The sequence below is a fragment of the Anas acuta genome, chromosome 1 (assembly GCF_963932015.1).
Source record: "Anas acuta chromosome 1, bAnaAcu1.1, whole genome shotgun sequence".
Classification (NCBI taxonomy): domain Eukaryota; kingdom Metazoa; phylum Chordata; class Aves; order Anseriformes; family Anatidae; genus Anas; species Anas acuta.
In genome coordinates, this window is record NC_088979.1 from 66,163,890 (window position 1) to 66,450,421 (window position 286,532).

The window sequence follows — 286,532 nt, forward strand, 5'->3', positions numbered from 1 at the left end:
CACATTCTGAGTCGTGTCGAACAGGGGAGGCAAAATTAGAGTAAAAAGCAGACTGAATTGAGGCTAACTTCAGCTCTGTTTCCTTTTTGCTTTGAGAGAAGGTAGCAGCCCTGTTTTGGAGTAAACATTTATTGTTGCTGATGACATTTTGAACTTGGTAGTTCCTTTAGGCTCAGTGGAAACAAAAATCTTCCCTGTTGTGTCTTAGGACTTTGCGGATTTGCAGATGTGTCTTTGGATTTTGCAGATCCGAGGTATGCCTTTTGGGAACTGTTTGCTTATCAGTGATGGTCCTGTCAATAACAGCACTGCAATCCCTTTCTTTTACGTGACGCCGAAGGATAATGTTGTGGCGGATCTCCTGAAGGATCCTGTGGCTTCTCTGACCCTGCCAGAGGCGGATGGAAATTTTTGCAGGTAACGAAATGTTGTGTGTCCAGTACTAGCTTTGGTGAGAACAAACACAGACCTCAGAATGAAACAGTGACAGCTTTATGCTGGGTCTCCACCTTCACTGTCCTGTTCTTATTTTTGTCTCTCACCATCAGCTACAAGCTCCTCCTTGGGTTTGTTTTGCAGTAAGTTACCCAGTAAAACATCTTAAAGAAAAGCAGAAGTAGTAATAGATACCCAAGTAGTATCACCTAAGTATCAGCATCAACAGCTGGAGACGCCTTCAACTTGCACGTTAGCATGCCCAAACTTTGATCTCTTTTTGGAGGTGTTGACATAAAAGCTAGGTGTTGGAGATCCAATTACAGGCCACGGCAACCTGGTCAGTAAAGTCAGTAGAGTTTCAAGGGCTGTAGGAGTCAAGGTGAAGCAGACAACCTTGCTCTGCTGAGCAGCTCTGGAGGCCCTGCTGGTTGGCTTGGTGGGGCTGTAGCTCTCCAGGGTCGAGAAGAGGATCTTGTGTCACATGTGTAAAGTGTATGCATGTAAACTCGATGACGATACAGTTTTCCCCACCATGCTTGTGTCCTTGGAAGAGACACGTCTGCGCCATGTGTTTGTTTGCAGTCAGACCTGCAGCAAGCTTGGCTGGGTCGGCCTTGTGTGAAGCGCTATTTCCAAAGGCCTCTTTACGCGACAAGGTAGGTGACACCGAAACTCTGTCAGACAGGACTCCGTTAGCAAAGCAGATCTTGGCTGATACTCCAAGGAAATAGGTAGAGGAACTGGTGAGTAGAGGCTGCCTCAGAAAGAAATGAGGCTGGAAGTGTTTACCCCAACTTAAGGTCCTCTTTTTTTTGGGGAAGAAAGTTTTGTCTTAAGAGCCGGATCCCAGACTTACGCCCAAGACAACCCCCAGCTGGGTCATCTCAACTTCCAAGCCTGCAAGCTGAGAAGAAAACTGGAAAAAAGCAGTGAATGGCAAGTGGAAGGCTCTCCCACTGTCACCTCCAGTATGTACTCTTCATCACAGCACTTACTGAGGTAATTCAGCTCTGAGTGGTTGAGAAGGTCAACAGAGTGGTGAAGCTAAGATGAGAAGGGTTCTGTTTGTTTATTAAAGTTATTTCATTAAATATTTTGAGTTAATCATTTCAAATCGTAATTAAATTTATCAGCTCTTTAGTAAAGGGCTAATGGAGCTTATTCCTGCCTTCTGAGCTTCTTCACTTTTATCAAATAATGAGCTGAATATCTACATCAGGTGCTTAAAATTGTAAGCTAAGCCCTGTGCCCTAGCACCTACGTGGATGTCCTGTTTTCAGAGGCTCAGAGCGGCTTCCATTGATGATGGCTGCTGGTGATGAGCACTTCTGGAAGTTAGACACCCATGTAGGCTCCAAAGAGTGGCCTTTCATCCCTGACTTTAAACATCTGCTTTAGAAAGTCTTTGCCTTTCACATTTTAGCTACACTGCTGCCTGATTTACCTGTTTGGGAAGAGCCAGTTCACCAACAAAATGAGTCATGACTTACAGACATATGAAAGTCAGACACATCACAACCTTTCAAGAATATTTATTCACTGTCTTCCTATTAAGCATCTATTAATTTCCCAAACAACTGCCAGGCAGCTAACCCCTGTATTGCCAAGACAGCTGAGGCCACACTAATTACCAGTGGCCACATCCCTGCGCTCCCTCCCTCCCTCAGACTGGTCACATGCTGCCTCCGTCCTTCTCTTACATCAGCTCTGGGATTTGTCTGACCTCGAGTTCAAATATAAAGCTGAAGAGAATTAACCCAGTGATGGCAATCCCTTTTTCTGCTGGTCCTTCTGCCTGTCCCACGCCTGGTGCTGCTCCCGGCCAGCCAGTCCCACCCCTCCTGTGGCCATTGAGGGGGCTGCTTTATCTCTAACCTACCAGAAACCTCTTCCTTTTTTTTTTTTTTTTTTCTGGATTAGGTTTCTGCTGGGTTAGCAACTTGCAGCAGCTCAGCAGCTCACCAAAAGCCAGAGGAGCATGAAGGAGAGGGGAGAGGAGAAGGTGAGGGAAAATAGGCCGCCCCCATTCCTGCATGTAACCATACTCTAAATATTGAGCTCACCACTGAACTGAGCACAGAGATGTGGAGTCAAATCACTGCTCTTTGCATTATTTATTTCGTCATTACGTTCAGTTTGGTTTTCATTATTTCTGGAGTTCTTGCCTGTCACCGATGTTGGTTGGCATTAAAGGAGAAAATATCAGATAAAGGGAGTGAAAAGCTGGGGCATTTGGCAAGCTGCTGTTTGCATTTTTGATGGCTAGCAAAGCGACAAGGCTTTGGGGCCGTCTCACAATCAGCAAGCACGCGGGCACTGCGAGCCTAACTTTCTTCTTCCCCTCCCCTATGTAACCAGGGTCAGAAATGAGTTTATATTTTAAGCTAGGAGAGCAACCTCACAGGGAACATCCACAGCGCGGGGTTTCGTGTGGTGGCTTAGCTTCTGTCCAGCAGGTTTCTTTCTCTTTACTCAGGCGAAACGAGAGGCCAGACCTGTTATTCTGGCAGACCTCGGACTGTGCTAGGTATTAAGACAGCACCCGTGGAGATTTTGTCACAAAGGGAAGTGTCATTTATATTTTCTAATACCCAAATTTTCTCTGGGGCAAGGGCAACATTAATTGTTTTGGTTCCAAAATAAGCATGCAAAATAGCTAAACGAATAACGCTCTACGTGAGAAAGTTCGCGTCCTTGTATGCCAGCAATGAATTTGGCCCTGCAGCCTGCTTTCAGGTAGAATTTTATAAGAATTTCATTATTAACCTACCCTGAGTTATAAGAATTAAAATAACTGAAAGCTGTTTGATGCCTGTAGTCAGTGCTCTTGGGAGCACTTGGCACTCTCCTGAAACATGCTTCTGACCTATTGCATACAGAAGAAATCTCTGGCCTTTAGAAAGAAAACACAGCTGACATTTCAATAGTCTTGTATCTAATCAAGTGGCCTGTGTGCCCGTGCATCAGCTTGATATTAAGTTTATTTAGTAGCGAATTTCATTTGTTTTGTTTCAGAACATGCTCAAGTTTCAAACCTGGACAATGAATATTCCCACTCGTGGGGCTGTGAGGAGTATGGGGCGGCCTTTTTGGTTTTCCAGCCTCAGTGTTTAATCAGCTGGAGAGAAAATTTGCAAAGCCCCAGCCAGTACAAAACTAACTTTTAATAACGAAAGAAAGAGAGCAGCGATGCATCGGGATAGGCAGCAGTTGCAGGACATGATGCTATGGCAGCTACAGCCTGGGTTCCTCTTCTCTCACCCAGAGATTTCCATTTTCCAGGGGGAGACGAGCTGCGCCTCGCTGCAGACACCCTCTGATGCTCGGCCTACAGAGAGGGTTAGTTAGCCGCTGATCTGACGGCTGATAAATGGGTAACAGAGGCAAGAAAAATGAAATGGTTCAGGGCTATAAATAGACCAAGCTGGCATGCTTATTCCACATAAAAACTGAAAAGATTGAGTCCTATTCTTACGGATTTCAGAGGGAACAAGACCAAACCCTGCAGTAAAGAATAGAGGGGCGATTGTTCTGAATGGATTTCCCAACACACAAGCTGCTCAGAGGATCTCTCTTTCCAAGTAAGCTCCTGGGCCTGCCTCATTACAGTTCAGGCTGGAAAACAGGCAATTAATTTCAAACATGTGTCGTCTCCTTGACATCAGGTTCAGCACGTTCATAGGGACCGAGTCAAGGCAGCTTTCCTAGTGGAGGAACAGTTACACAGCTGCCATGAACTGATTTTCACACAAGGGGAAAAGAAAGAGAAGTGATGAGCTGTAGGGCCAGTCCATATGTCTGTTTTCCTTTCTGTTAGCCTGAGGATGGTGTGTTAAATCCACTCTGCGGACTGGGAGTGATTCTGAGTGACCCAGATCCCTCTGTCAGGCTAAAGCATCTCCAGCATTTCTGGACAGCAGCAGGCCACAGGAAGGACTGCTAGAGGAGAGTACTCCAGCAGGTGAGGGTCCCTTCTGGGTGCTTGGTCGCTGGCATACACAAATTTCTGACTTTATTCCCAGGCAGATAGACCAGCAATGGGTGGCAGGTGCGACCTCTGAGGGGTCTGTTGGCCATCCAGTGTTTATCTGCCTCTGGGCGCTGTCTGTTAATGCAAGGATGAATAAAACAAAGAAATTTGGTGGTGTGCCTTCACGCAAGGAGAAATTACGCGTGTGGAAGACAACGGCTGAATCCAGACATCCGTCCCGCGTTTTTTGAGGAGTTGAGATCCACCTCCCGTTTCTGTGGCACAGACACATTTCTATTCCTGGTATTTGTATTGGTCCTCTTTAGTCATATGCAAATAATTATGTCAGGAGCAGTTCCTGAAAAATCTGTATTTAAAAATTCAGGAAGATACCAAATTAGAAAGTCAAACACGAAACCTACTATCATCGTGACCCAATGCACACAATACAGCTCTAAATTACTGTTTTTTTTATCCCTGTATGCTTAAATAACCAACTTCCCAAAATCCCTCTCTAGAGCACTAATATGTGTTTCTCTGAGTTTGCTTACAGAAATAGCTGATGCTGTGATTCTTTCTTTTTTTCTTTTTTCCTGTGAATTGTCTGTGGTTAAACTATATAAAACCTGGCTGAAACATGCAGTTCAGCTAAAGAAATGAGTTGTTATTGTGAACAAAGATAGACAAAGAGACTGACTTGATGTAATAAATTATAATTAAAACAATCTAGAAATTATTATCTTCTAGGAACAGCAAAATGACCTAAAACTTTCAGACAGGTAGGCTATGAACACCGACTCCCTTCAATGCAGAAGAGGCATTGTACCAGCACTCTTCAGTTCCCAAGGCAGCTCTTCCAAAAGCCAAGATGCCTTTTAACTCTCTTTGCTGGCTCTCAGACACGGCTGATAAAGATATTCTTGTCAAAGTCAGAGCAGGGCAGGGCGAAACTGCTCAGCCATATCCAGCTGAAGGCCAGCAACAGCTTTTCAGATTATGAAATTGCTTTCAGCGGAGATTTTGTTTGACGTTTGTGCCATGCAGATTAGCAGCAGCGATACGCTCTGTCTGCCTCAGAGACAGTTAGTGAGGAGACAATAAAATGAACGAGGAGGAAAACTAGCTTTTGAAAACTAATGGCATTTAATAATCAAAATTGCATGCGCTGTACAATAATTCTCAAAGGACATAACGTTTCTTCCATTCCTTTATATAAATGGATAAAAAAGGAAAAAAAAAAAAACAACTATGATGCCATCCTAGTTACTTTCTAGTTATTTCCTATTTTGGGGCAGGACGAACAGGGGTCCTTTACAGGGTGACAGAGTCCCTGCCTTAAGTCAGTGGGAGGCAGCAGGGCTCAGCCAGTCCCCACCTCCAAATGGCATGGCTTCGTATGGCCACGGGGCCACTGCTGCAGGAGGGGTGAGGGTGTGTGGACACCCACTGCCCTTACGCCACAGATGAGGTGCTTTAAAGTAGCAAGAGTAGAAATAGGGCTTTCTTCTTGGCTCTTGGGTCTGCCTTTCTGCAATAGGAGAAGGCTCCTTTCCAACTTCTCTCTTCTTTCTGCTTAAAAGTAGAAAAGTAAAGTAACATTTTTCCATGGAAGGATGGAAGGTCCTGTCTCCTCAGGGGAGAGGAGAAGGAGGATGGCAGCTCCTCAGTGGGAAAAGCAAGCTGGGGAGGATGAGAGATTCTCATCCATAAGCCTCTGCTTCCTCCACCAGTTCCTGGTGCACCATGAGCCCTCCCACCTTCTTCCTAGCGATTCCTTCTCAGGGACACTTGATTCTCCTTATTGAATGATTCCTGAACTCTTTTACTTTTACTGCTGATCTGTGCCAGATCTGTTTCAGCTCACTAATGGACTGCAGAGGCCAAGGATGAAGATGAATACCCAGTGAAACCAGGAGACAGAGCATCGACAGTCAAGGCAGGGATCTAGAGATCTCAGCTGCAGAAGGGAGTCCTAACAGAGTCCCAACATCATCACCTTGTGAGCCAATTTAACTGCATCAGCCTGAATTGTACGTTCATCAGATCTGCACTTAGATGGTTTTGGTGCAGGAACCTTCTAATTAAAATCTACGAGATGGCTGGTGTAATAAACAATTTAATGAGTAGGTGGCAGTCTTTACCCTGAACCGTTCTTGAACCGTGACTCAGAAAGTGCAGAAGTGGTGAGCAGTAGAGTAAGCGGGGCGTGTTCATCAGCAGCATGCTCCCCATCATTGTCAGGAAACAAATTTCGCTTGGACACAGGCTTGTCCATAAGGTCAGTAAAGCTGGCACCTTGGTAAGATGGTACTTTGTAGGCCAGCTGCAAATGAAGCTCACTCTCTTAACTCCCCATGCCCAGAAGAGACAATTGCCCAGACTGGGTCAGACTTTGCATACGAAGTTTGCTCACCAAGCAGAGGAAGAGGAACGGAGGTGATCAATTCTCTCTTCACCAATCAGATGAATAATTAAGAGAAGCTCTCTTAATGCATCGTGTTCTTATAAAATGCATAAGCTGAATCCTCCTCCATTGTCATCTGGCTTCAGTTAACTTCTGCAACAAAGTGTATGTATTTCATATCAGCATAAATAAATAAACGTGTTCCCTATTGATTTGTGTCCTACAATGGTTCCCTACTTTCTCCTCCCCTCAGTTCACGTCTTACCGTAGCCTTCATGAAATCCTCTCCAGGGCTACCGAGGACCTGATTCTCTTCCCAGGGCCTTAGAAGCCAGTGAGGGTTTCCTCCTCCATGCCCCCAAATTTTATGTAAAGCCATTTTTTCTGCACACCTTCTTGTCCTTGTGCCAACCAAGACAAAATAAACCCAAGGACTGAGGGCTGAATATGTATTTATTTAGACAGCAGGCAAGAAATAACTAGCAAATGCATGACTAGACCTCTACAGATACAAAGGAGGAATATTTTAGTAAATACACCTATTTATCCCTGATATCCCTGTAATGTCTTTAGTAAAAACATGAGCTGTATCCATTTACTTCTAGGAAACAAAGCCTGTGTTTAGGTTAGTTACATCAGTAGCACCAATGAAAATTCAAGACATGTTCACAATACAGTTAGAAGTGATTGAACTTTTAGAAGTAACTTTAGGGATCTTTGATAGTTTAGAGACTACAAAGTTATCACACGTTATTAAGGAAATCCTACGCCAGAAATGATGAAGAAACAGATTTCTTTCAGAATATGAAGGGCTCCTTTGATAACGAAAATAGTGATGGTAATGTAAGATTAGAGTGCAAGGTCGCTATTCTGAAACAGAAAGCCCACGGTAAGAGCCAGTGCTAAATGCAAAGCCCACGAAGTAATAACACGGCGTACTAGATTCAAATGTATCATCGTCCTTTGCTGAGCTCATCCAAAACTTCATCTCACAAGGTTTTAACAAGTGCAGAATTTGGTACAAATAACTTTTACTGGGAGTGATGGCATTGTGTGTGTCAATTAGCGTAACGCCCTGACTCATGAGAGGGTAACATACAGAAAACTGCAAACACAAGGAGTCAGGAAAATAAATTAAATAATAAGATTTCAGATATGGCTGTATTGTCATCAGCTGAACATGTGGAGAGCAGGTTGTTTTTTTTCCCTGTAAATCAGGGAAGAACCACATCTGACACTCCTATCAGGTGAAAAACCTCTCGACAGCGGAAGGCAGCATCCACAACCCAAGGGCAGCGGTGCCAAGCCAATTGCCTACTCAAAAATCAGCAAGGACACTTGTAGAATAAATGAGGACTTGCACAAAACGATCGAGTAATTCTCATCCGAGGAGGTGTCAACCCAAAATGCCTCACCAAATGACCACACCCGAATTTATCTCCTTGATCCGCTCTGTGAAACGAAGACATCCTTTAATAACAACCCCTTTCTAGTTCCTCCCTGAAAGTAATTAGCACCATCCTGCCTAGGAGCTGTACCAGGCAAAGGCGGCTGCAGGTACTCGTACTTCTCCCAGCTTTCAGTTGTTTATGGTGCTGTTAGGCTCTGGAGGAAATGGTTTCGTACACAGAGATAAAGGGTTATCAGCTGAAAACAAGCGCCTGAACTGCAGCTTGGCGAGGGAGAAGTCCCCTTCCGTATTTGTAAGACTGATGAAGTACCGAGATTAAGCACGAAGCAGCAGTAGGTCAGGATGACTCAAATGGACTTTAAGACTCTGCACTGCCCTAGCTGCTGGACTTGCAGGTCCTGATCTGTGTGTGGGATCAGCTCGTCCTTCGGCTGTGGGAGAGCTGATTCCCACGGAGAGTGCCTTTCAGTGGGCAGCGTATCCCGCTTCCAAAGGGGAGGATGCCACCTTCATCTGGAACCATAAAAAAGGGGCAGGTTTGCCCCTCCCCTGTGTCTCTGTGCAGGACAGGATCCTGCCCCCTTGGCATGAGCTCTAGGAATTAAACCTGGGGGGAAAATTTTCCCTCTTTTTTATAAACTGGGTTACTTTTTTTTTGCCTCGAGGCACCCCAGAGAGTGGTACCCTGCAGCCTGTGCAGTGCCAGAGCCAGCTTTTACGTCAGGTCACCTTTAACCTGAAATGCCATAAAGTGCAGTTTTATCTGTAGCTTCATCAGGTCTTAAATGGCACCCTGTCCCCATCACACATGACCATCTCCTCCCTCGTTTTAGTCATAATGATCCTGATATTTATTCTTGTTTTGACGGGTCGGTTGCCCGAGGGGTCACGCAGACCGAACGGCCCCCGCAGCAGCCAGACAAGAGAAGTGAGAGGGAGCAGGGGTGTCACTGGGGCACGGAGCCGCACTGCTCGGGACAGGACAGGCTGAGACCACTGTAAGCAGGATGTGAAACTGCATCGTCAGCATGCGGTGGGAGCTAGTGTTGATCTACAACACGCCAAGGCTGCCGTGTAGACAAGTTTCTACTGCAAATATACACTGGGAGAATTAAACCCAGTGTCCGGGCAGGCAATGCGGATTTTCAGGTGCTCAGAACACCATTTGCTACTTCATAATAATAATAAAAAAAAATGTGCTGGAGAAAATCAGACCATTATTTATTGATGCGAACAAAAAGACTGAGCTTGATCCTTGGCGGCCGCTCTTCCTCCCATGCAGAAAGTACGGTAGAGGAAAAAAAGTATGAGTGGGGTTTGTCCAGACATCATTACGCTGAGCACCACCTTCAGAGAACGGCAGCTCCAGACCGAACAGGATGCTGAAAAAACATCCCAGAGATGATGTGACTGCAAATGGCTCTTTGGAGCTCAGGCTACAAACTGTGCCAAGTGCTTACTGGGCATAGCCGAGTATCAATCAGCCTGTTGTATTTCCTTGTGTATTTCTGTTCCTGGTCCTATCTATAAAAGCAGACACTTTATCCAGTAAGCTACACGGTCTTTCATAACCATCTGTGGGGAATCTGCAGGTGTTAAATTAGCTGCAGGAGGATGCCCATATGTTTCCTGCATGCAATAGGCACATATTGAGAGTTAAAACAACCAAAAAAAAAAAAAGCCACTGCAGATTGCACGCAGTTGAGGCTAAAGGGCTCAAGCAGAGATCTTTACGTAAAATTGCACACAGATGAGATGTAATTTACTGTGATTCGCTGCTTCAGATTAAAACACGGAGAACAAGAAATGCAATCTTTGTTTCCTAATGTAGTTTTCGGGGCTTATGTTCTTACGTGGGGACACAGTCCTGGGCAATGCTGAGCAGTCTCAGTGTGCTGGCAAAGGACCTTGGGGCTGCTCAGCACGTCTTGGGATCAGGCCACTGCAGTCATTGCCTGAAACTTTTTTGCAATTTGTCAGTTTACTCATGATTTATATCATTGTATTGTAAACCTCGGAGTCAGCAGTTGTCCCACAGCTACTAATGGGAGTTATTTATTATTACTGTATAGAAAGAGCCAAAAAGCAACAAGTACCTACTCTGTCTCAGTTTGAAGGATGAAGGCAGTTGATTTTTTTTTTTAATAGACTTTACTTGACTCTTTGTGTGTGTGTGTGTGAAGAAAAGCAATGTAAAGCAGTTGAAAAATGGGCGAAAATGAACAAGAGCTGAATTTCCAGGGTAGGCAGAAAGAAAAATTACATGCAAATACATATACACATACTTATTAATCAACTCACTAATTCTCTTCAGAATCCTGAATTCAGGGCTGTACGTAGGTCTGGAAAAAACTGCCATTTTCACATTTTTGAATTATTATATTAATGCAGTTTTAAGAGCATGAATTAAAATTAAGCAAATCTCTACAGTAGAGGTCTCTCAGGTATTTCTTCAGCAATCCCCCTGAACGTTACAGCTGAGTGTAGAAAAGACCTGCACAGTTTGAGAAAATACTGCCTCTTTTTGTATTTGTATATCTCAAAAGCGAAGAAGACAAGCTATTACACGAGCATTTTTCTCTGTGCACAGAAAAAATGCAGTCGATCCGGAGGATCCAAGGTGTGCCAGACTGACTCTCACAGGACAGATGGTCACGGTGCCTCCAGAGGAAACGGAATTTGCCAAGCAAGCAATGTTTTCTAGGTCTGTATGTGATATGCATATAGTATCGTACAGCCTGCAGTTTGGAGACAAATATATAGATGCAGCCACTTGGTACAGAAAACCTGAGAAGCAACAAGCCTGATCTTTACTTTGGGGCCACAGAGGATGTTGGCCTGGAACTACAGGCAGAGCTTCGTAAGCTCCTTTTAACTGTTGAGGTAATGAACTGTGGAAACACAGTTGGTAAATATTAAGACTCCAGTAGACCATGTGTTTTGTAATCGTGGCTGTGAAGAGAGATTCCATAAATACAGGGTGCATTGGTTAAGTGGGACACTACATGTAGAAATCCATCCCACCTCAGGACAAGTAGTACTCATTACCTACAGCCCCTTAGCAAGAGACAGAGCAGCTACCTTTGGGCACTATGTCACACCCATTTGCAGGATGAAGCCTGTGGGCTTCAGTGAGGCCAGACCTCATGGTTTGGAAACAAAATTCATCAGCTCTCATCTCCTGGAAACTTCGCAATGTAGAAATGAGGCAATTTGTAGCATGCTTCCCAGCACTGCAGTTCTTGACACCTTCAACAGAGCTACACCAGAGAATAAATGAGCATGCTGCCAGGGCAGGCCCAAGAGAAGAGGCAGAAATACAGGACGTGAAGGCTGTAGCAGACGGTAGCTTGAAGAGATTGTGCCCCACCTGCTAGCTGGTTTTATGACCTCTCCTGACACACCACCACAACTGCTACTGAAGCCATAACATTTACAGAACACAGTCTCCTGTGAACAGATAGAAGCACAACCCTAACACCATCCACCCCACACCCAGGGTGTGCCCCCACACCTTCCAGTGGGACCCGTTTTTATCAGTGTAACAGGTATCAAAAGCCTGAACTTTAGCCGGGACGTGCACCTCCAACGCTGGCTGACATGGATGATCCTCCGGGCCGTACCCTGCCCAGTGAATCAAATACTGAGGGGAAACTGGGACGTGCTGGGAACCAGCATGGCCCAGACACAATGTTCTCTCTGTCCTGCTGGGAGGGATCTGGGTGAACAGGTTTTAACGTGAACAACAGGGGCAATCCTGAGGGAACGAGGAAGCTGCAGACAAAATGGCGGGCCAACTCCATTGTGTATAGGCCCAGGTAATGGCGGTCCGGCACAGAAAGAGGGCTGCACCGAACAAACACATTCACAGGATAACCAAACGTAGTCCCCAGCTGCAATGTCCAGTGTTTGTCTGTGTCGTGTCTATAAGCAGCCTTTGATTTTTTCAGATGCTCTGGAAGAAATAAATGTATATGCTACAATTGTTGGAGGGAGCCCTCAGGGCAAAACCCCTGGGCAGCTGCCAGAGAAGCTGGGTGGTCACAGGGATGACAGTGGCCAACTGTGTGGAAGAGCAGACACTGCTGTTAGAGGCAAGTGGAGTATTGAATAAAACCCTGAGCTAAACCACCCTCAATATAAGCTTTCAAGGTCGCCATCTCTGGTGGCCTCCATCTCTGGTGGACCACCATCTTCTGGAGCCAAAGGGAGAGGAGCATCTGGGAACAGCTCAACAGAGAAATTGTATACCCAATAGGGGATAATGTCAGTGCTTGCCTTTGCTCAAAAATATGCAAAAAAAAAAAAAAAATCCTAAATTCTGTCAGCAGGGTATTGCTGTGAGATGCCCACAGGTGGCTCCAGAGATGCTGACAGTGTGACAGAGAGTTACTGGAGCCTCTCCATCAATAGCAAAAAATGGGACCAGGGACAGATGGGTGTTGTATTGGCACACAAACCTTTTCTACAAACTTTGCAGAAATTGGATTATTACATGAGCCAGGGTCCACCAGTGCCTCAGCAGCAGTTGCTCAGCCACTGAGGAGCAGAAGTGAGACTGACATGGTGGGAACACCGGCGTCAGTGGTGGCCAGAGCCATTTCCTGACACGGTAGCAGGTGCTCAGAAGGACATCTCAGAGTGGGAAATCCCCAAAGGTTATCAAACCAACTGCCTCCTCTGCAGAGTCCTCTGCAGGGGGAGAGGACTTCCCCCTGCAACAAGTGGCCAGGTCAGCAGGATGCTGAGCTGGGGCAGAGTGCAGCAAGTACAGGAGCTGCTACACCTTAGACTTCCAATAGCAGCCTCCAGGCTATCTTGCTATGGAGAGACCATGGTTACAGAGAGGTAGCAAAGGGCCACCCCCCAGTTCAGCTCCCATGACCCACACACATGCACAGGAGATCCACCAAGTATTTGGCCACACTCTGCCCCTACTGGCGCAAACTGAGCAGGGGGTTAAAAGCATGGTGGAAACACAAGGTGCCCCAAAGTTCATCGACTTTGCAAGCAAGGAGGCAAAATCATCCAAAACCCGATCTCCCTGAGCACACAAAGACCAAGCCCACTGCAGGGCCTTGCTTCCAAACAGGACAAAGATAGCCAACCTTTATATATTCACAGTGAAAGCCACTATCTCAACTCTGCAAGAAAATTTCCATGAGAAATGCAAAAAGAGAGGGACCAGCATCCCCGGAAAGTGGGGAGGGAGGGAACAAGCAGACTTGGGGGAGAAACCCCAACCACATGAACAGCAATGGGGGAGAACAGCAAGGTGGCAGAGCACCTGCCCTCTCCAGAGCCTACAGACAGTGACAGAGCTACAGTGTCAAGGCTTGAGTCTTCTCTGATGCCTTACCCAGTAATGGTGGGGATGGTCTTGTTGGTGGGGATGGTCTTGTTGAGCTAGTGGTAAGGAGAGGCCAAAGGAAAAAGACAGAAATACAGGATGAAAAGGCTCTAGCAGGTGATAGCTCGAAGGGACCATGCTCTGTCTGATAGCTGGTTTTATTAATTCTCCTGACACACCACGACTGTTACCAAAGAGGTGATATTTAGAGAACACAGTCTCCTTTGAACAGGTACAAACACGACCTTGACACATGTTCAGAGAATCTCCTCTAACTGTTTTTACCTACTGGAGACCAAACAACATCTGTCTTTAAAGAGGAGGTTCTGCAACAGGGGAAGATATTGTTCACTGACTGCCTTAAGCTGTAGTTCTTGCCAGACAGAGGTGTGGAACATCACCAACCTTATTTCAAGGCAAGGCAGAAAACACGACTGGTGGTGACTCTCAGATCTCAGGTTTCATTCTGGATGAGCACACTAGACTAAAGGAAAAAAAAAAAAAAAAGCAGACTAGGCATGTAATTTGGCACATCTTTTATTTATTCTTTTTTGTCCTTCCAGGCACCCAGTGATAAGGAAGTGGCCTCGTAGCTATGAGTGGTTCTACATGAAAATGAACATTGAGCACATCTGGCCTCAGAGCTGGTACAGAGAAGTTTCTGCCGTTCCAGTAGAAGAGTACTTAAAAACAGCTCCAAGTAAAGCTTGATTGAATGGGCTTTGAGAGAGAGATCTTCTGAGTTTCCTTTCCAAACACTGTTAAAATTTCATGCTGGATGGTTACCTTACAGTGATTTTTTTTTGTTTGTTTGTTTTCCACAAGGCTTCAAAATAGCTCCATCTTACATGGAACAGAGTGAAAATAACCAACACAGACTTTCAAATTATAAGTGAGAGGTGGTACTGGCCCAACCCTGCAATGTACAAACACGTCATTTCAAGCAGGCAATATATCACCTTGAGCACTGCTTAAAAATGTTTTGTATCTGCTTGTTTGGGCTTTTTTTTTTTTTTTCCTTTGCACACAGTGGGAAGCTATAGTACGTGCTAACTATAATGTTCTGATTTACAGAAAAAACAAATTGCCTATTCAGAACCCTCTATGTATTGCGGAAGTATTATTGCTGCTCGGTCTCTCATTTTAGAAGTATTCTAAGCTAAACCAAATAGCTGCAACTTCAGATATTTAAGTTGGTAAAAATATTGTACTAGGGCTGTCCTCATTTGCCAACTTAAATTTTCTACATGTATTTTTCCCTAATTATCTAATCTGTTATTTCACTTGGAAATTGAGTCGAAAGGCTCCAAAGACTCTTTTTGTGGGAAAAATACAAGCAGCTCAAAGAACACAGCTTCAGTATAACTTCTCTTTTACTGCCACAAAGCTGGTTAAACATGTTAAGGGACAAAAACAAATCAGGCTCACAAGAATTATCCCAATACAATTATAAACATTCTTACTTAAAGAATTTAACTATAATTTAATGTTCTCAGCTAGCCCGTTCCTGTTATGAGACACAAAAAGTATTTCAATAGCCTGTAGTCCTGATTTTTTTGCACTTCATCTCCAGCCACCACTTTATTTTTAACTCATTTGTGCAACCGATTTTTGTAAACCCTCACCAACTCATCTAGGGGTGGAGCTAGACGTTAACTCTGTTTTCTCACCAAAGTTGAAAGGCTTTCTTCATGAATTTACTTTTTCAAGTAGCCTACAGATAGATACTTTAGATCATGAAAATACTTTTTTCTAGTGTGGAAAGTGCAAACCTGGTTGCAAACACACTATGCATGTGATAATACCAAAAGAGTTCAAATCGGTTTTATTAATCTTCAGCCATTTCTCTAGATGTCCTGGTAATCTTACTCTGCAATTCCTAGGGGTGTCACAGTAAAAAACATCCAACAGCCAACTGTCCAAGTCATGACAGAGGTTGAAAAACTGTAGGGCTGTTCTCCCTGTTAGCTTAAGAAAGAGCCAGACTGAGGTGGCTTTCCTGTGCATCCCTGGGAGGGAAGCAGAGCCCTGGGCACTACCCCACACCACGGCACGCATGAGGAGTGAGGGTTTCTCAGCGAGCGACCTGAGCTTTTACAGGTTAATCCCCGGACAGAGCTCCCAGGCAGCTCAGGGAACTGCGACCAGCTGGAAGCCAATTAACTGTAGCTGAGATTATTTTGGTTCACGCATGAAGAGAGAGCGTCATTCCCTCAGCAGAGCTGGGCAACATGCTGTTTGAACTTCCAAGGGCCGCTTAGACCTTGGGTTCAAGCTCCAGGCATCACCACCATTCCCAATACTCCGCAAGAACTGAAGGAAAATGTGGGGGGAAAGCTTTATTTAGACATTTGCTAAGCCTTTTGTTTTCCTGTCTCATTGCCAGTGCGTCTGTTAGCAGTGCGGATCTTTTGCGGAGGTAATTATGCAAGAGGAGGTAGCGTCCTGCCTGAATCTGTTTCCTTTATTTTCTTGGCAGATGAGCAGCATTCTCCCATCCGACTTTGCCCCTAGATCTGGTACCGTGTACGACTGAAACAAAATGGCTGGCCCTGTACAGATGTATTGAATGCCATTACGTGAAATCCTCCTGGATTCTTCTATTTTTTCCATGGAGATCTTTGTCCGCTATGGAACAAACACAGACACTTTGTGTGCAGAGTATTAGGCCCTGGAAGGGAATCTCCACAGGTGCAAACTACACATTTCCGTGCAATTTAATTACACAGTGTATCATCCTAGTTCACTGCTGTTCCCAGAGAAACCTGAACTAATCTTATTCTCCTCCCTCCATGCCCCAAACACACAGATTGAGCAAATCCAGTGTAGGAGCTTGATCTTTAAACAGGCTGAAGAACAGGATGGGAATTTCAGAAATGTTAACTATACTTTCAGTTTCACTTGCATTCTTAGACAGCTCGATAACAGAAACATGGTCCTACCGTATACTATCCACTACTTATTAACAGTCTTGCCTTAAAGCAGCGAGGCATTGTACCAGCAATATTTCACAGAGCTGCAACTGTTTAAGAAACCAGTGTGCTCCAAGAAAGGTTTTGGATTTACTGTACACTGCCTGCTATCTGCTGTTTCCCTGCACGGTTAGATTAATCGCAGTAGCTACTGTATTATAAATTGACACATTCATCAAGCAGCTTTTCTGTACGGACAAGCCTTGAGACTCCTGACAGCCTCAGAACATGAAATGGCAATGGCACGTAAAGTGACAAAAAGGGGCTTCATAAAGAAAGGCTGTCGTAAATCACCTGCTCTCATTTCACGCTTTCTTCTCCCAAAGAATACCTTCCATAAAAGTTCTTGAAAGTCTGTAGAAATTAATCAAAAATACGAGCTGCAGATTTTGAGTGGAATTTTCTGGAGCACAAAAAGGGAGGACATAGTCAATAGTTTGTTTAACTGGGCTTTACATTATTAATTATATACCGCTTCCAAGTTTTCTTTAAAGTGGCAAATGTCTCGAGTGATATTGATCATCACATGCCCGGTGATGTTTGTTAAAGCTTTTAATCCAAAGAGTGTTATCAAGATAGCACAATAAAGACTGTAAAATTCCTTGAGACTTTAAAAGGTCTCATCTTGCTTCAGCTCAAGTTGATAGCAGAACTCCTATTTATTTATTGAACTTCGATTACTAGATCAAGGAAACCTCTTAGACCTTTAAGACCTCTTTTAGAAAAGGTCTTGATAAGCCCTAATGAACTTACTAAACATTTCAAATAGTTGATGTGCAATTTATTGCCATGTGTTCTGTATTTTAGTTATTTCTGTAGCTTCCCCAAAAACATTTGTTGTGCAATGGATATTATTTAAAACTTTAGCTGTGGTTTTGCAATATTTGAGAGATGCGTTGAATCATTTCTGTATATTAGCTAAAAAAAAAAAAAAAAAAAAGGAAGATAAAGTTCTGAAACTTAGGTTCACACTTCTTGCTAATTTGTGCAAACATCATGCATGCACAGGGTTGAGGCACAGCTAGCTTTAACTGCTGTTCTAATTTAGCCAAAGAACACTCCATTACTGATGAAATTTTCATTATTTAGCTGGATGAAATTCAGTATGTCTTGTTTCTGGATGTGTACTGCAATCTGCAACGTATTCTGATTTCTAAAGATATTGAATGTTGTTAACAAAGTGCCTATCAAGGGACAAACACAAATAAAACAGATTTCAAAGGGGAACAGAGGTTAGAATGTCCTTACGTCTGCAGTACACTGTTAGCTTGGGTAACTGACCTTTTGTTGACAGCCCTTAGAATTCCTGTCTGATCTGAACATCTGCTTTTTTCAGTTTTCCTGAACCAAGCTAATTTCTTCCAAAGTCCTTCTGGGCATTGAGACTCTGATCTGTCTTGGTGTAGCTTAGCTTTTCTCTGTGGAGAAATGTCTAGCCAGGTACCTTTTATCTTTGCTTTGTCTTCCCATTGCTATCAGCTCTGCAGCCAGCGTGGCAGTTAATTGTTGTTCTTAACGTTTGCTGTTCCTTTCTGCGCTGAGACTGAACCCACACCAATCAGGTGTGCAGTAATGGTGTTTTGGAAATTTCCTAAGTGCTATTTCTTCCTCTGCTAGCCTTGCTCTTCCAAGTTCTTGTTATAGCTTGTTCTTTTCTGTCTGCTTTCCTCTGGAAGTTATCTTAGGCCAAGGCTGACAATTTACCTTTTCATCTTGCTTTCCCACACTATCTCTTTTCAAGAAAATTCAAGCTTCTCCACTAAAATCTTCACTTCATAACCAATAAAAAAAAAAAAAAGGGTATGGGAAACAGCTTATGTTTCCTATTTACACTTTACAGTCTTGCTGTCTGGTCTTCATTCTGTGTGAAGATGAGGACAATAGCTTCCTAGCGTGTACAAATCAAAGTCAACATCATTTTCCTGTTTCGAGTGACTCCATACTCTTAAAAGAACATTTCTTGTAGCTGTTCATTTTTACTAACTATTTTTACTTTTACCCCATTTCCGAGGTGTTATCTATTCTGATTACAGTCTTCCACTTTTTTTTTTTTTTTTTTCCAAAAAAAAACTCTCTCTTGAGCTACATTTTTGGGCTCACTAAAAATACTGTCACTTTTTTCAGTCTGCTTTTTGCCAAACACTGAATTCTCTCTTTTTCCAAATCCTGTCACTTGATGGTTTTCAACATTGTTCAGCCTTTATCTGCCTTTGCTCTGCCACTGACTGACTCCATTGACCCTCTCCCACCTAACATGCTCTTGCTCTTCTATTCCCTTTCCCTCTTTTACTTGTTATTTTCTTCACCAACTCCAGTTCTGCTGTTCGGATTCCTTCTCCCCAGTCCCTTACATTGCTCCATGGATGTGTCTTGGCTGTCATCTTGACTTTGCTACTTTGATCTTCTCACAATGCTCAGCGCCTTTGGAGAGAGCCCTTGAACTTCACTGCCAAGTGTGTGGGGAGAATGTTCAAGTTACTTGAATGAATACTTTAGGTTCAAAGATTTTTTTTTTTTTTAAACAGATCAACTCTGCAACAGAACTTGGAGCGTCCTGGCCTTGATGCTGACAGAGCTGAGCAGTCCTGCTGGTATGACGGGCTTCCTGAGCTCAAGGCTTTTGTCCGAGGACACCTTCCACACAAAGTATGCCGGGCGCTACCAGGCCCTGGCTGCACAAGCTGTAATCACGATTAGGAAGAAAAGGATGTTACGCAAGTTTGACAGTGTTGTTTGACAAGACATGCAACAATACGCGATCAGACAACTGTTGACTTTTCAAGGAAAAACACGTGTGTGAGACCACACAAAAAAGCCTGGTGGCTGGTGAAAACATGATTCATACGCAGATGCCTTGGGTGAGGAAACAGATCAGGCCTTACAGTTTGTTAATTTAAGAGGTACAGAGCAAAAATATCTACTTAATGGAAAATGAATCCATAAAATGGTCATCTTTAGTCAGTACTACATTTTTTTTAGCAAAGCGTTGACCTTCTTGCCACTTTTCTTTGTTCTTAACTGAGCCTCCCTCAGTACAATAGCACAAGCACTGTTCGTATTTGAACCTTTAGCATCGGTGACTGTTCCCTTTCTCCTGCTTCATGCTCTATTTCTGGCTGGCCTCTGCCCATACCTTCTCCCCCCTCACCCTATTTCCCTGCACTGCAGCCCACCCATCCCAGGGGAGGACACTCATTTCGCCCTTCAACATGGGCGAGGAGCGCTCCAAAGGCCAGAAGCGATGACTCAGTGGGTCCACGCGTGTGTCATGGGGCGAGCCGGTGGACAGGACTTAAAAACAGCTAACCAGCTGGAGGGCCAACACACAAACAACGTTGAAGGGGCTCGATTTTGGGGAGGGTGGGGATGGAGTTGAAGAGGCTCGATTTTGTGTTTTTTTTTTGTTCGATTTTGTGATTTTTGTGCTGACACATTTGGGGGGGGGGGGGGGGGGGGGCTGGTGTGTGGAGAGCTTGTGTTCACCCCACAGAGGGAGCTGCTTGAGACGGCTGCGCTTTGCCTCGACCAGACACGAGCGCTGCCTCAGCAGCCCTGTGAGGAGCTGTGGCGGCGCCGCCATTACGTGAGGCGGGCGGGCGCGCGGGCAGCCCTGCCTCCCCCTCGCCATTAGCCGGCGCTGCGCCGCGGCTCCGCCCGGGGCGGGGAGCGGAGCGGGGCGAGGAGGTGGCGGGGCTTCCTCCTCCTCCTCCTCCTCCTCCTCCTCCTCCTCCTCCTGCTCGGCTTCTCCCGTGCTCGCCTCGCCTCGGGGTGGTGGTGGCGGCGGCGGCCGGGCCATGGTGCGTCGCGCCCGGCTGGCGCTGGTGGCGGCGGCGCTGGTGGCGCTGGGGGCGCCGTGCGGGCAGGGGGCGCGGGCGCTGGAGTGGTACACGGCGTGGGTGAGCACGGCCTACGTGGAGCCGCTCAGCAACCGCACGGTGCGGGGCAACACCGAGAGCGGCCGCTACGGCGACAGCTCGCCCAAGGAGAGCGCCCAGGGCTTGGTGGGCATCCCCCGCGGCGCCTCGCCCCGCCACATGGAGGGCTGCGCCGCCGACACCGACTACGACGTGCCCCTGCCGCCCGGCGGCCGCCCGGCCCCCGAGGGGGAGCCGCCGGCCTGGATCGCGCTGGTGGCCCGCGGCGGCTGCACCTTCAAGGACAAGATCACCAACGCGGCGAGGAAGCGGGCGGCGGCCGTGGTCATCTACAACGAGGCCCGCTTCGGCAACAGTACCGTCTCCATGTCCCACCTGGGTGAGCGGGGCCGGGGCGAGGAGGACGAGGAGGAGGAGGAGGAGGAGGAGGAGGCGGCTTTGTCTAGCGCAGGTCGCCCCCAGATGCCTCCTGCAGCTGGGGCTGTGTGGGGACAGCTTTGTGGTACCATCCCCCGTGCAGGGCTGTGAGGGAGATGGGAGCGCCAGGTAGCTGTGAGGTAGGGGAACTGGTGGATAGAGGAAAGAAAAAATGTTGCCGGGGCTTGTCTGAGCATGCTTATCTGTCGCCTGCAGGAAGGATCCGCGATTCCTGCAGGTATCATGGGGCTCCCCTGCTCTGTCGCCGCAGCCCCTGCTCGGGCTGTGTGGCTGAAGCGCGCTGCTGGGTGCAGTGAATGTGTCCGGATCAAACCCGTACCCTAAAGGGGGAGGAACGCCTCAAAACCCTGCTGTAAAAATCTGTTAGCGTGTGCAGGCTGCCGAGGAGCTGGAAGGCCTTCAGGGAAGGACAAAAAGGCAAAGCACACCATCAGAAACGTTGATAGCGCATGGTACTGGTGCAGAGAGTTTGCTAACGGTCATCTCTTGGTGGTGAGGAGGAGGAAGACCAGCAATTTGGTTGAAGTAGAGCTATAAGGCACTTCTAAAGAAAATAAACTTGCTTTCTTTGATATAGCAAGCTGAAAATCTCTTGGAGCCATTGCTTCCATAGCATGTATAACATACTGGATGTATTGGCTTGGCCCGTTTCTTGCTTTCTTAATCCACTGTGAAAGTGGAGGGGGGGTGCTAGGTAAGATGTACCTTCGGTTTTGGTTTTGTGTGGCAATTAAGATTATTCTTTTTGTAACTTTTTTACTTTTTTCCCCCTTGTTGACACTCTGTGTTGGTCAACTGGTACAAGTTTTTTTTCTGTTTTTCCTCTCGGGTGGAATTTTCCCACATTCCAGCCCATGCCCCGTCATAGCCTCTCCTAGCTATTATTTGCTTTTCCATGAAATCTCTTCTTCCTTATCTTATTTTCTCTTTTTTTGTCATCTCTGTTCTGCAGATGACCTTCTTGTGTTGATGCTTCAGTTCAGACATGCTGCTGTAGTTACATTTATCAGTGGTATGAAGAGAAGTCCTCCCCTACTGCTGCTGCTCTGTTAGCATTTTTCTTTGTAAACTGGCAGAATTCTGATGACAAAAGCTCTCCCTATGTAAAAAAAAAAGTGTGTTTTAGCATAGTGTACGTACAAGCATACATTTGTACTTATTTAAACTGACTCCACAAATGCAGGTTGGACCTCAGGATGGTTTGGAGGGGGTGGGAATATACCGTGTAAAAATATCAGCACTGTCTGTGAGTAACAGATTTTTGCTTTATGGTGGCAACTTTCAAATGTGTAAGTGTTTAAACTAACTAGCTACTAAAATTTTCAGTGCACTTTGCTGGAAACAGAGGGAAGAATTACTGCTAGTGTTTTAAATCTTGGATTGTTTGAAGAAAAAGGCTGTAGAAGGCAAGGGAGCATATGGAATATAAAGTAGTGTTTTTACAGCATTCAAGCTTGCCATTCCTCTGAAAGGATTTGTGAACTGACATAGAAGGAAACCCTGCTTGTGAGAGGAGTGCTCGGAATAAATACTGTAGGAAAACTGCAGTGCTGTAACTGGGGAGTGGAGCTGCAGGCACGAAGAACATCCACTGAATGGATCTGCAGTTGGTGGCACTGGAAATGGTGTGAGATGGAGCGATCGTTCACGCTGATAGAGGTGCAGCCTGACTTACATGCGGATGATAAGTTGGTAACTTTCCAGATTTGGTGTTTTTAGGCTTATTCCTGCAGGAGTGTGAAGATTCTTGAATAGGCAGATATTAAAGGTGATTTGCTCAAGCTGTTGTCAGAGCATTTGGTGAAGGACAAATTCTGCAGTTTAGTTTTTCCTTCTGTTGGTATTTTGTGTGCTTCATTAGTGCAGTGAGTAGGGATTTTAATTGCAGTTTTGGAGCAGTAAAGCCAGGAGTTTGATTATAAAACCTTGCAATCCTGCTCCTTTTTTTCTAGTAGAAAGTCTTTCAAATACGACTTTTTACTGATATCTCACGTATTCCAGGTCTTTGCTCTCTGTCTGAATTGAAATGTTGGAAGTCTTGTCTCCTTGAGGGAAGCAATGGAACAACTTCACGTGTGCCTGAGGAGTTTTTTTTCCAGTGGAAAGTATTTATTTTACCTGAATGACTCGAGCAGTTGCACTTGTTACTGAATCTGAACAGTACAAACTCAAGTTTCAGTTTCAAAGGAATACGGACATTTTTAACTGTTTATTTTTGGTGCTGGTGGTGTGGGAACTTAATGTGATACAGAGGCTTCAGATTCCTTTCCAGAAAGAAAATAAATATTGTATACAAATACTTAGCTGGCAGTGGGTTGGAGAGGAATCCGAAGAGGCAAGGTGTGGGGTGCTGTGGAGAGCAGAATGAGTTAGAGGCGCTGGGCTGGTTGAGAAATTAGGGGGAGGCAGAGGTATATCGCAGTGGAAAGAAAGGGTCTGTCAGTTCTGAATTTTCTGTTATAATGATGTTTTGAAAAGCTCTTGGCAGCTCCCAAGAGGCAGGGTTAGGGTTATTTTGGCATCTGCTTCAACTCTTTGCCACATTTCTTTCGGAGACTGGAGTGCTGCTCGGGATTCTCGAGTGGTGCATAACTTCTGTGTTACCAATGCTTTCTGCTGAAGGCTTCTGGTGCTCTTCTGCTAAAAGGGCAGAACTGAAATCAGCGGCTTGCTGAACTTGGACAGTCATGTTGACCTGCTAAACTGTTCTGAAGACACAGAAGTGGCTTCTAAATGCTGCTATGTTATTCTGTATGTAAAAGGACAGGCGCATTGGAAACTTGTGTGGAAAGAAGGATGCGTACCTGTACCGGTTGCTTAACCACTTGACTCTTCTGGTTGCACGTCCTGCGCCTTCAGGCAGGTGGAAACACAACACGAACCTGGGGTGTGGGGTGAGGACACTGGGTTGGGTGGCTGAGGACCAGCTCGTCACCTGATGGCTGTTGTGCTGCTAAGCCTCGGTGAAGATCAGAGGCTTCGTTTTGCAACCGGGAGCCAAAGAGCATGTCCGATGGTAATTGTGGTGATTTAAGTAGGATGCCTAAATAGATCTAAGGGCTGACCTCCAGCATTTTACCAGGGTGCTCAAACCTTGAGAGCTTTCTAATGTTTCTCCTCAGGACAAAAAAAAAAAAAAAAGACTGGCTGCAGTTGCTTTCTGGATGATTAAAAATGATCTTTAAGGTATATGTAGGACTGGACAGAAATGAATGTGCCAGTTTAAGTTGCCGAAATCAGGATTCTAATCTATATGGCACTCTCCACATCAGGAGTGATGACTTCATCTGCAGGAGAAGGCTGTAACAATAGGAGCAGTAAAACTGACCTTGGCGTGCTAGCAGGAAATGTACCTTCATCTCCAGAGCTTCGGACTTGTCCCTATTTCCAGATATCTGAAGGATTTGCCAGCTCTCACTGCTCTATTTGGATGATAATGGCTAAAAAAAAAAAAAAAGCACACACCAGATTTCAAATCTACCCAATACCACTGAAGCATCAAGAATATCTTAAAAAAAATAATAATAATAATAATAAAGTAAGGGGGTATTTAGGGTATGAATGTGTCTGCTTTCTGCGGGGTTAGAAACAGGTGTGTAACAATAAGGCCACGAAAGCGTGCTCTCAAGGCATGTGTGTGGCACTGCGATTTTTATAGGTGTGATTTATGGTCTGCGAGTTGTGTTGCAGTTGAAGCTGATGGGATGACTCAACAGCATTTGTCTTTGAATAATGCGTTTTCAGAACAGAAGTCTAAAATTAGAGCGAGGAATGAGTTAAAGTCCTTAGTCTTACAGGCTGCTCAGGGCAACTGCTTCTCTGAGGCTGCTTTTGTAACAGTGGGTATCAATTTTTTTTTTCTTCCCCTCCTTGTGTCTCGTGACCTTCAGGGCCATCGTGTTTAACTGAGTGTGCCTCTGATAGATTGATCACGAGTCTTTAAAACTGTTCAGATGCTTTTAATGGAAATTTGCTTAAAAACGTATGCATTACTTGGGTTAGGTTCTTCAAACGGGAAGGTGTCACAGTCTCCAGCAGCTGTTGCACAAAAATACCCTGCCTTCCTGTGCAAGTAAATAACCGGCTGATAGGTGGACGTGCTGGTGACAAGACAGAAGTAGGCATTGCTGGTTGTTGTGGGTTTTAAAGTCGTTTTGGTGTTAGGAGTTGTGGAGAGAGCTATGCAGCAGGTTTAAACCAGCTCTAGATTTTGGGTTTGGGGAGGAAGTCTGTACTGATCGAAAAATCCAGGCTGCTTCCAGTCTTTTCTTATCCAAGGCAGAGTGAAACGACCGAAGCCTTTATCCGAGGCTCCTGGCACTGTGCATGAACTGTCCTCAAGTCCCCATCCTGGTATTTGTAAGTCTTGCAATTGCTTAAACACCTATGTGGATCAGGATCTTGGCTCTTGGGGAGAAAGCTCTCGTTGACATGGGATGTGATTTTACCTTAATGATTTATTTTTTTTTCTTGGTAATTCGTAGAGATGCAGTGCAAGGACAGAAAGCAAGGAAAGCTTCACCCACCTCTCTGCAGGATTTGTTATCCTCTCTGGTAATGCTTTTGGGCTGGCTTAGGGAGGAGAACAATGCTCACTAACCAATTCTGAGTGTGCTTGGACTTGTGGAATCATGTGAATAAGCACGTTGCTGGTGAGTAGGGCTAATTAGGAAGCGAGTTGCTTGTGGATTTGTCCTGTTTGCCTTCAACTTCACTGCTTTGTGCCTTGTACGAAACCCGCTGGACAAGACAACACATGCTGAGAGCTAGGTGAGAGCTGCCGGTGAGCAGATGCAGGATGGCTGAGTGGAGACCTACGCTGGGCCTTTCTCCACTAGCACTTTTTTCCCCTTGATCCTCAAAACTTGGAGAAACCCAGCCCTGTTTGGGAACCCTGCCCCTGTGCCAGGTCTGAACGCGGCCGGCGGGTGTAATAGCTCTTACAGGAGGTGAGCACAAGTGGGCTGGTTGCGTAAGGTGGAGCTGAAAAAGGCTGCCTGGCGTTCAGATTGGGGGATTATTCAGCTCCTAACTGGGACTTTCAGCATTTCATCCACAGCCATCTGTACCTTCTGCAGCTCCTGCCAGCTGCCCTTTGTGTGGCAGCAGTGGTGTGGCTGGCGGAGCAGTCCCAGCTGGAGGGGTTGTTTGAAATGCTTAAAGCAGATAGCTTTGTGCTGTTGAAGGAAGTAGGTGAGTCCAAAATGGTTGTTTTTTTTTTTATTGTTGTTTTCTAAACCCCACTTGACATATTGCTGTAAATTAGGCAACCGTGTGTTTTGACATAGCTTCTCACTAGAGAACATAGCTGGGAAGGCAGAACGCTTCCTCTTCAGTGGGAGGTTTTGCTGCAAGTAGGTAGAATCTGGAAAGGTAGCCGTGACATTACAGCTTTAGCTGCTCTGTTAGGAAACCCCCTCCTTCTTCCTTGACTTTCTCCCCGAATCAAGCTTAGTTTCACTTTCTCAGAGATAGGAGAGCAAAGTAAACTAGAAAGCCATAATTTACCCAGGGCGTATAGCAGTGTTGGTACACACGAAAGTGAGAACTATTTGAATACAAATGGCATAGACCGGTGAAAAGGTGACATTTTAATAAGTATGTTTGCTTGCCATTTATTTTGCAAGACTTGTCAGGTGTTTCTGAGACAAGTACTGGAGATGCTGCTAGGCAAAACTGAACAAGGCTCTAATTGCAAGAGATCTTTGTTTCTGCTTGGTGGTCTTGACAGTATCTTAACTTGTTTGGCTGCAGTACGGTGGTGCTTAAAGTCTTCTCGGAGTTAGGTGCTTTTCTCCCCATATGGATTGAGTGCTTTTGAGTTTAAATATATTTTTTTTTAAAAAAAGTTATTTGGTTGCATGCTCCCAGAAGGGTCCCAAAATGCTTCTTTACAAGGCCTTGTCTTGAAGTCTCATTAAAATCTGAGTATTTAGGACTAAAGAATTAAGCATTTAAATGTTTAATGTAGCTGAATATTATCTAATTTTTTTTTTGTTGTTCACATATCCAGCCTAATTGTGCTGTGGATTCCAATTCAAACTGAACTGAACGCGTCTCTTTTTGTGGCAGTTCATATACTGTCTCCAGCTGCAGCTAAAATTCTTATGCTAACAAAGACCAGCTGCGCTCGGGTTGCACGTTAGGACTTCAGCAAATTCCAGATGAGTGGTGTATAACTTGCCTGCCTTCTGCGTGGCATCTATGTCCCGTTTTGCTGTATGGAATGAGGAGTATAGGGCTTTGGTAACAGTAAAAGGGCGTCTGCTGAAATTTCTCATCCACTTGAGAGTTTCATAATGTAAGTAAAGGGTTCTTTATTCAACTTAAGTTCTTCTATGCCTGAAAAAAAAAATAGGATTTTTTTTTTCCAGTTTTAATCCCTGTTCTTAACTAAAGAGACCCAAAGTACCGTCAAACCAGAATGCCAAAATTCTCACTCTCTTTTTTTTCCCTCTCCAACAGGAACAGGAAACACAGTGGTGATAATGGTTGGCTATCCAAAAGGCATCGAGATACTGGAGCCAGTACGAAGAGGCATCCCGGTGAAAATGACCATTGTCGTTGGCACGCGTCACGTGCAGGAATACATCAGCGGTCAGTCGGTTGTGTTCGTCGCCATCGCCTTCATCACCATGATGATTATATCGCTTGCCTGGCTCATATTTTACTACATACAACGTTTCCTGTATACGGGATCACAATTTGGAAACCAGGTAATTGTGGATGAGGCTTTAAAGCATTTGCAGTCTTTGTGTCAAATCAATTGCCTAACGTTTTTTTTTTTTATTGAAGCATTCTTGAAGACCTGTACCTCCTTGCTGCTGTATGATCTATGAACACTACTCAATAATAGTTGGTGAGGCTAATAAATAATGAGCTAATTGGCACCGCAAGCTTGACTAATGGTAATTATTAGATACCAGTATGAAGTAATAGGAAATATATTTAGCCAGTCATAATCAAAAACTGAGTAAAGGCAGCTTCCTATGTGGTTTGTCACCTAAGTTAATTTGTTGTGTCAAAAGGTCAGAGGCTATTTGCATTCTTATGTAATTTTCATTCTGAAAGTACAGATTTTACTAACCAGAATAATTTTTTTAATGGAGAAAGACCATGGTAACTTTTTTCATAAGATGCAAGTAATTGGGGCTAAAATTTTTGTTTCTAAAGCTTTATGAAAAATGCTTGTCATACCTGTAACTTGAACTGCAGCAGACTGCAAGGAGCATGTGTGGCGAGATTCAGCTCTTTCAGGCTGTCAGAAGTTCTGAGAGTGGTGGGAGTACTGGAAAGATCAGGAAGAGATAACTTTGGTTACTTTCTTTGCCCCTTCCAAATCCATATTTTTGTCCGAGATAGTTTTAGGGGAGAACAAAGCAACATCAAAAAACACAAAACAAAGGATTTTGACTTCAGGAGTCTGATCTCTGATTGTAACTTACAGGACTCTCTTAGGAAAAAAAAAATTGTAGTCTACTTGAAGTGTTGATTCCCTTTAGTGCTTTTTTATTAATATTTAAGTTTTAACATTTGTATTCTGGGAATATTTTCAAGAAAATAAAGTTTGAGAGGTTTTTACAGAAAAAGAGGGGGCATTAGAACACACAAACTCTCTGGTAAAGAAAGGTATTTCTTCCTGTTATATTGGCTTTGATACAATTCGCACTAGGGGGACTTGTGTTATTTAGATTGAATGTGATGTTTCCCAAAGTAAGTGCCACAAACTCTTAATAGTTTGTCATGTAAATGCCTCTTAATTAAGTAGTCCGGCATTAGAAGGCTGTATCGCTTTCCTTAGTTGTTCTTCTTTTAAAGCTACTGTTGAAAGAAAAAAAAACTATGTATATCTTGGACTAGATACATTGTTAGAAGTCTTACAGTGAATTTGGGAAACAAAAACTTACTTTTCTAACCCAAATTTTATTTGTTTGGGTTACTGAATTCAGAGTAATTAAACCTTGGAAGTCAGTTATGGTATGCTTTAAAACAAGCTACTATGTAGCTGCTGAGTGAAGGTGAAGAAGGGTATCTTATGATTTATTCTAATATTAGTTTAACAGTAAATCTTTGGAAGAACTCCTTGCTACAGAAGATGAAACAGGACCATATAGGAGGTCCTGAGCTGGTAGCGAAGGTGGACTAGGCTGTTGCTGGTCAAGTTCACTTAGCGGGAATTGTTGGACAACTTTTTAGCATCACTTACTGATTTACAGTATTGATTTTCTTATTTTTTATTTTATAAAGGATATAAGTCATTGTAAGTATTGTTAAAGGGGGAAGCTGCCATTAAGTTTTTTTTGATTCCCTCATGGTGTTTCATCAGTGAGGGATCCTGCTAGACAGATCAAACTCTAATTGGGAGCGTTGAGTTTCTAGCAGTAGCTGTCTCTTTGTCTGGGAATACAGTACTGCTTTATTTTCTTGCTTCCCCTCCAAGCATAATTAGGGCTGTTACTGTATAGAAGTCCAATATGGTGCCTCACGTCTGTTAAGCCTTTCTTGTCGTCTCCTTTGCATAATGTGTCCTTTCAGTGTAAAGCTTTGTATAATGTGTTAGGCAGTGTTTAACCGAGGGGCGGTATTAATAGCTACAAGCAGCCTTTTGACCTGGTAGCCCAGCTGTAGGCAACTCGGCAGGATTCCACCTTCTCTCCAGCTCGTGTTAAACCTACGTACAGCCTGCTTGCTCATGGCTTTGCTGAACAAGAAGGTCTGGTTATACTGCTGTTGTTTCAGTGCTGAGCGCCTCTAAAGTGTAAATTAGCTTCAGTTTTCCAGTGTGGGAAGGCCCTTGGTGCAGGCACTTACTGTACAGGGCTACATGCGTCAGTTTGGCCCGCATAGTTGTGTGCCAGTTGAGCCTATTGTTCGAGCAGTGTGCCTACAGATAATGTTTTCTATTGTGCCTCAAGAATGCAAAACTTGCAGTCCCTCAGCATCTGCTGGCTGGAAGTATTTTGTAAACAGATTATCTAGCATTCAGAAGACTTAATAATCCCCATAAAAAAATATTTAAGCTTTGAAGTGTAACTCCTAAAACTAGATTCTGTACTAATACTTCAAATTTTATTCAAGGGACATAGGAAAGAAACCAAGAAAGCAATCAGCCAGCTTCAGCTGCATACTGTGAAACGTGGAGACAAGGTAATGTGGTGGCTTTCATTACTGTCGAATGATTTGAAATCTGCTGTAATGCCTTTATAGAGTTGAAACTGAATTTATTGCAAGATAACCACAATGTGACTCTTACAATTTTAGGTTCATTTTAGTGGCTTTGCCTAGAAGGATGATCTTAAAATCGAAGAGTCAACATTTAACTGTTTATGAAATGTAAAGCTGTTTTGCAGAATGTTGCAGGAAACTAAAAAGGGCTGATACTGTAAAGATGAGGAAATACTGATCTTATCAGCACTTGAAAACATCAACAGGTGGATTGTGAAATACTTCCTAGGACCTATTGACTGCACAGTTTGTACAGCTGATGTAATGTTTTCTTTTCATTTAAGAGAACATCCATCTTCTTATTGATAAGAAAGCCTTGGTAATCTAAAGCTTTGAAAATGAAACACTTGGTTTAATCTTTTTTTTAAACTTACAATACATTAAGGAGCAGTATTGGCTTGAAGTATAAATATTTAAAGAAATATATTTTTTATATTAGGATAAAACTATTCTAAAGTTTTAGCACAACTTTCAGAAAGTTAACTCTTTGAGCATAAGGCCTAAACTCGCAACTATTTGAACAACTGTATGAATTAGAAAAAAAAATCCAGGGTTTTGAAAGAAAATACTATTTTATTCTCTTCTTAGGCATCTATGTACCTAGATACTACATTAGCTTCTGACTAGACTTCTGGTACCATATAGTTGTTTTTTTTTTTTCTTACCCTTATTTGTCTTATTTGATTAACTTTTACTTAAGGACTGACTCACTTAGCGATGGAAAACCAAGGATTTTCTTTTAAATTGATTAATATAATTAAGGTGAGAGAGGACACTTAACTTCAAAAATGTGTTTCAACAGAAGCTATTTGGCTCAAGTGACATGCTACAGGGTGTATGTACTTCATGGAGTAAACTAGTTTGATGTTAAAACAAGCTGTCTCAGAGCTTGCCTTTTTTTTTTTCCCTTTTATGCATTCAGCATGCTTAGCATTTTAAATGTATGTGTTATTTTAATTAAATTGTAAATTCCATCAAAAAATAACCAATTTCAAGCTCTGAACAGAAGGATGTACATACTTCTGTTTATACAGTGATGAAACTGGAGAGAAAGGAGGATGGAGCTGAATCAAAACTTGCATGAAGCAGTATCACAGCATAACATCAGCATAAGTAGAAATGGATGTAAGAGAGTCATGATGAACTCTGTGGTGAGGACCACAGTGAACCTGTTAATTGCTTTTAAGTTGACGTTCAGTCAGCCTCTAACAAGGATTGTTTTAGGAGATTTCGCATCAGGAATTTCCTTCCCATCAATATACCCATGATGAAAAAAATGTAAAAACTTATTAAAAAAAAAAAAAAAAGTAAAATTTTAACTAGGTTATTGTGCAGCATGCTGGTAGTAACTATGAATGTCACGTTGATTAAGCAAAGTAGAATGAAATTAGATTAAAACATCTAAAATACAGGTTTTCTGCTTTGTAAACCATGGTTTACCATTTGATTTGAATCATCAAACTGTCAGCAAATTTCAGGAACTTACTGACGCAAATGTACCTTCATGAACTTATCAGAGAACTTGTCAGAAAAGACAGTCCTGTCTCTATATAAAGGCAAAACATATTTCAGTCGTTAGGTTTGAAAGAGTGCCACCGTTGTGATACAGTACAGCCTTTCATTATCACTTCTTTCGGAGTTGAGGTGTTTAACTAAAAACGGGTCAACATTTAAAAATTGTATTTGCTATCACGTAGATCTTTCTGAGAAGCTTATGGGATTATTGCGAGATGCACACATTTGGTTATGTGCTGCATGCTTGGATTTTGTCTCCTGAGGAATAAAAAAAAAATATTACAGAATAAATGTGTATCTTATTTTAACTTTGCTTATTTTTTAACAAAAGATTTACTTAGGAATTTGAAGCATTAAGTATGTAAAATGATAGCATGTAAAGGAGGGAAAAACTTCCCTTGAACTTGAAAGTTCATTCACAGTACTTAATTCATTTGAATGTTTGAGATGATTTTTAACTGCTTCAGTCAGCAGTAAACATGAAATATACTTTTGGGAGATGAAAGGGAAGTTGGTCTGATGTATGTTCTTCTAATGCTTGTTTTATACAATTCAATTAACACTGAATTACTTGTCAGGAGGTACCTATCATACTTGCACTGTTAGGATAAGTATGGCTTCAAGATGGCAGAAAGACTTGTTAGGGAAGATACATAGCCCTTAAGAAGAAATAAGGTGGGGGGCAAAAATGGTATGATTTGAATTCTCTGGTGTGAGCTTGGAGAGATGTTCTAAAAATCATCCCAAATTGTTACTTCAGTTCTCCTCCTCTAGCTTCCAAAGGATATTTACTAGGATGTGGTAGAAGGAAAAAAAAACAAAAACAAAACAAAACAACAAAAAAATATATATGGGAAGATGAGGCTTGTAGTACTTAACCCTAAGAATCTCCTCCTACTTAATCTCTTGCAAGTCTTTGGGACCATCAGTAAAAATAAAATGAAAGCACAGCACACTATTTTATTTTATCTGTGACCTCGTGTAAAATTTCTTGATTTTAATTATCTGTTATTCTTTGGGAGCAGAGTAAAATCTTAAAGACAGCGTTTGAGGTATAACAAATGGCTTAAGATACCATGTGTAGTTATTTATATTAGAAAATCTGAATTGGGCTAGTTTTTAATATTAGGTATCGCTTGATCAAATTGCCTCTTGATTGAATCTTAATTTAAACGAGGGAGACATTTTTATTTCCTAAGCCAATTTATACCACGTTTTGTGAAATTATATATTACTCAAAGCTTGTTCTGTAATTACATGTGAATGTAATTTGCACATTTAAATGTGTTATCTTTAGGGTTTAGATGTTGATGTGGAAAACTGTGCTGTGTGCATCGAGAACTATAAACTGAAAGATACTGTTCGAATTCTGCCATGCAAGTAAGTCACCGTAATTATTCTCTTCTCTTTGTACTATGTTTTCCCAAAGAAAAATTCGATGAGCCTTCTGGAAACTCTTCTGAAAATGCTGGCAGAGCTGAAGCTGTTTGTATGGCCTGTTACATGTTGAAGGGCACTAGGAGACAATACACCACCCCGTGTTAGTGGGGGAAAAGGAGCAATTGGGAGAAGTGTAAAAATGAAGTAGAGCTTTCTTAATATTGTTTGAATTGTGCACTTGAAGTGATAGCTCAGTAGTGTCATTGTAGTTAGTAGCATCTTTTATTTTGGGTTAGCATGGTAGATAAAGACATTTCCAGAACTTATGGTTATGTCTGTCCTATTAATTTAAGCAGTGCTTAAATGTCAAAGTCACAGAGGAATTGGGTTACCTATTAAGGTAGTAATTTGCACATCTTCTAAAAGAGTAATGTTTGATATTTCATTACGAGTTCTAAAGGGTGTTTGTTTTCTTTAGGCACATCTTCCATAGAACGTGCATTGACCCTTGGCTTTTGGACCACCGAACTTGTCCAATGTGTAAACTAGATGTTATCAAAGCTTTGGGATACTGGGTATGTTGCACGCTTACCTTTAATCTTCAAGAAAAAAAGCACAGTGCAGGAAGCACAGCTTCGTGTAACTGTTCAGAATGACAACAGTTGTTACAGTTGGTACTTGGCTAGACTGAAGAAGCTGGGCAAAGAACTGAATTTTTGATGAGAACTGGAAAAAGTGTGGCTTTTGGGTAGGAGCTTAGTGTGGAAGAGCTTATGAATCCTCAGTGTACTCTCTTGTGATAGCCTTTTTTTTTCTATCAACAACCAACAATAGTAATGAAGTTTAAGCAAAGGTGAGGCAATTTGCCCAAGCTACAAAACTATAAATTCAGTAGGTCTTGTGTATATACTTGATCTTGCTGAGAACAGTGATTCAAAGGGAATAGTGATTTTTTTTCCTATAGTTTAAGTGTATTTGTGTATGCTTCCACATATGCTAAGTGCTTTATCCCTGTAAGTGGGCCAGTACTGAGAACCTTCCTAAAGACATTCATCAGAAATTGGTTAAATAGAGAAAATGATGTGCTCTCATTTCTTCCTGACAGCACCAGAAAAGAGAGATGAAGACACATGCGGTAGGTTACTTGGTCACTGTTGATAAATAGTCTCGAGTTCCACTAAAATGCCATAGGCATGAATGTACCTCTTCTCTTCTACTGATCTATAGAGGTCTTCAGAAAAGAGGCATTCCTTGGTTTCAGGCTTCCTTTCATTGGCTAGGTTTGCATTTTGACTAGCTTTTCTCTTACTTCATTAGAGACTTATCAAGTCTGTGGATGACTAACGTTTTGTTTTGTGAGAAGTGACAATACTCTTGCTACGTAGCGTGTATGTAGGCATGTATTGTCTCTATATATACATGCACCAAATTATGGTGGCTCTGTGTAGTAAGGCTTTATCCAAGAATTTCAGTGTTCTCATGTGAAATAACTTACCACATTAACATTGGTATGTTAATGGCTTACTGCTAGCTCATTTTCAATTCTTGGTGTTAATATAACTTGTGTTCTATGCGATGAAAGGATATATCCCTCTGTATACAGTCTCAAAGCCAAGACACTTTAAAATCTAAAACACTTCTATCCCCTGAACTCGTACTGATACCAGCTCTAACCAAGAGGAGTAATGTCTCCTCTGCTTGTTAGGTGAAAAGAATGTAGGAAGCAAGTCGAGCAGGGTTATGTTAAGTACAGGGTTATGTTAAGTTCTGTAAGTACAGAAGCTCTCTTCTCTTTTCTGATGGAATGGGGGAGATGTCTTGCTTATGTGTCAACTGTTCAAGTCATGCTGAAATTAGCAATGCGAGAAGTCATTCAGGTTTTCTAGCTCAGTTTTCAGCCTGATCCAGGTTGCCCAACCTGATTTGTAAAGTGTTTGTGTGAACATCTTGTTGATGTGAGGACAAGTGTGAAGAGCAAGGCAGTTCTTTCAGGAGTGTGCTGGCTGAGTGACGCAACGGCAGACACGAGCGTGCAGCCTTGTTAAAGAAGTCTGCTGAACTCTGCAAAGAGTCTGAAGGCTGACCTCGATTTTATGGTAAACAACTTCGCTGCTGCAGCTTTTTCAAAGGGCTCAAGGTAGAGGGAAGGCAGGAGGGCCAGGTACCTGCCGTGTGTCCTGCAAACAGCATTCTACACTGTAGTCTTCAGTGATCTAGTTACTACTTCCTAGGGGAAAAAGAGAACTGTATTTCACCACGTCTGATTTATTGACTTAGTAGAACGTTGTTGAATCTTATATCTTTGCTTATTTAGCTGCTGAAATTTTGGAAACAAAATCATTAATCCTTTCCCCAGTACACACACACACACCTGGAGGTTAGTATCACATGTGTCTTAACTTGTATTCGAATGTAGTTCTATAGCTTATTTGAAATGAATGTTTTGATGCTAAAGAAAGGATCAGCGTGGAATTTCTTAGGATGGGCCTTTGATAAATGAGGAGGGGGGGGAAAAGGTTCATCATGAAGCCAAAGAAGAGTTATTTCTACTGTAGTGTACTTGCTTATGTTTAAATTATATTAGTATGTTAATGGCAATGGCTTAAGGTTCAATTTTAGGAACAGAATTGTGCATGTAGGAGTTATTCTAAAAATCGTATTATTACAAATAGCTCGTGCTGTACAACAGGTGAAATAAGTTCCTTTGCTCATGCTGCATATGTTGCTGCAAAGTGAGAAGCTGTCACATTTGTATTTTGAGGACAGGTTTTTAAAGTTAGACTAGAGGAAGGAGAGGAGGGAAACTTTCTCATATCAAATGTTTGTTCACCCCAGTAAGCAAATCTCAACTTGCCAAACTACTATCATGGAAAAACAACGATTTCTACAGACGTGTAAAGGATCAATAGGTTTACTCAGTGAAGACTTGATATTTGCTGAGCATGCTCCTAACCAGTCTGCAGCAAAACTGTTCTCAAGTGTTGACACACTCCATCTGAAAGGCTGGCTGGGTTGATTCCTGCCACTCTCAGCTTATTCTGTTTCTTTGGTTTCTGATGGAAATAGATGGATATTAAGAAATAGGTTGGAAATAGATGATATTTAATACTGTGCCCATGAGGTCACCTGTAATAAGCAACACTAGATGAAAAAAAGGCCATTTTCTAGTAACCTGAGGTTATAAAGTGGTAATATGGAGGCCTGTGGGTAGGCAGAGGTGTCAGTTAATGTGTTTAATTTTGAAGGGGGACTCTGAAGACCCACTTGAAGTTCCAATACCTGAATCAATAAGTGGCAGTGTTTCAGTTGGAAGCCTGAGTATTGCTCTACAAGAAGACGACAGAAATGAAGTGAGTGAATTGTCAGCTTCTTCCACCAGTGAATCTGTGTTGCAGTGTACCAGTCTAAAAGAGGATGCAGGCGAAACCACAGCATTACTTGGTAAGTAATACGTTGGTTTATCACTTGACGATCCTTGATGCCATTAATTGCATTAGAAGGAGACTTTCTCCAAGGGATTTTAGTGGTCTTAGTATTGCAGTGCAGACCAGATTGAGTGGTGTTACTGCTGATGTTCAAAAAACAGAAGCAGGTAGATTTTGAGGGAATCCCATCAAGATGAAGAAAATTGGTCTTAAAAGGAAAAAAAGATGTAAATAGTGTTTTGGGAGGATTTATTACCTAGAGATAGAACATATACATGAATATTTGATTTGTTTCCAGACTTTAGATTATTGTGCTTTATATGTTAACTTAAAAAGGTGAATGTAGAAACAAATTTTCTTCTAATTCCTGGCTTCTAGATGTGGATGTCAGTAATAACCGACATGGAGAGCATCTATCTAATGGAAATTCCCACTGAACTGCTTCACAGAAGATACCTTGAATAGACTGTTGAAGAACTATTATTTTTTATTTAAGTAGTATGAACTCGTCTGGTTAATGGAAAAATAACAATGTAAATTATTTTACCTTTCAAACTTTTCTAGCTGGTGTTCCAAAAGGGCTAATAACTAAGAATTTTGTACACAAGAGGATTTTATAAAACTTCCTCTGGATGTCTCATCCTATGAAAAGATGCAATAACCCTTTTTCTGTAAGCATTATTACAATGTCGTTGTGTTCCAGAGGGCTGTAACAAAGCTGAAGACTAGGCAGTGAAACAATGTAGAACGTCTAATGGATAAATACTTTGGAAGCACTATTCATGATCCATATGTGTATATATGGAGAACACTTACAAGGCTACAACTATTAAAATGTTCTGAAAGTCCTGTTGTAATTGGAGATGGATATACGTAAAAGACACAATCTAACCTTTGAAGGAATCAAATAACTCCATGGATATGTTACATATCCTCTTTGGTGATGGAAAAAATCACCAGTTGCAACTTTCCTTACGTGTAACAAATACTAATTTGATCTTGTAATGTGTTCCACTCCGAGTGGATGCTGAAAGAAAAGGAGGCTTTCTCCACCTCGCTAGCTTTTGATACTGAATTTGGCAGTAATAGGTTATGCAAGGTGGTCTTCACGTGCTGAGCATGTAGACTTGTTTCGGTATATGCACACTGGTTACCTCTTTCAGTCTTAAACTCAGTAGAACAGAGGTGAAGGGCTAACTATGGCTAAAATATTTATTAGTCTATTTATAAAATTTTACTTAATTCCTTCTTATTCCTGCACCCATCCTGTCCCACTTTATGTAAGAAATTGGAACTGTTTCTTAGAGTATACAAGGTTTGAATTTTTTTTTTCTTTGCATAGAGACGCTAGAAATCTTCTCCTGGAGACTCCATGGTAGGAGTTTCCGCTGGGTTCATCACTCGCTTTTATTCCTTTCTTTTAGATTAGCAGTATTGTGCCTTATAGCAAAACACCTACGAAACCTGAAGCATCTGAGAGTGAATATAAACCCTGGCATCTCCCATTATGACCTCTTATTCAAATATTTATATACTGTAAGTGGTATAAGGAATTGCTAAACTGTTTTGTAAAGAAATATGTATATTTAAGACACTACTTAACTAAGAGTGTTAAACGAATTGTTTAGGATTTTAGCATTGTCATGTTATAAATGTGCTCTGTTCTTCAGTTTGTTTTGGTAAAGCTGTTATTACAGGTTGCTTAAAACAAGGTCTCTTACTAGACATTTGTTTTAGAGTGTATTTTGTTTTTAAAATGTATATTTGGAATGTTTTTAAGAAAATATGCAATTCTTTTTCTAACTTATATTGAGCTTCAGTAGAAGCAATAACTTTTTTTTTAATTTTAGAATGAATGTTCCAGAAATGAGAGGTTTCAGCTGGGGAAATATAATCTAAACTTCTACTTTGCAGAGCAGACGTTTCATCCTAAATTTCCTTTTGAAATATTCTTCCTAATGCCTACTTAAATAAATCTGCCTCTTCCCTGTAGGAGTGTAACTTTTAGGTTTACTGGAAAATTGTCAGGTTGTAGTTCTGATGTCACCAGCAGGTGCAAGTTTCTGTGATGCCTTTATCTTACAAGAAGCACACGAGAATGGAATATGACTGACCAAGCATCTCCAACACTGAACAAATAAAAAAACAACCCACAACTAAAACAATGTATAGGGACGCTTGTCTCCAAAAGAAGCCTACCAACATTTCCAGAACTGCCTTTTTAACTATCTCTTCAATATTAAAAACTAAGTCTTCTCCCTCTTCCTTAACACAAAACTGAACATTGATTTTTAGTAAACGTTGAGAGGGTTTAAACTCTAGCTCAAGGAGGAACCAAAACGAGTTATCGAGAGAAGTCTTGTCAATCTGTGGATTGTGTCTTGCTGATACCTGCAGTGCAATATTCATGCTGGAGGGGAGAACTGTGGTAAGTACATCAACTTTTAAGTCATACTTCTAAAACAAAACGCCTTTCTTCAGAACTGAAGTTCAGAGCTGGATGAAAAGCTAGAGAACCTGCAAACTGACGAGAGTGCCTATAAAATCTGATGTGGTAACAATTTAGAAAAATGACTAAGTATGAGGATTGCTAGAACACGTCTTCTGCTGTCTCCATACCTGTTTCATTTAAGCTTTCACAAGAACAGTTTGCACATAATTTGTGATATATTTAGGTCCTGTAAGGCCAGCTGTGCTGCTGAGGAATGATGACAATAAAAGGCCGAATTGCAGTGCCTCCAACAAGCAGTTTGCTCTCCTTGGAAGCACGATGACAAAATCTTCCGAAGCGAACATTGGTCTGACCTCAGTCAGAAAGCTTATTATGAGCAAAAAGAGTGGCAGTGTGAAAATACAAAACAGGAAATAGGCCATCTGTGGAGCTTAAAGCAAAAGGCTTAGAAACATGAAGTGTATTGCCTACTGTTAGAACTCGCATAAGTAACTTTTAGAGTAGGTGGGTGTAGGCAGCTCGAGGTAGGTACAGGTTTTTGCTGATCAGGACTGACTTTGTTGGATCAGACCTGTATTTCTAGTTCCTAGCACTCCAACTACCAACAGCTCCTATGAAGAGCAGAACAGAGTCTTCCTCACCCTTTGGAGGATCTGTAATCTGCCTTTCTGCTTGGGTTATCTCCTGCCTAATGTGGGAGCTGATGCTGTATGTGCTGTGGGTTCTCTTCCTAGCTGCATGTTTTTCATAAAGCATGTAGGAGCCTCTCTCTGAGATATGTCCCTTTGTCAGATTTTACTGAAGTCTCCCAGAGGGCTTCTTACAGCAAGCGTATATATAAAGTAAAAAAGCAAAAGCCCAGTGCCAGCATAAAGTAGAGAGCCCCCCAGTGGCAGTGTTGAATAAAGAAATTGCAGCAAATCCCCAGCGGAATTGAGGGATGTTACTGCACAATGATGAATTTCATTAGTAGGCATCATTAATTGTGATGTGATGCAAAAAATTGAAAAAGGAGCTGTAAACATCTCAAAATGGAGTGGTGTTTAAAGTGAGGCTAAAGCCTCCTCTTTGATCAAAGGCCTTGGCTTAGTAGTCGAAGAATAAATTTATTATTAAATAACTTTTAAAACTAGCTTTAGCTTTCAGACCTGTTAGCAAAAAAAAAAAAAAAAAAAAGAACATTTCAGATCTAACTGCATGTTAACAATGACTTTCATTAGCAGTGGTACCAGTTTAACTAGACAATTGGGATTTTTTCACTAATTACCCCTAATAAAGATCAGATTCTTCTTTTTTTTGACCCTAAGCAGAAATGGGCTTGAAGCAATGCTTGGATGAGAATCTCTACAGTAGTAGGAAAAAATGATTAGATAGCAGTAGCTCCTTCCCCAGACTCCTTGCTCACCAATGTATGAACGTCATCTGGTTGCCTGTTGCCAGGAATCAGTGCTAGATTCTTCAGAGGAAGTATGTCAGAGGGGTTGTAAGATGGTTTAATTACAGCGAGAATGTTTTTAACTCTTATTAAACTAATAAATTGGGCACTGGGTATAATAAAAGCCCAGCTTTGGTAGGAATATTGTTGGGTAATTCCTGTCCTGTGCCAGCATGTAATTGGGCTCAGAGAAACTGTTACACTGTTTGTTTTTTTTTTTTTTTCAAAAAAAAAAAACATGCCAAGTTTTTTTTAACGGCTTCTTGATTTAGGAGTGGTCATCCTGGTTTTCCTTCCAGCACACTAAAGCTTTCTCTAAGACAAGCCGGTAGTAGTTGTGCAGACAGGAGCCCAGAGAGCAGATGGTGGTGATCATTGTCTCACCTCTTATGCCCTGTGGTATGAGAATGCTTGAGACAGCAGGGTCTGTGCTCGTGGGTTTTGATGAGCTCCATCAGAAGTGAAAGTGCATTGGGCTGATTATTTAGCTCCTCCCAAAAGCAAAATTTTCATGTCTAGGCAAGTACAGACATGCAACTACTGTTAGCAGTTGTCACTTGGAAGTATACACCAGTAGGTTAAGAAGGGCAGTGTGAATTGGCAGAATACTTCTTCAGTTGTTGCCAAGGCTGCAAATACTTAATAAATGCATGGGGTTGGTGCACATCAGCATTCCAGCGTGCAGTAAAAGGTGGAACTCTTGCTCAACAAAGCCTTAAGGGCTCTGTGTCACTGCAACAGTGATACTGTTGTGGAAATTGTGTGGGCATTTGGTCTTGGTGTTTCTGTACTGAGGCTGTTAAGGAAGTACTGGCTCCGCTGCTCTGTAAGGAGAGCTGATACTGAAATTTAGTAAAGGAGTCAGCTGGAAATATTTTGTCAGCTTAACCTGGAGAGAATGGAGCTCTTGGTGTGGGCAGCTTGACAAGAGACTGTTCTCTTCCACCAGCCTGAGTGAGACTTCACAGGATGGCTCAATCCAATTCAGTAGCTTGCTGTTCCACGAGAGAGTTGTCCTTTCCAATTTTCTGTGCCAGCTATCAATTACTTACTTTGTTCTGGTTCTCACATTCGAATTAAGAGTATGTGACGAACTCAGCTTACATGGCAGAAAACTAAATTCCTCCAAGTTGAATATTGTCAAGGTAGGAAGCTGTGTATCCTGACGGTGCGACTGCATAAGTCTTAGAGCTGGGCTCAGGGAACGAGGAGCTGGGGTGGAGGAGGAGGGAAGAGCAAGACTGGGAGATGTGGTTTTATAATAGTGCCGTGCTGAACTAAGATTGCTGAAATGAAAGATGGCAGCAGCAACTTTCTCTTTTTATAACCAGAATTGGTGAAAAATAGTAATATATTTTCTGTCCTTGAGGCTGATCTTTACTAAGTGCTCTTTTTCTCTCACAGGTGGTATGTGAAGATTAAACATGCACAAATCAAGCTGGAGGCTTTTGTTTTTGTTCAGTATGGGTCCTGATCTCTCTCCTCAGATATCCTGCTGTATTGCGAAACTTGGTTTGAGAAAGTTTAAAAGTAGAATGTCTCTATAATTGCATGTGTTTGTGTGAAGAATGCATTGCCTGGAAACTGTCCGTTATGCTTCCACTGGGCCTGAAGCTAGTTTTCACCACCTGAAACATGGTAATGATACTGTATTTTTAAACGAGCATATCCTTCTGAATTGAGAACAGCGAATTAATGAGTTTCCATCATTTCATTAGTCTGAGGCTTAAGTCCAAACTCTGTATTCTCTTCCGCTTAAACAAAACTGCAAATAACCTCTTGAACTTGCTAGTCTCTGTCAACAACTATTCACCATCAACTCTTACGGTAACCTTGTACTAACTCGGTTGCATTGATTGCATCAAGCACTGAACTCCTCTTTCCATTGTGTATGTACAAGTGTAAGGATGTCAAGTTATGCATTGTTGATGTAACTTAATGGCTAAAAGCTCAATTTCCATAATAAATTATACAGACCTTTTAAAAAGCAACACTTTGTAGAAAATGCTTTGTAGAAGCTTGAGGGTTTTCTTTACACAAGTGTGACAAAACCGTCATAAACAGATCTGGGACACTCAAAATAAGCACAAAGTGAGCTTAACTTTATGCTGGGTAGGAAGGGGGCATTGTCTTCAGTAGCTCACATCCTTTCTGGATGTTGTGGTGCTCTCTGTGTAACCCCTGGGGAGCTGTGGTGGGTTGAGCTGTGCTGAGCAGCTAAGGGCTGTGGGGCCAACGTTCAGTGTGTAAGGCTTTTATTTCTGCTCCTCCTTCCTTACTTCATTTAAAGCTCAAGAAGGAAGCTCCAAACAAAGTATAGAGCTTTTAAGTTTGTTTTTTTTTTTTTTTTAAACCCACTTATTGAAGAGATATGAACAGGGAGAAGATGAATATGGCATAGTTACATTGTATGTCAACGTTAGTAGACATGAAGCAGGCAAGCTGCAAATTCCAAGCACAAACTGTGTTAACTGCTACTGCTAACAGTGACATAGCACAGCGCTAGGTTTCAGAAGGAATTTATAGAGCAGGAATTTCTAGACTTAGAGCAGCTCTAAAATAAATTCTACTTTAGTTGACTTAACACATCATAACTTTGGGAAGTTGTACAAGCCTAATCCTCTAATGCCTGGAGAACACTTCCTCCAGGGCATCTTAAAAAAAGATCATGCTGCAGAAGATGAGATTGAGGGGATTTTGTACAAGTCATTGTTACATTTTATTCATGTAATTTATCAGTTTACCTTACTTATGAAGTCAAAAGAAAATCTTGACCTTGCATTACTGATCTTCTGCCTCATAAACAAAAGCTGCTTTAGGTCTACAGCTCTCCTGCTTAATTTTTTATCAAACAGCCTTACATTAGAATGGCTAACTTTTCAAATTGTTTTTCTTTTAAAGTTGAGTTTAAAAAACAGCAATTATTTAACTGTCAACAGTGGTATTTCAGCCTACTCTCTCCCCTACCCCCATCTAACATAGCACGGTACTGATTACATGCTTATAACTGAAGAGGCTATTTTAATCATTGGTAGCCACAAAGGAAGTGTTTGTGCAACTTTTGAAGTAAGAAGAGTCCTATGACGGAGTTCTATGAAGAAAGGGGACCATTTTTCCACAGTGGATCATTCTCAAAATCATGAAATAATTTGGTGGTATGAAGTCAGCATTGTGGAAAAAGTCAGTGATGTGGAGGAGGAGAGCATACAGTTTTAAACATTACAGTCAACACTTCATCAGAAACATTAAAGATAATCCTTAAACTTATTCTAAGCATCAAGACAGACTTTCCCTTTCCCAGTGAGAAGAGGGAACATCATTAACAGAAGGTGGTTCCAGCTTTTAGGAGGCCTTACAGAGTACAGAAAGAGCCAACATGAATTTAAATTACTTATTTGGATAGCAGTTGACTTCAGTTATCCAAAGCTGTTTGTGAATAGAGGCTTGGGAATAGAGCTTATAGTTCAGGACATGCTCATGACCTGTAGTCAAAGAAAGCTTAAGGGTAAGGCCTAACATTTCAAACTCAAGCACACATATCAGAAAAACATTTATTGTTTAAATGCATAAAATGCTATTTATAGTGTATTACATTATTAATCCAGTGATTTTGGTTTAAAATATACAATTAATTGGTATAGAACACTCATATTCCACCCCTCCCCCCAGTGACCAAGTGGTTTTATTTGGAAGTTTTTGTCTCTGATGGATTTTCCCCAGTGTCTAGTGTCTTCAGCAATCTGAAGAGGCCAGCTGCTTCTCTTATCCGGCTGAACTCAATGCAGAATGCTTGCACTTCTATAAACAAGTCCTGTACATTAATAATCTTGTTTCTGATTAAAGACTGAAGAAAGACGCAAACAAGACGTACCAGGCGGTTCTGAAACAGAAGAGAGGCAGTTTCATAATCCACATAAAAAGTTGGCAACCACGTTTGTTGGCCCTGAGCAGCACAACCCTCTTAACTGAGGCATTTCAGCAGAACTTCAGCTACAGCAGTAGTCTTTTCCCCAAGCTCTGTACATGCACAAATAAGGTACCAGATTGCATTATATATATATATATATATATGAAAGTACAGAGCACATGTACACATGTAAATCTATGAATAAAACCCCAAGAGTCTTGTCATCACTATGGACACAGTTCTTGCTTAGTCTCATTTTCTACAAGTAACACCGTAAAGAAAAATGAACAAGCTTCAATCTCAAAACTTCCCAGTGGGCATGCAATTAAGGCACTCCAACTGGGAAATGACAGCTACAGAACTGATCCCAACCTTGCTTAGCAGGAAGCACTCTATCACGGAACTGACACATTGCAGTATTGCTGTATCTTAGAAGGAAATGAGGGATACTTAATCCCAGAAGAGCTCGTGGCTGTGAGCTGCAACTCCATGCCTGTTCCAGTGAGAAGCTGGGATCTCAGCTGCATTCCTCCTTCCTAGGGGCTGCTGAGGTAGCACCTTGTAGAGCACATGGAGAATGGTAAACTGCAGACCTAGGAGCTGGCAATTATACAGACCCACCCAGTCGCTAACCAGCTGCTCCCCAGACTGGGATGAAGGCAAATAAGCAGTCACCTATTTTTAGAGGAACTAAGCTCTCAAAATTTCCTACCTACACCAAGGAAATTCAGGAACTGAACAAGTTGTTTCCCTTGCTACAGTCAAAAGGCATCATGTGTTCTCTGCAGCACCAGGACTAGGTACAAGAATAACTTCGGCAAATATGAAACTCAGAACAAGAGTACAACTGCAAAGTGTTGGCCGGTTCCCAAACTCTGAGGATTGTAATTGTTTACTTCTGATAGGAGTGTTTTTGAATGGTGCTTCTCAAACAAAACATCTTGTGTTTCAGCTGCTGTGAGACCTCATTAGGTAGTATTAACAAATGTCAGATCTCACACGCCTTGCATGCTCCTTGCTGATCAGTGTGTCTTCCTTGACCCTCTTCTTTTTGTTTTGTCCTGTGTGCCAGAAGCACAGCTGCTCTACAATCTCAGCAGTGCCCACCCACTCTGTGAGCATGTTCTCAGCTCTGCTATTTTTCTCCCCTGCTATTCAGCAAGTCACAGATCAATGCATCCATGCATTTCTGGCCAAGTCCCAAAGCAGAAAACCATCAGCAGCCACCAGAAACTAACAAGTGGTTAGTCAGCATCTGGAAAGGTACTTAGAACAAGACAGAGGGGATTTTCCTGCTGTCCAAAACCACACTGAACCTACATCCTGTTCATTACGTGCAGTTTTGGCCTCTGCAGCTTAAGGATATAGCAGAGCTAGAGGAGGAAGCCAAAAAGCTTAAGGGAAATCTAAAATGCACAAATCTAAATAGGCTGCAATCCAGTATGGAGAGGAGAAAAGCTGAGGGAGGAATTGGTCTGGACTCAAAGCCTTGTGTGAACTGAACATGGAACTGTCCTTCACCAAAAAAATATCCAAGAAAACAAGACCTACTTGGTGAAACTCATAAATAATTTTAGGAAAGAAGGGAAGTACTTCATACAACATGCAGGTAACAGCTACAAGGAGGGTTAAAGATCCTTGAAGTGGCTACAACTTGCATGCTGGTACTGAGGAATTAAGACTGGCTTGGGAAGAAGAGATTATGGCATTATGAAAGCAGAAAAGAAAAGGGTTTTTAGGGTTTAAAGGAGATCTGAAAGTTACTATGGGTCAGTAATAGAGAAAATTGAAGGGCAAAATTTCCACAGGAGTTTTGTAACATCACCTCGAAGCGTGGAACTGGTGGAGACACTTGTGGAGCAAAAAAAGCTCAAAACTAAGTAGAAAACAAACATCTCATGCTAGAAGTAAAGAGAAGTCACACTGAATGACAGATAAGCTTTTTGCACTTAGGCTCCTGAGTCATAGGACTGTAGTATTGCTAGGGAGAAGTGTATGATATCTACAGTAAAACAAAACAGTAGTTACCTGTGGAGTCTTGTAGAAAGGTGAAACAGTAATTGTTAAACACTAAGGAACTGCGTAGTGCATTAAGAAAAAAAAAAGTACCTCTGAAATAAATTATTCTGTCTTACTGCTTCTTTAATGCTATCACCCTGATAAAGTCTTAGCACATGTCACACAGAGCAAGACCCTGGACCCTTTTTCCTGACCAGTTGAGCAGAGTACTCACCTGCATGTATTTGTCTTTAATCTGTTCGCAGGTAGAGATACAGTTGGAGATATAAAGATGAATAAACTCAGGAGGGAGATCAACTGCAGTAGTAAGCCTGTTCAAATTAAAAATATCCAATGGTTTATGTAGCTAGAAATACTAAGATTCTGTTGCAGAACAGATGAGTTAGACTAGTGATACTAGTTTATTCCTGATCATGTCATACAGAGCTGATTTCTAAAAACCTTCACAGACATAATTCTAAACATTTGGATTTCTTAGGGGTCAAAACCTTTTTATTTTAAACCCAACACAGTACAGAAGCTAAATTGGATCTGGTTCTTAGTGTGTTTGACATACCTACAAAGACATGTTACGCAAATGAGTCTATGATGTAACTTCAAATTTAAGAGGAAGGCCTTAAGCTGTCTGAATGCCAAGATTCTTCTGCAATACGATTTGGTTTATCCATATCTGAACTCCAGAGAGTGAATCTGGATGCTGAGCTCCTTCCTGAAGTACACAACCCATGTGACTTTTGTGTGTGTCAAAAGATGTGTTTCATTAGTTCTTTCAGATCCAGATTGTAGTCCTAAAAACTGAAACAGCTTCAATATCTGGAGCTCAAATACAGGAGACACTGACTACATGAATGAGATTCACGATGCATGATAATCTCAGAAGCTTCTTACTGCAGAACAATTGGAGAACTACTGCATCAAAGAATAGTATTCATCTATTTTAAGGGTTAACAGAAAGGACACCTATTGCTGTTTGACAGTGCTGACTGCTGTATCTGAGATACCACTGTTTTTTTGAAGTACTACGGCTCATAAGTTACAATGATATATAGTAAAACTGTCATAAAATTACAACAGAATTAGACTATAACTCTAACCAGTCCCGTCTCAAGCAGTAAAAGGCCTGGCAACAGGGAAATTTTAGACATTTGTTCCAAATTTTTGTCTTCTTTCACTTAAGAATCAGTACCTCTAGTAGTCATTTTGCAGTTTGAGAGGTTTTTCCTATGGCAGTTCCGCTGTGGGAAAACCAGCATGCCTGACTGGTGGTTCAACTACCCCAGACAGGAGCAAGAAGGCTTTTCTTATCACCCTTTCTCCCTGTTGCAACCACTACCCCAACCTTCAGGGCAGTAACCGCCTAAGTCTGCACCACTGGGGAGGTGTGTGTGTTCCTGTTGTCAAATATTTGAGGTACGATTCAGCTCTGCTGCAAAGGGACTGCGGAACAAGGCTGATTTGGCAGTTCGCATTCAGTAATTGCCAAGAAATGGAAGGAAGTAGGAATGATGTTCTCTGGTAGTTTGTGGGGATTAGCTGTCTGAGAAGTCCCCCATTTAAAGTGCCAGCATTCATTAAGAAAACGGGGTGTATCTATGTGCAGAAGTTATTTCCAATGAAGACAGGGCAAGAGCATAAAGCAGGATGGCTATTTAACAATGCCACCTTTTGTTCACTTAATCTGCATCAAGAACACAAGTTCTTTTTAAGCAAATGCCTCCTTTAAATACTGTTTGGAATTGAACATACCAAACAGTGTAGTAAAATTACTTTCTAATAATTACCACCTCCAGTTGAAGCTACCTACACGACAATATTTATTTCCCCATTCTTCTCCATGTAGAAACACTTTGCTAAGATCAAGAGTAACACTGCCTTTTTTTTTTTTTCTTTTGAATAAGCCTCTCCATTCTTGGAGCAGGGGCTGAAAAATTAAACTAGAATAGCATCTGTGCAAGGAATGTGCTGTAAAATACAGTATGTTAATATATAACTGATATAAAATTTAATATATATCTCCAACATCTAATTTACTCTTTCTGCTGGGAAGTAACATTTTTTTTCCTGTTAAATTGCAGTTTTGATGATGCTAACAGGAAATGGTATTACAGTAATATTCTCAAACAGCACCACAGTAAAAAAAGGAACTTGGAAATTGGCAGCTTTCTCTGCACTGAGGATGTTTGAGGTTCAATTCTTTATGACTAACCCAAAGCTACCTACAAATTGAATCTGGACCAAAACAAGCTGTGTTTTTCTTCTTTATCTAAAGGCAAAATGCAAGTATAGCTTTTATGAAAGAAACAGATTTAGAAAAGCCAGAAGTTGCAGAAAGCTACAACTCCACAGCACTGCCTTCCTCTGCAGGAATAGTTAGAGCACACTAACTCTTACTATTAAAAGAGCATTAAAAAGGTGAGACAACACAGAAATTGAAAAGGAAATGATAATGATGCTCATTTCTTTCACTTCACTGTAATCTAACTGATTCCTGTTCATTTCTGTTATTTACATTTCTTTTGGTAGTGCTTGGAATGCATCCACCTACAGCCCTGCAGCCAGCCCCACAGTCACTTAAAAACTGTTCATCAGATTGTCTTTATTTGATAAATATTTTATCATTTTTTTTTTATTTGATAAATATTTTATCAAATTTTATTTGATAAATAAAGACAATTTGATTTCCTGAAGCACGTTAGATTTGAGAGAGTACTTACCGATTTACAACTTCCATTGAATGTAAGGACATGTCCATGTTGACCAAGACAGAAAAATACTCTGTTATCTGACTAGACTGCATCAGTTTGAGCAGCATTTCTATAGCTACTAAAGGATTGTTTTCAACGAGGTCTGGCAATTTGGCAGGAGTAAGACCAATATGGTAAACGAGCTTGGGGTCCTTTTCCAGTTCTCCAAGGAGCTATAAAGAAAAAAAAAAGAAAAACACAACTCTGAATTGTTTTTTTTTTCTTAACCATTCTCACTGCTGCTTGAAGTAACAGCTATAATATATGTAAACTACAGAAGAACTTTAAGCCTTTAGGCATCTCTACTGAAATACACCGCACGTGTATTTCCTTAACACTTCTATTTAAAGACAACAGTGCCAACAAAGCCTTTACTAAGGCTTTAATAGTCTTTGATCAGTGGGTGGCAAAGAAGGTAGGGGGGAAAAAAAAGAGTCATCCTTCTTGAGATTTCTTCTGCTGGACAGAAAACTAAATTTCAAGTTCATTGTTGTCAGAACATCAGAAAGCATTTTATAAATAAAGCATATTTTGTAGTGCTGTATAACGAATATAAGAACAGTCAACTGAAATAAAGGGAATAATATTACTAAACTGAGCAAAGATTCAGTGTTAGCATTTCCAAACTCATTTCTCACTGAAAGCTTCCACAGAAGCAGAAACAACTTTGTTATCAAAAGACTTTCAATGCAGAAAAATATCGGTACCACTGATCAGCTTAGCTACATCCAGCCAATGCTATGAAGTTTAAAGATTCCTCTCATTTGTACAAACCCAAGTCAAAACTCCTGGGTTTTGACAATTAAAAGTACTGAATCAGAACACAGATCTAAATTAGAAAATGTGGATCACTTTTTAATTAAAAACACATAAATCTAACAAACAACTTGTTAGAAAAATTAATTTAAACAGATAATTGCATGATACTTACCTGCGTCTGCTGTGGGGAAGTTAAGGGACTTTTGAAAGCTTTTGCCATGATTCTTTTTATCTCAACTCCAGTGCTGTTTTTCACACACATTGATTTATCCCACTGAATTGTGTGATCTGGTTCTATTGGATTTAACCAGGCCAATTCATCCTCACATATATGGAGTGGAGGCGGCGGTCGAATAAACTCTGGTCGAAAGTGACCTAAAAAGGCAACAATGTGAAACATTTTTTTTAAACTTCAGGTATTCAGTTTTATTTCAGTACAAGAAAGCCCCCAAAGCCCACATTTCTTTAAGCTGTAACACTGGGAAGAGCATTATGTTCTTCCTGACAAACATTTATTCCTCATTTTTAGAGATGCTGTTACATCAGTGGTTTTTCTCTTGGATCAGATCACTAAGTTACTGCTTCTGCCATCAAGGCATGGTCTTTTTCCCTTCCCCACTAACTGCTTCCTGGAGCAGGAATGCAGATCTTAGTGTAGGGGACTAAGAGCTGAGGGGCATCAGACCCAGTTTTTTAGCCAACACAGGAAACAGCCTGAAGATACACTCCAGATTTTGAAAAACCTGGAAATATGAATGTCATGGAGTGATCTGAAAATAGTTTGATGCAGTTCTGTGCTATTTCATTCATCTTCATCGCCATTTGATACTTGGAAAATACTTTTGAATCATACTACATTTCATCTGGAGAAGCATAAGGACACAGCACGTCATGAGTTACAACCACAAAGATGTGAAAATGCGCATACTTTCTATAGGAGGCTTTGGCCCACTCACTAAGGCTTCAGTGATCTGGGAGGCAACAGAGCTGTCGAAACCGGAGTTGGAAGAATCTGGGTCAGGATCGCTGAGGATGCTGGGGAAGCTGGCCTTGCTCTGCGTTGGCAACTCGGACTGGCGTTCTGGAAGAAGGTCAGGCCACAATATTAAAGCATAAAATTGAAACGGAGATGCCTGGAATACTAAAAGTAGTCTGAAACAATCAGCTTTAGAGCAGAGCTAGCTTAAAAGAAAGAGGGAACAACATAAAGTTCAACACTGGTACTCAGAATGCCAATCTGACAGGAGAGGGACAGAAGCATGCAGCAGTGATAAAGATGAAATAGAAATGAACGTGAAATGTAGTCTTGACTTCAGAAAGGTAAGTTACTGATGTAATCTGCTTTTAAAAGCTAATGAGTGGATTCACACGATACTCCTGAAAGAGTTCAGATAACATATCTAGTTTTGCCATCACTTCTCAGAGCTGGGAAGTGAAAAATCTGCAGAGCTACATTTACACACTGCAGTGATAAGGGGCACACTAGAACTGAAGTCAGCTATTCAGATTTAGCCAACACATCTCACTAGCACCACATAAGCTACTTTTGCATTTGCTGTCAAGTTACAGCAAGTGCTCGAAAGAGATGGTGTTTAATTGATGCAGGATTCTACACAACCAGGAATTATAAAGCAATCCTGTGAAAGGGTCTGTTTAAAGCCCAAATTGCAGAACTTAAGCAAGTTACAGAAAAGATTACCAAAAATGTGAAAAATATTGCCTAAGAGAAACTAGTGGGCTCAGTACTTGAACTGCCAGATTTCAGGTGTTCTTCTGGCACAGCCTATCACTCTTCTGCATCCAAAGGCTTAAAAGCTTACCTTCTGTATTCTCTGTATTTCTGAGAAACCATGTTTTCTAACACTTTAGCAAAAATAATACACACAAAGGAAGCCAACAACCCACTACACAACTACACCTTGCGTTCCTTCCCTCTCACCCTCCATAGTGAATATTAAATAGCACATTAACCCTCAAGTAATTGGAAGTCCAAAATTGCTGGTCCCACATGAAATTAGATACTACTTCTTATTCTAACTGAGCACAGTGCTGACAGATTCAGTATAGGGTCCTTATCTCTTTCAAGCAAAGTGTGTTTGCTCCTTCTTGTGCAGCCACGAGACCCTTCACAGCTTCCCATCCACGTGAGCTCTACTTCATGTGACTGTGACCAAATCCTTGAGAAATGTTTGAAGTGAAATTCCTGCAAGCGTCAGAAGGATCATCAAAAGAAAGCATCACCTATTGCTAGTTTCTTTCAGGGCTTTCTGTCCTATTTTATCAAGTTATTTCAGACCGTGCAAACATTTGAATATATGCTCACTGAAGTAGCACAGCATAGTATGTTTTTCTGTTAAATGCAGCTAGCATGCTTTTCACCTGTTTTCAAACAAACATTTTTGAAGTAAAAATGAACTGGTCTATAAAATACATCTACTTTATGAACTGTTTCAAATTCCAGCTTTCATTCAGCCACCAAACAGATTAGTTGATTCAACAAATCAAATTCTCTGAAAAGAAAGAAAAAAGAACATATTGGGTGCCTTTTCTTCTTTTCTTTTATAATCTAGAACTTAAATATATCAGTCAATAAAAATCACTGATTTGTTTGTATCCCTATAATCTTAAACTGCTAATGATGCTTAATTAGAAAAACAAAAGTTTAAGACACACTCCTTTAATTCACAGGTGTTAGAAGCCTCTACGAGCCCTTTATATACATTTAAGTTTAAAAGTCTAGCCCTCACTGCTTCAAAAATTAGTTTCAGGTAAGCAAAAGCATGAACTGAGATCAGTAAAATGGAACATGCTTATTTAACGGGAACAAATCCAGCAACTTGAACTAATACATCAAATTAAAAACAAACAAAACCCAACCACAACCTAATCTGAATACAATCACATAGGTTCCTATATGGAGGTGTCATGTCTCATCTACCCTTCCCCCCCCTTTTTTTCCCCTATTTAAACAAGTAACAACAAACTGATTCTCAACAGAAAGCCCTACAGTATATTACAAACCCAACTTTCAGTACAGGATAATTACCCTTCCATCAAATTTAGCAAACAAACACTCCTGAGCACTTCCCCAGAGTCACTTTCTACTAGCTGCAGGGATGTCACTTTTGATACAGTAACACACTAGGTGAACAAAATCAAGTTACAGACACAAAGCCTGAGTGAACACGCTGCAAACCAGAGGGAGAATAGAACAAAGCAAGTTTTAAAGCTGATTCCCAAGGTGCTCTATGCCAACACGGTACGTTCAACAGAAAAAAAAAAAATCATAATACAGCTCCAAGCAAAGTTGTCACAATTAAATTCAGAAAACAAGCCAAGTGCTTCCCCCCCCCCCCCATGCTTCACAAAAAAGAAAAAGAAAAAAAGATAAATACACTCTTTGAAAAATGTTTATGCTTTCTAAATAATTTAATTTGGCAACTACATTCTAAAGCAGCTCAAATTCATCCAGTTCTAAACAGCCCAAAATTCAACTCAGGGCCACAATTTTGAGGTGCTACCACAACTTACAGCTGTTAAGTTTGATGGAATGCATGGGAAAACAACACAAATGCTCCACTCCAAACATTGTATCTAAGCATCTATCATAATACAACATGTTTACACACTGTAAACAGCATCACTTCATCCTGCATTAATAGGAAACATGCGCCGAAGACTTCTGAAAACTTTACAGACTTTCTGAAGCATTACGGATAGACAGACAGGAAACGTCACAATTATTAAAAGAAAAGGAAAAAAAAGCTGTCCTCTAAGAAAGTGGCTAGAAAGCAGGCATTTATTCTAGGGAGCTAGAAGTCTAAGAAACACAGATTTAACTTTTTTCAGATGTAGTTTGTTTTGTTACACAACTCCTGCAATGGCTCATAAACAGTTAGTGATGCATGCTGTTTACTGAGTATGTAAATAACGATACAAGCACATCTCACAGGGCTCGATTTTGCATCATTAATGGCTCTGTACTGTACATAAAGCCATCAGTGTATGGTATTTAAAGAAAAAGGACAGAATAAAATGCATGCCCTAAAGCAACTATCCCTACAGTTTTGAGGTTCTCTGCATGTTTTACCTTTAACATGAAACACAACAAGAGAATTCAAGGGCAAAACAAAAACAGATGAAGCAATCCAGGTTTTGTTCAGGCATGATGTATGCCTTATGCTGAAGTCACAAGTTATCTGAAATTTCAAGACTCTGAATTGACAGAAATGTCCTTGAAAACACAGCCAGGATGAACAGAAGAGCCAGAAGGCTTTGTTTTCCCTCTTGACAGTATGCTAGGGTACTCAATTTCCATTTTGAAAAGATCCTGCAGCCTAGAAATAGCAACTGAGGAGGACACTGAAGATCTGTACGCTGTGAAGATGGGACAGTGTGTCTGAGCATAAAAAAAAAAAAGAAATCAGTGGCAAATTCTACATGAAAATGACAAGACCAAGATATGAGTGCCTGGCAGAAAAAGCTTAGTTAGTGCCTGACCTCAGAGAGGCAAGCCACAGGGTTCAGGAACAGAAGTGGATGGCCAGTTTTGAAGTAGTTCCATTTGCACATGCCTAGGAATCCCCCTCCTTCGGAACTGACAACTTGTCCCTGACAATATTTTCTGTTTTAGAGTGGCCCCAGATGTGACTCCCCAGTCAACATGAGCAGAACAATCATGTTCCTGGTCCTTTCCTTCTTCTGTCAAAGGATAAGCATCACATTGTGCTACCTTGTCACTTAGGAAAGGGTCTCTTTGTCAGGGAGCGTAGTGACAGGATAAGGGGTAATGGCTTCAAACTAAAACAAGGCAGATTTAGGTAAGACATTAGGAAGAAATCCTTTCCTATGAGGGTGGTGAGGCCCTGGCACAGGCTGCCCAGAGAAGCTGTGGATGCCCCATCCCTGGAGGTGCTCAAGGCCAGGCCTTGGGCAACCTGGTCTGGTGGGAGGTGTCCCTGCACATGGCAGGGCGGTGGAGCTGGGTGGGCTTTAAAGTCTTTTCTAACCCAAGCCATTCTGTAGTTCTATGATAAAAGAAGGCCACTTACCACTCCTGAGCTAACACTGTAAAATCTAAGTTAATTTTAGAACAGCAAAGATGCAATTGCAGTAGCCAGTTTCATACCAAAAGTACTACATAGTAGAAAAGGGAAAAAATACACCAAAACCTCACCTAATTTTAGATGAAAGTCTTCTAAAACTTGCAAAATTTTCTCATTTTAAGACAGTGACATACGTGCTTAAAAAAGCAGCTTCCTAAGTACAATAAAATAGCTGAGACATAATCGGTGCTTGAAAACTCTAGAGCTTAGTCCAGCTTTTTCCCTATTTAGGTTAGACAAGTGTTTCCTCAAGTAACTCACAGCCAAATGACAGTTCACACTTCCATTCACAGCTGAACCACAGCTCTTCCTTACCTGCTAATGCCAGCTGAAGGCCGCTTATATCCACTGACTGGGCCATGTTTCCTACATCCATGGATGCGATCTGTCGAGGAGTCTTCTTGAACAGCTCTCTAGGGGGGGCCAACATCAGCTGAGAGAGAAAGAATTTCTCTGGGGGAGTTATGGGAGGTAAGAAGCCTGTGGAGACAGAAGGAAGAAACAACTCCGTGATTTTTAAGGCAGCAAGAGACCTCCAAGATCACCTGGTCCAATTTCCTACCACCACTGTCACCCACTAACCCATGTCCCCAAGCACCAGGCCCAACCTCTCCTTGAACACCCCCAGGGACGGTGACTCCACCACCTCCCCGGGCAACCCGTCCCAGTGCCTGACTGCTCTTTCCGAGCAGAAACATCCCTTGGGTTCCCAGTGTCACGGCCCTGACCACCCCCCCCCTCCCCTCCGGGCCGGCTCTCACCGGAGAGCGGCGTCCGCTCCGCCTCATCCCCGCCGCGCTCGGGCGCGGGGTTGAGCAGGTGGGCGAAGACGGCGGCGAAGGGGTTGGCGGCCAGCGGCTCGGTGCGGTACATCTCCCAGAGCAGGTAGAGGGCGGTGAGGCGCTGCGCGGGGCTGGGCAGCAGGTCGGGCTGCTGCAGCAGCAGGACGAGGACGGAGCCCAGGCGGAAGTGCTCGGCCTTGCCGAAGTAGTGGTGGAAGGCGCTCGACAGGCCCTCGAACGTGCTGCCGCCCGCCTCCTCCGACACGATGCTCAGCAGGCTCGACAGCTCCTTGGGCGACAGGCTCATCCTGCCCGACACCGCCGGCGGCGCCGCCACCCCCCCACCGCTGCTTCCTCCTCCTCCTCCTCCACTTCCACCTCCTCCTCCTCCGCCAGCAGCAGCCGCCGCCGCCGCCGCCTCGCCGGCCGCCTCCGCCGGGCTGCCCCCGCCCCCGGGCATCCGCCTCACGGAGCCCGGCCCGGCCCCGGCCCCGCCGCCAGGCCGCGGCGCCCGCTGCGCGCTTTACGGCGCGGCCGCGACTGAGCGAGACGGGGCGGGGGCACGGGCACCGGGACGGGGCAGCGGGAGCGGATTGGTCCGAGCGGCGCGGCGGCGGAACGGGATTGGCTGGCGGGTGCCTTGGGGGCGGGGCCTCCGCGGCCGTTAGGGGCGTTAGGGCCGGTAGGGGGAGCCCGGCGGGGTGCGCGCGCGCGCGCGGTGCTGCCGTTGGCCCCGCCCCGAGAGGCTGAGGGGAGGAGATGGGGGGGCGGGGCGCCTCGCCTGATGTGGGAGGTGGGGGCTTGTGCTGCCATGGGGTGTCCTGTCACGGCTCTGTGGGCAAACAACTGGTACACCTCTAGTGACATCTCCTCATATCTGGTGGTTTCTGAGAGAAAATAAGCTCCTCAATAAGCTTCCACCTCAAGTGTATCACAAGCACACAGTATCCCAAGCTGTGAGGGACCCGCAAGGGTTGCTGAGCCCAACCACACAGCGCCACACAGAAAAGAGCCCCTGTGTCTAAAAGCACTGCCCAAATGCTCCCTGAACTCCCTCAGGCTCGGTGCTGTGCCCACTGCCCTGAGAGCCTGTCCCAGTGCCCGACCCCCCTCCGGATGCAGACCCTTTCCCTAACCCCCAGCCTGACCCTGCCCTGTCCCAGCTCCATGCTGTCCCCTCGGGTCCCATTCCCACACCAGCACCCACACAGGAGCAAAGGCACGCTGCAGGCACACGCTGACCAGCGAGCCAGCATGTCCCCGGATTAGGATTGAGCCAAGAAGCTCAGCCAGCAGCCCTGCAACCTTCCCTTGCCTCCGGTGCTAAGAGCAGGAGGTGTTGTTCTCCTCCTTGCCCTGCCTACAGGGCATCCTGGAGGTAGTGTTCATCTGTGTCTTTCATGATCTGGTTTAATTGAGATCCAACCACTTTGCTGGTGGGGTTCTTGGCAGAGCTGAGGGAAGACGAGCTGCAGCAGTGTGTGGCTGGAAGCAGGGGACGGAGGAACATCCCTTTGAAGTGCAGTGCTTGGTTTTACCAGCCTGACTTGTGGAAGTGCATCCTGAGAGACAGCAGCTCAGAGACGCACTGTGAGGCATAGCGTGAAGTGCTGAGGGCATGGCCTGGAGGAAGAGCTTTCTGTGGTGCACACTGAGAGGAGAAGGGCTTGGAAGGTCCTGAGAACAGCCACCACTTCTGCTGTCTGATTCCTGTGGTATCAGCGACTGGGTGCCCTCAGGTATACACCTCCCAGGTCGCACAGCCCAGAAGACCTTGGCTTTCTAGTTAGCCATTCTGATGTAAGAGATGGGACTCAGTTTATAACATAAAATAAATTGAAGGGTAGGGTTCTGAATACAAAGCAAGTCATAGATGGGAAGGAAAGCAAGATATGAGAGGTGTAAAGGCTTCACACACATATAGAAGATAAAGAAGTGATTGCTTTGGAAAGAAACACACACAGACACAAAAAGCAACACCAAAAACACAGGGTCTTCAGCCGTGTGAGGGATGATCTAAAAACCTTCCTGTTAGAGCAGCGGTTCACTAGTTCACTAGATCACACAGCAAAATACATGCCTAGGATAATAAAGCAAAAAGTAGAGGATGCCAGTGAGCTTGCTGCCATGGCCAGTGTGTTCCAGGAAAGAGAGGAGTCCTTGGAATTTGGGATTTTACTAAACTGCAGCAAGGACTTATGTTATAACATTTGGGCAGAAGATCAAACGATTGCAAATTGATGAGGAAGTAATTTGTGTAGGTGTGTAGTAGGGCTGGCAGGAGAACTTGGGAAAGCATGAACACATACAAGAGCTTTCCACCCTTAATTGCAATGCATAGAGAGAAGAGGTCTTCAGTCAAAAAAATGTGAAAGCTCAGTACTTTAGAGAGGAAGACACTGTAGGAGAGGAAAGTTCTTCATAACTCAAATTGATTTATGGAAAAATAAGTAGAAAGATGAACTTCAAGCTGACCTGAATGCTCAGTCTTTGGGAAGACATTTCAGATTACAGGGGAGTTGAGGACATGCAGACCTGGCCAACTTAGTCTTCCCTTGTGTCATATCATATCACAGAATGGCTTGGGTTGGAAGGGACCTTAAAGCCCATCTAATTCCACTCCCTGCCATGGGCAGGGACACCTCCCACCAGACCAGGTTGCCCAAAGCCCCATCCAGCCTGGCCTTGAGCACCTCCAGGGATGGGGCATCCACAGGTTCCCTGGGCAGCCTGTGCCAGCGCCTCGCCACCCTCAGACTGAAGAATTTCATCATAACATCTAATCTAAATCTCTCCTGTTTTGGTTTAAAACAATTCCCCCTTGTCCTGTCATTATCTGCCCAAGCAAAAAGTTGTTCTCCCGTCATTTTTTTTTTTTTTTATAAGCCCCCATTAAGTATTGAAAAGCTGCAATGAGGTCACCCTGGAGCCTTCTCTTCTTCAGGCTGAACATCCCCAGCTCTCGCAGCCCATCTTCATAGGAGATGTGCTCCAGCCCTGTCCTGCTGAGCTGTAGAGAAGTTGTTGCAGTTCTTTGTTCCTGTCGGGGTTTGGTTTTGTGGGGCTGAAGAACTATTGCAATAGTCTGGGAAGTTGTAGTAACCATCTCAGTGGTCTCCAGAGTGGAAAAGACTCTGGTCACTGTTTCTCTGTCTCTTTTAAACTTCCTACAGAGACAAAGGGACAAGGTTTTATACAAGGATAGAATAGACTTGGAGAGCGACAGCTTATTACAGCAAAACTAAGTTTTCCTGGTAGGTGTTGCTGGTCTAAATGAAAGAAGCTCGTGTGAGCAGCCGTGGCTATAAACATCTATAACTGTACACAAAACCGTAGGATGGTGTTCACCTAGCTCAGTGCCTTGCCCATGACTGGTAGCAGAAGCTTAGAGAAAGGGTCTAGCAGAGAAAGCACAGAGTGACTTGTTCCCTGTGGGCTCTTGGCTTCTGTCCATCTGAGGTTTAGGTACTTCCCGAGCTGCAGGTTGAATGCTCATCGTGGCAGTTCCCAGCCCTGATGAACTTTTCTTCCTTGAGCTCGTCGTCAGTGATTTATGAACCTGCTTGTATTTTTGGCACGTGTAAAGCACCGTGGCAATGAGTTCTGCAGTTTGGGAGCCATGCTGTGCAAAACAGTGCTTCCTTCTCCACTCTGTTCGTTGCTCTTCATTCTGTGCATGTCCTGCCATGCCACACCTCAGTTGTTCCCCTCTAAGATAAAGCCACCCTGTGTGGACTCCTACTTCTGTCATCCCTGTTGCCCTTTTCTGCTTTTTCCACTCCTGCTGTAATCTTTTCAAGAAGTGGGGATTAAACTTGCGTCTAGTATTCATCTGTGAGCGTCCCATAAATTTATACATTTATACACCTTTTTACAATGAGTTCTATTTATTTCTCTGCTCCTTTTTCGTGTTGTTTGATCTCCTGGGCTGTGAACATTGACCTGATGCTATAAAAGAACTGTCCCGAATGACTTTGCTCTTCTTTCCTATAATTAGCAATAATTAGGTAGCACCCACCACTACAAAAGGGGCAGTTTCCCTCTCTTTCCAGCCCACCCTCATTGCAGCATTTTATTTTGTATTTATCAAATATTTGACTTCTCTGCCATCTAATTTACTCGTTCAACATTATGAATTCTTCCTGCCAGTTTTATTTTTTACAGCCCTGAATGACTGTGTCTCACCAGGAAACTGAGTGTGTACCTGGGAAGGGTGCACAGACACAGGGTTTACTCCTCAGTCTCGCCTGTGCGTGCACAAGTTCTGGTCACTGCTGTACTTTCATGTCATTTCCTCAGTACAGAAATTGGGCTTGAAGGTTTATGGGGTCTTGGGTTATCCCTTTGGCCTTTCTAAAGATTGGTGTCACACTATTTCTTCGCTACTGAGACCCTTCTGACGAGCAGGTTGCACACTGCAGTTTAGCATCTTCATCCTTCAGCTGATACACATCTCTCTCGAGTGAACCCAATCAGATCCTGGTGATGAGTAATGCCTTATTTCGTGCATTTCACTGCACATCTCTTACATCTCTTACTCCACTGTGAGGCAGTTCTCTTGCCTCGTACCCTGCCAGTAAAGGTTCTTGTCTGGGAACAACTCCAAGATCCCACGCAGAGATGCAAAGAATTCATGTAGCTTTTCCCCTATAGCCTCTTTCCCTCGATACTTTTGTATATTGTGCTCATCTGCTGGCCTGAGACCGGTCAGCAGATTTTCTGCTTCTGGTGGGCTGGCAAAACTTTTCTTTGTTCATTTGTGGGGATGAAGTTTTTGGTTAGGAATGACCATGCCTAAGATTGGGCATTAAATGAAGGGCAGTTTGCTGGGTGCTAATCCACACTGAAATGGACCTGTGGTCCTTCTGTCCAGGTGGTCTGTTTTGTTCAGCCTGCTGCTTACACAAGCTTTGCTGAAGACAGCAGAGCAGGGGATTTATTGCAAAAAGGATAAAAATGCTAAGAAAAAGACATCTGTCTCTTCTTTTCCTATAAATTTCAGAAGCGCAAGCTGCTCTTGGATAACGTACTTACTGGAACAATGGCTGTAGAACTGCAGAAATGGCCCTCAGAGCAATAAAAACATCTCCCCAATGACTGAGATAGCAAAAAGAACGTGGCTTATATGTGGCTAATGCAGCCATCTGAAATTATTCTCTGCAAATTAAAGGGTTTCTGGTCAGAGCAGGAAAGCTAACAGCTCAGGAGGTGGAATATTTTATAGGAGGTGGGATGGGCACAAGTATCGGTCGACAAAGGCACCTTTAATTTCTGAAATCAACTTTCTAAAACGTTTCACCCTGGGAGGAAGGCCGGGGCCCTGGCTACTGCAGTGGGCACGGGGCAGCTGAGGATCCACAGCAGGTCCACCAAAACTGTGCAGCGCCCTGGTGCCAAGGGACAGGTCCAGCTTGCTGCCTCTGCACAGCAGCTCCTCCGGGACCAGGCTGAGCATATTCCGCTTCTTTTAGATGGCTCATGGAAGAGCTATTAGATACTCAATAAAAGCTTGAAATATACCCATCATCTTTATCTCGTGCGTAAGGACCTCACTAAACATCATGCTTTGAGTTCCTGAAGAGGGATAAAGGGATTGGGGCTGAATTTACTGACTCAGGTTCCGTTTCTAACTCTGTCCTATTGACTCATAAATGCTAATGTGGACATGCAGATTTTAGGCTAAAAGTGACACAGACAATCTGCTCTGGCAGATAATCCTTTACCAGTACAGATAAATGTTACAAATTATTTGACTAGCACATGTATGAAATAGTTTTATGATTTAAATGGACACCATCATTTGAGAAAACTGTAATTGTTGCTGGAAAATTAGATCCCCGAGCAAAGGAGCACATTCATATTGATTTGTTTTGATTTCCTAATAGCAGGGAAAAAAAATAACAATTTTAAATTAAAATTGATTATGTTATTGTTTGCTGTTGTATTTTAGATAACAACATGGAACAAGAACTGCATGATGGGCACTAGGAAAAAGAAAAAAAGAACTACTAATGAAGAAGCAATAAAAAAAAGACAGTATTAGGAAGAAGAAAGAAAAAATGCAAAGAAAATGTATTAAATAGACTCACTCTACAGCAAGTATTTGAGTTTCCTCTAGCAAAGAGGCTGAGTACTTAGGCTGGGAAACAACTCCCACCAGAATGTTTTTTTATCCCACATTTCATTTGGGAAGAACGTGTTAGGAAGGAATTAAGTCACACCTCAGAGTCAAAGGGGAAATTAAAGCACTTCCAGATTGCTTTGTTTACTCTCACCAGGCTTCTCTCTTGTACACATATTCCTTCCCTCAATAATTTAAGTGACCCAGCCCATCCACAGTGTATTTTAAACAGCTACATTTACAAAAGGGGAGGGAGAAGGTGTGTTCTGTGTGTGTCTGTTCAACTGCAGAATCCCAGTGACCATGTGATAACCATGTTATCCTGCCTAGTTTGCCTCTGATTCAAAACACAAGATGAGACCACCAATGCAGAAACAGATTTTGTTATTCCTGGAGTAATCAGCAATGTTGGCTTGCTAACAATGCCTAAAAGCCTTCCTGAGCAACTGTAGGAGAATGCATCTTCACTTGTTCGTCAGACCTTAAAGCTGCCAAGGGAGTCTTGGATATAACTTGAAGAGCACTCAGGAAACACCTAAAATATCATTTTACATTGGCTTCGTAAGTGCTGAACCCTGGGTGGCTTAGAAACAAACGTGATTGATGACGAATTCTTTAGCTACTGCGAATTTTACTGATACCTCTGCATTTTAAGCCAGTTTTGAGATGTCAGCTGCTCATCCACGTAAACTCATGTTAGTGCAATTACTTGGTTTCTCGAATGTGTTGGACACTTCCAGAAGAGATGGGATTTTGGGCCCAATTAAAATCATGAAACTCAGCAGGGTCATACTAACACATAAAAACAGCACACAATATGGCTTTTTGCACATATACCTGTGCATAGATCCCTATTCTGGGTAGGAAACCCTTCTGTGATAACTCTGAAGCATTTTCTCCTTGGCAAATGATTTGAAGCAAAATGATCTTTTCATTTGCCTTTTTTTTTTTATTATTTCTTACTGTTTAATCAGAGATATTTTAAAATCTGTCTCCACTTTGAAAATAGCTGAGCATGTGTTTTATGTGAAAACATTCAGTATATGCATTGCTGTGAACTCTGAGTGCTCAGCATTTATAATTCGAGCTATGCGACTGCACGCCTGCCCCAAATGGCACTATTTCTGTTCCCTGGCTCGATGGCTCGATTTATGCCTTGTTTCTGTTTTCATCTGAAATCAATTTCAGCTGAATCTTTGCCTCTGCAGATAGCACTGCAGGAGGAAGGGCTTTATGCGTAAGCTACAAATTTGAAGTCTGCTTTCTGAAAAAGTGTTCAATAATTCAGAGCCAAGCAGAGCTCTTGTCCAGGAAGTGGGACTTTCGGGTTCTGTTTCTTCCTCTGCCTATAGGGTTTTAAACTGAAGTCCAGGCAGTGGTTATTAGGAGCAGAGGGGAACATTCATCTCTGGCTAAAGTTACACTGCTCTGTTTACAGGAATTGAGGATTCACTGGAAGGAAAAGGAGAAAAGCAGAATCTGATGGTTTCAGTGAGAACGTGCTTGGTGAGATGCAGGATGGTGGTTTGTGTTCTGGTCCTGTGCCAGGAGCAAGGCAAGCATGCATTCAATGACAGTCAGGTATGAAAGCATAAAAATATGTGTGTCGGGACTGGAAATCTGTTGTTCCTCTTGCCTGTTTAAAGTCACAGCCATTGGGAGAGTCACTTCTCCCCATTCTTTCCCTTTAGAAAGAAAATTTCAACAATTTAGAAAGGAAGCACTCTTTCTCACACGTGTATATAATTGCATGTGTACACACTTGTTCATTTATAAACATATGTGCACATTTAAAATCAGACCAAAAGTTTTTCATTAGAAATATATTTCAGATGGGGAAGAAGTAGGCTGGGATATCTGATGATGTGACACATTTCCACATAACATTTGACTAGAAAGAGGATTGGAAATACTAATTTTTAAGTGTGCTTTTAGGACCTAACACATTCCCTTTGTGCAAGAAGATAAAACATATTTTTAGGTGTGTTATGAAGCACTGTGGTCCAGTGATATTTATAGACTAGACAATGAGAGAACCTCAAATTGCAAAGACCCATTTATGAAATTATCTTAAAAACATGTGATGATTTTGTTTTCCTCCACCAGTGGTACAGCCCTACTGATTCACCTGTATCCTCAGAGCTCTGCCTCATTCATTTTATAACATTCCCATATGTTTCCAGCACCCAGTGAGCTCCTTGCAGGGCTTTCTTTCCAACTGCCTACAAAGTTTCTCTTGTGACTGACTCTTTATTGCCGTCTAAGTATGCTGCACATTCTCAGAGCGTCTTGTTATTCATCCCGTCTCCCATTTTATGCTGAAAGCTTTTAAATGCATTTTAATGATGCATAACAGGAATATAATGAGCCTAATAGCATGCTATTGATTTTCATTTGAAACACTGACATTTGAACATTTCAATAGCCTTTTAGCAGTGTGTATATTTAATGCGATTCAAAGACAAGGCAAATGGACCACAAGATCTGTCTACTAAAAAAGTCCACAGCCTCTATCTACTGAATCCACCCCCATCCTCACCCACAATCCGGTTGTTGCAATCAGCTGCATTAGAAGCATCTCGTTTTCAGTGTCTTAAAACAAACAACGTGTAATCCTTGGTACAAGGAAACAAAAGGGGAAGACACCAGATCACTGCATTAAGGAATTAGTGATGCAGATCCAGGCAGTGCTGTCAGCTCCAGAGTGAAGAGAGCTGCCTGAGGATGCTCTCTAGACAGGAGCTGGTAGAGTTCTGGGATACCCTAACTCAGGTTAAGAAAAACAAACAGAAAAATGAAACTGGCAAACATGCACATCACCATAAAATAAGACAATGGGTCTCTTTTGCGGAATAACTCAGCAGTTACATCCTAAGGAGAGCGGTGTTTTCAGGAGAGGTGTCTGAGAATTACCTGCATGTGTGGCTACATGGAGGTAATGCTAACAGCAGTGTTGTCAGGCTGCACCAGCCATATATGTTGCTGCAGCTCCTTGTCTTATAGCTAGAGACCTTCTTCATCCAGTGTTGTGACATTTTTTTTTTTCAGGGACTGTTTATAATGAATGAATAAAAGTGAACTTGATATCAAATATAAGTCTTATCCTTCTGTTTTTTGTTTTGTTTTGTTTTGTTTGCTTGTTTGTTTGTTTGTTTTTCACAGCTTCACTCATATGCATTACACATCAATTAAAAATAAAAATAAAAATAAATATAAGGAAAAAAAAGCCAAGGACCAGCTATATGTGTGAGGCATCTGCTTTTATAATGTCTTCAGCTTGCTTGCTTTCCCAATACATAGCTGTTTGTTCATAACCACATCAACTAATAGGGTCATCTGACAAGTCACAACTCAGATGTTATTGCAGTAAAGTGTAAGTATGCAGGGTTTTTGCTGTTGAGCTAAAAAAAAAAAAAAATCAGCTGCTTTGATTAGCATTTCTTCAGATTCCTTTCCAATCCTTGTGCTTTTCATTCAAGATCATATGCATGGGAGCTCAGGAGCAAAACTCATGAGAATGTGTGAGTCTGAAGTTTAAGAAGCTTTTTGAAAATTAGTAGCAGTTGCCAGTGTGCACGTTAGGCTTAAATTAAGATGCCATACCCAATTCTAAGAAGTGACATAAGAAATCCTAAAACATTCAACAAATAAGGTAACAGACTTAGGCAAATGTGTCGTGTCATACATTAAAATGTAGGTGAAGTTCTATTTCTGCCCATACCAGAGACGCTGACCTCTAACTAGCAACAGAAATGGTAAAGGAGACGATCTTAAATTCATTCACAAATAGGGAAATAGAAAAAAATAGTTTATCTTTAGTAGATGGTGGTAGCAATGAGTGACTGCTGAGAGCAGTAGAGAATGGGCTTTAAAGCAGTCTGAGAAGAAATTTCAAATACATGTGATCGAAGACAAAAGAAATGGCTGCTATCTTTTTATTTAAAACAGGTCCCATGAGCAGTCTCCTGCAAGTATCTAATTCTCTTGGTTGACTGCAGAGAGTCTGTAGAAGGATAAGCTCAGATGTCTCATTTTTTGACCTCTTTGTGGACAGATCAGCCCCATCCCCAAAGTCAAGCTGAATCTTCTGGGAGAAGCAAGAACAATTTGGAAGCTGAAATGAAGGTAACTCCTGCCAAGAGCCCCGGTTATACCTGCAGGCAAAATGTATGTTCCTTTTCTTGTCTTCTAGCAGTGTGTTGCATCCTTTTTTTCCCAGACTCTGCTGGTCTTTTGTATTTTGAACTTAAGTTTTTCACCTCTAATTACATGTTTACATGGCCCTACAGTATTTGTTAAGGATTCCTGTAATGGAAATAATTGCATGCCTCAGGAAGAAGGGGCTTCCGTGCATAGGTCATTGCAACAAAAACGAAAAGGTTGCACACAAGCAAAGGAGATGGACAATACAAATGCTTCTACACTGCCAGCTTATGCTTCATGATGGAAGTCCCCCTCAGCTCCTTTTGTTTTTCTCTTCTTCAATGTTGTGTTGGCGCTTGTGTCTCGCAGCTTTCAGAGGTTTCTGGAGGATGCGGAACTGCTTTGTTCCCTGTCTGTTAAGTATGACTATTAAAGCCTATCTCCAAAGTGCTGCCAGTTCAATGAAACTGAAAAGTAGCGCTTTCAGGCTTTGTAAACAATAAGCATTTTCTATACAGCATACATAAAAAGAACTTACTGCCACAGTCTATCGCCAAGGCCGAGGCTGGGAGAAAAAAAAAATAAGATGTTTTCAAAAATAAAAATATCTAGTTAATGAAGAAAGGAGAATTTTAAAAGGTATTTAAGTGCTTCTTCAACTTACACAATCCACTAATGATGGATGAGACTTCTGGGGGAGTATTTCCTCTGAAGCAGCTAGTCTTGGTCACTGTCAGACAGGAATCTTTGGACCATAAATCTGATCAAACACAGAAACCTCTGTGTTGCTCACTTACACCTGTGAGAGTCTGCTGACTTCAAGGTGCATGAAGGATTTGGTCGAGGGCACATCATCCATCTTCACTGCGAGTGAAGTGCATTCATTCTGTGGTGGGGCCAAAAATTGCCCAACAGGTGGTTTTATTTTCAGGCCAACAATTTACACATGGGTAACGTGGCGTTATTGTACAAGACCCCACATTTGTTGCTGTGCTGTCGTGTCTGAAAGGGTCTCGGGTTTTAAAATTCACACACCTCTTGCTCTTCCTTGTAGTTCTCTTCTCAAAACCCAGTGCAAACTTCCTCTCCCATCCTGCCTATTTATAAGTATACATAGAAACAAATGTTTTGTAAAGATGTGAGAGACATTCTACTTTATTCCCAGGGGCAAATAAAGCCTTTTATTTTTAGCCCAGTTTCCTAAGGAAATGAGACTGATGCAATCACATTGTCTATATGTCAGTCTATCAAATCAACCCTCTTCCCTCCCCCCATCAACTTCTGACCATTAATATATATATATTTTTTTTTTCAGCCAGATCTGACCAAAGGGCAAAATTCTTTCAAAAATATTGAACACGCGTAAGTTTTATGAAAATCAGTGGCTGGGCCAAAGAGACCTCATCTGTCCCCTCCCCACAGAAGCCAGTCCTGGCTGAATTCAGCTGGTAGGCAGCGATGTGTTGGCAAGTCACCTTTTGTGCAGTCACATCACTGCCATGGTGCGTGCTGTCTCCTGGAAGGATGAGAGGGGCTGGAGAGGCAGCTCGGAGGTGTTCCTGGAGGGGTTCTCCTGGGCATGTGGCAGCATTTTAGGGATGAGAGGAGACAAGAAGGGAAGCAGCTGGGGCTGTTGGGTGTGTTGGAGTGTTGGTCAGGGAATGCTTCCAGTTTTCCTTTATATCCCAAAGTGACTGAGTTTCAAGGTGAAGTTCTAGGGAGCTCCTAAATGGTGGCTCAGGGAACAGAGTGGAAAAGAAATGCCAAACCAGCGCTAAAGAAGTGGTCACCACCTTTTTGTCATTAGTTGGCAAGTGTTTCCCAGGTAATTCCTGCTATGGAGAGTAATGTGCACTGAGGAAACAGGGATAGGTCCACATCTAACCAGTCCTTGGTAAAACTCTTGCATGTGCATGTGTTACCTCAAATAAAGAGTGCATTTATTAATTAAGTTGTGGACAATCCGAGTGTTTTCATTGTCACTGTTGGTTGACCTGTTGAGCATACCGAGTATGTGCAGGTCAAGGCAAAAGCCCAGCCTGTTCCTCTGCTGCCTGACCACTGCTCTGCTCCACTGTAGGGTTTGGTCCTGAGCAGTGTCTGTGTGTTTCTGTGCTGGAGGAAAGCAGGAAACATGCACGTAGCACAATTATCTATTTACCTGTGTCCGTAGTGATGTCTGGAAAACAGTCTTAAAATGAAGCCATGACTATAGGCCTAGCGACCTAAGTTTGTATTTCCACTGTGACATAACATGCCCTTATATTTCAGTATCACAGCATTGTCCCCCGTGGCTGGTGTTTTAAGTCTCAGTGGCAACAGAAGTGCATAAACACCTTGGAGGTATGTAGCGTGATGCCTGCATTTTGGAAGAAAGGCACACATGAAAAAGGAAAAACAGATTTGCTTTTTATGTAAATAAGAAAATTCTCATTTTTTTTCCCCAACTAAGAAAAAAGAAGCTTTTTTACTCAAGGGAGTAGAATACCATTTTCTTCTTAGGTAAGATTACCTGGCAGGAATTTCCTGGGGAAGAATAAAGGTTCCCTGTTCTGCAGATGCTTAGCAATTTTGGACACAGACAGAATTTTCATTTTTTTTTAATGTGTTTGGCCTTGGAGTGCATGGGAAAGAAAGAAGGGTCAAGAAGTCCTTACAGCATAAAACTCACACACAGAAATCCAGATGCACACAAGCATACCCCTTGCAGTGCAGAGACAGGAGGCCACCTGGCATCCCTGGTTTCTCTTCCTCTTCCCACCTATCGCAGAAGACCAGTGTCCTTAACTAACACCCTCGAGGAAGTTGTGAAGGTGCAGAGTGTGGTGTTAACACAAAAAGCATGGAGCACACTGGCATCCAAACAAGTCAGAAGACTGGGCCATTTTGCCTTCAGCAGCTGAAACCATTCTGCAAGTATTTCGTATATAATTAAAGCATTTTTTCCCATCAGGTGTTCTGACCTCAGCACACAACTTTGCGTGCTGGGACAGAAGATGGTAAGGTGGGTCAAATAAGGTGATAATGGGCAGAAACCTCCTATTTATAAATACAATATTGGAATTAAACGGAGTGTCTTGTCCGAAGGGGAAACATTAGCTCTTCTCAGGATCCTTGTTTCATGCTTGTGCCCCTGTGCTCAGCCACCATCTGCAGACCCATCCAGCCGTGCCCCTGCCTGCCAGTCATTCCTGTGTTTCCTGCAGAGATCACACCAAGGACACCCACACTGTTGGAAAAGTGCAGCCTCCCCCAGCCAGCTATTATTTCATGTGTGTTAGCCACTGGAGCCTGTGGTTTGGCATCAGAGACCACAGCACAGACATCTTGCTATCACAGCATTAAAACTTCCCTAATCAACGTGGAAGCGGTTACCTGGGCCTGGCACAGCCACCCCAGGCAGCAGTGAAGGCTCATTCACGCACTGCCCCCTCTCCCTGCTTTATTATAGCACCTCTCGTGTCAGACTGAGCTCTTCAGAGGGCTCCCCAAGGGTGGCTCTCCCTGTGCAATAACTCCGTGGCTGCTGCTCATCACCTTCTGTAGGTATTGATGTAATTTCACAACCCCGTGGCACCAGAGACCTCAGCCGGTGAGGGCGGATGCGAACAACAGCTGTCTCCTCTCTGCTATGTCAGCGGGATTTCTTTGCCAATTTCTTTGGGCTACCACTGTCAAGTAAGGGTTAAAAAAAATAACACTGCTGAAATGCCCTTCATGGGCAGAGCCTTCTGTGCGCATCCCATGGAGATAACATCACAGCCCAAAACAGGAACAGCGCGGTCACTGGTGCAGCATCTCTGCCCGGGCAGCAGCTAGAGGGGACACACGGGGGAAAACGCTGAACCAGAAGCTTTTTATTTTTGGTAATTTAATAACGGGCGAGGAACGTTTGTGAACAGGAGCTGAGGAAAGACAAACACGTCCTTCCGCAACACACAATGAGGCAGTTCCCTTGGTGGTTCGTGCTAGTGGGGCTTTGAAGTCCTCACCACCCTCTCAAAGCTTCTCGTGTGGAGAGGGACAGAGGCCTGCAGGAGATCCAGCTTCAGGAGACCCAAGGCCACTGCTCCAGCGGGCTGGGCAGAGGAGAAGGGCCGTGCTGGGGGGCCTGCCGTCACTTCTGCTGGGTGGCCTCCCGATTCAGCCACTTCTTCTGCACCCACTGCCCCCACACGGGGCCTGGCAGGGAGCCCTGGACCACCCAAAGGCCACAAGGGGGTTTGGGGACGAGGGTATGGGGAGAAGGCTATGTGGAGGAAAGCACCACGGAGGAGAGCGGAGGTTGCTACAGGTTTTGCTGGTTCTGCTTCTTGCAAAATCTCCTTTGACATGCGAAAGGAATGCAAAGGGGCAAGACAACGGGAATTAATAAATAATCAGGAATACTCAGTGCTTTTCAGTTCCAAGCGTTTTATAAACATTAATGAATCTTCACGAGCTGCTGGAGAGGTATTTAAGCCGCATTCCGTTTTTATAGATAAGGAGATGAAAGCTCTGGCTGAAGGCCAGAGTTTTCAAAAGTAGAAACTACTTTTAAGAGCTCCACTTGCTGCTCGGCACCAGAACTCCAGAGGGACTGATTGCACGTTTGCCATCGTTGTCACCGGGACGCCAATTAGTTCTGCAAAGGTAGGTCTGAACCCGCAGGCTGAAAGCAACAATAGCTGCTGAAGGTTCAGGCCTTGTTGGCTCGCTGGGTTTCCACAACATGTTTAGGGACACGCTGGTTTGCGAGAGAAATAAATAAATGAAAACATTTTAATTTGTCACCATTGCACCATGGCAAGAATGGAAATAGAGGTTGTGTGGGCTTAAGGTGCTTACAAAGAGGGCAAAGAGGAAGCAAGGTTAAAAGAAAAGACTTCCCAAGCGAACCCATTCATCTGTGCAAATGGGAAGGGAAGCAGAGCATGTTTTCAAATCTTTCCACATCTCCCATAAAGGCTAGGCAGGTGGTTTGGATGCATTTCTCTAAGTGTGTGATGAATATTTTATTCCTGCGAAGAATATAAGCCATGCACGTGTATATAGTTGGTAGCTTTGCTGAAGTGAGGAGGAAACAACACAGGGCTTCATTAGAAATGATGGGAACTGGTAATCCAGTGGAAAAAAAGAAATAGCAGTATAAAATAAAAAATATAGCAGTGCAGTAAAAAAGGAAGAGAGAGTTAGTTATGTTCATTGGGATTATGCATTCTCACTTTTAATTGCTTTGTGGCCATGTTTGCTTCGAAGACTAATGTCTTGTTTGCCTACCCTTGAGTTATGTGGAAATGGAGAGAGCGTCATTTAAATCAGTCGGCAGCTGGAACAGGAGGAAATCACGGAGTTTTCATGCAAAGAAAAGCCTCAGTATGTAATAATGTCAGCTAGGAGCAGAAATATGGTGCTGATCAAAGACGACCAGTTCAAACCCCGTCCTAGGCCTGTGCAGCATGCTTCCTTCCCAGCAATACTGAGAACGGGCTGCGAGAAGTCTCAGCACAGCCTCAGATGTCATAGCAGATCAGTGGAGGATGTCAGAATCAAAACAGAAATGTTCTTCTGGGGATCCCCTCATGTGCAAAAGCGAGGGAAAAATTGCCTGAAAAATTACCTTAAAGTGTATCTGAAAGGCACTCGCACACACATTTTAAAGCCTGTCACAGAGCACTGACACTTGTGTGATCTGGGGTTTGCGTTGCAGCACGGTTTTGCTGCTCTTGAAGTGTTTTTCCCCACGGGTGGGTTGAAATGCTCTGGGGTGAGCAGAAGGGGTGGCTTCTACCACCACGGTCACCCTGGGATTACTCAGGTTATAGCACAGCACCGAGCTCTGCGCTGGAGATACCATTTCCTCCACGGCTGCCAAAAAGGATCAGAGAAAATGGAAAGCTGTAGAGTTTCAGCCAGTCTTAAAGCTGTTTGTCAGCTCCCACAAGGTGATGGGAAATCCCATGGAGTAGCGCAGCATCGGGCCCTGCTGGTATAGGCAGGACGGGGACTGCAGTGACTGTAGGCGAGACCGTCGGCTCTCGTCCTCCAGCTCTGTCACCATCGTGTGCCTGGAGCCATGGCTGGCTGAGAGAAAGGCATGGCTATTTCAGGGCTTCAAAAAGGCTGTCCACGTGAATGATACTCTGGTGAATGTTAATCTTTTTTTTTTTTCCTTTATTTATTTATTTATTTTTCCCCAGAACCACCTATCTGTTGCTGAACCCCCGAAGACTTTTTGATCTTGACCGCTGAAACAGTACAGGGATTTTGGATCAGGAAACAGCCTTGGAGGAAGTTGCTATTAAGCCTGGCCTCTCCACTTCAGGCTTCCTTTGAGACTGTACCGCACGAGTGAATGCCAGCAGCCACGCTTTAAGTGGCGTGTTAGCTCAGCAATACCTTTTCTTATCAAGGTCATTTGCTTTCCCGGCTAAACCACCACTTCTACGCAGAAAATTGCAATTAGAAAAACAGCAATCAGAAACACAGTTTGTGGGGTTTTGCTCTGGGCTTTTCACCTTGTCACAGCTCACAGAGCCTTTACACATTCACCTCTGATTCTGCCACCCTCGTGCTTAGCACGGCTTATTTATCAAAAATATTTTCTGCTTGTTTCATTTTCCTTAAGGAGTGCCGACATATTCTGGGAGGCGAGCTCTCCCCTTCCCACTACAATACAGTAACTATCCTGTGCCAAAAGCAAATGGTATTCTTGGAATGTAGTTTCTTTTTTTGGGGCTGGGCATTCCTGTCCTTTCGTTCCAGCACAATTTCAGCATCTGATTTCAGTGTCAAAGTGGGCAATATAGAAAAGTCCCGTGAAGATGGGTCTGTCTGTAGCTATGTCCTTGAGAATGAAAATAACTCTGAGACAAGGGGTTGGGCCCCTGCAAGACAGGCAAGGAGGGTGTCCTGGCTGGGAATATGAGAAGTACCCTCTTCTTCCCATCATACCACCGACTGCCTCTTCTCTTGGCTGCCTGGGGTCATTTACCAAGGGTGTTTGGCAAGCCGTGGTGAAGAGAGATCCTCTCTGTGCTCTCCTTTGCAGAAGGGGTGTCGTGAAACCGCTGCTCGGGTTTCCCCTCAATCACCTTCTTCCCAGAAGAGGCTTGGCAGTCCTAAATTGCAGAAGTGGGATCTGCAACTGGAAGTCAGGGAGCGAAGCTGGAAGTAAGACAAGACGTGAAATCAGCACCAAAAACACGTTGGGTGGTTTTGACCTAAGTTGCTCATCAAAAGATTTTGGAAGGAATTTTGCCAGCTGAAATATAAAAATGCTCCCTACGATGTTGTTGACAAGGAAAAAAACATGAAATATTATTGCACAAAACCGTGAGTCAAGACCTCTAATCTGTTTTTGCAGTGTAGCCTGTAGCTTAATTACGCTTGCTCCTGAGAGCGTATACATCTCCTTATGTCTTCATTATTGCACGGGCATTAATTTAATCAGAGATAATAAAATAAGCCTCTAATTACAGGCTATAACAGTTTGCTACTTTACCAGAAGAGGTGGGAAGACAAAAACACATGGACCTGTAACCATGAACAGGCTCCTGCAATCCCGTTGCTACAGGACATTGCAGCTGAGACTACTCCAGCATTTCCACAGCAGTCCTCGGTGCAGAAGACCTGGAGTACCTTTACCATCCCCTGGATCCTTTAAAACTCAAGCGTGTCTCGTGTTTGAATCTTTTTAATGGATCTAAGCTCAAGAAATATATATTTTTTGCAGATTCCCAGGATCTGATACGTCCAGAAGGAAGGGTCTTTGCAGTATGGTTTCGACGAAGGCCCGCTGCCAGGAGATGGGAGCTCCGTGTGAATGACTGTGATTTCCCTTCAGGCCCTCTTGTTTCTGCCAAATTTGAAGTGGACTTTCTGCAAGTGAGAAGCAAACATGGCCCCTTTCCAACAGGATGATGTCTGGGAAGGTGTCTGATGAGAAAAACCTTGCAGAGGCCTTTCAGAGCATCTTAAAAAATCCCCTCCTGTAGGGGATTTCTTGTAGTGAAGGAAGTCATTAGCTGGGCACGGGAGGCATTTACTCAGTTGCCTAATCTATCAGATCCCTGAGTTGCATTAGAGAGAACGATCCATCTTTTACTATTTCTAAAATTACTCTGGTCCCTTGGTACACTATTCAGTGCAGTAAGAAAAAATAAAAAATTACGGTCAGCAGGATTTTCGTAGTATCTAACCTTTCCTTTTTTCTTTTTTTTTTTTTTTTTTTTTTTTTTAATTAAATAAAAGTCTCCCTTACTGCTTTAGTGAGTTGTTTTTTAAACACAGTAAATACATCATCTTCTGTCTTTGTGTTTAACACACTGATACTTTAGGCAGCTATTTTGTGCTACACTTCAGTTGTCACTTTCAGCCAAGGTGCACATACATCAAATACACCCAGTCTGAGCTCACAAGTCAGCTTTGAACCTTTAATCACTTCTGTTGTTCTTTTCTTAATCTGTCTCCACTAGATCTACGTCGTTCAAGCACTGAAGTACTCTGAAATTAATATGATATATCAAGCACGGTCCCTTCAGACTTGGGTAGAAGAGGATTGCTATCTGCCCGGTCTGTGAAGGCGATTTGGCTCTACAACGCAGGAAACACAATCTCAATTTACGTGGAAAGCCTGGCAGTCTTAGCACTGGGGATGGATTTTGAGAGTCCTTTCGAAGGTGAGCCTGAGAGCTTAAAGGTGCTGAGTGCTTAAAACTGTTGCTGGGTGCTGACCAAGTGTGCATGGCTGCTCCTTACTTCAGGGAGATAAGGTCTTTTCCAAACCCAGCCAAGTACTAATACGGAGAATCTGAAGAGATGTGGTTCAGTCCTTCAGAAAAATCTCTTTTCTGCTGTCTGGGAGCCAAATGGTTTCAGCCGCAGGGCTCTGGACGTCCAAATTGGCGTGTGGCTTCCAGGGGACGTGACTATGAAAAGCAAGATGCCTGCTGACAACTGGTCTGCCAGAGTCGGCACCCACCAATGTCCAGATGCTTTGGGACTCTCCACGGTGGCCAGACAAACAGGAGAGCCAGACCGTGGTGGCTGCTTGTTTCCTGCCCACAGATGCACAGCTCATTTTATACATGCAAGGAATCCACCTCCTCTGAGCACCTTGGTAATATTGAGAGAAAAAGTAACGTGTGTGCTTTATGGATGAAAAAGATGAGCCAAGAGGGGTTAGGAAGGAATTCAGTGAAAGAAGCAAGAGGAGAAGGCAACGTTTTCCCCATGACTTCCCTCTGCTCCCTTTATACGCTGTCTCAGAGCCTCGGGAGCTATGCAGTTTATGATGCTCCCTCTGAAGCTGCAGTTTATTTCAGGTGCGATTGATTATTTGCTCCAGTGCACTCTGAAAGGCAGACTCCCTGTCTTTTGCTCTTTGTGGCTTAAATGTAGCAGCGATACGCAGCATTATAAATAAACCGAATGCAGGCCAGAAACCTCATTTTATTTCAGTTCTTTCTTTTCAGTTACATCTTAATTTATTTCTGAAGTTATTTTTTTCAGCCTGCTAAGCTTAAGTACCTTCGGGCAATTGTGTAATGCAGTGTGAGATAGCTCCGCTCTCTCCTAGACTGTGTAATAAAATGCAGAGCAAGGTGTATATCTTCACAGCATGCAGTTTTGTGTCTGATAATCTACCAGATTCCCATCCTCTCCGGTTTTGTTTACCTCTCCAGTCACCAGTGATACAAAGCTATTGCTCCACGTGAGATTTCAGGGGAGCCTCAGGCCCAAATCCCGTTCACACAGAATGGAAAGAGCCAGTGCATGACTGCAGGGCTTTCTCCATGGACACAAACCTGCCATCAGCTGTTGCCAAAGGCTTTCCATTTAGCAGGTAGAGGCTGCGTCATTTGGTGATGAGGGACGTACATGTGTGTGGGCTTTTTCCTTGCAGGTTCTTGGTTAAATATTACAACAAGCATGCTCAGCTCCTTCCCGCAACCCCCGCTGACCTCGAGGTTGCTGGCGCCAGTTCAGTGCCAAGGCGGCTGTGCTTCTGCTTCCCCGTCTGTGGCTGCCCTTCTGCTAGAGGTCACGAGAGGCAGGAAAGAGCCCAAGGAGCAGCATGTATGAACAAACCTGGGCCGTGCCACAACAAGGGCCGGGGACTGCCCAAAACCCCTGAGCTGGCAGTTCACGGCAGCTGCTGAGCACTGTACGACTTCAGGCTGGCTTGGCTCAGGAGCATCAGCATCCACCCCCTTTTTCCCCTCTCCTAAGCCACTTCTGAGAGGTTCTTTGTCAACCTCCTTCCACGAATGATTGTCAGGCCGACTTTGATGTGGTTACAGAGCCTGTGACTTTGAAGAAGTGCTCGGCAGATCTCACGACGGCGTTACTGAAGGCAACATGCGTGACATGGGATGCTGAAACACGCTGTGTAGCTCTCGAGGTCTAAAGCAACTCAAAGGTCAGCAGTCCTCTTGGTCCCCTTCCCATTTAGGACTCAAACCAGTGTGCTCAAAAAATGGAGCTGAATGTAAAAAGCAAAACAAAACAAAACAAGAATGGAAGTTAATAATCAACTATCTGAAAAGAGAAGAAATACCTCACTGGGCATTAAAAAGCCAAGTTACATGTCTTCAAGATAGTTTTGGGGGAAGGGAAAACTCTTGAGCTATTCTTATCCTGCAAGAGCCTTTGAAATAACCCCTTCTTGCACTCCCATTAATTTTTAAAGACTTTGTAACGTGGATGCCCATCATCTCCTCCATCTAATAGCCTTTATTTTTATGTCTGACAAGTAGGACGCTCGCAACGCTCGCTGGCTGTGGAGACAAAAGCAATGCTTCAAACCAAAATTGTAAAAAGACGCAGGCACTGCCGTGTTTACCAGATTGGGGTAATCTGTTAAAAACCACACTTTTGCCTGCCCAATATTTCCACTGGCAGCTGGACGCGAGTCCACACGCCCACCTCCCACCGCCCAGACACAGGGAACAGGGAGCTCAGAAATTCAGGGCACAGTTTCCCGAGCCCTCTCAGCTTTGGGATTTTGGGTTAAATCCCATGTTTGGGGGGGATCCCGGCTGCCCAAATGCTGAATATGGAAGCGGGGGTCCCCGCCCCCGGCCCCTGGGCTCCTCCTCCGGCCCCTCCCCGGCGGCCGGGCCCGCTCGGAGGCAGCCGGCGCGGCGCAGCCCGCGGGGGGCGATGTGAGGGCGGCTTTTTGGGGTTGGGGGGGGGTCCCAGACTGGGACCCGGGGCCGAGGGGTGGTCGCCATGTGGCTGAAGCCCGAGGAGGTGCTGCTGAAGAACGCCCTGAAGCTCTGGGTCACGCAGAAGAGCAGCGGCTACTTCGTGCTGCAGCGCCGTCGGGGGCACGGCGACGCCGGAGGGCGCTTCACGGGTACCTGGGGGCACGGGCACGGGGGGGCTGCGGGCACGGGCAGGGGGCTGCGGGCACGGGCAGGGGGCTGCGAGGGGTGCCCGCTGCCGGCGGGGCCGGGGCAGGCTGCGGGGAGGCGGGAGCGGCCTCTTTGTTCGGGCTCGGCTGGTCCCGAGGCACTGCTGGAGAGCCCCTGCCCGAGGCTGCTCCGGGTTTTTGGGGGAGAAATCGGGGCTTTTAGGGAGATTTAGGGGCCCGGGGGGCTGCTCCGGGGTGTGCACGGTGGGTGTTTTACACGGCGGGTGAAACGAGCCCGAGTTGCCGGGTGTGATTGTGGTGTTCCCGCAACCTCTCGCTGCCCCTGGTGCCGCTTCCCACACTGTCGCTGTTACTTTATCAGTTTGTCCCAAGCGCAGCTTCCTAAAAACTTTGTTCTGCCCCCCCATATCCCAGGTTAGCAGTAGATATCCAACAAAACGCCAGCCCTGCTAAAGCGGACGGGACCCTCAGGCAAACGATTTTCCCCGGCCCCCCCCCTCCAAAGCCAGGAACCCGCAGGCCACCCCTTGGTGATCGTGGGTTAGCTTCCAGAGTTAAAAATAACCTTTTACAGCTGCTTGATTTGGGTCCAGGAGCGATCATGAGTCTCAGACCCACAACTGTTAACTCCTCGCGGCGGAGGCTCACGAGCGTACACCAAAACGCACGGTTTCGCTCCCCGCTTTGCGTCCAGGTGAATCGCTTTGCCGAATTGGCTTGCACAAAATCTCTTTTGGCTGGCAGAGCCGAGCCGCTCCTGCCTCCGAAAACATTTACTGAGGGAGCTGTAAGTTCTGACAGTCTGTGAAACGGTTTGGAAATAGCAGTATTTAAGAAGGGATTAGAAATTAGAGTCCTGTAACAAAAGAGCAAGTGTGTAGGCGCGTTAAGCATAGCTGGAGGTAGGCAGCTGGTTTTATTTTTTATTTTATTTTTATTTTTTCCCAATTCTTTACTTGGGACAATCAAAATGGAGACCTGTACTGAGAAACAGTTTGGCTTGGCTGCTCAGTCTGTTTCCTTTTGGTGCCGAGCTTGGGTCTCGATTCTTGCTGTACGTGAACATAGAGCCAGCTTACTGGTACCTGCCCAGAGGGACGGAGACGAAGGTCAGTGAAATGTTTCTGTATTTCAGAATATGGTCTGCCAAGCCGGAGAGCCATAACTTGGATTTTGTTTGCTTTGCTGGTGAAACAAAGCTTAAGTGAGAATGTTATCTGTTTTCTTTTCCCTTCAGTCACTTGAGCCTTGGCCAGTTGCAGCGAGGCTTGGCAGAAGGGTAGGTGTTTGAAAGAGGCAAAGACCCTGTACGTGTCATGAAAGCAGGTGACTCCATCAGAGAGGGTCTCTCAGCTCCTGCATTGGGGCTGCATATGCTCAAGCTGTGTTTCAGTCCATCCGGGATCAACAAGGTAAAAAAAAAAACAATGAGGAGACTTAGGTTTCATAAGCAGAGTGTGCAGATGGTGCTGTGGACCACCCGACATAACTTGCTGTAGGCAGAGTGAAATGGCAGTGCCAGGATTGTGCCACACCTGAGCTGCCCTTCTACTTGTTACTGCAACCTGATGTTTTCCCTCAACCTACGAGAGGACATCTGTTTTATTGCCCTATTCTCATGGTTGCGTTTTTTTTTTTTCTAGGACGCTTCTCTCTCCTTACCCAGGGCATTTTATCCCTTACATAAGAGCAAGTTAGCACAGCTGCAGGGTATATTTTATATGGATTTAATTCCTGAAGGATGGACTAGAGGAGATTTGTCACAGGAAAGTGTTTTCCTTCCATGTCTGCCTTTCTTTCTTTGAGTAGTGTGTTTCACTCAGACTCTGAGCAGATGTTGGTAAGAGAGAGACTATATTTGCTGTTGTTATTTGATTTGTCTTCTAGGGCAGTTGCTGAATGTACAGCAGGTTTGCAAACAGTAGGTACAAAAAATGATGGAGGCGGTGTTTAACTGTTCATTACCTGACCGGAGTAATTCTTTTCATGTCTTCCTGAGGGATATGTTTTTAGAGTAAATGTTTAACTTGCCAGTTAGCCTGGATCTCTACTTGAGACCTTTGTTGGATTAGAGACTCAAGAAGGAAATTGGTAATGTTTTAGAAATACTGTAGAGAAGCTGAATTTTTTAATTAGCAACTAATTTTTAAATTAATTTGAAATCAGTTTTTTTTTTTTTTTTTTCCTGAAATAATTTGCTCATTAATTTATGTTGATTATAGATTTTTTTTTTTTTCACCATTACTGGAGACCTCCCTAGATAATGACAAAAAGACTTGTCATTAGGCCACGATTAATAGGTCTAAGTTAGCTGGATCTGGTACTTGCCAATGTTGTTGGCTCCAAGGCTACGTGTTAATGATAAGCTTCAGATGCCATCAGTAGTCAAATCCTTTCTGGTAGGATAGTGCACAATGGCTCAGCATGTAAGTGAATCACTACTTCTGTTTTTATTGGGGGGTGCTGAAAGCTTCACTCACCTTCCTGTTTGATCAGGTTCATTTTGTGCATTTTGACAGCAAAGCTGCATGTTCTGAGACTTGTTGGGAATGTTTTCATTGTGGGCACTGGATTAAGAGTAGCTTTTCACTCTTTCCAAGCAGCTAACTTTGCAGTTTGTTTACACAGTACTTCACATTGCACACTCTTAGTATATAAAAAGCACTCAAGATCCTTCTAAGTAATTGTGATTTTTTTCCTTTTATAAATAATGCTAAATAAAATTTTAAAATAAACTCTGAAGTCTGTAAACTGTTTCAAGCAGCTTTTTGTCTTTATTTTTTTGAGGTACAGTGCCTCTTCTTGCTTGAAATAGATCAATAAAAGATTATATTTTGTTCTTGTTTTACCCGTTTTTTAAATTCAGTTATGATATTTCCCCCAGATTTTCTTACAGCCTCCAACTGTTTTCATCTCAGGGCATTTTCTAAGATGGATATGGTCCTAAATGTTTTTTATTTCTCAGAAGATGAACGTTTTACAGAGAAATCTGTTTCTCCTTGAGATCTTATAAGCCCTTACAGTTCACAACCTTAAAATATCAAATCATATCCTGGCAAAAAGAAACATCTTCTGTATATGAATCTGAACCTTATTATTCCTTTAATAAAAATAAATGTGGTAGGTATAGTAAATACACTTAAGCTATTGCCAGTAGTTGAGTAACCCCCCCATCTTTATTTTATTTTCTTTTCTAAATAGCGTTCTTGCAGGGTGCTGTTTTTCAAACTGATCTATAGAGCACATCCTGCTTGTGAGTAGAGATCTTGACTAATTACATGGTAAGAGCTCTGTTCCTTGTTTTCCCCTTGATTGGATTTTGAAATCTTAATGCACACAACAAGATGACTCTTGGTAAGCTTTCTGCCCTTTTTTGAGGGGGGAATTAAAAAGCAAAAGATGTTTTGCTCCTCTTTCATACTCATCAGTCCAAATAATACTGTAATTGTCCTGTATACATCAGCTTTTATTAGTCCTGTTCATCTCCCAAGGTCAGGCTAAAAAATAAATCGTACATTCAGAGAAAGGCAGGAGGGAGACCACAGAAGTTGAAGGTTCCCATGGCTAAGGCAGGAATCCCAGCTTGATTGTTCTCATCTATTGCACTCTTAACAGGAGAAGGTCAAAAATGCAGTCAAGGCTTGGGTTTTTAGTAGAGAAAGCAAATGCATTATATATATATTTTTAACCTTCTGGAGGGGTAAAAGGCAAAGTGAGTAGCGTATTGAAAGATCCGTCCTGATACAACCCAAAACCCATCCATCTACCAACATCAGGGAAAGTTGCCTTTTCAGATGAAAATATGTGTAAGGTGCCAAAGCATGTTGGTATCTACTGATAGACAAAGGTTAAATTTGAGTTCTAATTACAAAAAAAAACCCTTGTATTTTGGATGTAGTAGATTGAGGAAAGGAAGATGACACATCAACAATGCTAATAAAGGATAGTTATTAGTGCCCAGTGTCTGTATTTATGACTTTGTATTTTAAGGACGAGCTATTTGGAACCTTGCACAAGGACAGGGGGAAATGCAAATAGTTTACTGAAAGCTTGAACTCTCATCAAAACGTTATCTAGCCTTGCCCACAGCTGGAATTCAGATCGGCAGGTTTTTTTCCTCTACCCTTTCCATTTTTATTTTTTTTCCTCATGTTTCCAGTAACATGCTACAAGCTCTTTTCCCATGCGGGTGGCTTCTCCCCAGCAGAGTGCTTGGCCTGGGGGCTGCCTCCTGCAGCAGGGGTTGCAACAGGGAGGCCAGGCTTCATCCTGCAAAGCTCAACACTCACATTTCTGACTCCCAGCTTTGCACCTGACTGTGCGCTGCTCTGGCTCCTTCTGCCTGCCTGTTTTTATCTGTATTTCAGCCTCCTTGTTTTAAAGGTGGGGATGCACCTGTGTATGGAGAGGGGGATCTGGGCCCCATCTGTTTAGACCACCAGCCTGTGCAATGCTGTAAGCCAGTCAGCAGCTACAGCAGCTCTTTATTTTCCTCTTGTGGAGTCCAAATGGACCACAAAAAGACAGGAAAATCATTGAGCGTGTGTGGTGGCAGAGTTTAAGTAACACTGGCCTGTTCCCTTTAGTGTTATTTATGCCACCTGCCAACAGTGTGAGGCACGTTTTTTATCACAGTGCCTGGAGCAGCGTCCCGTGTCGGGTAATTTATGGAGCTGCGAGCTTGCATGTCCCAATTCCTGTAGGTTTTCAGGTAGAAAGCCACGCACACTTGTTGCGAGGAGAGAAGTGAGGCGTTTGGCCCGGCATGCTGCGAGCGCGCCCTGCGTCGCCATGGCGCAGGAGCCAGGCCAGGCCGCGCTCTCGCCCAGCATGCAGGCTGGGGACGGTGATTAAACAATGTACCATTATGGTCAAGATTTAAAAATAAATAAAGTAATAATAAAAAAATTACGAAGTGGCAGTGTTTGATCCGACAAAGCACAGACTGAAAGGAATTGAAGGGCCTGAGTGCTTGTGTTTCCCCAGGTTAACTGCTCGGAGCGTTAAGCCATTACGCTGAAATTTCTTATGACCTTACACAAAAAAAGTTCTGTAGCTTTTATTTTGGAGGGTGGAAGAAAGCCTCTTGAGAGATGCTCTGTCTGGAAGCTGCATTGTATCAAAAGCTGTTTATATAATTTAGCAGAATCCAACAAGACAATGTCCGGTGTCAAGCCAAGGCGTTAAGCCAGTTGGTGGCCTTCACAGCTCGTGGTGCTCTTATCTAACATAAACATAGCTTTTAGGGAGGCCTGAGTGAAAGTAACAACCTGCTAAACACCTGTGGTTTGAACTTTAAGATCGTATCAAGATGTAGAGAAGGCCTCAGATGTTTCTGCTGGGAGCAGCCACCTCTGGCAAGCAGCAGCTCCCTACCCAGTGTCCTGGGCTGTGTCCAGCCTCTACGGGATGAGTGGCTGCCCTGCCAAGATGCAGGAGATCAGGGTGAAGATGTGCCAAGGGGTTCCTCAGGGTATTTCATCTCCTAGTCCTGCCCTGGGCAAGAAAACTGCCCTTCTTCTACATTTTTTTTTTCCTTCCAAATTCTCATGCCTGAGCAGCCAAGAGTGCCACTTGTAGCTACTAACTCTCACTGCAAAGCTGCATCTGCTGGGAAGCAACCTGCACCATTAGCTCCTTCCACTTCTTTGTAAGAACTTCGTCCTGTTGAGTAGAGTATGCATTTTGCCAAGCTGCTGCTTTTATTTCCCAGACTTCTTTTTCTTTTTGCCTCCATGTTTCTGATGGGGGAGCAGAGGTAGTGAGCAGCGGTAAAAGGCAGTGCTGAGCTCCCAAGGATGCATTCGGAGGCATGCATCATGCTTTATAGCTTTGTGCTGGGGTGAGAGCCTGTCGCTGTCGTCGTAAATCCTTGAATCCAGCATCGGTGGTGGTTGTGTCTAATAAAAATAACCCTACCTGATTCAATAAAGAGAGCAAGTACTTAACGCAGGGCTTTGACATAATATAGGTGGTCCTCTTCTGAGTAGTCCTCCAGAGCAGCCACCAGTCATCACAGTCCCCAGAGACATCCTGATGTTATCATTTTTCTGACGGAGCCCCAGCTGCCTGCAGCTTCTGTGCCAACCGAGATGAACATCCGCTGGGGAGGAACTGGGCATCTCTGCAGGAAGATTTGGGTCCAGGTGCTGTGGTGATCCTCTGCCCATTTTCTCTGGATGCCTTGATTTGGCAGATACACTAAGGCACGCCTGTCCAGCTGTGCCTGTTTATATAGTACAACGGAAACCTCAAGTCTTCTTTTTCTTTCAAGCAGACCAAGGAGAGCTGGAAGGGCAGTTTTCTCTCTGCTTCAGATTTTGGCTGTGGCCTGTTTGTTTGTAGGGTGGCCAAAGCCATTACTGAAAATGCTGAAAGTGCAGGTTGGACCCTGACTGCTGTGTGACCTGTCTGGTTTTAGGAGAGTGGGTGTAAGCACCTGCTTTTGGGGAGGTTCAGCAGTGTGGCACATTGGTGGAAGAGGTGCCTCCTTGCCATGTGCATGCTGCACCCTACATTTTAAAAGCACTGTCAGAGTTTCCTACCAGCTGACTGAAGATCCTGTGTATTACGTTGCCTTTGAACTACACTGTATGTCACCCCATGCTTTGTGATGGATGTCCAAGTTTGTGTTAAGCAAATGGCCTTGGGGACCAGGACCTCAACGGTAACATTGCACAGTATGGTGATATTGCTATCTTCCTTGTGACTTAGCCTTCTATTTAACTCTGATTCTTATTTTTTTATTTTACTTGTGCAAATAAATTGTAGTGGCTTTGCTCTTTTGCCTGATTTTTTGAGGACTTTATTAATATATGGGGCCTAGACTCCTAAATGATCAGTCCAAGTCCTTCTGTCTTACTGCTGAAGTGACCAGCCCATGTATGGGAAGGCATTCGAGTAGTTCTGAAAAGTTTCCCTTTAAGGTCTTTAAAATATGATGGAGGCATGCAGAAATGGTCTCCTTGTTCTATGTGTGTGTGGGGGTACATTTACTTGTGTGCTGTTCAGCTAGGCATAACTCTTAGTGTCTTGGGTTGTCTCTTGAGCATTGTCCTAAAAGGTGGAAGTAATAGATATTTTATATCTACAGGGACTTATATTTTACATCTATATATCTTATATTTTTTATCTATAGGGCCTTATAGCAGTCTTCCAGTGCCTAAAGGGGGCCTGTAAGAGGGATGGTCTAGGGACTCTTTGTTGGGGAGTGTGGTGATAGGACAAGGGATAATGGTTTTAAACTAAAAAAAAGGGGTGGATTTAGATTAGATGTAAGGAGGAATTTCTTCACTCAAAGAGTGGTGAGGCCCTGGCACAGGCTGCCCAGAGAAGCTGTGGATGCCCCATCCCTGGAGGTGCTCAAGGCCAGGCTGGATGGGGCTTTGGGCAACCTGGGCTGGTGGGAGGTGTCCCTGCCCATGGCAGGGGGGTGGAATTAGATGGGCTTTAAGGTCCCTTCCAACACAAACCATTTCATAAACCAGTTTCAGTTGATTAATTTACTGTATGCATGTTCCTTTGTCTAGATTAGTTATGGGCATGACACGGAATAACTTGTAATGGGATCTCTTATCTTTCTGTGGGGGTATAAGGAAATTTGTCTTTAAAGATGAAAAGAAGTGTGAAGCACTTTTGTTGATGCATCCGAGAGCCAGTTCTTTATAAAATAACCTTGACTTTTTTTTTTTTTGTCAGTGAAAAAATGCTCAACAAGTTTGTTCTACATCACTCAGTTGGTATTTCCTTGGATAGCAAAATCTGATTATACGGTGCACGAAATCCTGCTGGCATTCCACTTAGTTACAGATTGACCTCTGTACAAGGGAGACACTACCTACCTGTTACAGAATGGTTCCTTGCTAATTTTTAAACTTGAGTTTATTTAAGTTTTTCAGTTCTGATTGATAGGCTCTCTTCTGAAAAGGTACAGGCAGACGTTCCCTCTGTCTAAAATCCAGCTTGCAGCTAGAGTGATTGATATATTGAGGCAAAATGTGTCATTTCAATAAAGCTATTTCAAAAATTTCCTTTTCCACTTCTGCCACCTCCTTCATATTTGTCAGCAGCATACATTAGGCCTGAGATGTATGTAGGAATTTTATCCTGGGGGTGTCCTTTAGGTGTGAAGAACCTTGCCCCTTTTGAGGAACCTGCGATGTTCTCTTGGTACTCTTTAGCAGACGTCCTTTCAAACCTGTGTCTGCGGCTTCCCGAAATGCAGTCCCTGCACAGTTAGCTGCTTCCCTGAAATAGTTCTGCATCTTGGGAGGTCAAAAAGCTGACGAGAAGTTGGTAGAGTGACATGTAAGGGGAAAGAGGTACTTGGAAGTTTAAGTTCCTGCCACAAGCCTTGTCCCACAAAACAAAAATCTGTGGGAGCTTTGGGAAAGAAACCCATGCAGCAGTCTTTCTCTCTTTATGCCCTCTGCTTCTGAATCCTTTTAGTTTTTGACTGTCCTATAGGTATAACGGGTTTCACTGTCACTTGTCACTTGTCTGCTTCAGCCTAGCTGAAGGCATACAAATGCATCAGCATGTGCACCAGAAAACCCTTGTATAATTTATGTATATCTGTGAGCAAGAGACCCTGTATATATTTTATGAGAGGCCCTTCTGTGGAAGAATGAGAAAGGTGCTTGCTCACAGGCTAGGTATTTTTCAAAGTATGTTACAAAGTCAGTGAATTGTGTCAAGTTTCTTGCGTGTTTGTCCAGGGATTTTTTGGTCGTTTAATGCTTCGGTGTTACTCCAAGTGAATAAGAGACAACTTACACTTAAAAATTTTTGCCTCTAGTTTTAGTCATTTTCATTCTACTTCAGTTTCCACTAAATTAGGCTCAGGGGCGACCTTATCACTCTCTATAAGTACCTTAAAGGAGGCTGTAGCGAGGTGGGGGTTGCTGTATTCTCCCATGTGCCTGGTGACAGGATGAGGGGAAATGGGCTAAAGTTGTGCCAGGGGAGGTTTAGGTTGGATGTTAGGAAGAACTTCTTTACCGAAAGGGTTGTGAGGCATTGGAATGGGCTGCCCAGGGAAGTGGTGGAGTCACCATCCCTGGAGGTCTTTAGAAGACGTTTAGATGTAGGGCTCAGTGATATGGTTTAGTGGAGGACTGGTTAATGTTAGGTCAGAGGTTGGACTCTGGGATCTTGGAGGTCTCTTCCAACCTAGATGATTCTGGGATTCTGTAAATTGTGGTCAGCCTGGATGTATTTATTAGTGTTGAATCCTTTTTATGCCCTTGCAAATACACTCTTGGAAGGTCTTGTTCCCCCACTCTGCTTCTCTCAGTCTCTCCTTCATGTTTTGGCACTCGTACACCAATTCCACACGAGGCTGACCCTGTGTAGAAGTGAGGATGCTAAACTGTAGTCATGAGGCTGTACTGAACCAGCTTGCTGCTTGGGCTCTATTCTGGATGCAGAAGCAGCAGAATAGCACAGACCTTGGTTCATGTTGTAGCTATGGGTAATTTATGCAAGGGACACGATTTTTTGTTTGCATGGTTCTTGGTTGAAGGGGGAAGCTTTTTCTTTTTTTTTTTTTTTTTTTGGTAATAGTTGATAAGCAAGATGGAAATTGTAAGCAGAAGTAAACAATGAGAAGAGGAATTGGTTTTTCTTGTCAGTCATTCAGGAACAGAAAAGGGAATTAATTTTGCACAGGCTAAGAAGTAAAAACAAATTTAGCAGCTCCTTCTGTACTTTGATTCAATTTTTTGTAATTTCTGAAAACAAGTTCTTCATGAATCAGATGTTCATTAAGTGTTCTTACAGGATTTTCATAGCACTAACTATTAGCTGACTTTTTTTTTTCAGTGACTTTAGGGAAATTAAAAAAGAAATCTTTCTCCTAGCACTATCATCAGGGGAAATCATGAACAGCACTTCGTAAATTTCTTTTTTTTTCTTGTAATGTCTCAAGTTTTTTGCAATTTGAAAGGTAGACCAGAGTTTTGTGCTCTGCATCCTTTGATCCTATCCTACAGGCTTTCATCCAGCTATTTTGAGGACTGTGCACCGAAGCTGATGCTGTGTTTTCTGTGAGCACGGATAATTTGCTACCTTTAATACTTGGATGGTTTTATTAGTTTTTTGGTCTTGCAGTTACAGAAGGGCATGTAGCATTTTCTGGTATCTTATAAGGTACTTTTCTCCAAATTCGGGTCCCCATTTTGAACATATGGGTGTTATATCTCGATGAGCATTTAGCTGAGAAGCGAGTTGTTGCTGAGTATCTCACGGTCTACATCTAAAACGTTTTCGTGTCCAACGTCTGCCTGGCTTTGAAGGCATGACCAGGATGTGTGAATGCAAGGAGGAAGTAGGTGATGTAATTACCTTTGCTTTTGGAAGGTTTTTGGTGCCATTCGCATGCGATTTGTACACCTCCTAGACCAGAAAGTGGTTACACTGCTGCTTTCTTGTGCTGTACTCAAATTAATTACCAGTGGCTTGTTGTCCGGGTGAGGAGGCATTGCACACCAGGACTTTGTAGGTCTCATTTTATTGTTCCCATTAATCACTTAGATAACGGGCTGGCTGAATGCAATTATAAAAACTGAAAGTGACGCCAAGGGCTGGCAAAACTTTTGGCCGGTTCATTTGGTGTTGAATCGATGGCAAAGGAGCAAAACTACAGCTGTAAATACAGCGTTTAGCTTGGAAAAATTAAACATGCAAAGAAAAAGTGCAGCATTGACGAAAAGCTGTAGATGCAACAAATCAATTTTTGTAAGTGATGGGAGCCAATACCCAATGCTGAGTTACTTTAATATGCCAGCTTGCAAATTGTGGCACTTGAGTGACTTTTCCTTGCATACCTTGGTTCTGCCTGCTGGAGGAGGTAAGGGGAAAGGCCAGCAGCTCCCGCTGGCTGGTTGCAGTTGCTCCAACTCCCAGAAATTAGTTTACCACTCTTTAAGTCAAGTGCCAGTTTGCAGTGGGATACTCCTGCAAGCTTTCTTGGATACAGTTACGGGTACGCGAGATACAGGAGGTGGTTTGTGCTCTTTGCACAGCATCACGTCCAGTTCTGAGCGTCAGCTTAGAGATAAGCTCAGGAACAATGAGCTGGTTCACACACATGACCCGTAAGGAAGACGAGAGGCAACTGGGGTTTCTTTAGGACAAGAGAAAGCATCAAACAGCGGGGAACGATGCTGATACTCTTTCAGTATGTCGAGTATTAACATCAAAAACATCCGTGACCAATTACTCTCCGTGTTCTGGGGAGCAGGATTCATTTCCAGCGAGACAGTTCAGGATTGTGGTGGTTGCCTTGTTTGTTTGTTTTTGCTGTGAGAATACCTCATGGCAATAGTGGAAGGGGCTTGCTGGGAGGTGGTTGCATCTCGGTTGTGGGAGGTTTTGAAGAACAGGTTAGATGAACACGGTTTATGGCACAGGTGCATTGATCCAGCTCCAGAGCAGGGGCCGGCACGGTAACCTCTCCGGTTCCCCCAGGAAGGCTGCAGTTCTGTGGCTGTATGTACGTACACATGAGGCAAAAGAGGAAACACAAAATCGCTTCTTCTGCTTTTGATCTTCAGATCTGGTTTGCCTCTTGCCTTTTGAGCCTGTGTGAATTGCCACACCGGACTATTGTTAAGTTCTCTATTTTAATTTGCTGGTCTGAGGTGTGAAAAGACTGGAGGGCTGCAGAACTGACAGCCGTGAAAGTTGGCTCTAATTCTCTTTTTTTTTTTTCTCCCCCTTTTGTGTATGTGTGTGGCCGCAGGTCGCCTGGTGGGAGCCCTGGATGCCGTGCTGGATTCGAACGCGCGTGTCGCGCCCTTCCGAATTTTGCTGCAAGTCCCAGGCTCGCAGGTTTACTCTGCCATTGCTTGTGGTGAGTTATTGAGCGGATCAGAAGTTTACTGGGCCATAGCTATTGGTGAGTCACACACGAAAAAAAACGAACCGATTCTGAGCATGCTCAGCACCTGCATGTCCAAGAAGCTCAAGGTAACCCCAGCTGGTGGTGTGCGGGTGTGAAGCTCTCGGCTATAGCTCATTTAACAACCAAATTAACCTTTGGTTAGAGTCCCAAGTATTCATCATGAGAAAACGTTAGCTGGGAAAATGAAGTTTCGATAGAAAGCCTGTTTAGGTGAGGGTGTTAGCGTTAATCTTCCATCTGTTGCAAAATGGTGTGGTTCTGCTCGTATGCTTATCTTTTTGTACGGCAGTGAAAGTTCCTTACAGCAAGAAGCTATTTAGTCTTGGCTTTCATCAGTCTTGTCTTTTGCTTGCTAACTGTGAAATGCCTTGCAACATTTGATTATAATCAAGTATAACTGGAACGCTTAGAAGATCTTACGTGAGGTAGGTGATAAATGGAGTTGGCAGGGGAGAATGTCTAACTGCTGGGTCTGTTCTGCACTAATTCCTTTTCTGCAACTTTTGGAAGTCAAACCCATCTTCAGGAAATTGATGTGGATGGGAATTGCAGCAACCTTACTGAGGCATGTTAAAGGTCACCTGAACGAACACTTTACAGTCCTTATTTGACCAGTTTGCAGTTCTCATCCGTTCTTCTCCAGTCTGCAAAATCCTAGCATTGAAATTTAGAGCAGGTTTTCCTTTCCTGTCTTGCATGGATCAAGCCATGAAATAGTTAGCTAATAGACATGCTGTTGAAGCTGTTTGGCACAGTAGCCCCTCAAATGATAGGAGCAATCTGAGTATTTGCACCCTGCCCCTGTACAAGCTCATTCAACGTTTGTTCCTTGGTTACAGCAGAGGTCCCTCTGCATTTCCCCATTGATATTGGGATTTTTTCCTGTGCCAGGCTTGTGTAAAGAAGCTTGTGTAAAGTTTGCTTGCTCTATTTTTGTTGTGGCTTGGTTTTCTTGGTTTTGCAATTGCTCTGTGCTTGATATCCCCACCCCTTGCCACCTCCCCTCCCTTTTTAAAAAAAAAAATAATGCTACCTCTTGGAGAAATTTAAGAGCTTCATGCTGTTCTAGTCTTCTGATGAAGCTGGTTGGCTTTCATTGTAAAAGTAAGTGTTGCTGTCAAGGGCTTCTTAATCATTTGAATGTATGTAATATTCCTTCCAGGGACTGATCTTAGCCCTGTCCACATTCTTCTTGCCCAAAGGTTTTTTATATTAAAAGAACTACAAATCAAAAGCTTGCCTGGCTGGAACCGTTAAGGGTTTTGCTGCGATGAACTTACTTGATTAATGTTTTCTAGAATTCTCTTTTGCCCTCTTAAATGAATGCTCACCACTGAGAAAACAAGATTTACGGTAATGGAGTGGAAGGCAGAGGGATCTGTTTTGTATGCCGTAAGGGCATGACACGTACGCCGCTGCCAGAGCTGCACAGAAATTAAGAACCACGATAGCTGGAGCTGTTTCTGAGTAATATCTCTGTTGTGAAACCCTGACGTGAGCATCCAGGGGAGAACGGGCTTTGGCAGCAGCAGTTGGAGGAACAGCATGACCTGACCCTTTTCTTAGAAAGCTGCAGCTCTGCACGGGACTTCTCCTCTCCCTGGGGCCCTGCAGGAGCCCCAGCACAGAAGTGGCCATCGCTGCTTGCCCAGCTCTTTGCTTTGCATAAACACAGTGTTAGGGTCTCGTTACTGGAGTTGGAAGGGGCAGAGAGTCAAATTAAGTTCCTGCTATGTAGCAAGGACAAGGAGCAGCTCTAGCAACTCCTTCCAGTCTCCCGCTGTAACTGCATTAGGGATAGCCATCATGTCATTAGGCAGTTAATTAAAACGACATTTTCCAATTGGATGTTGGCGCTCCTGTGTTCCAGGAGCTGCAGACTGAAATGATAATTAATGCGTAAGGGTCATATCTGTGTTACAGACTCTTGCAAGTCTCTGAGGGCTGCTAGGAAGCCTGATCCATGCCCAGCACACTTGTTCTGGCAGAGCTGTTTCAGCCCAGATGGTTAGTCATCCTACAGCAGCAAGGCGAAACAAAAACCTTAACCCCAGCCCTAGTGCAGATCCACTTAGGTCTTTCCTTTCAGAAGGCATGTGGGCAAAGGAGAACCACAGGAAACAGCCAGGTGAAATAGCATTTAGGAGAGGGACAGCAAGGGATTGCTGACAGAGGGGTTTAAAGAAGGGAATATGAGGAGTTGAGGCAGTGGTTAGACTGAATACACATTTGGCACAGACACATAAAGAAGTTACATACAAGGTGGAACAAAGTGCTGTGCAGAGCATTGGCATGGGCAGAGGAATAAGGAGAAAGTTGTCAAGGCTTGGGTGAAATCACAGGATAACTTTAAGAGTAAGCCAAGCAGTGTAAATTACAAATAAAGAATGGTCCCAAAACTCAAGGGTCCAAAAGCCTGACCAAATAAAAGGGGTGAAGAGATCTTTCAGTATCTGAGCACAACCTCTGGAGGTACCTGAATGCAGGCAGGAAAGAGAGCAGTAGCCTCAGTGGGGGACAACCACTACATGTGGGGATGCTACAGTGAAAGATGTCTTGCTTCTTATTTCCCAAGAGGTAGCCCACCAGCCCTCCCATATATTTGTTGTCTTTCAGGTATCCCAGACATACACAATCAACTCAGTATTTTCTTTGTGCAGCCATTTCAATACAAAACGACTGTTTCTGGTGTCCTTAACAATTGATATAATCTGATTTCCTTGCAAAGAGGCCATTTAAGTGTCTCTTCTTTCTTGATTTTTTTAAAAATCTAACCTTGATTAATGATATTTATGAAGTTCCATCGCAAGACCTTCCTGTCAAGGAAGTTAAAGCTTGGAAAGTTTCCCTGCCACTTGGCATTCTTTATGGAAAATGGAGCAGAGGAGGGTGGAAAATTCTTAGCTAAATTTATCATTTGTGTTGTGAAGCGATGGGATGCATCTCCGATGGACACACAAATCAGATTTTGAGATAATGGGTCTTCTATCTGAGATTAATTTTATAATTTTTGTATGTCTCTTACGTCAACCTAATTTTCTTCTTTCTTCCACTAATAAGGCATAAGAATAAACAACTTAGTCTGCCTTTACTTTTTTTCCCCATGTAATGTTTAACCACTGACTGGTAAGAGCTAGAGTGCTCAGATTTTCCCTTAATCCTCCTCAGTGTTGCCTCTCCTGCACTAACTTTTCTGTCACAATGAGATGCAGCAGCAGTTCAGGTTCAAGCAGAAGCAACCAAAGTAAATAGGTTTCTTCAGTGAATAGGTTATTTCAGTAAATGACTGAAATAGTGTTCCTGGACTTAGAGTGAACACATGAAATTGGAAAATCTTTATCTTTCAGGGATTTTCTGTTCACTGTTTTTCTCCCCCAAACTGTAAAATTGTGCTCTTGCAGACCTTCTAGGTGTTCTTGACCCAAACTCCTTTATTTTTAGATACTTAAGTATTATAGAAAACTTTTCAGATAGGATGCAAATTACAACTATGTCGTGTGCATGCTTGTGTGACAGTTGTGTGTGTGCATGTCCATACAAAGGGAGGGAGAAAGGAAGATCAGGGACCTTGGGGAACAATACATAAAAGAGCAGTTTATGGTGGCGGCTTGAGGAATGCCATGTCAAAATAAGCTGTATTCTAACCGATCAGTAAGAGGTTTTGCTGGTTTTTCTGCTTCGACTTTTAATGCAGCGTTTGCTGGCTGAGAACGCTTGAGAAGATAAAACTAAAAAGCACTAGAACTAATTTCCTAAAACAATAAGGTTTCTGTTTTTCTCTGGCTATACTGTTACAAATTAGACCTTTTTGACCTGTTTGCTACTAAGAGTTTTGAGGTTGAAAGTTCAGTTTCTCATGTTCTCTTACAAAATAGTACATTTTTTACTTCTTTTTTTTTTTTTCTTCCTTTTGATTTTGTAGGATGAGTTTTAATGTGTTACTTTTTAACTTTCTAGGTGCCACTGCGGAGGAGATAAATCAGCACTGGGAATGGCTGGAACAAAACTTGCTCCATACTTTGTCTGTTTTTGACAATAAAGAAGATATTGTTAGTTTTGTCAAAGGGAAAGTAAAGGTAAGGAAACTGCCTTACTTTTGCCCAACTACTTGTGATGTTTTAGAAATAATGTCAGGAAGTTACTGTCAGTCATATTTGGTTTTGTCCAACAAAACATTGTTATTTTTTTGTGTGCTGACCTAGCTCCTGTTCATCCTGAATGCAATTAATCATCAAAAGCACCTACTTTTCTTCTTCACGTTTGATTTTTATCAGTGGTCTCACTAATCTGTTTCCAGGCAGACTCGTACAAAGCTGGAAAATATTTATACCACTGCATTTTCAAACAGTACTACAGAGGTAGCAGGTTCTTGTACAGTAAGGACTCTTCTTTTGGCCAAGTCTTACCATTGGCATCGCAACGGTAAGACTCTGCCTCCACGGGGAACAGGAGGATATCCCATCTGAGCAGGCACCTCACCCACGATGTGACTTTTAAACCCAATTCATCTTGATCTGATGTGGGTGAAAAATATCTTGCACTGCAGTGAAGGTGCTGGCTAGCTGCATGTTGTCTGAGTGAGCATCTTTTTAGAAGAGTAAAGGTAGAATTTAAAAATTTTAGGGGAATCGGTTGATGAAGACAAGGCTTAAAATAATACCAGCACATGCAGTAAAACTTAGAAAGCGTGGCCTCCAGTGTTCTGCTTTTAAGAAAACACATGATCCAAGAGGAACTCGTCAGTGGCTGGCAGTGATGCAAGTCTCATGGGCACTGCTCTAAGTCAGGTCCTGCTGCAGGCTTCTCCTTGGTAAGAGTTTCATTCAGTGAGATGCTCTCCACTCTTATACCCACTGTTTTGGTCCAGAAAATATATGGGAACATAAATGTTTCTGGCAAATTGCAACCCTGCTGCTATATGTTTGATCTCAGTGGGTTCTGAACTTTGGGAGGAGAGAGAAAACATCGCTGTGCAAATCTTAGTTTTTATCCTGCTATCTTAAAAAGCAATTTTGGCATGCTGCACCTTGCTGAAAGGTTAAACTTGCTGTGCCTGCTTCTGCTCATGGTGCAGAGGCTTGCTCTTGGCACAGAACATGGATCTAAGTGCTCTGACAGGCTTGAATAAAATTAATCTTTCTCAGTAGTGCTGTGGCAGCTGATCACCTAGCACAGCGGATATTTAAAATTCTTCAGGTTTCATTACTTAATTTAAGCCCAGGTTTTAGACTCTGTCCTCTGCCTAACTCTTTTGTTGTAATACTGCTATTAAAATTCTCAGCACTTGATTATAATATCCATGGAGATGTTCTTGAAGTCATTTATAATGGTTTAGAGTGTGTTACAAGTTATTGATGTCTTACTGCATTGCTTCTTCATAGCAAAATAGTGCTGGTCAGCATACAAAAACGTTCCTGTATCTTTTCTCTGAATACAGCAAAACCCAGCAATCCTAAGTTGTAATGAAACTGTAAATATGTGGTTTTGCCAGATAGACTGAAAAACAACAAAACAACAAACTCCCCCCAAACAAAACAAAATAAAACAAAATCCTATAAGTCTTGATTTGGAAGCATTCAAAATGTATGAGATGCAACCACTGCAGAAATGTATCCATTTGTGAGATTTGCAAATCTGCTGGAAATTATTTTTCAGAAAGAGCTGTGCTATTAAAATTTGAATGAGTAGCTTGTAGTAACTTGCTTGAATGTGAATACTGTAGATTTATCATATGTTATCTCGTTATTGAATCAGGCTCTGATTGCAGAGGAAACGAGCAGTAAGCTTGCTGAGCAGGAGGAAGACCCTGAAAAGTTCCGAGAAGCCCTGGTGAAATTTGAGTCCAGATTTAATTTTCCTGAAGCGGAGAAACTGATCACCTATTATTCCTGCTGCTGTTGGAAAGGAAAAGTTCCTCGGCAAGGCTGGCTGTATTTGAGTATCAATCATCTCTGTTTTTATTCCTTCTTCCTGGGCAAAGAACGTAAGTGTAAATATGTAAGAAATCTTAACACTGTGGAGAGAGATAAACATAACTGGTTTCGAATGCAAAAAGAGTTAGGATTTTTATGAGAAGTGTAATTCTGCTCTGAAGTTTAGTTTCTGAGACTTTCATTATTCAGATGAAAGATCTTGTTTAATTTGGTTTTCACTTCATCCTTTATGTTTACATTTTAGCAGTAATCCAGTAGTAAAAATGAGACTGCGAGAACACGCAGGCACGGCTGCTCTCCAGTTCTTTTTCTTTTCATGTGAAGCAGGCTTAAAATGTAGCAGACCTCCTACATCTTCTCCAACAGCTAGTTTTACTGCCGAAAACGGTCAGTCAGGAACCGTCCCTCCCACGTTGATGGGAACACACCAGCAGCCGCTGTCAGCACCGCCGCTGCGAGCGCAGGGACAGGCTGCAAGGCAGAAAAGGAAGCGCTGGCTGGGGAAGAGAGCGTGGTGCTAGAAATGTGTGAGGCTAGCTGCGGGACTGAAAATAGAACAGGAAGCACAGCAGTGACATTGGTGCTGTTCTGAGTCCTCTTCATCCTGCTGCAGCTTCACTGAGGACGGTAATATAAACCTCTATTACTGTGAGTGGAGCAAGAATTTATAAATTAGCGATAGCAGTAGGAAAACATTGCCATTTACTGGCCAGGTTTAAGATGGGGCTGGCTAGACAAAACTGTAGATTTAAAAACAAAGTGCAGTAACATAAATAGTGCATAAATAGAAAGATAGTAACTGGCAATTTCTAGGACTTAAAACATACAAGAACATAGCTAGAGTTAGAGGTTCTTTCTTCCTATTTTATCTCGGGCCGGTTATTTTGTCATATCTGCAAAAGGTGGCAGAGTTAGATTTAAAATACGGATAGGTTTGTTATTCCTTATAAATACAGAAGTTGAGTTTTGCTTTATCTTTTCTTTTTGCAAGGGTGTGATGGAGTTTCTTGATACATTATAGATATCTGAGTTCTCTTTTAATCTCCTTGTTTTCAGCTTAGTCTCAAATAATATCCTTCGTGAATTGTTTCTCCTTGTTATCATTGCAGGCTTTTTCTCATTAAACCGGAGATAGCCAGTCTGCCAAAGCACACAAAGCAAAAATAATGCTTATTAATGATAGATAATGGGGGAAGGAGGAAGTAGGGAGAAAAATCCTTCATACCGTTCCAGAAGTTTTGTTTATGCAATATCACAGATCGTTAAATAATACTGGAAGTAAAGCATCACACTCTGTTGTTGAGGATGAAATTGCTTCTCATCCCTTTCAATAATAATTCATTATGAAAACACAAAGGAAAGCCCAAAAAACTATCTGTTTGCAACTTTTAACTTTGAACATGGAAAAAAAGCTGCTCATTCCCTGTTACAGTCAGTGGCATTGCCTTTGTGTTCCATGTGTTTTCATGGAAATGTGAAATCCCAAAAAACTCCATAGCTTGCTGGGAAGCATTACATGTTGAGACGCTTCCCAGCTCCCTGCTTCTGATAAAGATGATCGCTTCTGTTTGAAACCCAGTATTTTGACACATTTATGAAATGCTTGTATTACATCGAATACTCCAGATTTACCATAGTTCCGTTTACTGCTATTTGAGAAGCTGCTACTGCTCATCTGTAGAACAAATGATTTATTATCTTTCTTGTTTTCAAGTAGTAATCACAAATTAAATCTGGCTAAACCTGGTTTAGAGAATATTGCTAATAAATCACATGTATTGTGTTCTTTCCCTTTCTTTTTGGGGAAGAAAAAAACCAACACCACCATATGAGAGTTTCAATAAAAATAGTTCTTTTATGTGTTTTAACTCTATAAAAATTCCCTGAAATTGTAGCCTGAAATCTCTTTATAGGCAAAGTGTTAAGTCTCCTGCTTCTGGCAAGTCTGTTGCCTGCTCCTTGCTTTTATTTTATGTTGAAATGACCTGGAATGCAATGCTGGAACCTGTTTTCAGCTTGTCATGAAATTTATGTGAGCATAGACTACATGGAACATATTTTCAGGACAAGTCCCCTTTTATCTAAGCTTCGAAGTATTTGCAGAACTTGGGTGGATTAGAATGTCAGATTTCTTGCAAGGACGTGCCAGGGTTTCTTTACATTTTTTTTTATCATTGAACTTCTTTTTTTTTTTTTAACTTGAAGACTTTGTACCTTTTGTCAGAAGTCGGGCCCGTTCCAGCGTGCTGTGCTGTTTCTATGACAAACACTGCACAGGCTATACATTTTTGACCTGCGTGAACAATAGCGTTATTGCTACAGTGCTGGTTAATCTTTCTCCCCTTGGCTGTGCCGATCCAGATGACTCTGGGACCATTCACAAGAGTTTGTGGGTGTTGACGCAGCTGTGCTTTATTTAAGTAAGAAGAAATTTAACCTGCAAATAATCTTGACAGCTGTGGTTCTTGTAATACAGAAAAACTTGCTGAGGGTAGCCGCTTATAAAACTAATGATCATGGATAAGTGTCATGTACGGATGACAATGCTTGTTATTACTGTCTTTTTATTATTTTATTGGCATCAGGAGACCAGCCAGGGATGTTAGGGAGTATAGTCTTGAAGTTTATTGGCACAGAGAATACTGGGAAGCGTCCAACAGTTGAGTATAAATTTAATCTAAGCCTTTTTAAGTCTTTTTCCAGCCTAATTTCTGTCCAGAGATTCATAGGAGAGTGGAAGGTCACGTCTTTTAGTGGATATGTAAAATAAGTTGTCTGTGTTTATCTGATTTGCTGGAGTGTTTAAGTATAGAGAACAGTGTCCTCTACTTTTTCTTTTCCATAAACAACTCTGACTGCATTTAAAGTTTAGGGCAAAATCTGCCCATACACCTTTTAAGTAAAAAATAAGCAGAATGGAAATATCCCAATGCCTATGGGGCTTTCTTTGATGATCTGTTTATAGTAGTCTTAAACCCTATAAAAAGTCCATGAGCAAAAATTTCCTTTCGCATGGAAGTTACCTGTCTTTTAAATTTAAAATACTGTCCATGTAATTGGAATAGGTTTGCCACCTGCCTAAAACATGACTTCTGGAAGATTACAGACCCTTTCCCTATTTTCTTCCTACTCTTGAAACCCACTGTTCCTTCTGGTAGTAAAGAAGAAAGCTGCAGAAGTGACTTGTTAAGAAGTTTAGAGCAAAAGCTTGCAGCAGGTTTTTGACAGACGGGACTCCTCAGTCTAGCATTTCTTATGAATATAGGTGAAATTTTGGGGGGGGGGGGGGGGGGATTCTCAGCAAGGCAGTCTTTTGGAATAAAGGCACATGGACATAGAGTAATACCAGGTGTTTCATCTTTTCCTTGGTCTTTAAAGATGATTCTCTCCAATGTTGTTTGCATTTCCTTCTGAATCTGTTTATTTCCCAAATATGATCAATTTAAACAGAATTTCTAACACACTTTTGGTCTTCCTGCAATGGCAGTGAAACTTATCATTCCTTGGGTTGAGGTCCAGAAGCTGGAAAGAACCTCCAACGTCTTCATGACCGACACCGTCCGCGTCACCACGCCGAACAAAGAACGCGATTTCTCCACGTTCCTCAACATAGCTGAGGCATTCCGGATCATGGAGCAGCTGGCAGATGTGACGCTACGAAGGCTGCTGGATAACGAGATCTTCGAGCTGGATCCAGGCCTACAGGATCCTACTCAGATTACCAAGAGGTAAAAAGCGAAGTTGTTCTTTGTTGTGTGAGCAGAGGGTTGGTAATGGGTTTCGTGGATTGCGTTGTTGGCTGGGTAAAGCTTTAAAGGCTTACCTGATTGGGGAAAAACAAACAAACAAACAAACAAAAACAACAGATTTTATATTGTACTGCAGTATATCATGAAATTTTGTGTGCAAAATACTTCTTTTTTTCTCCCATTTTTATTTTCTTCCTTTAAAATCATTGTAGTTTTTATTTGGTTTAAAAGTACTTTTCCTTGTAGAAGGGACAGTAATTGTAAAATTATTGCTTTTGATGGTACCTGACACATGCAATGTCCTGCTAGGACATCCGACTAGGACTAATCCTACTAGGATTGCCACAGCTGATTTAGCAAGCAGTTGTAGGACCCAGAAAGACCCAGGCTGTTGCAACAGAGTAATGTGCTGATGCCAGCTCTACTCGACGCATCCCTAAAATGCATCTCTGCATTCCCCTCCCACGGCAGAAATGCACTGGGTGCTCAGGGAGAAGATTAGTAACTGTTTCCCTGGCAGCAGCACAAGACAGAGTGTTGTATATTTTTGTGAAAGGAAACTGCAGGGAGGAATCTTAGGTGGGCAGAATGTAATATCCAAAGTTGGGATTTGCCTGGGGCACCAGTGTCAACACGTCAGTCTAAAATACGTGTTTTCTGAATGGAGTGTGTCTGGAGTGCTTATCCACTCCTGACTCATACCATTTCCTGCTCTTCCTTCCTATCCTGCCAGAGGTGTGCAGGGAATTAGCCAGGTGTTCTTTCCAGGGCAAAACACAAGGAATGCACGGTGTCATTTCCCAACAAATAGATACATGTCCAGTAGCCATTATATCGTTTCTGAGGGGCATTTTTGCAGCTGTGTTGCACGTACTTCTCAGCTAAACAGTTCTGCAAAAGTTCATAAAGGCTTTTAAAGCAATTAGACTTACTTTCCCTGTAATTTCATACGTACACACTGTCAGGAAAATGACTGACACCAGTGTTTCATCCATGATACACCATCATTTGAGATATTTGTTAGACTGATGCAGTCTTGAACAGCCATGAACTTCCTCACAGGCTTTTTTTCATAGCTTGGACTCCTTTAAAACACAAGGGCTGTCATTGTTTTTCACCATGTATGTGTAACTGGATATTGTTAACGTCGCAGGCTTTTGGCCAAAGAAATGCAGTTTATGTACTTTGAGTAATGTCAGATATGACTTTGAGTAATAGGTTGCATTGAAGCCCACTTCCATGCGTTACAGTTCCAACACCTTCCTGCTTTTGGGCTGAAAAGTTAGAACCACAAAAGAAGGAAAGTAAATCCAAAAGAGATGTAACAATCCGGGGGAGATGTTCTCAGCATCTACTGATTTTAACTCATTGTTGTCTCTTCCCAAAGAAGTCTTTGAATCAAATATATTAACTGAACGGGAAACTAACAAAACCAAACCAAAACAACACAACACCAACCTAAAGTTATAATTACAGTGAAAAGTATAACTGCAATAATACGGGGGCTCTCAGGGAATCAACCTGCAAGTACCTCATGGGATTTTTGGGAAGTAGTATGTCTATTAGCAAACCAGCAACAGAAACCATCCCACACATTTATTCAAACAGGTTTGTCTCTTTCCTTCCAACTTAAAAGGAAAAAAAAAAAAAGAGGAGAGGCATGGGGAAGAGGAAAAGAGAGGATGAAAATGTGATTGCTGGAGAATTCCAGGGCAAGGTTTCTTAACCACACTGATGTGCTGTTAATGAAGGTAGCAGAAAGGAGAAAATGGAAGATGTTGAAATCCCATTTCCTCTGTGGGAATTAGAGAGGTAGTGGCTGGATAAGCTGTTGTTTCTGGTGCCCTTTGTCACACTTCAGCAACTACTTTGATGTGATGTGATTAAGCAAGACTGTAGTTTGAATAGTAGATAAACTGGTTTTTAACACTGACATTTTTTGGGGAGTGAGTTTTTTTTTGGTCTGTGAGGTTTTTGTTGCTGCTTTTTTTCTGAAACCTTTGTAGTACTACAAGAACAATTATTTTCCACTTGACATTTTCCCTAATAATTATCTTTGCTAATTCTTGTGCATGATTAGGTAGCACATAGTAGTGCATTAAAATGAAAGCAGTAATGCACACATCATTAAAATTGTTCCAGCTGTGTCACGTTAATGAAGTTGCTTTAGATTTCTTTTATTTGCTAGGGTGCTAGGGTTTCTTTTGCAAGAGGCTCATCTCAATATCTTCATTTAAAAAATATATTTTTAATGTCATTACGAACTGTGTATTATATATTCTGAAAAACAGAGCTGCTGCTCTCCCTGAGGCTCCTGGGGTCATCCTGCTCAGCAGTGTGAGGACGAGACTCTGAGAGGCTGGCAGATCAGGCTGGCAGTCTGTGACACAAATTGTGTCATGGCCACAGTCAAAGAAGTTAATATACAAGTTTCCATGCCACTTGATGAAAGAATAAGGCTTGGAACAATGGATTACATAGGGATTAATGGCAATTAAATTAATTGCCATAGGGAATGAAGTAAAGGTGTTTGATAACTGTAAATGCCATTTCTTGCAGACATATTCAAACGTGTCGTACAGTTTTACTGGAATATGAAGTAACTATTTTTCCTTTCTAATAAGAAGGTCGCTAAAGACTCTGCTATACTTTTCTTGTGCTTCTTATTTCCATTTCTTTCAGGACATAAGAATATTCATTGCATTTCTCAGATGTAAAGAGGAAATTGGCCAGAGCAGAACACAAGATTTAAAAGCTTAATGCTGGTGTCAGTAAGGTTTCAAAAGTAGAATACATTTTTCCAGGCTCTAACCAGCTTGGTTTCTTTTCTTCACGTCTGACCCTGAATTGCCAGTAAGGATGGCTTTGCTTTATATGAAAGCAAAGAAGGATTTTAACACTGATCTAAGCTGAACAGAAACTGTTTGAAGTATCTTGAATCATGAATATCACTTCAGTCTGCATTCATTCCACGAACACCGTAAACCTTGAGGAACATGGAAGATGTGTTGAGGAAGAATCTTGTTTTATTCCATCTGCTTGGCAAAGGCAGGGTTTGGATTATCTCTGCATGTCATTCCTGACAAATGTTTGCCTAACCTGTTTCTAAGTATTTCCAGAAACGTAAATGCCAGAGTTTATCCTGACAATTGTCACCCATCCTGTCTTTAGCCCTTCTGGTCCCTCTTCTTGGGACATTTGCCATTAATCCTGTAGAGCTACAGGCATGCAATGGCAGGATACAGGATTGCTTCTGGCCCAGCTGTAGCCCCAGGACTGCCCTGCTGCCTCTCAGGAGCCAAACACTTCCCTCTGCAGCCTGGTGGTGATCCTCTTCCTCCCAGCAGCATGAGGCTGCTGGCTCATCTTTGGTTAATGTTTCCTCATAACCCCTCTGTCTATTTTTTTTTCTGCACCATCCCTCCAGTTTGCGAGCACCAGCCTGAATTCTGATCCTGTTCTTTTGCTCATTTGTCTCTGTCAGGCTCATGTCATGTGCAGGTGCAATAACAATGATCTTTGCTCCATCATTGCTAATGAAAATCCTGAGCAGAAGCCAGTCCAGGACAGACTCCCAAGGAGGTCCTCTCCATGCAGCTTTCTACTTCAACAGTGAGCATCTGCGGGCTGCCTTTTGGGCACTCTTTTTCAGCTGGCTTGGTACAACAGCTTTTCACCACAATCTAGTTTTATTAGTTCCTGTGTGAGGAAATATTAGGAGTTTCATAAGGCATGGCTAAAACATCTGTTGCATCTCCATTTACCAGTCCAGTGTTCCTGCTACATCAGGGCATTACTTTGGTTTAACATTTGTCCTGACAAGTCCACGTTGGCATTCGTCAGATGACTTTTCCTGCCTTGCTTGTGAGAAGCCTTCCTTGCCACACGAATTCAGTGGGTTCTCCAACAAACAAGATGCGTATCGCTGGATGTGTCGCTTTCAAAATCACAGGAGTTTTCTGGAGTCTGAATAGCAAGAGCAGGGCAGCAATCGTGCTCTAAAAGCAGGAGGTCAACTAGTTTGTTCAGATTTTTTTTTTTCCTCGTTTCTGTTGCTCAACTTTATGCCATATAATTCTTCGTCTGGCAACAGGCAGCGAGTGACTCAGCAGGGCTAAAATCCTGCCAACTTGACTTCTGTTGGATTGAAAGCAGAGAAAAAAAAACAACAACATGCAACAGCAAGGACATCGTTTCAAGTGTCCTGATACTTTTAGGCGTTTTGTTAGTTTTGCGTGCTATTTCCTTTCATTTAAAACTCTTGGAAGGCAACTTATGGGTCACACACACGAGGAGTTATTGCAGTTCAGACTTGCAGTCCCTTTGAAGTGCCGGAGGCGGAGGCCGTGCGAGAACCCCACAGTGTGCAAGTCAGGAACTGCATTGGGAGAGAACTGCTGACTTTTTTCTGAAAAGCAGGGAACAAAGCAATTGCATCCTTTAGCCTTTTGTTCTTCTGATGCGTGTATAAACATTTGATCAACATATTTCTGCATGAGGATAGCTTTCGTTCTTTTCTTAGGTACTGCATTTGCTTAAAAACCAAACCACCTTGAAAATTGTGAAGCCGGAAATAAAATTTTGGATAGATTGGGCAGCAGGTAGAAAAGTTGTGTGTCTGTTCAGTGCCGCAGGTATTGTGGAACTCAAAATGGAAGCTGCAGGACCTGGGCTGAATTTGCTGTATTGTATTTATGCAATTGGCTGTCTTGTTTAAGAGCTAGATTTGTTAGTGGTTTTTATTTATTTATTTATTTTAAACCAGCCCTAATATTGTTTGTCCATTTCTGAAGGCAACCGATTATGATACCCCCTAGAATTTGTCTGCCCAGCAGGAAATATTGTCATGGTGTGCCACATTACAATAAAACCCTTTAATTTGAGCCCGCAGCAGTAAGTGCTGACACTATTTCATTCCTCTACTACCATTTTTCTTTCTGGGGTCCCACCCTGCAGCAGGCTGGCCCCTCTTTCAGCACTTTTCTCAGGTGTAAAGTGAGGTCTCTGAGGTGACCCCGTTTCATGGGTCATGGGGGACAGGCAAAGCTGGGGATGCTGGGCTCAGCAGTCTTCCCCCATTAGGTGATTTGGGGCAGGTGGAGTTGGGTGCTGTGCCCTGGTGAAAGTTGCTTGATGAATTTACTTGGTTTCAAATATGGAAAGTGTCGTGCTTCAGTTAAAAACCTGTAGCTAGGATCTTGTCCGAAAGGAGCCTGCAGCCTCAAGAGATGCAGCAAAATCCTAAACACTCAGAACTGGACAGAAGCTGCAGATTTTGGAGCATCAGAGTCAACTCCTAAGTAACAGACAACCTCTGTCTCAACGGAGCTCCCATCCTTGGGTATAATGCATCTTTTGGCATAAAGGTATGGAAATCGCAACAACGGTGTTCATTCTGGTAGGGTCTCACCTTCCCAGCACAATAGCAGGAGAGAACAGCTCCACGCAGACCTGACTGCAGATGCTATCAGCAGCATTCATCTGTGCCGTGCAGGAATGGAAAATATTTTTGTGCTGAGTTAACTAGGAGGCATATCCTGATCTAGGTTTGTCACAATAGCAGATCTCTGCAGGCACTTATCAGGGTTTCGTTAGCTGTGGAATTTTAACTTCGGAGCGGCCTTTTTGTCTTCCTTCACAAAGAGTGTTTCTCTTTGTTCTTTGTGAAAAACAGGAGGCTATTTGTCTGTTTTCCTTGGATAATCTTATGAAGGAAGATAATGCTTCAGAAGGAAACGACAGCCGAGTGCTGGTCAAGTGCAGTCTGTCTGTTCAGCTGGTCACACAGACAGATCCGCCCCTCTCCCTTCTCAGTTTGTTCTTGATCTCCCTCTTTCACACAGCTTTAGCTTTCTTTGCAAATGAAACCAAAATAAAACACGCAAGTGATTTATTTGCTGAAGCAGAGGCCTCATCTGTGTAAACTTCTTACTGTTAACCAGCAGGGATGGGGTAAGGGGAGGGTGTTTGCAGAAGAGGAGGGCAAAGGAAGGAGCAGAGAGGGAATTTACAGCTACAAGGTACCACTCCCTGCTGCACTTCAGCCCACGCTTTAAATTCTTGCAGTGGAACAAAGCCAAACTTCTTTTTTATATATATATTTTTTCTTTTCTTTTTTATTTTTTCCCCCTAAGGTGAGTCATGCTTGGAAAAATTTACTTGTAAAGAAAATGATAGAATCGGAGTCCTAAAGTTTCTGGAAGTGCTGTTGGTGAGCTAATAGCCAGGGCCTGCTTCTAAGGGAACTGCATAGCTCAGCGTATGAACCACTGCAGAACTCCTCATGAAAAATGGAGGGGTAAAAAATCCCCCCAAACCAAGTCGGTGTTACCATAGTTCAGCAATGAAAGCTTAATGTACTTTTTTTCTTCTTTCTCTCAACATAAATGCAGATAATTGAATGGAAGCAAGCCAAATCCAAACTGGCTGTGGCTGATGCTGTTACTCCCTCCTGAGTCTAAGGAACCTGTAATTGTTTTGCATTTATAACTGTTCCGAGGCTGATACCTCTGCAAGCCAATGATGCAGTGATGTAAACCCTTAACTATTCTCTTACTGACCACTTTGGTAGCACTCATCGAGCAAACGAATCGCTTCTGAATGCAGGTGTCAGTCCCTGGGGTGATGTTGGTAAGGCTACTGGGAAGGGAAAGCAGGAACACAAAGCTAATCTCTGTTGCTCAACCTGTGTTCATCAGATGAAAGATTTAGTTATCTCCTGGGCACTGAAACCTGTAACTCTTTGAGGCTGGGAAGTGGTAGAGCAGCCAGAGAAAATGTATGGCTAAGTAATAATAATAACAACAACAAAGACAGCTGTTTTAAATTAATTTGTGTTCTTTCATTTTCTAGTGATTCAAGCAGATGCTTTTGATCTATTGATAAAAAAAAGTGTTGATGATGATTATTTTTTATTTCCAAGTTATTCTTTTGTTGATCTGCTCACGTAGACAGTGAAGATTTCTGTGCATGCTGCTTTTATTCTGTATCCCTTGGTCTCTGTGAGAATAAAAAGAAGAACTTTGCACCTGGTGCCTTCGTTTTCAGGGTCCTGTGATTTGCTCTTGATGTTTTCTCCTAAGGGATCTCGAAGCCAGAGCGCAAAATGAATTCTTTCGGGCCTTCTTCAGATTGCCCAGGAAGGAGAAGCTGCATGAAGTTGTAGACTGTTCTCTCTGGACACCATTTAGTCGCTGTCACACAGCGGGAAGAATGTATACTTCAGACAGTTATATCTGTTTTGCCAGCAAAGAAAATGGCTGCTGCAATGTTATCATCCCACTTAGAGAGGTAGAGTTGCTTGTTTGCTTAATTTCAAGTCTGTATCTGCCGCCTTCTGCTTTCAGCATCCACTTTCATGTCACTTGATTCACCTGCAAACTATCATTTGATGGAAAAGAGCAGGATGCTTAAGTATATGATGCCTACAGGATTGTTTAATGTTCGTTCTGGGACTCATGATGCCATGAGTTCCTAGAAATATGTCTGGAGGAGTTAACATGATCCTCAAAATGAAGTATGGGCAGGTAATGCAGCAGGAGAGAGCACTGCAAGGCCAGAGTCTGATCCATCCAAGACTGCGTCAGTGCTCCCCTCCCAGCTCCACAAACGCATACATCCAGCTCGGATGTTTTGAGACTTCAGCTCAGACCCAATCCATCAATACGAAAGCATCCTTACCCGGGATCAATGCTTAGAAGTGTTGCTGCTCTCCCTCCACAGACAGACTCTAGTAAACCTGTGTGTACTTTGCAAACCTGTAGGGCAGAAAGAAAATGGGGATATTCTGGAGGCACTGATGATCTGCCAAATTTCCATGAAATTAGAGACTTATTTAAACAAAGGGAGGATGCATGGGAAGATGGTGGGAGTAGAGGAGGAGAAGGGAGCTGTCAGTAAACACCTGCCTGATCTGCTGTGGATACCAGGCTGTTATGATCTCTTAATTAAAGCCTTCCTTTCATCCTCAGCTAATAACAGAGTAACATCCAAATGATATATATCCTAACTGTAGCAACTTATCTGCCACGGTTACAGAAATAGAAAACAATAAAAGAACAGTGTTATATATCTAATCATAAACATCAAAACAACTGTTTTCTTCTCTTTTCAAAAGTGTGAAAGTAAACGTTCTGCTCCGTCCCTCCAAGTCAAGTTGATCCTTTTCTAAATCTGATTTTAATCATCATCCCCCTTTCCTATCTTTCCCCTCAATCTGCTCTCCTGAGTGAGTGGCAAAGTCAAAATAAAAGCAAAGCAAATCAAAACATAAACAGCTGGGATACGTTTTGCTGCCTGCTTTGAGCTTGTAAAGATACCATCGACTTTGGGTGGCAGGATGTGTCTGACCAAGCAAAGCCAATATGAATAACCACATTTAAAACGTGCGTGCAAGTGAGTGCCATCTTTGTGCATTGTGTACCTGCAGAATTTTGGAGGCGTTTCTGTAAAGGTGATGCCTAATGTGTTTTCTGTCATGTTTCTGGGACAGGTGATCAGTATAGAGAAGATGGAGGACACAAGTCTTCTTCCTAACCCCATCATTGTTAGCATAAGGAGTAAGACTGCCTTCCAGTTCATTGAGCTGAAGGACCGGGATACGCTGGTGGAGAACTTGCTCCAGAGGCTAAAGGAAGTGAACTCCAGCAACCCAGTGCAGTGTAACAACTTGCAAAATAAGAAGCAGGTACTGAACTTGTTTTTTTTTTGTTTGTTTGTTTGTTTGTTTGTTTTGTTTGTTTGTTTGTGTTTTTTTTGTTAGTTTTTTTTTGGTCTTCCTGAGGGGTCAGAGTTTTGCTCTGGTGATGTCTGATGCCTTCCTTAATGACCAACGCTGTGGTGTGGAGGGAACAGTTGGGGCCAGCACCAAACTGTGGGGAGCAGTGGATGTTCTGGAGGACAGGGCTGCCCTTCATGGAGGCCTCAGCAGTCTGGAGGAATGGGCAGGCAGGCTGCTGCTTGTCTTGAACATTGTTTGGGAGGCAGTTCTTAACCTCTTCTTATTTGTTACCCTCCTTGGTCCTGCATTGCAGAACACTCCTGAGTTCACATCCACCTGTGTGCTCGGGGACTGTGAGCCCGAGGGTCCGGGCACAGAGGCTGCACAAAGCAAGGATAGAAGCGAATGTGACAAGGAGAGCAGTTACATGCTGAATGCAGAAGCACTGAGATCAGACTTTCATCAGTCGGGAGTGGCAGGCCTTGATTTTGGAAAGGTATGTAAAATTTGGGGGATTTTGTTGGAGATTTTTTTTCTTTCTTAAAAAAAAAAGCAAAACTGTGATGACATTGAAACAGGTAATTTTAGTATAACAAACTCCATAACGGCTGGAGAAGTTACATGTGCACTAAATAGGGAATAGCTGCTTTTCAATTTACTTGGAGTTTTTTCTTCTCCCTCCCTTCATTCCTTTCTGGTGAATGTTTATCATTTTTCTCCCTGTCTGATCAGTTCTGCTCTCCCCGGTGTGGTGAATCACATAAGCAAAATGGGGAAAGTTTTACTTCTTAAAGCAGACTTCCTGTGTCCATTGGTAATGGAAATATCTTGCAAAATTTCTCGCGTGTAAGATGTTTCTGTTTACAAGTTCTCACATGTACATGATTTGTTCTTTTAAAAGATACCTTCTCGTTCGCAGTCTAGGGAGCAAATCAAAGAGAGCCTGTGGAATGACCATTTTGTAGAATATGGCAGGACAGTGTGCATGTTTCGCACAGAGAAGATCAGAAAACTTGTTGCCATGGGAATCCCCGAATCCTTAAGAGGCAAACTCTGGCTGCTCTTTTCAGGTGGGCACTCTTAGAAACGCTGGCTCTAGCCATATCTGATTCTGAACAGGGCAAGACATTTAGGCATGACACCTCCCAGTGGCAATTAAATGTCTTTTGCATGGGGCCTATGGTAGTGCTTGTAGAGGACAGCTTGTAGAGGACAGCTGATCGGTACGGAAATAGGTAAAGTAAATACCTAGGTAGATTGGTAAGAATTTTGTCTCAGGGCGTGATGATATGGCGTGCAGAAAAATGTAAATGACATCTGCTTCATCTGTGTAATTTAAAATTAACGTCATGTTTTCATGAAATGATGTTCTTCTTCGAGGAACAATTAGATTGTAGCAAAAATATTGATTTAAACCTACTCAAATCAAATTACTGCAAAATAATGACATCTTAAAGTCGGCGGTTCTGCTCCTGCTTCGTGTTGAATGCTGGCAGGAGTAATAGAAACTAAAGATGGAAAAAAAACAACTCATTTTGTCCATAGATCTGGCAGAGCCAGAAAGTTCCTACCATATGATCTCAAGTTTAGGCCTCAATCTGACTCATGAGATGTTCAAATATTTGTAAGATGTAGTCCTTCCTGCAGGTTTTTTTTCACTTTGGAGGGTATGAATGGTGCTGAGCACATCCTTCGCAGCAGGACTTTCTCCTGGGGAATTTTTCTGGTCAGTGTCAGTATTAAGGTGTTTTGAGTTCTGTTGCATCATATAGGCTTTGCAAATATTCGTTTGGGTTTTCAAGACATGTATTCTGCTGGGACTTTGTTTCTTTTAGGTCTGGAGATTCACTGAATTCTTGGACCTTGGGGAAAAACATTTTTCTGGCATCCTTTTGAGCAGCAATTCCCACAACGCTGTTTAAAGTTGTCCTAAACTGTCTTTCCCTTCCTCTCTTTCGACTGCCTTTAGACGCTGTGACAGATCTCGCCTCCCATCCTGGTTACTACATACATTTAGTGGAGGCCTCCATGGGCAAGTGCTGTATGGCGACGGAGGAGATCGAGCGCGACCTCCACCGCTCGCTGCCTGAGCACCCGGCCTTCCAGAGCGAGACGGGGATCGCGGCACTCAGGAGGGTGCTGACTGCGTACGCACACAGGAACCCCAAAATTGGATACTGCCAGGTGAAAAGCTCCCAGTGGGATAATGATGCTTTTTTTCTTTCTTCCTTTTTTTTACTCTTTTCTGCTTTCTCAGCTTTATTGCTCTCTTGGGAGTTTATTTAACAGTGTTTTTGAATATTAATATCTTTTTAGTTAAGGAAAATGCATAACTTTGAGTATTAAATGTGGTTTACTTTGAAAAATGAGTGGAGATTAGGACACTGGCCTAACAAAATACTCCCTCAGCATTCTGCAAACTGCATTTAGAGTTAGAGAAGGGAAAAATGTTTCTGCTGCTTCTGTTTTTTCTGAGGTGAGTGAGTTACTTGTGCAATACTTGGAGACAGTGCAAAGGGAGCTGGCCTGCATAGACAAGATTCATGTAGAGCACTGGGACAGAAGTTTAATGAAGTTCTGCACCTTACTTCCAAAACTAATGACAAATTATAAAGTACTTTACCCAGCTGTCACCTAAATTAATGTTTTTTTTGCATTCAGTGCAGCTCCCTGAATTATGATTAACTTCACAGAAGTTCCAGATCCCCTATCTTGTTTTGAAATACAAAAACAAGGAGGGGAAAAAGCAGCCCCAAAACATCTTGCACTGTCAGTTACCTACTTTGCATCTGGGCAAGTCCAGTACTCTGATTTTCTCAGTTGTTTCCTATTGCTCTTATGAAAAGCAGCATACGTAAGCTTGAAAAACTTGTTATGCCTTTGTGTCTTTCTAGGGTTACAATTATGCATTCACTATTACCTTTCCCTTGCTGTTTTTGTCAGTTGTTTAAATCATGTTAGGCTACTTTTTTATTTTAAATTAGCTGTCATTTAGCTTTTGCCAGTAGGTTTTGCTGTTGCTAATAAATCCCAATTTTCTTCTTTGCTCTTGTAAGTCAATGAACATTTTGACCTCCGTGTTGCTGTTATATGCCAAAGAGGAAGAAGCCTTCTGGCTGCTGGTTGCTGTGTGTGAGCGAATGCTGCCAGATTACTTCAACCACCGGGTGATAGGTGAGCTGATGTCTCTCCCACTCTTCTCACTAACATGCTGCACTGGGAAGGGGCAGCTGCATGGCATTGGGACGAGTAAGTGCTCACAGTTCTTCTGAGGTCCAGAAGCCACGGGCAAAGTGGTCCATCTGCTTGCGTGCTGTGCAGACGGCAGTGGTGGCTGCCTACGTTCCAGTCTGTTATTTCTGGTTCAAAGGGTTTGAACTGTGAGAACTATAAACATATGCTCAACTTTTATAGTTTGTTATTTTCTTCCTGTTGGTCAGAAGGAGGTGGTGTTTTTGCCTGTTAGGTAAAAATAGATGAGCTTGTGTGTCTTGGTTAGGAGTGTTTGATATTAGAGACTCTAGCTGTTTCGGACAGGCTTAGGAGAGATCTGCTGGGCTATTTCTGAGCAGATGTGTCTGCATTGCCTGGCCACTAGAGTAATTATAGACTCGCATCTAAAATGGCTCTTTCTAATGGGTGGTGTTACAAAGCCATATGAGATCTCTGAACGTGAGATGCAGTGTTAATAAATAACCCCAGTCCCTCTGCAGTGCATGCCTTGTACTGCATGTGGCATATTTTCGCTTCTTTGCAATGCAGCTATTTTTAAGACTTGTGAAAATATTCATGTAACTTGCAACTGCCTGCCTCATGCACAGAAAGAGAGGCTGAACTCTTTGACACCATAATTGCAGGTAGGCATACAAGAAAAAAAGCATTTGTTCTTTGCAGTCACTTTACTTCCCCCTCTTACAGAAATGTCTGATAGCTTTTCCCTCTTCAGTGCTAACCTTGCCTTACTTTTTAGTTAGTGGCTGCCATTACACCATTGCTGTAGCAAAGAGAGGGATCTGGTCTCTTGTGAGGAGGTGGGGATAGGAGGAAGGTCCTGGCAGTAAAGGTTCTGGCAGCTAGAAATGGTGTGGGCACTCCGATGCTCAACAAGGAGGAGTTGTCTGGGGAGATTTTTTAATATTTTTCTTGGAGGATGGGCTTTGTAATACTTCCTGGTGCTGTGCCACTGCACAGTCACTGTTGTGTCACGGAACTGGCAGATACAGTAAGTTAAAGCAGAATTATTCCAAAGTAAACTGGATGCTCAGGGTGTTCTGTGGTGTTTTGAACGTCATTGGTATTTTCAACTAGTGGATCGGGTACTGTAACTCTCCCACTTGTCAGAACTTCAGTTCTTGCCTCCAAGCATGTTTTTGAACTACCATCTTGATGACTTACTCCCATGTTCGTGCATCTTCTTTCTTGATTGGAAAAAAAAACACACATCTTTATCAGTCCTTCTGCATTCCTAGACATCATCAGCCTGTCTTGACTTCCTGATACCTTCAGTGCTTGCTGGGCATTTGACTGTAAAGTAGAATTCTTTGTACCCAAATAAACTTGAATGGTCCCACATGGATGACCATACTGCTACCCTGAGTTGTACTGTACTTTGGGTTTTTCTCTTACCCATTACTTCCTATGGCCACAGACTACACAGTGTGAGGGCTGACAGTCTTGGTAGTACAGCCTCTCTGTTTTCCTGTCCTCTGCACCCACACAAATGGACAAGTAGTGCCATACCCTAAAAGAAATACTGCTGAGCAAAGGACCAGGGGGGCAGCTCAGAACCTCCTATTCTTCCTCTAGTAGAACAGCAGCTGTACAGTTTTGCAGCATGGCTGCTTTGCTGACTAGTTATTTCTGCACCTTTGATTTACCCTAGACCTTAGCGTGGCCACATCAGCGCTTACTGATCTTCCCCACCCTGCCTCCTCTGGTTCCTGTTGCTTGAGATAGTATTTTTTGCTTCACATTTCATTTAACTTTCTTTTTTTTTGATTTCCAACCAGCTCCTGTCTAAACTTTGTCTTGTTTTTTCCTGCATAACACTTCCAAGACCCAACTTTTCCTTTTTATCCGTGCTGCCAAAAATGTTGTCCAGATTTTGATCTCTCTATAACTTCGGTAATCTCTGACCTTGGTACCCGTCACTGTGCTTTTCCTCTTCAAGAGTGAGTCAGTCATTTGTACAGGCAGAACAGCTACTGAATTAATGACCTTGGTTATTCCAGGCCTCTGTAGCTCAAACTTTTCTGGGACCCTCTCTTTATGACATCCAATATCATTGTATTTTTTTTATAGATGTTTGCTTTTAAAACTTAGGCAATTCAGTCCTACCCAACCTTTTTATCATGTGATCATCTCCCTCCTTGGGTTTTGCCAGCTGTGACTGTTACCTTTTAACAAGCATTTTCATCATTTCACTGCTTGCAAACAGGCAGGATTGGTACCCCTCATCTCATACTTCAGGAATCCTCTCAGTCCTTATCCTTTCTGCAGTGCCTAGAGGAAATTATAAGCAGATAGCTGCAAGATAGAATCAAGTTTTACTTGAGTCAAGAGTGGAGGCAAGAGTCATACATACCTGTTACCAAGACTTTTCCATCCTCTCCATGAACCAGAAGGCCTTCTTACTCCCCTTTATCTGTTAGATTGTCATCATGTTGCTTTTATGATTTTTGAAACAGTGAAAACCTCACTTCATTTCTCCGATTTGCCTTTTCAGTCTTGGAGAAGTCATTTAGTTGGCACCTTGGGTCATAATTTTTTGAACGGATACCCTGGTATTTTCCTACCTCACCATGGTTTCATGATTTAATACACTAGAGATTCAGTTGCTCAGATACCATGGTTTCTGGGAGCCTAATGAAAAGGTGGGCATAAAAGTAACTTCGAATACACCTGACTTTCATGTACAATGTCAACATTTAATTATAAGGTGATATTCTGCAAAAGATCTGGTTAGCATTGCCTATTCCCTTTAAATGTCTGCTTTTGTCAGCCTCTCTCATGCTGAGGCTGGAATGATCTTTCTTTGTGTCTGCCTATCTCTCTAGATTCCTTCAAATACTGCTAAAACCTGCTGTAGCTTTGTTTCAACTGTTAGCTATGGCTATTAAATTGTTAAAAATAAAAAAAAAAAAAGCTTGTTAAAACAAAACAAATGCTCTCTGTTGAGTAACCGCAGTCTGTTTTCTCTTCTGTTTTCTTTATCCTTCTTATTCACGATCATCTGACATGAGAAGGCTGTCCCTTCAAAGCATGTTTCGTAAAAGCCCTTTGCGTGTCCCTGGGTACTTATTTTCGATTTGTGGTATTGAAATGTTTGTTCTGACTGGCAGAAGCTTTTTGTGGCTTAATGTGAGAAGTTCTAAGGCAGAGAACTATCATACCTGTTTTTTTTTATGATTTGGATGCAAAACCAAAAGATGCTAGCTCTCTGCCACAGCTTGTCCAGGATCTGTTCTGCCTTTGGACAGCAGGAGTTTTTATTGCTAGGGGTATATACGTATCAGGACCAAGGCAGTTGAAGTTGACTCCCAGTATTAGCGTAGTCCACAGAATATGGACTATGAGAAAGAGCAACTACCTAAAATAACTTGAAAGGAAAGATAGAATAATTGAAATTTTGTACTGAGGAACATCATTAACTTGTAGTATCTTTGGTTAAAGCTTCTGGGGTGTGTAACCTGGGGTGTGTCAGGCACAGCACTGCTAGCTGGCCGAGGGAAGTGGTTGTCCTGCTCTGATCGGCTGGTGAGATCTCACCTCGAGGACTGTGTGCAGATTTGGGTGTCACAATATCAGGACATAAAACTGTTAGAGAGCGTCCAAAGGAGGGCTATGAAGATGGTGAAGGGTCTGGAGGGGAAGAGGTATGAGGAGCAGCTGAGGCCCCTTGGTTTGTTCAGCCCCGAGCAGAGCAGGCTGAGGGGAGGCCTCATGGCGGCCTGCAGCTCCCTCACGAGGGGAGCGGAGGGGCAGGCGCTGAGCTCTGCTCTCTGGGGACAGCGACAGGACCCGAGGGGACGGCATGGAGCTGGGGCAGGGGAGGGTCAGGCTGGGGGTTAGGGAAAGATTCTGCACCTAGAGGGGGGTCGGGCACTGGGACAGGCTGCCCAGGGCAGTGGTCATGGCACCGAGCTGCTGGAGTCCAGGGAGCATTTGGACAATGCTCAGACGCAGGGTCTGGTTTTTGGGTGGTCCTGTGTGGAGCCAGGAGGTGGATCCTTGTGGGCAGCCTGTCCCAGTGCCCGACCCCCCTCTGGGTGCAGACCCTTTCCCTAACCCCCAGCCTGACCCTGCCCTGTCCCAGCTCCATGCCGTTCCCTCGGGTCCTGTTGCTGTCTCCATGCAGGCTTGGGGAAGAGTGCCTGGAAAGTTGTTTGGCTGAGAAGGACCTGGGGGTGCTGGTCAACAGCCGGCTGAACATGAGCCAGCACCGTGCTCAGGTGGCCAAGAAGGCCAGTGGCATCTGGGCCAGCATCAGAAATGGCATGGCCAGCAGGACGAGGGACATGATTGTCCCTCTGTACTTGGCACCCATGAGACTGCACCTGATCTACTAGCTGAAACAGAAGGAACAGGGCCCTAATCTACTCCCTTTGGAAACAGTGGTTGGGATGGTTAGGAAAGATTTTATCTGGGCATTGCTGGAATCTTGTCTTAAAAAAAAAGCATATTTACACTTACATATGTATAAATATTAGTGTTTATTTTTGTATATAAATATATATATATGCACACATATATATGTGTGTGTAAATATTTTTCTTCTTGCTTAGTGTATGTAGCCATCATTTATATTTTGTTACCTGGAATGAAGGCTCTGCTGCCTGCTTGCTTGAGTACACACACCGGAGAGGAATGTGTGCTGCTTTATTATCATTGCATAGATCCCAAGTTGAACAGTAAAATGCTTTAAGATTGCTTTTGCTATCACTTAACTGTTATGTGCTCTTTTAGCCAAAAACAACAGCTGCTGCTATTACTATTTTATTGCACCCCAAAGGCACTTAGCAGAACCAATGTGGTCTTCTTGCAGAAAGTTGTTTAGTAAGGATTACAGACTTAAGGGTTGGGGCTGAGATCACAGCAGGAAGATAATGGGATTTTTCATTGTAGGTGTGTGCATATCTTGTCAGTTTAAATTTCAAAGAAGCCTTGCAGTCGATAGTTGACAGCGATCATTAACTTTAAAGAATAATTTTGCCTGCAGTGGGCCTGGTTAATACTGTTTTTTATGACTTGCAGGTGCTCAGGTAGACCAGTCGGTGTTCGAAGAGCTTATAAAAGAGCAGCTTCCAGAACTGGCTGAACATATGAAGGACCTGACTCCATTAGCTTCCATTTCTCTCTCGTGGTTCCTCACCCTTTTTCTGAGCATCATGCCTCTGGAAAGTGCTGTGAATGTCGTCGACTGCTTTTTCTACGATGGGATCAAAGCCATCTTCCAGCTCGGCTTGGCCATACTTGAAGCCAACGCGGTGGACCTGTGTAACAGCAAGGATGACGGGCAGGCCCTGATGATTCTGAGCAGGTACTGTCACGCATCTGGCTGCGGGAGCTTCACTTCCCTCGCAGATAATCCTGATGTGAAACAAAGGCGTTTTAGGTGCTGTTGTCATAACAACTGGAGGCACAGGCAGTCCCCTCTGTGTTAACTTGCTCCTGCTGCTTTCACGGTGTCTGCCTGAAACAATGGGCTTTGTAAATTTGACAAATCCATGTCCTGTGAAATTTCCTGGCGGTGCTGAGACATGCGTGGACTGCGTCAGCGTGCGATATATACTGTTGCTCTTAGTGTCTTCCTTAGAGTGACGAGCTTCCTGCTCCAGACTTCAAGGAGACAGTTTTCTTCCTCGGGCAACATTTATTCATTTGGCAGATTTGCAGTTCCTAGGATGAGTAATATTGAAGGCATTTCTGAAAAGTGTAGCAGCCTAAAAACAAATGTATTTTTAAGACCCATAGGACTAATTTACTTATACTGAGAAAAGTATAGTGCAGAGTAATCCGCGTTGCTTGTATTTGTTCCCTTCAGGTTTTTAGAGCATGTTAAAAATGAGGAGAGCCCTCTGCCACCTATTGGTAATCACCATGCATTTTTCAGCGATGATCAGGAAGCCACTCCAGTGACTGAAATTGCAAACCTCATTCATGATTCCTACGAGGTAAAACACAGCTTGGTGTCTACTGGTCAGTTGAGCCATGATTTTAAAAAAGAAAAAGTTTTAAATTCTACATGGATGTTTTGACAGTTAATACATATCTTAATTTTTCCTTGAGTAAGTGCTTAAATGCACAGTGCTGAGTGTAGTATAACTACCTAAATGGACAACTCAGAGAATGAATATGCTTTAATCCATGGGATCTTTAGGGAATCATGACACTTTAAAAGTTGCATTGCCAATCTAATGGAAATAAAACTTACTGGAAATGCAAAGATAGTAAAATACTGTAAAATGTAAACTTCTATTCCTCTGTTCTAGAAATTTGGAGACCACTCTGTGGAACAGATTGAGCACATGCGCTACAAACACAGAATCCGTGTTCTGCAAAGCCACGAAGATACAACCAAGCAAAATGTGGTGAGTAAAATATTGTTTAGGCTGAGGTAGTGTAACATCTCCCCTCACCCTCGTTGCCATATGGCAGACAGCTTTCATTTTTTTAAAGGTGTCAAATCATGAAAAATGGAAGGCTTATTACTGACTCTGAAGGAAGCTCTTTTCTGGGTTGCTGGTGTTTTTGTTCTGCAGCCACGTGTGTTATTTTCAGGGGTGGCTATAACATAAAAACAACTGCAGGATAGTTTATCCCAATGCCAGTGGCCGTAGGCAGATGCCCAGGGAAGAGAGCAAGAACAGAGCGATCCTGATGTGATGCTTCCCCGGCCTCCTGTGACCTACAGCTTAGGGACTTCCTGTCTTTGTTTCTAATAGCCCTTGAGGGATTTCTCTTTTCATGGATTTGTCCAACCAGTGAACCTAAAGAAGGAGGAAAAATTGCAAACATCTTTCAATACTCCAGTTTTCAGCTGTACCACATAAGGACAGTCACTGGGAGGGTTCATGTGCTCGTCCGTGTCAGTGATGACAGTAGCAAGCGTGATGACTAATGCATTTTTTTCTTTCTTTTCAAGCTCCGAGTTGTCATCCCAGATGTTTCAATTCTTCCCGAAGATCTAGAGGAACTGTATGACTTGTTCAAGGTTGGTGTACCTGAAAAGTAGGGGATGAAGTGAGGCTTCTGGGTATAACCTGCAGCCTTCACTTAGTGGAGCCATCTCAGATGCTGTGTCTGGGACTTCTGGGAGAGGTCTTCTGTCTGCCTGGGTATACTATTTGGATGAGATCTGAAGCTGGACCTTGTCATTTTGTCTTTTCTGTGGTTGTCCAGTTGTTAAAGAGATGTACTAATGTCCTGATCATTCAAAGGAGAATGACTTCAGAATTTCTTTTCTAACTTGCTGCTAGGTAACAGTCCATGAGAAATTAGGTTCTGGTAATTTCCACATGCAGACTAGACTTAATCTGTAGGTATTCTCACTGAGAGCTCTGTAGTACTTTTAAGTCCTGCTCTCTTAATGCTCTTTAAAGGTAAGACTCTCTGTTTTCCATGGGAAAACAAACAAACAAACAAAAACAAAACAGAAACTTACGTCTTTGCTGTCTGTTCCCAGTTTTCTAATAGTTTTATTTTTTTACATCAAAAGCAGTCTCTGTTTCAATTCCTCTGTGTCAGGATGGTATTCGAAAGAGCTGTTGTAAAAGTTATTTGGAGACAGGGATAACTAAGATTGTGCAGATATACTTGATTTAGAGCTCCAACTATGCAGTTATGACCTCTAATGGACATTTCTTAGGTGTATTGTTCATAAATACTGGGCACTGAGCATATTATTGTGGTATGTGCTTAGTGCTGTGTAGCTTTGTGGCTAAGAGCAGCTGTATCCTTGATCCATTAGTGGTTGCAAGAGGATGCTGCTGGAGCTTGCTCTGTGGTGCTTCCCTCCTGTTCCTTGCTGCCGTTTTTGATCTTTAACTTGCTTGCACTCCTTCCCTTTCCTTACTTGGTTTCTTTGTGGTTGCTTTTTTTGTTATCTCTTTTGTTCCCCTGGGGCAGCTCGTTTTGTTAGGACCCTTCGTTTTGCATCAGCGCGTCTCTAGGGGAAGACTAATAGGAACAGTATCCAAGCAGAGAGGTCTGGGAGAGAATAAATGAGCAGGTCAGGCATAAGTGACACCCTAATTTTTCTATGGTCCCCTATACCTTTGGATGGTTAAATACATCGTGGGCCAGATGAGTGTCAGCAGCAGTAAATTTCTTCCAAGAATCTGTCCAGTTTCTCTTCAAGTTTATTAATTATCCATTGGAAATGATGAGAGCACTTGGATACCCTAATTAAAGATTCATACTTTGCTTTTCCTCATGGGAACAGTCTCAGTATCATCGTAACACCACACACAAAGAGAATTTTGAGTATTTCCAGCCTACTTTGATGTGAACGCCTTTTGCTGCCAGTCGTGCTCTGTTGATACCACAGACTGCAATTCTTCTCTGGCCTTTGATTTCTCCTAGCGGGAACACCTCATCAGATGCTACTGGGACACGACGAGCCCCGTCGTCGAGCGGCACGACCCCAGCAGGCCGTACGCTGAGCAGTACCGAATCGATGCCCAGCAGTTCACCAACCTGTACAAGCTCGTCTCGCCCTGGACGTGTGGGGAACACACCGATGTCCTCGCCGAGAGGACGTTCCGGCTCCTGGATGAGAACATGGACCGTCTGATCGAGTTCAAGGGGCTCGCCAGCTGCTTAGGTACCACTCTCACATAGGGTGGAAGTTGGGCGAGGGTTGGGTGGCACGGGGTGGGACACAGATGTCACAGAACATTCGGTATAACTCTTAAATTAGAATATACTGTCTGTAATTGCTTCCTCAAGACTTACTTTATTCTTATATAAGATTATGTAAGACTGCTGCTTGCCTCATGTTGACAATAAGCAGAACAAAAAAAAAAATCTGACCAGCAAGGACTGAGTGTGGTGCTTGAGGCCACCAGCTGTGCTAACGACATGAGGCTTTCCATCCCAAAATCTGGCTGAAGAACAGTGCTGCAACTCAACCGTTGCCTGATCCCAATTGAAAAATAAATGATTAAATACTCAGAAGCTTCAATAAATTAAGTAAATCCATATTCTTGCCACTTAAACTTTTTAACTTTTTTTTGATGTTAACAAAATCAACCTATATTGTTTTATGTGATTTCAGTTCTTACATTCTTTCAATTAAAAAAAAAAAAAAAAATCAGAGTTTTTCAGTCCCTTTGAAAGTTTAGAATCTCATTTCTCCTGGTCACTGGAAATATTAGCTATATTCTGTGTGAAGCAGTTATCTCTCTGGGGCTTATTCTATATGGATCAGCAGTAAGGGCTGAAGGGGGGAAACATTGAGAATCTGATGGCCCCCAAGGAAACGAGTTTTCTGTCTCTCCCCTTTCATGTTCCTGTCTATCTGTGGCAACAAACAGTCTTTGTTAGCTTCCCTGCCGTTCTCCTTGATATTTTTAAACGATGATGAAGTTCCACAGGGTTCGGTACTCCCAGTCCATCTTACAAGAACAAAGAACAAAACAGATGGCTGTCACCTGCTGTTCCTCATTAACAGGCACAACTTAAAATATTTCAAAGTAATACACTGGCCATATGTTTTCGTACATTGTCCGTGCAAACAATTATCTTTTGTGCACAGAGATGGCTGATTTATTTTAAGCTGTGAAAATAAATGCTCTAGTCCACTTCCTTATTGTTCTTTTTTTTTTTTTTTTTTTTCTTGCAGATGTCATGTATAATGGAGAAATGAATGAGAAGATAAAGTTACTCTACAAGCTCCATATCCCGCCTGGTAAGAAACTTGAAAGGGAACGAATACCTCAGTTTCCTCAAAAAACTCTTGCTTAAAGCTTTTGGGAAAAGGCTGCTTAATGAAGAACCCTGTCTTGCTTCCTTCAGCTGGGAGTATATATAGGATTTGCATGTGTAATTATGCTTGCTGCATTTCAAAAATGACTTCAGTTAAAACCTTTTTGGGTGGAATTTATAGATGCACGATGTTAAGGCTCACATCTGCTGCATCCTGAGATATTCTGTAGCCAATTCCAAGGTTACTTCTAGGCCAAATATGAACTGGGATAAAACATTTTTGCATGGTTATACTTGACTTACACTAAAAATGTCCTTATCACATCTTGATCCACTTGTGATGAAGTGACAAAACTTTGTGGTACTTCCTCTGTGCGAAGTTTTAAATTAAATCTGCCATTCTTGGCAAACGTCCTGCTCTCTCCCTGCAGCACCAGCCTTACTTACATTAAGATAATTTTACATTGTGATTTAATGAAGTAACTGCTTAAAAAAATACTTGCCCTATTATTTAGTTTTCTTCAAGTATGTAAATTTTAAAAGCATAAATAGACATCATGCAGCATTTGAAGGACTAATCATTACACTTCAATTTTTGGCCAGCTCTCACAGAAAATGAAAGAGACAGCCAGTCACCACTGAAGAATCCTTTGCTGTCAACTTCGAGACCACTAGTCATTGGAAAAGCAAACGGTATGTCGGAAATGGTTCTCTAACCCCTGTGCATAATGAGATAACCAACTGTCCATTTGGTAACCCTGCTCCATTATCTTTGCTCTCTGGTTTTTATTTTTAATGTTGATTTATTACAGTGACTTGAAAACTAGTTCTCCTTTTTCTGTCTACTCTGTAAAAGGTGATGCAGTAGATTACCAAAAGCAGTTGAAACAGATGCTGAAGGATCTCGCCAAAGAGAAGGATACTAAAACTGAAAAAGAATTGCCCAAAATGAGCCAGGTATGTATATTAGAGGCTGTGGGCTGCTTTTAAAGAAGTGGAGAGCATTCACAAATGAACTGGCTAAATACAGCAGTTGAGCTCTTTGTGATAAAGTCTAACTTAAGTCCACGCTTAGGTTCAGTCTTTTAGATGCCTAGGATTTGGTATCAGGGAAAAGGCATCGTGTTTAAAAACTCAACCACCTGTCTAGCAGCTTCCCCTCCTCAGACTGCCTGGTGAATAGAAGTTTCAGACTCACCCTCACCTGCAGTGTAGCAGGCTGGAAAAAAGCCCTCCTCAATCCCAAAGAATACATATTGCTGTTCTGTTTTCCTCACCTCCTCCCTACCAACGGGATATTAAAATATCAGCTGGTGGCCTGATAAGCATCTGTGGTGTGTGAGCAGGGGAAGGAGCCTGCATTTTATTATTAGGAAAAAAAGAAGAACTGGGCAGAGATGGAGAGAAACAGAAGGGAAGTTGCTTGCAGGACTACAGGTGGCTACTTCGGTTGTGATCCTGTGCAACAACCACTGTTTTTCCACCCGTTTGCATCCCCTCGTTTGCCTTTGATCATTTGTGATGTCCTTACTGCCTGTTCTGATCAAGGGAGCACAATACTTTTCTATCCTGATCCCACTTTTGATTTTCAGTACCGATGTTTCATCAGTGGAAATCAAAATCCATCTACCAATTTTTTAAAGCAAGCATAAGTTAAAAAGCAAGTGTGCACAAAGTATTCGAGATTCCTTTGCACTACTGTGCCCTCTCCTGCCTCCTACAGTCCCCCGCAGCGTGGCTGCTCCGCAGTTCTGATTCTGGTGTCTCATCCTTTGCAGAGGGAATTCATTCAGTTCTGCAAGACCTTGTACAGCATGTTCCACGAAGATCCGGAGGAGAACGACTTGTATCAAGCCATAGCCACCGTGACCACGCTGTTACTGCAGATCGGCGAGGTCGGACAAAGAAGCATCAGCCTGGGGAGCGGATCGGATGAGTTCACCGAGGACTTGCAGCCCGAGGCCGCCGCCTCAGACCAGGACGCTGTTTTTACTGACACTGTGAAGACCCCTCACAAAGACTCTCAGTCGTCACCGGTAACCGAAGGGGACTGGACCGTCTCCTTTGAACATATTTTAGCATCCCTCCTGACCGAACAGTCGCTAGTGAATTTCTTTGAAAAGCCCTTAGAACTGAAACCAAAACTTGAGAGCGCCAAACTGAATCAGTACAGCCTCAAAACGAACGGGACGAGCTGCCAGTCGCGGGGCGAACAGACAAAACTGAGCACCCAGTAGCAGCAAACCTGTCAGAAACCCAAATGCACTGACGCAATGCCAAAGCACATACTGTAAAAGGCTTTCAGTTAGCAGTGGACTTTTGATAAACAATTTGTTGGTCTGTGGTTTTCAGTTTAATAGCTTTAAAAGCTAAAGAGCGTACAAGTTGTTTTGTGCCATTGATTTATTATGTTCTTGTTTTGAATGTAAAAGGAAACATCTGCCTACAGCGTGAAGACACTGAAGTCCTCTTCCGTACTGGGAGCACAGCAGAGGCTGTCTCATCATCCCTTTTTTTTTAAAAAAAAAGAAAAAAACAGGAAAAAATTCTCAGCTACCGTCTGCAGTTTGTTTGGGTTGCCTTTTTTGCACTAATACTGAAAACCGTTTCAATGCTGGTAATTGAAACTATTTTAATATATTTGAGTCTATTCCAATTTGTATGTCTTGCCGAGAAGTTAAGTGTACATGGACTGTGCTTCTGATGTTGGTCTGTGAAAACATGCACTTTTCAATAAACCCTTTTTGTACTAGACTTGCAGTGGCAGCACTTCTTGGTTTGTGGCAGGTGAGTGCCTGTAGCCCCTCTTCATTAAACAAGGTCCCTGAGGTTGTGTTTGCATTTAGCGGACTGGTCAGAACCCCGCAGTGCAGCACAGTGCAGATGTGTTTGGGAGAAGCCTCCCAACACCAGCAGGGGACCAGCCACAGACTTTATCCCGAGAGATTACATACACAAAGTGCTGTTAAAATACGGGTGTGATGGCTCTCTGTTCCCCCAGGAACAAAGCGCTAGGACTCTGCCCCCCACACATTTATCTTCCATAATACATTCACACGCAGAAGCCCAGTGTTATTAAAAAAATAAAATTGCACCATTACGTACAAGCCCCAGTGACGTGAGGTGTTTGAAGAGCCTCACACCTGTTCAATTCAATGCTTTATTGATGAGGGCTTGAAGAGACCAGGCAACACACAAAAAAAAGACTTAAACTTTCTTTTATCCGTTTTATTTTAATTAAAATGAGTTTAGTTTTCATCCACGTTGACTGTCTGTAGGCCTGCAGAACAAGAAATGGTATCAGTATCTATTCCCAAGACATTTCCCTTTATGCCTATGCAAGTCTTCCCAAGAGAAGTCCCCCAACAGTTTCAAAGCTAGTTTGGTGATTACTTCTGGAAAAACAAACTACACAGGCACAAATGAAAGTTTCCACCTTAAATTATTTTGCAAACAAGATGTTTTTCAGCTGACAAGCAGAAGGTTAAACCAGCTTGAGCTTTCAACATCAGGTGTGCTTCACATAGGTGAACACAAACCTTAAACCACCCTAACAACTACGGTCAGTCTTTCTTATTCTCTCAAAATTATTTGACTGAATTCTCAATTTAGGTTTTAATGCTGATCGGGCTAGCTAGCAGTCCTGTTCTCTGCAGTGAAGTTATCAGGCCAGCTGTTTGGCCCCTTCTGCATGCTTTTCCTCCCAGTTTTGTACTGCAGGAGGAGCTGTCCCACTCCACCAGCTGCTCGCTACAACGTGGTGTGGACAGCACACAACCTTACGAAACCTTACCTTTGAATGTTGTGACTGGTACGTAGGTAACCAGTGTGTACAGCTTGTTTGGGGAATCTTCATCCTCGTTGCGTTTTCTGGACAAACGCACACGGATGCGGTAAGGAACGTTCCTAAAATGAAGATGACATTAATTTTCAATTGATAAAGTACTTTCTTTAGTACTTAAAGAAATTCTTAAAGAATTCCTTAAAGAATTGTGAGCAGGTTAAGAGTTAACTGAGCCTTGAGTAAGATGAATCCACGAATTAGTGGGTGCATGGAGTCAGGAGTGCACCGTCAGTCTACTGCTGATCCGGGAGCTGATCAGGGAGCACAGGAGTGTGGTCAGCCAGCAGCTGCTGCTACCAAGCCTGTGTCAGCTGAACAGAGCTGCTCGGTCGGAAGAGACCTTCAAAGACCAGAGCCTCTTGAACACTGACAGGCACAGGGCATCAACCACACTTCCAGGAAGCCTGTCCCAGAGTTTGACCACCCTCATGGTAGAGGAATTTGCAGTTTATTGCACCCCAAAATGGGGTTTGCCCCCTGGCCCAGGGCACGCTGCCAGCAGCACCCCCAGGGCCCTCTCTGAAGAGCTGCTCCCCAGCCACTCGGCTCCTGTCTGTGCCTGTGCCCAGCGTTCTTTCCTGAACAGAAAATAGGGAGGGGGAAAAACAATCCCACAACTATCCTGAAAGTCTGTGTGCCCTGTCAAGGGTCAAAGTACTGCCCACTCTGTATGCCAGAAGTCAGGGTGAATTTTAGTAAACATTACAGCTCAACCAAGATCGTATTTATTTACAATTGATCATCATTTCTTCCTCACAATGTCTATGAAACCACAACTGAATTGCTGAAATGGTTTTGTGACACCAAGTCACAGCCTCACATCCTCCCCTAACTGCACAAGATGCGATGCTGAGGGCAGGCACCAAGTAATTTGCCTGCACTGTTTCTAGAGTAACCTCCTACCTCAGATGGACTCCAGGCTTGGGACTAGTCTTGCTCCGAGTACCTCACAGAACCTGAGGAAATTCCGCCTTGCTGCTCCTTCTCGGAGCACACTTACAAAATCAGATCTAGCACAGTGTGTTTTTATCCATACATTAAGACTCAGGAACTCGCTCCAATTCACCTCCTTCTTAAATCAAAAGCATTTCTCACAACTCCGCTTGGATCCCTGACCTCCATGCTGGCTGACGCTGTGATTTTGGCCTCTCCCGACCCTCCCAGAGCAAGATGCTCTGCTCTGCATACATCAGCAATTCCGGGTGAGCGAAAACTGCAGTTCAACTCAGTGGGAAGACAGGTGTGATGGCTCCCCGCTCCACAGAATGTACAAAGAAGCCCCAGTTCGCTGCCTCAATGCTGAGCTCTGGTTATGCTGCCACCTGGCTCAGCTGCGACTTCTCTGCGTATGAACCAGAACAGCTTAGCGGGGAGGACAGGGAACAGCAACCCCATTTGGGCCCATCTCCAGCTGTTTTTGAAGGAAGGGTTAGCCACAGTGCACAGCTCCAGGTAAGGACTGTGAGCATGGCACAGGCTAGACCTAGGCATTTGTTTCCTACAAGACGTGGTTTAAAATGAGGGCCTGTGGGTGCTCAGTTCACCACTAACAGCATAAATCTCTGCCAGATTAACTTTGTATTATGGTGTAAGAGGTCCCACTCCTCAAAGTCTTTTCCTAAAACCCTTTGGGTCAACTTAACACGTCACAGCAACTGCTGTGCACACACCCTGTAAGAAAGGAAGCATTTGCAAGGAAAACACATGCACATCAAGAAGGCTGCAGATTCGTCTACCCATTAAAGTTCTCCCTCCAACCCCAAGAGCCGCCGAGACGTACCTTATTCCTTTCGCCCAGACTGCCTTATTCAACCTGGTGTCGATGCGGACGTCAGGAGTTCCCATTTCTTTCATTGCAAATTTGCGGATTTCCTTGAGGGCACGCGGTGCTCGCTTCTTGAAACCCCTAGGACAAACAGGAGGGCCATTTATTGAACCTCAGGGATCTGCCAGCACTGCATGTTTACTGCAGCAGTCAAACACTGATACTCTCTAAGCATACAATTCAAATCATTTTGTTCAGCAACCCTGGCTGCATCGTATTTTGACCAGACGTGGAGGTAGCTGCTCACCTCCAGGTCCATGCCTAACAGAAACCACACACATCTACACAGAATGAGCTTGGTGAAATTTCGTAGCTGCAAGAACTTCCAGATCTTAACTCTTATTTCTAGCACGCTGACACTATCCCTTCTGGCACTACTACTGAAGAGATCAGAGCTTTCACAGAGACTGTAACTAAAAGGCCTAGAAAAAAAGCAGGATGACAATGGTCATACAAACTTGAAGTAAGTTTTATCAGCACAGAAATAAGCAGCACAAAAATAAAACTGATACTATTCTCAGGAACAGCTTCTGTTAAATGGGATTTGATGTTTATTTTCTCCATGTAAGGACTGCACCAGAAACCCCACCACACCTGTATCACAACCGTGGTTTGTCTCGTGCACATTACTGCCAGATTCTGTGAGACTGCCAGTGACAGGGATGGTTACAGCTGCACTGTGACTGTTCTGCTGCATACACCCACCCTGGGACACACGATGAGGGTTAACAAGGCTTCAGGCCCCACAGTGGGTTATACTCAGCATTACTTAGAAAGAACTCGATATTTACTGCTAGCAATCAGGGCTGGGTGCTTCCACATGAGACAAGAACTACACAAAAAATATTTCAACCTTACTGCCTCATGCCTCCCTTATGCAGGAGGGCCTGAGAACAGGAACATCAGCATTAGGATTAGCATGAGGGGCAGTCTGAGTACCAGTGTCTCCCATCCTCACCCACAGTTCTCCAGCAGTCCACTGTCTCACTTCTCTCCTGCTTTGAGTTAATTTCAGCAATTTCAAACTGGTTTGACTTGGATATGGTTTTCTTCCACGTGACTTTACCATACACACATGGAGAGAATCAAAGGGCAGGGCAGTTTCTCACAACCCCTCTCCAGCACTGTGCTGCTGCTACGTGGTCGTACAAGACTCAGCGTGTTGTCAGGGGCAAAGTTACTCTCCTCTCCACAACAGCACCCAAAGCCCAGCCAGTACTGTTCACCTCAACTCACACCCCGATTTACAACTCACACAACCATCTAAGCACAAATCCAAGTATTTGATTACAACAGTATTTAATTTCTAAAACTTACTATAACGGGCTACATTTTAGACTTCAGCTGGGTAGGAATGACAACTCAGGCACAGAGGTGAGTAGCTCTACCTGCAGATTAAGGCCAGGAAACCTCATCCTCTGCAGCTTAAAACGCACTGAGCCCACCTCCAAACGCCGCTTTACACACAGCCCACCTCACCGACAAAACCCCAGCGCTTACACGCCATGGATCCGCTTGTGGATGTTGATGGTGTACTCCCTGGTGACCACCTCGTTGATGGCAGACCGCCCCTTCTTCTTCTCGCCCCCTTTCTTCGCAGGAGCCATTTCAGCGACGCTGAAAAGCAGCCAGGCACACACCCGTCACGACTTTCCCCGGCTCCTTGCTGTCACGCAGCTCCCTCACCCGGTAAATTACCCCGGATCGGGCCCTTAGCGCTTCAGCAGCACCCCGCAGCCCGCCCCCTGTCTCCCTGACAGGCCTGCACCCCCCGGCTAGGCCGCACCCCCCCCCCCCCCCCATCTCCTCGCAGGCCCGATGCGGGCGACCCCCGCCTCCCATCCGTGCCCCCCGGCCCTCCCCACGCCCACAGCCGCCCCCGCCACCATCCCGGCCCCGCGGCTGCCCCCGATGGCTGCGGATGGCGGCGGATGGCGGCGGGCGGCCCCGCGACGCCTCTCACCCTGCCCGGGCGCGGGCCGGAAAGGATGGCGCAGGGCAGGCTGGGAGGCGAGGGCACTTCCGGGTGGCGGCAGGCGCGCACTGCGCAGGCGCCAAAGGGAGGGCGGGAAAGGGGGGGGGGGGGGCGGCCGTTGGCGCCCCGTGAGGCGCCTCAGGGCGGGCGCCCCCCGCCTGCCCCCTGAGGGAGCCTCAGGCAGGGGTCGGGGCTGGTTTTTAGCTGATTTTAAAGAGGTGTTTTGGATATAGGCACTGGGAATCAGGAGGTGTAGCACAAGCATCCCCGCGAATAAAGTGATTCCTCAAAGTTTTTCTTTTTTTCTTCCTGTTTCCTCTGTCATTTCTGCTCAGAGAGAGCAGTCAGGCACTGGGACGGGTTGCCCAGGGGGGTGGTGGAGTCACCGTCCCTGGGGGTGTTCAGGGAAAGGTTGGGCCTGGTGCTTGGGGACATGGGTTAGTGGGTGACAGTGGTGGCAGGGGGGTGGTTGGACCAGGTGGTCTTGGAGGGCGTTTTCAACCCTAATGATTCCATGATCATATTAATGTAGACCCACAAAGTGCTACTGCCATGGGTATTTCCCTCTGAGGTGCTCGGGTGCCTTCGTCATCTCTTGCCTGCATGAACAAATGGACAGATTTCCCTTCCCCTTTCCTAAACTAAGTCTGTACAGAAGTCTGTACAGCATTTGTGAAATTAGTCTCTGCTAAGCTGATGTGTCTGTGCTAAGGTTTGTCTAAAGTTAATGGAAGAGAGAATTTCCTTCAGACATCAAGTGAGAGCACTTTAGGATTTAGTTCTTTAATCTTCATCTGGAGGGGTCACTCTTGCTTCACTGAATGTAAGAACTTAAAGATGCGCCTGCTAGCTCAGGTATCTAAGACAGCTGCCTACAGCTAGTGGCAGAAACACTTTCTTAGAGACCAGATACTCGATCCCCTCATCTTCCTTCAATAAAATAAAGTAAAAGGACTGTATGGACTGAAATACCTGTGTACCAATCAGTGTTACCAGTCAGTCTTACTGTGGAAGCACCAGGGTCATTTTTCCAGCAGGTTTTATGTGGGAGATTTTTTTTTTTTTTTCAAGTTTTTCAGTACTTCGTTTTCTGAAGTGAACCTTTTTATATATATATATATATATATATATATATATATATATTTTTTTTTTTTTTTTTTTTTTTTTTCTGAAAGTTTACTTTCATCATTTCCAGCTCCCAGCCCAATTATCTCCGTTGTTCCTCTACGGCATGGAAACCAGCGCTGTGACATGATCCTTGGTACAGAAGCGTGAGGAGGACAGCACGGTTTGCACTCTCCTCAAGGTTAGGCTGTCTCAGGCAGCTGCAGAATGCCCTGAGGGGCTTCTGGAAGCTATCCCTTCAATCCTGCTGTGACGGATGAACATGTTACCCAGTTATCCACCTTGTGCTCTGTTGGATGTTGCTGCTTCTGCCAGAGAGTCAGCAGAGGGGAAGCAGACTTGTACCTTGGCTGCTCCATTTAGTTGCAGTCAATTTGAATTTAATATGAAAAAGTGCCTGCACAAAGATGCCAAGGTGGGAACTTGGCTCTGTGTGGTGGGGGCACGTGAGCAAATCCAGCAGAGGTGTATCAGAAAACTCAGGACAGCGATGTCTTTAAATTGTGAAGCTGCTGCTTCGTGAACATGGGTCAAAGCCCTGGTATACGTTGGGTCAAACCACTCTAAACTGTCTGTCGTGCCCTATGTTCATCCCAGTCCCAAACTGGCTGGTTGGAAGTACAGAGCTGCCTAAGACCATCAGAGTTTTAAGAGAATGAAAAATAAGCTGTCTGGGTTAGCAGTTTGTTTAATTTCCTAAGCTATCATTCTCATCACCTATGCCATGTCACAGATCCCGTAGGATAATATTTGTTGCTGGTTAATTGGTTGCCAAACACCTTGCAAAGCTGTAGCTCATGCTATAAAATCTAAGGTGAATCACATAGTTGAACAGCCACAGGAAAATGTGTGCAAGTCCTGCAATAAAGCCTTTTGGCTATTTTATTTTATTCTACAAATAAAGACACCGTCCATCATTATATGGAAAAAAAAATAATAGTTTGAGTCGTATATAGCATGAAACAGTAGTACCCTTCACAGAGACATTTCTAATTCATTAGTTTATTACAAAATATCCACTCACAAAAAAGCACAAGCACAATCTTTATACTTGTGAAATGAGTTGATATTTCATATACAAAATAATTTCCACATAATTCCATATAATTTTATTTTATATAGAAATAGGTCATTATTACAACAGCTGTACAATACACTACTTTTTATTTAATAATTACATAAAATCTTTCTTAGAAACATATCAACAGAAAACATACAAAAAAAGCGAAAAGTGCATTTCTTTTTTTTTTTTTCCCCCCAAAGGAAAATTCAATCCTAAATGTTATAATGAAAGAGATATGTAATAGTCTGCAGCATCCCGAGTCAGTGGGCCAAAACACAGTGCATATTTCTCAGAGACTTGCAGTGAGTGAGTTATTTAGCTTGAAGAAGGATCCATCGTGTATTATGGGAGAGTTGCATGATTGTGCTTACAAGTCGAGTTCTTCTTTGCAATCACAATTCATATGTATAAAACAGTCCAGTGTTTTTTTGATTTTTTTTTGTTTTTTAGTCGTGAAGAACAGTTAGGATAAGCTGCATAATACTTTTCAGATTCTAAATCAAGGGTTATGAGCTGTAGACCATCTTCACCAATGACCAGGCTTTCTTCTCCATTGGATGTGCTAATTTGGCCACAAGAATAAGGAAACAAACTTCTCTTTACAGAAAGTGCCTAGGTTTTGTCCTCTGTGCAGTTGTGCAAAATAATAACAATAATCATAATAAAAATAATCTCTTGTTCTCTCCTCAATAGACCTTTGACGCAGTGCTTTTTTCATACACAAAAGAAGAACTGAAACAGTGAAGGCCAAGTACCTCAAGTGTCTGTCAACAGTCTTTTGGAATTGCCAGACAGCTTTCTGAGCAGCACGCCGAGCTCCAACTCCTCCTCCCGTGCACCCGCTGACGGAGGAGCTTGCACAGGACGGTGCTGCTCTGTGCTCTGCTCTGCGCAGAGCGTGCGCTGTGTGCGGCAGTCCGCGCCCTGTGGCATCCTTCTGTCACAGGGCTCTGCAAGAAAGGCTTGTGCAAAAGCCGAAATGGTAAGTAGAGAGTCATTCTCTCCTGCCCCAGGTGCCCATTGGTTAAAGCTAATCGTGCATTGATTGTGCTGGTGGGACTCTTATCGCAGTGGCTGTGGTAAATTTGATGATTCTGATAAGCTATTGCTTCTTCTTGGTCGCTGCTGCTGCTGCTGCTGCTGTGCCTGATGATACCCCATGTTCCCTTGCTGTGGTGAGTAAGATGGCAGGAGCAAAGAATCGGTTTGCTCATTGTGCAAAGGACTTGGTGTTTGCACCTACAGATAAAATAAAAGTCATCGAGTTGTTTCATTCTTTCACGCTAGCGCTCGTCGTCCTCAAGGTACAGCGTGCTTAAAGGTATTACTCCTTCTGCAGGCTTTTGTCTCTGGGGCTGTGTGCTTGGCATGGGGTTAGCCTACCTATGCTAGAAGGAACAGATTTAAATTGCAGCAAAGAAGATTACAATTAGGCATTGAGAAAGGTTTTCTAGTAGGAATGCACTGCCTAGGATTTGCGGGTTATTCTGAAAAGCCTGTTTAAGAACAGGCTGAGCAAATATGGCAGAAATGACAAGGCTAGGTGACAGAAACGAAGCAGAAATAACACAGGGGATCCTAGTGGACCTCACAAGGCCCCTTCTAGCCCTTCCTTTTTGTGAGTTTACAGTAGGGTGCGACATTGCAGTGTTGAAGTCGATGTGAATTTTGCAGATGCTCATCTGGGAATGGTGTCTGCCGTGTTTTTCGTTAATTCTCAGCTATGATAAGGATTTCGTTTTTCAGTGTGATCATTTGAGGTCGATGATACTCTTTCAGTGATTCCAGTGGAGATGTGATCAGGTTTTATAGACTCAGTTCAGCTCCTTCTGAGTTAATAGACACCTCTTTTCCCCCCTTCCCCTTAGCTTTACGTGTACTGAATTAGGTAAAAAAAAAAATCAGTATTTTTATATCTTCAAATCACCTGGTGCTTCCAGGTGATCTGCTCCAATTCATCTTCTTTGCCTTGTGGAGTTGAGGAAGAATGTTAATTTATGGAAGGGATATGGATATCTGATCCCGATCTTATTTTATGTTGGTGCTGGTAATTAAAAATCATCTTTTGACTTGTAAACTAAGCAAATTTTGTACTTAATAAAGAGTACAGAATAAATCCTAAGGCAGCAATTTTCTCCATCTAGAAATACACTTTAAATACATCCAGGATAATCTGATTATGTTTCCAATGTACAGGATTAGTAATTTCCTTTGAAATATTCTGACTGTTCGCACTGCTCCCTTGCTACACGGGAAGGGTACACGACACCCTATCAGTGTCTTGCACATTTCAGTTATCTCTGAAATGGCCATCTCTGCCGCGATCAGGCTCCCGCTGAAACTTACAGCTCGTCAAGGCTCGCAGGCCCCGTTTGCACAGCCCGTTCGCCTTATTATTCTGTGAGCATGTTTTATACATCGTCCTCTTTGTCCTTCCCTACCTGCAGGTAGCGTTGTTGCTGATGCTGTTGGTGCTGGAGTTGCATAGGTGGCAGAGAGGGTGGCTGGGAAGGAGGTGTCGTGGCAAACCCTTGGTTTAACACTGCTTGTCCCATCAGAACGATTGGAGAGCCGTTGCTGGAAGTCTGCACTTCCAAACTTTGAAACATTTGTTGGTTTTGAGAGTATCTGGGGAAGAAAGAAGTAAAACAATCAAGAAAAAATGTGTAGAAACAAAGGTCTTCTCCTAGGATATGGGGTGGGCATCAACTTCATAAATAATTCTAAGCAAAGGCTTCCAGGGCATCGGACCTGCATGCATGAAAACAAGCAGCATTGGCTTAACACCGTACATGAGCTGGACTGGGAGGACAGAATACATCTCACCTCAAAACCCAGACCACATTTTAGATTCATTAGAGATTCTGGTTTATGCATGTCTTCTCTTCAGCCACCAATTCACATCCCAGGCTCATTAAAGCACACGGCCTTTGATTTTGTATTAATAAGCTGAGTTCTGAACTGCAGCAGCTGAGAAGCAGACACACTCCCCGTTCTGCTGCCTGTGCTTCTATACGACTGCCTGTGGGGCTGGTAATCTCCTGCAGGATGGCTAGGGTTGATTACTTTTTAAGCTGCTCGTAGACGTTGCCAAGTACGGTCAGCAGTTCCCATAGCTGTGACCCACATTATAGGACCAGAAGAAGTCTCTAGAAGTCCTCTGGACTGAGGAGTGAGCCAGAAACAAAATACTCAGCTCCGGTTGCTAGCCTGCTTTCGCACAGCCAAACCCAAATATTTGTTGTTTTGTGGAAGGCTGTGGGTAAAACCACAAGGAAGCTACTGCCAACCCAGCCTAATTCTGTTTATCCTGTAAAGGGTGATGAGATCATAGTGTGGTGTGTGTCTGTTAAACAGCTGTTCAAAATTAGGGGTTGGTCAGAAATGCTAAGATTTAGGTACTTAAACAAGCACGTGAGCTCCAAGAAGTGTCCTGTGAGTCAGGCAGAATACGTGAACGGGAGATGTATCTTTGAAATTTGGGCCTCTTTTATTTATCAGCTTAAATGGAGATCTCAACTGCAGATTGGTATGTTTTAAGTTGGAGGTTTTAGCTCAAGGTAATCTTAAGCAGCAGCAGTGATGCTTGAAAAGAAAAGTACTGAATACCTACATTCCTGAGGTAACATACAGAATCAGTTTAATGATGTTCAGACATTATCATTTTGGCATTTCACAATTAAGGACAGTGACAGAAAAAAAAAGATTAAAAAAAAGATTTAAAAAAAAAAAGATGAGGCTGACCCTGACACTAGAAGGCAGGCTCGGCCCAGTAATGCGCTCCTGTTATTTATAACTGCTTGCTAAAATCATCTTGCTAAAAAAGGCCATTTCCCCTCAAAAGCAACTTTGGTGTTTCGGACATCACATACTTAGCCTGGGATCCAGCCATGCTGAGGTCTGAAGGGTGTCTTGCATTACAGGACCCGGGCATCATTGGCTGAATGGGTTGGCTGAGCAACAGTCTTGCACATGGAAGAAAGAAAAAGCGATACTGCTGTGAGAGAAGGACCATACACATGCCATGTTCTGAAAACTGAGAAAGGATCATCTTTTTGGTTCAAAGAATCATCTAGGTTGGAAAAGACCTTCAAGGTCCAACCACCTGCCTAACTACCAAGTTCATTGCTACACCATGTCCCCCAGTGCCATGTCCACACATCTCTCAACTGCCTCCAGGAATGGTGACTCCACCACCTCCGTGGACAGCCTGCTCCAAAGCTTGACCACCCTCTCCATGAAGAAATTCTTCCTGATATCCAATCTCAACCTCCCCTGGAGCAACTTGGTGCTGCTTCCCCGAGTCCTATCACTCGTCTCCTGAGAAAAGAGACCGGCACCCTCCTCGCTACAACCTCTTCAGGTGGCTGTACAGAGCGATGAGGACTCCCCTCCTTTTCTCCAGACTAAATAACCGCAGCTCCCTCAGCCATTCCTTATATGTCCCTTCAGTTGCTCTTCTCTCAGTGCATTCCATCACCGCTACGTCCTTCTGCTAGTGAGGGGCCCAAAACTGAACACGACACCCGAGGTGCGGTGTCACCAGTGCCAAGAACAGAGTGACAATTGCTTCCCTCGTCCTGCTGGCCACACCATTTCTGATGCTGGTGCAGATGCCACCATCCATCTCACCCCCTCCCTCACCCACCCACTGAGGGCAGCCCAAGATGGTGGCAGCCCAAGATGGTGGCAGCCCAAAATGGCGGCCACCCGGGCGCCCTCCATGTCCCGCCCTACCTGAGCTGCTGGTCATGGCTGCAGCCGGCGGCGGGTGGGCCAGGGCCAGGGCCAGGGCCGGGGCCACGGCGGGGTGGTGGGGCTGCAGGGGCCGCAGCGGGGCCAAATGGTGGGGCCGAGGCGCGGAGAGGACGGCCACCACCCGGTGCCAGCTCCGTGCTCCTCACCGCCTTTGGGCCCTGCAAGAGAGCGGGGAGAGGAGGCTTGGGGTGAGGCTTGCTTAGCCCCGCTGTGAAAGCCCCGTGATGGCAATGAACCTTACTAAAGGAAAAGCTGGGGGCTTTTTTTTTTTTTTTTTCCTATTTATCCACTCTCTGTTTTAATAGTCATGCTAATGCGGGTGTGTGGGAGGTTAAATGCTACGCTGAGGGGTCTGAAGCTAATGGCACTGCTACATTCAGAAATAAGAGCTGGGTTTTCTGAGAAGGGAGGCACAACAGGTGGGTGGAGGAGCAAAGACGGGAAATGCCAAGAAGCCTGCAGTAAGACCAAAATCCTCTGCCAAGCCTACCTGATTTCACAGGTCTCAGCTACAAATATGTGAACCCAAACTTTTTTATTTCCCTTTACAGGAGTCTGTATCACCCCCAACCTGGGCATCTCTCACAAATTTCCACGAACCCCAACAGCATGCCACTGCAGCAGGCAGCAGGTTTTATGGCATCTGGTTGGATTTGCAGAGTGAGCAGGGGTGAAGCTCATTTTGTGAGGTCGCACTGCTGGCACTGCTATTGCTGGTTTCCACCATGCTGTCAGGTTTCTTTTGTGATCAACACGAACCATCCACACCTTTTGCATACCTGCCCTGTACTGTTTTAGAGATGGAACAGCTGCTCAGGTAACCCTCTAGCTGAGGTCTTAAAAAAGGGATTTAAGGTAAAGTAAATGCTGTAAGGACACCCTTTATATAGCCTGCCTTTACATAGGAGAATAGGGAAGGAAAGGGAAAGGTGCAGTACCAACATGACTTCACTAGCTTGTTTAGTAACAGCTCAGTGTCTTCTTTCCATATTAAATGCTCCTCTAGTCAAAGAAGTGATTACCTGGCTCGATATCACACTTGCTTCTCTCAGTACTTGCTGGTTTGGTGTTTGCGGAGATGCAATTTGCCCAGGGAGCTGAGGACTGGGGACAAGCTGCTGCTGAGAAATGACCCCTGGCCTCTGCTGTAGCTGCTGTGGCTCTGGCTGCTGGATATTGCTAAAGCTCAGGGACACCGTTGGCTGCTGTAGGAACATCTGGAAAAGAAGGGGGGGACATTTTATTGACATAGCCCACCTGTCACGGATAATGAAGGTTACAGTTAAATCCAAAGATATGTTCTAAAATAAAATCATCACAGCTCGGAATTCACCACACATTTACTGTTAATTGGAAATCACATTTCTTTCCTACATTAACAGTTCTGCTGTCTCTGGTTTCTTTCTTTCTTCTTCTGAAAATGCACTCATTACTCGTGAAATGTGTCCTAAAGGTAAAAGCCCGCTCTCCATGGGGCAGGCGGAGCCCTCGTGAGAGCAGTTGGCTGTACATTCACCGTGTTCTGGGGCATCCCGACCAGAGAGCTGGGAGTAACTCCACGTCTTTTCAATCCTTTCATTTCTCTTTTCAACAAACCAGCCTGCCTTTCAGGCAAGGCTGCTTTTGAATTTGTCTCGGAAAATTCAACACCTTCTGTACAGTTGGGTCACTGAGCGTATTTAATGAGGCCACAGCCAGGCCAGAGTTGACCGTGTTGAATGGCTGTGTCCTTATCACTGAGAAGATGTGTAAACAGACCGTCACTGTCACTTATCTGATTTCCTGTCAGGTAGCTGTCACCTGGTGTTCTTCCTAATCAGGCCGCGCGTTTGACTTGTGCAAAAGAGCCAGCAGCCCCTCTGTTAGTGGTTCTGTAAATGATACGCTCTCCATTCTTGCATCGCAAGAAGAGTCTTTCTTCTTTAAAAGTTGCAGGGCTTTGGAATATTTTTGCTTTTCTAGAGGCTATTTCTTTTAATAGAGCCACACAAAAGAAAAAAGGCATCCTTTAAAACTATTAATTATTAATGCTACAAGCTATCTTTGCAGTATTTCAAACCTATCCTCTTGCCACCAAGGACCGTACAAAGCGACACTTCCCAGGTAGTTGAAGGCATTTTTGGCTCTGGTTCTGATTCCACACCACTTCTACAAGCGTGGAACTCCATTATTTCAAGTGGAGCTACTCAAGGCTTAAATGAAATCAGAATCACAATTATTCTCTTCATTACTCATCCATCAGTCTCATGCCTAGCAGTACAGCTGAGGTACACCCAGTAATTAGTACACCTTTCCGCAACTTATTGCTGTATTAGCAATTCCCTAAACTATCATGTCCCCTGTAATTTCTCTTGGAAGAAAGCTCCATATCTTTCTCTAAAGAACCGGCACAAGGCATTGCTTTTCTCTGCATAAGTATGGGCTGATCCATCATGTTTGTGCTTATATATCTAGCTATTAAAACACAGTTTTTAATTTAATATGATAAATTTGCAGTGAATCTCTGTGTGCCAAGATTTGACTCAGAATTGAGTTACAGACAAAGCTCGCGTTAATCAGTTACATTAATCAGCTGAGAGAGGTGGGCAATTAATGAAAATGTTAATGGACCTAAAGCAACGTCTTGTTTCAGGTGCTGTAGGCTAACTACACCTCAAAGATGTCTGATAGAAATAAATGGGTCAAGTAACAGAGCTGTGCCTGCTTGCAGTAGGTCTGAAACTAGCTCTGAGTGTTTTCTTTTAAAAACAGTGCTCACAGAGTTTGGAGCCATTACATTTCAGAAAGACAGATGGTCTTGCAACTTCTGCCAAGTAAATAGGTCTTATTATGAATAAATCAAAGGCAGAAGTTATGAAAATTCATTTTCTTGTTTATTTTCTGTATATAGAAGCTAAGTTTTGAACATGTTCGGTAAATGAACCTGATTAGCTCTAGCAATGAAATTGGTCTCCATTGATATGAAATGTTTAATGCAAAATTCAGAATAGGTAAAGCAAGTGGTGTGCTTCAGAAATGTCATGTGGGATGTGAGCCCACCGTTTCTGGAAGATCAGCACAAAGTAAGACCTGAAGGAGCAATATCTTAAGCGTCCTCCCTGTACAAGGCACACAGTGCTGGTGAAATACCAAATTCGTCCAATGCAAACCCAACATCCATCAGTGCAAATGTTGGGCAGGGTGGGAACCTGCAGCAAATGACTTACTCTGCAGGGAGCTGCCTGCGTGCATGCCTTACTTTGAGGCAAAGGCCAAGTAGATTATTCTTGAAAGAAAGCAGAGCAACCTACTTTGCAATTACCAGCGTGTGCCACTGGGTAGGAAAAAGCATGGCTAATGGTTGGCAGCTAGCACGCTGTAAATTTACAACCAAGTTTATCACGGTAAACCAATTTCTTTTATTCATGTGTTCGTACCCTGAGAGACCTACGTGTGTTTCATATCTAGGGACGCTCTCCATGGCGTTGTAATGGCCAAAGCAGCATTATTACTGTCAGAACACAAATGTGGGGGAAAAACAAGCTCAGGGCAGGAAGCAGTGGTGCCATTTAACCCGTGTCCCCGCAGAACTGGAAGACTCAAGATGCCTAATCAAGAAAAGAGTTAACCTAAGAGAGGATCGAAGTGGGGAGTTGCTACCTGCAAGTAATCCCGAAAGCAAGAACGTACTTCATTTGTACAAAACAGTGTTTTTTCATTATGTGTCTCTTTCGTGACAGTCCTGCCTGAATTCCTCCGAAGCACTAAAATGCTGCAGCTTTAAATAGCAACAGAAACCCCATAATAAAGAAAAAAAAAATAAATCTTTCTCAGTCTGAGCAAATCCAAGCAGATAAATTAGCAGCCCCCTAACTGCACTGCCGGTAACGGCACATCTCACGGCTGATTTTGTGGATGGCAAGGCCAGCAAGGCATCTTATAAATATTTTTTTAATTGGCCAGATTGTTAAGATCCACAGCAAAGCTGTGAGGGAGGGAAGGGGCCCTCTGACACGGCTGCCCCCTCATCCCGAGATAGACGGTCCCTGCAGCTAATGGGTGAATCGCATTGGCAAGACATGGTGGGGGAGACAGCTCTTTGACTCTTCCTGCTCCTTGGGCAATCAGGCGGTGATAACCTTCAGGCTCATCGTTAGAGAAGGGAAGACCCCTTCTGTAAAATGCCAGCACTGGGAACCTGAGGTTCACGGACTTTGAAGGGAGACGGGTTTATGAATCATGGGTGGCTGCGGATGGTCTCGTTTGCAGTTCTCGCAAGCTGGTCAGGCTCAGCTCTTCTTTCTGCTCTCCTCTCCATCCGCAATTCATTAGCTAGACTGCTCAAATCTGGCACAGGCACGGCATCCTTCAGACTTCTGAGGTTACTCTTGCTGCTGCCGCCCTTAATGCTTTCGTTTGTCAGGGAAAGCAGTACCAGAGATTTAATGGGGTTTTGAACACTCTTCTTCAGGGCCCCCAGCCCTCCTGCTAGCTCGGTCTTTCATCACGCAAGGCTCTTGGAAACAGTGACAAATGCAGACGACTGTGCTCAACACCCGTCCGGTTGGGAAAGCGTTTCTTGGTGCACTACAGTTTTGAAGACCTCTGAAGGAAATGGAAATGGGGCTCAACTCTCCGCAGAGCTACCTGTACACTTCTGTGTGGAAGGGAGGGAGCCGGGGAGGGGGGAAGATATGCTAATAAATGAGCTAACGAGGGAAAAGGAGAGAAGGCTTCCCCCTTTGCAGCCAGCACACGGCACTCCCCCGTGCTTACAACCCGCACAGCCCCATTCTCTACGCGGAATATTAAAGGGAACAAAAAATTGCTCAATAGTAAGGCTCTTCTGTTTGCCACTCTGCTTTGTAGCCTTGATAATAGACGCAGATCGATGTCTGCAGACACCCAGCTCCTTGAATGATGAAATCTGCTCAGCAAAGCATGCGGTTAGATTTCTGATTTAACAGTTTACTCCTAACCTCTTGCGAGTCACAAAAGTGCTACATGTGAAAATGTGAGGCTTTATTTCAAATTGCCTCTAGCCAAGTAAGACAAAGCTAATTCCTGGTCTCACTCCTTCTCTGTAATGGCACTGTAATTTCTGGTTTTCTTTTCTTTATTTTTTTTTTTTTTTTTTTCTTAATCTAGAGAAAGCGGGAGAAGGAAAAGGCCTCGCTCCAAGTCAGTGTGACTGCTTACAGCTCACTGCTTCATGTGGTTGTTCTGGGGGGGCTGAAAGGCACTTGGACAACAGACAGTGATCCTCCCCATCCAGCTTTGCCCCCTCAGGCTGATAGGCAGTCCCCAAGTTTCTGAGCTGCCCTCCGGCCCCCCTGCATTTGCAGGGAAATGGTCAGTACTGACATCAAGCGATCTTGCGGTGCCCTGAAAATATATTCTCCTTGGTCCAACCTGGCACAGTCCTTGTGGGGGAGCAGATCACCCAAATAATGATCCAAATGATCCAAATCCCAGAGCTACAAAGCAGCAGGGGGTAGGCAGTGCAGCGCCCACCATTTACCCACTGGGCCTCTTGTCTCTGCTTGGGCTCCCCATGAGCACGGCTGAGGATCTGTCCCATGGTCTTTGGGTTATAAAATGCATATGGAAGATGACTATATAAAAATAAAATCCCTTTCCCACATATAGGAATGTGCTGGGACTTTCTATTTTTGCCTGAAGTATTTAAAAAAAAAGGGGGGGGGGGGTTGGGTGGATCAGTGTATTTGAACGCTGAAGACTTCACCAGGAGAGAGCAATGGCTTTTGCCCAATTAAAAGGAGAAGAAGTGAGAATATCACGTCTCTTGGTATTCATAATAACAATAATAGCTTTCAGACACATACCACGATTCTGAACTGAAGGGCAGTTAATTGCAGACTTTCCCTTCCCGTTATTCAGAGGCAGTGCAGAACCGATAGAAGAAATACACCGAAATTAAACCTGGCCTACCTATAGGTTTATATGGTACCAGGAGCAGGGAGTCCTGGCTTTGGGACCCACCACTGCTGTGCTGTCTTATAGCAGTGCGTACGCAGCAACTTGGGTGGAAAAGTTTCAAATTTGGCTTCACTGATCCCTTAATTGCCTAAGAGTACAATCCAAATTTGTTTTAATATGTGAACTGTGTGTTCACCGACGTCGATGATGGGTGAGATTCTGTTTCTGTGGAAGTCGGGAACAAAATTCCCACTGGCCTCAGCAGGCCCCAGGTTTTCATCCTGTGCTTAAAATGTTCTTTGAGATACTCATTTATGTGACAGAGCTTGTCTTCTACAAAATCTTGTTAGTACAATGCTCACAGTGGGTCCCCAATGCAACATTTCTGGCAAGGGTCATTTAACCCGGTATTTATAGTTACATTATGAGGAACAGAGCAGTAATCACCCAGCTTTTAGAAAACTTCCATAAAGCTGGATCATTTCTCCATTTGTCATTAAATGAAACCTGAGATGTGCTAAATTGCACTCACTGTTACTCATGGGGTGCGGTAGACATCAGGGGCAGTACAAAGCACGGTGCAGAAGGTATCAAAGACACAAGAACAGGAGCCTCAGGCGGCTTCACCCTAAAGGCTTGAGCTGGTCCTGTGAAGAACAAATTCAGGCACCTCCCAGGTGTAAACAAATGAACAAAGGTTTGAGCAGAGGTTTGTTGCCTTTTTTTTTTTTCTTCTTTTTTTAAACATGACAAGGGAATTCATCTCCTGTGCTGAGTGTCTAGGCCTGGAAAACAGGGAGCGAATGATCTAAAAGGGATGAGCACTTGGGGAGTGCCTGAAGGAGGGCTGTTGGCTAAGGGAGAGCTGGACAGACGTGATACTGAGCATCAGCGATGGCACCACCAAGCACGCAGTGAACGGATGGAAGCTAATGAACTGGAGAGTCATAATCAGTGCTGAGTCCAAATGTGAAGACCGTTCCATTGCAGCTGCTCAGTCTGAAGACTTGGTAGACAAAGCATTAAAATACTGCTGTAAATGACCCAAATTCTTCTCACCCCCACAAGGCTGAGATATTTCTTCCTTCTCTTATTCCAAAATGCTCTTAATCTTGATGTTTGCTACTCAAGAGGCTTCCAGAGGACAGCATCCCCATTCAGATGAGCCAGATTTCTCATCTCCTGGACCCTGGAGCTAATTTTAAGATGCCAGCCCTATCAAGTGCCTCATGAGAAGATGCTCTGCCCCTCCCAGCAGTAACCCACCTGCACGCTGGAGTCCTGGACCAGGCAGAGCTGCTCCTGTATCTTCTGCAGCTCCTCCTGCTGCCAGCGGATGTTGGCCTGCAGGATCCGCGTTCGCTGCTCTAGCTGGTCCTTGATGGTCTGGAACATGCTAAACTGTGCCGAGAACTGAAAGAAAAAGGGGATAAATCAGTCATTATAATAGAAGCAGGCCTCGGTATGACATTATTTTGAAAGAAGTTATTGGTTTCTTGATTGTAAAGCACAGTGAAAGGAATAAAGTACGTGTTTGTAATATAGTAATGTCTAGGCAGAGATAAATCTTTTCTATTTCCAATTTTACGCACATATATTAAATTGCCTCAGTTATAGTGATCTCCTTACAACTGACCCTGTTCAGTTAGAGAATTACCAGAATGCCTGTTCTTGAGAGTATGCTGCTTTAAAATATCAAGAGCATCTTAACTGGGTGGCAAATGAGAGCATTATTATTATTAGTGTGTAGTTTGGAGCCCTTAGCATTGCAGAGCTGCATATTCCAAGTGTGTTTTACCAACACTTTCCTTGCTCCTCACAGAAATAGCAGTGCTGCGATGGTTTATTCCGCCGATTACTTACTACGTGATCACGCAACAGCTGACCACAGTAAATATTTTCTACATTTCTGCAACTGAATAGTGGCCAGGGTACAAGAAATACTCGTTAAGCTATTTTTATACATGACATAAAATAAATAGCCAAGCTCAGTGGGAGAAAGGCTATTCTAAATAATAATACAAAATGGAGATCGCTAATAAGGGTCAAGAAGAAAGTGCAGCTGCCAGTAGCAGCAATGCCTCGCACGAAGCAGAATCACCCCATAAGCATGGAGGGGACTAGCATGGCAACAAATTCCTAGCTTTATTTGGTATTTACAGGCACGATTCAAAGTCCACCAATGCTAATTATTGCTTTAATTGGCTTTGGAATCACTGCTTTGCATGATCTCATATTCCAAAAGTAAAAAAAAAAAAAAAAAAGTTGAGAAAAAAGCATGGTGTAATACTTCAAAAAAAAATCTGTAAGCATTTCTCTAATCAGGGCATTCAAGGGCCTCTGAAAACATGCAGTGCTGGGAGCATTCAGGCAAAAGAAAAATAAAAGAAAATGTTTTGCTTTGACTTGCATGACTTGAAGATGGCGCATTGTTCCCGTGGTTACTTTCGTGGCTCTGTTCTGGGGGGTGAAATGATGCAAGCTGCTGGAGCCTTCCTGCTTAATGGAGTTGCACTTGCTTACACCATTGCTGGCTTTTGCTTTTTTAATAGGAAAACAAAAATGGTAACAAGGAGGGAAATAAGGAGCACTCTGGTGCTAGCAACACTGTACAGATGAATGAAATTTCTGGGTACTTCGAGAGGTCTAAATATGACAGGTCAGATTTGTATCAGCTCACCGCCCACTTTGCAACAGCTAAATATATGAAAGTACCTCCACGTTCCCTCCAGCAAACAGCTGAAATCTTCATGAAAATGTCCTTTAGGTGAGAAGGGAAGAGAACTTCATTGGGTTTATTTATATGTACGCATCTGGAGGGCGTCTTTCCAGCCCAGCTCAGGAGGTCACCCTCCAAAGAGTTTCCTCATGTGGCCACTTTGAGGGGAGGCTGGTTGCCAGCCCCGGTTAGGGGAGAGGAGGGCTACCAAGGCATCACATGCAGATGCTCTGGAGGCCCCCAGAGCCCACTGATGGGAAAGACATCTGTGAGTGCTCGCAGCTTGCATGATCTACCCAAGGAGATAATGTGAGCACGTTGCCTCTGGCGCTGTTGTCAGCAGCGCTGTCACCTGCAGCCCCATCCTCTCCCAGAGCAGCGTCAAAGCCCCCTGATGGGAACTTGGTGTTACTTCTAACTGGTGTTAAAGGGGAGAGCTCAGAGCTGGTTCTTGCTCTTTCTCTATTCCATGCAGAAAGCATTAACCCGAGTAATGGATGAGTGGAAACCTCTGATGTTTGGGAAGGGAGGTGAGTGACTCCAAGGGGCTGCCTGCTCTGCTGGCTCGAGCCCTTGCTCCATGTTTCAGAAGAGACCTGGGCACCCTGGTCTTAGGAGTGGAATAATGCGATGTAGCAATGGCTTGGCTAGGTTAAATGCAGCCAGTTCCTGCCTTAATGTGGGTCTGTGCAGAAGGACTTTTTAGAAAGCCAGGTCTTGGAACCTAATTCTCTCTGTATGAACTCTTACTGAGGTCTACTCTGAAGTTGTTAAAAGAGTCTTTTTCAGAAAGGAATTAAAAACAGTTTCAGCCAAAAGCTTCATTTTGACTGCCTGGCTTGCTGATGGCAAACTTCTCATTAACATGTGAACTCCTTGAAGACACTTTGGGAAAGGAACCTGGTTTTCTTCAATTAATGAATGCAAGGAATTTTATAGGAGATAATTTTATAATAATTTTATACTTCAATAAGAAACAATTTCCATGTCCAGGCCTTACTTTTAAATAGGGATTTGCTTTGCAATGTTGCACACAAAAATGTATTGCTGTTGATTTTAGATCATTATTCCATGATTTTTTTCAGCACCTTCTTATATTTAGCATATTCATATTGAATATGCATACTGAATATTCAGTATATAATCTAGTATTGTCTTTTTGTTTTCTGTTTCGTGTTCCTCTTGTCATAATACACTTGACAGCAACACCAATTAGCTGGTCTAGTGGAATGAGAGCTGCTAAGGAAGAAGACAAGGAACTCTCTTTTACTTTTTTCCCTTTTCCTCTCCAAAACCAAAGTTTGTTGATAACTCTAGCAGTGACCCCTGTGATTACAAAGCTTCTATTGTTTTTGTACAATGAGACAGCAACAGCAACTGACCTGCACAAGAGAGTATTTATCTCAAGATCTTTAACTGTTTTACCAATTAAGGAAGAAATCTGTAATTGTGTCATGCATTATAAGAGCTTGACTCAAAGTGTTCCACAGAAAACACTGCGCAGCTTTAACTCTGCCGTTAACATCAGATGAGGTTGATATTTGTCTCACTAAGGTGTTCACAAACTTCTGTGGGATCCTTAGAAATGTGCATGTTATAGCTGTCCCAGCTTTCCAGGTACAAACTGGAAAGAAGCAAGAGGTGAGATATCTATAATTGCACAGGATCACCAGTTTAATCAAGGTTTGTTAGTTCAGGGAAAATAATAATAACACAATAGTTTTTCATGCAGCCCAGGGAGTGGGATTGGCACATGTTGGGTGTGAGCACTTGGCATGGTCCCCATCAGAGATGTGATGAACAAGAGAGTTGGGCACCTTGAAGACATTCTGTTCCTACAGGTTTCATGAAAATAGGTAGCTGGGTAAAGGAGAGAGACCCTGTTTATATTTTAGCTCGGTTTCCTAAGTGAATGAACCTTTCATTTCCTTCTACCTTCCAGCTTCCGATCCTTCTGGTCGGTGCTAGAGACATGCAAGAGAGTTGCAAGAGCCTCAAGAGCACCAGGTTGCTGCAATGCCACGAAAGCTCTAGCTGAGCAGCGGTGAGAGGGACCCGCTCGTTCCCCTCCTGCCCCGCCAGCCCCTGGGAAACCAGGTTTCATTAGTTTTGCAGCTCACTGAACAACTTGTTCGTGGCTGTTGTCTTCCGAATAACACCTGCGCAATCCCAAACAGAATTATTAGTGCTGCTTATTATTCAGTCATCAACATCCGCTGTGTTGTAGGGGATTTTAATTTAGTACAACGAGGCAGACAAACAAACAAATATTCTAATGGGGAGCACTCGGTTTAAAGTAAACCATTTACATTCAGGCAGCACCTAGGACTGTGCTTTAGGGTTAGTTCAGATAGGCAGGTCAGGGTCTAAAACTGTATTTTGGTGGAGACAAAACCTGCACAGTGTTTGCTTGAAACAAAACCAAAGTTCAAGCAGATGGAGCCCCGGGTGAGTGCTGGCTGCTCACTGCAGCTGCTGCTGCCTCAAGGATGCTGTTTGCCACAAGGACTCTCATCAGTGTGCTATCAGGGGTCCTAAATGTCCACAGGCTCTGGCATCCGTGTGTCTGGTGAGACCTTCACCTGAGGGTGAGGAGCAAAAAGCCACCGGGCAGCAGCTTCTGTGGCTCCTCTTGTGCCTGCGTGGCCTTCCCACGGGGCTGTGGGATGTGGGTTTGTGGTGCTGTTTTCCTGCTTCACAAGAAGGGAATCTACAGCTTGGGCTTCTTCAGGTCACTGCTGAGTGACTGAGCTTTGCTGCTGGTCAAGAAGAGGGTTGCTGGGGGGTTGGCCATGCAACTGAACAGCACGGGGAATAAACGGAGCTGGAGCATCAGCAAGAGTGTTTTATTGGGAAGGGGTGAGGCGGCAGAGATTTTGGTAAACAACTGGAAAGCATCTCTCCAGAAAGAGCTTTGATAGAGAAGGGAGGGATGTAGGAGAGAGTCAAGCAGAACATGCCCAGGTTTATAATAAATAAACTAATTGATGTTTGGAAATGCATTAATGAATAAAGGAGAGGAATATCTGTAAAAGAAAATGACTGCTCAGAGCAGATAATTGATATGCTGTTTCTTCACTGCATGCCAGCGTGGAGTCGTGAAAAGAATATTAAACACAAAAGATAAATGAGAATTTGTTATTTAAAAGCAGAGATCCTCAGGACTTTTAAGTTTTCTATGCTACAGGAAGAAACTCTGAGATCTTGCGAGGGAGTACAGTGTACAAGAGATAGAAGCAGCTTAGGTCCAGGACTCTGTCATTTCTAAAATCAGAGGAGGATGAGATAGATATTCATCACAACACGACCACAGGGCAGAAACAATGAGATGAGAACACGGTACTCAAATTTACTCCTTCAAAATCCACTGCAAATGAAACACTGGCTTTTTGGGCCATCACCCACACTTGAAATGTGGGTTCACAGATTTCAGTGGAGGATTTTGTCTCCAGCGACATCCTCACTGTTGCTAGCACACCCACAGGATAGGTGTTGTGGAACTTGTGTGCCTTTTACTGCTGGCTAGTTGTGCTTCAGCAAAGCCAAACGGGTGTTTTAGGAGTGTCTTTGTTAGTTTTTGCTTTCAATTCTCATTGTAGCCTTGATTTTGAAGAGACCTGATTCTTTAGAAGCAGAGTTGAAAAATGATTTTCCATCTCTGTTTTCTGTCCTCCTGTGAAGTAGATGTGTGTGTGCACTCGGAACTTACTTGCACCTGCGCTTCTGCTGTGAATGTCTGTATGCAGAAAAATATTTAAGCAAACAAGTGTACAATTCAGATTACTTTCCTAAAACATTTTAAGAGTTTGAGAGCTGGTGGACTTGGGGTTTATATCTACTAAAGAAATAACCTAAAAGCCCCCAAAGACCTGGCCTTTCATAATTAATTAATTTACTAGATGAAGGGTGAAAACACCAGGAGAGAGGCAAGTGATCTATTCCACTTCTGAAGCCCCAACTAACCTGTGCCAGTGGTGCAGGCTGACTTGGCAAAGTTGCTTGAGGCAGCAACTGCTGTGGAAGAAGCTCACATGAAGGCTGAGAAGGCAAAGAAGCCTAGGTTAAAAACAAAGCAAAACAAAACAAAACTTTATTTGTAAGTTTGGCTCCTTTAAAATCTAGATTTCTTCTAATGCCATGGCTTTTGTGCAAGTCACTTTGATTTGCCAAATTGCTTACGTGGCACATGCCTTGTACCTTCTGCCTATTCCTGTGGCTCTCGGGAGTTACCTGCAGGGCAGTAGGTTGGCTGAGTCTGTGTGCAGATAAGTCCTGCTGCGTGCTGGGTGTCCTTTGCAAGGGGGTGCTAGCCTCTGCAGTCAGCTTTGTTGGCGTAGCTGCAAGAAAAGTGTGGGTGAGTTCTCACAAACTGCAAATCATCTCCATTGGAAGTCAGGATTACAGTGAGACCTGGCTAGAAATGATTACGGCCTGTCTGAATTCCAGCTGGAGTCGGGGCTGTTCTTGTTGGCTTCAATGGGAGTAAAATTAAACTCATAAGGAGGGTCTGGGCAAAGATAAAAGTCAAAGCGATAGATCATGATTCCAATGAGCAGAGCAAAAGGACCCAAGAGCTGTTCTAGAGCAGCTGGAACTCCCTTTTATGGAGCAAATAACTGTAAATTTTGGTTAGCTCATTGGCTTTTCTTCCAGATCAGGGAGCAGAAAGAGTGCATAAGGTGTGCCCAAGTCATGGCTGGAGCATCTTTAATCTTGGCCAGAAGAGCCCTTAGGCTGCTATTTTATTCAGGTAAGTCAGGAGGAGCCTCTCATTGCTCATACTGACACCCTCACATCTGAATATAGAAGTATTTATTTTCATAACAGACCTAAGTAGCAGGTCTCATGGCTAGTTCTGCTACCCATTTTCCAGTGTATGGACAGTCGAACTAGAACCTTGCATCTCGTACGTTACCATTGCAGATGATGCATTTCATTGTCACTGACAAACACATATCAGTACCTCATGTTAATTTGCAGCCATGGTATATAGACACACACTCTGTAACTTGGCTAAACACAAAATAACACAGTAACCCAGGAATGCCACTCACACGCTGGGTCTGACTTGGGTGTGTGGGAAGATTTTGGTGAGCTCCTGGATGACACCGAGGGTGTCCGGCTAGCACTGAGGATTGAGGCACCAATATCGAGTGCATTAAAGTGCTGTTCAGGATCCAAGCTGGAGCCACTGTCCTAAAACAAACAAAAAAGACAATAGCTATTGCATCTGTCAGGGTAAAAACATTTTGAAATGCATCTAGTAATACTTGCAGACCCAGTCCTTTGGCTGGCCTAAAATTACTTGAGCAGAACTAATCCCAGGTAGGCCAGCAGAAGACTTGGGCACAAGTGTTGATGTCCCTTCCAAACAGCATCTAATTAATCCTCTTTCCAGTGAACTTTCACTGAGGTGGAAATAAATAGGAAGCTACTGCCATAGTCCTTTTGCACAGTCAGATGTTTTTCTGAATGTGTGTTTTGCATAGAGTTGGACTTGACAGCAACTGCACCCTCTGTGAGACACTCAGCTGTGTGGAGCTTCTCTTTCTTCCCTCAGCAGATCTCCGCGATGTAGCCAAGAAGGATTGTCAGAACATGTCCAGATGGATCTCAGAACTGTAGTTCTTTGCCAAGGAAACATGAACATATCTCTCATTGCCCCTGCCCATGCTCCACTTAATTTGTGGCTGTCTGTGATCTCCAGGTTTATCCTTTCATGAACTTATCCAATTTACTTCAAAATTATTCAAGTGAGCAATGAATTCTGAACTTGTTAGGAAACCCACTCAGAAAGACAGCTGAAATTTTCAGTGATGTTAGCATAGGAAATTGTTGCAATTACTACATGTATTTATGAGGAAAAAAAACTTGGTTTCATCGTACCTTTAGTGCTGAGGACACAACCTCTGAGGACACTTCTTCCAAGCCCATCTCCTGTCTCCGCTCTACCCGAACATCTGCGTAACTGAATGTAAAAATATAATTCTATGTATCAGCATGGTGGTGTTATACATCCATCACAAAATGTGCTTCAAGCAAATAGAGGAACAAATTATTGTGAAATTTTACAGGTTAAACGAGCAGCTTAAAAAAATCACGTCAGATGCAACTGCTCAACATTTGAGAGACTACGTTTTAATTTTCATTCCTTTCTCTACCTATCGTTTTGAAATCAAGAACTGTATTAAAGAGTAGATGTCAAGTTCACATCCTAAAACTACTCTGCAACTTCACTGAAACAAAACTAAACACACCAAAAACAAAAAACAAGGATTTAAGGAGCAGAATAGTAGAGGCAGCTGTCTATTCCCTATTTTTGCACAAGATGGAAAAATGCAATAGTTACTCTGCCCCTAAACTCGTGGTCAATAAATGAAGCATAGCATAGAGCAAGGTTTAGTCTGAGTGTTTTTCTACAATGCACAGATTTCCTTTAGAGAGCTCAGGCTTCATTTTTGTAGCATAAAAGACACATCATGTTTCTAAGAGGAAACGTTTGCAGTCGTGAGGATGCCCTTGTCTTACTGTCCTTCACATCCCCGCTGGCTGACGGCAGTTTCCATACCTTACCACCATGTGTGTGCACACAATGAACTCTGGCTTGGAGTTCCACTGGTGGTACGTGATGTAGTAATGGGTCTGGAGCCAGATCCACTGCTGTCCTTTGGTCAGAAACCGATAGCAACACGACTTCCCCTTGCCAAACTGCATCACTGTCAGGACAGAGTACACACAGCTGGTCACACGGTTATCAGCGTGAGGAGGACATGAAATATGAACAGTGTTACAAAGGTGTCCACAGCCCCTCTGGTTCCCAAGGGAGATCAGAGCCCAAGTACCTTTTGAGTGTGTGGGCCTGTGAATCTTAGGATAGAGATGATCATAACGATCCGTACGTGCCTTCCTCTGACAGCTCGAACAGTACATTCTTTAACAGTACAATTAACTTTAACGCTAGACACAATTGCATTAATGTCTGCTACAACTTAAACATAAATCTTTCCTTGGTTTATGTGCTGCTCACATACTGCTTAATGAGGCATCTGGGATTAATTTCTAAGAGTGATCATCTGAAGATCTATAGCAGAAAAGTACAGGATAAAAATACTTGAAAAGATGAGTATTCCGTATGGATGGATTTTAGTGACTGCAGAATGAAGTGAGTATACGAGATAACATTGTGCAAACACAAAAATCATTTGAAACTGAAAGAAAATTCCCAGACTGACAGGAACCTGAAGTACAGTAAACTGTGGTATGTTATTAGTTTCAAAAATTCAAGGACAAAGCTAATGTCTGCTTTTTGTTCCAGCGATTTCAAGGGGATCTCAAAGATGCACGTATTTAGCCTTTCTATATTTTAATGTCAACATATAAAAAACTAATTTTGGCCAGATATTTTCAGGCCACCCAGAGGCAGTAAGACTGAGACGTTCCAGTCAAGTCTATAAGTAAATATTTAAAAAGGATTGCCTCATTTTCTTTACTTAGTGAGAGAGCTTTCCAATTAAATCTTAATAGTCTATCTTTAAATAATCACAGGTAATGTCAATGCCAAATACTTGGTGAGCAACATTACAGTAAATAATCTGCAAGAATTTTACAAAACGCAATCTCCTCAGAAATTGCTTGATCTGTTCCTGTATATTCTTCACTAATAGAGCAGGGGTCAAATCTGGCATATTTTACCCATTCAATGAGTCTCACTGGCTACTTCTGGGAACAGGGGAGGTGAAAGTGCTCATTTTGTAGCTAGAGGAATATGGCCCAGATGCTGAGCAGCTACGATGCACCCGATCTGTTATAATTACACTGAGGCATATGGCTGTGAGGCAAGGGTTGGAACCTCACCTTCTGAGTTTACACCTATTTTAACAGAAACTACATTTTACTGAAAGGAGGTATCCTGGTTAATTAAAGGAAATGTGGGTTCTGCAATACTTACAGTGTTCGTGGCACCTTGCGAGCAGCTCTAGGTCATCTATATGGTAATAGTCATAGCCAGAAGTACCCAGCACTTCAAAAGGCAAGTATCCTATAATCGGCGGTGCTCTGCATTTAGGCACAAGATAAGTGAATTCATACAACCAGGAAACAAACAGCGTCTCTGCGTGTTGACATGGATATGCTAAAAGCCCAAATCTACTCTCACTCATAGGCATGTAGTCCCAGCTGCCGGGGGATCCTGACTTTGCCCCATAGTGCCTGGGATGCCCAGCAGGGGTTTGCCTTGCATCTGGGACCCATACCAGAACAGCAGTGCCTGCGGGCACCTTCTTCCCAGCACAAAACCTGAGATAAGCCTTTCTTTTCAAGGAAAAGGTGCTGGTGGAAAGCAGCTCTGTTTCTAAGGGGCCTTCACGTGAAAACCTGCGGCAAAGGAGTTGTAATTCAGTGGGAACTGCACACGTAGTCATGGGCTGGATTTTGAAAGAACAATTTCCACAGCTGTATAATAATGAGATGTTTTTGCTGTGGGACAGGCTTCAGTCCATTGATAGTTTTTAAAACAAACAAGAACAAGGTAATCACAAATTCTGCCTGAGAAGCAGGATAGCTTTCTTTTAGAAGACAGATAAAAATAAATGCAAGGTAGAATAGTAAACATCAGCTTTTGTAGAAATTTTAGTGGTAGTTCTCCTGTTCATGTGATTTAGATGTGAAACATAACACCATTTGAGAGAATTGCACTTATGAAAATAGCAGTAAATAAGCACAAAACACAATCAAGAGTGCTTTTCTTGTCACCGACCTGTGATCCAGGAATAAAAATTTCCATTCCAGACTGTGTCTTGACGTGAATTCCTCTAAAGGTTCTTCCACGATGCACATCTCCTGTATGGTGAAGAAAACCAACTTACTGAGAGGTGTAGCTTCACCTCTCTGCTTCACCTAGCTTGTGTTTGTTATAAATACACAGTAGATAAGGAGATAAAAGGGAGGATTAATACATTTCCTGCTAATTACAAAGAGCAATCTATTGCATCTGTTCCCGTGTCACTGGTCCCTTCATGCATACCTTAAATTCCTCTTTCTCCCTCTCCAGTTTACACCTAAATCCACGCTGATGCCAAAAATGTACTCTACAAGTCAGTAGTTGCTCAGGTGCAATGTGCAAGCGTTGTTATGTGAAACCAAAATGCTGATTCTGCCATGCTCAGCCAGTCAGATACATATTTCTGCCTTCATTTGAGAGGACAAAGCCGAGACCAGGCATTACGTGACTCATCCAGGTGAACTGGAGAGATCAGTGTTTAGGATTTCCTGGCAGCTAAAACCTTCCCCTGGTGGTTCTGCAGCTGTGGTCTCCCTCACAGTGGCTCACTTGTTGTGTTTGCTTTGAGATGCTAGTTACCCATGTGGGGGAATTTGCTTCCCGTGTTCCCAGAGAACCGTAACTCCAGCCTCTGCTTCTAGCGTGACCACTATGGTTAAGATTAATGGAGGTGTCCTCACACACCTCAGAAGGGACCTGCTTGCCTGTTGGGGCCATGAATCAGTCAGAAGTGCCCCACAAGGGCCCCGTGCAGTAATGGAGCCAGGCCAAAGGGCAGTGATTTCATCCAGCCTGTGTCTCAGCTGTGCTTTTTTAATCTCTTCACCCCTGGGGATGGGACACCTGATGCAGTAGCTCGCATTTGTTCATTAGGGAACCATGGTGTCAGGCTCAAGGTTACGTTGTCTATCCTTTTTTTTTTTTCTTTCTTTCTTTTTTGTTTCCCAGAAGCAACTATTTTACTAACAGGTGTGGGAGAAGGAAAACTAGGAGCAGGGCACAAATGAAAGCATGGGTAGCCATCTGTGCCCTGTCCCATCCCAGGAGCAGAAGATGCACAGCCTATCTGCAAAGTGACATTGCTGTTCCTCGTGCAACCAGGGTTTGGGTTTCCCGTGCACAGGGGGCAGGAGTGACACCACTTGTGCAGATCCCGACTCACCCTGCTAATCCTCTTCACTGGATTTCTGTGCATGAAATGTGATATCTGTAATCCATTCAATTAGCTAAATTAAGATTTTTGAGCGTCACCCACTCTGAAAGTGTTTTGAGAACTTCTGGAATGAACGGGACCTAGGACATGCTCTTACCTTTAAAAACTGAGGCGTTGCCAAACGAACGGTAGCGACAAAGCAGATCTGCTTTCCTGGCGTCGTTCGGTAAGCCCTCGGGACAGCATCATCGAAGCCATTGCAGGTGGAGTTAGGCACTAAGGCAGGAAAAAAGCGGGACCCGGAGTCATGCCTCGTATGAGATTTGCTCTCCCTGCATCTTTTGCACACTTGAAACGTCCTAATACTAATTTTATTCACATGAAGTGCTCTAGAAGCTTTTAAAGCTGATATGCATATATTTAAATCCAAGTCAGTCATGTTAGGCAGAAAGGCATCGGAGCTTAACTCCACGTACAAATCTTAGAGGTTAATCCTGATAAAAATAAGGCCAAACCTTATTACAGAGCATAAACCAGCTTTCTGGAAAGAAACCCCACGCATCCACTTGCTCTTTTTCACCACTCACAATACAAATATATGCTGCGGCATGCCTAGCGTGTTCCTCCCGTGAGGCAGTGAAAAAAGATTGGCAAGGGAAGAGGCTGGAGGCAGTTCTTCAAGCCATCAGTGGCAAAACACTGAGGACCAAAGCCAGCAAGGCTTCGTCGAGCTAGCAGAGCCTGCCTGAGATTTGTAGCTGCCGAAGCGTGTGCTCCTGGTCTATGTTTAAGAACCGTCCCCAGTGTGCCTGATTTCTGCTTCTGCTGAAGAAGAGCAAAGAGCATCCGGTGTATGGCACTAGCTGCCATCTCTCATGGGTCTGCACATGGCCTGCTGGCTCCTGAAACACTAGCCAGAAGGAAAGACTGGGTACAGTGTGGCTGCAGTTTTTATGTATGGTTTTTATCCGTCTTTTGTAATCACTTGGCTCTCGTGTCGCTTTGAGGGCCTGCTAGCGCATCCTGCCATAAAGATGTGTTGCCAAAGGAACGTGTCCATAATCCCACGTTATGTTCAAATGACATAATGCAAATTATTCATCCAAACCTGAGCTGTTTAGAGATGATAATCCCACTCACACAGGACTGAAAGAAAACTGTGCTAAGCTGCAGTAGGAACTGGACTTGCCCAGCTGGCTGTCTCCCTTGGAGGCAGAGAGGGTCCCCTCCAGAAGCCACTAGTAGCAGTAAATCTAATACTAATGGTGATTAATGCTACCATGGAAATATCTTTCCTTAGCATTTGGCCCCTATAATCAATTTTGTGAAGTTTTCTACAATTTGTTTCTCCTCCATAGAGCAAAGCAAGGATCAGCATATCAGTTCTTGTGAAAATGAAAAGTTTTGTATCTGTCTGGGGAAGATTCACTCGCAAATTTTATTCTGGGGTGCTTCTGCACTGGGCTTTAGTTCACTGGCATAAATTGTAGAGATTGAAGAAGTCTCAACTTACCTATCCCCATGTGCTTTTGGAAGCCAGAAACCTATTGAAAACCTTGGCATAACAATACCTAGCTGATACCAAGGATAACAGGGTATAAGACAGAAAAGGAAGTGCTCTGAGGAGAATTCACAACCGTGATTAACTGGCTCAGACCACTGTATGCACAATACTTTGCGCCAAGAAGGGGCAGAAAGATTTCTCATCTGAGAAGGCAGCACAGGCATGAACATCCACAGAGATTATAGCCCTCTCTTGCAGTTGAGTCTTGAGGGCATGGCTGACTGGATATTAAGATAAAAAATATGGGCAAAATTCAACTCCTTTCACCAGCAAAGCTCACTTGCTCTGGGGACTTCCTAGGAATATGTATTCCGGTTCTGATCCTGGGGTTATGTGCACATAAAAGGGCTTCTATGGGATTATTAATACAAGAGGTGGAAAAAAAGAAGAAAGAAGCTACAGGAAACGGGAGAAGTCTGAGTAAAGGGTTATTATTTTTGCTCTGATACGATTACTTCCTGCAAGTCTGTTAATTTCTACAGTCAGACCTGTTTAAAAAGTAATGCTATGGCTATAAACCCACATTAAGGACATCTGCTGCAGAGAGCACTGAGGTCGCCTCTCGGCCTCCTCTTCTCCAGGCTGGACAACCCAGGTGTCCTCAGCCTCTCCTCACAGTACGTGCCTTGTAGATCTTCTACCTGCTTTGCTGCCCTCCACTTTCAAGTACCTTAGCATCCTTTTATATTGTGGAGCCCAGAACTGCTCACCACTTTTGACCAGCTGGCTGTGCTGTGCTTAATGCACTCCATAACATGAGAAATAGAAATAAGATAAGCACATTCAGCCTCCAAAGTACAGGTATGACAAGTTAACCTACTTAGTGAACCCATGGGCTTGCAAATGACACTAGTTCCAGAAGAAATGCTGAATGGAGAGTGAATTGCACCAAAGAGAGCAGATGGCTTTTTTGATGTGAGCTGTCTGATGTAAATGGACATGATTATGAGACAGTGTATTCCCAAATACATCACTGAACACGGTGTTTAGAAAATAGGATTATATTTCCAAGAGGTAAATGCAATATTTAAAGGGTAATAATTGTCATATAGTATAGATGTGTAAGGTATTTGGGATTTCATCTCTGATAGTGCAGTGAGAGAAGAAGCCTGCAGAGACAAGATATAGCTGGCCTGGCTGAAAATCATCCAGTCTTCTAACCGATACTGTGCCATCTCCATATCTGATTGCCTTTGACAAAGTCCAAAGGATTAAAAGCATCCATAATGCAGGCAGGAAACCACTACCCTGAAATACATATCTCGATCTGAAAATAACAACTACAATAACAGAAAGAAACAAAAGCATGTGATTTGTTTCTGAATTACTTTTGCTGCCTGACTTATTTTGTTTGTATCTGTTCTTTCCACAGGTCTATCTTCACAGCCTGTTTTGCTCTTTTCTTGCAGTTGGTCAACAAATTCAGAATTTTTTGTTGATATCTTTAAAGTGCAGTTAAAAAAAGAGATCAGCACATGAATTAAATATATGTATCCTGGCATAATCCTTTAAATGTGCCTTCTGAAAAATCATGCTATATGATTCTTGAAGTCCCTTTGAAAGAAAAAATACGCACAACATCTTTAAGTTAAAAGATCCGCAGTGAATTTTCTGAGAGCACAACAGAAAAACAGTCAAATGCAAAATATAGGATGAAGTCTAAGGCTATGATGATATTTACCTTTGTAAGTCAAATATAGGTCTTGGAGTGCTTTTGTCAGAAGGTGTCTGATGAAAATGTTGAGCTGGCTACAACCAGTGGGGTCAGGTGAAGGAGGCCATGTGTGTTTCACAATTAAATGATCTAGATAACACATCCTGAGTAGGGAACTATAAGGTTGTCTGAGAAAGCTAAATACAGAGTCAAAGGTGAAACGGTTGTCTCATATATCAGTCAGCTGATCATGCTCCTCAGCATGAGTTTTAATAGTGTTCATGGTTACTTATCAGATCTGCTGCTCCTAGAGTTACAACATGATTCTTTTGCAGAGGAGGTATTAAATTACCTGCAAAAATGTAACAAGATAGAAGAAACTGATTTGCCTATACAGAGGGGTTTAAAAATAAAAGGACCAGGTATATTAAGGACAAGACGTTAAAAATAAGTAATATATAGAGAACCAAGCTCTTAGACACCTTATACAAAAGGATTTTTGTCCTTAGGGATACAAATCGTACCACATGAAATGAATGAAAATGTGTTTAAAAACAAACAAATAAAAAAATACAACAAAAAACAGACGACAGTATTCAGTTAATAATAGTACAGTAGTCAGTTGCTTGGTCATCTTATTTTAACTTAGGAAGTTTAAAACATAGTCCTCCTGTAAAAGCAAACCTATCCTTTATGTGATTTGAGAGAAGAAATCCCTCCTTCTTCTTTTGACAGTAAATGTTAATGTTTAAAGAACTAGCTTTAGTGACTGACAAACAAACTGAATGGCCATTTCAAAACAGACCAGAATAAAACCAAGACTGTTTCATATAAATAAACTCAGACCACAGAAAAACAGAAGATTCAGTGATTAATATATGTAATGGAAAGCTCTAAAGTGCTAATGGCAAGCAAGACTGCACTCAATAGCTGTGGATGAGTAACACGGATTGTGTCCGTACATCACTTGCTAATTTGGAAGTGCTCTCTCCTCTTTCCTCCTCCTGCCGTCCTACATGGATATGAACCCCACGTAGACACTAAGGACAGGAGTGGTGCCTTTTGGCTTGGTGCTGTGGTGGCCCATAGAGAGCCTGGCATAAGTGGTGTAGGTTGCTAGCAGCAGATTCTGCTATATTGTTAATAGTAAATAATAATACATGGCTGTCAGTTCTGATCAAAACACTCATTTCAGATTGAGATATTCTTGTTATCAGATGTTTCTGCATATGCTTGCAGAGATTCAAGATCAATGGATCTTCTGCATAAATCTGTTTATTTCCTTTAAAAGAGAATTCAGACTAAGTTAATTGTTCTGGGAGTGAATATTTTTTTTCTCCTCAGTGTAATAATTTCCTTGATGGTTATTCTTATCTTAAGAGACACATCAGCTAACAGTAGATTTATCTGCTATTATTAGCATCCAGTAACTAGATACTTCCCAAGTTTCCACATAATTGGGAACAAAGACACACAGTTTTAAATTCCACTATAATATTTAATTATATTTATATTACTTGATCGTGAACTCTTTTCACATAACAGTTATCTCCTCCCTTAAGAGGAAAACCTCAGGCATTTTGGATAAAAGGACAAATCTGCCCCTTTAAAGACGCTGCTGTTCCTTTTCTCTTTTGGTGAACACTTTGAAAGGCAGGACTTAGTCCCTTTCAGGAGTGTTTAAACAAGTATATCACCTCAGGAGTAAGATACCAAAGCCTATATTTGGTTATATAATGCGAGAGATCTGTTTACAAGTGTGCAAACAATTTTTACAGGAAGGATAAATCCAGCCCATCTTATCTTTTCTTATCAGAGTGAGCTATTAAGCAGCTTTGTAAAATAATTTATTCTCACTTAATTTGGCATTTCATCCTGGGAGATAAACATTTCCTTCAAGTATTTGGAGGATTACATTTACTGTGTTCCTCCTCCCTCAGCTGAAACTGGCTGGGAACCACGATGTTATTCACTGGTGATGCTGATGCGAGTCTGCCCCACATCCCACACCACTGGTCAACAGGTGCAGTGGTGGCACTTGGTTCCCTCAGGTATTTGAACGTATTCAGCTCCCTTGTTAAATTCGGGACTACAGAAAAGGCTTCAATTAATTGAATGGAGATGGTACTGGAATGGACATGGTGCTGAGCAACCAGCTGAAGGTGGCCCTGTTTGAGCAAGGGGTTGGAAAGATGACCTCCAGAGGGTCCCCTCCAACATCAACGATTCTGTAATTCTGTTATTAAGGCACTTAGATCCTGAAATATATAAAAATATCGAAAGGTGTTCTTATTTGAAACAAACAAATAATAATAATAATAAAACGATCTTTTGCTTGGTGAGCAACTAGGCATTTCTCATGCCTAGTTGCTCCTCCTTCTGAGTGGCCTGGAGACCATCTCCCTTCCTCTCCCGGGACTACCGAGTCTTCTTGTCAGGTTACAGTCCTGCTTTTCTCATTGAAGCTTAATTAATGATGATTATATAATCCTCCCAAATGGAAAATCAAATCTCTTGTATTTGATTTAGCACAGCCAGTGACTCATGCAGTCGCTCCGCACAGCTTGCACTGCTGCTTCGCTGGTCGGCCCCTCTTGCCTGGGCACAGATAATTCGAGGGCGGTTCACTCGTGTGCAGGCAGCTCGTGCCACATCCCTGGTGGAGATACAGCTGCAGAAATTACTTGCAGCAGGAGTCACAGAGCACTGCACCATCCTCAGGACCAGCCCTGGCACGGATGCTGCTGCTAACCCAGGCTCGGGGCCGGTGCAGCTCCTCTCGCCTCCAGCTATAGCTGAGCCCAGGAGCTCTAGGGACAGTGATCTTCTGAAAGACTGAACACATGCCGTGAGCAATGCGAGCTTTTCTGGCAATTTCTGGGGGTTGCACATGCATCTCCCTGCCCTGGACCATCTCCCTTCTGAGATGGGGGAAGGCTGCCAGCGACTGCTCCACTGGGGGAGCAGCACAGGCTCAGTGTAGGCCACGTGAGATCCCTGACAGCAATCCTCGTGACAAGTCACCATCGTAGATATCAGGTATTTGTCCTGCTTTAGTTAAATAAATAAATAAATAAATTCTCATTGGCTTCTCAGTGTTACAGCAAAATGGCCTTTAAAGCTGAAGGGGGAATTAGCCCCACAGCTCCCGCTGAAGTTAGGGAGAGCAGCTAAGCCCCTAAGACTTTCTAAGTCTCAGTCCTTCAAATTAATCCATTCAAACCCATCCCTATATGATGCTCTCAGCCATAAGTCACAATGCGATTAACAGAGGAGGTAGGAGGGAGGGGACAAGGACACCGGGACCCCAGCACACATCACTCTCTTCCCCTAAGCACTGCTTCTGTACCAGCAGTGAACAAGAATAAAACGAGCTGGAGAAAGAGAGAACTCAGGGGAGGTTGTGTAAAAGGTTACGTGGAAGGAGAACGAAGCTAGTGACATTTCTGTTAAAAGAGGCCGAAAACAGACCTACCAGGACTTCAAAATGTTTGATGAAGGTTGAGAAGGAAAGGTTTGGGCTGCCGTTAGGACTGTCACTGCCACGACACTTGGTTAATGGGAATGGGATAGGTCAGTGTTCGGGGGGGCACAGCCTAATGTGGGGGACCCTGCACTGGCATAGCAGGGACACACAGGGATAGCAATCTCAGGAAATGCTCAGCAAATCATGGAAAACAAAGGTAGAATTTGGCATCGGGTGGCTAAAAGGGAACGGCAGAGATTTGTATTTGGAGAGGAACATCCTGTATTCGTCTCCCATGCGTAAAAACATGCTCACACTTCCACTGCTGTGAAAAGCTACAGGGAAAAGCATTCCTGAATACATCCATAATGAACATCTCCTGCTAATTAAGCTTAATTTGCAATTTCTGTCTTTCTCCCTCCACAGTGTGATCTGCTAACTCTTTTCTTCTCTTGGGCTTAGCCTCTTTCCTCCACAAACACCTCTGAAAAGCAGAAGCAGGGGCCAACCTGTAGGAAGAGCACTGCCCTGAGTGATGCATCTCTTCCCTGCCACCCTTCCCACTGCTGCCTTTCTCACCCGCCTGGCTCAGGAGCTCTGGCCTCACATCCAGCAGGGGGCTGGCTGGGGAACTGGCATTTATGTCACATAAATGTAAAAAGAGAGCAATGGATGCACAAAGGTACTGACCGAAGGGTCTGGCTGCAGCAAGCCGGGAAGAAATTGAAAGAGATCAGATAAAATGGAAGATTTAGAGGAAAGTGGCACACGGAAGAAAAAGCAAAAAAATGAAGCAGAAAGCACGCGTCTTATTTGAAAGCTATAAGCTGGGGTCCTTGGAAAATGATTTGGTGTCTTCTAAAATCAATGTTCCCACTTAGTTTGTATGCATTAAACTAGGGGAGATATCGGGAGCAACAGAGCGAAAATGTAAGTTTTATCATTCTTCTGAGAAATAGCCACTGATTCAAATGCTGGGATGTGAAATCCTAACGGGGAAGAGGGCAATTTTAAGGTCACGCAAAAATAAAAGGCTGAAAATCCTTGAAGAAAATGGATCAGAAATTCCCCTGGTAGAAATGTATCCTTATGAGTCAGCACCTGAAATCCGGTTTCTGCTCTAGAAAACAGAACAGCTTGGTGTGTGCGTCTGCCACACGGCCGCATTTCACTTCATTCAAACTAGAAAGCATACAGGCGGTTGCATTTTTATACAAATAAAGCCTCAAACCGTATGGCACCAAGCGAGAAATACATGCCTCCATACTGCACGTAGGTTTCTATTCTAGTCGCGTGGATCAAGACCAGAAAGTTAAATGGGGACAGGGACATTTCTTCACAGTGTGGTGTGCGGTTTCTGGAAAGCACGGTGGGGAATTTTTGCTGAGGATGACCTATTTGGAGCGATACCAGCAACTTTTGAAATGCCACTCCGGAGTTCAATCAGGCAAGTAACTAAAGCAAACTTGGGCAGGCAGGAGAAGGGAAAGCAATAAAAGAATATTTCATCTCTGACACTAATAGCCATGGAGCAATCTGTTTGTTAGGGAACACACGAGGTAAAAATCTGCTTCTCGTCCCTTGAAAGATGCTTTCCTAAGAACGACTGTGCTGCATTAAGGGCTGTGCTGAGTGTATTTCTTTCCTTTTGTTGTGGGTATTGGGCACTGTGGTGCTGGAGAGGAATGTGAAATGGCTGCGTGGGGCTGTGGTGGCCCGGTAGATTATCGGCGCTGGCACAGGCTGGAAGTCATAAACCACTAGATAGGGTGGCACTATTCTTATTTAGCTAACAGGTACCATCTTAACACATGGTGTTAGTAAGCACAGTCCAAGCCTCCTGGTGGTGTTTGCGAACTTACCCAGCATCCGGGGTATCTGCTGACAAGCGAAGGGCATGGACAATAGGAGCTAACACAATTTCAGCCTTCACCGCTACTCGTCCAGCTTTTGCAAATCAGCTGTTAGATCCATGGGAAGTGAAACTTACCCCGTAACATTAGAAATAGCCCTTCAGGTTACAAGCCTGTCTCGTTCAGTGGAACAACACTTACAGTTTATTTTACATAGCTAAAATAACATTTATACAACGATTAAAGCTTACCATTGCTGTAAGACCGAAAGTTTCCTACAAATTTTATGTATTCATATGTTGGAAATTCCTTTGGGTTCAAACTTCCTCTCAGAAGATGACAATAAAACTCCAGTTCATTGTCAGCTGGATTGTTAAAAGAAGAAGAAGAAGAAATATACTATTTAAGCTAAACACAACAAACAGTGCCTTCCAACCCCAGGCATGCAACTGGAAGCAGAGTCAGAGCCCTGTGCACCAAGGTACATTAAATGGCAGGGTCAGCACCTCTGCAAGAGTGCCTGGCATGGATCTGGGTTGTGCAGGGCTATGCACAGGTCTGCACACAGCTAATTTACATGGGCTTGTTCTCTTACATCGTCTTCATCATAGGAGTTACACTGACATAACATTGGTGTATTGAAGCAGAGAACTGGATCCTTCAGTTACTGCCTTTTTTTTTTTTTTCTGTTTAGGCTTTTCATGACTCACAGCTGTTCTACAACTCATGTTGGAAAACTATGCCTAATTACCTCAAAATATCTATTAAATTAACTTTGGCATATTAGCTATCAGCTGCAGGTTTTATATATACAGTAGATTAAGCAGCTGTACATCTTATATTTGTGTGTTCTCTGGTTTCCTACATCTTACCTCCCAGAGTGAATAAGGACGAGGCAAATAAAAGGATTTGTAAGAAAAATAAAATTCAATATGAAAAAGAATTACAACAATTTTACAGCTACTTTTCAACTATAGTGCAAAACAAAGGTATGCAACATTAGCATATCTCTGAACAGCATCTTACTTTAATGGGCTGAAATATCAATTAAGATGTGATTTGTCTCAGGCAAATTCCCAGTTACCATTGGATAACCTATTTTCCTTTGCTGTCTCAAAAGATACAATATTTAATAATTAACGGAACTGCAAGTAGACTTAGCCTAGTAAAATAAATGCAACGAGTTTCATTTAAAAATAGTACCAAAGGGTCATTTCAGGTGGCAAGATCTTTTTGAAATGCTACAAACGTAAGTTTTGTACTGAATGTCACATAAAAAAAAACTCCTATGAGGAATGTTGTATCCTGCCCATGCTTTTTGATTTACTGGGAAAGATAAAATAAAACTTACTTTTTAGGTAATCCGATGAGGCAGAATCTGTCATAAGCATACAGGAAGATAACATCTTATAAATTTCTGAATGTTCTTGTTCCGGGAGGAAGTTTAACAAATTTTGATCCAAGACATCACACTGCAAAGAAAAAAAGACCTTGAGGAAAAAACAGAAATGTCACAACAGAGAGCGCAGCGAAATTCACATCGCGTATCAACTCCTTCCTCCCTTGGCTGACACTGGTTTTGTGGGAGATTACGTGTGGCCCCAGCAGCATGAAGCAGAGCAGATACACAGCCTGTGTTGGCCAACAAGGGTTGATGAAATTAGGTCCACTGATTAGGGCCACCTGACAAAGTCTAGAACAAGGGAACTGCTGTGTCTAGGGAACCACTGTAGGGAACCAATTTTCCTTGGTCTGGTTCCCTACTTAATTCTTAGCATGGCACTCCTGTAAGGTTTCTCAGACCATCAGGTGCATGAGGTATGTCCGTACAATTCAATGTCAGGTCTTGGAGTGAGCTGGGAAATGGGTGCCTGGCTCTCCACCCTGCCTGCCAGCATGATGTCCTTGGAGATGCAGGATGCCCTTGGGTGCAGGATGCTTTGGTTGCAGCCTGGGGCAGCAGCCCTTTCACTCCCTTTTCTGCATCCTAGGTGGCAGGGCAGCCAGTTGGGAGCAGGGAGAAGGTGATGTCCTGCACCAGACATTGCTTTGCAGCAGTGCAATTCGCCTGGTATGGGGAGTTCATGGTGCCATCAGCACGAGGCCTCTGGCCAGCTGTGGGCTGAATGCCCAGGTGCCTCCTGCCTCACAGCCACCCGGTAGGAACCTGAAATGCTTCCAACATCTAGGAGGGAGCTATGCTGCTGGTACTGAGATTTGGGAACGGAAAGAGGAGAACAATCTGTGCAAAAGGCCATGACCAGCCCATGATGGAGAAGACGAATCTGTCACCAGGTTACCAAGAAAAAAGTCTCCCTGTATTCAGCACAGTGACAAACCTAATGCTAGAAAAGCATATCTGAAAGGAAGTTTTGAGATAAAGTAACCCTCTAATGGCATTAACTCGCATTCATCTCACTGGAGACTACCTCGGGCTGAGCTGGCATACTGACACAGCTTCGTGTGTCATCAGAGCAGCTGCTTTCAGACTGTATGTTCATGCTGAAAATGTGTTAGCTCTGTATGAGACTGGCAAGTTATTAATCATCATCATTTATTTATGTATTTACTTAAGATTACACTTCGGTTTCCCTCTGCTTTCCACTCAAGCCTGCTGTTCTGTGTGGATTTCCTATTTAGATTGGGGAGATGTGGTGAGTATACTTGGAAAATCAGAGTGTGACAGTTTGTACCCTGACCTTGATGCAATAATATATTAATTTATTCAACTGTAAGGATTTATTACATATGCTCATTACTTGAATATCCCCTTTGTGAAGAATGCTTGAAAATAATTTTAATTTCTTTTGTACATATCTTAATTTGCATCCAATTGATACTTTGTGTGTGACTCAGTTTTACGTGTATGTATCAACATTATATTCATACAAAATATTTTACATTGTCCATGTAATTGTGGACATATGAAGAAAGAGCACCTGAAGGGAAACTGCTGTGCTGAGTGCAGTTCAAGGCTTATGGCACAGTATCAGAAAAGTAATTTTTCCTTCCCAATCCTTTTCTACCTGTAAATGTGAGATAATGATGCTTATCCACCAGCTTCACACAAGTGTCATGAGGGTTAATTAATCTCCCATCCACTCAGCAGTAGCTGCAGGAGGACTGGAAGGACCTGCTTGCAGCTGTATGCAGGGCCTCCTCTGCACCCTGTGTGAGCTGTGACCGCTCCTCACGTTCACTATCACTTTGGCAGTCACCTGAGGTTGTACTTTCAGAGGCGCCCAGTGCTAGGACAGGGGTCACTGGGCACAAACAGGCCCCCAGGAGGCTCCCCCTGAGCCCCAGGAGCTCTGTGCTGTGCGGGTGAGGAGCCCTGGCACAGGCTGCCCAGAGAGGCTGTGGGGTCTCCTCCTTGGAGGCCTTCCAAAAGCCGCCTGGAGATGGGCCTGGGCAGCCTGCGCTGGGTGGCCCTGCTGGGGCAGGGCTGGGGCCTGGTGGCCTCCAGAGGGCCCTGACAGCTTCAGCCCCTCTGTGGTGCTGTGATTCTGCGCTGCCTTTTGTCTCCATATTGTGACCAAGTTTTGCAGTGTCTCTTCTGTTTAAGATCATATCCGTAGGGGCCTGCGACTCTGTGTGCAGTAGGAGTTGCAGGAGGCTTTCATTCCGCCCACCCATCAGAGCAATCTGCTGCCAGGAGCACCATCTATTCATCGATTTCACTAATTTGCAAGTCCTGGCATTTATACTATTTGCCTCCATCATGTACTATGTCCAAAATTTATTTATTTTTTTGGCATCTTTTCTGTTGGAAAATGCCAACTTTTTTATCTTATTATTATTCTTATTATTATTTGTGGGTAGGAAAGTGGGATCTACTTCATGTCTTTCACAACTCTATCCCTGCAGAGGTTAGGCACTCCTGTAGAGCCGTGCACAAAACAATTTCTGGGGCTCATACAGCTCAGGAATACAACGATATTCTTGGATCAATATACCAATCAATAATACATTGACACACCAAACATAAAGAAGGAAGTAAATATTCTACAGTCTCACTGGGGCTGTAGGAAATATCAGGCAAGCTGATCAGAGTTAATTCTGCACCAAACCCAAAGTGCAGCCATCTGGTGTCATGGCAAACAGGTGACAGGAGAGGTGGACAACATTGGATCACCATGGACAGAAATGCATCAGTTGGAAGGGTAAAACTTGTAACTTTATCTAATTCCTCTGCTATGGGCAGCTCTTGCCCCGCCGGCAGACATAGGCACAAAGCGTTGCCGAATGAGACAGGCAAAGCAGGTAAATGATAAATTACAGTGACTGTGGGTAACGTGGTTACACGAACTACATTAATGCATATTTATGCTGCTAAGCTTTGAATCCTCACTGTACCTTCAAATCTGTGGATCCTGCTAACAGAAACTTCCGAGAATTTATTCCTGATAGCTATGGCAGAAAAGAAACACCACCTTTGTGTAAATGGATGCTGGTCAGCTCCAAAAAGAATACACAATAAATCTGCCCCAAGCTCTGTAATCATTTGATGCACAGCTTAAATGTCTGCGTACTTTGAACAAAATAGCCATACTCCAAAATGGGGCTCTTTCATCAGATATCCACTGTTTTTTTTTTGGAGGTGGGCAGGGAGGAAATATGATGAATAATTTTGGTGCAGGAAAAAAACACACAGGGTAACTGTGTAACAGGGTCACAACAGGACAGGGAAGACTGCAAACGAGACAGGATTCTTTCCCAGCAACCAAAAAATCAAGATAGTTCTTCTCTTGTGTGCTGGGATTTAACCACCTGTATTGCTATATCAATCTGTATATCTTGCAATGATGCCCATTGCTACCCTATGTAACAGCAGCACAGTGTACAAAACTCTTGTACACTATAAGATACTTATGACAATTAACTAAAGCACCCACCATAGCAGAGCAGCTGCCTAAAATTCACCTGGGAGCCAACGGGGAGAAAGAGCCCTCGGTAGGAGCTCAGCCCTGCCAGGATTCCTGCCTTGGCACTATCACCTTCTTGATTAACATCAGGGGTCCCTCAGCTATGGGACTAAAGCTGGGTGAGATGGACACCACTGTCCTGGTCCATGAGCAGATGCAACACCTTCTGGCTGAGTCCATGGACCCGCAATGCCCATGGGAAAGCTGTCTCCTCCTGTATGTTGGAAGTTGCCACTCTGACACCTGTGTGTAATTGTTTCACTGAGCCAGGCAGGCAAGAGGGAAGAGGGAGGACCTCCCTCCAGAAATCTGCCTGTTTTTGGGGGTGTAACATGTCATCTGACTGCTAAATGCTATGAGTTGTGACTGGATTTACAGGAGTTCATTTACTTTAGCTAAAGTCAGTCTTACCACATGAGATAAACCTCTCTTTACATCAACCGACCCTAGGAGTAGCCTCCAAATCTTGTAATAACAGACTATTTAGAATTACCACAGAGGCAGCTGGTATTTGAAAATGCTCCATGAAACTTAGGGAAGCTGTATTAAAGAGAATTGGATATATTTGTTCTCAGCACCAGAGTCTTTCATGATTTTAATGAAAGATAATACATCAGATTTCTTGATAGGGGCCCTCAGAGAGCCCTGCTCCATGCTCTGCCCAGTTATACTTTCCTTTCAGGGCTCAAAGCAGCAGATTTGCAGAGTATCTTTTTTTTTTCTTTCTTTCTTTTTTTTTTTTTTTTTTTTTCCCCTGCAGCCACAGAGGAGAAAGAATTGGTATTTTGTCTCTCAAGCAGTGACTGAATTTAGCTTCCAAATAGATCCTGGAGGTACACAAAATAAGTGATAAAAATTTTCCAGATAGCACTTTGATCAGTTTTAAAACTTAAGAACACATAGAAAGGACAGCACAGGATTAAAATGCCTGGTGAGCACCTCACTGCACGCTCAGTTGGGCCTCTGCCCATGGGCATAGCAATTTGCACACCTTGGGCAGGCAGAAGCCATCGTTGCTTGCTCAGTTGCTGTCTCTGGGATGCACAATGTGCTCCACAAGTTGGTGGGGCAGTGCTTGGCCATTATTTCTTCATCAGCTCTGAGCAGGTCTGTGGGGACTCCTGCCTCTGCCTCCAGGCTGGTCCCTGTGTTCTTCTTCAGCATGACTAGATAATCCTGCTCATCCTTGTCATCATTTTGGGCTGGATACTGGGCAAGATTACCACACGAGGCATGGCTCTGGGAGGGAAAACCAGTCTAGTTTTTGATAGTTCAACTCAGGAATTATGGACCTGAATCCATCCGTGTTTAGCCAGGTGATGGAAGCAGTTACAGAGGTAACCTTGCAGTTTTAGGGACAGGGCCTGAAATAAGTGACCCTCCTGAAGAGCAGTCATTTCCTACCATGTCCACTAAGATCAATATTTGGAAGGAAGCATAAAACACCCAAACCATGAAAAAAACACAAGCCAAACCAAAGAAATTCCATGGAAATCAGAAAGCACATGAAAACACAGCAGTTTGCATGCAGGACAGGGCTCTCTCTGCCTTTGAAGTGAAGACAAATGTCAGAAAATAGTCAACCACTGGGCTTCTCAACTGTTGAGGATTAAAGAAAACTGAAATAGATAGATTCAGTTCAATCTGTTGTTGCATAGCAATATTCTTGCATTTACCGGGAGCTGCCGCCTTTCATCAAGTTCCTTTCGCCTCAGAAGAAAATAATTTTTGTTCGTATTACAGCAAGGTAGCGTGTGTGAAATACATTTGGCTGGGCGGAAAACATAGCACGTATTTGGTGAAAAAGTAAACGAGAGAAAAATAATTGTAATTTTCCTAAGAACATGGGATGGGGGTGGTGCAATAATGATTTGGCAGCTATTTTTTTCTCCTGGGCATGCATTTATTTGAGACCAAGCTACTAAAAAATGAGCGTTTGCATTAATCCTTAATTACTGTGCCATTTCTCCTAGAGCAGCCTTAGCAACAGGAGCAGGGTCCAGAGCAGTCCCTCTGCGCTGCTCCTGCAGCCCAGCCCAGCAGACACAGGAGCGTATCCAAGAGCAAGACCCACAGATAAAGCAGCTGTGTGTGCCTGACCCCAGCACAAAGCATCACCTGGGAGCGGGGTGTGCTCACCTGGGGAAACCCAAGGTAGTTGGGGGAGCAGCCTCAATGAGCAGCAGCCACCAGCTAACTCCCACCCCTCTGAATTCAGCGGGGTTTTGTCCTCTGCCTCCCTGGAGCAGAATAAAGCCCTTACCATGCTCCTCGCCAGGCTGCCAGAGGCACTGGTGCCGTTCTCACTAGCTTAGAAATCAGAGATGGAAAAAGATCAGCCAGGTCACCCCGTCCCTCCCCTGGCCAGAGTATTCCCGCAGAGCTTTTTCCATTCAGACCCAAGTGCCTCATAGCAACAAAAACCTGAAGTGCATGAATCATACTGAAAGGGAGCAGAGCTGATCAACAGCGGCGACCGGCATAACGCAGGGACAAAAAACCCCTCTCTTGATTTGCAGGAAAACATCCTTCCCATCCCAGCCCCCACTTTTTTTTTCGTGTCCGTTTCTAAAAACTGCAGGGCCCGATCCCATGGTTTTTAGTAGGAAAGCTTATGCTGTAGTTACTCACCGGCAAGTGCCCTAGAAGAGGAGTAATGCTGTCAGACACGTAGATGATGCTCCCACCTGTGGTTACTGCGATGATGAAGCCATCTAATGCCTAAGGAAAACGTACAAGCGGAGAGTGCTTTAGGAGGAAAGAGGGGTGTAAACAGCGTGTCTCGCCGCATGTTGATCAAACCTGTGTTACTTCAGCGCCGTGTGGTTATTGAGTCGTAGGAGTGTTATCTCAAGTTGCAGAACAGTAATTCTCTGATTTTACAGTCTGATTTAACTTTTACAACGTTCTTTGTAGTCTAGTAAAACCTACTATTGAAGCAACAAAGGGCTCACAGGAACATTTCATGTCTCAGTTTTTAAATTAATCACACATTTTAATAATGCAAAATGACTAAGACTGGATCCCTTGGAAGTTATTAAAATGAACATTTGAGCTCTGTGTAAATATCAAAGGACGATGAAAGGATGCAGCCCTATCTCAAAATGGTAGTTCTCTGCAAAACCCATAAATCTCAGTTTGTATTAATGTAACGTTGTGTATGGCCGGGCTTTCATGTAAGTAAAAGCAATGCAAATGATCAAATAATCCTTAGCCTGCCTTTTAATTGAGTGATTTATTTTAAAGGTCATGGTATTGGATTACTCATTCAAAGAGAAATTCCCCCTTCTGCAGAGCTTCTTCCTTGCTTAGGTCCCACCTTGCGGTAAGCGCTCTCACGCCCAGGACTGCAGTGAGTGACAGCGCTCTGCGCGGCAGTGCTTTCACTTCAAAATTAGTTTCTTCTTTATTCTGAGCCGCAAGGATTTGAGCTAAACCTTGTTCAAAGTTAAATCTAGGTAGATTTCCAGATCTTGAGCTACATCTCACCTACTCTGAGCAGAATCACACTCTTCCCCCCCCCAAAAAAAAAAATCAAAAAAAAAAAAATCAAAGGCAATATTAGATGCTCAGAGATGATATCAAAACCTTCCATTGCACCATTGCACTTAAGGAATCACAGGTGAAGATCCTTGTGCCTTCAGGTGGAGCAGGCCCGTGTCCTTTCTGGTGGCCCTGGGGTTGGTGTTGACTGCCACAGCTGAGCAGTACAAGCACCACAAGCATGATTGAAGCAGAAGAGGGTTTGGGTATGCTCCAGAGGAAATACCTGTTCCTAAGACAGGTGTATGGCCCGGCTGGGGTGGCATGGAGTTACAAAACCTGCCTGTGAATCCAGGCATCCCTCCAAGCAGGGCTCCAAGTTGATCCTTCTAGCCGAGCCATAGAGCATCTTGCCCCCCCGCTGACTTCAATAAGGGAAGGAATTCGGAGAACACTAGAAATGCTAATTGTTTCATAAAAAAAGGAAAGCACAAAGCCTTGAATAAAGACACAAACATATGTTCCTTTTCCCAGAGAATGCTGAGCACCCACAACTATTTAAGTCAATGGGAATCTGCTGGTGCTACAATCCTTTGAAAAGCAGGTCAATAACTTATACCCCAGCAGAAGAGTGTGTGTTTAGCATCTCTGAAAACCCTCCAGCTGCTATAGTTAGTTTTATTTTGTTAATCTAAGTGCACAGGATATGTTTTTTTTTTTTTCCCTTTAGTATAGTATATTCAAGCTGTTTTCTGAAAAGCATGATAGCTGTTAACCCATAGAAGAGAGCAGTGGTTTCACAAGGCAGCTGGATTGTGCATGTTACTATGGTGAAGGTTTTTCTTTCTTTCTTTTCCTTTTTTTTTTCCTTTTTTTTTTTTTTCTTAAATCAAGTCTTTATTTCATATCCAATGCAAATTATACAAAGTGACTCACATCAGAATTTTGTGGTAAAATCAAGTTAAAGTATGCGTACATGATTTTATTTTTATTTACTTGCAACTAGTCCTTCCAACACTAAGACGTCAGATCTTTCATCAGAGATTTCACTACTGCAACAGTTGTAAATGGACAAACAGATCCTAGTACCCACTCCTATACGACCTGGTGACAGCCTTTTCATGAAGGAATTAAACACTGTTTTCAGGAAAGCTGCTGTATTATTACTGTGGTTATATATGCTTTGATTCTTTTGAATTAACGCTTGAAAAAATCTTTCCCGTTTTTAATAACAGAACAGGAAAAACTTCAAGCAGTCTTGTCCAAATGCTAATAAAATAAGATTAGAGGAAAGGCAAAAAGAAGAAGCAAATAATGAGCAGCTGGCTCAACAGGACATCCCAATACCCAATGTTATCATGAAGGGCATGGAAAATCACAGTCGTAAGGTGGCTTATGAGCTAGAAAACCAAAAGCAAGAGGTTTACTCTAAAACTGTGTGGCTGATACAAATGGAATCAAGAGTCAAGACATCTGCTAATGTCTTGCTTTCTGGGGGAGATGTTTTAATGCAAACTGAAGGAGTGATGTATATCAGGTTCCTGTGGGAGCAAATGGGAGTCAGTGCTTGTGGGTGCAGCGTGAGCAATCCCTCAGCCCTGAACCTGGGGGTCCCATCACCACCAAATGCAATGGCTGAGGGAGGGGGCTCGGCAACCTCTGCCTGGTTTGGATGGGAGATGATCATTGTTGAAGAAGGTTCTGGCTGTTACCAGGAGCGAAAAACACATTTTAGCAGCTCATTTGCATTTCATCTTGAACGTGCATAAACGCCATTGAGTCACCTCCCTTCAAATCACAGCTAGTGTTAAAAGCACCTATGGTGTAATTTAAAGATAATTTAAAACCTATCATTGCAAAATAACCCTGCTCCCTATTAGAATAAAAAGTGTTTGATAAGGGCCTGGAAATTCATTACAGTGGTAGTATTAACCGCATCAAGCCAGCAGGAGCTGTCAGTTTTTATCTGGTTGTACAGCACCTAGCACTAAAGGGACGTGACACCGCTGCTTTTTAGGTGCTACTCTTGCATAAATATTAGGCAATAATAATGCATTACGAGAACAGGGGAAAAACTGCCGCCTGCCCTTTCCCTCACCTCTAGTTGTAAAGAACAAAATGTAAAGTGTGCTTTGAATCCCTCTTCTGGATTGCATTTCTTGGAGCCCCGTCTGCACCTCTGCAGGCCGCGGCAGCACGGTGCAATGGCACTGCTGGTACAAGGGTGAAAAGCAACATCAAACACCAACTCCAACCCCTGGCTTTGCCTGCTGGTCAAACACTGATAACTGAAGCTTGCCCTCTTGGAACTGCCAACCACACTTTGTTCCACAATGGCTAGACAAAACTAGCAAAGCTACACGCATGCTCACCTCCAACATCAGCTGGGTGAATTCTTCGTTGCTGAGGAATGAAGGCTTCCAGTCCTGCTGAATTTCAGAAATCTCCGTCTGTGCCGAGACTTCTAGACAAATAAAACACTTCATTTAAAAAAATAAAAATCAAAGAAAATTGTATCTTGCAAGACTATATGTAAATTGCTGAAAAGATAGAAATCTCCTCTATATTCAAAAATTGTAGTTTTCGAGCATGGGTTTTGCATACAGAGTGAGAGAATAATGACTATCTAAGCTGGGCCCAAATCTGGAGCTATTTCCTCTGTTTTTACTCAACTCAGCTTGAACTGACTTCTGCGGGAGCTTGTATTCACCTAGCCATTGGCCTCTATCAGCATTATTTAGGGATTGATCAAAAGATAAAAACAGTTTGCAGAAAAGTTCAAAACTGTTTGCAGAAAATGAAAATTAAGACAAGGATCGGCATATGCCAAATTGGTATTTACAATTTGATTTTTCCAGATTAGGATGCCAGAGAGCTAGAGTTCAGCCTGCAGCTACTGTACCAAATGAGAAGCAGCAGGTAACTTCTTTCAGAGAAACCCCAGAGCTTCATAACCCCATACAGCAAATGAATTTCTCCATTCTCCAAAACACAAGTGATACTTGGATGTTGGCGCCAGCCTTGCATGGTGCGTGGAGCAGCAGTATCTCATCCCAAATCCTGTCTGATGGGGGTCTCCTGTACTCATGCCCTCATGGGCATCCTCTGTGTCCTCCAAGAGCTCATGGAGGATGCCCACGAGGATGACCCAGCTGTTGGCCAAGCCTGGCCAGCAGCAGCCAGTGGACACCTGGAGCCTGAGAGCTTTCCATGGAGGAGTGTGGGCACGCCGGCGTGACACATCATGTGTTTGCAGTGAAACCTGGCACCATACCAGGGAGAGCTGGGTGTACTGTGGCAAGCCGTTTCCTCCAAAACACGATGACTTGCGTTAGCTTTACCCGAGCAAGGCATTATCAGACTTGTCAGACGATGTTATGGGGGCAGATCTTATAATTCAGGGAGGCTGGCACGGGTTTTATTCACTGCTCACTCTGCTTCTCTGAAAGTGCTTCCTCATTCAGCACTGTAGGGAAGGGATGCTGAGAGCAGCCTGTCTTCTCCTTTCAGTGCCGCCTGCTAATTAATCCTATTGATTAACACTTACAGAGCGTGTAATACCCAATGCTCCCTATTCTGAGCACACAGGCAAACTGGCCGGAGAAACGAAAGTGGCTCAATGATATTAAAGACGGTAAATTTATAACAGTGCCTGTGCATGTCATCTCCTAGAAATAAACGAAAGCCTTCGTCTGAGCTTTCTGAGTGGAGACGCAGCTTGTTCAGCTCGCTTTCTGCACTGCTGGGGGCTGTCACGGGTAGCACAGCAGCTCGGCACTGCTGGGATGGTCTTACAGGGAGATTTCAAAACCAGGCGAAGGAAAAAGAGCCATCAGCCCCAGTCAGATTTTTATTATGTAGTCTCAAAATAGAGGCTGCTTTCGGCAGGGCCATAGCTCGGAAAAGCTGATACACACAAAACAGCAACTGCTGGAAGAATTACTGGAGATTTGGGAGATTCTGTGGATTATGAAGAAAGAGACTGTTTACGAAACAAAAAAAATCTAAAAATTGACCCGTTCCTCTGTTATAACTAAAATCTTGGTTAAGCCTACTAAGTGAAAGGGAAATATGATTGAATAAACCAGATCCAAACTATGCTGCAGATAATCAACTTTAAACTGTGATGCTTTGTATTATATTGTGTGACTACTAATCTAGTTTAAAAATAGACATTTACTGTTTTTAGCAAGTGCACAAAACCAGTCGTAGTTTGACCCAGTTGCTGTGGCAGGATTTGTGACTGTTAGATTTCTTTTACCTAGTTGTTCTAGAAATGAAGTGCCTTTTGGCGTAAATTATTTGGGCTATCAGCTGCACTTGTCTACAATGTTTCAAGCCCTGTGAGATTGTTCTTTGCCTGGCTCTTATAATTGAACATATTCACATTTTCCTTTACTCTGCCCTGGGCAGCTAAAAAAAAAAAAAAAAAAGATATGTTATTACTGTCACTTTTTAATAGGTATATACAATTATCAAACTTTGAGATGTCCTAGTCATGCCCTCCCCTATAAAATCACCTAGTCTGTGGCAAAAATAAAATCATTTAGAGAGAAACTTTGCTCTAACAACAGAATCACTATAATTATTTCCTCAGTAAGTTTGACATTTGTGACTCCATTATGTTGGGAGTCATGATACACGAGTTTTTATGTTCTTTTCCATTTCCCCCAGAGCATCTCCAGGGTGGGAGAGGCCGATGAGCAAAGGCAAGCCAGCTGATGCTGATGAGAACCTTCTCTTCTTTGAGGGGCCAGGAACATTCCCCATGGTCACTGGTTGAAGCTTCATCCTCTTCCTCAAGGGAGCAGAGCAAGAGGGCCCCATTTTATACCAGTGCTCTGATTTATAGGGAAGAAGCACTTCAGCTGTTTTTTTTATTTTTATTATTATTATTATTATTTTATTTTTTGCTGCTAGAGGATGTCCATGCATCAGGGAGCCTGCTGCGTGTGCTCCTCATACCGACTGGAAACTAAAACAAAGGGACTAGAGCAGCAGGGCCAGAAATGTCCTTTGCGGTGGGGGCACTTTCTAAGACACTTCACTGTCACCGCTGTGTGCATTTTAAAATAAGCTCCTAGTTTTCCAAGGTCAAACTTGACCATTGCAACTGCACACTGAGCAAATGTGCCATAGCTTTCTGCTTGGGCAAGCCAGGTAAAGCACGTCAGCTACCTATGGATGCAACGTGCCCACACCAACTTCAAAAAAATGGGGCTTTTGTGGCCTGAATCTTCTGCTCTCTGTGGAAATTGAGTCACAAACAGCCCACTGAGGAGCAGGAGGCTGGTCAGATTGCTTCCTGGCACTTTTCTCTAGAGACGTTGGGGTGAATGCTTTGTTTTGTTCAATATGGCCATTTTCAAGGAAGGGAATCTCCCCTCTGGCCCCAGATCCCTCTTGCTCAAAGCATCTCTCTTCACATATGCTGCCTCAGTTCCTGACGTTTGTCCCCTCCCCTAGCAGGTTGAGAGCCATTCTCAACTAACGATCAGTTGAAGAGATGGATTTGGGCAGCACTGTGCCTGCAAATTATCTTTTTAGAAGCTATGAGATAGAAAAAAATATACCTTACATTGGCACTTTTAGGCCCCTTGAGCCATTTTGATAATCACTGAAGGAAACAATATTGTAATGCCATTTGGCAAGCGCGTGACGAGCTGCAGTAACTCTTACCATTGTGTTTCTGCAGAAAGCCAATGACTTTTTCCAGCACAGTAGTTTTGTCCATTTTGCGGGTGTTGCCTGGAAGCATGGAGCTGAGCTCTTTGATGAGAACATTGAACTGATCACGCCTCTTCTTCTCAGACTTGTTACGCGAAGCCCTGTAGACAGGGAAAAAAAAAAAATAAAAAAAAATGAGCAGAGAGAGAAGAAAAATCCTCATGCATGTCCTTTTTGCAATGTATACACATGGAAATTAGCTTGCTGCGTGCCTCACCATGTGAAGATCTGTGCTGGCCTTTAGCAAAGCTGTAGAGACAAGTAGGAGGCAACGATTCTCACCTCCTGCTCTTGTCTCTATACCCCTTTTAGAGCCCATCAGGGAGATGCTCGCCCTTCTGTGCTTCTTCTGGGTGCTGTTTGGACAAGCCTATCAGGTCAGCATTAGGCCTGTGGGTGAAGGAGCTCTGTCTGTCTCCTGGGCACACACAGCATCTTGAAAGTCCACAAAAAAACAAGAGGAAACGGGGCTTCTCCAACACTATCAGTTGGGCAAACCATTCATAAACAAGAGTGGGGACTGATTAAACTATGGGGCATAGCCATCTGTGGAGTTTTAAGAGGAGAGAGCCCAGTCCTGCAGCTCAGCCACTGCACTGGAATGGGGTCCAGCTAGGACGACCTGCCTGCTTTGCACAGCTCCTCTGGTTACCTCTAAGTTGGCTTATGGAGAGCCATGGGGCTGTTGCCTCCTAGTCATTCAGATCAAGGACCTTAGCAGCTGCCATCTGGTTCATGTGCCACCTAGCTCAGTCTCCAAGGTCATGAGGGCAAGGATGTGTCCCCAGACCTGGGGGCTCTGAAGTGCTAGCAGGGGTCCCCTTGGCCATAATGTCCGCATGGCACTGGGCAAATTGCTTACGGTCACGGTGGCCCAACTCCTCAGGTGTAAAATGGGGGCTCTGCAGCTTTCTCTGCCAGTCCTGACTGCTTTGGTTGCTGACTCCTCTGAGAAAGCCTACTTCTGCTGCTGTATTTCAAGAGCTCATAGAAAGAAAGGACCTGACTTCATCTGGGGTGTTTTGGCACCTTCATGATATTATCATTAAGCTGTTGGTCATCTTTTCAGCTTGTGCACTTTTAAATTATTTTTTCTTTTTCTTTTTTCTTTTTAAATATACATCAAGCTATACACAAGGGAAGGTTTCTGAATGGTCCCTATGAATACAACAATCCCTCTGTGTGGAGGGTATCTCCTGGACTTCTGTAGCCATGAGAAAATAGAAATAAATATGACCCAGAAGGTTTGTTTGTTCTTCTGAAAGGTCCTCAAGCAGACAATATTTGCTTTGCTAGTTACATAAAGATCTAAAAATCTGGTTACATGTAGGCAGGAAAGAAAAGCCAAGAGGTCAGTTCTCCTTCTGAGTGTCTCGGTCCCAGTTAAATCTGCTGTACCTTGTAAGGAGCTCTGCACACATGCTGGTGAAAATCAGAGCAGAATTTTGCCCGGCATTTACGTCCCCCTGAGGACCAGTATGGCAATAAACATTTTCAGCAGAGAAATCACTGCAGAGGCTTCTGGATGTTACTACTGACAGAGGGGTAATTTTTGTTTGTCTTGCTCTCAACCCTGAACACACTTGGAGATGCACTGGATAGAAGCCAATGCTTGATTATTTTACAGCATGGAACACAAGAGATTGGGTGGATGCTGCCTGACTGATTCCAGCCTGCTCTTATTACAGCGCAAAAGGCTGTCAGAACAAGATGTGAAAAGCTCCATCCTTATCCTATTTCTGTACAGTTCAAGGGGACTTAGAGAACATCAACATTTTGCTTCCTCATAATTCAATCCTCAGTTCATTTTAAGCTCAAAGGGTCTTGATCCTCCTGAAAATAAAATAAAGCACCAACCATCTATAGGGAAAGGGTTGCTTTGCCAAAATATAAAGATGCCTTGACAGAAATATAAAGTATCTATTTTTAACACTTGACTTTTTATTCACAAAGGAAATAAAAAACCTCCTCTAGTGGAAATAACTCTACCAAGATCTGAATCGATGATCACAGTTAAATCTAAAAAAGAGAAAAAACCCACAATTAGGTCATCTAAACTATCCCTGAACAGTTGTAAATGCTTTTGTTCAGTCCAGTTGTAAATGTCTTAAATAATGCAGTTTTCATCACTTCCCTTGGAAGATTATTCCCTCGCCTTGTTTACTTCACTGCTAGGGCATATCATTTAGGGCATATCATTTACAGTAAGCCAAAACAGTTTGTGTCTTAATTCCATACTGTTTGTCCCAGTTCTCCTCCCTCCTCGCTACTCCGAAAAAATGTATGGCATATCCAAGGGGCAGAAGGAGACACGGTATGAATAAAATCTGGATTTTTAGTGAATACAGCTAAAGGCAATGCAGGACAGCTTGAATTCAGAAAGATCAAAACCACCAATTTAAAACGTGTTCTCAATAGCCATTTTTATTCTTGTATACTTGCTGCTTATTGTCTTAAAGAGAGGCTGATACTTGTTGACCAGTAGCTGTTGCACCGCGCTGATTTACAATGAAATGTGACTTTACATTAAATTTCACATCCCTCTTTGCTGTCCAGTGCATTATATAATTAGAAATAATAAGAATAGAATAGAATAGAATAGAATAGAATAGAATAGAATAGAATAGAATAGAATAGAATAGAATAGAATAGAATAGAATAGAATAGATGTTCTACACATCTTGAAGAGGTCCTCAATGCTGCCAAATTTGGTGCCACTGTATCAACATTTTAGTGTTTGGAATGAGGTTAGGTAGTAGGAGGTTAGGTAGGAATGAGGTTAGGCCTTAGGGAGTCAGAGCAGAGCTCAAAATAACCGGTATCCTGAAGGAAGAGCTGTGCAGCTCAGCCAAATAAGAAACACTTGGCCCAGAGATGAGAGTACAGATGCATGTCCTCGGGGGAGGATGGCCACTCTTCTCAGCATGGGCGGGATGTCTGGATGGTACAGATTGTATGTGCCTAAGAAATCGAAGCTGATAGCAAACGGGGGGACCTACTCACACTTCTCACTTGAGACACCCAGCTCCTGGCCTGGATCCACCCTCAGTGAGTTATGTCGAGGAAATTCCAGTCTCACCTACTTTTTACTCAAGAAATGGAAGAAGAAAGCAATTTTCCTTGCCTTTCTTTTTTTTTTTTTTTTTTTTTTTTTTGCCCCCTCTTATCTTTTCCGCTTAGAGGGACCTGTTCCTCGTGCTGAATAGAATAAAACAAAGATGCTGTTTCTCCTACAGTGCAGACGAAATGAGAGCTCTCAGTTTTCAGAGCACAACAGCAGCATGTTCAGCCAATGGCTTCTCCCATGTTTGAGTTTCTTTAAAGCTTTGGAAGAAAACATTGTAGCTTTTAAACGAATCTTAGCGGTTCTAGTATACTGTAGTAACTTTAGACTGTGGTGAAGCCTCTCATGATTTTAAATGTAATTTCCAATTTAGATTTATTTCTAAATACCAAAGTGTACTTAAATTATGGTCTAAAGAAGTGTTTTCCCTTTTACATATTAAAAGTTATATTTTTTTTATTCTACCTTGGAGGAGACCTGCCCCAGGGCATGACAAAAATTCTGTCCTCGAACAAACAGCATGAAAATCACACCAGATGGTGATGACAATTGCCGATCGTGAGGATATGCCTTATCCTATTTTTGTCCTCTCTGTATTCATTTAGCACTTTCTTTCCTCAATAATGCTAATATCTTGAAAATGGGCAGGACTTAAGCGTGCCGAGCAGTGATTGCAGGGGTTGGCTGCCTCATGCTCACCACCTCCTTGACCCCAGGTGCCTGCACCAGTATCATACACTCCTTGGGGCCCCGTGCACTCTCTATTGGCCACAACCGGCCCGGGAGCATGCACAAATTAGAGGTAGGAGCAAAGGAGAGTGGTTGAGCTTGGTAGTGGTGTGTGCTGACCTATATTGGTGAGAAAAAGCTGCAGGGAGGGAAGAAGCGGAGAAGGAATCAAAGGAGATGAAACTGGATCAACTTGTTGTGCCTGGACTGGAAATACTCTCATTAGGGGGAACCAAGGGAAAAAATGCATGCAGCTGACAGCTCCCTCTCAAGCAATTAAACCGTGGGCCGCAGTATTGATAATGCTTCCAGAAAAAAAATAAAATTAAAAAAAAAATCAACAACCACAAATGCTTCCAAACAGCTTTAGTGACACTGCAGATGCCAGCCAGATTGGACAGTTATTAGCGTTTGATTGCCACGGTTCTTCTGCCTTGAAGCACACCCTTCCCCTGCCCACAAAGCGCTCACAACAATTTCCTGCCCACGGATCAGCTGGGACTTTATCCTGGAGTGAAGAAGAGATGTGAATAAATGTTTCTGCCACTTTCGGGCTGACACAGCACTCTGAAAGGTTTTTATCTGTCAGGAAGGTAACTTCTGGGTGTTTCCATCACTGTTAGATAAGCATTGCTGAATAAGTGACCAACACATTATATATAAAAAAAACAAAACACATTTTTAAAGTTACTTGTCTTTTGCAAGATGTTTCTTATAAAAAACAACCAAAACCAACACACATTTCATACACTCTGGGAGCTAGGATGATGTGCTATAGCAGCAGGAGTATGTTGTTGGTTCTTCAATCCTCGTGGTCTGCAGTACTGTGAAAAAAACGATCAATGCCTCTGCTTTTTTGACAATTTCTGCAGGAAACATTGCTAAGTTATTTTCCTCTTACAGGGTAGCCAGGAATAGGAATCTGTGATATGGCAGTTTTTCAAGTTGCGCTTGGCTTTCTTTTCCTCTCTCTTTTTGATTAATTGATTACGGATAAAACAGCTTCTGCAGCAACAAACACTATTAAGCTCGCCGCGAGTTAAGCAGAGTTATAAAAGAAGAAGTGCTCACCTCTTTGCCCTGTCTTTCTCATCTTCATCCATTAGATTGTCTAAGCAGTTTTTTCTGTTGAAGGAATGCAAGAATCATTATGAATCGTCATGTTGGTAGCTCTGCTTGCAGGTTAATCTCAGTCATGCTATTTCATTCTAATAACAGAGTGATGATATCCAGGTCAGATAAATGTGTCAGCAGTGCTCTGTGCCACAGTCCTTGATTTTAAGGAACATCCATCGCAGATAACATTATTCCTCAGCATCACGCTAGCTGTAGGGGCTGCAGCCAGGGATGAAAGCTCCCAGGCACAACACTGTGAGCCAGCACAGTACAAAAACAGACATTTCTTGGGGGATTTTCAGTGTCAAGGTTACTTTCTGCCAGCTTGCAGGCCAGATGAACCCCAGGGTGTGAGCAAGTTGAGGAGGCATTTTCAGCCCTCACACGTTCCCCAAAAATGGATGGGCTGGACTGGTACAGAGCCTGGGGAAACCGAGCAGACCTGGTGCCCTGAGGAGGAGGAGGAGGAGGTTGCATGCTTCCTCCAGCCCCTCACCACATCTCACACCTTTGCCACAGCACAGGAGCTGCAATCCTGCCACATCCCACACAAATATTTTCCGAATGGGCACCACAACGCTGCTGTGAGCCCCGGGTTTGGTCAAAGCGTCACCTCCAAAGTGATGGTGCAGCAGCGTGCCATGATAATGCTCGTTTTCAACAACCAGCTTTTCATTTAATGTTTCCTCAAAATGTAGGACATGAAGAAAATTGAAGGGGGGAGGAGGGAAGTTAATTGCTGTGCATTATTTAAGTCCATGGTATTTTCCGCATATGAGTCACACAGGAATTTGCCTGTTTAAGGAACATTTTATTAAAAAACAGGAGTGAAAAGTTATCAATGCTAAGAACAGTGGATAAACTCCCTCCTTCTGTCAGTGGCTCTTTTACAGTCATATTCCACCTGCTTATTACTCAACAGTTAGCTAAGAACATGCAACTACCCTGTAATTTTTTATCAAATATAAGAGGAATGAAAAATTAAAGCTACAGGTCAGTGATTGGAGGGTAAAGCTAGTGCTTCACAGGATTCAACGTGTTGATGGAGGAGCATAAATAGAAAATAAGAAGGCCGAAGGACTGGCAAATTTAAATTGCTGAATTCTGTTATACAGAACAAAATAAAAAATAATGCCATATATATATATATATATTCAGATACTTCTTTGATTTGAAAACAGGCAAGTCAGCCATATTGCAATCTATATTTTAGACTAGGAATGTGTATAGACACAGTTAAATTTGTAATAAAAATCCACCGTCATTTTACAAATACTATAGGTGATTATTCCCCCAGCCCAAGAACTGGGCTGATAGCCCAACAAGTGAGTTTTCAAATAATTCAGGAAAAAGTGTAATGACAAAATTCAGTGTTTTTTATTGCTGTTTGCTCACTTATTGGAACTGAAATGTTCTGCTATGTTATTTGAGAGTAATGAAAGCATCACTATTATGGCAAGGGTTGGCATTTAGGATTTTGTTATCTTTCTTTGCTAGAGCTCAAAACTCCCCATAGCATGCACTCCTGTTGAATGTAGGATACGACATGTGAGGTGGGGCGGTGTCAGCAGAGGATGCCGCTTTCTGTGAATCACTGAAGATCTTCCTCTGAGGCTCTTCTATTTGCGACAGATTCCCAGCAGAAAGCAGGAATAAGGGGACCAGAGCTCTGGGTGGCTCTGAGTAGGGTTGGGGGCAGATGGGGCACTCGGGAGCGATGCTGCTCAGCCCCATCTGTTTCCACCAGGCACGACAGACCTATGGGAAGAGGCTTCCTGCAGCTGCACTCCATAAACTGTCAAGGAATTGCACTGCAGGGAAGCCTCTATTCTTACCAGGGAGCAACAGGTCTAGCTGGTCTGTTCTGCCAGGGATTTGGCTAGATCTATACAGCAATGCGTGGCTGGCTTCCAGTAAACAAGGTTTCTCTCTGACTGACATGAAGTTCTGGACCTGCTGTGCTGTTGCTAGTGTTAGACAATATCTAATTGTCATTTCGCTTCTGTTTGCTCACACGGCAAAATCTCCAGAGCATTGTAAGCATCGCTAGCAGTGTTTGCCAGTACATATGTACCATATGAAATTAAAACTGCTCTCAATAAAATGGATCCGGCAGAATGTACAACTGCTGCTAACCAGTGCTGTCACACCTCTCCTGAGCCTGATAAGATGCTGGCTAACACCAGGAGGAGGAACCCATGCCATGAGGCTCAGGAATGCGCTTAGGGCAGCCTGCTTGCTTCACATTATCCTCCCGGTCCTGGAGCCAGCAGGGTCCCAAGTGGCAAACTGGGAATCTCCTCTTTCATCCCTGTCAGTGCCTGGCTGAGGAGGCAGTGCAGGCTCCCTGCAGTGACGGAGGAGGCAGCAAATTCCAGGGCTCGCTGCCACGCTTCCCCTGCAAAGGCATGACATAAAAAACAAGTAGCACCAGGATTTCATAAAACAGTCCTTTCATGTGAACAGAGAATTGGAAAACCTATGGGTAACGGCACTACACGATCTAACTCCCGCCAACAGAGTGTTTAACAGTGGCATTTATGTTCGGGGCTTCATCAGGACCATCATTATCAAGGAGCTATCACTCCTGAAGATGGGAAACACCTGGAACGAGGAGGAGAAAGCTCACATGCTCCTACCATGATGGTACGCAGACAAACAGACACACAGAAAGACACACACCCACAAGCAGAGCAAACCAAACCAACGGCAAGTTTTTCAGCTGTTGCCTGAAGTGCTCCTCAGACAAGTTCCTACCTTCAAAAGTGCTTAATTTTAAGAAGTGGGAAAGTACAGCACAAGAAGCAAGGCAAGCAATAAAGGCCATCATCACATCTGGGACATCTGGATGGGCTGATGGCTGGGCCCCTTCTGTATAGAAACTTGTATAGAAATACTTTATTTCATATGTTTTCCTTTTTGGGATAGGTTTTCTCTATTTTTCAAGATGAATGCTTCTTCAGCTAGTGGGGAAATGAGGCATTCTGGAAACAAAAGAATGGCTAAAACTCCTAAACCATGTACCCCTGGCTTAGTTATCAGATGGGGAATTACAGCACAAACATCTTCCCCCCCCCATTCATACTATGACGAGTATCTTGGGGAAGGATTAATTCAAGCATGGTGCCAGCTCACTTTGGGGACTCCCCAGAAGAAAGGCTGCATGTGTTTGTTTTGATACAGCCTATTCCCAGTGGACGCAGAGCTTGCACTGTAAAATTCTTCTGGCCCCAATCACCTCATGCTGCACTGAAAACATGGCTTTTAGTGAGTTAAACCATCACTTGCCTGTGTTGGGGAGGTTGCTTTCCCTCCTTACTGTCCTACTGCTCAAGAGAATACACCGTAAAATGACTGACACTCAAATGCAAGTAAGCAGCTGTTGATTTCCCAATAAGTTGCCACGTGGCCAGCTAATCTCAGCTCCTGCAAATCAGCCTGACATTTAACAAGAATTTTCAATCACCTTTGTTTAACTCAGCTGAAGGCAATCTCTCTGTTGATGATGACGAAGACAGAGACGTAAATCTCCTTTACAGGCCCTGGGATGTGCCTGGGGAAGCCTGGTGAGCAATCACAGGCATGCACAGCCACACTGCTGTGCTGGCACCACTGCCGGGTCCCCTGCCCGGGATGATGGCTTCAAGGTCTGACTGTAGACACATGGTAGTGTTGTCCCATGGGGGCTACGCAGCACTAAAGTAGACTGAAAAGTAGAGTATTTCCCTTCCAAGCCTTGTGGGGGGACAAAGAGAAAGACTAGCACGTGGGAAGGAAAGAGAGACAGGCAAGAAGAGACAATCTAAACATTTTAAATGTCTTGTTCTACATTTCTTTGACATGGATGAAGCCCCCAGACATCCCACCATGAGGGTTATGGTGGGTACACACACAGGAAGGATTCGTATGAAATCAGAATAAATCAAGACATTCACAGGCACTTCGAACTTATCTGCACCCCTCCAAATTTATTTTTCATATGTAAACCTCTGAACTGTTACAAGAACGTGCTAGGGCCCATAGCTAAGTACAGCACAATCCCACCCCTGCCAATCCAAACTAATTTATGAAAATGTAAACAGAGTAGCCTTAAGAAAACTTAAGAAAATAATAATAAAAAACCCTCTCTCCTTGTGATATACATTGTTATTTGAGAAGGAACTGTGCCTTTTGGGTGAGAGAAAGGCAGTCTGCAGTTACAAGAGGTCATGTTATGCTGCAATTGTTACGGGAATCGCTGTTTTTATGAGCGAAGGAGAAATCCAGTAGCATTGTGTCTACCTTTAGAGCTATGATTGCTTTTGTCTGACAGTGTGCAGCTCAGTCTTCATGCCTTCAGTGGTTTACTACATTTTGTTTACGCTAGAGAAGAGGTTGTTTATAAGTTTCCCAAAAAGGTACAGGACAAAAAGAAAAAAAGAAGAAAACTTTTTGAGAAAAGATAGGACTTCATGAAACTCATGGGCTTCTCCATTTTTTCATACAGATTTTCGCTGTAGCTTTAGCTGGTGCCTGGCTTAAAGCAAAACAGACATTAAAAAAATAGTCCAAATGTAGACAATGAAAATGATGTAATTTGACAGAAATTAATGCTGTGCTCTTCTGAGCTGGGGCTGGCAGGAGACTGCTCACAGGTAATGCAGCTGAGTGTTACAAGATTATAATGAGAAGTAAAAGCTCATAATGTACTCTGTTTTTATCTATTATATTTTTCCCATTTAGAGGGAAAAGGTATTCCTTTCTGAATGTCAGAAGCGTTGCACCTATTTCTGCGAGCTTCCCCCCACTACCCTGGTGGTGGTTAGATTTTGGGGTGTGCAGCATGTGAATCCCTATGGCCATGGCATGACTCACATCTGTTTGAGCCAGGAGTAACACTGCCAATGCCAGCAGCAAGGGATGCAAGGAGGGCAGCTGGGGTGAGCGCAAAGCGCCCTTTATCTCTAGCTTGTGAGCAAGGCGTAAAGTTTGTGCAGAGCCTGACGTCTCTGACAGAGATCAGTACATGCATGCTCGTTATCTTCCTTGTTATGATCGTTACCGAATGGCAAAAGCCACTCAGACTTCACTGAGCAGGCTAAGTGAATCCCCGGGTTCAACCCTGCTCCGCTCTCCCCTCACACGGCTGCAAACAGAAAGGCAAACAAAATTAAACTAACATTAATCAGCAAAGACTGCCATCTGTATAACTCTGAGCATTTCTCCGCGTGCCTGTCCCCTTCCAGCAATGCTAAACAGGATTAGCCTTCCGTGGGCGGATGGGAAAAGTAGGTCAGTTTGGTAACATTGCTGCGTGCGATGAGCGGAGGACGTGATCGTAATGGTCTGCTCGCAGCCCCGCTCTCCTGAGGAGTGGGACCTGGGCTCGTCACAGGGCACACGGTCCTCAGGAGGGACAGCCTGTTTGGGGAGGAGGAATGCACCCTTACAGAAGGACAACACATTTATAGAAACGGGGGCTTTGCAAAACATGAACGGTGCATTGGATTTGATGGGTGTGTTTTAACAAGGAAACCAAGGCACAGGGAAGTTAAAGGCTAAATTATTATTAGTTTGGCATATGCATATTTCCCTCTTCTTACAAAACTGTGCAAAGTCAGGCAGTGTGTTACTACCATAAGTGTAGGAAAAAATGGGACATTTTTTAGAAAACCGGGGTGCATAGCCAAATATTTGTCAGAGATTGTGCTCAGGCAAAGTGGCAAAGGATGGTAAATCACCGAGTGGAGGTATTGTCTTTCCATGTTGACTTTATTGGGTGTGTAGGGATGGTGTCGGGAGAGCCAAAGCTCACCTTGACGCTTGCAGGGAACATCAATGGCAACAAGAAGAGCTTGTTCTGCTACACCAGTAGTAAAAGGTTGAACAAGGAAAGACGGCTACGGAACTGGAGTGGTGGGTGGATTAGTGAAAGCAAACAGGTATGTCTGAGGTACCTATCCCTTCTTTGTCCTTGCCTGCACCAGCAAGGTCAGCCAGGCCTCTGCGTTGAAGGCAGGGCCATAGAGGAGCAGAAGGACCAGCAATGATGAGGGACCTTGAGAGAGCTTGAGGAAATTTGACCCATACAAGTCAGGGGGCCTGGTGGTCACCCTCCACTGGTGCTGGGGGAGCTGGTGGTGTCCTTTCTGGTCTTATTTCTCTTGTCTTTGAGAGGCTGTGGAGACTGGGGGAGGTCCCTGATGACTGGAGAAAAGCAAATATGCCCATCCTTCAAACAAACAAACACACACTAATGGATTTACCAAGAGTAAAACAAGCCTGAGCAACTTGATTGCCTGCTGTAACTGACAGGATCTGAAGATGGAGAGAGAGCAGTTGATGTCATTTATGTTGGCTTCATGCTCAAAGGCAGGGCTGCTGTTGGGGGACACAGGATGGTAGGCCCTGAAGCACTTGCCCCATGAGGAGAGGATGGGGGAGTTGGGCTGGTTCAGTCTGTAGAAGAGACGGCTTTGGGGCATCTAACAGGCCCCTAGTTCCTACAAGGAGTCAATGAGGAGCTACAGCCAGGCTCTTCATGGTAGTACAGGGTGGGAGAGCAAGAAATAATGAGCATAAATTGAAAGAAGAGAAGAGAAGCTTCTCCTCATGAGGACAACCCAGCAGTGGAGCAGGCTGCCCAGAGTGGCTGTGCTGTCCCAATCCTCGGAGGTTGTCAAGACCCGATGGGACAGCCCTGTGCAATCTGTCCTGACCTCAGGGCTGTCTGCTTTGAGCAGGAGGTCGGACTGGACACTACCTGAGGTCCCTTGCAACCTGAACTGTCCTGCAATTCTGGATCTACTGAGCTGGCTACCATCTGGAACATCAGTCCCCCTGAATAAGTTCCTATAAAACATATGTTTCAGAAATCTATTTTAATATGTTTTTGCTCTTCTGTGCTACAAATAGCTTGTGCACTGTCTCCCCTACACTGACATCTCTCCTGCTTCATAAACCTGGCATCTAGGAGAAAAAAATGTGAGATACACATCTTAACATTGCATGTCTATATGCCATGTGTCTGTCATGTCATTTTTAGACATCGATTTAAAAGAATATTCACTTTATAATAGAATTACAAAAGAAAAAAAAAAATGAAGAAAAAGGCCTCTCATGAGAACAGCCCTTGACTGAAAAAAAATTATTTTTCTCTCTCTCTACTTCTCATGTTCTTAATCTGTTTTAGGTATTTATAAAACTTTAATCCTCACAGTATCAAAAGTCCCAAATGTACAAAGACTTCAGCATGTACTTAACTCTACACTGCTATAAGAAGTCCCTCATGGATGTGTATCTTTGCAAAATCCAGGCCTAAATGTAGAGGTAGATCTGCACAGATTATTTTGCAATAAATAAAACTAGAAAAATAAATAAATAAATCCCTGAGACCTTCCCTTGAAAATGGACTCGGTTATAAAATATTCTCAGTTGTAAAAATCTGTTAAAGTTTATTTGCTTCTGCAAATATTTAAGTAGAATAATATAACATTTGACCTATGATCTTCTGATGGTCAAATGCTCAGCCAAAGCAGCCAAACTGGCAGAATATACGGGGATAACACTCTAAAGATTTATTTGTCAAAATCTCAAAGACTGTTGTTTTGTTTGGCACAAACTACCTGAGAAAAACTAACACAAGCAGAAAGTCAGCCTTTTTCGATGGGACTGTTGTCAAAGTTGCAGTCTTTTCTTTTTTTTTTTTAAATATATATATATATATTTTTTTCCCAGCAGCAATAGCCTTGACAAGATCTTTTTAATCTTTTCCATCCAATTAAACAGGCTACAGTAGCAGTACAGTGTAAAGCAAAATATCCAGGCGCTGAAATAGGATGGTCTTATCCCCCCCATTTTTTTGTTTGTTTGTTAACTATTTAGGGATGGCTCTCAAAGAACCAAATTACTCTTCTGTTAAAGGCTCTGGGTCTAGGTGAAATCTAACTAACAGCGGATAAATTTACTCTAGAAGGGAATTCTGAACCTGTGACAGCGTTGTCAAAATTTACACTGGCTACGATGGTGTCCCCTCTGCACATAAGATGTTGAACTATGAGGCCACAGATTTCTGTGGAGATTTCAGAAGGAAAGGGGAAAATACACAAGAAACTAAACATGAAATCCAATTTATTTACAGGCTTAGATGTCTAACCTCATGTGGCAGCTCCCTCTCCATTGAGCAGGACTTGTGGTGAAAGATTATCTTCTGTTGGTGCCTTGCCTTCTCCCTGCCTTGGTAGCACCTTGGTTGCTTTCCAAACCATCAAGAACCAGTGGAGCCATCTCCATGAGGTGGAGACTAGGGCTCAAGGCAGGCAGTGAGTGTTCTCCTTGGCCTCACCCTCATGGACATCCCAGCCTGGTGACACCCACAGGGACTCAGCTGCGGGGGCTGGAGGTGGGAGGCATGTGGCAAAACCACCACTGCAGAGAGCATGCAGGAAGCAACAGCTTCCCAGCCCTGTGCCAATGCAAAGCTGTGGCCTAAATCTGCTGCTGCACAGGAGAAAAAAAAAATCCCTACACAATATAAAGAAATAAATACAGATATCAACACCAATAATCCCATCACTTTTGTGTTAACAGCTTGATAACATATCTGCTTATAACTCACACACTGCACTAAATTTTCTGCTCTGTAGTAACTATCATATTCCTGTCAGCAGAACTAAATATTTAATCATCTGGGGAGATGAATCATGAAAAGCTGTTTTGGGGAGATATTTTTAAATGGACGATTTGTTGTAATTTAATTTTGAAAACTTGCTGTCTCTCTCTTCTCTCAGGAGGGACCTTGTAAGCCTGTGACCATACAGGCTATTGCCCTGTACCGCCTGCTGTCTCCCTTGCAGATGATCCATGTAATCTAACGAGTTTTAAGGTCATCTCTGACAAGACCAGGCTCAGTCTGGCTGGGCACCGCTAAGTGTAGAGATACAAAGAGGCCAGAGACACATGCTCTGTCTGGTTGCATGGGCCCTGTAGCTGGATACACTCCGGTTGCAGTCCCATAGTTTCATGCCCAAGTCCGTAAGCCAGCTGAGAGGTCAGACACAGCATCAGACCAAGGTTGCATCCATGTTCTGCACGGTCACCTGCCTTTGTGACCTTAAGCCTCTCCTACCACAGGCTGAGCCAGGCTCCAGCCCCAGTGCCAGCATGTCCCCACCGACGTGCTAAGCGCCGCTGCTCTCAGCTACCAGCGGTTCCCATTTTTACACCAATAAAGTTTCTCTAGCGTGATGCAAAATTCAAATCAGGTTTTACAAAATGAATCTCTGAGGAAAAGGGATAATTATTAAAGAGCTTCATTAGTGCTTTGCAATCTTAATTATGATAATTATATTTTTGTAGCTAATATAACCGAACTCCTGCTTTTAAATCCCATTAATAAGCATTTTTAATCCTTCTCCTACTGGGCCAACAAAACCATAATGTTGAACTCTATATTTACACAGGGCACTTTTTAATAAAAATGATGCACTGTTTATGTAGGGCTTCCATTCCCTTTTATCTGCTCTTTGAACACACGCCTTCTCCCAGGACGCAAGGAATAAAGGAGAGCAGCAAAGATGAACTCAGTAGCTTGGGCCCAGTTTCTCTTCCTGGCAATGAGAGGGCAGGTGAACCTCCACATATGGAGCACCCACAGCTTCTCTGGGCAACCTGTTCCAGTGTCTCACCACCCTCTGAATGAAAAATCAGAGGAATTCAGATACCATGGGGAGCCCACCTGCACCTTGCCGGCACCCACATCCATCCCACTGCCCATCACTTTCTGTGGTGCTGCTGCAAGGAGCCAGTGGAGCCCTGCCTGTGCCTGCCCTGGGTCAAGTTCTTCAACCAGCATGCTCTGAAATGCTTCACCTCTTCCAAGAAAACATCTGGCATTGGCCAGCATCAGCGAGGCAGATGCAGGGCAAGGGTATGATTTAATACCGAAGTCCGATACACCTATTTCCTCTTCTTTCATTAAGCTGTGGGTCTTAATTGATGCTCAAAGCCGGGGGAAAAGGTGGCAGCTGGAGGAGAAGGGTCAAAAGAAATCTCAATAAAATAGGAATGCCTAAGACCACAAACCATTCATCCAGTGCGTGAGCTGGAAGAGGCACCTACCCACCCAGCTGCTGGAAATCTTGCAAGGTGCCAGCAAGTGACACCAGTATAAATGGCCTTTTCTGAGTGCAGTTTATAATCCCTGATAGAGGAGAATTTGCTGTGTCCTACATTATAAACCACCCACTACCACCCAGTTGCAGTGGACTAGCGGATTTTTTTCATGTCCGATTGCAGCCAAGTGTTTTACAGTTACTGACACAGAGTAAAAGATCAAAGGTGGAACAGCATGCAAATTCGGATATCTCAATAAAGAAATGAAAACAATAAAGCATGTATTAAATATTATCTGCCCATTAATCTCTGGAGTAAATTCAGAAAACTAATTAAAAGCTTCTACATAGATAAATGATAAGCTTCTTTATTCAATGAGCTCAACATATGAACAAACAGAGGTTTGTGTTGATATCATCGTTATTAGCAATTGCATTAAAGCAAATGATTTTTGCTGTGCTACTGGGAATACAGTGATTTGAAAAACAAAATGTTAGAGATGAAAAATTCAAATCTTCTCTGTACTGAGCATATCACATTTCCTGTTCTTTTTTAATTTTGGGGGTGGGGGGGTAGTGATAACTCTTATGGGTCAGCATGACAAACAACAACAATCACAAAAAGCCCCTCTAACCAAACACAAACAACACAATGAAGAGAAAGGACTGAAGCCTGTACAGAACCAGAAAAAATGTCTGCATAATCAGTGGAAGTCCAGCTTTATTGGGCAACATTGCCTTCCTGCATGGGAAATTTTCTAATTCATCAAACCTTACTGCACCTTGCATCTCTTTTCCTGCTACCGGCTTCACCACTGGCAGGGGATTTTGTCTGAATTTCGTCGGGAGGTTTTGTCTCCTCAACCGTAATTGATAGATGTTCTATTTTTGTGGTGGAACAGCTCTGCCTTGCGTGACGTGGCATTGCAGTGCCGCATGGGGAGCTCGCAAGGCAGCCAGTGCTGCTCTCCCGGGGTGCTCAGGGCATAGCCCCCTTCCAGGCAGCTCTTCTGAGGGGTGCGATTTGGGAAAGGAGGGTCCTGAACAACATTCAAGACTCGAATACACAACTCAAGTTGTGTATGGGTCAAGTTGTGTATTGAATATACATGCAGAGCCCGAAAAACTTAATTTAAATACATAGCTGGTCCTGAATCAGGTTATTTAGTATCAGTCAAAAAGGATCTGGCTTCAGAAACTGCAACATCCTCCTGTGGATCCTATACATGGATATATCTTGGAAGATTTGATTTTGCATTCCAGTGTCCCAGTGCTGCTTAGCATAAAAACAGCTTTAAATTGATGAAATGGGGGAATGAGAGCAAACTATAACTGCTTTTGTTTATATTTTTATTCATACTCAAGCATCTCCCTACTTCATATTGTATATTAAACTCTCGCTATTGACTAAAATGGAATCGAGGTTTCAAAATGTCTCAGCCTAATGTCCTCTTGAACACAGGCTAAATGCAGGACATAGTCCAGAGAGTGTAAAGTGCATTTAAATTTTAGCATATTCACTCAACTACTGTGTTTCAGGAACACAGAAGTCATTAAAAGCCCCATAACAAAGCATCAAATTATGCCTCTGCCAGATATTAACTTTGAAAAGAAAGAATAAAGGCACTCTGAAAAGCATAGTGAAATAGCAATATGCTGATTCACCTCATGCTCATGTACTGTGAAAGTTAGAATTGCAAAATAATCTATCTTTTCTGTGCCAAATGGTAGGAAAGCATGTTTTGGCTACAATGGGTGCTTTATTTTTTTTTCTTCTTCCTATTCTGAATGTACATTTACCCTTTCCACTTGCAAGAAAATCTGCTGTCAGAATGATCGGATGATGTACTACTTTATTTGTCATCTGTGTCAAATATTCATACAGACACACTAAGAGCGTGTCCCAAAAAGCCTGAGTTGTTGCACACTGCTACACATCATTCTTAATTACCAGGGGTAAAAAAACATGAGAGGGGGGTGGGAAATGACACAATTCTAGATCTCTACTCATGCTGAATCACATTTTGTTTCAAACACAGTGCCATGGCCATTATTGGAGCACCGCAGATGGAAAAAATAGGACTTGAACCTTTGATACACCATGAGTTTTGCAGGTATTCTAAAAAAAAAAAATAAATATCAAAATTATCTACTCTACGGAAAGGAAGGTACTTTACAGTGTATCTATTCTGCTGTGACTTCAGCTCTTGTCAGCCTACCTGATCTGGCTTTGAACAAGCAGTGAGGCAGGAATGTGGCTCAGTGTAGGTCTGCTAGCTTACATATTTACCCAGTACCACCAAAAAAAAAGAGGAAAAGAGAAGGAAGTATCTGGCAGAGAGCCCTGGCTGGGTCCTGTGCTGTGGCTGGTGCTGGGTCAGGCCCTCTGGCTCACAGCCTCATGTGAAACACCCAGGAGAGGCAATCGCAGGGCTGTGGCTTGAGATGGGAGAAAAGGGAAAGCTCCTAAAATCCACACACACACAAAAAAAATGTATCTTGAAGGCAGGAGAAGCTTTTGTCATGGGATGGATTAGGATGTTTGGTCAGAGAGTTGCTATTGCTGCTGCTTGCCTGGTGGGTTTCAAGCAGTCTCAAGGGCGTCTGTAGAAACTACAGCAACTTTAGTGTCTGCAGAAAAGACAATTTATAGAAACTGTGACAAAAATGTCATAAACTCCAATGCCACAGCACTTCACTTTATTATCATACATTTTACTGCCATACCATTATAGGGGTATTTGAGTATGGGGATTTTTTCTTTTAAACAGAACAACATTTGGTTCCCCTTGGGTGTTTTTCTTCCCCCTTCGTCTGCCTGCTTTTGGATAATTCAAAAGGCAAGCTCCTGAAAAAACTTTTCTGCTGGTTCCTATTATTTCCTACTTCAAGTTAAAGAAAAAGTACATGATGTTAAATCTGAACACCAAGACTTTGTGAATGTGTAAACTTCAGAACTCCAAACCTTTCAGACTGTGCCAATGTAAACCACCTAAAGTGCAGAGAATTAAGTACACTTTATCCTCTCTGTCCATGATTGAACATGTTCCAGTACTCCAAAAATTGGCAGCGGGGAGTCTCTCAAATTCCCCAGAGCAGAGCGGGGCTTTTTCAAATGGGTATGAGAGAAAGGGGGAGATCCTCATCCAAATCTCAGTCCCAACCCTGTAGCTCTCTCCTTTGAAAATCCTCATCTTTTGCTTTTAATGTCCTCACTCTCAAGGACACAGGGCAAGAAAAGAGGAAACCTACCTCTGCTGAGTGAAACACTCCCTATTCCCTTATTTCCTATTTCCTTGGTTCCTGGGAAGATGGCGCAGAAATGTTAATGAGCACATCTTTTTACATGTTGCTCCATTAATGCCTAACCAACCTGGTGTCTGATCCAACCCCTGGCAGCTGAAAGGGCTGAGATGCACATTTGGGACCCAGCACCCCTGGCCAGCACCTTCTTCCCTGCACAGGCAGCGCTGTCCCCACTCCCCTTCCCTGCCCTGGGCCCATTGAGTGGGTCTGAGGCTGCGCACCAGCACTGCCATAAATAATACGTCGTGTGTGTTGGAGATGGGTATCTGGGAGCCCGTGAGTGCTGCTACATCACTCCAAGCTGGATGTACACATTGCCATGGGGAGCTGGAGTTTGGCTGCCTGGGTCTGAGCTGGTGTTGGTGAAGGGAACCCCAAGAGAAAAGCCAATCAAAGGCTGGGATCCCTTCGATCTGCTCCCATCTCTTCATAACTTGGAAACCTTTTACTGGAATGAGCAGCTTCGGTTTATCCACTGTCTAATTCCAGGCTGTTTTAAAACTGACATTAGCCTGAGAAATAATGCCCAGTCTTAAACTACACTGTGAGGCATGCAGTAAATTTTTAGTCAGCTAAAGAGCGAGGAATGAAATGCGAGATAATGTTTTGCCTGATATATTTTTTTCTCTCTCTTCATGGAAATATTGATGGGAAGGATAGTAATATTGCTGCTGAATTCTGACCCGCGTCTCTGTAAAGATATATTATGTGTATCAGTCCAGCAGGCAGTTCTCTCAATCTTGCTTCCTCTGCAAATGCAGTTATCTGGCTCTGGCACTTTGCAAAATCCTCTAAATTACTATTAAATTAAATACTTTTAATTTATGGAGGATTTTAGCTGAACTCATATTTCTTTCCATTAATTATCAAGTATTTTACTGACTCTGTGAAAAACATTAATGAATCAATCTAAATGAACTCCCACTTTCCCCCATGAACTGGGGCTGCATGTCATCAGTCACTCTCCAACCTGAGAAGGTTATATTTCCCTTGGATTCATCACTAATCTCATTTCGAATCATGTATTTCTGAGTGGGTTCAGGACAACATTTTCAAACATGGGGTTTTTAAGCTAGTGATGGGAGTATGTTTAGCTGCTTGGATATGCAGATGGATTTTCAGAGGTCTTCTGTGGTTTGAAACAATTGCCCTTTAGCAATGTTAAGGTTGGCTTGACTTTCTTTCTTTCTTTCTTTCTTTCTTTCTTTCTTTCTTTCTTTCTTTCTTTCTTTCTTTCTTTCTTTCTTTCTTTCTTTCTTTTTTTCTTTCTTTCTTTCTTTCTTTCTCTTTCTTTCCTCCCTCCCTCCCTCCTTCCTTCCTTCCTTCCTTCCTTCCTTCCTTCCTTCCTTCCTTCCTTCCTTCCTTCCTTCCTTCCTTCCTTCCTTCCTTCCTTCCTTCCTTCCTTCCTTCCTTCCTTCCCATAATCAGTAATGACACTAGTTATCTTTCTGCTAAAATACAACTCCTACTGTCTTCTTAGACTCCATGGGGCTCTGGGGAAGCATTGGTGGAAATGCAGGTAGAAATAAATCACTAGAATTGAAGGACATCTGGGTGCCTGAAAGTATAGTTATGTGACTAAATATGGATTTCAGTGCTGAACTCTCAGCACCCAAAATTGAAGATATTGGCCTTGATACAAAGTGCTGCTCTTCAGTGTGTCTTAACATGGCAAAAAGATCTGCAAGGGTCCAATGCAGAGAAGTCACATCCCAAAACATAGATTAATGAGGACTGCTCGTAAAGCTGTAGTAAAGCAGGCAGGTGAGGTATTCAGATGCTGACAATGTTACCAGGGATATTTTTATTGCCATCTCAAAAAAAAAAAAAGTGTTGCCCCAGAGCAAAAAAACAAGTCTATTATTTCACAGACCAGTCAAAAAATGTAGATGTTCCCATTTCATCAGTGTTTTATCCGCTGTTTGCCAAAACCAACACAAATCTTGGCAAAGGAAGGTATTTCGTGAAGTTATGTGGACTGACTTAATGTATTAATCTTTACAGTGACACAGATTATTAGAAACTCAATGATATGTGGAATGTTTTACGATGTGCTTTCACTCTGATAAATAGCTAATCACCATATATTTGTGACAACAGAGCATTACAGGAAGCAGTGATATGTGTTCTGAAAAACACCATCGGTCCTTTTATGCCCTCTGCATAATGCCCTATCATCTGCGGTGCTTAACTTTGCGATGTTGCTTTCAAAACCACCGAAAATGTTCATTATGAGAATACTAACATTTGTCAAAGCCTCCTTTCTGGTCTTTTGTGGCGGTGGTGTGATTTTTTTTTTTTTTTTTTTCTTTTTCCCCAGTAAAAGTGCATTACATGTTATTTGACAGCTGGTAATTGTATGTGTATTGAATTAAAGCATTGATTTTAATTTTCAAAGTCAAACTCGCCCTCTTTTAGCTGAATGAATTACTTTTTTCATTAGAAAAAGTATTGGTACTGGACTTCGGATACAGGATCAGAGCTTATGCAGCCTGTCCCCAGGGATATTTTCTACTGCTCTCTTCTTGAAATATTGAAAGGTTCTAACTTGCCCATTACCCAGAAAAAAAAAAAAAAAAAAAAAAAAGAGAATAAATCTCTGAATGGCTAGCACAGCTCCTAAATTCATAGCTAGCTTTCAGTTATTTTTTGTTTTATTCCAGTTCCCTGGCTGCTAGGATGGTTTTCAGTCATACAGGATAAGTAAAAATAGGCTGGGTAAAGCTTGTATGGGAAACCCTGAAAGAAAATGCAGGTGCTGCTTGGAATTACACTGATTATGCCACAGACAGGAATCTATCTTTGAGTCAATGGTACGGCACATTTAGAAGACTCCCTGGGAAAAGAGGCTCTCTGACCCCTTCCCCTATATTATACTTTTCATAGACGCAGGTGCTTTGCCCTCTCTAGTCTGCTCCTGAGGAACTTAACTGCAGACCGAAAGAGTCACTGTAATGTGGAAACCATAGGAGAAAAAAAAAAAAAAAAAAAAAAAAAAAAAAGGGATCATAGGTTGTCATCCCAGAGAGATGTTCAAAAAAAGACTCAAGCTTTGTGCCAAGTTTCAGAAGACAGGCTTCTTCTCCTGCTCTCTCAAAACCTAATCACCAGGAGCCAAGTCTCTGACCTGTTGCTCTTATCATGCATTCAAAGACATCTGCTGCTTCCTTATTCTTAGACTATCAAACCAATTATCTCTGCCTCAGCCTGGATTTTGTCCCACTCCAGTGAACATGAAGCTATTCAGCCTGCCCTCTCCTCCGCTCTCTTCACCAGGGAGCCACCGCCTCCTCCTCCTCTTCTTCCCCCTCTTCCTCCTCCTCTTTCTCCTTCTCCTTCTTCCCTTTCTCTTCTTCTTCCTCCTCCTCCTCCTCCTTCCATGGCATGGCCCCATCCAGATGTGGCCCCCTCCAGCACACAGCTGGGATGCAGACACGAGGCTGCTCTCTGCTCTCGCTCCCATCGGTGAGGAGCAGCAGTAAGTCCCTTGAAACCAGTGGAGTCAAAGCCCTGCAAACCTGTCCTGGAGTTACAAACCAGCGCTATACACCGAGCCTCTAAAACAGAGCTGGAACAAGACAGCGCAGCAGCTGCCGCCCTTCCATGAACAGCTTTCCTGCTGATGAGGAGCCGTGTTTCGGATGAGGAGCCTGCCCACTCGCACAGCTCCAGCCGTCCTGCGTGTTGTAGATGTGATAATTTGACTGGAGATTTTCTGCCATACAGTGGCTTGTACTTGTGGGCTGAACAAAGAAACTCTCTGCAGAGTTTAAGAATTTATTTAAATATCATGTTTTGATTCCTCCGTGTCTCAAGAGCCTGTATGCATGCCATAGCTTTCCCCTGTTTCTCTGTCTAGCAATTCACTACCGTCCCAACAGGCATTATTACAAAATCTAGCAATAGCGTTTAATTCAACCCAAATTTGCCTGTATCCTACTGAAAAAAAAAATAAAAAATTGCATGTGGAAAGAAGCAGCTGATGTCCTGTCTCATACATTTTTGCAGCTCTGCTGATATATGTGAAAGAAAATGCTAGCCCACATCAGTTACTCCGTGTCTTTTTTGCTCTAAGACCTGTGATTCTTTTTGCAACCGGGCATTAAAATGGGTTTTCTCCGAGGCATAATAAAAATATCACAGTAGTGACATACATCATCTTTTGGGCGCCATGTTATGTGATGAAATTTTTCGTGGTACACTTAGTTTGCATTTGTCCAAAGTAACTGAAAGTGAGAATGCGCACTGACCTGCTCCAGAGCAACCGTATTAGCCACCAATAATGCAGACGATCACATGCGCCAATTTGACTCTGTGCAGCACAGTGTGTTTATTATTTCTGCAATAAACTGTGGAAGAAAATAAAGTGTGAGAGCATTTCATTCACGTCCAGCTGTCCTATTGCTATAGCATTGCTTTAACAGCAGAAACAAATATAGGAATATATGCACAGGTCTTCTCTCTGTCTGGCGCAGATGCCTGTTTTACGAACCGCTTTTTGTTTTTAATTCTAATTTTAGCCAAACCCTCTATAGCTTTTACAAATGGACTATGTTGATTTCTTTCTACTACTTCCACATTTAGATCAGCTACTGTTACACTGCTTCCATTTCAATGTTATAAAATGAAGCAATGGTTCAGGAACTGGTTGAATATTTGAGGGATACCTGCTTTTCTACAAATAAAGGGAGCAGTTGATGCAATCTCTTTGCATCATTTTGTTCATTAATAAATATATTCCCATAAAATATGAGGGTGTGATAATGTATATGAAGAGGAGATCATACACAGTGAAATATTTCTTGATACCAGAATTTGGGAACCTGACACTAATCAGAGCCATGGCTGTAATCAGTTTTTTTTTTTTTTTCAGGATTCCACTCCTTGGAATGCAAAGTGAACCTTAGAGCAAGGCATAGGATTGTTATTGTACTAGAAATAAGAGGATGATGGCAGATCTTCGCATGGGGTTGTAAGAACCATGATCATTACTGTCCCCTGTCCAGGGAAAACCATGAAGAATTTAGGGAATTAGTGCCCTCTTCAAAGAAAAAGGCACTGGCTGCTCTGGGATGATGTGGATTTTGTATATGGTTCTTTTGTCCCTAAGATTACACAAGCTTTCCATCCTGGTCTTTGCAAAATATTAAAAGATTTTAAATGGGCTTTGCCCCAGAGAGACAGATTCCAAAATGCTGTTACACAAATAAATTGATGAATGGGATGCCTATATATTATTTATTTCCTCTTGGAATTGGTGACCTTCCATCACTCAGTAGTTTCCTTCACACTCCCTCACTTGTGAATTATAAGTTAATCAAGAGTACAATGGAAACAATGCATGTGTAGCCTGCTCACTGCATTCATCTCTCTCCTCAGGGTGGATTACGGATGTTGAAGTTGTAATGAGCTTTCTTTTAGGCCAGTTTTGACCTCAATTCTGACTTTACCAGCAAAAATTTCTCATATGAGATTACGCAAGATGTATTTGGAAAATACACTGGGATCTGTAAAAGGGGTTGCGAAGCACGATTAGTTTAAGAGTATATCCTTGCTTTTAACTGCTCTATTTTGGGGCAGCAGGCTACATCATAAATAATTTAGACTGAGGATCTTCAAATTCATTGTTTTAACTTGGTCTCCAAGGAACCAAAGTCTAACTGTTTTTGAAAGGATATTTATTTCTAGGGATCCTCAGTCCCAGAATTCACAAACCCAAAATGACAGCCACATGTGGCTGAAGGAAAGAGAGGAGCAGGTAGGGGAAAGTGGTTTCTGGCACGGTGCTGACATGCTACCTCCTGAAGCCTGCTCCTGGTTTTACCACACAGCATGACTTTGATGCTATTTCACACTTACCAGTGCAGATGAAGCAGGATTTCAGCATGTGGCTCTGTTTTGCAGAGCCTGAGCCTTTGGGATTTCCCCTCAGAGGGGATGCAATGCATCTGCTGCAAGCATTTGTTTTCAAACTACACAGATACACAATGCCAGTGAATGGAGTACCAGGAAAAACTATTCTCACACAGCTGATAATGCTAGTGGTAACAATGGAGGAATTATTCTCATTATAAAGAAGAGTTGATCTGAAAGGTAAAGAGAGGTGGTAATTAATTTCCCTTAATAGTCACACTGGGATCTCCTGTAGTGTGCGGTCTGATGTTAATAATATATTTTCCCCCCTATAATTAATGTTCATGTTCTGTTCCTGGGGGACTCTTCTCCACTATCCTCAGCATTGTCATTACTTAAGCATGCACAAGCAACTTTAGCACCTCAGTTGATGCAATATCTAATTCAAGCACTGCCTCCCTTGCCCCTGTCTTATCTCCTGCCAGGTGGGTGGCAAATGCCATCACTGAAACATGCAGCCTCAGGAGAGCTGAGAAATAATTAGGCATTTTGCCCCATTTTGGAGGAGTGCTGAGTTTTAAACAAAACAAGAGGATAGCACAAGCAGTGGGGGAGCCCTCTCTTCCCTTCCTGCTTTCTGAGGCTTGTTGTTTAGGGATGGGGAGGCAGAGACTGACTCCTTGGGGACCTTACAGAGGAGAGGCATAACACTGTGCTGCAGCAGAGTGAGTAGGGAAGCAGAGCAGCCTGTGGCTCTTGCATGTGTTGGCTGCTGAGGGCATGGGCAGAGAGCAAAGCCAGGGCAGAAGCAATTGGACCTGGGCTGCTGCCGGCTGTCGTCTCTGGTGTAAATCAAAGCCTGTTTGGAATAGCTGCTGTATGCACCAGAGATCAATCAGCATCCGAATTGCTCTAAGATCCTCTCACTAAGGCATGCTGGATGCTCCTTAGCTGCAAACACAGGCACGATTCTGGCCCTTTTTGGAAAGAAACAAATCTGAGTGATGAGTGCTTCCTCACCAGAAAGAGCAGAAAGGCAAAAAGCTCAGAAAAGACTAGAAGAGTAAGTTCTGTGACATCGTACCACTTTCTCCTGGTGTTTTATCCTTGTTTTTAATATGGGGTTCCTGCAGGACAAAGATGCCATGGAAGTGATTCTTTTTCCTTTACCCTTAAATTGCCTCGAGCCTTTCCATGCACCATGCACGCTGGTGTGCATGTGTCATGTTTTAGAAGATTAGAGAGGATGACTCTCAACAGACATGAAAGAAAAGTGGGAACATGACAAAGAGCTCAAATATGTGCATTTTGTTTCTGCAGGACAGCAGAGATTCATGCTTAGGGGAACACATACAAATATATATACATTTTTAAGGGATGTGATCTTGTACAATTGGACACAAAGTTCCCTAGACCAAATGCACACTCCCACCACAGCATGTCCAGCCCCATGCACTCTCTGACTTCTGCTACAGAAGTGTAACCTAACCAGAGATTTAAATTTTCTGGAAACACCTGCACATAGAAAACATATCAGATTTTCCTGGGCATTTTTTCCCTTTAAGGGAAAACTGAAATATCTATGGTTTTGATATTAAAACTAAATTTTATTTACCTCTTTATGAATAAGAAAAGTATTATGCCTAGTTTTGTTTGCACATATAAAATTCTCTAGATATATCTCTGAAAAAAAAAAATCCTGGCTTTTGAACACCATCAAAAAGGGCTGGTATTAAAGACAGAGCTGTAATGCACACAAAGTACTTCTTGACATTTCTGGCTAGTTGACATATCTCTAAAGCAGTAAAATGAATAAGTAAATAACTAGTAAGACAGAAATAGAGACTACCACCATTACCAACCCATTAGCAAGGGGGTTCCAAAGATTTCAGAGATACTACGTAAGCAGATTTAAGGTCAAAACGCACAAAGCCATACAGCACAAACCCATCTTTCTAGAAGAAACGTTTGCAAACTAAACATTTGTATGCAGGATATAGCTAACACAGCATAGTGACTTCATAGTAACCTAACTGGAAATGCTTTATTATGTGGAAAGTACTTTGAAGGGTAAAGTTTCAGCAATTATTTCAAACGCTGCACTTTTTTTGCTCATTCTGACAAAAGATATCTCTCAAATACATAAATACATTCAAGCTTTTCTCATGATTTCCAATTTTGTTTTTCCTACTTTGCACTGAAAAAAAAAAAAATAAAAAGGAGGACAGAATGGAGAGCAGAGATAAATCTTTTTGTTGAAAATTTCATTACCTGTACCCCAATCTTCACAACTCTAGGCTTTGCACATTTAAAAAAAGATTAGCATGAAGTGTTATTTATAAATCATGGATTAACGAAAGTACTGCCAATCATGTGATAGTTTTTTTTTTTTTTTTTTTTTTTTTCCCCTGAAAAATTGTGTATTTTGATTTTTAAAGAAAACAGAGACACTTTTTGCATCTTTTAAAAAATTCTTTGGGACACTGGCTTTATGGAAAACCAGAACTCAACCTTTCTTTATTGGAATAATTCAGATTTTCTGACTTTTCTTTTTTTTTTTCTGTAAAAAAGTAACTACCAGTGAGATGCTTAAATATAACAAGGATTGTTATCCCCTGTTATCTGCTCACACAGATTCCTGGTTCTGGAGACCAGCAAAGGATGGAGAGACCTCGAGTGGTTGCTCACACCTTTTAATCAGAAATCTTTCTTGGGCTTTCTCCCCTGTACTGGCAGAGATGCTGAGGTGCCAACCAGACCCATAATTTCTGGTAAGAGAGCCCTGGTGAAGCCACGTAGTGTCGCTGCTTCACACCTGACCTCCCTGGTGCGACTGGAGACCTACCAGCACCATGTCTGTGGTGCCCCATCCCAGCCTCACATGGGTCCTGCCAAGGGAGAGTGGCAAAGAGGCTCTGAATACTGCTCTTAACAACTGAGGAATACAATACTGCTACACTTCCAGTTACACTGAGAATGCACCCTTTTTTCCAAGCAACAACAACAAAAAATAGTATTATGGTGCTATTTAAAATAAATAATGGCAACATAACTTTCTCCCACCCATCTGGGGAGCCTGTGTCTTGAAATGTGTAGGCTCTACTCATACCAAAGGTTTGCTTCTAATTAAGGGGTAAACGAAGTCCTTTCTAACACCTGTATTGTATGGATTTAATATGCTAATGTGTAAGGCTGTCTCAAATATTTAATCCTAAAATGTGTTACTTTCTTTTTTTCTGTACTCTTAAGTAGTTAGTGCTGCTAATTTAACTCCATCAGGATGAAAGGCATTAAATGAAATGTCTGGAAGGAATTAATTTAAGTGCTTATCAAAGACTGGTAATATCAGTTTCCACTGGTAAGTAAAATGAATGCCCGTGAACTGGAATCAGATACATTGATTCAGCTCTGTTGTGAAAACATAGCTTAGAGATAAGTAGTACTACAATTATTCGCCCAGGAAAATGTGCATCATCTTAATGGAACCACTATAATGACCTTGACTAAACTCACTGCATTCTCACCTTCTCAGACTCAGTGCCAAAATACCAACAATATCATGAAGTTGGTCTGTGCTGTGAAGTGTCCATTTTACAATGGGACATTGAGAAAAAAATCTATATCCGCAAATGTTTCATGGTTCATACATACAGTTGATGCTGCATAAAAAGAACTAGAAAATAATACAGGATTTTTATGATTCAGGGGTGCATTCTTGGCTTATGTTTACAGCTCCTCCAGGCCTGCAGGGCTGTGATTTGGTCTAGGTTGACATTCACTAAATCTACAGATTTAGCTCCAGTCTGCTGATGACACAGCCGGAGCTGAGGTTAAGGCAGGGGACTGCTGGAGATAAAAAGCAAATGGTACTGCCAGGAAGAGCAAGGCTAAGGAAGCTCAGAGAGTAGAAGTGCAGTAAAGCATGACCAGCTTGAGGGCTAGAAGGGAATAATACCCTTTGGTTTATGTTAGTCTCAGGTTTAACGTCATGGAGCTCAGATCCAGAGAGCTGAATTTATTACTGGATCTCACAGGACTTACTGCGATCCCAATTACAGACAATGGTGAAAATTTGCTGTTGGCCTCCTTATGCAAAGCCAGGACTATGCCTTAGCCTGGGCCAACACAGGCTTCCTCCTTACTCACCCTTGTGCAGCATAAACTCTTCAATTCAATTTGCAGCTGTGGGGAGTCTTTTTGCTGATACACAGGGTTTTTAAGGGCTATTATTAGCTTACTGAAACGAAACTGCTGTTGATATGAAAAGCTTCAATACAAAATCAGGACAAAGTGACCTGAAAAAAGTATGGATTCCCTGTCTTGCCAAGTATACGTGTTCTGGTGAGGCCTATCAAGCACTGGCTGTGTGCGTGTGGAAGATAATGAGGATTCATACGAAGGTAGCTGCAGACCAAGCACCTCTGATCCAGCTGTTTTTAACCCTAACCCTCATCCTAAGCCTATCATTAAGTATCACCTGAAAACTTCTATCCCATAAAATATCCAATGGAAGCTATATACCTCAACTGTCAGTGCTCCCACAGATGTTGTGGGATCCAGCAGAAAACTGAACTGTCCATCTCTGTAATTCTTACCACTCAGCCCCACTCCATGTGCACCCCTAGCCACCTTTATCTGTCCTGCAGCAGCTTCCCTGGAGCGAAAACTCAGCTTAAAGCCTTTGGTCCTGCCAGTCCTCCTTCATAGCAGCCTGCTGGCCTTGTGCAACCCAGGAATATTTGTCCTCACTTGGCCTTTCCACATCTAACATTTAACTGTAACTCTTACCGCAAATACTGGGTAAAAGTTGCCTGGTATCTCCTCCTTTCCCCTACAGCTGGCTCTGCACCTACAGCACCAAGAGATGGGCTTCAATCAGTAAGGAATCATTGCTCTCCTCACCCAGCATTACAGAATATACCAGTGATCTCTTGTAGCAATAAACAGAAGTCTCTTGCCCCTCTGATTGCTAACAGCCTGAATGTTAATCCTAGATTTAAGTTTCTCTACCCCAAGGCCAAGAAGAACTTGGTCCAGGTGGAGAAAAGGGTTTCTAGCATGGTACTCTTTATTGACTTGGGCCCTTCTTGCCTTTAGCATTTGGGTTCAGTGGGTTATGTTCACTGACAGATGCTGTAAGACGTTCATGGTGAAGGTGAAGGCCTCATAGCTATGGATAGGCCTGTGCTCAGGATTAGTAAAGACAGAGATTGAAGAGCAAAATTTACTACTATGTCTTGCACGTCCTTCTGATCCAGAATGATATACTGTTGTCTGGTTATGGCCATGCTTAGAATGTGAAAGAGATTTTTATACTGCTCATTTCTCTTCCTCGTCTGCAAAAATATCAAATAAATGCCACTCAGTTATTGTCCCATTGGAGAATTCTTTTTAAAATCCTTCATGGCAAGATGGTTGCCTGGTGCTGTCTGACTGTTGGGGCTACACAGCGCTATTGCTCTGTGACAAGAAGCTCCTATGGAGATTCACTCTCAGTCCTACATGGCCATTCCCCAGCCTCCCTAAAGATAAAGTAGGTGTCTCAGCCAAAGTCTGAGGGTCTGAATAGCCACCTTTATGCCTTGCTTGAGCCCTGTTTGCCACATAAACTAGCTTCCTGGCAACAGACTGGATACTTTCAGGAGTGCAGAGATGGGAAAATGCAAAGGTGATATTTCTGCTCTGGGGCTGTGCAGGAATTCCCTGACTGGAACATCCCATGTGGAGAGCAGCCCGCCTGCAGGGCAGTGAAAGAATCACTGTCTCAACCTATGTATTGCACATTTGACTGAAATCTTTGGTTGCAAAGAAGCTGCATTTTTCTGGCACGTTTCTAGGAAAGTAGATTCTCAGTTTGCTGCCAGGTAGGATAGAAGAGTTGAGTTTTTAAGAGCACCAAGTGGCATATTAGCAAGTGTAAATGCATCCAGAAAATGAAAGAGGACTATATTTCTGCTTCTGATTCACTGTTCTGTGCCAAATAACAGTCTCTCAGTCACCTTTTCTTCCTCAAAGAGAACAGGTTGTGACAGATTGAAGTCTTCTCCCCTGCTATGTCAGGAGCCTTTATGTGACAATTACAACATCATTTTTGTTTTATGATCAGCTGAAGTCAGTTCAAAACAGCACTTCACCTCACACATGAAGTAGTATGGCTTTATGTGACAGGGACTGGGATTTGGCAGGAGCAATTCCTCATTTACAATCTGCTTTCTTCTGTCTCAATGTTTTACACCTGATGTAGAGTAACTTTAGTTTTGAAGCCAGTCAGGCTTATCTGGAGGAGTGACTCATCTAGGGCAATCCGAGTAGCCGGCTCCTGCTTGCTCTGAGAGGCACTGAAATGTTGAGCAGTGGAGGAGGAGAGAAATTACAAAACCATGGCAGGGAAGACCTGAGCCCTCCCAGATAAAATCTGTGATATTCATCTGCAAGAAGCAGTCCTGGTGCTCAGCGGGCAGTTTCTTTATCTCCTCCCTTTCCATGGCGATTTTCTTTCTCTCCTGTTGCACCCAGCTCATATGCCAGGGGCAAAGCTGGCCTCAGGAAGTTCAAAAAGAAGCCAGCTGGCTGTGTGAGAGCCCCCACATCAGTGGATCCTGCTGATGTAATCAACAGCACCGTGTTTCTAGGTTTTTTTTTTTTTTTTTTTTTTTTTTTTTTTGTAGGTCTCTAGTACAGCAATTAGCCAAGGGTAGGTCTAAATGCTGCAGTGTTCAGAGTGATCTTGGCTTCCCCTGACAATTCACCCTTTCACATCATCCATCAGACCTATGAAAATAATACAGTATTTCCCATTAGTAATCCCTCCCATTTGTGATTTCTTTTCTTTGTGGCCAGGGGAGACGAAGTGTGCAGCCACCACACAAAGAGCTCTCCGGAGCAACCACTATGAATTCAGGAAACCTGGCCTCAAGCCCATCCACCTTTCCCAATATCTGAATGGCTCCTATTTAATTTCTTTCCTGGTTGCTTTTTATATTTAAAATGTTTATCTTTTAAAATTAAATGCAAGAAAACATGGTGTTCCTAGGCATGGCATCTGTAGGTGCAGACTGGCCTGCAGTCTGACTCGAACAAGTCCTGCACAGGCCTAAGAGTTGGCCCACATGATGGCAACACCAGGGTAAAAGCCACTCTTGATCTTACGCAGGCACTAGCAACAAGCATTTACATTTTATTTTACTCCTAAATCTGACACATGGAGCAATTTTACAGGTGCAGAACAACTCACTGCAGATGTAAGCTACATAATCCAGATCCAAAAGGACATAATAAAAGAAGTTCTGTGGGCAGTAAAGCCAATACCAGCCAATGTCTTACTATTTTTTTTGTCAGAAAGCTCTTGCATAGTTTATTCGGTGTCTGTAGGGCCAGATATGTATTGTCACAAAGAGATGCTCCATAGCTTTGAGATCCTTACCTTTCTCTCAAACTTAAGTGAAATTGGCCAGAAGGTTTGAAATATAGCCAGACAGGCATGCACACAACCACACATATGCACACACACAAAAAATATGACCAAATAATCCTTATTCCCTTAAGAAACTGAGCCAAAAAAAGCACTGTTGTTAACTCAATACCCAATCCAGGCAAGTTTTCAGGACTGGATCCTGCAAGGATTTACAAACCAAAAAAAAATATTAGAGGTTACAACATCTAACTTTTAGTTGTCTGGGCTGTGATTCGTCTCACCTAATTTGAGGTATTCACAGTACAGATGCTGACAGCAGAGATAACTGTCAAAACTGCCTTTGTAGTCAGTGGAGAGGTGCAGCAACTCTTAGGGTATGAGTAACCAATTTTTAAGAGGGTTATCAAAATCAATCAGATATATCATGCTTGAGAAATGCTCCTGAGCAAAGGAGCAGGTTCATGCTAACCCTGTTCTCTCTCTCTAGTCCCCCACTATCTCAGGAGACTACATAACTGCATCTCTGTCAGAAACTTCACGGGTGCCATCCTATAACTATCTGGGTTTCTCCACCCTGAATCCTATGGAAGAAACTGCTCCAGTATTTTCCGCTGATGGCTAGAGGACCTCCTCTGCCTGGTAGCCTAAACTTTCTTCATCTAGACATTGAAAGTTTAAACCATTTTGCTCTCTGGGTAATGTGCTTTAGCTTAAATAACTGTTCTTCCTCATGTTTCCTTATCATTTCATGTACCTCCAGAGAGCAATCACATTGACTCTCAGGCTCTATTTTGCTCAGCCTTTTTCACGTGCATACTTCTTTCTTTGCCTTGTTGAACTCCTCTTCTATCCTCTTTCCCCTCAGCCACTTTGTCCAGGCTAGCAGGTCTTCTCTACACCTCCAAAATATACAATGACAGTCCCCTGATAGGGAAAAAATTGTCTTTTTAAAATTTACTTTGTATATCTGGTTAACCTTTATTTTATTTTTCCTTCATACATATGGCTTCTCATTTAGCTTGCCCTCTGCTTGGATGGGCCTAACAGACACAGACAGAAAAAAAAAAAAAAAAAAAGTGTGAAACACTCAGAAGCAGAATTGTACAAGCACAAGATGGGCATTCAGGAGTACGAGGAGTCTCTGAAGTCACTTTGAGTTCATTCTTAAAAAATAGCAGGCTGCCAGATTGAGAATGTCCCTTTGGCTTCCGTATTTCTCTAGTTTTAAAATCCTAACCAAAGAGCATTAGCATTCTGCTGCTGTGCTTTTACAGGATAGATTACAAACGAGAACAGTGAGTGCGTCTCGGAAGTTATGGTCTTTCCTTTGGATACTTGATATTCCATACAGCCAAGAGCTTCCTTAAGACTGATGAAAACTTCTGTATGCTTGATTTACAGTCTATTTGGAGGTGAAAAAGTGCATTTATTACTTTCATTTCCTTGTTTCCTCTCTCTTTTTTTTTTTTTTTTTTTTTTTTTTTTTGTGTGTGTGTGTATATCCAGGCAGCAGTCCAAGAAAAAATGCAAGTTTTGCGGATTCGTTTATTGACCCTTCCATTGTGATTTAGTAATATACATCAGCTGCTACTTACTTGTACTTACTGAAAACCCAATAAGGGAAGCTGTTGAGCACATGTTCTAAAATAAGTGTATGGTTTAAACATGCTATTAAACTGTAGTACTTGCTTTTCTTCATTTTCTGGATTTTTCCATTTCCTTTCCTGGAGTTTTAATTCCTCTGGGGCATATCATAAAGCCCTTACTCAGAGAAAACTATTTTTCTGTTTACTTTGTTTAGGTTAAAGATTGCATGAGACAGTAATATTCTCAAAACAGTTTCTTATTATTTAGGTCTGCAAAGTTAAATTGTTTCTTGACTCTGTAATTGTTGAATAAAATAATATAAAGTTTGCCATTCTTTCTTGGATGGGATTTTCTTAAAAAGACAGGGAGGGCTCTGTTTTTGTAGTCATGGTGTTTATACAGGTCTTCTGCTTGATCTATGATGGCTCACATGCATTCAATTTTTGTATTACTTATGTTTAAAAAACACAGTGAAAGCAGTTTTGATCCTGCATGGAGGCCACCATTGTGATTTCAACACTCTTATCAATTCTGTTCAGATAACCACATGCTTTGGAAGAGAAATTCTTGATTACTGTCCTTTTTAGCTTTGTACATTTTCCCTTGAATCTGCTCTTGTGTTTGCCTTTCCTTCCATATTTATGCCTTTAGCTGAGCCTGTTGGGCTGTGGGCTGTGGACCTCCTCCAGTGCTGAGGAAATAAATTAGGAGAGCGATCAGCATTTTATCATCACCATGTCACATGACATTTCACATCTTCTTTTGTAATTGTAATTTCAATGGTTCCTTCAATACTGATGAAATTTATAACATGCCAGGAGGGCTCTCTCAGATTAAGCTGTTTTCTTGTGTATTAAAGGGCCGTCATGGAACATTAACCGTGAGACATCAACTAAATGGATCGAGACTTTAACACAAGGTGGATGACCTATAGCTGGAATTCGGTACCCTTTCTCCCAGGCGAGCTGCTTTATTACTCTGTAAGTAGTTTCAGTTCATTCACTGGGACTACTTGTGAGATGCAGTCACTGTGATTAAGAAGGTCAGAATCTGTCCCTGTTGACAAAAGATTATTTTAACACTTAAGATTTCTTTTGTGCAGCTTTTGCTTTGACTAGTGAGCACTTCATCAGGTGAGTCATCCCCTTTCACTGGGTCTAAAGCTTGCACAGCTTGATCCGTCAAGATTTATGGGCATGCATGCGTATACCCCATTAAGCTACACTACTGAAGTGAAGGACGCAGCGTTGGAATAACGAGATATTCACTGTGAGCAAGTAATATTAAACTTGGGCTAGAAACACATTGTGAGCATGTTGGCAAAGGAGATGATTCCTCTGAAATGGGATCAGAGCTGGGTAATATTATGTGCAGCCAGGCCTGATGTTCAAGCAGCTCTTTCTGGAGTGGAAATCAGAAATCTGAAAGTGGTGTCCCAATTTCCCAGGCAATATAATGGGGGAAGCAGGCCGCCTTGGGGGAGGATTCACAACCCAGAGTGAAATATTTGCTGCCTAAATGCAGAAGACACTGGCACTTTGTATTGCTATCTCACGTATGGCCCTAAGTACGGTACGGTTTCAAGCCACCCTTCTCCTCTATGCTCCTCAGGGATATGCCTTTCTCCTGCCCAGTCAGTAAGAAATCCAGGCTCTGCATCTTGGGTGCTCAAAGCCAACTACTAAGTTAGCTCAAGGCCATTTGTAACTAAGGGTGCAAATAGGAGCAGTCCTTCACTGTTTAAGGGCATGTGGTAGTAGAGTGCGCTTAAATGAGCTTTAGTCTGTTGTGAAACCCCACCTCCCACCCCTCAGTAGATCTGCTGTGAAGCATCCCAGCTGCTCACAGCTACTTCCCTGCATGGCTTCACAAGGGGCAGTTGTCAATTTTGCCCCATATCACTGGAAATGGATTTGAGGACAAATACAGCCACTTTACCCGGATGACTGTCACAGCATTATTCGCAGTACTAACAATATCCTAATAGCTATACAAAATCAATACATTGAAATGGCCTAATTTTAAATTAAAAATCATAGTATCTTTCTGGAGGGTTGTGAAGCCAACCTAAAGCAAACACTTATCAATTGTATTTTATTTCTTGTCAGGCCTCCCTTTCATCTCACACTATGAACCAGAGAAATGCCCGAGTTTTTCCCTCAGACTTTGATCACTGCATTACCATGACAACAATGTATTTACTGTAGCTATAATGGATGGACTTCAGATGTCAACTGGGTCCCTTGGAAGTCCGTGGGGGTGCTTTTGCTCACCGTATACCACAGTAAATGAAAGAATGATTCTCTTGATTGAAGAGCTAACAGGTAAATTGCATTTGCTTTCAAATTTCACCTGTTCTTTCAGCAGTGCCCACTGCCTTCCATCAGTTTTAAATTCACTGACTCTTTTAATTACATGGAAAAACAGGTCAAACTTCTATTTATCAGCTCGCTTTGTGCTTTGCTGACTGAAGCCCGTAATCCAACAAGTTAATGCATCAATCTGACAGGATGTGACGCATGGACACCATGAAGGTGTTTATTCTTATTGTTTATGTTATTATTCTTTTCAGAGCTTTCCAGCCTTGAAAAGAAAAATATATATATATATTAAAAAAAATGTGTAAGGCTTTGTTCTTAAACAGTTCACAACTAAAGGATGATATTTTGCATGCATATAGGTTTGGAGCATAAAAATATATGATAGAAACAAGACCTATTACGCTTCTGAAGACATTGACACATGAGAGTAATCAAGTCACTTCAACAATAAAAATAACCTCCAAGCGAAGCACAAGCTTTATACCTTATCGAATTACAGACACAATACAAAGCAGCACATGTAACTCCAGCTCAGCAAGCAAGAAGCAACTTCGTTACAGCAAGAGTCTTAAAGTTTGTGTTTTCTTACCTTAAGGAGTTTGTGAATAGACAATAAAATTCCTTTTGCACAAGGTTTTGTAGAGATTAAATTATAAATATACATAAAAAGCTTCAATAATGCCTGTCAATCTGCTCCTAAAAGATGCAATTAGAAGATCAGAAAACTAATTAAAAAGCCTGTTTGATCTCAAGAGTTTGGTTGCATACTGACAATTTTGGAAATAATTCATATCAGAAGAATTTTTGAAGCTTTATATAGCTCTGAACATGTACAACTGATATTTTCTCAGATATAAAAATAGTGCATAATTCTTTAAAATGAGAACTGTATCATCATGGTAGTCATAAAGATGACTTTAGCTATTAGTAAGAAAAAATCTTTATTAGTCTATTTAAACCAGTTAACATTTTTAATTTAAAATCTTGAAAGGCTGACTTAACCATACCACAACACATCACAGCATCAGAAACATCTGAAAATGAGCAAGAAAGTAGCATTGTGGGCTCAATATTTATCATTTCTCAGTTGCATACATTTCAAAGTATAGATGACAAATCCTATGTCAAATTTAATCTTTTAAACTACCTTTTTAGCTGTATCACCTATTAGAAAAAAAAAAAAAGTTTCCAGGGAAATATTTTCAATTAAACAAAATGCATTTTTTTCTCTTTTGACCTACTGCAAGCTTGCTGAACCATAAAGGCCCTCATTTTGAAGCAGATAAAGAGTCCAAAATATTATGTGCACTGAGTCAAAGTAGTGGAAAGTTTTGAAGAGAACAGAGTGTGACAGGCAACAACATCTAATGGCCTCATTGCAGCCCCAAAACTCTGGGTGACAAAGGCAAAATTTTGGCCACGTTGGAGCTCAAGGGAGTCAGCATTTCATCTGAAATGTGCTTTTTGCTGCCTGCTTGGTACAAAGTAGATCTGAACCTAGTAGACAGTCACTCAAAATGCCCCGGTGTGAAGAGCTCAGCCAGCCACCATGTGCCACTTTCCCTTCCTGCTACTGCACTGAGGATATAAGGGAACTGGTCATGCCTCATATCTTTATCTGGAACGCATCCTGTTCTTCCAAATAATCTCTGGGCCTGTCAGAAGCCAAAATAATTGAACAGGACAGTACTGCTAGCAGTGGTGGCTGTTGATGTTTCCCCCTCCCTACCTGTGTTAGGTACGCTGCCACTGCCACTACCCTTCACAGTCTGGCTGTGTTGTGCATAAAATACTCCTTCTTAGCCCCATTTTTGTACAATAACCACTTGTAGCCAGTGGATTTTGCAACTGAGAACAATGCATGAGCTTAATTTTTCATTTTTTCCTTTCACTCCCCCAAATACAGAAGCAATAATTTTAAGAGAAAAGGGAGAAACTCATCTATGAAAAGCTTTGCTCAGTAAATGCATCTAGAGAATGGTCAAGAAGAACTTCTGAAGTCTTGAGGGTTTTATTAAGGCTCATGTATATGGCTTCAGGAAATACAAATTTTATTCAGGGCTGTAGTGGGTTTACATGGCAAGGTTTTGGTAGCAGGGGCCCAAGGGGTGGTTTCTGTGAGAAAGATCTAGAAGCCGCCCCATGTTTGGGAAGGGCCCCATTGTTTTCCAGAGCTGAGCCAATAAGCGATGTTGTTTTGCGCCTCTGTGAGAGCATATTTAAGACAGGGAAAAAAACGCTGCGCCACACAGCAGCTGGGAGAGTCAAGGGAGTGAGGAACGGCACCAAGGTCAGTGTAGAAGGAGGGGGAGAGGTGCTCCAGGCGCCGGAGCAGAAGTCCCCTGCGGCCTGTGGTGAGGACCATGGTGAAGCAGGATGTCCCCCTGCAGCCCATGGAGTACCACGGTGGAGCAGGGTTCCACGCTGCAGCCCGTGGAGGAGACCACGGTGGAGCAGGTGGCCCTGCACCGACGGAGGCTGCCGCCTGTGGAAGACCCCTGCCGGAGCAGATTCCGGGCCGGACCTGTAGCCCGTGGGGAGGAGACCACGCAGGAGCAGGTGACCTGGCAGGAGCTGCTGCCCGTAGGGGAGCCAGGTTGGAGCAGTTTTCTCCTGAGGGATGGACCCCGTGGTACGGACCCATATCTGGAGCAGTTCTGGAAGAGCTGCTGCCTGTGGGAAGCCCACGCCGGATCAGTTCGTCAAGGACTGCATCCCGTGGGTGGGACCCCACAGCACAGGGGACGAGAGTGACCGAGAAGGAGCGGCAGAGAAGAAGCGCTGTAGACTGACCATAACCCCCATTCCCCCGTTCCCCTGCGCTGCTCGAGGGGAGGAGGTGGAAGAGGGTGGATGGGGGGGAAGGTGCCTTTGGTTTCTTTCCTTTGTTTCTCACTTCTCTAGCTTGTTAGTAATAAGCAATAAATCTTACCATCTTCTTATGCTGAGTCTGTTTTGCCCGTTACAATAATTACTGCATGATTTTCTCATCCTTATCTCAACCCTTGAGCCCTTTTCTCCCCATTCCTCTTTGAGGAGGGGGAGTGAGAGAGCGGCTGTGGTGGAGCTCGGCTGCCCACTCGAGCAGAACCACAACAAGGGCTAGCCTTGTCAGACCTCCCTCACTTCTTGCCTGTTCTAGGGAATGACTTGGGGACAGCATTGTCCAAGTAGCCTTGCTTGATTTCTCCAGTTACGAGAGTCACGCAGAACACTTCCATAATCAAACCTCTTGGGCTGAAAGTTTCCAATATGGTGTCTGCCTTGGAATTGTTATAATTATTCCTGATATCAGCCAAAAGATTTAAAAAGGAGAGGTGTTATCTTCTCTAGAAAAGTTTGACCATCCAGCTTTGCAGGAGTATGGTCTTCGCAGCACGGATATCCAACTTACAAATCAGCCTAGAACTGCCGACATTTAATAAAACTGAACTTTTTACTCTACTACATGTAGATTAATGTCATCATTTCAGAATTATTTTAGGCCAGGACAAGTCAGCATTGCCGTCACAAAAGCGGTTCCCATCCTCTCCCTGTCCCCCAGTTTATGCCAGCAGTGGCTCAGGGAACTGATTGGGAACTGCCAGCAAATTAACCTAACTTAAAATGACCGGTAACAAGAAACAAAAAAAAAATTATTTGAGCGTAGTGTGATCATTAAATCATTAAGTAGTGAATCATAATGAATATGCAGGAAGTGAATAAATTAAAATTACACAGACAGACTTAATTATACTATTTCCTAATTTCTGAGTGCTCGACTTTGCATCCGTAGCATTTAATGCAGCTTCTGTGAGTATGTGATTTCGCTAGGTCTTTCACAAAGTGAAAATCTTCATTATTGGCATTGTTCTGGCATTTCCAAAATATCAGCAGACTTCCAGTCACTTCAGCTAACAAGCTCTGAAGTGGCATAGGGTCCTGCTGCATGTAGGAACAAGGGAAGCAGTGAGATACAGGAATGAGATGCTCTCCTGCGGGCTTTGTGGGCATTTGCTGGCAATGGGGGTAATGCTGGCTAAATTTGCTAAATTTGCCAGCATCAGGTTTTCCTCCCAGGTGCCTATGTGAGCAATCATCCCGCCTGTCCCTCTGATCTGATCCTGACTGGTCTTTGCACAGCTCAGACCCCCCAGTCCAGCCTTGCATTTCAGGACAAGCACATGCTCATCTCTGGTTTTGGCTTTCCAAATCCCAAGTACTTCCCAAGCAACTCTGCTTTCCAACCTCACTTCCAGTCTTTGCTCAGCTCAATGACCTCCTTGACTTTTCCTCCAGCCTCTTTCTCTCCACTCTGCTGCATCCAGATTGCCACCCTGACCTTCCTACTCCCAGGCTCAGCTCCATGCTCATCCCCTTTCCAACACTATCTTCTTCCAGTTAGCCACAAACCCTCTCTTCAACCCATCTCATACTGGGGGCTTTTTCTCCACCCCTTCTCTCACACTCCTCCCCACTGACACACTTTGCAACTCAAATTTCCTGGTCTCCTTTGCTCCTCATTCACTCTCTGTGCTCCTGCTGGTTATCATATTTTTATTGTCTTCATCTCTTCACTCACCAGCTCCCTGCAAGACAAAACCCAGCTCATTTCTCTTGTCCTCCAGGACATTCACGCGAAAAACATTCTTTGAACACTGTAAAGTGGCTTAAACCCACAGCAGCTCCAAAGAAAATCCTGCTTTCCTCCTTTAACCCCACCACTACCATTTGTATGGCTGCACCATCAACCAACATAGGAAAACAGAACAGCCAAAAATTAACCCATCCATACACAGAAAAAGTTAAATTTCAGCAAGGTCAGCTTCCTGGTCTGGTCCAATGCTCCAGGACAAGGGAAATAACAGAAATGAGTGTCCAGACATGGGAGTAAGGCAGGATCATCTTTTGCAGTAGCAGCAGAGCCTTACATGGATTAAAGCAATCTTGCAACCATGGCTTTAGTACTAATGGGTAACATTTGATAAAGAAATGGAAAATCGGTCTTAAATGGAAGAATCTGCTATGCTGGCATGCTGCCTGAGTTCATTCCAGAAACATTTCACAAATCCCCAGTTATTACTTTGTTCTCTAAGACAATTGTCTTGCAGGAGGTGTTGCATTCTGGCAGAGTAAGAGGAGTTTCGCATGAAACAGACTTCTCCAAAAGAAACCTAGAGACTAGCTGGGAAACAAGACTAGAGAGAAACATCCAACAAGTTATTAACTCCAGATTAAAATGCAGAAAAAAGGCTGGCCAGAGCTGAACTCCTTCCTACTCTGGATTCATTATAATCTTTGAAAAACACATGCTACCTCCACAGTATACACATTCCTGATTAAAGTGTGAATAGAAATAACAATTAAGACTATTAGTCAGGCCAGGTTTTGGAACTGATTATCGATTTTCGATTTAGGTGTCACCTGTATTACAGATTTCAAGGGATATTATCAGTGAGGAATATAGAAAAACTTTAATGAACCCTATGTGGAAAACATTGGTGCTGACACTACTACGCTCCCCCTTGAATATCTTTTTTCTGGGATAGCTTATCCTCTTTGTTAGTTCTGCCAGTAAAGGAACTGCATACAAATTGTAATAAATTCTGCTAGCAATCTCTGCTAGAGAAAGTTACCACTGTGCCTCTGCATGTATTATTTTCAGCAAAGATCTTTAACAGCAGACAATGCCCGCCTAGTCAAAAGTGATCCACCTGCAGAAGCATTTGTGAACTAGCTCTTCAGTGCCTTTTTCCTTCCCTCTCTGTGTTGCAAAATGTTAATGTAGATTCATAATTCTCAAAAGAACCTTCGAAAGAAGCAAAAAGGTTACATCAGTGCCTGAATCAGTTTAAATTTTGCAGGCAAAACTGTGAACCATAGCTTTTCATGAATACAGTAACTAGAAAGAGCCAAAAGCATTTGGTACGTGCTCAGTGCTGACAAATACTTAATAATTTTCACAAACCATCCATGGCTCATGCGGTCTAAGTAATCCTTATCTTAAATCCTCACCTTCTCCTGGGAAGCTTTACGCACAGATGACCCAAAGTATTCTGCAAAAGACCACTGTCCTCTTTTTGGGTTGCTGGATGGGTGAGTTTTAAAACTACTGAACAAACTCGTTTTAATTATAAACCTACTTCAGATTGTCCAAGCCATACACAGAGGAATTTGAAACAAATGGGAAACAAATGGATAGATGAGATTAAGTCCAGGCTAGGTTGTCTCTTTGGGGCCATATCCAGATACAGAGATGCCTCCCAAAGTGAGGCCATTTGGTAGCGTGCTGATTTTCAGACAGTACACCTCACTTCTGAGCTGCCGTGCCACTGTGATGATTGTTTCCTTTCCATCCAGCCCATCCTCGCTGCAGTATATGTCTGAGTCAGAACCGGGGACCTAGTCAGCCCTTAAATATGTGCTTAAGTCTTTCCATATTCAGGAGAAGACGGATGAAATTCTGAACAAATGGGTAATGAAAAGCATGTGCCTAAGTGTTTACCTGAATAAAGCTGCTCTGCTGAATCTGTGCAAAGATGTCAAGCATACATCAGGCACGCTCAGACTCTTCCCTGGCGTTCTTTCACACAGAGCCCCTGCCATGAAACCTGTTGTGTTCCCAAGGGGGAAAACTTCTTCCTGGAGAGCAGCCCTGAATGAGAGAAGCCATAAGACCAAAGATAACATCTGCCTCCCCCCCTATACCTCTTGCTTCCTCAGGCCACAGATTAAAGCAAAGGTCTAGAAACAAGGGGGGAAAAAAGGGACTTTTTCTAAAGGAGCCATGAGAGTTTACCCCATCTCCCATTTGTTTTCCCCGAGCAGCCCGTAACACAGTGAGTGCTGCTTGCTTGGAAGCTCATAGACTGAGAGATGGGAAGTCACCGAGTGCAGGAGTCAAGTTATTTATTGACATCTCCACCCTCCAAGCCTCTTCACAGATTCCCAGTGTGCAGGAGGGATTTCAGACTAACCGCTGCAAGCTGACCTTTTCTCCTGCATGTGCTGGCTCACCGAGGAGGCAGGCAGAATTGTCTCCAGTCTATGTGATTCAAGAAGCCATGGATACTTTTGTTAGTTGGCCATTATTCACTATACTTGGGAGACCAGGCTGTTTAAGCTGAGACTTCTTCGGGTGAAGAAAAAAATGTTGCACATTTTACATTATCTCTTGCAAATATGAAAGCTTGCTGCAGTCTTTGGATACAATATTTATGAATTGGTCTTGCAGCCAAATCCACTTCTGCATAAGGATACACAGCTGCCGGTACCAAAAAGTATGGTACTTCCCAAATATAACTTTGCCATTTTTAAAATCACTCTAGAATCTTGAAAATAATATTTCTTTCTTTGTAAGTTAAATCTCTAGGTCTGGTGTTTCAAAGAGAGCCTGAAATTAGCCAGATTTTGTGTTTGTTTGTTTGTGCACAAGAATAATTGATTAAATCAGCACAAGCGTAACTGATTATACACTCTAAGAACAGTACTGAGGAATTCAGCTGCAAAACGAGTGGCATTGTGAAGAGCTATACCCAATTTTTATGCTTGCATCTCATATCTGGAATCCCCTCTCAATTACACAGTAGCAATTTTGAAATGTCTCATTACCTCCCACCGCTGGATATCTAGATTTTGAATGAATCTAACCTGCATTTTTCAAAACTCGAAGGGATTTCTTTTAAGATGTCTCTTTAAACTTTTTCATGAAAAGGAAAAATTTGCATAGAAGAATATTTAAATACAACCTACAAAGAATGTCATCGCTCTTTCATTAACCAGCATGATGACCCTCTAGTAGTTTCACAGCGGGAAAAAATCTGCAGAGAACTGTGGCAAGTCTAATGCCAATTATGACTTTGAAAATATACATAATACAGACCAGGAAAAAAAAAAAAAAGTGTATTTCAAAGTTAAAAACTAAACTTATATCCTTGGATCCTCTGAAAAATATGAATGGATGTGGAAAAATCTATTGAATTTCCCATTTGGTAAGCAACAACAAATCTGTTGTTCAGATGTAGTGTAAATTGTTCTTTGGAAGAAAGCAGTATTGAACAAAACAAATAGAAATTGCATTAAAGAAATAATGTCTTTTTAATTGGCATTACACTCTGTATATACCCTGTAGTTTTTTATACGTTAGGTTTGCCAGAGTAACAGGAAACTGGACACCATGAAACAATGTTTGTAGCTGCTGCAAAAAGAGAAGATGTGTTTGCTAATTTAAGAAAGAATAAAGCAACGTTAGTGTTATGCCTTTACATTAAGAAATATGTCTGGAGGGATCCAGATGCTAAGAATCTGTAAGCCGGTGACATTATTTTGAAATTCTATGCTATCCATTAAGGCACACACTCACTATTTACTTCACAAATACGAACAAGGTTTTCTGGAAAATAATTTAATTTTAGTCAAACTTGCCAGAAAATAACAATACTTGGCACTTTCAATATGCTTTCCATCTTAAAAAGGAGAACAATTAATAGGTAGCAGGGGGAAAGCTTGAGGTTGGACAGGGAACCAGTGGGGACGGGGCATCCAAGGGAAGCCCAAGTGCAGCTGGAAGCAACATCCCTGCAGCGCACAAGGAAGTGCCTAATGTAGCCTAACCACCAAGATGGATCAACACCCAGGAAAGGCTTCACTGTGACTCCTCTTTCTGCCAGTGATGTATTTAGCATGTCAGAGTCTCCTGCTCAGTGCCCCCCTCAAATACCTGGCTCTGAATGACACCCATAGCTGATCAGAGCTTACGTTACACTGTAAAGCTGCCCTAGTTTGTAAATCAGGGGAGTGATGCACAATGACATTGTATATGTGGTCTAAGCTCTTATATTTGCACAGTAGAAGAATTATGAACAAAATCTATCTCTTTTTAGATTTCCAGTTTTGTTGCCATCAACAAAACCCTTTTTACACGGACTTTAAAATCATGAAGTATTTTCTTCTGACTGCAATACTGTGCCAAATATTTACTTTATCACTTCAAAACCCAATTTACGGCTAAAACCCTGCACAAATGCTTCAGAGAAACTTTTAAGATCCTGCCCAGAATACAAGGAAAGATTACGGAGATTAATTTTGTGAAAACAAACGTCTGCCTAAATCACCAGTCTGCTACTTCACCCTAAAAGGGTGCCTGATATAGGCAACTCTATGTAGAAGTAGCCTAAAGAAGCCAGTGAAATTCCTTGACACGTGTTTGATGTATACCAACTTTTTATGGTACCCTAGTCAGTGAAGGTGGAGATAACAGAAGAACACCTGAAAGAGAGAATGAGGTAATGAGAGGGGAGAAGAAAGGAAGAGGGGGAAAGGTGATAACCAAAAGGTCCTAAGGTCTGACTGAAGAAAAAAATAAAAATAAAAAGATCCTCATGAAGAAAGTTACAGATGAAAAGCTATAAAAGAAGGAGAAGGAACAGCTAAAATGCAAGGTGAGACACAAAATAATAAAAAAAAAAAAAGAAAAATAGAAAAAAAAAAGGATGGAGAAAGTTTAGTTCTTTCAAAAGCTCAAGCCAGTAGTTCTTTGTCAAGCCAAACTCCTCTTGATTTCAGTAGGAGTTTTGCCTTAATGAGGACAGCAGGATAGACACCAAATGCAGCTTTATTTCCTATACTTGAATAACAGCAAGGTATAGCAAGATATTCTGTTGTTGAGAAAGACTGCATTTTTGAAGGAATATGGATATTAGGGGCCAGGCAGTATAAATGTAATTGCCACAACCAGCTGAGATATATCAGTGTGCATCAGCTGACAATGAGGCCCTTTGTGCTGGAAAGAAAGAGAAAAGATGAAAAAACAGACTCATGCCACCTTGCAAATAATCAAATTAAAGGTCCAGAATTATTCCAGGAAAGTTTCCATCCACTTCAGTGATGGCTCAGAAAACAAATAAGATTCTTCAGTCTTTCTTATTAAAAAAATACTATCACTACAACAGTGAATATGAGTGACCTATTTATTCTGTATCTGTATTGCTCTTGCTGAAATTGTTGGAAATGCACTCATGTGGTTCACAGAAGTATTCTTTGATTAGGCTGTTTTCAGGCAGAAAGACAGAGAAAGTATCTTACACAGATATTGTATTAAAATATTGAAAACAAAGCATAAGATAACCAGATTGAAAATATTCTTCCGACCTTGGTAACAAAAATAAAGCCAATTTTAAAAGCTAGATGCTCATCTGGTGAACAGGATGAAGATTTTGTCTAAGTAGTGGCCTTAATGGTCCATGTAGAAATCACATAACTGTTTTCCCATTTATAAATCATAAATTAAAGGAGCTTTCACTGGAAGTATAATTGGACTGTGGGTATGTCAAATGCAAAGCCTCCAATTTAAAACCTTTTACTGTTTTAGATGTCAAAACCAGGAACAGACAAAATACCACAAGTAAAATCTGTAGAATTACCAATAAAAACAACAAAGCAGATATTTTGTGTGAGAACTATGAATAGCAGAAAAAATATCCTGACTTCACTTGATCACATTGCACACAGTAATAATACTTATTATCTGCAAGACTTTGCAAGAATACCAATCTTATCCATAGTACAGGAAATATTGTATCAATTCTCCCTGACATATTAATAAGAATCATCCCACCCCAACCAATAAGTCCAGGACGTGTTCAAAGCTGGATTCATTCAGCTGCTGACTGGACAGCCAGCCAGCAATTCTCAGGTATTGCACAGTCACATTCACCTGTTGATATAGAGATTACAGGTGGGAGCTTCCTTCTTAAAAGAGCCCTCTGTCTTAACAATTTGACACACCTAAGAGTGAATCAAGAGAAAAATGGTTGGTTTGGTTCATCAATGACAGAACGATAAAAAATAATCAAACTCAATTATTGTTTTCTGCAGGACTAAAATTATGCTAAAGAAATTCACTGCCATCTGTAAGCTTGTTAAAGTTGATTTTCTTGTTCTGGTTTTCTTCCTAACGATGGAACAGCATTGTCTATTTTTAAAGAAAATAAAAGCCGCTTGAATAATAACTTGTTTTTCCCAAGATAGAACAAATCATAGTGATGGGCTTTAAGAATGGGTACCGAATTAGAAATGAGAATGAAAAACAAGTATTTTCCTGCTCAAGGTTTTCGTTTTAATGTGTTTTTATTTTTAACTTGATTGAGTGCTGATTACAGAAAATTCAAGGCTATCAGGACATTAGACTGCTCAATTGACTGAAAAGTTTGATGACGTTTCTAAAAAGCAAGGCTTGTTGGGAAATGAAATCAGTAACACTGCTCCAAGATAACTCTTGGGGAGAGAGGTTAATATTGCTTAATAAATAATGTTAAATGAGGTCCAGCAGGAAATGCAGGATTCAGGAGTGCTCTTGGAGCTCCTCCTGGTTCCCTGGGCTTATGTTGCTTATGCAACACCACTCACACACTCGGTGTAAGGGCCTGCCATTTGATTGCATAAGATAGACCTAAAATACATATAGGCATTCATGCAGTTCAATTGTGTGCTGCATTTGAGTTTCTTACCAGCTAGCATGCAGAAATTTTTTAAAAATTATCATAAGGACTTGCACATTGCTGAGTTTCAGATTGTTGCTGCTGTTTTAACATCACTTGATCTCATCTAAAAGCTAGCAAGGAAATACACGTACATGTGAATGCATTATACTTTGACCATTGATTAAGCAATCAGTAATACACAGTTTTTTGCTTCAGAACAGCCATGGTGTTCATGATCTAGGGCATTCAAATCTGCTTTTCAGATGATTAATAAAATTGTCTGGTTTAGTAACTAGCAGCCAACAAGATGTTGGCTGTTGAACCAGTGTTTTAAGTACTGTGGATAGGTTAAGAATTTAATTTCCAAGATGTGCTCCCATTCTCTATTTGGAATTTCAAAACCTACTCATACAGACAGATAAAACTATAACTACAACATTGCCGGGTCAGGAAAAACAACCATCTTGCCCCAGATCCTCTCTCTGACTCCAGGCAGCAGCAAAGGCCTGGGAAGGTTTTGCAAAGGGGGCAGGCATGTGGCAATATTTCAGTCTCCCAGCAGAGACTTCTTCAGCCAGGCATTGTGGCTCAGTATTCAATGCCTCTTGATGGGATTGCTTCTGTGAATGTAATTGCTTTCTGAACCTACTCGAACCCAAGAAGATAAGACTGTCTATGCTTGGCATGTCTGCATGGCTAAATAATAGGACACCAGGGAGCGAGCTTGAGCCCTGTACCCTGCTTTTTCCATCGCTGCGTAAGCTTTAGCTCATCCCCTGGCTCTGCTTTGGAGCACTTCAACTAGTTTCTTCAAACCAGCTCTTTCCACGGCAAATATGCTATAACGGGGCCAGCCCTGAGCAGGAAGATGCACGCCACCACAAGTCTTTTGGACTGGGGATCCTACAGGGGCCAGGCTCCGACAGACTTCATTTAGCAGAGCACACGCAGCCATGGGGACCTTCTTACCCAGCCATGGGTGCCAAGGAGCGCCTACAAGAACAAGGCAAACCAACAGCGATATTTCCTCAGGAGACTCACCAAGCTTCCAAGAATTTGCAGCTCAAAACTTCCTAAGCCAGAGGCAGTGGTTTTGTGTTTAATAGCCCGTGATGGATTTCTCTTCCATGAACTCATCCAGTCACCTCATTAGCTGATGTAACCTCTGAGCATCCACATCCTGTGGCGAGGAGCTCGGCAGCCTGGCCACACTGCACGGAGAGCCACCTCCTTTTGTTTCAGTCCCAACAACTGCCTACTTCACCTTATGTCCCCTCTGAGAGCAGTCATCCCCAGCTTGCCTTCTCCGTGCAGTGCATAATTTTATAGATTTCTGTTGCCTTTCCTGCTTCTCATTGCTTTATCAGCCTTGTCACTTGTGCAGAAGCCTTCCTGTTCCTCTGATCACCTTTGCTGCCCCTCCCTGAATCTCCTCCCTCCATACACTTTTGAAACGGGTGGATCAACAACACATGGTATTGAAGATATGAGTACATCATAGTTTATACATTGAAATAATGATTTTCCTTCTTTTATTATTTCAATTCTTTTCTTAGAAACTCCAAATGTTCTGTTTGACCCCCCCTTTTTTCCCTAAACCCACATCTGAATATTGTATTGATATTTTCTGAGTTGTTTATGGAAGATTTAATCTAACTTTTTGCATCTTCAGTGACTTGTAGCAATGAATTTCTATGACTTTGCCTCTAGTAACACACACTTTATTAACTTCAAGCGTGACACTTTATGTATGAATGCAATGCATATTACATTCACCTGACAGGAAGATGCTCAAAGAGAAAGGCTGGTTGAAATGTCCAGGTAGATGATGCTTTGTCATGCTGGCACTCCTTAAACGTTTTGAAATAACAAAGAGGGTTCATACCTGAACTTCCAAATTTCCATTCTGATCTCAAACCCACATAAACATCCTTAGATTTTTTTTTCCATATCATCATTTCACTTGTCTAGCAATTTTGGTTTTGAGGCACAGATCCCTAAGAATGGAGGGGTAATGGAGACGAAACACACTTTCTATCATTATCAGGATAGCAAAAGACCACCTGTTTTACCAACTTGTGCCCAAGCAGGAGAAGATGAGTGAACCTCCCTGTACCCACCACATACATGGTCATTTCTGGAGTATCCTGAAGCTCCTGGCATAGAGTTGGGCATGCACCTGCTGTACATGCACAGAGGAAAGCAGTGGCATTGCCTCAAAGAGCTTGCAGATGAAGAACAGGACAAGGAACAACAGGCAGGTACCGAGAGAGCAGAGAGCAAAGTGTGTGGCAATGCTATTTCCTAGTGACAAAGGTCCAAGCTCACTGGTGACCTAACTGTTGTGAGAGCTTTATTCTTCTGAAGCCACAAGTGAATTGTCAGGCTGATGCTTTTCAGCCTAGTTTCAGGGGTGCCTAAGGATGCAAGAAACACTGGTCTCTGCCATGGTCCCTGGATAAAGGAACAGAAGTGTCTTTACCAAAGCGTTATTAAACACAACGTTTGGGTTGGACTGAGGTGTGCATCATGGTTTGCCTTCAGAGGAAGAGACACAAGAAGTGAAGCATAAAAAACAGCACTTAATCCTGCCCCCCAAAAATGCATATGGAATTTATGTGTACGAGTCCAATAAAGGTGTCCCCCCAAACCCCTCAGCCTCATCTGCCTGAGTCACCACAAGATAAATGCAAGGAGCAGAGAGTGAAAACCATGCTTGCACTTTCTCAGATGCTTCTAACACAAACTTACGGGGTCACATCACATCAGTGTCCTTCCTGCACCACGACTCTTGCATCTCTGAATTCAGATGGTGATATATTAGGATATATACCCTGTGTGGCACATAGCAGATCTTACCCCTGCCTCCACCCATCCCCAAACAAACAAACAAATACACAAACAGAAAAAAAAACACACACTCTGTAATGTCAAGAGCAATGCTATATAAACGTCTATATGTTCTGCTTAAATAGTATTGTATGGCATTTCCTTTTCAAACTTTGGTATCAGTCTCATAACAAAAGAGCCAGTCTCAGCTGATGCTGATTTCTGTTAAACTTCCAGCCTGAATTAAGTTAGCTAAGATACAAATATTTGCACGGCCTCAGCCTAGTTTTTCAAAAACAAGTCTTAATAAGACCAAGGATCAACAGAAAGCTAAGCCAAGTTCAGGAAGATGACTGGTTTTTATACAAATAACAATCTCTATGAAATTTGCAACTCAAGTGCATCTGCCCTAAGAGCCTGAAAGCAGAACTATAAACAAATGAAGGTTACTTAAATTCTATACCATCCAGCTTAGGAAGGAAAGAAATGAAGTACTCATAAAATAAACAGTTGAAATAAACATTTTCAATCGTTTTATGTTTGCCAATTATCAATTGTATAGTGATGAAATTTGTTTGCTCAAAACTTAAGGCTGAACATAGGCAACTATTTAAATTATTATGTTTGCTATGCAAAACGTCCTATCCTTAAAAAATGCTAGAGCTACAAACAATCAGTTGCTGATCTTAATTTTCCTATATTAGGCGAGTGAGTTATGATGCAACACCGGCTACATGATTATTTACTTTTTTGTTTTCACAGGACTTCATTATTTTGATTTATTCTTAATATAGTGAGCTATAAATTCCCCCCTCCAGTTAAAAAAGTGGAAAACCCATATAAGCTTCCGGCAGGAGTCACCAGTTGACTCCTTGAGGTCCACAGCACAAAAGTCTTGTGTTACTTAAGTGGGGCATAGGAAGTCACCACCTCTCTGTGGCAAAGCTAGTGCCAGAAAAAGGCTGGCAGGCAGCAGGATGGGTCTCTGGGGTGCTGTCTGATGGCAGGGTAGAGAATGAGGAGGTGAACAGCCCCGTGGGCTCAGCATGACTCCTGGGCTCCACAACTGAGCTTGCCCTTCTCCAGGTCCAAGGTGCACAACTGGAGCATCAGCATTGCCCCTCATGGCAAGGAGATGAAGACAGTTATTATGGGGGAGTGGAGAGAGGGGTGAAGAAGGGGAGGAAGGGGCTGAGGACTGTGGAGGGCAGTGTGAGGGGGGAGATGAGAAGGATGAAGAAGCAGTAGTGCCACAATTCAATTGCTGAAAGCTTGGAAACTGCTGTTTTTGCAGGCTCAGATCTTCTGCCCCTACCCTCTGCAAGGCTCCCACCACATTTTTCTGCCAACCATTCTTTCTCTTGGTCTGGGTTTTCCACCTCTGTTTACAGTTCAAGCCCTTCCCCTGCACATTGTTCCCAAGCTTTCTCAAGTAATGACCCCTTCAAGTCCTCTCACTTAACCCAGCATCCCTGCTCTTCACTTTTACCATCTCTCCATCACCAGTGCTGCCGCTTCTCCCTTCCAGTCCCACCATTTCTTGTCCCAACGCATGCGAATTAAGCCATTTCCTCTTCCTTCTCCACACTGTCCCCATGCCAGCAGGCACACCCAGCCACCAAGGACACAGCCAAAACAGTCTTCACTGCCTACAGCGCTCACCGCAGCAGCAATGTGTCGAAAGAAGATCTGTGGTGGAAAGTCCGCTCATCCCAGGAGGATGAGCAGTAGCTCAGCGTGTAGCAATGGGGGGCATTCAGCATCCTCTGTACGAGTGCGACGGTCAAACCCTCGACACCCAACCACCACGAGCGTGCAACCTGAGCATCGGGATGAAATGATAACTGAGGCAAATTCTGGAAGGCTTTCGTAGGCTCAACGTAACGCACACCCCCGCCACAAGGTTGATCCCAAGCCAAGTATCTTTTTCCTGCTCCAAAGCACAAAGCCACAAGAATTCAGCAGTCTCAATGAAAGTGTTTCCAACGGAGCCAAAAAATGCAGATTCACAGAAAAACAAAGATTGAGGTCTCCCTGTGTAGGATGAAATATACCTAAACCATCTTTGTCAGATACGTGGCCAAAGAATACATTTTCCTCTCACCACATTCTCGGGAACAGCTGAACCATTTTATCTGAAACTTCCCAAAGAGATTCTGTCTTCAGCAAATACTCAACCCGGAAAATGTCAGCCTAGTTTTAAGCTTAGCAAATGCATAAGCACCTGAAAGCGGAGCATTGTATTCGAAAGCACTAGGTAATTTTAACTGTAGATAACATTTCTGCCGAGGATAAAATAGCAACGCCTTCAAGTGCTGGGCTAGAAAATGGGACAACAGTTGCAATTCTCTCAAGTGCAGTCTATGGGTTCGATCCTGTGAGTCTTTAGTTGTGAGGGAAAGCAATTTTAGGCAAGCCTACCGCCTCCACAATCTGGGGCAGGGCACAGAAGCGTGGCTGGCTTGGGGAATCACCCTGGAGTCAGACACCTGGATCGGGATAAACCTTAATTTCCTTTCACGTGTTCAGTGGAGATACATCCCCTGGAGATTCCCTGTTCCCAGGCCATCCCTGTGGGGTGACTCCATGTCAACATTCACCTAGAGAAGTGTGTGCAGGATCGGGCCCTTTGCCAGCCACCGGCTTTCAGCAATCAGCCACGGCTCAGCACACGAGCCGGCTACGCCTGGGAAGCGTGAACAGTAATTATTCGGTACCACCAAACAAACTAAAACCAGGGGACACAGAGGAACAGTTTGCTCAGCGTGGGAGAGGGCGATCATTTTCCGCTTCGAGAAAAGGCAGGGTGAAAGATGCCCACTTGTTGAGCGGGCATGGAAAGCTGGGGTGAGCCGTGGCCGTCCCGGGGAGCCCTGCAGCCCTCCCGGAGATTTAGCAAGGCGAGAGGATGAAAGTTCCTCTGCTGGCTGCAGCGCTCATAACCGCTAATTATTTCTGAGTCACTCGAGTGAAAGTAAACTGCCATCCTGCAGGCAGCCGAGGAGTACGGAGGAAAGTTTATTATGGGCGAGCGTGCCTGCTCATTGACAGCCGAGCAAGGTGACCGTGGGGAGGCACAGCTCCTCGCCGGGGACGTCCTGAGCTGCCTCTGGGCAGCGCATCCGAGCCTCTCCCCTCCTGGGAACACGGGGAGCAAGCGGGAGCCGGGCTCGGGGCTGCGGCAGCAGCAGCAGGGCTCTTCCAGCGGGTGGCACGACCTCTGCCCCCCACGGGGACCTTCCCCATCCCCAGACCCCACACCACGGCGAGGGACATTCGCGTGTCCCCAAAGGGGACATCCCCGTCGGGGAGGGGGGGGACCGGGACAGCCTGCCCGGCATTACAGCCCCGTGGAAACTTTGGGAGCGGGGAGGGGACACGCGTGGGGACGGGGACCTCTGGCTGTGGGATGTGGGGTCGCGGGTGGGCGGAGGGAGGGCCGGGGCCGCGGCGTTACCTGGGCTGCCGCTGCTGCGGGAGCGCGGCGGGGATGCCCCAGCCGCCGCCGCCGGTGCCGCCGCCGCTGCTGCTGCCGGTGCTGCCGCTGCTGCTGTCCGCGGTGGCCACCTGGGCTCGGGAGCCGCCGCCGGTGCCGGTACCGGTGCCGGTGCCGGTGGGCTGGCTGCCGCCGCTTCTCCGGTGCCTGCCGGTGCCGCTGCGGCAGCGGCCGCCGCTGCTCCAGCCGCGCAGGAGGCCGGCCTCGGGAGCCGGCAAACTCTTCGCCGCCGCCGCCGGGGAGCCGCTGCCGCTGCCGGTGCCGCTGCCGGTGCCGGTGCCGGTGCCGGTGCCGCGTCTCATGGTGCGCGGGGCCGCCGCATGCCGCGCTGCTGCCGCCGCCCCGGGCGCCGCGGGACCCGGGCGCTCCGGGGCCAGGGGCTCCGCCGGCAGCGGGAGGCCGCCGGGAGCCCGGGCTGCCGCGGGGGGGCGAGGAGGCCGGGGGCCGGGGGGGCTGCCGGCTCGGGCTGCCGCTGGGGCATCAAGTTGGCCGCGCGGCGGCGGGGGCTGCGGGGCCGGGAGTTGGCCGCGAAGTTGGAGGCCGGCGGCCGAGGCGGGGGCATCCTCCCCGGCGGCCCCGCATCGCCGCCCCCGCCGCCGCCGCCGCCCCGGAGCCGCTCAGCCGCCGGAGCTGGGGGGGCGAGCCCCGAGCCCCGCGCCCATGGGCGGCCCCGGCCCCGGCCCCGGCTCCTCGCCCGCTCCGCTTTCCCTCCGCCGCTCGCCGAGGAGCGGAGCCGGGGGGGTACCGGGGACCCCCCGCCGCCGGGTCCCCCCTCCCCGCCGCGCCGCCGAGCGCCCGGGCTTCGGGGAGGGCCGGGCTGGGAGGTGGGGAGCGAGAGGGCTGCGGAGGAGCTCTCCCTCCCCGGCTCCGTTTGCACAAGTGCAGGGAATGTTCCACTGACCTACATATTTTTCCAAACATACGTGACCTTTTTTTTTTTTTTTTTTTTTTCCTCTCTCTCTCTCTCCTCTCTCTCTCTCTCTCGTTCTGTGGGAGGAGACAGGCGAGGATCCAAGAAAAGGAGAAGCTGGAAAGAGAACGAAAGGGGAAGCAGGGGAAAAAAAATAAAAAAAAAAATCCAATAAAAAAAAAAAATCAAATAAAACCTCGACCGAAAAACCCAGCCCCGAAATCGGGGCTGCTTGCACAACGACCCCAGCCGGCAGCGGGGGCTTTGCACGGGGCCACCCCGGGAGCCACCGGGGTCCCCCCGGGCCGGGCAGCGCCCAGGAGGAGCCCGGCACGGCCCGGCCCGGCCCGGCCTCGCCCGACAGCCGGCGGGGACAGTGAGGGGACAGCGGGACCCCCGGCGACCCCCGGGCTGGCTCCCGGCCTCGCCGGGCACCGGCGGTACCTCCGGGCTCGGTTATGCAACGCCACACCGGCAACTAGAGCAGAGCCTCGACACACAGCTCGCTCGCTCTCTCTCTCTTTTTCCCTTTTTGCAAAGTAGGTCATTCCTTTTATTCCCCACTTTACGTTATTTTATTTTATTTTTCTCCCCTAATTCTCCGCCCGAAGAGTAGCCACTGGGAGAGGAGGCAGCGCGCTGCAGCCCTTTGCTGCTTTCGCCTCGCTGCTGCTGGCTTTGGAGAGCGGTCTGGGGGCTCCCTGCTCCCGGGGGGAGGCAAGAAACGGGGGCTGCCCCCGGCCCCAAATCCCCCTGTCCCATTGCTACGCCGGGAGCAGGCTCCTTTGCCACCTGCGGTGGGGTTTTCCCAGCTGTCCTGCTTCCTTTCTAAAGCTCTGACAAAAGAGGGCTCACGGGGAGTGGGCTGAAGGCTGCTGTGGGCATCCCCTCTGCTCCATCCCCTCTGCTCCATCCCCGCTGCTCCATCCCGGCAGGGCACTGTGGCACAGGCAGCCGCTTATTTGGGAGCACTCAGTCCCGACTGCGAATAATTAATTCACAATTACAGGCTACGGAAAAGCGCCGCGCTCTTCTGCCGAGCGCCTTTACGCCGCGCTCTATCCAGCAGGCGTGACTAATGTTGAAAGGGTAAAGTTGTTTACTTTTAAGCAAGATTAAATACAAAACTTTGCAAAGCTCCTCCCTTCCTTTGGATGAAACCCAGCGTGATTTTTTTTTTTTTTTTTTTCCCATTTGGAAATTGTCAAACAGTGGTTAAACAATCCTCTGGCAAACAAGTAGTGCCCGAGGGAATAAAGCATCAGATACATGGGGAGTGGAATAAAAGACATTTCTGTTCCTGAGGTATTTTTCTTGTGTTGCACAATGAAGTATAACATCAAATCTTCAAGCCTTGTAAGGTTAGAGAAAAGGAACTTCCCATGATTACATACCACAGGATTTGATAGTCCAGCCCGCTTGAAAACGGACCAAAACCCTGCCCTGAAACAGTCACACAGGCTCAAAAGCTGGGGAGAGGACTGCCTTGAGGACAACACTGAGATGAGGGGCAGTCAGCGAGGCTCTGGGATGCGTGTGGAAAACCACGTGTGTACTGTGTTTTCACTCCCTCCCGGTGAATGTGCAAGGACTCCATTGCACAAGTGGGCAAGTGAAGCTGGTTGAGGTGTGTTTCTTCATTCATTCCCTAGGTTACCAGCGTAAACTTTAATTAGGGCACCAACCAGCAGGCTGGCTGAGGGTGAGGCAGGGTTTTCCCAGTGCATACCTGAGCCCCGTTGTGAAACACCAGCCTCTCGAGGCGTGCAGACCTTCCTCCAGTCCAGTGGCAAATGGAAAATAACTGAATGCTATCAGTGCCGTGCTTGGCTTGGCAGTTAACCAAAGGACTACGCTGGGTGCCACGCGCAAGGGCTCTGGGGAAAGAGCCCAGCATTCAATTTTGAAAATGAAATCATTTTATAATCGCAAAATATTGGTAAATGACTTCTCAGGCACCAGGAGTCGCAATGCCTTTTGTTTCGACTAGAATGGGCTGGCCAACCTTCGCGGCCCAGAAATGCCACGCCGGGGTTTTCAATGGGCCGCCGACCACAAGATAGGTGCCTCCCAGGGTGGAGGGCTGCAGGAGGGGACAGCGGCTCCCCCGGGACCCCGCTGCTCCATTGTGGCGAGCCGGTGGGAGGGCTGTGGGGCTGGGTGCGAGTTCAGCTGGGGCATGCTGGGCTTAACCCTGCTGGCTTTGCTTTCTCTCACTGCCAGGGATTTGGGTTATGCAGTGCCACCGCCGCCACGTGGTGTAACCCTCAAGGCAGGAGTAGAAGCTCCAGAGCCACAGCCTGGCCACCGCACCCCAGAAACATGGGCATCACCTCTGCAGTGCCACTGCTTTTAACCTCTAGTGGGTGCCAGTACATGTTGTGGGGAAGTAGGATGCAATTTGCAGCCAATAACTTATGCGTGAAGCCTAGATCTGGATCAGCATTTGTGGAGGAGGAAAAAGCGGTCCCAAAATAATCATCCCCCAAATAATCATCCTCTTATCAACATAAATGGCAGAAGTGATGCTACAGTCCTGGGTGGCATGGTGGGAGAGGGGGCATGATGGAAAAGAATAAAGGACCCTCAAAGAGCAGACCGAATTACACTGAATATGAAGCTATTCTCTTAAGCTTTCCAGTAAGAAGGAGATGGGCAAGGATTAATTTAATTAATTCTACCCCTGTATTTATTCAGGGGCAGGAAGGACCTTGGGCCACTTATCTCTCTGCCCTCTGTGCTGAAAGAGACGGCACCAGGAAAAACTGCACATCAGCTAAACCTAGTGGGAGCATGGGGGCAGATGTGGGGAACTGCTTCTCTGTGTAATACACCTCTGTAACCAATTTTGGCAGAAATTTCTTGCAGAGAGGAATGGTCTTTAGAGCATCAGCATTATTTTTCATTCTGCGGCTTACAACTTCCTGAGGGAGGGAGAGGTGGTGCATACTTATCAACCAGCAGCACTGCTGCTGAAGCAAAGCAAGGCAGAGAGATGCCACAGAGAAAAAGACTTCAAATGCACCCTACTGGATCCATTCCCAGGGTTTTCATGGAAGAGCTCAGTCTCGTGTACAACCTACCTGAGGGTTTGATTTTTTCCAGCTTATTCGAAGGAGGGTGTGCAGGTTTTCTTGAAGTGGTTAATGCAAGGAGGAGGGAAGAAAAAGGCATGGGTTGAAAAACATGACTATACATTGAGTACATTTCATGTCTGGAAGGGCTGAAAATGCTGCTGGTTGTACAGAAAGCCCTAAAGCCTAGCACTGCCTGGCAATGTTGAGGCTGAGCATTTGCAGCCTTCTTGTGAAGCAAAACTGTTCTGCGGTGTGAGCTGAACACATGCACTCAATTGCTGCAGAGCAAACGGCATGTGTGTGTCAGCCTGGAGAGCCCAAGCTCAAGGCTGTGGAAATAATTCTTCCTCGCGTGGGAAAGACAAGATGATCCATTTATCCTCTGGTTGGCAGTGGCCTTGGTTCCTCCTGGCCCATACAAGGCTCTCACGCTGGGCTGGGAGCACATCTTGCAGCAAAGTCCTGTTCCTGTGCTGGTTCATATGAGCAAGGAATTACCCCACAGCTGTACCTGGAAGAAAGGCTTTGGTCTGAAATCAGGCTGATCAAGCTTGTTTAGCTTTGAGAGCTGTTCAAGAAAATGAAGATCAAGCTCAAAGCCGGCTGTAAAGGATCGGCTATTTTTCGCTGGAAGTCTCAGTGAGACGGAAGATAATAAAGGGTTGTAGTGCCACAACTGAATTAAGAACAGCTGGGCAAAGCCTCAATGCAAACGCAGCATCTTCAGTTTTACCTTGACTAAGGAAAGCAACCGCATTAATGGATCTATGGATCTGTACAAATATTTTAATTCCTGGCAGGTTTCAAGAGACCTTCTACCACTTCCAGAAGCTCTCAATCAGCAGCAGGAAGGTGCAGCAAACCATTGCAACAGCAGGCTGGTTCCCCTCTCAGCTGACTTCAGGGGGAGATGGATTAGGCCTGTAGCTCATCATCACTTTCAGGATTCTGCACATTTCCCCAAATTCTTTCTTAATTGCTCTCTCTCTGTCTTTTTTTTTTTTTTCCTTTTTCTTTTTCTGAGTACTGTACTTCTCACAACCTTGTTGGCACGCTACTTACCGCCACGCTCGTTCTTTCAAATTCTTCTCAGCTTTCTTTGATTCTGTGCAGCACTCTGATCTTGCACTTAACTTCAGCTCAAAATATTTAGCGCAAATTAGTAAAACTATGGAAAATTCAAATGTGAAAGTTAAGTAAATAACAGAAGTAGTAAAAAAATCTTCAGACTTAGGGGCATATGGACCTGCCCTTGTATGTAAATGCTGCTGTCGTTTATGATTTTCAAAGGATTAAGAAGCTATCAGTATCAAGAGAATGTGTAAGTCTGAATTTAGATGCTTAACTTGAAAAAAATTATCTCAGGAGATTTTGCTTCAGGATGCTTATAGCATACACACCAAGATCTTTCTCATTATGTTCTCTTATACAGGCCCTACATGTGAGAAAGGACTACTTTGGCCATTGATTTTGATCTCCTGCACCTCCAGGGCACAGAATTTCCCCTGAATTCATCCATTCAGGTATTACGTATTGTTTACCGGAAGCGAGCATCGTTTCTTCATCATCTCTTTCAATATTTTGACTGGTTTTGCCTATACTGCAGAGGCCAGTAGGTACTAGCTGTCAATGAGACAACAGAAATGTTCCTCAAGGTATTCGCCCCTGCCCAAAGAGAGGCTAAATTCTTGGTAGTAATAAAACAAACAAACAAAGTAAACAAGTACATTGAATTTAATCATGCAGTTAAAAGCCAATTGCCTTGCTTTTTTAAACTTGGTTTGAGCATTGTCATCAGTATATATATATATATATATATACAGTATATATATATATACAAATTACAAAACTTATTTTTCTCCTTTGGACTAGTTCATTTCCTTTTTATTGTGTCAATGGCAATGAGTTTCTTCATGGCCGGTTCCTTCATTTTTGTCACTGTCAGCTCTTCTCCATGACACTCATGCAACACGCAGTTCTGCTTTCACTGTGAGTACTGCGGGACAGTGCTGTAACACAATCAAAAAACCTTAGAAAACAACTTCACCAATGTGAAATCTGGTGAGGTGTTCTGTTGTTTTTTGCAAAGTCAAAAGCTTTGACTCTTAAACCTTGGAGTACGTGTCTGACGGCGGCTGTCAGTGCAGGCTGGTGGCAGAGGCTGGGCTGTTCTGCTCGCACGGAGCCTTATGGGAGGGGAGGAAGCAGAGGAAGAGAGCGCTGAGGAGGTAAATATTGACTCAAAGAAAGGAGACATAAAGGAGAATGTGGGAGAGTTGCAAATGAGCCAGAGAGGATGGAGAAAATTCTTCAGCAACTGTAATTAGGTTAGATTTCAGAAGTAATTGCAGTGTTCCAGCATCAGCAGATACTGTAGGCAATATTTGCCCTCAGCTGCGTTCGCAGCGAAGCAGGAGAAGTTGTTTCAGCACGCAGGGCCTGATCCTGACGCTGCTGCAGTAATTACACCCAGATGTGAGCCCGCCGCCCCGCCGTCGATGCGACTGGAAGCGGGAGCAGCGTCAGGCCTGGCGGCTTCCAGGCCGGGGAAGCGGCAGGCGGAGAGACAAAAACACAGCTGTGTGTGGACACAAACACACAGCGCCTTTTGTTTCTCTTGCCTAAGTGGAAGAATATGCAGCTAACAGAGCTGCCCGCGAGCTTGTGTTAGCAACTCCGTATTGAAAAAACGTGTTGAAAAGAGGCCTCGGGCCTCGAAAAGAGGCTTCGAGGCGGGTTCTAGCTCGCGGCCCAGCTGCGGCCGGGTGGTGCTGTGGGTACCACACGTCTGGGAGCCAGGTCATGCACTGCTCCCCCTTGGTGGGACACAGGTTCACTCTGATATCATCAATCTGACTGATGACATCAGACATGCTGGCATGAAGACAGGGCCACAGGTGAACTGGTACCAGTGCCTGGCTGGGGCTGCATCCCGAGCAGAGGGCCCTAACTCACCCCACAGGTACGGGGAACCATGGTGCCTCACCTTTAGCCCCCTCCAGTTCCTTTAAACGTCCTTCTCCTGTATAAAACCAGATTAAGTAGGCTGTCTGCAGGGAAAAGAGATTTCACCTGTAAGTCTTCCGCCGAGGTTTTACATTAGCAGTTCACGCATCATCAGAAAATCAATTACCATCGGTATTACATGCAGATGAACAGCACGGCGTAATGGAGAATTCATTTTACACAATGCACTTAATGAAATGCTAAATACAGCAAAATATTTTCCAAAGGGCTATGTACAGGCTCCGTGTTGGAGGCAGGTCACTGCAGGGAAGTCTACTCCTTTGTGGTCTGGATGAGGAGTGAGTCTCACTCGTCTTAATGCTGACATTGGTCAAGTACATATTTCTGCCAGCATGGGCTGAAGAAGACAGCAACCCATCATCTACATTGCCAAGGCCCGAGCTTCACATGGAAAAAGGCTTTTTCTTTCCAAAACAAGAGTTTCACAGAGCGTGTTATTGCAGTGCCAGTTGTTGCAAGACCCTAAAATAACTGAATTGTTCCCTCGTTCTTGACACTCTTATCATCTTTCCCTGTTCTTAATGCCAAAGCAGTTTGCTGATTAGATTTGCTGTGCGTATTTGAGTAAATCATTGACATCAGCACCTCTTTATAAACATATCTGCAACAACAGCCCTATCCCTACCTAAGATTGTGCACGCAGCTGGGGCAAAGAAAGGGACTTAGATAGCTCTATCAGGAAGCAATTATGAAAATAAGATCAGCTATGCAGGGCCAGAGCAAAGTATGCTGCCTCTATCTGTGGCCAGAAAGAAATGTGTGAGGGAGTGAGTAAGAACAGCACAGGCATGCACTTCCCTGGGGTGCTCTCTCAGCCATCAATCGCTTATGCTCAGGAGCTCCCCTCATGCCCATGTAACCACCACGGGCATCATCTTCCTGCAGGGAACCCCACAGCTTAACTATACACTTTATGAAGAGCCATCTGGTTTTGCTCGTTTTGAACCTGCTAGTTTTATGTGGCATCCCTTCATTCTTGTGCTGGAAGGGAAGGGGAATACTCAGTCCCTCTTCACCCTCATTACGCTGCTCACAGTTTTATAAACCCATGCCATATCCCTTCTCCATCATCTCTTTTCCAAGCTGAAGAGCCAAAGCTCCCCTTCTTTGCTCCTCATATGGAAACTCCTCCATGTGTTTGATCATCCTCACTGCTTTTCTCCTCCGTTTTACTTTCTTTTCCTCCCCTAATAATTGCTAATGTGGTTCAATGGCTCTTGTGTTTTTAAGATCTCAGATTCACGGTACATTTCAGCCACATAAGCTCAAGATATTTTTATTTCAATAACCCTGTTAAATCCAACCCAAAATAATAAGGATTTGTTATAACTTATCTACATATTTAGCTTTATGGAAAGAAAGGAATGGCTAAAATTGCTAAGGAGAAAATGTGTTCTTATTCGTTGTGACTTCCAAAATTTCTGGAGGGGCTATGTTAAGTTATGTACACAAAAAGAATAGCCATTCTGAAGGGGAAAGGGGAATCCATCACTGAACACTTGAATAGAAAAGGGAAATGTTTCAAAATGTTCTAGGCTTCTGAAAATAAATGTATGCCAGAATAATAATAGTAATAATAATAAAAAAAATAGCGTTGACAATTTCCCTACAACAGAAGGTACTACCTTCTTTTAAATATTTTTGTTAGAGCTAAAACCCATGAAACCATGAAGACAACTAAAATAACAGATGAGTCCTTCTGCCAGTTGCTATTGCAATCTATTAGTTGCAGGAAGGAAGCATGTTTATTTAAAAATATCCTCCTTGCCCTTAAAGATGTAGTCAGATGTTTGTATTACTTGAAAACTGTTGTAAATATCATAATTACCCAGTTCCTTTTTCATTTCGCAATCCTTGCTAGGTATATGACTTTATGTCCTACAAATCTGCGCTGGTGCTATTGAGTAAGATTGATATGGTGCTACAGAAAACCAGCAGCAATGGCCTGAGCTGTCTCAGTCTGACCTCTTCTCCTTCCAGGGAAACATATTTCTCACTGGGCTTTACCAAACAAACCACCAAAACGCTGCGGAGCGCACGCTGTGCATGACACACAGCACATGTCTGGCAGTGTGATGGGGAGCACATCTCAGTTTCTGCCTGGTGAAACCAAAGCCTATAAAAAAGTGATGGAGATGCACTGATGAGGATTTGATCCTAGGGGACCCACGCTGCTGTATGCAGGGCCAAATATTTAGCATGTACCTCAGAATGCCTCTCCAAAGTTATGCCTAAGTATCCCCAGCTGCTTTATGGGAGTGAGTGAAGTAGCCAGAAAGCTTCATTTCCATTAAAATAATCCCTGCCCTAGCTCTGCTTGCAACAGGCAGGAGAGGCATTCAGCTTTCAAATGCTGATGGCAACACGATATTGGCAGGAGTGTACTGGCCTGTTCACTACTTCTGAGGAGAGCAAACAGCTCTGGTTCTACATCACACAAACAGAACTTTGCATTTTTCTAAACCTTTGATCTGTAAATTTCCTACCCTGCCACTCTATCTTGGTTTAGATATTTGAAAGTTTTCCATGGTGATGCAGACATTTCTTTGGGGCACGATGAGCTTTTGACTTTTCCTTTTCTTTGATTATTTTTAGCAAGAGAGAAAGCAAAGATCTTTTCTGTGAGCATGCCTGCCCTAGGCAGCTACTATTCACAGTGGAAGCTGAGTAGCAGTTTGCTATTCAAACAGAAATCTGTGCCTGTTGTAGAATTGCAACAGTACAAGGTGGACATGGAAAGATGGCATGGAGCCACTTCTTCTTACCTGGCAGAGAAGGAAATTCTTGAAAAGGCAGGTAGAGAGAAGGGTATGGATGCTATATTGGCAAGGCATGAGGTGAGGGTGAAGAAGCCACCAGCAGATGCCTGGAATGGGGCATGGAGAGAAGGAGAGCAGTGAGGATGAGATGCAGAGGGCTGGTGGGAGGTATGGACGAAGACTTGCAGGGACTTGGAGTGCCCTAGTGATGTGGGCACTTTTATGAGACCCTGGAGACTTGAGGATAAGTCTGGCATTCAGGGAGCTGCCTTATTGCCTCTGGCAAGTCACTTCACCTCCCCACATCTCAAATATTCAGCCCATCTCTTTGAAACACTGCTTGCCAAATCACCATCAATGATGAAGAGTCAAGAGATGGGTGAGGAAAGATAAATTGTGCTGGTACTGAAAGATGAGGACAGAGAGCCCGAGTCTGAGACAAAGGCGAGATGAGTCTGTGCTGTTTAGGGGAAAGAAAAGAGATGACATCAGCTCCCTTCAGCTAGATCTTAAGCAGAAGATCTGACATCGTTATGTTCTCAGCTCTAAATGCAAAGAGAAAGCTGCTACGGATGAGGTACAGAACGTGCAGCACGCAGCCAGCACGGCAAAGTCGTTGCCAGGTAGAGATAAATGTAGGACAGCTGAATTACATAAAGCTCAGCTCTCTTGGTCTTTGGCTGCTAAAGAAAGGCAGGGTGTTCAGCCACCCCTCCTGTGTGATGGGGCAGAGCACGGGGAGCCAAATGGCCTCTGTAGGAGTGTTCGCAGTGCAACACATGCCAGAGCTGCTCTGTGAGTATTTTTTGTTTTAATAATCAAAATCAGATAGGCTGTGTCCTCACGGATATACTCACGTTTGTTTTCACTTCTCATGTCTGTGACGATGCAGCTTATCACGCACCAGAGGGTTGTTTTGTTTGCACAAGTGTGGCTGCAGAGGCTGAGTGTGGAACAAGCACAGCCCAGAGGGGAAGTGCTGCAGCCCCAGCCTCGAGTCGTGACCACTGTCTCCACTCAAATGGCCCCACAAAGTGGCATTCCTGTCCTGCTTGCTTCACCCACATCCCCTCAGAGGTGGATATCAAGGCTGCCAGTCTAGTTTTAAGTAGTTTTGGAGACATTGAGACAATGACTCCAAGCCTTTTGGAAATTGCAAGCTGTCTATGTAGTCACAGTCATAATGTATCATCTTTCAGAAAGTATCCATTGCTTTGAAAATCATCTAAAAGGTCAGCAAAAGAGACTTACCTGCAAATCTCAAGAATTAATTTGGTGCTTCCAGCTGCCAAGGTACAGCCCCTCTGTCTACCAAGAAGGGTGAGTTTAACCCAGGCTCCGAGCTGGTGTTACAGAAGAAATCCAATGAACGGTATGCATCTTAAAGCACCATGTTCTCCTGAAATAGCCACTCCTTTCCATGGAAAAGAAATAGCCATTGACTGGGATGAGGGAGATCTGGGGCTCCTGAATATACCAAATCCATTCAGCACGGATTAATTATTTATAACTTGACAGGGTTTAACTGAAATTATGAATGAGTCCGTCTTCCCAGTAACAGCTCTAAATTTTGCTGTCTACATGTCAGCTGGGTGTCTGAGCGTCTGGTATAGTCACTGGACATCTAATGTATAAGGTCAGTTGAGCCTGAGGTAACCCAGCTAGGAAAATGTGGGAGTTTATCTTATAATGCCTTATATGACCCTTAAAGGATTGTGTCTCTTAACTCCATTACCTATTGATTAAATTCTCTTGACTACAAAGGGAGCCTAGATGCCTAGATTGTGTACAGATATCTTTACTCCAGTCCCCGAAATTTAGGTGTCTGTATCAGTAATTAAATCCCTCTCTATAAGGCTTATTAGGTCAAACTCATCTGGGCAGGTGTCTGGCCTTCTGTTCTGTGTGGGTTACTTCAGTGCAGAATTTCTCATTCCGTCAGGATTGAACATTGAAGTGACAGGTCTCAAAACAGAATAAATTGCTTCAGAATATGCTTCATATAGATGAAATGTATTTGATCTTTCAGACTCCTGAGAACTAAAATTAAATGTGCTACAGAATACCCGAATGCACCATCCAAAGAAAATGATCCTGAAATAGCCTGCCTTAAATAGTGGGGCTGATTGGCACCATCATGTATCATACTGAATTAGGCCAGGGTCGAGGTCCATCTAACCTCACACCCAGTTTTCAACACAGATGATTAGGAAATAGTTCAAGAGGAAGTGATCCTTCCCTTTCTGTGCCCTTTACAACTTCCAGCAATCAAAAGTCTGGGCACATCCCGGCAACTCTTTGTAGTGTCCTTATGGGATCCCTCCTTGATGAAGCTACTCAAAACCTTTTGGAATCTGTCCATCCTTTGGATGGTCTCAACATGTGTTTCTTCAAGATGTGAAATTCAGGACCTCCTGCCGTGACAGTAAGCTCCACAATTTCAATTTAAACTGTGAAAAATAGATATTCCTAAGGTTTGCTTCAAATGTGTTTCTCAGAGGTGTCTCCTTGTTCTAGCATCATGAGAAATAGTAAAGTGTCATTCAGGACTCATTTCTCCAACACTTTTCTGATTTTATAGCTTTCTATTGTATTCTATTTCTGCCAGAACAAATGTTATTTATAATGAGTTGCAAATGTTTGAGGACACATTAGTGTATACGAGAATCAGCTGCAGGAACCTGAGTGAGAGCTCAGTGTGGGAAGATGTCCCTAATGAATATAAAATATATGGGAAAAAAAGAAAAAAATCTTTAGAGATCTAATACTGGCTATTCGCCCAACAGAGTCCTTTGATTTGGCCAGACATTCTTAGTACATGAGTTTGTCAGTTCCTGTAAAACAATAAGATGTAGGATGAGCAGAATCTCTTTCGCCATTTGTTTGAATTCTCACACGAGATCCAAAGTTTGAAATCCTTACCATTCACAAAACCCCTCAAGCCATTATTAGGACTATCTTCAGTTTTCATTACTTAGGAATGAAGTTTGTACATCTTAAAATATAAATATTTGCAAATGTATATTGTGAACCCCTAGTTTAGATAAAGCTTGTCTATATATTTCGCATTACCTTAAAGCCTTAATAAGTATTTCAGTCACCACAGAATATCATGTTTAACAGCAGTTTTTAATACAGCCATAATAAAATGAACAAGCTTAATGGTCATTACTTTGCAGTTCTAGATAGAGGGTATACATGTCTTTTTTAATATGTTGATGGAAGTATACTTATTTTAGGTCATTTTAGTAGGTAATTGTGTTATTCAGTGATAAAATAAGGAGAAGATACTCTGCTTCTATTGTTGCATTATTCACACATTGCTTAACGCAACCTGGGGAAATTAACTAGAAGAATTTCAGATGAATTTCACAGTAAATACTCTTTATGTATTTAATAGATCAGCTGAATAGTACTTATGAGAGATAATTTCAACCATCAACAGGAATATGGACTGAAAAATTGAGTGCAGATTACTGAGAGGAAGATTGGAAACTGATAGATGAGCATGAGAAATTAGTACCAATAAATGTAACATAAATTACAGAGAACTCAATTTGCTATAGAACAGATTCCTTATCATGTCTGAAGCAAAACTTGGGATCTCAAACTCTGGGTGCTAATGCGAAAGCCCTGCTTTTCCCACATGACTCCTAGCACGGTGCATATGTTCAGTCTATCAGTGAATCACAGCTTTTTGCTGAACCCTTTCTTTTGGGACATGCTATATTATCCAATACATTTTAAGTGGGATGGGGAAATGAACCATTTTAAACAAATTAGCTTCCTGAAGCACCTGCCTTCCTTATAGTTTTTCAAATCATGACCTGGTCTGGAAAAAGCTCCAGGTTCAACATTTCATATATACAATTAAAATGCTTAATTGTGCAGAGCATTAGTCAGTGCTGATCTCCTGAGGAAACAGGAGCTTTATGAATGATGTCTGCTTCCCACTGTGAGGAGTAAAATTACACTGTTTAAAGAATATATGTGTTACGCACCTAAGGCTGTTTAGAGAATTTGATATCCCATAATACACCATTATGGTATTGTAAAAAAGAGTTCTGTGAAGCAAGGTACTTAGTTTGGAAGTTAAGAAGAAGAAATTGTGCAACAGAATTGGGTAAAATCATTTTTACTTTACTAGTAAGTAATTTACTAATTAAGAAGAGGAAAGTGATTATCATGAGCTATGCTGATGGGATTTTTTTTTTTTTTATAAGGGACTAAAAGTCTAGCTGCCTTTTGGAGGGAAAAAGGGAAATGAGATTTGCAAAAGCACCATGTGCATCTCAAAAGCATGCTGATGAATTTTAGCCCGTGAGCAACTCTAACTCATGAGTTGAGTTAGAAGTGTTGGAGGTGTGCTACCAAGTAAAATACTGAGAACAAACCTGTGGTCTGCTAGGCATAGAAGTATGGGGTCTGATTGGGATGCCAGCACTATGGCCTTGGACAGCTGGTTTAAACGTGCACCTATACATCACACTGCAGGCAAAGGGGCTCTGCCTGCTCTTGGGAGTGCAGCAGAGAGGCAGCCCCAGTCAAAAGCCAGGGAGATGCTCTTGCACAGCACAGGTACATCCCTCCCACCCCCTGCACTCTCATCTTGCCCAGTCGGGGTGGCTCTGGTGTGTCTGGTGACAGAGGGACAGAGGAGCCCAAGAGCTTTACCCAGACCTGGCTGTCTCAGCTCCACTGCTCCCAGGAGCCAGCCTAGGAGCTGGGCACTTGCCTGGGAAATGTGCTGCAGGACACTGGCAGAAGAATCATGAATGCAACCACAAGGAACTGAAGTTTCAGAACCAGGCTAGCCCTTGGCTTTATTTTGCCTTTAGTTCATAGTCCTGCCAGCATGTAGTCCTGGTAGTGTCCCTTGCATGCTGCAGGTCCGAGGTTCTTCCTTGACTCGTCCTGGAGCAGGACACTGCTGACTGCAGTGCCAGTCGCCTTTTCAGTGACAGCAATGCATGTACCTGCCACAAAGCCCTGGGACACACCAAACCTCACTGTTTGGAAACCAGTTGTTTTTCATGGGAGAGAGAAAGGTGTGTAGGTGTTTTTTTTTTTTTTTTTTTTTTTTTTTTTTTTTTTTTTCATTGGTTTGTTTTGAATGTGTAAATGACACTACTGGGAAAAAAGGTGGTGTCTCATGACAAAAGAAATCCCCAAAGCCATGTGCATCATCCAACTTCAAGCCTTCTCTAAATATTGTCCAGGTAATGTCTACATCAATAAGGATCAAGCAAGACAGATGTGCAAACACACTTGTACCCTCTATAAATTCCTACTTTCATCTGCAAGTCAGGAAAAGTAAAAACAAACAAACAAGCAGGCTAACAAAAACAATAAAAAATCTGCTCCTGCTGGTGTAAATATTGTCCATAAATATTTTATCAGTTTCTTTTGTTTTTCTCATGGAGTACAATTAGAAAAAGCAAGGGCAATAGAAGAAGGGAGAATGGAGAGGCAGAAAGTACCTGCAGATTTCAGAAGAAATACCAAGAACTTTTCCAGAAGGCATTTTTAAGCTGAAAGTGCCTTGGCAAATCTGTAACATGATTTTCCAAATGGTGCTCAAAATGTCATCCAATTTTAAATCTGTAATATTGCTTTAATCTCCAAAAAGGAAATAATAATGTTTTTCTTTACTATGGGTGATCCAATCTTGCACTCCTTTCCAGACTCAGCTCCTACCGATTTTAGTGATTTGGGCCCAATAATACACATTTGACTTATCAGTTTATTTACAGCTTGGATCTGCCATTGCCATTAGGTATCTAGGATACACATTTTGCACACATACGGCACATACAGAAGACATACTTGCAGACACACTTTCATCGAATATGATAATGTAAGGATCACTATCCTACCTAAAGAAATGCGTTTGAATTGCATACGTCTAAAGCTACCCTCCAAATACCAGATAAATACCTTCCCAAAATAGCATCACTCAGTTTTCACAGCAGGTGTCATTCATCAGGTACGAGGCTGCATCTAAACGTGTTAGCAATAATAATTCAGCATGGTGTGCAACTCCGGCTCATTACCAGCAGCCCTGGGCGCTGAAGGCTAGTGAAGTCACTACAGCAGTGCAGAAATATTTAATCCCATAACAAACATTTAGTCCTTTGACAGGAATAATATACAAATATTGATATTGTAAGTCAAAAAGACTCTGAAGAACCTGGCTTTTCTCCTTCAGCCACCTGTGGGCCACCCTCTACCCTTCAGCCAGTCCTGGGAGCAGGTGGTGGCACGGGAAGGGGACCATAGGCAAGGGCAGCCCCGATGGCACTGGTAGTACCCCACAAATGGCCTGTCAAGGGCAAGCCCTGTTGCAGCACGTTCACTGCATCGAGCAGTCAAATGAGAAATGCCACCACTCAACGACTAATTAGGAGTCTGCAGGGAACCTCATTGCGTGTTTCTGCTTAATTTGTAATAGTCACGCCAGGCCTGACGGAAAAACGCTGAGGGGATGGGACCATTCCCAGCCACTCCCAAAGGGCTGAATGCACCAGGACACCAGTGATGAACGGCCAGTTTGCACAGACAGTGACAGGGCTCTCTCCAGGCCCCACCAGGCACCAGAGACTGCTGGCCTTAACTAAACGCCATATCATGCTTGGCTCAGCCCTGCAGTAATTGCTTGGTCTTAACACATGTTGTCTCTCCTAGGCCAGGCAGTACAGGGCCTGGTGCCCTTCTGCTGGTGGTGCCCTGTGCATCTCCTCCTCATGTGCCTCTCTTCTCCGTGTCTTCCTTTAGTCCTCCTCTCCTGCTCTTTGGTCCCTTGTGGAGCTTTCAGTGTGGTGAATTTCTTTAGCAGCGTGGCAGTGATATATAATTGCTTTCCCAATTATTACTGCTTACTACCACTACAGAAACACTTCCAAGACTTGTTTATGCCCCGTGTGCTGCACAGCACAGAGCAGGAGCCAGTGTCCACTTCCCAGGACCTTACCACCCAAATGCCTGCCAGCTTTGTTTTGAGACCTCAGCTCTCTGGAAAGAGACTCTTTATCAGGGAAGGTAGTGACAGGACAGGGGGTAATGGCTTTAAACTAAAACAGGGTGGAGTTAGATTAGGTATCAGGAAGAAATTCTTTACTATGAGGGTGTTGAGTCCCTGGCACAGGCTGCCCAGAGAAGCTGTGGATGCCCCATCCCTGGAGGTGCTCAAGGCCAGGCTGGATGGGGCTTTGGGCAACCTGGTCTGGTGGGAGGTGTCCCTGCCCATGGCAGAGGGTTGGAGCTGGATGGGCTTTAAGGTCCCTTCCAACCCATGCATAAACACAAGGCAACCTGAGGTCTTCCTCTCCTTATCTCTGCCCTGAAGAAAGGACCTAGGCCTGTGGGGATCAGATTTCCTCCCAGCAGCCTACAGACATAGACCAGAGTCTGGAAGAGACATTGGGAGTGAGCAAGCTGCTGGGCCTGGAGTGGCTTGGTTCCCAAAGGAGGGCTCAGGGCATGACAGGTGCTGGTGTACACCTGCTGTGGTATTCAAAGAGCAATAGAGCCAAGGGATGTCTGTGGGGTGCCAACACCACTGGAGGGGAGGTATCAGGATCTGGCCTCACTGGCTGGGAAGCATGGAGGGGATGGCCAAGGCTGGTGGAGAGGGATGCTCTCACAGGGTAGGGGGCCAGCCCAGTGAAGCCTGTAACCTTGTTCACACTGGCAGACCACAGACCTAGAGACAAAAATTTCCCTGCAAGGCACGAAAGTTTTTATCCTCTCCTGGGGTCTCAGGCAATACAATGAAGATCCCACCATCTCTCCCAGTTTTTCTTTTCTGGGGTCTCCTGGAAAGAGAGATTTATTCCCCAACAGTCCCCAGGGAGTCAGAAAAAGAGTCTTCAGGCTTTGATCATCCCCTTGAGTGAAAGAAAGAAAAAAAAAGAAAAAAAAAAGTAGAAAAACGGGCAGAAAAGCGTATGCAATGCTGAAGAGACAAGAGAAGGGTGAAAAGAGGAGAAGGAGAGGCTCGGGTGAGGAGAGAACAAGGAGAGGTGAGGAGTGGAAGGGATGGAAAGCCGAGAACAAAGGGGAGAAGCTCTGAGCATTTGAAAGAGCAGGTAAATGAGGGACCGAGCGCAGATAGGCACGGGAAGAGGAGCAGTGCCTTAAGAGAGACATTTAACAAAGGGAAGAAAAAGGAAGTCTTAGCAATGTTTTAAATAGGGAAGAAATAGGGAACAAGCAGCTAAAGAAAGACATAATCAGAAAGAGGAGACTTCCTTGCAGAGAAAGAGAGATGAGAGCAGACTGACTCAAAAGAGAGAAAAGTACTGGATTCTGAAGAAATACGTTAAATACATTACAAGCTTGACATACAAAAGAAGAGGCATAAACTATAGTGAGAGAAAGAAAATGAAGTAGAAAAAGGAAGCAGGTGGAACAAAGGGAAACAGGTCAAGTAATGTAGTTTTAAAATATTATTAAAAGTAAAAGTTGGATTAAAAAAATTCTTATTGCCAAGCTCATTTCTCCCCTTAGACCTCTACGGTATGAAACGAAACATATGTACAGTCTGGCATTGCTGTTAATATCCCTTCCTTCAAATCCGCTTTTAATGGGTACAGATAATAAAGCTGGTAACCGTTTAAGAGCAAATGCCATTACAAATGATGACCTGTAATCCACTGTAAACTCTTACCCTCTGCTTACACAAACAGACCTGGGTGCTTGAAATGAAAGGAGACTTGTAGTTTCTTTCTTTCCATGCAGAGATCCTCAATCTTCTGGCCAAATTTCAATTCCCAAAGTAAAAAGGGCTAAAACACCGAGCTGCAAAGTCTACCTAAAAGGAAAATAGTTTTCCTTCATCTTCTCTATTTGTGATGCAGAATTGTATTCTGTTTACTACCACAGAGTGGCATGTGGAAGACTACCGAACAATTTGGCAGAGGGTAAGTTCTTCTTCAGGTGGTAAGGTGGCCCGAAAGATCTGCTTGTTGGCAGCACAGCCTCTTGCCAGCTCCCTGGAAGGCTCCATGCTCCTACCTGCCATGCACAGCACAGGAGGCTGTACACCGTGCTGTGCTGAGAAAGGAATAAGCCAAACACTTCAACATATCTAATGCTGTCTTACCAGGCATGCACTTGAGCACCGCAGGGCCAGAGGGTGTGACCCTCAGCTCTTCAAACTCATGCTCATGCAAAACTCTGAGGCTTTTAACCAGGATTACGCCTCACAGGCTCACCCAACTGCTGCAGCTCCTTACGCAGTAACTGAATGTACGATCACATTGCTTGGCAACATTGTCCTTCCAGAATCAACACTTTTACAGCCTCCCCAGTGCCTTTCCTTCTCCCTTTTCCCCATTTTTAACAATCACTTGCAGCCTGCTTCCCCCTTTCTCATCAGAACAACAGGCATGCGACCTCTCTGCCCTCACTGCGTGTGCTGCAGAGACGGCCCCAATTAGAGGTCTAATTTTAATGTTGTTTTAACCATCACTGCATTTGTGAGATGATGGCAAGAGACTGTAACGAGGATGGACAAAAGACATACAAACCCACAGGAAAAACTAATGATGAATCATTGTTTGAAAGGTGAGTCATGCCTGAGTGCATGCATATGTCAAGCATGAGACTGGCATAGCTTCACTTGATTAACCCAAATCTGCTTGAAGTCTCCTCTTGCAGCTATGCTTTTAAGGGAACAGTAACACACCACACTTATTTGTACAGTGCTTTCATTCCCTGTCTGTTTCTATGAACATTTTGTTGGACTCCAGTGCAGAAGGAATGGCTGTAGGAGACATCCAGCTTCACCTCTAGTCCCAGGATAGGGTAGCTCCACCTTAGGCAGACCCTGCAGCTCAGCGTTTTAAACATTTAACAGAGCTTAATGGAGGTTTATGTAGTCTGCTCTTAACATTTTCTGGAGAGGGGGATTCACAGCATCCCCATGCAGAGCATCCCAATCTGACACTGTAGGTCCAGGCCTCTCACAACCATCACTGGATTAACAATGAGAGCTGTGGGGGCAATTTCATGACCACACAAGAATGTGCTGTTTTTCTGGCTATATGTTCTTCCTGGGTCCCCTCACCAGCACCAGGGAGCTGCACTGGTGTGCCCAGAGGTGCGACATCCCCTTCAGGTGTGGGTCTGCTCCGTGGTTCATGGTGAGGCTGATCTGCTGCCAGAAGCACTGGTGCTAGCGGGGATACCTTCCCTGCCAGAGGTGGGCTGAGTGCCCTGCTGTCCCCATGCATTTGTAGGGCACTGCAGCCCATCAGCACAGGTGTGTCTACATCTGCACGGCTCTCCAATCCCACCAGACTGCTAGCATTGTCAAAGCTCTGCGGGCATTATTCGTGAGTGCTACCAAAAAAAAAAAAAACACACCACAATACACACCAAAAGATGCCCTATTATACTCGTTTCTATGTCTTTTCTGGGTAGTAGGAGGGAAGATCAGCTTCATGACAGCAGAAAGTGTGTAGCATCTTTCCATGGTAGGCACAGAGAGTTTTACGCCAAATAAAATTTATTCATTTATTGCACAGAAAGGCACTTGCATTTTACTAGCTCTGTCCTTTTTTCTTTTTCTTTCCTGCCCTGATACAGAAGGATTTGGGTTTTGTATGCTGGTGCAGGTGATGTAAATCATTCAAAAAGGGATCTAATGCTGGCAAATGCACCAAAATTTGCTAGGCAGCCAGGTGGTCTGCAGAAGCTGAGCTCAGATCCCCTGATTCCTAGTCAAGTGCTGAGCTGCACGAACACAGAGATAATACTGCGTAACTCTTGCAAGCATTTAGCCATTGGCGAACAGCTGCCTAGCAATCTCTTTATGAGATTTATTTCTCTCTTATGGTTTTGTCAAGGAAACAGTAGTTGTTGATAACATTCAGAAGCACAGAGGTGCTATTTAATACTCGGGACAGTGAGCAAGCCAAAAATCCTCTGTGAAAAATAAGCTTGTGTGATCATTTGACTTTTTTGTCATTTTACAAATCATATGTGCCCAGGGTTTTTCATTCAGGGAATGTTTATTTGTAAATAACATCAGGCTTTAGGAAAACTTTGTGCTTTATTTTATGCAAACAATTCTATTTTAACTGGTATTTCACATGGCATTCAGACTGTGGGTTGCAGCAACATCACTCATCTTCCTGCAGGCAAAACTCTGCCTTGTTTTGACAGTTGTTCCTGATGCTTTTTCCTTTTGCAAAGGAGACATACCCAAGATAAGAGCTGGGACAGCCGTGGGGGACTAAAAACTAGAATGCACGTAGCAGGCCCCAACATGATGAGAATTTATGCTTTTCTTCCTTCCGAGCAGAGCGGGATCATCTCCCGGCAAAGGGACGAGCTGAGCAGCCAGTGCCAAGGTCTCTCTACCACCTAAACACCTCTGTTTTTCTCCAAATGAAAGCGCTGCCTGCATCCCCGAGCCCGCAGGAAAACCACTCCTGACAGCTGAGCACCTTGAGCGTGGTGTTTGCTGATTCCTTTTCAGAGGGGAGAAAGGGCAGGCTGGGAAAATAACACCCGAGAATTTATTCCAGAACACCAGAGGCAGCTCCATCCCCCTCACCTGTGCAATTCCGGCAGCCGAACCCTGCGAGTGGCTGCTAGGAGGCAGAAAACCCTGCTGAATCTGTGCTGCAGCACACACCATTTCGCCTTAATTTTGGCTCACCTCCCCAGAACCCCCCCAGGAAAGCATTCCCCCAGGCTCCACGGGCGGCGGGCGGCTGAGCGCCATGTTAAATTAGCTCTTTCTTTCCACGCAGCACGGCGGGATGGGCAGAAAGGAGGAAACGCCAAAGCAAACGAAATGAGCAGAGGCAGGTTTTCAGCTGCAAACTCACCCTCTGCATTGTGGCAGTCCTACAAGAGCTGGGTGCTACCCCTAAGGGGAACGATGGGATCTGACACCCTTTATTCTCAATAAGAAGAAAAAATCCCTGCTATGGCCAATTTATGTATTAATGCTAGCTTATGAATTAGGAAGCTGCATTTTGTTTCTTTTCCATGATTGCTACTCCCCCCCACATGAACGCTTCTCTGCTGCTTGTATTTCCCTGTGTAGCAATCCTGTGGCGTTTGGGAACCTCCATGTGCACATACACATGTGCATGTGTGGTGCGGGCCGGCTGACCAAATTCAGCTTCTGCTGGAGTTTATAGCAAGCGTTTCACTCCAGCACAAATAACCCAGATTTAAGAGCTGGAGCCAGGCACCACAGTGCCTCAAATGCTCGCTTTTTCCTCCTGAAAGCCTTTGAGTCGCGAGCGAAGAGTGATCTTTGGGCGCATCCCGAGGACACACATCTGCGTGATCAAACAGCCCCAAATCTGACAGAACGGTGTCAGTTCAGCCGAGGGGACAAGCCGCGCTCGGTAAGCTGACAGCAGCAAAAGGAAGGGGTCATGGCAGGTCACCGCTCTCACGCGGCTCGCATCCCCATGCATCCCCTCCGAATTCCCCTCTTCCTGGGCGAACCTCCCAAAACGTGCAGGGCTGGAGGCGTGCGGACCCGCCTGGCCCCCAGAGCGACGGCAGGGAGGAGGAAGGCGGAATTACCCTGGTGATGCCGGCCGTGCTTCCTCGCCGCCACAGTCCTCAGCTGACCCCGGCAGGCAGGGACTGCGAGAGTTACGCGGGATTACGGATCCCCGCTGCTCTTAATCCGGGGGCAGCCGGCGTTCACCGGCCCCCTCCACAACCTCCACAACGGGGACTGCCTGCATTCATGGTTTCATTGCGCTGGGTGCTTGTTTATACACTCCTCTCCGGTTCTGTTTGCCTTTCTTTTATCCCTGTGAGTCCTCTTCTTTCTTAGAGGGTCCTCCCTGCGTCCTTTGGTACAAACCAGTGCCCAGCAAAAGCTGGGACAGCACTAGCCCAGCCAGCCTGCCCAGACACCAGGCTGGTTTCCAATGGTTGGAGCGACTGTCAGCTGGCGTGAATCGCCTGGTGGTGGCTGGGACCTCAGCACTTTTCTTTTCTGAGTCTGTCTGAGAATTCACGCCCCTTGAGCAGAACGCATCCTTGCTTCATTTTGGAGAAAGAGGGTGCATTTCTGCCTCCTAGCCCTGGTATCTTTGTCTTCTATATTTAGCCTTCTCTTCTAGGAAAAAAATATATATATATATATATATATTTATACCATCTACACCACTTCTCTCCCAATAGCTTGTTTTTCTGCTCATTGTTATATGTACAGACATACATTTGATCTACATCTCCTACCACTGTCACTTCTCCCCCTGGGAGCCCCCAGCACTGCTGCCGTGCATGCCCAGAGCTGTCCCGTGAAAGCAAGGTGGCACCAGGAGGATGTCCCCTCGCCTGTGCCTGTCCCCAAATAGCCTTGGTCAAATCAACCATGCATGGGGGGTAGCAGCAGAAGGGTAATGGCAAGCCAGTGGCAAAACCCACATTGGCTTTGAAGGGAGCTCACATTTCCTTCGATGTACTCTACTGCTCAGAACTATTTATGGTTTTGTTGTTGCTGTAGTTAGGTTTTGTGTTCTTGTTTTGTTTTCTATTTTTTTTTCTTATACCAGAAGAATTAGCTGTCTTTCAGGTGTGTTACATGTGCAGCCTCAGGAAAAAAAAATAAAATGTTTGTTTGTTCTTTTTTCTTGGTTTTTGTTCTTAAACATTTCCCATGGTTTCTCTCTCAGATTCCTATCAGAGAATATATGGTGTAACAAGACTAAGGAGATCTTCCTGGTACGGCACTATTTTGGCTCCTTCACGAACATCTAAGTCACTCTAACCCTTAGCAGCTGATCAATACCTGCATGCAACAAAAGAGCTTGCATGGCTAAAAAAACAGCCTTAGAAAGTGTTAAGAATAACAGAGTCAAGGTGGCCCTTCCCATGGCAGAATATGGGCCAGGACAGCAAGCAGCGCAGATGTGGGACCATGAGGACCTGAAGTGCCCGGCCAGCGATCAAAGGATCTCGTGTATCCCATAAGAACTGTCCACAGTTTCACAAATTTGGGGGTTAAATTACTTGATGTCAGGAACACAATCTCCTACGTGCTACCCTCACAGCAGAGCAATGAAACTGCTATTCCAACACTTTCTGTTAAATAAAATCAGAGCCCGCTTTGGTTAATGCACTGGATATTTAAAACTTATTATTCTTGATCTGCATTTGTGTGCTACAGGAGAAGTAGCCAACTCCAGATGACAGGACAGATGGAGTTTTACGGTGCATAAAAAAAATGGGTTCTCGATAATAAGTCATATGTTACACTTGCACGTTCTTCTACACAATTAAGATATTTCCTTTAACAATTAGCAAGAAAATGGAAGAGAATTGGCACCACGGTGTTTTGACTGAGCTGTAATAAAACTGCAGAGCTGAGGCGGAGGAACTTGCACATTCTTCCCACAGGACTCTACCCAGAAAAAAAGATTTCAGGAAGCACTGTGAACTCACTGAGATATGCTACAGCAGAAAATGCTCCTCTTTCTGGGTCGGAAATAACTCTTTTGATAAGGAAAGCCTGGTGCTCGTGGCTGCTCGCTCTCTGCACAAGGGGCTGCCCAGAGTCAGAGAAACCTCTCCAAGGAGGTGCCATGGGAAAAGAGAGCAGAAGTGCTCAGTGACTTGTATGCCCTCCCTCTCCACCACCTTTTAGCAGCCAACATTGGATGCAACCTTTGGCTCCCAGCCTTCCAGCAGCCCCCAAATCCGTAAATGGTGCTGGATAGGAGAGAAGAGATAATCGGTCCTAAGGAGGCAGGAATCATCCACGTCAGCTGCCTGCAGCCTCAGATCTAGATAGCAGCTACAGCTGTTTACAAAGATTGCCTAAGGGACTCTGGAAAACACATCGAAGGCAGGTTTGCAACCTCATCTGATGGAGGTCTGGCAGGCACCATGCTATGCCACAAGCCAAACCACGTTTGTTATGCAAACCTGCACCTTCTCTTCTCGAGGAGGTTGTTTGTTTCCTCCGTGATCACCAGGACCTGGAGAGTCCATCTCTGCTTGCAAAAAGAAGGAAAAAGAAAAGAACTAGATGAATACAGAGGGAAAGGATTACTAAAATGGTTTTTATCTCCTTACTAACTCCAGAAAGGCACGGATCATCCAGAAAGGAAAGTTGTTACTTTTGGGTGGCAGAGTTTTACTTAATCGCTGCGTTATCTGGAGCACGATATTGCAGCCACTTGAAGCCAGCAGACGCTGTATTATGAACTGAAGGAGCAGCTGGGCCAGATCCCGGACCTGAAATCATGTCACTGGAATCCTAACACCCTGGCTGACACGAAGGAGGGCAGCAGCAATCAAGCACTTCGGTGAAGTGCTGCACAACGTACTTGCCCCTGCCCGCCGCCACAGAGTTAGCAGGAATGGTGCCTGCCATCAGGTCACATTAACGTGCAGCACAGCAATAGAAATGCACCTCTTCTCCTCCACCCCTTTCTCCCTGAGTCTGCTGAAGCTGTCCTTCGCTCAGTGCCAGCCTCTTCCTCCTGAGCATTTGCAGGAGCAGATGTGGCAGCCCCAGGCCAGTGCATGGAGCCTGTGCCGCGTGTGCTGGCACACCCTCCGGTCCCTGAGCAGCGCTCGCTGCATCTCTAAATCCCGGTGGGTGATGTCTGTAGTCCTGCATGAGTATTTCTGGTTGCCCAGAGATAAATCTTCCCTCTCCCATGGCAAAATGCGCTCAGCCTCCTGATGGCCACGGGAGCAGAGACCTTTCCTGGTGATGGTTCCCACAACGTGGCTCAGAGCTCAGCCGAGCACCCTGCTCACCGCTGGGCTGTTGGGATGGGAGCAGACAAGCAAGGAAATTCAAGGCTCTGGGCTTCCCAGAGGAGACCCTCAGCAGCATGAAAGTCTGAGCCCTCTGCTCTTCCCAGTGAGCTCACAACTAAGCAGCTCTGGAGCATTTAGTATTTCCTCAGATATTTAAGGTTTAATCATTCTATGTGTTACAGGAGGCTTGTTCATTTCCTCCCTATTATTCTTGCATAAAGTAACAGATACCGAATGTCGCATGGCTCATCCCTGTATCAGTGGGTGGGGAGTGGCCCCCACAAAGGCATCCACCAATCTCAGCTGTAAAGAAGACAGAAAACTATAAAGTAGACTGCTGGGGAGGAAAGGCAGGGAGCCACAGAGAGAAACTTGCTCTTGGAGCTTGCAGGGTCCCTTTACCAAGACACCCCAATGTGCAATGGCTCAGTCCTTCTCTTTTGGTACGAACCGTGTGGCACAACTTAACCCTAAGGATAACGTTAATAGTATTCAAGGCAATTGAGCATTGAAGGCAGCTCCTACAATGTGCTCTTCTGTGGGGCTGAATACCGAATTTGAGATAACCAGCCCTAAGTCTCACATCATTTCATCAGGTTGCAGTGGGAAAGTATGAAAGCTTTAGGGAAGAAAAAAAAAAACACCCCAAAAAACAACTATAATTTTTCTTCAATATCCCCTTTAGATTTTGCTGTAAGAATCCTCTCTCTGGGGTCTCCTCATTTAAAAAATACAGTCTCTTTTTTTTTTTTTTTTTTTTTTTTTTTTTTTTTTTTTCTGATGAATTGGTGTTTTAATTGTGATAATTTTGAGGTAAGGGCAAAGATCCTTTTCAGCTGCTGTGGGTTATCAGGGGCAGTTTATTTGTGCATTCCACCTTATCGAGCAGTTTTATGAGTAATTCTATTGAATGTTTGGCTTCCTGTGACCTTGACCCACTGCCTTATCTAACTGAATTATACACAGACTTCCTGTAGTTTCTGGATATGTCTATTTTGGTGCTAAAATGCAAAGTGACTATATTTACTTGTAGAAATGGTTGGACGTGAACACTGTTACATGGACATTAGAAGCTAAGACACAGGGAAGACCTGTTGGTTTCTTTTCTTTTATCATTATCTAGCTTTTTAAACATTTTCAAATACCTTGTCCAGCTGTAAGCATTTTTAGTTCACTTTTGCAGTATCGTGATGAGATTGCCATTTATTTTCATCTATTTCATGCAACACCTGAGGAAGAATAAAAACTAAAGATGGATCCTGAGCTTAATGAATTCTCCCATTGGGAACATTTGAAATCTGCACACAATTGCTTGTTCACGTGTAAAAACAACAGAGGATCATGCTGATGGTAACATGAACCTCAGAAGAAAGCATACATGTAAGCAACCACGTAATAGATCACTATGGAAAGACCTACCATAGGGAAACTCTCTCTTCCAGGGCTTGGGTGTTTATCTTATATGCTAAACTTTGAGGGTGTCTGTTCCTCCTATAGTTTATCTCTTTCTATTGCTGGCATTTTCACTGTCTGTATGTGCTTTAAACCTCTTTTGAACCATGTGTTTGTATTTTCTACTCTTTTTACATTGTGCTAGGTTCCCAGTGCCTGCGGCAGTCCCTGGTGCTGGGCTCCTCGAGTTCATTATGAATTGTGTAACCAGGATCCTGCCTCTTTTACCTATTTGCCCAAACATCTCTGCTCCAACAGACCTGTACCCATGGCAGCACCTCTGCAAGTTTATGACAAAGTCACGGGTCGACTGAATGCTAACAGAGTCCTGTGGCTTGCAAACAAGTTCTTAGGTAGTCATAAACCAACATGTAAATAACCCCAGTAAGGAGATTAAATGAAACCGGAATTATAATTTGATCCAAAGTCCTTTTTCCAGAAATGAACCACGGGTTTTGAAGCAGGAAGAAGCTGTCTTATTCCAGAGGTGTTTCTAACTTTTGGCAAGCTCTGAGGGGAAATAGCATGCCCGTATACCAGATATATATCTGTACCTCACTGATAGTTGCCAGGGATGCCTGCCCGACCTGATCTGACCTCAGCTGTCCTTTAACCATGCCTTGATGGGAAAACAATTCTGGCACACCCTAGGGAGCACATCAGCTGATCTCGTGATCTCCTGATACCCTCTTGAAGAGCCACTTTTCCCAGAAGCCATGACTTTAAAGGAGCCTGGCGATCTCTGTTCTGATGGGAACACGGTGGCTGGTTTCCTCCAGTAGCGCTGTTGCTGCTTTAAATGTCCTCCTGAAAATTTTAAAAAGTTTCTGGAGAATTTTCCTAGGTCCTGTTGGCTAATTGCTGGAAAAGTGAGGTTTCGTTGTTTTGGTGTTTGGAGCCTCAAAAGCAAGATGACTTGGTACCACAGGAACCATGCTTCTCCCATTTAGTGGGCGGACTGCTGAGAAATGGGTGACCTGCACCCAATGGATCTTTTTGGTTATTCCATACTGAACAAATAGATCCTTTAACTAGCCAGTTGCAGGTTTGGAAATCATTATTTTTTATTTTTTTTGGAAAGGGGCATAAAACATCTTATCTAATGAATCACATCTCTTAGTTTATAGCCTCTGCCTTGCGGCCAACCAGTTTGGCACTGAAGTAGATATACCACCCCATAAATAAAGCTGTACTGGATGAAAAAGGAATAAAGATGCATGAGCTTTGCCGTAGTACTGAGGGGAATATCAACAGGGCAGTAAAAAGACAAGATATTAATTTATCTTGTTCTTCCTTGACACTGATATGCATACACGTATACACACTGGAAAATCATCTCTGTGACCTCTGCTTGACAATGATAATATGGCAGTAATTGACTTTTCACTGTTGTATAGCCATGAGAACAGCAATAGGCGTACTTTTAGAAGCAAGGTTATCATCAGTTACAGCTCCATCAGAAATTCTTCCAGGTATTTTCTACCTTAATTCAGCTCCGGAGCCTAATTCTCTTTGTAATTAGCAATTACAGTGCATATTGAAAAAGCACATAGAGGAGGCAAATTGATGTGAAATTAATGTGTATCATTTGCACCAAGTTCCTTGAAACCCACTATTTCTGTTTTCCCTTTTCGTAAAATGGACAAGCGAGTCTACTTTAAAGAAAATTACTCCTTGGCAACAGTGACCTGAGAGGTCTGCAAGTCTGCATAGCAAGCAGGCTCAACAACTTGATTATTTGTTATAAGAACAGGTCTGAAACATTTAATCCATAGAGCACATTATGATTTCAGCTGAGAAATTTCATCTTCAATATTCCTGAGGACTGAACTAAAGTGAGAGGCGGGCAACTGCAAGTCACTCATTAGTATCCATACTGTGGTTTAATCCTTGTTAGAGGAGAATAACAAATGTAGAAGGGTTCATTTTTTCCCCTCACATGGGAAATGTGATTCAAGAGTGTATTTTTCAGTCTGCTCAGAAGCATGCAAAAATAATGTTCATTAATGTTAGGGAAGATACAGATGCTGCATGAGAAAAGGATATAGCGATGATCATTGATTCTGGCAGAAGACTTCAGGAGCTCTCTTTGAAGTCTGACAACAGGAATCTGTGCCCAGATTTATGCCAGGCTTTAATCTGTGACAATTAAATTAGGGGATAATGAAGGGAAGATGGTGCTATCTTTACTCTTGGTTGAATTAATGATTTTTGAGTTGTGAGGGATGCTTACCTCTCCGGCTGGCAGTCACAGAACTTCTGTTCCATCAAACTGTGATTGTAAGCTTGGATTTAAAGCCCTGAAACTGCTTATAATTCCTTCCTGTGGCCCCGATGGTATTTCTAGGGACCGACAAGCATACTCTATTAACGCTCCTGGGACATGTATTAACATAGCTAATCCAAGGATGCATGGAAGGGATGCAAAGGCATCCTGTTATCCCTGAATGAGGACTTTGCTCACCAGGCGGTGCAGGCAGACACGGAGGGGGGTGCATCTTATGGCAGGGAGGGTGCTGGTGACGGGATGCGGGCAGTGCAATTTCACCTCTCTCCATCCCTCCCTGTACTTGCTGCTCCTTCCTCTGCCACATCGCCGCATGCCGAGCCTTGCTCCTGCCTACAGCCACCCGTGGTCAGTGCCCGAGCATCTTCTGCACGCCTGCATTGCTCCCGTGGCAGGAGCAGGCTCATGTGACCTGTTACAAAACCATGTTATTGTCTGGCTTAAAAACGACATAGTTTACAGATGCCCCAGAGCAGCTCAAAATTTTCCTTCTGGAGAACTCTTCAAATAAGATTTACAGTGCTCGTGTTTAACAGTGGTGCAGTTTAATAAAAAGAGATGACTGTTTGCTTCGGATACAGCTGGATAACATATTGCCAGAGGTACAAAAATAATAGTGATTTGGAGATTATTAATATGTGTCCTCATTTTTTTTTACTTGGAACATTTTGTCATGTCCCAAGGCCTTTCCTGTGGCCCTCAGGTGATATTTATTTACCATTGCAGTCAGTGTTTAGAATGTATGCTCTGACAATTAATATTTATACCCATGGCACAGCAAAGAACATACTGTGTTATTCCTTGATTGACCAAGCAATCTCCATCTAACACGGACCATGATCGTTGAAATTCCTGAGGAGGAGGTGAACTTGCCAGCAGTCAGGTATTGTTTTTCCAAAAAGCCTGTTTTACTTCAGCTACTAGGAAAAATATGATTATTTTTCATAAATTCTTCTAACTATGGAAGAAACCCAAGGCGCTTCTCCCTGAATATAGAATGACAAGATACATAAACATGGAAAAGAGAGAGAGTTGCGTTACCTCAAGATGAATTGCTACCGGGGCAGGGAGACACACACCACTGTGGCTTTTTAAGCTCCAAATTTGGAAATGAACTAAACCTTATTAAGCTTCCAACATATTTTATATGGTTCCCTCCAGCCGTGCCCTGTCTAGGCAGGATACATCTGCTGTAGCTCAGGCATCTGAAAGTCAAACATCTAAGTTTGACTTAGTCACCCAGGCTCCCTTTATAGTCAAAGGAAGGGGCCGACACCTGCAGAGGGCAGTTCTGCTCATCCCCGTGTCTGTGTTTAATGCAAGGTCAGAGCTGCTGCCCTGGGGGAGGGCCCAGCTCTCGCCACTGACTATAAAAAGCCCCCCAGGGACCAGCTCCATCTCAGATCTCTCCAACACCCCAAGTTCAGTGTGATGAGCCCGTGCTCAAAGAAAAATATCTCCGTAACGCTGCTGATGCCAGAGTACTCATGTCCACTTACAGAGTAGATTTCTACTTGGTTCCCATTAAAAAATAAATAAAAATAAAAATAAAAATAAAAATAAAAATAAAAATAAAAATAAAAATAAAAATAAAAATAAAAATAAAAATAAAAATAAAAATAAAAATAAAAATAAAAATAAAAATAAAAATAAAAATAAAAATAAAAAAGATAAGACGTGTGATGTGCATGAGATATATAGGAGTGATTTCTCTGTTCTATGATACTTGCTTGGGTCTCGTTGAGACTTCAAAGGCACTAATGGGTGCCAAACTTCTTGAGGTCTGATTAGTTTCAGCAATGCAAAGCCTTTATGGGGATGCTGCAGATTTGCCTTGAGAAGAAAGCAAGGAAAAACTGCTCTGCTCTGTGTGTTACTTAGTCAAGGCTATCTGGCAAGGTAGCCTGCCTGCCTTTTAATTTGCAATCCTGCTCCAACAGGAAACCAAGACAAAAAGGAGGCAGGGAGTTAGCCTGAAAAGCAGTTGTCATGGTGTAGGCAGGCATTTCAAGCACACACATCGGAGCCACATAACAGTTTTGAATTTGTTGGGCTTCGCATTGCAGCTGAAGGTATATGTGGTATGTCACAGTGCTGCTGCTGCTGCTGCTGTTTGCCTTGTGCCCCAACAGAAAATGAGAAATGTTGTCTTTGGTAACATGAAAGATAAAGGTTCACATCTTTCTTCCACCTAATTTAACGGAACTATTCAATTATTTAACAAGTTATTCTATTTTCACACCTACTGCCTTTTTCTGCTTTGGATTCACCTACCAGCCTCTGTGTTTTTGGCTGTCTCTTGGCTGTTTGATAGCACAAGACAGCCACCTCAACCCCACCTTGAGAAGAGCCTTTGCTGCTCTCTTCTGCGTGGAGAGACTTTGTATTTTCTTGTCACCCTTCCCCAGCCCTGGCAGAGCCTAGTGAGAAAATCAAACTCTGCGTTGCTCAAAAGTCATCCCAGACTAACAGAGGGAAATTTGTCAGCATCCCAACAAAATGAACTACTGTTCATGTCTGGTTTCAGTCAAGAGCCTGCAGAGAGCTGTACGCAGCTATCCTGTTGAGGTGTCTGTGTCGTGTGCTCCTGCCACACAAACAGCGTGCCACAGGATATAATGGCCAGAGAAATGCCAAGCAGCCACCTAGGGAAGGGGACTCTGCTGACACAACATTGCTCACTAGCCAGTTAGATGCAGGGGATGATTCCCAGCTAACAGAGAGGCATTTCCATATCTAAGACAGGAGAATCTGTTATTTAACTTATGAGGTGGCCAACATGCAGCCTGCTAAAGGAAGGAATAATGTGAGCTTCAGGATGAACGATTAAACCTGCCTGGACCCTGGAAGATCTCAACGTGAAGTCTGAACATACAAGCTAATGTGACTGCAAACAAGAAGTGACTTGATGGTGAAGGAAAGGTGAATTGAGGTGAAGGGAGGCTCTTGGAGAGTGACTTTTTACACAGACAGATAGGGATAGGATAAGAGGGAATGGCTTTAAACTAAAAGATGGGAGATTTAGATAAGATGTTAGGAATAAATCCCTCACTCAGAGGGTGGTGAGGCACTGGAGCAGGTTGCCCAGAGAAGCTGTGGGTGCCCCATCCCTGGAGGTATTCAAGGCCAGGCTGGATGGGGCTTTGGGCAACCTGGGCTGGTGGGAGGTGTCCTTGCCCATGGTGGGGGTGTTGGAGTTAGATGATTTAAAAATCACCCCTTCCCTAAAAATCATCCCAGGGCCCTTCCAACCCAAACCATTCTGTGGTGTCCCTGAGACAAGATCCCTCAGAGGCCTCCCAGCAGAGGCACCCAACAGCGACATGCACAGCACCTGGAGCCCCAGCCAAACTTGCTGTGTCTGCTGGCCAAGGGGCAACTTCCCAGTACAGCTGCACACCTTCCTCTTTCATTTCCTTGGCTGCCTCTTCTATACGCACCTGTAACTGTGCTGCCTGTTTGGGATGCTATGAATAAATGACTGTATTTGCCTTTTAGCTTAGCCTAGGTTGAGCTGAGTGTGATTTCAGGTAACTGGATAACAACAAGTCATTCTTTCCCCAAGGATGTGGTGAATCTGTCAATGAGGACCTGGTTTGGATGACAGGTCACTCCTGATATCTTTTTCTCTGCCATCTCAAATGATGAGTGTCCGTGTGGGGTATCGGCTCAAACTGCGGCGCTGAACCATGTTGTAATCAATATGATGTCCCAGGGTGGAATTTCAGTCTTCCTCTTTGACTTTTTTATAAACTTGTGAAATTAAAAACACATACCTACACACACTATAGAGAAAGAACATTAGTAAGGTGTAGCATCTAACAACGAAATGGTAGTACTAGAATTATGGTCCCCTGTGCAAACTTAATTTGGACTCTTTGTAAGTATGAACAGCAGTAATGTTTGTAATTATGTGATCAGCCACTGTTTGTTTTCTCTGGTCCCTACATCAGTTAGTATACATTCAACCCACTCCAGGGACAATCAGTGGTGTACGGAAAGATTGTCATGAGTGAGAGAGCTGCATCCTGCTGGGACAGGGATTCTCTCCCTGCCTCCTCAGAGAGCCTCCTGATGGCTGGAGAAGTCAAGCAAGTCCCCACTGTCTGGTCACCAAGTCCCTGATTTGAGACCTTGGGGTCTTAACTCCAGGAACACTGAGCACTAGCAGCATCAGATGGCACCAAAGCTATGGGGCTGTGCTAAAGAAACTGAGCATCCCACATCACCCCCCCTCCAATTAGCTGTCACTGCTACCTCTTTGTACATTCGTTGGTATGTCTGTGGTCACTTCACAAGGACACTGTGAATTTAACTTGTTCCTACATCACATGCATATAGAAGTTGGAAAAATTTTGACTAAATCAGTAAAAGAGCTACTGACTGAACAAGAAGACTTAAGGGTTGAGAACAGCTTCTCATTAATTGAGCAAGTGCTATCTGCTCAGCTATCTTGTGATCTGTGGGGAGAAAACAAAAAAGGTATGCAAACATTTATAACACAGTATCACATTTGGTAGAGCACAGTGACTTTTTAGTATACAACTTTTTCATATCACTTTTAAGTGATATGAAAGACATATTGAGATTGACCAGGTATTGCCTAAATTTGGACTGCCCAATTTTGCAAATCCAGTAATGGTGGTGTGACATTGTTTATAAGTTGTGTAAAAAGTGCATTTACGTGCATGTTACCTATATCTACATCTACAATGTACGTACAGTATGCATGGATACATAAATAACACATCCAGACATGTACATATAATTTTGGATGCCAAATTCTATGCCAAGAAAGGCTCAGTCTGTCTCCCAGAACTTTATAGCTTGTATAGACTTAGTCAGGATTGTACATACACATAACACTGACCAATGACAAGATCATTTCAAATCTCTCTTGTCTCAAGATGTATATGGCGTATTTTATCATTTCATTGCTGTTAGAAGTATACCGTGAAGGGGCCTTTCAGGATATTTTCATACCACTTAATAATTCATGCAAAATACATCCCTGTGTTATTGTTGATTCTGGGAAAGTTAACTACAGACTCAAGACCAGATCTTCAGTGGATGTAAATCGGCATAGCCACCGTTGAGGTCAACTGAGCAAAAGCAGCCCGTGGATTTATCATAGGAATAATAGGAAAATTCACATTGGATGGGACCTCAGGAGGTCTCAGGTCCAACCTCCTGCTCAAAGCAGGGCCAGCCCTACTCAGACCTGGTTGCTCAGGGCTTTGTCCAGTTGGGTTTTGAAAACAAAGATAGCCAAGATGGCATATCCTCTTGGAGCAACCAGGTCCACTGCCTGGCTGTCCTCGTGGGCAAAATCTTCTCCTTATATCCAACCTGAACCTCTCTTTTTCTGTGTACACCCATTATCTCTCACCTTCTTGTTGTGCAATCTTGTGAGGAGCCTAGCTCCATTTCTTGATGACCCCTGCTAGCTGATGTTGCTGATGTGGGCCATTAGGTCCCCCTGAACCAGTTCTCCAGACTGAGCAAGTCCAGCTCCCTCCTGCTCCTTATGATCCACGTGCCAATGCACTGCTTCATCTCCTGAAGGTGAGCAAAAGCACCCTGTTCCCCCTCTGGGAGTGGGGGACTGAGCCCTCATGCATCCCACTTGCATCAGGGTGTTTTTGAAGGATGGATGTTGCAACATCCACTGTTTTCTACTCTTTTGCTTATAATTCTGCACAGGTATTGATTTTTTTTTTTTTTATGATAATGCTGTCTTTGTCTCTCCTTCATCAGAAAGTGAGAGAGGTTGGATTGCGTTATCTCTCACCCTCAGCTTGGTGCACTGAGCTGCAGTGTCATTTTTCAAGCAAAGCTGAAAGACTTGCTCTATCTGGGCAATTTTGATTTCTTACTTTACCCACTCCCATCTCCCTCCTCCCTGCAACAAGATGAAAACATCAATATCTGTTTTGGGCTCGCAAGGTATGACACAATGTCAATGGAATTTGTTTTTAATCTGGGTGACTAACAGTTATCTGACAATTCAAGTAATATTTCTCCACATCCATCCATCAAACTCTAGCCAACTTACAAGGGGAGACAGCATCAGATTTAGCAACCAAACAAGCCTGTTAACACCCTGGGATTGTACCTCTAACTCCCCGTGATACAATTTTCCCCCAGCCTATCCCGAGCTGCCCTTTTCATTTTTTATTCATGTAAAATTACAACTCTTGTGCTTGAAAGTCATCCTCTTCTTTTCTGGGGCCGTTTCCTACAGCGAGCCAGGTCAGGCAAGCTATTATTAGGACCATGTTTATTTATAACAAGCAGTTTAGCATCCAGCAAGGAGCGGGGACAGGCTGCGTGGTCCTGGAGGACGATGGCAGGCTGGCAGTGCTGTTGTGAGCTCGTGCTGGAGGCGCAGGGCTCCTGGCCGTGCCGTGCTGCGGGCAGCTCGTTGCCTTTATGAAACAGGATGTCGAGAGCAAAACGAGGGCAGGCTGGAGCCGAGTGACATGGGCAGTGCAGGGCTGACAGCCCTCCCTCCCTTCCAGGCTGCAGGCAGGGCTCACAGGACTTAGACCAATATTCAAAAGCAGGGTCTTGTGGTATCCCTCATTTTGCGCCCCCACCACCTTGTTTTCCCTGACCTTTTTGGTTTATTGCCCCTTTTCTGTTGTGTTTAATCCAGCTTGCTGGGCTGCATTCCACAGTTTTCTGCACATTTCAGCAGCACGTTCAATCAGCATAATTACAGAATCACAGAATAACAGAATGGCAGAGGTGGGAAGGGACCTCTGGAGATCATCTGGTCCAGACCCCCTGAAAAGCAGGATCACCTAGAGCACATTGCGCAGGATGGCATCCAGGTGGGTTTTGAATATCTCCAGAGAAGGAAACCACAGCCTCTCTGGGCAACCCATGCCCGTGCTCTGTCACCCTCACAGTAAAGAAATGCCCTCTCATACTCAGCCGCAACCTCCTGTGCTTCAGTTTGTGCCTGTTGCTTCTCATCCTGTCACTGAGCACCACCAAAAAGAGTCTGGACCCATCCCCTTGACACCTCCACTCAGGATATTTATATACACCGATAAGATCCCCTCTCAGCCTTCTCCTCTCCAGGTTGCTGGGCTGAACAGGCCCAGCTCTCTCAGCCTCTCCTCCTATGACAGATGCTCCAGTCCCCCAGTCATCTTCACAGCCCTCCTCTGGACTCACCCCAGTAGCTCCATATCCCTGTTGTACTGGGGAGCCCAGAACTGGACACAATGCCCCAGGTGTGGCCTCTTCTTGGTCCAGCCCTCTGGCCTGTCCAGGCCCCCTGAATGGCAGCACAGCCCTCTGGGGTATCAGCGAGTCCTCCTCACAGCAGGCTCACTGCAGAGGTTTCAACCCTTCCTCTCCCCATCAATGTGAGCAGTAGCCAGGAAAATGATGCTGGGGATTGATGAGGGGCTAAGCTCTCCTTTTTTCCTTCCTCCAGTAAATCTCCACTGGCACTTTTCATCTTATCAGTTTGCATTTGGTAGATTTCTGCTTATGCTTTTGAGGAGGTAGGTGCCCTACTTCGATGTCTAGCATCCCACAATGACATCTGTGCTTTCACATCCGTCCCTCTGAGTGGGAAGCTGTGACCATGGCTGTCAGGAGACCGATGTCCAAAGCAGCTACCACTGAGATAAATCCCACAGACCTTATTCAGTTCTTAGCTTGGCAAAACCCCAGTGAAGATAAGGAGAGTTTTAACTGATTGAAGATGTCAGGTTCCAATAATGAGCATGGCCATGGTTCCTGAAATCTGTTTTCATGAATTTGCTCAAGACTATTCAGAGGTGTTTCTGACATTTGGCAACATTAATATTTAAGCCTTCCTGTGTTATTTTTGCTAAAGGAATTAGAAATTAGCATGTCATGATCATAATACAGCAGCTGAAAATAAAGGGCCAGATTGTGCCCTCAATCCACACGCACAATTCCCACTGATGTCATTGGAAATTGTGCGTATGCCTCTGAGGGCAGAATTTGGCCTAGCCTGCCTCTTCTCTTCTTGCAGCATGCATATTGCACTTGCTGCTGCTAACAGCAGTGCTGTGCAACAAGAGAGGAACCCATGCCTAAATTATTTAGCAAGTTGATGACCTGCAGAGTTTTTTCCTTCCTTTTTTTGGTAAAGAGTGAAACTGCAATTCTTCTAATAGCTTAAATTGATGCTTTTGCAGACGGATCCTGCAAAGAAGGGGATGTCTCTGGCAGATGAGCATATTGGAGCCTGGACAAATGGGCTCAGCACATTTCTGAAAAGAGTGACAGAGATGTCACTGGGACTGCCGTGGGGCAGGGGTGATGGCGGGGTGACCACTGGTTGCTCATTCCAACTCTGGGTGATAAAACACTGCATCATTTCTTCCCTTGAGCTGAGACCTGATGGACTTGGCCTATACTAAATGCTGTCCTAAAGAAGGATGCTTTCCTGAGCCAAGCCGTTTGGCTGTAAATTTTTTTTACTTCATAAGTCATCAAAAGAAGGGATGCTTACACTGCATTTATAACTATTAAAAAAGTCTTCAATAGAAAAATTGCTCAGAAGATAGGGATGGGGATAGTTCTTTGAAAAATATTCTTCTTCCTTTGCTTTCCTCCCCCAAAATATTCAGAAGTAAACCAATCTTGAAAACAGCTTGATTCATCAGCAACAGAGTACTCTCATGTAGCAAAATCAAAAAAAAAGGTGTCAGCTGTGACAAGACTGTATGTGCTATATGTACGCTTTAAAAGTGAGTGGTAGCAGACATTTTGAGACACCATATTGTGATGTAGCAAACTACATAAATACAAATCTTTGCTGCTGAAGCCAGGGATCTGACTCAAACCCTGACAAAGTCTGAATGACTGCTTTTCCATTGACTTCATTGGTGTCTGTCCTGCTCTAGGTGCTCAGAAGGGCAACTTCCAAATTGTGCTCCACTGGTCACTGCTGCTGAAACTGCAGAGAGATGAGTTCCCACTCCCCTCGCTTGTCTCCAGCTGTTAAATCGCAGTAAGAGAAACACACCAAATACTTTCCAACTGCTCTTTACCCGTGATAATAATTGCTTCATCATAGTTACCACAGGGATCCACTGCCATCATGACTAGAAGGAAATATAGTCCATATGGGGGGAGATGGTCCATTACATATCTTGCTGTTGAATTTGAATCAGCCTGTAAAAAAAAAAAAAAAAAGAAAGGAGTCTACCATGTGCTGGATATCCAGAGGTGATTAGTCTTTCCTGGGCTTCCACTTTGAGACAGTAGATTTTTAAAAGATGGACATGCAGTGTGAGCTCTTCCCCAAAGAAGAGCATGTAAACTGCAATCCCTACCCCATAAAAAGCTACAGTCCATCACTTGCCACTTCTGCAAGTTTAGGATTTCAGACACAAAGAAATACAATGGAAAAAAAATAAAATCCAACTTTTTTTGGTCTGTGACTATGCCATACAATCAGCAAGACCAAAGCCAAAACCATCAGCAGCAGAATTACACATCTGCTGACATAACTATAAAGAAGAATTAATGCTGAAAGTAGTGAAAAGAAAACCATCACACAGGATTCTGTACACTGTACTTTAGGATCGGAGAAAATAAGAGGCTTTCAGAGCTCTGGGACAGCATTTCTGGCATTACTATTATTATTAAACATTTTGTATGAAGTAGTTATGGCAGACTGGGGAAGAAGGGGTCAGGGGTTGCAAATCTTGCTGTCAGTACTAAGGCCCTGCTCCTGCTCCCAGTGAAGGGAAAAGGACATCTCCTGAGGCACATCAGAGAAAATATATGAGTTGACACTTTAAAAATTAAGCGTCCTAGAATCGCTGTGTCGATTATTATCCCAGAGACAGCTTAAGCGATTTGCGCACAGTCACAGAGCGAATTGGGGCTGAGCCAGGAATAGAAGACCGGGCTCCCAGTTGCTGGTCTTGCTCTCTTACCACTAGGCACATCCCCAGCTGTACGCTGAAATCCATGTGGGGAAGAAAATCCAAAATCAAAGATTTATCTCACTTTTAATGCAGCTTCATACTGCTCTGCAGCACAGACACAGAGTCAAATGTTACTGCCCTGGCTAAGCAAGATAACTCACTGATTTCAAAGGAATCGCTCACCTGATGGATTTTGGCTTCACAGCACCAAACAAATCATTCAAATCCCTACAGCATCAATGCTTGCTGGGAGAAGAACAGACCAAGTGGTAGTCTGGGATTAGTGGCTTGAGCAATTTCAGATAAACCTATTATATAAAATTACAGTTGTGTGTTACTAATGGGTTCCTCACTCATTAATATGCAAAGGAAAATAACTTTGCTAGAGCTCTTGGTATCACCTGGCTATGCGGAGCGGAGAGGTTAAATACAGAACAGACCACACTTGTAAGAAGATTAATGCATACAACAGGGATAGTAGCAGGCTTCTGCTGGCTCTAATCTGGCATCTGACCGGGACAGGGAGAGAGAGAGAGAAGGAAACTCTAAGCCAGTTAAAGTAGTGGATTATTGATGACAGAGGATTCACAGCTGATAGGGGAGCTGGAAAGAGCAGGTACTAGGGATGAAACACAGGGCAGAGCACATAGCAAAAAGACAATACTAGATTTTACAGGGAATGCCTAACACATGGAAAGGAAAGCAGTGGGTAGAACAACGATATCGGCTTTCCACAACTACAGGGTTGGGGTGAGCAAGGGGAGAAGAATCTGTGCAGGTCCCAGCTTCCTCTCTAAAATTACATTTTACACACCAAGGTTAAAAACAAACAAAAAACAAACAAACAAACAAAAAAGTCACTAAGCTATTTGAACAAGGATTTGAACGTGGACAAATAAATGAACTGAAAAGGGAAAAAGTCTTCCAAGACCTCCCTGCCGTCCTCTGCTCAGACAAACACTGGGTGGAGAAAAGCACTGCAAATTACTAACAGTTACAGAAAGTCTGGCGAAGACTTTCATGTAGTTAATGTTATCTTGGGGAGGAGGCAGCTGGGAGTAGGCTGGGGTAGCACCAGGCTTCTGCAGCACAGCTGGCTAATCAGGATAAACCCCAACAGCCACTTTTAATGATGGGTAATTTTAAAGAAAATGACTTTGTTACAGTTCTGGAGTGATGTTTAGCAGTGACATTTGGGAGCAGCTTGATTCTTTTTCTTTGCTTGCTTGGTCCTGAAGAAGGGTGGTTGAGGCACTGAGTAGGGCCCCAGGGTATCAGGAGTAGGTGACAGATCTGAGGGGAGAAATGGAAACCAATTGCCTACACCAGTAAGGAATTTGGCACAGCAAAGTGGCAAATTCACAGTCCGGAGGCATTTATTAGAATTTTTGTATTATACCTGATGGGCTGAGTGGAATTATTAATATAATTCCATTAATATGCTTCTAGGCAATTAAAATCATTGCGCTCCCAGGGTTTCTGCCCTAGGATGGAGTTTGTTAAAACCAGCACTGTTGGAACTTCTTAGATTTTAAATTTCTTCCTGTAGCTCTTCTCTTTGTCTCATAGATAGAGCCTGGTGATGCTACAGGTATGACTGAGATGATGATGTCTCTGTTCCAAGTTGTTGGTATTTCAGCATGAATTTTCTTTTCATTTGGGGTGTGAATAGGACAACTTGTAGTGATGTGTTAAGAAACCGTACTACAGTCTGGGTCATGATTAAGTTACAGTAAAATTACAGACTGTCTAGAAGAAAATGAGCAATCTCAGCTGTGAATATTGTAGAATGCATTATCTCACAGATTTATTTATTTCAATACTGCCTGTTTAAAATTCTGCAGGGTTCCTTGAGCTGTATATAGGTGCTAATTTAAGTCAGAAAGGGAAAAAAAAAAAAAAGGATGTATGTTGAATTATATTTGTGCATAGAATTCACAAAACGAGATTGGATTTTGATCCACTTGTTTTTGTTGAGACAGTAGATACTACTAATAGCTGTTACTTCAGAGTAAGTTAAAGAAACTAACATCTAAATGGCTTGGAAACATAATTTCCATGACGGCTTTGTCAATGCACATCCTTTTACTGATTTTCTTAGAGGAATGTATTGGCTATGTAGATACTACAATTTAAAAGCAACTCATTTTCTTTTATCTTAGATCAATTTCTAATCAACTTAGCCATGCAGAAATAAAGTAGCTTTAAGTACTTAAGTGTTTATTGAACATCCACAGTTCTAGTCCCTTGCCAATGCTGGTTTAAATCTACACATGTAGTTAAACTACTCCAGAGATGTATGCAGCCACGTGCCTCCTGTTGGAGCATCCCAGTCATGGAGGATGCTTGATTGCTAGGTTGCTTCATGGCCTGGTGCTGAGCTGTTGCAAATGGGGGACCAGCCAGACCAAGGTCTGCTCCCAAAATCAGTATGAGTAAGAAAACACCAGGTTTTACCTTCTCTACCCTGCCCAACCCTTCTGAGAACTCCCGCATGCCCCTCTGCTGCTGCCCATTGCCCTTGGTCCCCTTTTGGTCATAAGTAGATATAACTTTAGCAGCTGCCTTTTGAGCAGTGGGGGTTTGGGATCTCCAGGGACAAGGTAGCACAAAATAAATTACAACAACAACAGTAAAATCAAAATTTTCACCTTTGATGTATGGGCACGTGCAAGCTCATTCATCTACAAGCATGGATGTAGCCTTCCCATTGGGCAACAAGCTGAAGGTATTTGTTGAGCATCTAGACTGAAGCTCAGTATCTGAGCTCAGCCTGCGTACGTCTTATTTAGTGGTGCAGACACCCCCTCTGAGGGCCAGAAGGGCTCAGGAAGGTCCAGAGCATGCTGGAAGCCACCACAGGTAACCTGGGTGTCAGCAAAATTCATCAGCATGAGTTGGGATGTGTGTGGCTAACTCACAGCCTTTTGGCTCTGTATTCCTACAAACATTGATTCCCTGTCACAGGCATCAGGAATGTTGGGAAAGGATAAATCAATCGTCATAATCATCACAGCCCCTGAAGAAAGAAGACAATAAATGTTAATCAGTAAAGCAAGAATTAAATACAGTATGTAAGACCTGGGTGGCTATAGCCTTTCAACCAGGCTATATTTTCAACCTCCAACCAGGTTGCAAAGGGTATAATTTATAATTGTACATGGGACCTGCATGGTAAATGGCACTGAGCCACCCTTATCCTTTTCTCCTGGTCGAGTCACAGACATACCTGCAAAAGGAAGAAAAAAACCTTCCACCTCTGAGAGGGGGATGGAAACCAGGCTGCCGAGCTCTCCATTCCAGCTTGTGTGGTCACTGCTGAGTTTGGGTGGCATTTTGAATGCACTGGGGAGGCTGGCTTATACCTGAGACTGTAGCTGTGCCCACACATCCTTAGGGAACTTTGAAATAGCAGAGATAATGTCAGCCCCGTTACCATATGCTTTCAGTCTGCCCGGGCAATGATTGTATAATAAACCCTAACAGAAAACTGAAGACGAGATTTCAAGTGGCTGCCAGAAAACAGTTTTTCACTTAGAGTGGCAACTCTGAATAAGGAAGCATCTGGCACATTTGATCAGACAAAGAAAATTAGGTCACTCAGAAAAATATTTGATGTTCTTCCTGAGGAACATAACACTAAAAATGCCTCTATGTAGAGTGGCAGCATTCTCTTCTTCAGCACCATTTCTCACATTATTATGTTTTGTACTGTTCTGAGTTGCTGCACTATATTTAGTGTCTGTTAAATAGTAGAATATAGATTGTATAATCATTTTTCTCCTGCCAGTGGGTTTGATGCAGTTAACTGTTAGGTGTTTTCTATGAGGCTTTTTTTTTAAAAAAATTGCATTTTGAATGAAAAAAATGTAAATGCTTTTTTGCTTTGTGTTTCTTTTCTTTTGGTTTAAGCACTCTCTGTTCATCTGTCATTCCTGGACAGTCAGAGGAGTGAAGCTTCACCCAAGGGGTCCTGAGGGCAGGAGGAAGCTGCTATATGGCCCCTCGTTGGGGTGGGGGCGAACAGGGGTTGCAGGAGGGTCCTGCCATGTGCTAAGCCTTGCAGGAGGGCTGGAGAGAGAGCCTGACCATGTAAAGCACAGAATAATATTTCTGCTGAGTATGCTTTCCTGGGAGCTGAGTGCCCAGCCTGTCCCAGGGAAGCACCTTCCTGAGGTGTTCAAATCAGCTTGGGGAATAAATACCAATATTTAAAGAACTGAGGTGCTCTGATTATTTCAAAGAAGGAAAGCCCAGGAGCTGAAAAGCCCAAGTGACTGCATTCATAACAAAAAAGCCTGCAGTGAGAGCAGCTCGGGCCTTCACCTGATGGCGGGGCCTTGCTTCTCTTCCACCAGCTGGCCATGCAGCAGCGCAGCCCGAACACCTGGGCATCCGTCTGGAAGGGAGCTGGTCCTGATCCTGACACTGCCAACCAGCACCTGGGTGGCATGGTTTGTCACCCCCGTGTGCTGGTTGCTGCTCGGGGAGACTGGGGAAAACAAGAGCCCTGAAGGCGAGGCCTGGCTAGCTGCAGAGCCAGCCTCATGTGTGGCTTGCGGTCTAATTGCTCATGGAAAAAACACGTATCTCCAGCAATCTTGCTCCATTTAGTTAATTTCCAAGAACGTCTCCTCAAAGGAAGCGACCTAGAGACGTGTTTTTAAGGGAGAAGTGTTGTTAATTTACCTCAATTTTTTTTTCCAGATTCCTAAAACTGGGAGTGGAAGCAGTGACCACAGATTTTTCAGACCCTACAGACAAACTCCAGCCTGATTTAATGTGTAAAGACATCACTGTTCCTACATTAATCTCTCCAGCTGGTAAATGAATTAGTTTGTGGCATTTTCATTTGATTGTGAGGACGTCAGGTAGCTGAAAAGGAGATCCAAACTGCTGCCTTGGTCTAATTTACTGCAGTGTGGCACTATGGCTGGGTTAGTCAATATAAGCCCATGATTCTTCAAATACTATATAAAGAATTTGACTAAATACTTGCGTAATACACATAAAAAGTGGTCTTGGCTTTCAAAATGGTTTACACATTGAAATAAATGCATCCTCATCCCTGGGCATATTTAGTGTTGCAAATTTTGTCAGCAGATAAAACAAACTTTTGCAAGGTAAAAAACTTGCCCAAGGTCAAGTGACATGTTAATATAGAAGGGGAATTATGCTTCAGGAGGTTTCTGGCACTTCATCATGAACTTAGTTCATTTGTCCTGCCTCTTTCCAGTTTCTCTTATTCAGCCTTTAATTTTGTACCAAGGGCTCAACTGCCCTCATAAATCATAAATGAAAAAAAATGTTGAGAGGCTTCCTTACTTCAATGGCCTCAAAATAGAGTTTTAGCTTGAAACTGTACTTTTGAGAGCATACTAATGCCAAGCATCTGGTGTAAGAGCTGGCTGAACAAAGCGGGTTGTCTCAGCTTCCCAGCACCCATCCCAGCCTGGAGGAGCTTCACCACACACTTCTTTTTTCCCTCCTTCAGGCTAACTATTATATTTCCAATTCATGTGAGTTATTTCACTTTCTCCTTATTGTAAAGTCGTATTAATAGGTAAATAAAAATCTGCATGCATTACACTGTTCTGGGGTCAAGTCTAGTCCACACCAGAGAGGGTTTGCCAGTATGGGTACATCCATGTGCCGACACAATCTCACTCCATAGCCACAGTTGTTTTTTTCTTGGAAGATGTGCCATTTGGTTTTGAACACAAATTTGATACAAACTCTATTGGCAAAAGCACATTTTTCTTCTGGGAGCTGTAGATAGAGTAGGAGATTTACTAATATTTATATTTTATCACGGGGATGTCCCTAACCTGCACTTTATACCAATGGCCATTAATATTGTAGCTTTCGACAGAATCCTAGTATTTTGCTGCAACTCCCAGAGAATACTGCACTAAAAGAAACCACATTTTATCATTTATTAGACGTTTTCTTACAAGATAAAACAAAACAACAAAAAACCTTCTTTTGTAGCACAGCAACATTTGCTTTCTTTCCTCTACTGACCCTCCAAAATGAAAGTTCAGGGAGCATATGTCAGCTAATCCCAAAGTCTGTGCTAAGAACACGATGGAAACTCTCAGAGAGTTCAACAGAATCTCAGTGTCTCGCTGGTTCGGTACAAGATTACGCTCCCAGCAGATAAGCCCCTGCATTTTGACTTGGAAGCTCAAAAGGGATAAATAACATTTCTGAAGCCAGCCAGCCAACAAACGGAATTTCTTAGTACAATGCAATCTTGCTGTGGGGGTTTTCCTGGGCATGTGGTTCCCATCAGGCATTATTACACTGCTGTGTACTCGGGGCTTATCTCCGAGCAAAGGTGGTAACACTCGGCCATTGATACCCTGCAACTCACTGAAGTTGTAAGATGGGTGAGAAAGGATTTCTTGAGCCCTTTGATTCACAGCTGATACTTATTAAATAAGTTTAAGGATGTGACATCACTATTTGTCATAAATGTTCTTGTTATGGTAGGGCGTGTATGGGGCAGGAGGGGTGAGGAGTTGTCATCATGTAGATAACGAAATCATTAGTAATGAATAATTCGCTGTGCAGAAAAAAAGCAACAGACAATGTCAGGCAACGGAACAGTGCTAGTTCAGTTACGTCTTTTCTTGTGTCTCCGATGAAAGGTTTTTAACCCTGATTATACCCTGTCTTAACAGTGAGGTTTGCTTTCTGTAGGGACATTCAGCTCCAGGCAAGGTAGAAGGATGTTCCCAAATCCAGTAACTGGGTCAAGTCTAATTATCATAGATAATTCGCATGTTTCATTTATGGTAAAGGAAATTTTGTCTCAAGGTAGGTGAATCCGGTTTGGTTCATCAAAGACAGACTGAGATAACTTCTAAACCGAAAGAAAAAAGGTCTTTTGTGAGATCCTAGACTGAAATAGGAAGACAATGTTGAAACCCTCATTCTGAACTATTTTCAACAATAAAATTAAACAAAGCTGTCACAGGCAGTAACCACCCTCCTGAATTTCCCATGTCCAAACCCTGGAGTTCCCCTCTTGTCCGAAAGTCATCATTTCTATTTGGAAAACAGTTCTGTTGGATTTCAGAAATTGATTTTCATCACTTGAAGCTGGAGTTGGAAGGATTGTTCATCAATGCCTTCTTTGCTCTCTCTATACATTGTATTAAAAGCAGCCTGGCCAGATGTGAAAAAGCTACAGAAACTCTCAGTGAAGAAAACAGATTAAAACATTTTTTGGTTACAGTAGAAAGCTTATTTCTTTGTATAATCAGCTTCTTTAAGAGACTTTCTTAGAGCATGTGTTTGTTTCCTCTCTGTCTCCTCTGACTCTCTGTTCAGAGAAATAATAAATTCAGAACCCCTCATAAAAATGGACACAGCTGTAAAGACTGGAAATTTTTAACATTTTGGCACTTAGTATCAGCAAATAGCTTTACAGAAAAACATCCAGTGCTCTTGGATAAGCAAATTCCAGTACACATTCATAAATGTTCCTAAATTTAATATTCAGTGTACATGTCAACTTTCTGAAAAAGGATGTGCATCTGGCATATTAGATGCAGCATTTGTTTATGCACAGAGTGTATACATACAAGTATTCGGGCCCAGGTGCTTGGTGAGAGCAGACTCAATCAATATGTCTATGTGTTTTTCTCTGCTTCATTTTTCCACTGTAAGGTATTTGTTCCCTAACATAGAGATGTGGTGAAAGTATTCAAAATGCAAGTGCAGCTATTCATAATAGAGGCTTTTTGAAAAGGAAAAAGGAACAAGAGGGAAGGGAAGGGAAGGGAAGGGAAGGGAAGGGAAGGGAAGGGAAGGGAAGGGAAGGGAAGGGAAGGGAAGGGAAGGGAAGGGAAGGGAAGGGAAGGGAAGGGAAGGGAAGGGAAGGGAAGGGAAGGGAAGGGAAGGGAAGGGAAGGGAAGGGAAGGGAAGGGAAGGGAAGGGAAGGGAAGGGAAGGGAAGGGAAGGGAAGGGAAGGGAAGGGAAGGGAAGGGAAGGGAATATATACATTGTAGATTGTTCCATATGTGTGGTATAGAACTGACTACTGAAAAATCAAAGAAATTACAGGAAAAGACTCTTTTCTTTTCTTTTCTTTTCTTTTCTTTTCTTTTCTTTTCTTTTCTTTTCTTTTCTTTTCTTTTCTTTTCTTTTCTTTTCTTTTCTTTTCTTTTCTTTTCTTTTCTTTTCTTTTCTTTTCTTTTCTTTTCTTTTCTTTTCTTTTCTTTTCTTTTCTTTTCTTTTCTTTTCTTTTCTTTTCTTTTCTTTTCTTTGACTAATACTAGATGTGTATTTCATTACTTTCACCATAAAATCCAAGGATGCTCACATGCACTACTTCAGCTTGTGTCCAATTTTAATACCTCAGGCTAATTTCTGCCTCCCGACTTCTTCTTTCTTTATTCAGAAGGAAGTGGAAAGACAGCTGGGCATGCTGTCATGCCAGGAGTCTCAGAAGGTATCAGCTCTTTCATTAATTACTTCTTTGTTCTCCCTCTGCTTTATGTTAAAAACAGCCTAGTTGGGTATGTAGAAGTTGCATAGGCTTCAGTGAAAACGTACTTACGGGACCCTTTAAACTGTCAGGCTACATCACATAAACGGAGGGGATCATATTCAAACAATTGTAAAACTATTTTCTTGCCCGAAAGAGCACACCATGATGCCATTTAGCTGGAACCTGAAGCTATGGGTATCCTGCTGTGGTATCATGTGCAGCAAGCGCATGTGATTGTTCTCCTGAGGCATTTGTTACATGCATCTTGTTAACCCTAGTTCAGTCAAAATAACTGCCTTCTCTGCTGCTTGACCTATTTTAGCATAATTTAGCCCTGAATGCGGTGCATTTCAGTTGCAGTAAGCTATTCAGCTGGCATTAATAGCATGGGAACTTAAAATGGAACCATAAGAGTTTGAAAATATCATTCTTATTAACTCAACAGTTTGGTTTCGGTAATTTATGCATCTTTCAGAACTGACCTAATACTTAAATGTACATAAAAGAGCGAGCAGTAATCAATCCCAGACTTAAAAGATTATTTTCCTGGTAACAAACCAGCCTTTACCCAGTCTGTGGAAAAAGGAGTGTATTTAAGACTTCTCTAAGCCTTGTTAATAGCTGTACCTATAGGAGTCATAAAATTACATCATTGCTAACAGTGAAATGAAGATTAACTGCCATTTCTGCAGCAGAAAGAATAGACTTGGATTTGTTTAAGGCTTGAGCACTAAAGGCAAGATCCAGACTGCTTCATTACCAGGATAAAGGTCTGAACCCACTAGCTCTGGCTTAGCACCAGGCTAAAGAGGAAACAGAGCAAATACAATAGGAAAGTGCTGTGGTGGGTAACTCTTGTGTAAGGGCTTCTGCGTTGAAAAAGGGGCAGAAGGGAGGCCCCAGAGTGGCTCCCAAGATTTTTTCCCACTAACCATCACATGAAAAAAAACATGTGAGACGCAATGAGCAAGACCCTCCCAGATGAGACCCATGACCACCACGAAGGGGGTAGCACCTCCTGAGCTCCTACATCAGTGCCTTGGATGTAAAAGAGGACTCCAAGGCAAAGGGGCTGGTAAAGGTGGTCAGGAATAATGTCCCCATGCTATAGAGGAGGTCTCTAGACCATTGCCTGCATCGTGGCAGCTCCCTGCTCAACAGAGAAGACTTCTGGAGTGCCCCTCTGCACCAGTTACCCTCCCCACTGGCAGAATCAGATTGCCAGTTACCAAACTGGGTGGTCTAGGTGCCTCTCCTGAGGCCAGGCAACTATTGTCGAAATGCCACAAAATCTAAGCCAGACACTTCGAATTACGGAGTCTGCCTCATGCACTAAAATCTGGTTTAGGACAGCTCTACGCAGCTGGTAAGGCTGCCATAAACCTCTCGTCTATTAGCACATGGATTGGCATAGCCTTTTGTTTTTCTTTTTTAAGGATCACTGTGTGCTTAAGGTTAGGCACACACTTGGAGACCTTGTTGAAGCGGGGTTGCTGAACGTGGCTCCTAGTACTTGCTTTGGGAACTGTTGTACAGTGAGCTATCATGACCTAAATATCGTGCCCTGTCCTGACACTCCTTGTCACAAGGGGAAGACCCATTCTGCAAGTTTTAAGGGTATATAATTCAGCTGGGGGGTGGGGGGGGAGAGACAGGAGCTGAGAGTTAACCAGCACTGGGGCTCTTCCTTCATTCCCTCAGGCTTAAATTAGCCTGACATAATTCAATCCATACTCGCAGCCTTTTGGCAAGGGGGGTAAATTACAGTTTTCCACGTACAATCTTCTTTGTGAGTTAGCTGACTCACACCGGTGCCCACAGTTCAGATTTCCAGGTGTGGCCGGGGACTCGTGGTCCCAAACGAGCATCCTCAGAGGCGAAGGTCCATCCCAGCCTGGCTTCAGAGGAGGGAGCAGGAGCCGGAGCTGCTCTCAGCAGACATCTCGGCAGAAGGGCTCTGCAGTAACTTTATGTGGAGTCGAACTTGACTTCACTTGTCAGCCGGCTCTGTGTGACTCACCGAAGGTGCTGAACAGACTAACGAGTGGGAGGAGGAAACAGGGGGAGAGGAAGAAAGGGAGACAGGCAGCCGAATGAAAGTAGGAACACTGATTTATGAACAAAAAAAAAGAAAAGAAAAAGAAAAAAAAAAAAAAAGAGGCTGTTTTTCAGAAAGTTACACTAGTCCTTTTCCTGCTCTAATATGAGTGGCATACAATCCAAGATCTCCCAGGTTTGAGGAAAGAAAAAAAAAAAAAGTGAATCAGAACTTTTAGCTAAAATGAGATAATAACACTTTTAACCTGATCGTTATGATGGAACTCCAGGGGTTTGATTTATTCAGCTGTCACTTACCGCACATCCCAAGTGTAACAGGAGACATGTTGGAAGTGCAACCTTTATTTAGGGTTTGTTGGCATGATTTCATTTTATACTGGCCTTCTGGGAGTTATTTTTCATCTTTAGGCAGTTACCACTGCTAACAGGAAAAGGGAAAGCCTTTTTTTGTTAGCTCCTAGTGCAGCGTGGTTATTAAGGAAGGTGGAATTCGAGCCTGCTGGGTGCGAATCAGAGCGTCGTGGGAGATGCCTCCCGGCCCGCGATGGGAAGGGGATGCTGCCACCGCGCCTTTTCGTTACAGCACCAGAATTGTTGGGAAGAAGTGACTACTTTGGACTCCCCTTGTTTGAAGATGCTGCAAAAGAGCAGGTAATCCTGAACACTAACCCAGATTTTTTTTTTTACTGGCATTGAAAAGAGGGTATTTCCTCCAGGGAATTGTGATTGGCAATGGGATGTGTGATGGCTCTACAGGCCAAAAGTCAGGTTTGTTATTTCTCCGGGAGAGGCTCCCTGCATCCTGACCTGGCTGTGTCTCCCCTCTCTCCCCCATCCTACTTTCAGTCCCGCCGGGGTCTCCTGGGAGCAGTTTCTCATCGGAGACTGTGGGTTTGCCAAACTCTGCAGTGGTGCTGAGATGTACACACACACACAAACAATTTTGTTGAGATAATTGTGTTCACTCAAGAACCAGATTGAGATTTACGCCCCAGTGTCCATAAATAAAGGGCCACGGAGTCTCTGGTTTGAACACAAACATCCCTGCCCACCCGCTGCCCTCGGATGAACCTTGTGGGGGGGGACTGCAAGATTCCTGCAGTCGGACTCCCGCGAGGCACTCCGTAAGTATTGCGAAGTGGCTTTTCCACCCAAAGAAAGGCTGACATGAAGGTACATCAAAGAAAACAATGAATGCCTCCTGCTCTGACCTACATATTTCATTCTGAGAGACTCGGCTACATCTGCTAGATCACTTGGAACAACTGTTATCCTTTAGAAATGAAAAATCATTTCTTCGGGGAATAAGATTGGGAAAGGGGGGGACCCTGTAGTGGCTCGCCAGGGCACAGAACATTTAAACTCTGCTGTATTGATTGTAGTTTATGATTGAATGCAATCATTACTGTTATTTTTCTGTTTCAATGAACCATCAGGCAGTGAGTCATGCTGTGCATGTAACCTGGAGGGAAAAGTGCAAAGAGGGCTGCTGAGGAGTAGCAGCACAAAAATACCATTGGCATCTTTTCCCTAGGAGAGCAGGGCTCTGGACAATTTCCACAGTCTATTGCTGTTTTTTCTATTACATGCATTCTCCACTAAAATGTGTAATAGAATTGAGGACACAGTTATGAGTAAAGAGTCTTCTCGCACATGCTGTTCCATAATTAAAGAACAGCTATAATAGAAATCCTACTTTCTTTTTTTTTTATTTTTTCCTCTTGCATTAGCGAGCTCAAATTCTTATAGGCATTAAAAGGGCATATGCTTTTTTTTTTCTTTTTTTTTTTTTTCTAATTTAGAGATTAAAAAATCTCGCAGCAGATCAAGAGGAATGCTGTAGTTTGAACTCTTTAGTGAAAGAAGATGCACTATCATTAGCAACAAAACAACAATTTTAATTAGCCCACTCCTGGATATGCAGTGACACACGCCAAATGTATAGAAGTTTGGGAGAAGAGGAGATATTATCCTCTTGGCTTGCTGAAGAGGGTTCAAGTCCATAAGAAATGAACACCTTTCAAAGTATTCTAATTTGCAATTTTTAATTACCTAGGCTTTGTTCTGTCTTTTTTTTTTTTTTTTTTTCCAATGAAGGTAGTCAAATGGGGAGGAGATTTCCCCCTCCCCACCCGAATTGTGCTTCTCTCAGCTCCACTCGTGGATGGAGAGTATTTTTATTAAGCCCGAAGAGGAGAAAGCCATCCTAATTAGCAACGCCTCATTGCATCGAGGTCTGTGGCTACCAACCTGCGGCGACGCAGTGGGAAGACATGATTGCAGTTTGATTCAGCGGTGCCAGGCACTGAGCAAAGATTACGCACTCAAAGACAGACACCCTGTCTGGGAGCACAAGCGAGGAACGCGGTCCTGCCTGCACTGAGCGGGGCCACAGCTCTGCGTGAGCAGCGACAGCACGTCCTCGCTGCTGTGGTTCAACCAGGGGAGCCAGAAGTCTCAGCTCTGCTGTGTTAAAAAACGCATGGTTTTGAAGGAGTTGCCCGCAAACCTCAGCTCTGGGACATGCCATGTGCCAAAACCACCCCAGCGGCTGCGTGCTGCAGCACAGTGGCTTGCCTCTTGCCCCACTGGAGCCTGGAAGGATTTTAAAGGGAAAGGCTAATTGCAACACAGGGCAGCTGCGTGCCTGAGCTGGCTAAAATATAAGTCCCAATTTCTCATCCCCCTTCTTGCCAACTTATACCAGACGTGGAAAGTAGCTGTGGAGCTGCCGTGACGGTGTCTGGTGGCGCTGTTTTGGTGGCATAGCTCTGTGGTGGTGGCCCTGGCCACTGCATCCAGCTCAGTGCTGAAAATGAGGACCTTGCACCAGAGCCATGGGGAGCACACATGGGGCTGGAGTCATGTCAAGGCATCCCACTTTCGACCAAAATCAGATATTAATTGATTCTTTGCTGAAAAAGAGAAAAACAGCTCCAATCCCAAAGCCATCCCCAGGAGGAGCAGTCAGCACTGGGTGCTCCCAGGAGCCCACATGGGTTGACACAGCCTCTTCAAACCTGCAGAGGCATTTAATACCTCTTGGGAGGTTTACCCTATTTTTGTGCTATGGTTTGTGTTTTTTGGGTTTTTTTTTGGACAATTTAGTCTTCTGGCTTTTAAGTCCATTGTTGGTATCCAGGCACATATCAGTATGTACTCCAAGGTGGTCTCATCAACTGGGATTAAAAGGACCTTGTAAATCCAGCAGGGGTAGCACTGCTGGTGTTTGATGTGATTTACTTTGATAGGATCTTCTCCCTGTTGATGAGAAAGATACACTTGGACTCTCTCAGCAGAGAGTAGTTTGGTTTTTCACCCTTTTTTTCAGCAGAGCAGTGCAAGGTGACATTTTGGCACATGGAGTGTGGTTAAGCCAAGCGATGTGACAAAGAAATAGAGGTAAATGTGATTTTTTTTTTTAAAAAAAAGAAATACTAAATGAGAAACAGTGTTATTCTTTTGAAGAATCTCTTTTTTAATGTCTGTGAAAAAAAAAAACACAGTCACCGCTAGCTGAGCAACAGACCTTCACCCAGTGGCTTTGCTGAAAAAAAGGGCTGGCGCTTTGATAGCAACATCTTTCTAGCTTGTTGAATCCTATGTTGCATGGAAACGGCATAAAACAAAGGGCAGGAATCAGAGAAGTTGGTAACTACACGAACTGAGAATTTTACCTTCTTCCTTTACTCTGGGGCAAAAGTTTGTTTTAGAGCTGTCACATGCCACCGACCCCAGGGGTGACCCAAGCACTCTGCCATTGCCACCACTTTGCTCCCAGTCCAGGCTAGTAGCTAGAAACCTTTTTCTCCTGAAGGTAAATAAAATATATTTGCTCTAGATGTCAATCAAATGGCAGAAGCTCCAGAATAACTGCATAGAAGTCCATTTTTTTTTAATATGAACTGTATTTTAAAGAGATTTGAAACTCATTGGGCAAATACGTCCACCTTGAATATACAAATGAATAGTAATGGTAGTCTGCGTACTCAAATGTACAGCTGTTATCAATTTCATTAGTCACTTCTTGGATCTCAAAAACAAAATCTGAGATTTGCCAACGTTGTCAAAATCCTGCAGTGCTTCCACAAGAAATAAATACTTTGGACGAAACACATTCTGATGCAGCTTTGATATTTGCATTAAATTCCTGTTCAGAGTTATTTCCTTGGGTGCAGCATTTCACAAAACCTCTTCCTTTGTTTAATTGCAATGTATCATATGAAAACACAGGCATTTGGATTTAATTCACAACGGCGAGGTTTACTTCATGATGAAACAGGGCACCCCCTTGGCCCATTTTGTGCTTCCTGCAGATGGTTTGGATGTTGTGAAATAATTTCTAGCATATTCTTCTTGCTTTTTTATTTTGTGTACCCTTTGCTGGCAAACACAGTGTACTGTGGTGGTCTTAAAGCCTATTCAAAAGTGAGGCAAACTCTCTTTTTTTGGCTTGTTTTCTGGAGCGACATACTACATTATAATGAGGAACTATTTCACGTTCCACTCATCCATCTCAGGGAAACAAGCATAAAAGTATCAGAAGTCATTCATAATCTCCAGAAAATGTTGTTATACATAAATGCAAGGGAAAATGTTTTCCCTCTCTGCCACACAGCCCTCCCAGAGAGCACTTGGTGAGTAACTGATATTTCACTAAAGCCTAGCACTCAAGGAAACTGAGTTGATCAGGAAAATATTCAGGAAAGTACACTCATGTGCCCCAGAGTGTTTGTTTCTCTGTTAAGATAGCAAAATACATGTAAAGCTGGGACCTTTCAGCTAGGCACCACTCACATCTGTGTCTGGATTTGCGTGCGCATACATATGCAGCCCTTTAGTCCCTCTTTAATGCTGAATTTGCTGATGGGTAGATGGATAATGACAGCTTCTATCTCTGGGTGCTTTGATATTTATGCTACAGATACATTTCATTAAAAGAAATAGTCTGCAAAGGGCAATTTTCGGACACCTCACATAAGTTGTGAGTTTTTGCAAGTCTACTGTGTGTCCTCAGCTATGAGAAGAGTGCTTGAAAACTGAGCTAGCTGCATGAACGAATCACTGGGGAGCCTGAGAGCACGTCCTTCTAAATATACTTGCCTGGGTCAAAAAAAGGCCATGGGGTCTTGCACTGCTCTGCACCAGCATGTTTGTGACCATGTACTCCCCCTTCCCTCTCCTGGGGAGCTTTCTGCCCAGAGAAGTGGTCAATTGCCCCCATTGCATCTCCTGATGGTAAGAGAGCCCAGTGCCAGGTATTGTTGCCCTCCAGCTACCGAAAACCTCCAGTCCCCATTGTCTGCCCTGGGATATCTGAGTAGATGCATTTTTTTTTTTCCCTTACATCAGTGTCACGGTGTTTTCTGCAGGATTTTGTCTTTTAAATATTCCCCAGTGCACCTCCAAAGGCATGTTCATTTTTCCTACCTTTTGAAAGAAAGGCTTGGCCTCTCCTCTTTATCACCCAGAGAGATTAAATTTGCTTTGCTACTCGTAGTAGATGAGATATACTTCATATTCCAGAGGCAATCCGACTACAAGACCCGAACGGAGCTAGAGTAATTCAATTGACTTCACTGAAGCTGCACTAATTTAGACCAACTATAAATTCATCTTTTCTTGTGAAATATGGCCAGGAGTGACCTTGCACTACCCAACCAATTGAATTTATTCCGGGCAGCATCTCACCCTCAAAATAATGCAGAAATTGGGGAACTCCTTTTTTAGGAAATTGGCTGAAACTTCACATTTCCGCCCTCACAGAGTAAGTCAAAGGGCACTACTGGAATAAAGATGAGGGCAGAATTAGGTCAGTGTCTTACATCATCCACATGTTAACTATAATTTATCCACAGTGCTTTCAAGATACAGATGAGGGAGACACAGTATTTTTGGCAGTATCTGTCTTTCCTCTCCTTGCCTGTTCCCTTCTTATCACAGTAACTTTTTTCTTCCCTTCAAAGATGATTTCTTTCTGGATAAAATAAAAAATAAAATAACCACTCTGTATAATTTATTGATGATTAATATGAAATGCAGAAGATCAAAGATCCAGGTGGCTACATAAAGACTGGGAGTCTGCAATAGAGATCTTTGCAACCTTTTCTTAAGCCATTTATGTTTCATTTATTTGTTGGAGGTCACAACTCTTGACAGGAGAGTCAAGAGAATGCAACCACAGGGAGGACTGTGGTGCTTTTCTAGCAAGGAAAGGGAAAGCAAAAATGATCACAGGTAGTTTTCTGGACAGGGCACCCAATTTCTAGCAACGAACTAGGTCTAAGGCCAACCAGTCCCAGACATGTCATCCCACCTGCAGTTTCGTTATGGTCTCAGTGATCTCAATCCATACGTGTTGGCTCATTCAGATTGAATGCTGCTGGGATATTTGGGACAGCAATGGAAAAGACCTGTTAGCATGAACCTTCCTGGCCTTCCAAAGCCAATGTGAAAAGGCCACTCTCCGGAGTACTCAGGAGAGCAGGGGAGAAGAACATACATTTTCTTTTCTATGTGTGTTAGATATTTTCAAAAATAAAAAAAAATAATGAAAAAAAAATACCACACCACCACCACCACCAAAAACACTAACAATTCAGCACAACCTAACTTTACTTACTGTTCCTTCTCTGAAGAAAAGTTGAACCAACATCCCATCTCCCCTTCTACCTGACAAATCCGATCTCTTTACTTAAAGTAAATAACTGAATACATTTGCCTTAAGCTACCCTAGCTCCTTTTTAATCAGGGAAAGAAAGCACTTACAGTAATTAAAGCAAAAATCAGTGTATAAAAATCAGCTTATAAATGAGTTTCTCTGCGTTGCCAATTATTTTAAAAACATTTTTGACTGCTGAAATTAATTCCAATTGGAAATCAAGGCGCACACTACCACAGAGTGAAATTTAGGATACAATTTTTTTTCTCATCACTACTGAGTTTTACAGTCATATCTTTTCTCCTTATTTTTTTTTTTGCTTCTGCTTGTATTGAGTCATCACTAATGAAAGTTCTAAATATAGGTATGACTAACAATGCAAACTTTAGAAGCTGTATGTAAACTACCACAAGAAAAACAGATCAGAGAGTTATGCTCACCAGAAATTCAAACAACTGTTGCCAACCACTACACACAAGTAATGATCACTGCATTTTTCTCATTAGAAAGGCAGCTGTCATATAGCTTACGGTTTGGACAGAAAGAAATAAGTT

General features: G+C 43.5%; 5 protein-coding genes, 4 long non-coding RNA genes and 1 other non-coding gene across 28 annotated transcripts in view; 6 read left to right on the forward strand and 4 right to left on the reverse strand.

Moving 5' to 3' along the window:
- LOC137855799 (uncharacterized) overlaps positions 1 to 7,024 on the forward strand; it is an 8,033-nt gene extending 1,009 nt beyond the window's left edge. The window contains exons 2-4 of one of the 12 annotated variants that reach the window (XR_011095967.1): positions 248 to 1,437; positions 2,359 to 4,399; positions 6,257 to 7,024. This is a non-coding gene — a long non-coding RNA (uncharacterized lncRNA). Of the gene's footprint in view, positions 1 to 208; positions 1,438 to 2,358 lie in introns of all 12 variants that reach the window. The other 11 variants (XR_011095958.1, XR_011095951.1, XR_011095955.1 and 8 more) reach the window with 11 other exon arrangements.
- Positions 7,025 to 20,222: 13,198 nt separating this feature from the next.
- On the forward strand, positions 20,223 to 42,281 carry RNF149 (ring finger protein 149). Its single transcript, XM_068680432.1, has 8 exons — positions 20,223 to 20,799; positions 27,324 to 27,574; positions 29,937 to 30,005; positions 32,896 to 32,978; positions 33,457 to 33,553; positions 36,224 to 36,419; positions 36,782 to 38,831; positions 41,695 to 42,281. Exons 1-7 carry the CDS (start codon positions 20,340 to 20,342, stop codon positions 36,838 to 36,840), a joined length of 1,215 nt encoding a protein of 404 aa, XP_068536533.1. The 5' UTR covers positions 20,223 to 20,339; the 3' UTR covers positions 36,841 to 38,831; positions 41,695 to 42,281.
- Positions 39,101 to 39,214, forward strand: LOC137850386 (small nucleolar RNA SNORD89). The gene has a single exon (XR_011092528.1). It is a non-coding gene; the product is annotated as a small nucleolar RNA SNORD89 (small nucleolar RNA).
- Positions 42,282 to 43,827: 1,546 nt separating the features above from the next.
- On the reverse strand, positions 43,828 to 56,111 carry CNOT11 (CCR4-NOT transcription complex subunit 11). Of its 2 annotated transcripts, XM_068680410.1 has the most exons (7): positions 55,586 to 56,109; positions 55,140 to 55,304; positions 50,648 to 50,800; positions 49,892 to 50,094; positions 48,931 to 49,133; positions 46,431 to 46,527; positions 43,828 to 44,170 (listed from the first exon to the last, which is right to left on the reverse strand). In XM_068680410.1, exons 1-7 carry the CDS (start codon positions 56,064 to 56,066, stop codon positions 43,973 to 43,975), a joined length of 1,500 nt encoding a protein of 499 aa, XP_068536511.1. In that variant the 5' UTR covers positions 56,067 to 56,109; the 3' UTR covers positions 43,828 to 43,972. The 2 variants fall into 2 exon arrangements, with proteins under 2 accessions (XP_068536511.1, XP_068536517.1); XM_068680416.1 differs by lacking the exon at positions 46,431 to 46,527 and having other exon boundaries at positions 43,994 to 44,170; positions 55,586 to 56,111.
- Positions 56,112 to 76,965: 20,854 nt separating this feature from the next.
- TBC1D8 (TBC1 domain family member 8) lies at positions 76,966 to 123,216 on the forward strand. Of its 2 annotated transcripts, none has more exons than XM_068680438.1 (20): positions 76,966 to 77,211; positions 88,973 to 89,128; positions 93,092 to 93,210; positions 94,889 to 95,117; positions 98,555 to 98,795; positions 105,899 to 106,106; positions 107,308 to 107,502; positions 107,849 to 108,031; positions 108,455 to 108,605; positions 109,505 to 109,719; positions 110,592 to 110,709; positions 115,789 to 116,074; positions 116,579 to 116,708; positions 117,027 to 117,125; positions 117,680 to 117,748; positions 119,119 to 119,359; positions 120,380 to 120,445; positions 121,066 to 121,155; positions 121,319 to 121,419; positions 122,241 to 123,216. In XM_068680438.1, exons 1-20 carry the CDS (start codon positions 77,085 to 77,087, stop codon positions 122,697 to 122,699), a joined length of 3,483 nt encoding a protein of 1,160 aa, XP_068536539.1. In that variant the 5' UTR covers positions 76,966 to 77,084; the 3' UTR covers positions 122,700 to 123,216. The 2 variants fall into 2 exon arrangements, with proteins under 2 accessions (XP_068536539.1, XP_068536547.1); XM_068680446.1 differs by having other exon boundaries at positions 76,967 to 77,211; positions 88,973 to 89,083.
- A 453-nt stretch (positions 123,217 to 123,669) lies between these two features.
- Positions 123,670 to 128,218, reverse strand: RPL31 (ribosomal protein L31). Its single transcript, XM_068680458.1, has 5 exons — positions 128,095 to 128,218; positions 127,632 to 127,748; positions 126,087 to 126,212; positions 124,256 to 124,368; positions 123,670 to 123,742 (listed from the first exon to the last, which is right to left on the reverse strand). The coding sequence occupies exons 2-5, from the start codon at positions 127,736 to 127,738 to the stop codon at positions 123,711 to 123,713; spliced, it is 378 nt and encodes a 125-aa protein (XP_068536559.1). The 5' UTR covers positions 127,739 to 127,748; positions 128,095 to 128,218; the 3' UTR covers positions 123,670 to 123,710.
- A 1,995-nt stretch (positions 128,219 to 130,213) lies between these two features.
- NPAS2 (neuronal PAS domain protein 2) lies at positions 130,214 to 230,492 on the reverse strand. Of its 5 annotated transcripts, XM_068680493.1 has the most exons (22): positions 229,521 to 229,660; positions 198,851 to 198,949; positions 181,159 to 181,212; positions 176,247 to 176,395; positions 172,940 to 173,031; positions 169,716 to 169,805; positions 163,511 to 163,631; positions 162,411 to 162,524; positions 153,780 to 153,898; positions 152,446 to 152,528; positions 151,639 to 151,745; positions 150,259 to 150,406; positions 149,577 to 149,658; positions 148,745 to 148,886; positions 147,921 to 148,027; positions 147,654 to 147,746; positions 142,238 to 142,384; positions 136,075 to 136,269; positions 135,032 to 135,210; positions 134,167 to 134,259; positions 132,736 to 132,922; positions 130,214 to 131,533 (listed from the first exon to the last, which is right to left on the reverse strand). In XM_068680493.1, the coding sequence occupies exons 3-22, from the start codon at positions 181,188 to 181,190 to the stop codon at positions 131,357 to 131,359; spliced, it is 2,457 nt and encodes an 818-aa protein (XP_068536594.1). In that variant the 5' UTR covers positions 181,191 to 181,212; positions 198,851 to 198,949; positions 229,521 to 229,660; the 3' UTR covers positions 130,214 to 131,356. The 5 variants fall into 5 exon arrangements, with proteins under 5 accessions (XP_068536594.1, XP_068536567.1, XP_068536576.1 ...); XM_068680466.1 differs by lacking the exon at positions 198,851 to 198,949 and having other exon boundaries at positions 172,940 to 173,028; positions 229,521 to 230,492; XM_068680475.1 differs by lacking the exon at positions 198,851 to 198,949 and having other exon boundaries at positions 147,654 to 147,728; positions 229,521 to 230,491.
- LOC137855869 (uncharacterized) lies at positions 163,639 to 164,960 on the forward strand. Its single transcript, XR_011096020.1, has 2 exons — positions 163,639 to 163,977; positions 164,151 to 164,960. It is a non-coding gene; the product is annotated as an uncharacterized lncRNA (long non-coding RNA).
- A 35,859-nt stretch (positions 230,493 to 266,351) lies between the features above and the next one.
- Positions 266,352 to 269,796, reverse strand: LOC137855873 (uncharacterized). Of its 2 annotated transcripts, XR_011096022.1 has the most exons (4): positions 269,691 to 269,796; positions 269,161 to 269,268; positions 268,943 to 269,067; positions 266,352 to 267,998 (listed from the first exon to the last, which is right to left on the reverse strand). It is a non-coding gene; the product is annotated as an uncharacterized lncRNA (long non-coding RNA). The 2 variants fall into 2 exon arrangements; XR_011096021.1 differs by lacking the exon at positions 269,691 to 269,796 and having other exon boundaries at positions 269,161 to 269,660.
- An 8,370-nt stretch (positions 269,797 to 278,166) lies between these two features.
- Positions 278,167 to 282,733, forward strand: LOC137855878 (uncharacterized). The gene is made up of 2 exons (XR_011096026.1): positions 278,167 to 279,968; positions 281,415 to 282,733. It is a non-coding gene; the product is annotated as an uncharacterized lncRNA (long non-coding RNA).
- The last annotated feature ends 3,799 nt before the right edge of the window (positions 282,734 to 286,532 follow it).

Bases quoted from the DNA above. Each gene is read 5' to 3' on its own strand.
- RNF149 (XM_068680432.1), top strand. From the start codon at position 20,340: ATGGTGCGTCGCGCCCGGCTGGCGCTGGTGGCGGCGGCGCTGGTGGCG. The intron at 30,006-32,895 runs GTAATGTGGTGG...TGTTATCTTTAG, and splicing joins CTGTGAAACGTGGAGACAAG to GGTTTAGATGTTGATGTGGA. The intron at 33,554-36,223 runs GTATGTTGCACG...TTAATTTTGAAG, and splicing joins TCAAAGCTTTGGGATACTGG to GGGGACTCTGAAGACCCACT.
- CNOT11 (XM_068680410.1), bottom strand. From the start codon at position 56,066: ATGCCCGGGGGCGGGGGCAGCCCGGCGGAGGCGGCCGGCGAGGCGGCG. The intron at 50,095-50,647 runs GTATGCGCATTT...TTGCCTTTTTAG, and splicing joins GCCAAAGCCTCCTATAGAAA to GTCACTTTCGACCAGAGTTT. The intron at 49,134-49,891 runs GTAAGTATCATG...TTTTCTTTATAG, and splicing joins CTTCCCCACAGCAGACGCAG to CTCCTTGGAGAACTGGAAAA.
- TBC1D8 (XM_068680438.1), top strand. From the start codon at position 77,085: ATGTGGCTGAAGCCCGAGGAGGTGCTGCTGAAGAACGCCCTGAAGCTC. The intron at 116,709-117,026 runs GTAAAACACAGC...CCTCTGTTCTAG, and splicing joins TCATTCATGATTCCTACGAG to AAATTTGGAGACCACTCTGT. The intron at 119,360-120,379 runs GTACCACTCTCA...TTTTTCTTGCAG, and splicing joins GGGGCTCGCCAGCTGCTTAG to ATGTCATGTATAATGGAGAA.
- RPL31 (XM_068680458.1), bottom strand. From the start codon at position 127,738: ATGGCTCCTGCGAAGAAAGGGGGCGAGAAGAAGAAGGGGCGGTCTGCC. The intron at 124,369-126,086 runs GTACGTCTCGGC...TCTTCATTTTAG, and splicing joins GTCTGGGCGAAAGGAATAAG to GAACGTTCCTTACCGCATCC. The intron at 123,743-124,255 runs GTAAGGTTTCGT...CTTGTTCTGCAG, and splicing joins ACCAGTCACAACATTCAAAG to GCCTACAGACAGTCAACGTG.
- NPAS2 (XM_068680463.1), bottom strand. From the start codon at position 229,861: ATGAGACGCGGCACCGGCACCGGCACCGGCACCGGCAGCGGCACCGGC. The intron at 147,747-147,920 runs GTAACTCCCGAG...TTTTTAACCTAG, and splicing joins GCCAACCTACTGCCCTGCAG to GCTTCTTTGCCTTCTCAGCC. The intron at 134,260-135,031 runs GTAGGGCGGGAC...TCCATGTGCAAG, and splicing joins AGCCATGACCAGCAGCTCAG to ACTGTTGCTCAGCCAACCCA.